Raw genomic sequence first — 253,310 nt, forward strand, 5'->3', positions numbered from 1 at the left:
TTTTTCTCTTTGATTTGATTATCTTTCTTCTTCTTCTTCTTCTTCTTCCTAATGAGCTGGTCGCATTATTGCAGCAAAGGGAGGTGCCTAAACTCCGGCCGCTTCTCCGAAGATTATGGAAGGTGGCGGCTCCCTATTGGTCCTCCGAAGACAAGGTGCAAGCGAGGATCCGGCTCGCCATAGTCTTCGCTCTCACTCTCGCCACCACCGGCATCAGCGTCGGCTTCAATTTCGTCGGCCGCGACTTCTATAACGCCCTTTCCGGTCTCTCTCTAATTTGTTAATCTTTTTGGTAATTAATTAAGTTAATTCTTTTACTGAAATTTGTTTCCTCTTTGCTTCCGTAATTGGATTTTGATGATAATTTGAAGACAAGAACCAAAAACAATTCACGAAGCAGCTGCTTTACTACTTAGCTGCATTTGCTGGTGGAATTCCGGTGAGTACTTCCTCTGCTTAGTTTTTTTCCCCTTTTTTCGGGTCTTCGCCTTCATCCTTCTGTAATCACAAGAAAGGAAAATACAAAAAGGCAGTTGCTAAGATTTTGTACAAAAGAAGACTGCAAAAGAACAATGAATGATGAAACTAATGCCAGATGTTTATGCCAGTGAACTGCAACCCACAGTGCAAAAAACTTAAAATTTGCTCGACGAGTATTAGCTTTTCGGGTGTTCTGTTCACAAGTTTCCACTTCTTTGCAATTTGATCATCGCCAATGGGTTCATATTCGTATGATTGTTGTTGATTCGTTTGCCTACACAGTTATGTGGACATGGGAACAATGACCTGGTCTTACTGATATATTTGTTTCCTGTGTTAACGACTTTTTGTGCAGATTTTTGTGTTGCGATATTATGCAAGACAAACTCTTTCTTTGAGGTGGAGAGCTTGGATGACAAAACATTACATGGACCGTTACCTAAGCAACCAAGCCTTCTATAAAATTCAATCCCAATCAATGATCGATAATCCAGATCAGCGCATTGTTGATGATCTAAATTCGTTCACAGGGACTGCCCTATCCTTTACTGTAACAATTTTCGATGCCGTGATAGATCTCATCTCGTTCAGTAACATCTTGTTCAGTATCTATCCTCCGCTGTTTGCTGTTCTATTTGTATATTCAATTGGTGGAACAGCCATGAGTATCTATCTTGGAAAGGTAACTCTACCTCTGTTTAACCAATAAGTATTTCCCATGTTGTATGCAATTGAAACTCAGTTTAATGAAAACGTTGTACCCGTGTTTTCAGAATTTGGTTTCTTTAAACTTCATGCAAGAGAAAAAGGAAGCTGATTTTCATTACGGACTTGTGCGCGTCAGAGAAAATGCTGAATCCATTGCTTTCTATAGCGGTGAAGCAAATGAAATGCAACTTTTGCTACAACGCTTCACAAGTGCTTTCAAAAATATGAGTGTATGAATAATTTTATCTTCTTCTGTTTTCACTTCTCTGCATGCAGTTATGCTTAAGACTTGCTGTTTTTTCTAAAGTTACCTTTGGTACGCAGATGCCCACGAGGTTTGATCTAGAGCATGATGTTCTGTTTGCATTTAATATTTTTACTGATTCAAAATTACTATGCATGTAGATTGTTATGCCATGCACATCCAACTGATTGTGTTTTACTCATATTCCAACCTTGCAGAAATTGTTGATATGTTCAAGAAATGTCGACTTTTTCACCAGTTGGTACATCTATCTTGTTCAGATTCTTCCCGCTGCTGTTGTTGCCCCTATGTATTTCTCAGGCAAAATTGGGTTTGGTGTCATTAATCAGTCCACATCTGCTTTCAATCATATTCTTGATGATTTCTCCCTTATTGTCTACGAAATTCAGGCTATCAGTGCATTTGCAGCTGTAATTAATCGACTTGGTATTGTCTCTGTATCTTTATTTATATATTTGCTATAACGAGGATCTGTTACGTAACTTTGATTTGACCATATAGAACTTCATAAGGAAGCTTTCTAATTTGCATGATATAACGGGGTCTTAAGATTGAACGAATATGGATTAGAGTCTCACTAGAAGGACACGGACAAAATATTGGCACGTTTTCTTATCGATATTTTAATTTCTATTCATGGTTATTGCCTTCCTAGAGTCAGTCAGAGAGTTACCGACATCATTTGCCCACATCGTATAACTTTTTGTACTTGTTGAGGCCATTTGAAGCCATCTTCAATAATATTTGTTATGACTAGGGATGCAAAAACTACTAGAATGTGACCAAAATTTCAACTCAACTTTTCTATTCTGCACCATAGCTTTTATGTTGTACTTACCACTTTTTTAAAACAAATCTTTTATACTTGAAGTTATGAGGTTAACTCTTCAAGTTAATTAGATTTATTTTATTGTCTACAGATTCATAATAATGTGTTCTTGTCATTTTGTCTGACCCTGTTAATATTTTTATCTATGATGTTCAATATGGCAATGCTCTCTTATGTCTCCGTTCAAGGAGATCTTTAATGGCATAGATGTATGTTAAATTTGAATACTTATTTACCTAGTGATATCCGAAACATACAGGTGAATTTGACGATCTGTTGGATAGGAGCAAGTCGGAATGCCATTCTGACCCCTCAGAAGGGATAAGTTTAATATATAGTAACGTCAAAAGTTTACCGGAACCGGAGTCAAATGGATCCATTCCCATAGAAAAGCAACAAAAGTTGGTGGATATAGAACACTTGACTGTGGAGACTCCAAGTGGTACTGCATTGGTTAGGAATCTATCGTTGGTAATCAACAAGAATGAGCATTTATTGGTTAGTAACTCCATTGTTCTATTGAATTTATCATTAGTTTAGTAAGTATATCTTGACTGGGAGCTGAAGAACTTTTCCCGTATATGATCATTTGAACAGGTAACAGGACCAAGTGGGAGCGGTAAAACATCTTTGTTAAGAGCTATGTGCGGTCTTTGGAGTACTGGAAAAGGAAAAGTCATATTCTATGTGAAGGACGGAGAGGATAATCAACCGTCCATTTCTTCTGGTGCAGTAGTTCTTGAGGTAGATACTGGTAGTGATAAATGTGGGGAACTTGGAAGGCCCTCGAATAGGAATTATGAAGGCATATTTTTCCTTCCCCAAAAACCATATATGGTATTGGGAACACTACGCCAACAGTTGCTTTATCCTACATGGGCTGAGGACACAAGATAAACCTTTAAGAGCATCTCTAAATGAGATGTCAAATTTTGAACATAAAATTTAAATTTGACACCCGATGTGGCATTTTGACATCTTTTAAAGTTTTTATTATCCATCCGATATGTCAAATTAAATTATTATTTTATTATATTATAAAATAAATCATTAAATTAATAAAAACTTAATTGCAAAAGGCGACTGTTTCCCTTATATATTAGTCAGGGTGTGTTAAAAAGAAAAGAGGAGTCAACAGTAACATTAATTGCAATGATGATTAAACTAATAAAAAAACATTAATAATTAATTTTGAAGCTGCTGTCAAATTTGACAGCAACTCTCTTGCTGCCAATTCATGTCATCACCACATAGGATTTGACATTTCGGTTGGAAAACATTAATGTGGTCTTTTTTTACTGTTATAGCTTATGTGGATATTTTGACACCTTCTTTAGAGATGCTCTAAGATGGAAAGTTGACGTCCTAAGAACTAAATGCATTGCAGATTTGTATCTCTTTGAATATTTGTGATTATACTAGATGAGCAATGAACTCGAATTCAATGTACATGAAAGCAACAACATTTATACAATAAGAGGGGAAACGATGAAGTTAAGAATCGATTAACTTGTGCGGGAACAAAGTGAGGTGGCAGACAACCTATTCAATCAATAGTAGTGAATCCCACATCGACCAAGTGCGGTCAAAGAGTTGAGGAGAAGGGGTATAAATAAAAAAGGACGAGCACGTAGACGAGCACTTACCTGGACAGGGTCTATGGGCAATCAAAAATACCCATGGCCTAGGTTGGTAACTTTTATTGCACTTTGAAGGGGTGCCTGCCTATGGTCTCCTCAAAGTAGGAGAGCCAATGTCATAATTTGTTGCCGTGGGGGCTTGCGTTCGCGCAGCCCCTATCCAATATACGCCAAATTGTTTTGTAATATTGAATTATTGTTGTATTTGAAACGAATATAGTTGTAGTATTAAGTTGTGCGATTAATATGACTGGCCAAAACCATGTGGTCATGCATGCTTTTGGTCCAGAATGTCATGTTAAGAAATTTTTCTGAGCGTGAATCCCGCATTGAAGAACGAAAAGACGGTTTTATCATGAAACTCCAACATTTCTCATTCATGTTCTATTTTAGTTAGAATGTTAAACTGGTAATTTCATAAAATTTTGGTTGACAATAAGTGTTTTATTAATTAATAGAGATAAGGTCCCAGAAATATTTTCATTTCAAACTGGAGCAAAGTTTTCGTGTTATTTGAAGGAGCTAGGAAACTAAGAAAAGGCCGATTCAGCAACACTTTCAGCAAATACTCAAGTTTTCCGCCTCATGCCTAATGGAATCAAAGAGTGCAGAAGACAGATAACGCTCTCCAAAACTGGGGAACACAGCCTGCACAAGTAACAAATAAATGGAATAAGTTCGTGGAGTGTAATTGCATTTGATTACGAACTGACAATTCCAAGTCAAGTTTTAGGGAAGAAATCGTATAAGCTTAAGGGTCAGTGCAAAATCAGACTTACAACAATGAGTTTTCCAGCATATTCCGGCCTCTTAGCCAACTTTATTGCAGCAGCGGCCGCAGCACCGGATGAAATCCCCACCTGCAATATTAATTTGCTCTCACAGTCAGCCCCGTAAATGGAAAAATGATGAATGCGTGCAACAAGAGGAGTCTCAAATTTCTCGTCTAAGAATCTAATGGAGAGTAACAAACTCCTAGCACTGACACAAAAGTGAAAGCGATGCTAACTAATTGATACCATACCAGAAGACCTTCTTTCAGGGCAAGCTGCTTCGCGGTGTCAATTGCTTCCTCACTCGTTACCTAAAATGTTACATAAACATCAGCAGTCGTTAACGAGAAATTCGTGCTTGTATTAGAGTTGTTGGCACCAAAATGAAACAAGAACTTGTAGAACTGACATGCAATAAAATGAGCTGAACGCTTACTTGAATAACTTCGTCAAGCAAACTAATGTCCAGAACTACAGGTAGGATACCGGCACCAATTCCTTGGATCAGATGCTTCCCTTTGACACAAAGGAGAAATATTACAAATCCACATATGCATCAGCCAATATAGGTGGACAAAATCTCAAATCCTATGGAACGGTAATTTCATACTACAGAAACTTAACCGCAGATGGGCCACTTAAACGAATCAAACTATAATGTAATACTTTGCAAATTGTTTGACATTCTAACGACGAAGAAACATTTCTCATGTTTTGCTCTATTCTGCAAGACAAAAAGCTAACCCGAAAAACCTAGCATCCTCTTCACGTTCCGTTGTGATATGTTCTACAAGAAAAAGAATTCACGAGCAAAGAGAGTAATACTGCAGAGAGCCAGAGACGAGGAAAATGCCAGCATTATAGTAACTCACCAGCTTGGCCACCGTTCAAGACTGGGCTTTCGGCTGGTTCTACACCGTACACCTAGACAAAAGAAAATGCTTATTAATAACTTTTCTCCTCACTGACTCATGTAATATTCATATATATAATACAAACATACAAGATTCAACCTTAATCTCTGGATTCTGCTCTTTAAGGAACGTCCCTGCACCGGCAACGGTACCCCCAGTCCCTATTCCCGAAACCAGGGCATCAACCTTCCCTCCTGTGTCTCTCCATATCTCCGGGCCAGTGGTTTCATAATGAATCTACACCAACGGTCACATAACGATTCATGAACTCTCTCAACCATCTAGACATGTCACAGTTACTCCAAAAGTTACCTTCGGATTGGCAGGATTTGCAAATTGGCCAAGTATATAACCATTAGGCGTGTTACTCAATAACTCCTCGGCTTTATCAAAGACTCCCTTAATACCCTCGGCAGGATCTGTGAGGTACACCTCAGCCCCGAAAGCTAGGAGCACAATTCTTCTCTCAATACTCATCGAAGATGGCATGGTTACCTTAACCTTGTAGCCCCTGCTTGCTGCAATGAATGCCAATCCAATGCCGGTGTTGCCACCCGTGGCCTCAATGAGAACAGTCTTCAGTTCCCGAAGATCATACAGAGTCAAACTTGTTATCCTCAAAAGAACAGAAACAAAAGAGAAAATTTATGTACAGATTTTGTTAGCGGAATTCTACTTGAAAATATTTTGGATACAGAGAAAAGTGATCCAGCCACAGCAGTAAGAACAAAGGCGGGGTGGGGGTGAAGCGAGGCTCATTCCGTATAAGTATTAACCGTGTTGAACGATAATTGAACTTGTAAAATCTCCATAACGTGCTGAAAAAACGTCTACAGATATGGAAAAGATTAATAGCTAACCTTCCCTGGCGTAATTAGACCCTTATCCTCCGCGTCCTTGATCATACTATATGCAATCCTGCATATACAAATTAAAGATCAAACGCGTATATGAATCTTGAGTTTTGATTTGCAGTCGTACTAGGAGAAAACGAAAATCAATATTCCCCAGGAAAAAGTGCAAAGAATATGCCTGTCTTTTACACTTGAGCAGGGCTCCATTGACTCTAGCTTGGCAGCAATTCGTGCTACACAACCATCCACGACATTGTTGAGATATACCAACGGAGTGTTTCCAATCAGCTGCAAGAACCAAGAGTACAACGAGAGCGCATCGTAAGCCAAATCAACATATAAAAATAAAGAAAACTAATGAAAAATGATTGAAAACTTTGAGTTTTACCGAAAATGATAAAATAAAAGGTAAAGTGAATAATACCAGAATTGACTTTTTAGTGTAAAAATATGGTTTTTCGTTAAAATGAACAATACCGAAAGTTTTTCGTGAAAATTCCCTAACAACAAAGGAAAACTAAAAACAAATCAAAATCAAAATTGAATGCTTGACTTTCGTGAAGAGAAATATTACTTCGGTGACATCGTTCTTGATTGCAAATTTGACTTCCATATTTATCTTCTGTTGCAGCAAGCTGTGAAAGAAGGGAAAACAGATTCAAACGTTCAACAAAGCAACCCCGAAACGCTTCATCGTTTCATCCTCTTAGAAAATCACTTGAAGAATATAGGAGCAAAATATTGCAAAAGCCCAGAAATAGTCAACAGAAACAAAACCAGAAGACCCCAAAATATGCAGAAAATAAATAGAGAACAAACAAAAGTATCAAGTATTTAACAAGAATGTTTACGCAGAAGAACACCAAAAGCTCCCAACCTAAATTTTGAAGAACCAATAATTATTAAAAAAAATTATGAAAAAAAATCAGTTAACTACCATAAACATAGCAAAAAGAACAGAATAATAATTCTGGAATTTGTCCAATATTTTGTTAGCGTTCGAGTGAGCTATGACTACACAGATTTCCTCAGAGAACAGAAGAAATTACAGTACGAAAATGGAAGAGATGATGGTAGAGGGAGAGAGAGAATAGAGACTATGACTCTGAATATTCTTCACACATTCACCATTTCATTTATCTGAGAGAGGAAGGGAATTCCGCTCGCTTCTAACCGTTGCACTCTTTTAACAGTATTCAAATTACATCAAAACAATAATAGTGTTGTTACATGTGTTGTTTTTATTTTGACTCATTAGACTCACCTGATCCCACCCATTTATTTTTACCATACCACCTGTCAATCTACCTCAAGCATTCCTACGAATGCAACACCTGCTCTTCTCACTTCATGCAAACTGACAGCACCACCTTCCATTTCATCCTTCTCATCACTTTAGCAATCATTACGAGTGCTTATTATGCACTCTATTGTGATGATCGTATGCAGCTACTAACTTCTACGTGTTGCATGCTTAATCCCTGCATTTGACACCTGCACCTGCAATTTGATGACTCTTATACTTGGCAACCCATGTTCATGACACCTCCAAATTAAGTGGAACACGTCTTGCATGTAGCTGTCAATATCCTAGATGATTTCTTACATTCTATTGCCATCACTTCATTGAAAGGCTTAGTCATGCATTTAACATTAATTATAGCCGACTCCAATCCCCTATAAATAAGAGCAAAGGCTCCATTCTTTTGAAACCACAGAAGCATGCAATGCATGCATTACGTAGGGGCGATGTACATATAGTATATATCAATGTATATATATATGTATGTACGTGTGTGTGTATATATTATATAGGTATAGAGAGAGATAGCGAGCTAGGGTTTGAGGTTTGTAGAGATGTTAGTTGAGTTGTCTTGTCAAAGCTTGGATTATCGAGGTGAGTGGTTTATGTAATGTGTTTAAAATATTCTTATTTTTTGATAAATGAAAACGATGAGATATCATAGGTTTTGAGCTATTTTTAAATATCTCTCTATTTCAAGTCAAGCATGTTGGATTTTGTGAAGTACTTTCAGAGTTATTGTATATCTGATAAGTGAATTGTTTGAGATGTTCATGAAGCATGAGAACTTTGGTGTTGCATTAATCCGAGGGATAAATGTAAACTGCACACGGGGACATTAGGGCGGATGGCCATTAAGGGTCATGTGGTGAGTTACAATTTATGAAGGATATAATGGACACATAAATGAATGATGTGATATGGAAATATGTGGCTAAAGCATTGATATTATTATTCTATTTTATAGTGTGATTAAAATGGCAAGCTTGAGTGGCATATTACATATTCTACTCACTGAGCGACGGTGGTTGTTGTTCACCCCTCCCCTATTATTTTATATATGTGTTATTTGACAAGACGGGTGTTAGAAAAGCTAAGGTTGTGATTGAGGAGAAGTTTAAGGATTTTAATTTATTATTTTTGTACACCCTATAAGGATTTTGGAGTTATTTTAATAAGAGGAATTTATTTTTCCCACCCATTTCAATTTCCTTTTAATTATTTAGTTTTTAACTCACGTTTCGAATTTAGATTTGAGTTTTTATTGCCGACCTCGGGTCTGGGGCGTGACAAAGTATTATCACAATTCAGTGGTGTTGCAGCATATTGCATTTCACCAAAATCTTCCAGCACAAATCTCAGCCAAGTGGCTTGAGCAGTTGCCTCAGATGCACTGATATATTTTGCTTTAGCCGTGGACAAAGCAACACAATGTTGTTTGACAGAGGCCCAGGAAAAAACACCACTACCAAATGTAAAAGTATAACCTGATGTGTTTTTCATGTCTTCTTTTAAACCACTTCAATCACTATCACAGAAGCCTATCAAAATTGCTCATTTGCCTTTCTTGTACTCCAAACCAAAGTCCAGAGTTCCCTGAACATATCTGAGCACCCTTTTTATTGTTTCATAATGCTTGTTAGAAAGACAATGCATAAACCTTGTTAACAAACATGCAACATACATTATATCAGGCCTTGTTGCTGTGAGATACAACAAGCTTCCCATAATTTTCCTGTATTGAGCTTCATCTGTAGCTCCATTATCATATTCCTTTCTCAATTTGTCACTTGGTACTAGTGGAACACTCACAGGTTTACATTCCTAGAGTCCAAACTTCTTCAACAAAGTTGAAGCATACTTCCTCTAGTGTATGAAGATGCAATCTTCAGTTTACATAACCCTCATTCCCAGAAAATGGTGCAGCAAACCCAAATCTGTCATTTCATACTTTTGCATCATATCAGTCTTAAATTCTTCCATTAACTCCTGAGTACTTCCAATATAGACTATATCATCAACATAAATAGACACTATGATCAAATCTGAGTCTCCTTCACATTTGGTATACATTGTTGCCTTACTGGTACTTATTTTGAAACCACACTGTGCAAGATAAGAATCAATATTTCCATACCATGCCCTGAGTGCCTGCTTTAGTCCATATAAAGTTTTGTGCAATTTGTACACCTTATCCATCTTTCCTTGCACAATGAATCCATCTGGCTGATCTAGATACACATCATCTTCAAGTACACCATTTAAGAAAGCTGATTTCACATCCAGTTGAAAATAACTTCCAATTATTCTTTGCAGCCAGTGCAATAAGAGTTCTTATGGTGTCTAACCTTGCCACAGGTGCAAAGGTTTCAGTATAGTTTATCTTAAGTTTTTGTGCATAGCCCTTTGCAACTAGCCTAACCTTATTCTTTTGAACCAAGCTATCTACATTCAACTTTGTTTTATACACCCATTTTACCCCAATCATAGGCTTATCAGATGGTTTCCTTACCAATTCCTATGTATGGTTCTTCTCAATCATGCCCATTTCATCCTCCATTTCCTTTTTCCATGCTTCATCCTATGCAGCTTCATTAAAACCTTCTGGTTCAACAATGCACAAATGGCATCTCTCATAAATTTCACTCAAGTTCATGTACCTCAGTGGAGTATGATCATACTGAGATGTAGGACTAGAACTGCTTGCTTCACCAAAGACAATAGCTGGAGAGTCTTCAATTTGAACTTAAGAACTTCCAGAGACAACATCATCATCAACTCCATTCACTTCCAGAGGCCCATTTGCAAAAAATGGAATGACACTTCATTGACTTTATGTCTCTCCCAATCCCATTTGCCATTCTCATCAAAAATCACATCCCTTGAGAGTATTACCTTCTGTGTTTCAGGATTAAGCACTATGTACCTCTTTTCACAAGTGTCATATCCAATGAAAATACCAATAACACTAGTTTCTTCTAATTTGTGTCTTAAGTTTCCTGGAATAAAAGAGTAACACACTGAACCAAACACTTTCAGGTGTTCAATCTCAAATTTTCTTCCACTGAATTTCTAAAAAGGTGTAATATTCCCCAAAGCTTTTGTAGGACTTTTGTTTAGCAGAAACACAAATGTGTTCACTGCTTCACACCACAGATTGTAGGGAAGTTCTTTCTTATGAAGCATGCACTTTGCCATCTCTACAACAGTTCTGTTTTTCCTTTCTACAACTCCATTCTATTGTGGACAATATGCAATAGTGAGTTGTTTTTCTATCCCCAAGGTTTCATAAAACTTTTCAAATTCATTTGAGGTGAATTCTCCTCCCTTATATGTTCTCAACTTCTTAACAGGATAACCACATTGAAGCTCTACCATAGCTTTGAACTTTTTAAATACATGGAAAACCTCTGATTTGTTTCTCAAGAAATAAACCCAGCACATCCTTGAGTAGTCATCTATGAAGATAATGAAGTACTTGTTTCCACTCAAACTTGGAGTTTGCATAGGACCACATACATCTAAGTGTATTAACTCCAATGGCTTTTTTGCTCTCCATATTGACTCATTGGGAAATGACTCCCTGTGATTCTTCCTAAGTGCACACCCTTGACATACATTATCACTATCTTGGATTTTAGGTAGCCCCAATACCATTCTTTGACTTTGTAATAGCTTAAGGCTCTTGAAATTTAGGTGACCAAACCTCATATGCCATACCTTTGCACATTCTTGCACACTTGTTCTCAATGCAAATTCCTTGTTTGTACTGAAAATCAAAGGAAAACACATATTTCCTTTCTGTTTCACACAGACCACCAAGTTACATAAAGATCTATCATCAAACACATCCACTCTATAGTCTCCAAATAGAAGAAAATGACCATGCTCAGTCATTTGACCTACACTAAGCAAATTCTCTGTAAGACTAGGTACAAGCATGACTTTTTTCATGTATCCTCTACCCTCCATAGTCTCAATGACCAATGTCCCCTTTCCTGCCACTTCAACCAAGACGCCTACTTGGACCTTGGCTTTCACATTTCTGTCAATGTCTACAAGTAAATCTTCCATGGATGTAATATGATTACTATATCCATTATCTATATACCACACATCACCCAACTTCTTCTTCACTTCAACAAAATGATTAGCATATAACAAATTACTAGCTTCTTCCACCTGATGAACAAAATTTACTTGTTACACAACCTTGTTTGTATTGTAGTATCTTGCAATATGTCCAATCTTGTTGCACTTATGACACTTCACCTTGTTCTTGATCCAACATTCACCATAATGCAATCTATCACAGAATTTACACTTATCCCCAATGTTGTTTACCTCACTTTTCACATGAACACTAGCCTTATTACTCCGATCAGCTTTGTTACTCCACTGTTTTCCTTTTGACTTGAAATTCTTCTCATATTTGCTATTGTTAGTTTGACCATTAAATCTGTTTGGTTTAGATGTCATGTCTATCAAGTCTTTGTTCATAACCCTTTAAGATGGCAACCACATCCTGAGCATCCATGGTTTCCAAATCCTTAGTAATTTCTGTCACTGCTGCAATACTATCATAAGACTTAGGCAAACTAATTAACAATTTCTGGATAATTCTTTGATTACCCAGATCTTCACCATAGCTTCTCATTTGATTAATCAGATCAAACAATTTAGCAATATACACAGAGAGAGATTCATTATCATTCATGTGAGTATACTCAAAATCTCGTTTAAGATCTTGGAGTTTCACAAATCTTACTTGCTTATCACCAACAAATTCTTCTTTCAAAATGTCCCACGTAGCCTTTGCACTTTCCTGGGTTGCAATTCTTGGGAAAATTTGATCTGAAATAGCACCTTGGATGATACCCAGTGCTCTGGCATTCTTAACTACATTCTTTCGTATCAGTTTCTGCTCCACCTCTATAAGCTCTTCCTCCTTCTTCGTTGAATGATCGTAACCCTTCTTAACCAGATCCCACTGTTCATGTGAACGAAAAATGGTATTCATTTTGATTTGCCAGAAATCAAAATTCTCGCCATTGAAGACTGGCACTCTAAGTTCCCTCCAAATCCAGCCATGTTAGACTCGATCGCGAATACAAGTTCGAATCACTGGAATGAGCTTTTGCTGTGAATCTGAGCTCAATCCCTCACAGATACAACGCACAAAGGATTCAGACCCAACCTGGCTCTGAGGCCATGTTAGTGTTTGAGTGAGCTATGCAACTATGAGCTATGACTACACAAATTTCCTCAAAGAATAGAAGAAATTATAGTTCAAAAATGGAAAAGATGATGGTAGAGAGAGAGAACTGAGAATATGACTATGAATTTTCTTCACACATTCACCATTTCATTTATCTGAGAGAGGAAAGGAATTCCACTCACTTCTAACCGTTGCACTCTTTTGGCAGTATTCAAATTACATCAAAACAATCACAGTCTTCATCTTACACCCTATGGGATGAAGATGAAGACACATGTCTACTTACTTACTTAAGACCTATGAGACTTAAACAAATAAGCATACAACCAATTTAGCTAAACATCCTAGCAATATGAGCTAGAAATGCAACTGCCACATCAGATCATAATTTACACACTAACATATTTAGCAGCAGATTTCAAGATTTCAAGCAATATATTTTGCACCCAAATGCTAATAAGCAATGAACAATTCAATTCTGTCATTAAATATTCATAAATCATATGAAACTCAAAATAAACACCAACCTTATCTTTTGCAGGCAGAGATATGGAAGAAAGAAAGAAAATTGTTTTGGAATTTTCTGGAAAATGGCTCCTTGCACTTCCATAAAGGCACTTTTGCGTTTATTTATTGGAGTAGGATTCTCTTCCCTCTTTTTTCCCTCTCCTTCCCTCCCCTCCTATTTCAACGATCATGATTAAACCACATCAACATCTTATATTAATTTTTTTATAAAAAGAGAAAGACAAACTAGAGAATGTGAGAGGAGGGGATGGAAGGGGATAGAAAGAGGAGGGGAGAGAATCCTACTCCTTATTTATTTACTTATTTATTTATTCGTTTGTTTGTTAAGTTTCACGATGGTTGTCCCGTTGTCCTTGTTCTATTTCGTTTATGGAACATTTTTTCCTCTGTAGGTATATTTTAATCTTGAAAGTGACAAAGAATTTTCATTTAGCGAAAATCGAACATTGGACTTCAAGTGCATAATTGACTATTGTTAACTGTTTGAGCTACAAGTCTCTTGTTTGTTCAGTATTTTTTAAGCTGGTCTCTAACGTGAAACAAGAGTGAAAAATGGAGGGAAGCAGAAGAAGTAAAAGGAAAAAATCACCAGATCAACTTAAGAGGAAGCGTGTGTGTAACGCGTGTTAATCAATTAAACTACAAGTCTCTTATTCCCTGGATAATAATTCAAGCTAACATCCAATTGTTGACCCAAGAGTGTGAAACAATGGGAAATTTGAACAAAGTACGGAGGGAAAAGAAGAAAGTGGAAGAAAACAAGGTTACCAGGGCAGCTTAAGAGGACAGAAACTTGTCATGTTTACTAGGATAAGAAAAAACTTATGTGATAAGCCCAAATTAGAGTGTGTGGTCCAGGGGAGCACATGCTGAGAAAAACACTAATGCTTGCAAATTGCAGAGTTTAATACAATACTAACAAAGAAGATATGGTCGAATTAGATACGGTCAAATTATAAAAGAATGTGTCCGAAAGTTTGGGTTTTCTCGCATTGTAAAAGAGGGGTAATTCCGGAAGTTTGGGTTTCCATACCCTTATGATGTATCACCTGTATTCTCATCATTTACATAAAAACACATGATATATCATCCGTATTCCCATCACAATGAAAATTTTCTCCTAATCTTGTATTCCTTTTGCCTGTTTATGAAGAAGTATCTTTGATTAAAATAAAAAAAAATAAAAAAAATAAAAAAAAAGATGCAGTCAAATTAGATGGGTAGACTTCCAATTCTCGAGGCTTTCTCTCATCCTGTGAGAGCTTTCTCATCGCCGAGTGAGTGTTTTTCGTTTTCATCATTCTGTGTTTCCGCCAGCTCTGGTTGTGGCCACGAAAATAGTAAACAATTTCAACAGGATTTTGAGTTTGATTCTACATCAATCTAACTCATCATCAATTTAACTTCTCTCATAATTACGAATTAGTAAACGGGCTATTAGAAAGTATCATATCATTACTCTTACATCCGAAGTGCATTTATGATTAGGGTTTAGCAAGATTATACTAAAATTTAAAGAACTTAATCAACTACACATAATTGGCAAATGCATGTACCAAATGCCATTAAAACTATGTGTTGGGAAAAATTAAATGAACCAACACTACGTTCTCTCAAAGATGTCAAAACTCGACATAAGAACTGAGGTGGCGGATAATATATTCAAATTTCATTTCCAAACAATAAAATACACTTTTGGTTTCAAATAATCAACAACCACTACAGTTTAGAGTTAGACCCTTACACATTTCTTTAATCCTAATTGCATACATAAGAAACCGACTACTATGTTAAACTATATTTAATAAATAAGTACATTCCTAAATTTTCAATTACCCCCTTAGTGGCGAAGCCAGAAATCGTTTGGAAGGAGAAATTTAAAAGGGTAAAAAGTTCCAGAAAAATATAGACAACCAAATCATTTTAGATACTAACTATGTAGCATGGATAAAGACACAAATACGACGATACAACTATTTTCTAAATATTAGGATATAAGACAGCAGGGATACGTTAATAAAAATATGCATTAATGTACTATAATGTTTATATAAATATATATTGCAAAATGTCAAAATATACGGAAATAGATGGAAATAGGTGCTTTGGTTCTTTTATATATAATGATTACATAAATATATATTGCAAAAGTCAAAATATATGGAAAGGGATATCAGTACATCCAAGAGGATTCTCGTCGGATCCAATTTGTGAGGATCTTGGAAATCCTCTAATCACATTCGTTCGTCATATCTCGTACAGTTAGTTTTTGTCAGATACTGTTAATATCAAATATTGTTTTTGTCAGGATAGAAATTGACAATCAAACAACAAGAACCAAGAAAATCTAACATTGCGACAAGAACTCCTTTTTCTTTAACTTTATATTCATTTTTAGTCAAACACAGATTTTCTTACCATTGTGACTACTGGAAACTCCTTTTTCTTTAACTTTCTATTCATTTTTAGTCGAACACATATTTGCATGCTTGTCATTTTTTTTTGCTTCTTGGCCGTCGACTGGAGAAATTGTTGGGTGTAATTGCCGTTTATCTCCGTTTCACTCTCTCTCGTCACGTAATTCAAGGAGAAACATTTTTCTCATTTTCACAAATTTCTTGGAACACCAATATCTTTGTCATATATTATCGAAGAGGAACAGCTCAGTCCTCATATACTCCGCAATCTCATACATTTTTTTTTTTTTGCATAGCAACACGGTTCGCTGTACATGAACACTGTTATTGCATTTACCTAAATATCTTTCTTCTGGTTCTGGTTCAAGAAAAAGTCCATATTCTGAGCACAGAACTAACACAAATCGAAAAGACGATATAAGAATCGGATGTTGTAACACAGTGCTTGAACCTTTGTTTCGCTCGTAAGCTACCATAGCTCATTCCCCTTGAATCATATGGTACATGGATGCTCTACTGATGCTATCAAGAAGATAGCCATCAATATTAGTTCATCGGTAAAAGGTCGTAATAATCATATGTAAGGTCCCATAAATATTTTTATTTCAAACTCGAGCAAAGTTTTCGTGTTATTTCAAGGAGCTAGGAAACTAAGAAAAGACCGATTCAGCAACACTTTCAGCAAATACTCAAGTTTTCCGCCTCATGCCTAACGGAATCAAAGAGTGCAGAAGACAGATAACGCTCTCCAAAACTGGGGAACACAGCCTGCACAAGTAACAAATACATGGAATAAGCTCCTGGAGTGTGTTTGAAAGAATAGCATTTGATTACGAATTTACATTTCCAAGTCAAGTTCAAGCGAAGAAATCGTATAAGCTAAAGGGTCAGTGCAAAATCAGACTTACAACAATGAGTTTTCCAGCATACTCCGGCCTCTTAGCCAACTTTATTGCAGCAGCGGCCGCAGCACCAGATGAAATCCCCACCTGCAATGTTAATTTGCTCTCACAGTCAGCCCCGTAAATGAAAAAATGATGAATGCATGCAACAAGAGGAGTCTCAAATTTCTCGTCTAAGAAACTAATGGAGAGTAACAAACTCCTAGCACTGACACAAAAGTGAAAGCCATGTCAACTAATTGATACCATACCAGAAGACCTTCTTTCAGGGCAAGCTGCTTCGCGGTGTCAATTGCTTCCTCACTCGTTACCTAAAATGTTACATAAACATCAGCAGTTGTTAGTGAGAAATTCGTGCTTGTGTTAGAGTTGTTGGCACCAAAATGAAACAAGAACTTATAGAACTGGAAATGCAATAAAATTAGTTGAATGCTAACTTGAATAACTTCATCGAGCAAGCTAACGTCCAGAACTACAGGTATGATACCAGCACCGATTCCTTGGATCAGATGCTTCCCTTTGACACAAGCGAGAATATTACAAATCCACATATGCATCAGTCGATATAGGAGGACGAAATCTCAAATACTATCGAATGGTAATTTAGTACTATAGAAACTTAACCACAGATGGGCCACTTAAACGAATCAAACTATAATGTAACACTATGTAAATTGTTTAACATTCTAATGATGAAGAAACATGTTTCATATTTCGCTCTATTCTGCAAGACAAAAAGCTAACCCAAAAAACCTAGCATCTTCTGCATGTTCTCAATAAGAGTAAGAATTTCACGAGCAAAGAAAGCAATAGTGCAGAGAGACAGAGACAAGGAAAACGCCAGCATTATAGTAACTCACCAGCTTGGCCACCGTTCAAGACTGGGCTTTCAGCTGGTTCTACACCGTACACCTAGACAAAAGAAAATGCTTATTAATAACTTTTCTCCTCACTTACTCATGTAATATTCATATATATAATACAAACATACAAAATTCAACCTTAATCTCTGGATTCTGCTCTTTAAGGAATGTCCCTGCACCAGCAACTGTACCCCCAGTCCCTATTCCCGAAACCAGGGCATCAACCTTCCCTCCTGTGTCTCTCCATATCTCCGGGCCAGTGGTTTCATAATGAATCTACACCAACGGTCATATGATGATTCATAAACTCTCTCAACCATCTAGACATGTCACAGTTACTCCAAAAGTTACCTTCGGATTGGCAGGATTTTCAAATTGGCCAAGTATATAACCATTAGGCGTGTTACTCAATAACTCCTCAGCTTTATCAAAAACTCCCTTAATACCCTTGGCAGGATCTGTGAGGTACACCTCAGCCCCGAAAGCTAGGAGCACAATTCTTCTCTCAATACTCATTGAAGATGGCATGGTCAGCTTAACCTTGTAGCCCCTGCTTGCTGCAATGAATGCCAATCCAATGCCGGTGTTGCCACTCGTGGCCTCAATGAGAACAGTCTTCAGTTCCCGAAGATCATGCATATTAAGAACCAAGGGAAGTTAGTTCGTTGAAAAATGAAACATGCCACACCACGCCACACCACATTCTCGATTATATAAGTGTAAACTCCCTTAAATAGTCAAACTTGTTATCCTCAAAAGAACAGAAACAAACGAGAAAATTTATGTATAGATTTTGTTAGTGGAATTCTACTTGAAAATATTTTGGATACAGAGAAAAGTGATCCAGCCACAGCAGAAAGAACAATGGCGGGTTGGCATGGAGCGAGGCTCATTCCTTATAAGTATTAACCATATTGAACGATGATTAAACTTGTAAAATCTCCATTACATGCTGAAAAAACATCTACAGATATGGAAAAGATTAATAGCTAACCTTCCCTGGCGTAATTAGACCCTTATCCTCGGCGTCCTTGATCATACTATATGCAATCCTGCGTATACAAATTTAAGATCAAATGCGTATATCAATCTTGAGTTTTGATTTGCTGTCGTACTAGGAAAACGAAAATCAATATTCCCAAGGAAAAAGTGCAAAGAATATGCCTGTCTTTTACACTTGAGCAGGGCTCCATTGACTCTAGCTTGGCAGCAATTCGTGCTACGCAACCATCCACGACATTGTTGAGATATACCAACGGGGTGTTTCCAATCAGCTGCAAGAACCAAGAGTACAATGAAAGTGCATCGTAAGCCAAAACAATATATAAAAACAAAGGAAAACTAATAAAAATGACTTGAAAATTTTGAGTTTTAACTAAAATGACAAAATAAAGGGTAAAGTGAATGGTACCATGATTGACTTTTTAATGTAAAAATGTTGTTTTTCGTTAAAGTAAACAGTATCAGAAGCTTTTAGTTAAAGTTCGCTATAAACAAAGGAAAACTAAAAACAAATCAAAATGAAAATTGAATGCTTGACTTTCGTGAAGAGAAATCTTACTTCGGTGACATCGTTCTTGATTGCAAATTTGACTTCCATATTTATCTTCTGTTGCAGCAATCTGTGAAAGAAGGGAAAACAGATGCAAACGTTCAACAAAACAGAAGCAACCAGAAAACCCGAAACGCTTAATCGTTTCATCCTCTTAGAAAATCGCTTGAAAAATATAGGAGCAAAATATTGCAAAAGCCCAGAAATAGTCAACAGAATCAAAACCAGAAGACCCCAAATATGCAGAAAATAAATAGAGGACAAACAAAAATATCAAGTATTTAACAAGAATGTTTACACAGAAGAACACCAAAAGCTCCCAACCTAAATTTTGAAGAAGCAATCATTATAAAAAAAAAATTATGGAAAAAAATCAGTTAATTACCATAAACAGAGCAAAAAGAACAGAATGATAATTCTGGAATTTGTCCAATATTTAGCAGCAGATTTTCAAGATTTCAAGCAATATTTTTTGCACCCAAATGCTAATAAGCAATGAACAATTCAATTATGTCAGTAAATATTAATACAGAAATAAAGACCAACCTTATCTTTTGCAGGCAGAGATATGGAAGAAAGAAAGAAAATTGTATTGTAATTTTCTGGAAAATGGCTCCTTGCACTACCATAAAGGCACTTCTGCGTTTATTTATTTATTCGTTTGTTAAGTTTCAGTCAAACTTGAAGGTTGTCCAGTTGTCCTTGTTCTGTTTCGTTTTATGGAACATTTCTTCCTCTGTAGGTATATTTTAATTTTGAAAGTGACAAACAATTTTCATTTAGCGAAAATCGAACGTCAGATTTCAAGTACATAATTGACAATGGTTAATTGTTTGAGCTACAAGTTTCTTATTTGTTCAGTATTTTTTAAGCTGGTCTCTAACGTGAAACGAGAGCGAAAAATGGAGGGAAGCAGAAGAAGTAAAAGAAAAAAATCAACAGATCAACTTGGGAGGAAGTGCATGTGTATCGCATGTTAATCAATTAAACTACAAGTCTCTTATTCGCTAGATAATTTGACCCAAAAGTGTGAAACAATGGAAAATTTGAACAAAGTACAAAGGGAAAAGAAGAAAGTGGAAGAAAAAAAGGTTACCAGGGCAGCTTGAAGGGACAAAAACTTGTCATGTTTACTAGGATAGAAAAAACCTATGTGATAAGCCCAAATTAGAGTGTGTGGTCCAGGGGAGCACGTGCCGAGAAAAACACTAATGCTTTGCAAATTGTAGAGTTCAATACACTACTGTCAAATTACATACGGTCAAATTAGATGGGTAGACTTCCAATTCTCGAGATTTTCTATCCTCCTGTGAGTGTTTTTCGTTTTCATCATTTCATGTTTCCTCCGGCTCTAGCTGTGGTCATGAAAATAGCAAACAATTTCAACATGAATGTGATTCTGATTTCATACCAATCTAACTCATTTTCAGTTCAATTCTTTTCATGTTGATTACGAATTAGTAAACGGACTAATAGAAAGTATCACGTCATTACTCTTACATCCAAAGTACACTTATGATTAGGGTTTAGCAAGGTTATACTAAAATTTAATGAACTTAATCAACTACACATAATCGGCATAAGCATATACCAAATGTTTGGGTTCCAAAAGCATTTTAAATGCTTTCTACAAGAAGCACCAGTTATGTGATCATCCTAGGAAGCACTAAGTGTTTTTTCAGGATTTACTAACATTTTTACTATGTATTGTTTTTAAAAATATTTTCACTAAAAATGCTTTCAATCATTTTAAAAGTACATCCAAACGAGCTCTAAAACTATGTGTTGGGAAAATTAAATGAACCAACACTATGTTCTCCCAAAGATGTCAAAACTCTTGGCATAAGAACTGAGGTGGCGGATAATATATTCAAATTTCATTTCCAAACAATAAAATACACTTTTGGTTTCAAATAATCAACAACCAGTCTAGAGTTAGACCCTGCCACATTTCTTTAATCCTAATTGCATACATAAGAAACCGACTACTATGTTAAACTATATTTCATAAATAAGTACATTCCTAAATTTCCAATCACCCCTTAGTAGTGAAGCCAGAAATCATCTGGGAGGTGAAATTTAAAATGGTAAAAGGTTCCGGAAAAATATAGATAACCAAATCCTTTTAGATAGTAACTATGTAGCATGAATAGGGATACAAATACGACGATACAACTATTTTCTAAAAATTAGGATATAAGACGGTATGGATACGTTAATAAAAATATACATTAATGTACAATAATGTTATATACATGGCTTGTCACCAACTATTCTCATTTTATATTAAAAAAAATGACAATGTTGAAGTAAAATTGAGGCTCTCCCAGACGACCATGGAGTCAACCAAGGCTCTCCCCAGCCACCTTTCCGGCAAGCTCAGCGCAGGCTGCATAACTAAATTTTTCGACAAGCTCAGACGAACTAGAGGGGCGGTTCCTCCCTTGTGCTTTCGTTGCTTTGCCACTGCCCCCACTTAATAATTCGTCTAACAATCCACTAACTTTCCAAAGTGCCTTAAAAAAAACCATCGAACTACCTTTTTGTATTACTGCTGCCATTAGTAAGCATGTCCCACATCGACCAATTAAGGTCAAAGAAGTCAGGCGGGATGGGTATAAAAATAAACGACGATCTCTTTTTCCAGTACTTACCTGGACAGGGTCTATGGGCGATCAAGAAGGCTCATGGCCTGGGCTGGTGACCTTCATTGCACTTTGTAGGGGTGCCTGTCTATGATCTCCTCAACGCAGGAGAGTCAATGTCATAATTTGTTGCCGTGGGGGCTTGCGTTCGCGCAGCCCCTGCCCAATCTAAAGTTTTAACTTCTTAAAATATCTATCTAACGAAGTTTCATCCTGTATGTTTTCCTCAAATTGAATCTTAAAAGTCCAAATTCAGTTTTCCTTCTTAATCAAATTATAGTCGTTGTCATTGATGCCCTATATTATATGTATATGCTAGGTGGAGATGGAATTTAGGACTTAAGTGGAAATCGGTAATTGTCATTATGGCGTTTGAAACCATTACAAAGCCATGTGAACTACCAAGTCCACTTCGTTCTCCTAATTTTTTTAGAAGTCCTCCAAATTGTATCGGGGAGGAGGTACTCTAGACTTGTAATCAAAGTACATAAATCGCCCACAAACAAATATGTTTGCTGGCCTAGCTGCTACAATTCCAAGACGTCCATTGTCTAAGCTCGTAGATAGAGTTAGCTTAGCCAAATTCAATGGTAACCGTACCAATCAGATGTAAACCAACAAAATCAACCGCTCTCATGTTTTTTTCTTTGTAAATGCGTTACGATTACTGATAATGACCTTTAAATAAAAAAGTAATCAATAACATATATTGTCTCCTGCTTAGACTGATAAATCTCCAAGAAGAAGTCCATTGCTTAAGCTCGTAGATAAAGTTAGCTAGGCCAAATTCATTAGTGACCGTACCAATAAGAAGTAAATCAACAAAATCAACCACTGTCATGTTTCCTTATTTGTAAATACGTTACAATTATTTATAATGGCCCAGCTGCTAAATCTCCAAGAAGAAGTCCATTGCTTAAGCTCGTAGATAGAGTTAGCTAAGTCAAATTCAATAGTGACCATACCAATCAGACATAGATTGACGAAATCAACCGCTCTCATGTTTCCTTTTGTGTAAATACGTTAAGACTACTGATAATTTTTTCTTTAAAATGATAAATGTACCCAATGACTTTCGTATGTTTTGATTTTAATCTATGAGTTTTCCCAGTTGGTGGTAATATTGAATAATTGTCATTTTTTTTGTAATTGCAGGACTATTTCTAAACTGCGAAAGCAGATTATTTGAAGTTGAACGATATTTTAATTAAACTAATCTAAACTGCGAAAGCAGATTATTTGAAGTTGAATACAAAGGAGAGAATAACAGTGATGTAGCCAAGTTAGTTCAATCCAGAACTAACACAAATCGAATAGACGATATAAGAATCGGATGTTGTAAGACAGCGCTTGAGCCTTTGTTTCCCTCGTAAGCTACCATAGCTCATTCCCCTTGAATCATATGGTACATGGATGTCTACTGATGCTATCAAGAAGATAGCCATCAACCAGAATTTATTAGTTCATCGGTAAAAGGTCGTAATAATCATATACAAGGTCCCATAAATATTTTCAGTACAAACTGGAGCAAAGTTTTCGTGTTATTTGAAGGAGATAGGAAACTAAGAAAAGGCCGATTCAGCAACACTTTCAGCAAATACTCAAGTTTTCCGCCTCATGCCTAACGGAATCAAAGAGTGCAGAAGACAGATAACGCTCTCCAAAACTGGGGAACACAGCCTGCACAAGTAACAAATAAATGGAATAAGTTCCTGGAGTGTCTGTTTGAAAGAACTGCATTTGATTACGAATTTACAATTCCAAGTCAAGTTTAAGCGAAGAAATCGTATAAGCTTAAGGGTCAGTGCAAAATCAGACTTACAACAACGAGTTTTCCAGCATATTCCGGCCTCTTAGCCAACTTTATTGCAGCAGTGGCCGCAGCACCAGATGAAATCCCTACCTACAATGTTAATTTGCTTTCACAATCAGCCTCGTAAATGGAAAAATGATGAATGCGTGCAACAAGAGGAGTCTCAAATTTCTCGTCTAAGAAACTAATGGAGAGTAACAAAGTCCTATCACTGACACAAAAGTGAAAGCGATGTCAACTAATTGATGCCATACCAGAAGACCTTCTTTCAGGGCAAGCTGCTTCGCGGTGTCAATTGCTTCCTCACTCGTTACCTAAAATGTTACATAAACATCAGCAGTCGTTAGTGAGAAATTCGTGCTCGTGTTAGAGTTGTTGGCACCAAAATGAAACAAGAACTTATAGAACTGGAAATGCAATAAAATTAGTTGAATGCTAACTTGAATAACTTCATCGAGCACGCTAACGTCCAGAACTGCAGGTATGATACCAGCACCGATTCCTTGGATCAGATGCTTCCCTTTGACACAAGCGAGAATATTACAAATCCACATATGCATCAGTCGATATAGGAGGACGAAATCTCAAATACTATCGAATGGTAATTTAGTACTATAGAAACTTAACCACAGATGGGCCACTTACACGAATCAAACTATAATGTAACACTATGCAAATTGTTTAACATTCTAACGACGAAGAAACATTTCTCATATTTTGCTCTATTCTGCAAGACAAAAAGCTATCCGAAAAACCTAGCATCTTCTTCGTGTTCTGTTGTAGTATGTTCTACAAGAAAAAGAATTTCACGAGCAAAGAAAGCAATAGTGCAGAGAGCCAGAGACGAGGAAAACGCCAGCATTATAGTAACTCACCAGCTTGGCCACCGTTCAGGACTGGGCTTTCGGCTGGTTCTACACCGTACACCTAGACAAAAGAAAATGCTTATTGATAACTTTTCTCCTCACATACTCGTGCAATATCCGTATATATAATGCAAACATACAAAACTCAACCTTAATCTCTGGATTCTGCTCTTTAAGGAATGTCCCTGCACCGGCAACTGTACCCCCAGTCCCTATTCCCGAAACCAGGGCATCAACCTTCCCTCCTGTGTCTCTCCATATCTCCGGGCCAGTGGTTTCATAATGAATCTACACCAACAGTCATATAACGATTCATAAACTCTCTCAACCATCTAGACATGTCACAGTTACTCCAAAAGTTACCTTCGGATTGGCAGGATTTTCAAATTGGCCAAGTATATAACCATCAGGCGTGTTACTCAATAACTCCTCGGCTTTATCAAAAGCTCCCTTAATACCCTTGGCAGGATCTGTGAGGTACACCTCAGCCCCAAAAGCTAGGAGCACAATTCTTCTCTCAATACTCATTGAAGATGGCATGGTCAGCTTAACCTTGTAGCCCCTGCTTGCTGCAATGAATGCCAATCCAATGCCGGTGTTGCCACTCGTGGCCTCAATGAGAACAGTCTTCAGTTCCCGAAGATCATGCATATTAAGAACCAAAGGAAGTTAGTTCCTTGAAACATGAAACACGCCACGCCACACCACGTTCTCGATCATATAAGTGGAAACTCCCTTACATGGTCAAACTTGTTATCCTCAAAAGAACAGAAACAAAAGAGAAAATTTATGTATAGATTTTATTAGCGGAATTCTATTTGAAAATATTTTGGATACAGAGAAAAGTGATCCAGCCACAGCAGTAAGAACAATGGCGGGGTGGGGGTGGAGCGAGGCTCATTCCTTATAAGTATTAACCATATTGAACGATGATTAAACTTGTAAAATCTCCATTACATGCGGAAAAAACATCTACAGATATGGAAAAGATTAATAGCTAACCTTCCCTGGCGTAATTAGACCCTTATCCTCGGCGTCCTTGATCATACTATATGCAATCCTGCATATACAAATTTAAGACGCGTATATCAATCTTGAGTTTTGATTTGCTGTCGTACTAGGAAAACGAAAATCAATATTCCCAAGGAAAAAGTGCAAAGACTATGCCTGTCTTTTACACTTGAGCAGGGCTCCATTGACTCTAGCTTGGCAGCGATTCGTGCTACACAACCATCCACGACATTGTTGAGATATACCAACGGGGTGTTTCCAACCAGCTGCAAGAACCAAGAGTACAACGAGAGCGCATCGTAAGCCAAATCAAAGTATAAAAACAAATTAAAGTTGAATGCTTGACTTTCATGAAGAGAAATCTTACTTCGGTGACATTGTTCTTGATTGCAAATTTGACTTCCATATTTATCTTGTGTTGCAGCAAGCTGTGAAAGAAGGGAAAACAGATTCAAACGTTCAACAAAACAAATAAATAGAGAACAAACAAAAATATCAAGTATTTAACAAGAATGTTTACACAGAAGAACACCAAAAGCTCCCAACCTAAATTTTGAAGAACCAATAATTATTAAAAAAAATCATGAAAAAAAAATCAGTTTACTACCATAAAAAATCATGAAATAATAATTCTGGAATTTGTCCAATATTTAGCAGCAGATTTTCAAGATTTCAAGCAATATATTTTTCACCCAAATGCTAATAAGCAATGAACAATTCAATTATGTCATTAAGTATTAATAAATCATGTGAAACTCGAGATAAAGGCCAACCTTATCTTTTGCAGGCAGAGATATGGAAGAAAGAAAGAAAATTATATTGTTATTTTCTGGAATTTGGTTCCTTGCACTTCCATGGCACTTCTGCGTTTATTTATATACTTATTTATTCGTTTGTTTGTTAAGTTTCAGTCAAACACGAAGGTTGTCCTTGTTCTCTTTCGATGGACCATTTCTTCCTCTGTAGGTATATTTTAATCTTGAAAGTCACAAAGAATTTTCATTTAGGGAAAAACGAATGTGACAAGCCCAAATTAGAGTGTGTGGTCCAGGGAGCACGTGCTGACAAAAACACTAATGCTTGCAAATTGTAGAGTGTAATACACTACTGACAAAGATATATGGTACCGCTGGCTCTAGTTGTGGCCATGAAAACAGTAAACAATTTTAACATGATTTGATTTTGATTCCACATCAATCTAATTCAAATTAGATGGGTAGACTTCCAATTCTCGAGGCTTTCTCTTTTCCTGTGAGAGCTTTCCAACCGTCGAGTAAGGGTTTTTCGTTTTCATTATTCCGTGTTTCCGCCAGCTCTAGTTGTGGCCTATGAAAACAGTAAAGAAATTCAACGGGAATTTGATTCTAATTCCACACCATTCTAACTCATTTTTAGTTCAATTCCTCTCATGTTGATTATGAATTAGTAAACGGGCTATTAGAAAGTATCTCTTCATTACTCTTACATCCAAAGTGCATTTATGATTAGGTTTTAGCAAGGTTATACTAAAATTTAATGAACTTAATCAACTGCACATAATTGACATAAACATATACCAAATGCCATTAAAACTATGTGTTGGGAAAATTAAATAAACCAACACTATGTTCTCCCAAAGATGTCAAAACTCTTGACATAAGAACTGAGGTGGCGGATAAAATATTCAAATTTCATTTCCAAACAATAAAATACACTTTTGGTTTCAAATAATCAACGACCTAGTCTAGAGTTAGACCCTTCCACGTTTCTTTAATCCTAATTGCATACATAAGAAACCGACTACTATGTTAAACTATATTTCATAAATGAGTACATTCCTAAATTTCCAATCACCCCTCTTAGTGGCGAAGTCGGAAATCATCTGGGAGGCAAAATTTAAAGGGGTAAAAAGTTCTGATAAAATAAAGACAACAAAATCCTTTTAGATAGTAACTATGTGGCATGGATAGGGACACAAATATGATGATGCAACTATTTTCTAAAAATTAGAATATAAGTGGGCATGGATACGTTAACAAAAATATGCATTAATGTACAATAATGTATATGCATTAATGTACAATAATGTTATATAAATATATATTGCAAAATGTCAAAATATACGGAAATAGATGGAAATAGATATATGCTTTGGTTCTTTTATATATCATGATTACATATATTGAAATTAGATGTTTTGGTTGTTGTATTCGTGGGACAGGTGAGGTGGGGTTTTAAGGATTTGGATCCTCTCCGGAGCTCATGAAGAGGATCCTCCTGACCAACACATGTCCGGAGAGGATTCTCCTAACCAACACAAGCTATAATTATTATAACTTTAAAGGAACCTCTTGTTTGTAGTCGTTAGATAAAAATCCAACGGCCCATATATGTTGGTCAGGAGGATCCTCTCATTGGGCTCCGGAGAGGATCCAAATCCAGGTTTTAAAAGATAAGGAAAGGGATATCAGTACATCCAGGAGGATCCTCGCCGGATCCTCTTTGTGAGGATTTGTGGATCCTCCAATCACATCCGTTCATCGTATCATGTTGTAAAAAACCATTGTAAATTTTTTTATTTAAAATTGAATATAAACAATACTTGATAAAAACTGACCGCACGATGTGCGATGAACGGATGTGATTGGAGGATCCCCGGGATCCTCACAAAAAGAATCTGGCGATGATCCTTTCTCTCAGTACATATCTATCCTCAAAGTTTCATTAAAATAACTATGACTTGCGATTAATTGTCCTTCTTTTATATATATAATAAAAAAAAATCAACATTAAAGTAAAATCGAGGCTCTCCTAAATGACCATAGAGTCAATCGAGGCTCTCCCCATTCAACTTTCCAGCAAGCTCAGAGCAGGCTGCATAACGAAATTTTTCGGCAAGCTCAAACGAACCATAGGGGCGGTTCCTCCCTTGTGCTTTCGTTGCTTTGCCACTACCCCCACTTAATATTCATCTAACAATCCGTTAACTTTCCAAAGTACATTAAAAAAAGGGGAAAACTAATGAAAATGGTTTGAACTTTTTAAGTTTTAATTATAAGGACAAAATAAAAGGTAAAGTGAATAATACCATGATTGATTTTTTAGTGTAAAAATATGATTTTTCGTTAAAATAAACAGTACCGAAAGTTTTTGTGTAAAATTCTTTAAAAAAAACCTTCGAACTACTTGTTTGCATTACTGCTGCCATTATTAAGCATGTCCCACATCGACCAATTAAGGTCAAAGAAGTCAGGCGGGATGGGTATAAAAGTAAAGGACGAGCTCAGAATAAGGTACTTACCTGGACAGGGTCTATGAGCGATCAAGAAGGCTCATGGCCTGGGCTGGTGACCTTCATTGCACTCTGAAGGGGTGCCTGCCTATGATCTCCTCAACGTAGGAGAGTCAATGTCATAATTTGTTGCCGTGGGGGCTTGCGTTCGCGCAGCCCCTGCCCAATAATATAAAGTTACAACTCCTTAGAATATCAGTCTAACGATACTTTCTTCTTTTATATTTCCCCGAAAAATCGAGTCAAAGTCTTTTAGTTCCCTATACTTAAACCAAATTATATTCATTGTCATTGATGCCCTATATGTTAGGATAGGATTTATGACTTAAGTGGAACGCGGTAATTGTCGTTTGAAACCATTACAAAGCAATGTGAACTACTAAAGTCCAATTCGTTCTACTAATTTTTTAAAGGTCCTCCAAATTGTATCGGGGAGGAGGTACCCACTGGACTAGAAATCAAAGTACATAAATCGCTCACAAACAAATAAGTTTGCTGGCCCAGCTGCTACAACTCCAGGACGCCCATTGCCTAAGCTCGTAGATAGAGTTAGTTATAAGCCAAATTCAATAGTAACGGTACCAATCAGACGTGAATCAACAAAATTAACCGTTTTCATGCTTTCATTCTTTGTAAATACGTTACAATTACTAATAATGGCCCATCTGTTAAATCTCCAAGAAGAAGTTCATTGCTTAAGCTCGTAGATAGAATTAGCTAAGCCAAATTCAATAGTGACCGTACCAATCAGACGTAGATCAACGAAATCAACCACTCTCATGTTTCCTTCTCTGTAAATACATTAAGATTACTGATAATTTTTTCTATAAAATGATGAATGTACCCAATGGCTTTCATATGTTTTGATTTTAATCTATGGGTTTTCCCTTCGGTGGTAATATGGAATAATTGTCATTTTTGGTAATTGCAGGACTATTTCTTTATTTGAACAATATTTTAATTAAACTAATCTAAACTGCGAAAGTGGATTGTTCGAAGTTGATTACAAATGAGAGAATTACAGTGACCTAGCCAAGTTAGTTAAATCCAGTTTAACCAAACTCTAACTATTGTTGCATGATTCTTATAACATTTGGGATGCAACATGCTAGGTTTTTTTTTTAATTAAAAACATGGGTAGAAGGGGGAGCTATCTAAGTTTAATGGTGACACTGATCATTCTGGTTTGCAGCCTTTAGTGTTGATGCTCACGTTGATCTAATGGGTTTGATTTTGGCTAATAATAGTAAATTCTCGTTTGCAAGCTTTGGTGGCTGTGTCGATCAGTCCCACATTGATCAAGTACTGAAAGTGCAGGGAAGCGAGGGGGTATAAATAATAAAGGGACGTGCCTGGTTGAACTTACATACCTGGACGGGGTCGAATGGGTGATCAAGAAGGCCCATGGCCTAGGTGGGTGGCCTCCATTGCACTTTGGAGGTGCACTTGCCTAACATCTCCCTAGAGGAGACTGTACGTCGTAATTTGTGGTAGTGGGGCTGTGTACGCGCGGCCCCTCTAAAATTCTATTCTTAAATTTATTTGGTTATTTTCGCCGCTTAATCTGTGGAGAATAATTTACATAAAGTGAGCTGTAGGGGAAAAGGATCTCGCTGGATTTTTCTTTTTTAGTGATGCGGTTAGAAATAATTTTAAAATTAAATATAATCAAAGATCATTTCAAAGTTGAAATTTTAAAATTAAATTATAAATAATACTTAATCACGGTGGTAAGCTCAAAATAAAATCATGGTTAATCAATATTCTATTAACCAACATAAATCAAATTCGATCATTTTATGGCTGCATCTAACATTCTTGTTAGACTGCCAGCGTATCCTCAAACGGAATCAACCCATTCGTAGTTCACCGACTGTAAGAGAATTTGAACAAACCCCACTTAGGTCTGTTTCAATCCATTTGCTTGTCAAATTTCCAAAATTAACAATCATGCGATATTGGAACACTTCCTTCAAAGAATTGACTCCAAATTAGTTTTTGCCGTCTAGTTTTTATTTAACGGTCACACACTTACTTAATACTCAACAAAGAATTATATATACATAACCAAATTCCACAACTGTCTTATAATTCCTCCATCAAGTCTAACATGAATAAAATTAGCCAAAGATCACCTAAAATCCAAGGTGAGGCTCATGGCAAGCCTACTCATCAACTTAAACCAATTCTTTGCCACTTTAGTTACAAGTTTAAAAATCCACACAAATTCATCCAACTTACACTAAGAACTTAACAAAAATTAACTCATCTATTAGAACCAAAAAGAAAATATGATAGGGTTTCTTGGGTTCTCACCTCCAAACTCCTCCAAAGTCGTTCATCAATCTGCCACTTCAATACTGCTATCTTAAATCAACTTCAGTACCATGAATCATATCCTGGAAGTGCATGATAAGAAGAGTATTTTTCTCTCTTGGGTCGAGACACATCTCAAGCGAGGTTGGCCAGAATCGGCGAAAACCCCACAAAAACCGTCGAAACTTCTAGGCTTCAATATATGAGCACGCGTGGTTCCAGCATATGGTTTTGGTATCAAATTGAAGAGGGCTTCGTTATGAATACATAGCCTTCGACCGTGCGTGATTTCATTGCCATATGAGAAAGTTATCATTTTTGGAGTGAAGAAGAATTGAGGGGAAGAAGAACGCAGCAGCCTCCAGGGAAAGAAAAAAGAAGAGAAGCCTTTGGCTTCCAAAATATTCCCTCCCAAAATTACCATTTTGCCCTCTAACTTTTAAAATTCGTAACTTACTCGTTCTAATTCCGAATTCACATCCATTTGTGATCACGTGTTCATTACGATAAATATTATTTAAATAAAATATAATATTTATCACCAAGTGTCTTGAACTCGAAGGTATCACAAAAGACGAAATTACCCAACATCTTATTTGTTTTCCAACGAGTTCCACATAATCATACAAAAATGAATAACCAAATCATACATCTAAAAATACATAGGGTATTACAGTAGTGACTCCTATTCTTTGTGTGGCTATATACATAATTAATTACTGAAAGATAAAAACAAAATTTAAAAACAAAAAAACATGATTCTGACATCTCTTCTCAATGCATTCCTCTCACTAATCACTACATGAAAATACAAAATAAGTGGACACAGAGATTGCCTAAAACTCCGGTTGGGTTAAATGAATCACATAAATATTGGTGTTTCTTGTATGCTTGTGTGATTTTACGTCTTAACTTTTTCAGTGCAATTATTGGCACACTCATGTGCAAACATGAATATTTAAGGAAAAATGATATCAATATTTCAATATTATGTTTGAACTGGTAAGTCTTGCACTCAATTCATCGTGTGTAGCAAAACGGATTGAGCTCTCACTCAATTTATATCCCATATTATATTTTCCATGGGGTCTCCCAGCTCGTGAAAGTTGTGTGCATAAAGCACAATCGATTGTCCCACATTCATCACGGATAGGACTTATCAGGAGAGTCAAATGGAATGCGCAGGAGTCCCACATCGGCTAGAAAACGTAAGGCAACAGAGTAAGGGCTATAAAAGGGAGCGAGAAGCAACGTTGCAACATACTTACCTGGACGGGGTCAATGAGCGATCAGGAAGGCTCATGGCCTAGGTTGGTGACCTTCATTGCACTTAGAAGGGGTGCCTGCTTAAGGTCTCCCCAAGTGGGAGAGCCTACGTCATAATTTATTGCCTTGGGGGCTTGCGTCCGCGCAGCCCCCGCCCAATTATATTACAGAATTTCCGCCTACTTATTCGACAATTGAGTATTTACTCGTATTTTGAGTATTAATGAAGGGTCACAGTGTTGATGTTTATGGTTAAATTAGTACGGTTATATGAATCTTAAAATTTTATTGTTTAAATGAATAACTAAACAAAATAAATAAGACGTTTTTCTTCTTCTCAGTTCACTCGTCCAATTCAAATATTCACGACCAAGTACTGAATTCTCTTTCGAATAAGCTCTAGACAATACTAAACTTTGTGAAATCGTATTGAATATTTGACATTGCTAATTAACAAAAAATTTCACAGGAAATTACAATTAATAATAATTTAGTTATAAGATGTAGGGTATATCAGTCGGTTGATCCCTACAAAATTAGACAAGCAACCATGAATTCTTGAACTTGCATAGCAACTAGGGAATCTGGTGACACGAGGCATGGGTAGAACTCGTCTCTTCAAAACCTTTTTGACATTATTGAAGGCGGGGGTGGTCGTCGTTTATTTTAGTTCGGGTTGGATTTGACCAACTTATTAAGGGCTGGTTTGGTATTGCTGTGCTTTGAAAAAAGTTGCTTCTGCTGTGCTGTGAGAATAAGCAGCTGTGAAATAAAGCAGCAGAGTATTTGGTAAACTTTTTTGTAAAAGTGCTTTTGAAAAAAAAAAGTAGTATTAGAGTGTTTGGTAAACTTTTATGTAAAACAGATGTGAAAAAAAACCGGTTTTTCAAAGCTGAGTTTTGCAGCTTTTTGTTTTTTGCTTTTTTTCATCCAAAACTATGAAAAAAAGCTGAAGTTGAGTGTTTACCAAACACAAAAACAGCTCCCAACTTTTTTTAATATCAGCTTTTTTCATAATCACCTCAGTACCAAACCAGATCTAAGTTTGGATTGGCATTATTGAAACCCATCGTCACCCAAACAACGAGCAACCAGCCCGCCTAAATTGGGTTGATTGTGTTAGGGTTGGTTTCATGCGTTGGGCCTAATTTTCCTTTTTTCTTAATTTTATGTATGCATGACAATATTCAAGATCCATATTATACTAGACCTCAATCATGTAGATTTTGTGTCGTATAATTCTTACATGCTATTTAATATTAAAATTTCATCATTCATAAAATCACAAGTACATTTTAGAGTTAATTTTATATGTTTGTCTATCAAATATAGACGTATGTTCAACAATTTTTTTATACATGGATGGGTTAATAATATTTTGACCACCTACTAAATGAGGTGGTCGGGATTTTACTCGGAAAGTCATTTTCATATGGGTTAGTAGGTTGACTCATTAAAATGCCCACTCCTAATTCAAGAACTTGATATTATGCCCACTCATATTCTGGCATATAGATCATCCTATACCCATACATAACACTAATCACTTTGATTCAATTTATAGATCGCTCATTCAGTTGATTCTAGCCAAAAGTTGAGATGTAAAACCATACTCAAGAGTTGCTAATTACGAACTCGTTTGAATGTACTTTTAAAATGACTCAAAACGTTTTTGGTAAAAATATTTTTAGAACCAATCCTTAGTAAAAATACAAATAAATGCTGAAAAAGCACTTTAAGTGCTTTTGGAACACAAAAATATTTTCTCTAAAAGCGCTTTCAGTTATTTTAAAAGCACATCCAAACGAGTTTTACATCTAAATCACCCAATCTTGGACATACATTTGAATCTAGAAGTGACACGACCCATACAAAAAGCAAGGTTGTTACTTGTTATAAGCAAGGAATCGAAGTTTAGTTGCCATCATCAAACCCAAGGGGCTAGAAATTGATTAAACAACTCTACCAATTGGTACAAGCCCATGGGTATTTAGGGTAGGGTTTAGAAATTGATTAAACAAACCTTGGCCTTTATGGAAGCTCAAACAATTTATGAACTAGTTGTCGCATTAGCTCTTTTATTTGCAAAACGGGTCCCCCATTGTATTTGCAGGCAATCGAAAGGTGGATTTCGACGGATTCGTCATCTACAGGAGGCAAGCCTTGTTCACCAACAAAATCAGCTTGTAAGTAAAAGGCATGAAAGAGCTCCTATACTATCCCAACATTTGAATTGAAGACTTTTTATGCATGATATAAAGAACAATTTACAATATAAATAGGTTGAAGTTAAACCTATATTTGTAGTGTTTTAAAACCATGTGTTTGCCCGATTCAAATGTGAAACTTCAAGTATAACGTGGTGGAGCATTATGTTTAATTTCGCATGTATTTTGTAAGGTAAGGAAACCAACGCCAAACGTAATTTGACAGTCCCACACCGATCAGCAAGGAAAAGGAGGGGCAAGTACGTAGTATAAAATGAGAAGAGATAGGGCCATTGAAACATACTTACCTGGACGGGGTCAATGGGCGATCTAGAAGGCTCATGGCCTAGGTTGGTGGCCTACATTGCACTTAGTAGGGGTGCCTGCCTATGGTCTCCTCACTGTAGGAGAGCCAACGTCATAATTTGTTGCCGTGGGGGCCTGCGTTCGCGCGGCCCCTATCAATCTGAGTTGAGAAATTTATGTAGTATTAGGAAATTGACTTTGTATTTCAAAATTTGGGATCAATACACTTGGTTTATTGTCTTTCAACCCTTCAAATTTGTTACAGAAGAATTTTTATAATTAGTAATTTTAAGAAAATTAATAAAAAGGGTTTTGAGTTTCAATCAAAATGACAAAAAAGTGTTGTAAGTGAATATTAGGAATGAATTTTTAGAGTAAAAATATCATTTTTATTAAAAGTGAGTTTCATTAGAACTCCCTTTAATTTTTTTTTTCTCAAAGCTATTTCACTAATTAATTTTCTTTTGAGTTTAGCATTTAACCCTAAATATGAAATTAGTGGAAGATTGTGACAAAATTGATGGTTGTGACGGTGGTTGCTCAGAACTAAATTGAAAGTTTAGGGAATTAAATCAAAAAAATTAGAGAGGGCTCAAAACTATATTGAAAGTATAGTGAATTAAGATTCTTATTTTATGGCACCCAAAACAAGTGTGCAACACCCAAGACTTTGTAAATTTTAGATGTGAAAACTAAATTTTATTTACCCAAGGATAATGACAGTAATTTGTCAAGACTACGACTGGCTTCTTTCTTTCTTTCTTTTCTTCCTTTGGGTTGGAACTTGGAGTAGGAAGCTAGCAACTTTTTACCCCTAACAAAATCAATTAAAAATTTCACCAATAATTTTTCCCGGAAAAGATCGTTTAGGGCCTATTTGGTAACTTATTTGAAATTTTTTTATCATTTCTCAGGACATTTCTTGAAATCAATTTTCTTTAAGACTAAAAAACTTGATTGGTTTGCAATTTAAAATTTTTAAATCTTTATGACTAGACAAAGAGATCTAAAAAGAGAAGGTCGTAGGAGAGGGAGAAAAAGGAGAGAGAACGAAATAAAGTAAGAAATGATTGAAGGAAAGAGAAAGAAGAGAGGATCGGACGGGATAGAAAGGAAGAGAAGTGAGAGAAATAACTGAGAGAATGAAGAGAGCGGATTGGAGGTGAGACGAAAATGGTAAAAAAAAAAGGAGAGATAAAGAAGAAAAGAGAGAGAGATAGATTTGGATTGAGAGGGGAGAGGGAGAGAAAAGAAATCAGTGAGTTTAAGTTTTAAAACTCACTTTTTATGTTTTTAGATTAGACTATATTTTTGAGTTAGTATTAAGTTCAGTTTTTTTAAAGTCATATCAGACAAGTTTTTAAGGCCTAAAATTTGAAAATTGCTTTTGAGTTTAAAAAGCTGGATTCAAGTAAAGTACCAAACATGCCCTTAATTATTGACTAGATTTGGATGAAATGTGGAGAACATAGATGGTAGGAGGGAAATTGGCTAAAAAGAAAAGTTAGAATCCTTAATTTTCTAAAAGAAATTTCTAAGCGGAAATCAAAATCTAATTACAAGTTTAGAGAGGATTCGAAAGCTAACTTTAACGTTTTTCACATATTTACAACAAAAGAATTTTAACATAATCGCTTGTAAGCATAAGTACTTTGTACAAAAGCAGTCTTAAATGAGCCTCATAGAATAAAGTGATTTATAACAGAAATACTTGGGATAGTAAAATTTGACCTCTTTTTTTTTTTCACCCAATAAGATAGGAACGAACGATTTTATGAATTTTGTGATATTCGCGAAGGGGAATGATTTGTTCCCACTTTCTCACCTTCTGAACATTGTCATCTCAATCTAGCCCTTTGTTCAAATCAATAGTTAAAAAGAATGAGATATACAAAACTAAAAAAATAATGTGTAGAAATCATTTCTTATCCTCAAATCAACCAATATCGTTTGTCTTCTTTGAAAATAATTGCCAATAAGTCTCATTAGCACCAAAAGAAAAGCCTAAGTAGGATGTGACCACGGACCACAATAAATAATTAAATACCCATTTTTTGTTTCTTATTTTTTTTTTTTGGACAGAACTTGGCTGCTGAAAAATCAGCAGTTGACCAATCCTATATGAACATGTGTGCAATCTATGATTAAAAGATCAATTACTCGGACACATGTCTATCTGTGATTGTTTAGTAGTAAGAACTGTTGCTGATTTTTCAGCAGCCAAGTTCTGTTCTATTTTTTTTTTTCCCTTTTTTATCAAACTGAGTTACTAATCTGAAAAGTTTCCCTTGTAGGTTAGGAAATCTGAAATCATAGTAATCCAAGACAAATTAGGAAATCTATTTGTTTCGGGATTCCTAAGTTGAATACGACTAGGAAATTTTTTTATCCTTTCCTATATAAGAATATCAATCGGAGTAAGCGCTAATTAGAATCCAAACCCTACCAACTACGTACAATCCCAACTTCCAAAACTCCACAGCTAAGGACTAGCTTGCTCTAAGCCGATCAAGTTCCATCAACTCACTCACATTCCCCCCATGAAAACCTTCCAAATTGTTTTCTCCTCCTACCACCACGGTGACCAAGAGACTCACCACCACCGTGATTGTGAGTGTGACCGTTGGACTCGCAATGATCATTACCGTCGCCATGAGACTCACCATCATCGGGACTACCATGATCGCCGTGATCATCGGACTGATCACCATTGCCGGTACTACTATGATCCCTGTGAGCAGAAGCGTGGGACTCACCATCACCAGGACGGCCGAATCACAAAAGTCCTGCTCGTGCCCACAAGACCAAGAAGCAAACGTAGGTACGAATGCCGCATGAAGAGAGAGTATCTCCGCTCGTATGTCAAAAACCTGGGGCTTACTCCGGCAGAGTTGCAGGAGAAGGTTCGGAAGGTGAGGGAGGCGAGGGACTACAGCTTCTTGTTGTCGGAAGAATGCAAAAATAGTGTCAATGGCGTCCAAGAAAAGAATAATGCAAGGCTTTACAGTGCGTTGACAAAATCTCTGAACCAAAATAATCCTCATCAGCTTGGTGCTGCTACCTCAAAACTTAGCAAAGTCGAGAGTGACGACAAGAAGCATGGCGGCAGTCCAAGAAGCTTGCTTGGATTTATTCCTGATGACGTGGACGACGACGACGTGCCAAGTTCGAGGAAGAAAGGCTCGAAAAGGGAAGGTGGTGAATCTGCTGCGAAGAAACGAAGAACATGCAAGATTGACGGTCGTGATGATGAACAGTGAATACACATGTATTAATATTGTTCCAAACTTGATTAACTTTGGGGAATTATTGAATTGATCAAGAATTAAGTGGATTTAGACACGTTTTAATTAGGTAGATTCGAGAGGACGAGAGAAATTAAGAGAGGTTTAATGATTAAATTTGACTTGGTGGTGAAGAAACTTGTATTCATGTTCTTGTTAATTCTCTTACGCATTCCACTATTCCAGTATTTTGTAATTAAATTTCAGATGTAATAACCTATTTTTCTAAGAATATATAAATTTGAGATTTTTTTTTGGTCAAAATACGAATTTGAGTGATATTGTAGTACGTGACTTGTAGATAATGTGGAGCTTAAGTAATGAATAAATATGATAGTAATATAAGAAAATACATGGAGTACTTGGAATTAATAGAATATTTGAAGCAAAATCGAACGCAGTGACGTTCTAAGATTTATACATCCAACCTCACTTAATAGGATAAGATTTTATTGTTGTTCCAGTAATCTCATCTTCCTTGTAGCACATTGAAAATATTTTAAATATCACAATTTAGTATTAGGCAATTTTTTTTATCAGATTCAAACTTATATCCTAGGATTCAGATTTGAATTTCGATTACGGGGAAGAAGATTCAAACTTTGATGCGAAAGGACGTGCACACTGCCGGCCTAACCCAACCCAACGTCTATAATTTGCTAATTTTGCTTCATTTGATGCAATCATACAACCATTTGCAAGAGAAAACTACAGAAAAGTTTCTTAAATTAGTCGGCCACCCGAGTACTGTTTTCTGAATTCCATTACAACCAGCAAAGCCATCACATTATTCTTCAAAGCATTTATTGGGTCACTCATGTCAAGAAGCGAAAGCACTCAAAGCGGAAACACAGTGCAACTTGATGATCGTGCGCTCTTCCTCGCACAGCATCAAAATTTGTACAACTCCTTTTGAAGAAGCTATCAGGGCTCAAAAACCATGCTCTCAGCCTCCCGCTTCACAGATTCAAACAACACGGAGGACAGATAACGCTCTCCGAAGCTGGGGAAGACCGCCTGCAGACATTTTGGAAACGAAAAGTAGTTGGACCTATTAGTGAGTGATTCAGTCTATAAGGAACGTGCTGTTCCTGTCAATCTGCGCAAACTACGTAGAAATTTAAGTTTGCAACCAATTCGATGAAAAACAGATCAAAGATAACTATAAAACACACTAGAACAAGTACGATAGTCCAACGTCTAACTATTGTTTGAAAATGAATAGTGAAAGGCTTTATAGTAGGCCAACACATTGTTTAAAATTTAGTGCGGTAAATAGGTAACACTTACGACAATGAGTTTTCCAGCATTCTCTGGCCTCTTTGCAATTTCGATTGCAGCTGCTGCAGCAGCACCAGATGATATCCCAACCTGCAATACAAATTAAACATAGATCAATATAGAAGATGGAACAACGGAAGCAACCGAAGTAAACCAGAACACTGAGATTGTTATAAAATTCAGGACACTTGTAAACAGCATGCTAAAACCAAGAGATGTCCGTCTTCAAACAGTTCCTTTATGGTTGTGGACTTACCAGCAAACCTTCTGTCAATGCAAGAAGCTTAGCAGTTTCTATAGCCACTTCACTAGATACCTGCAAAGCCATAGAAGGATGGATTTCAGTCTGGTTCTCAAATATAAACTTGCAGCTCAGAAGAAAGGTTTTCGATTGAATAAAACTAATGAAAAAAGTGGCACAGCATATACCTTAGTGCTATCATCATGAGCATAATCATTGAATTCATACAATGAAATAAAAAATGTATTCGCAACCAGGATTATTCAACTCTTTCCAGAATTTTCATGAGCATACTTATCGCTCCTTTCACATATTCAATCGCGATGTTTTACCATTTTATGCAACTTCTTATATTAGCCAGAAAGTCACTTGAAAAAGACTAATTATTACAAAAAGAATAACCATAATACCGCATGTTTCAGTGAAAGAATAATGTCAAGTGGAAGATTAAAGGCTTACTTGAATAACTTCATCCATCACGTTGACATCTAAAACTCCAGGGATGAAGCCAGCACCAATTCCTTGAATCTTGTGAGGGCCTAAGATATAAGTTAACCCATCATTAAATTAAGCAAAGGACAATATGAGAAGAAAATGCGCACTTTTTCAAAGCAAAATGAAGTTTAAGAGCCTGTAGCCCAAATCAAAAGGCACAACATTTTATAATTAAACACTTTGTGATGTGACAAGAAGGCCATCATGACTCACCGGGTTTCCCTCCTGATAAAACAGCGCTTTCAACTGGTTCTACACCATAGATCTAGACATACGAAAGGCAAGGGAGCAAGTGGGCGGTTAGAAATATGACATAAGAATAATAAACATCACTTAAAAATTGAACAATTGCTACCCTCTAGATTATAATGTGCAAAGAAAGGGCCAACCTTAATGTCCGGATTCTGTTCTTTGAGGTACTTCCCAACACCTGTTATCGTACCTCCTGTCCCTATCCCGGACACAAAGGCATCAACTTTACCACCAGAGCCTTTCCAGACTTCTGGTCCAGTAGTTTCATAATGCACCTAAAGAGAAAAGAAAAGACTTTTGATCAATCTATTAGGACAGAAAGTCATAAATTAACAAAAAATGATATGAACTTTCACCTTTGGGTTCGCAGGGTTTTCGAATTGCTGAAGCATATAAGCATTGGGTGTCTTTGCCACTATCTCTTCAGCCTTCTGAACAGCCCCTTTCATGCCTCTGGCTGGATCTGTGAGGACAAGTTCAGCCCCAAATCCTAGAAGAATGGTTCGTCTTTCAAGACTCATTGAAGCAGGCATGGTGATTATTAGTTTGTAACCCTTAGCGGCTGCCATAAATGCCAATCCTATGCCAGTATTGCCACTTGTAGGCTCAACCAGGACACTCTACAACATGATACAAGAACTTGTCAAATCAAAAGTTTCTCATTTACCACACTAACAATAGAAACCGAATATGGAACACTACTTGGCTGTGAAAATCTAGAGAAAATCAACAATCATTATAATAGTTATTACGCACAGAGAAAGAGAGAGAGACAGGAAGAACAGCACAAGTCAAAACACAGAGGAATTTCACAAGATTGATTGATATCTAAACCAAGTTGTTGACTGAATAGTGGACTTCATAGGAACCGACTGTATGCAGAAAAGGTCTTAAACTATGAAATCAGATAACAATTAATAAACAAATATTTCTATAAAGGTTTCAAAGGCACCACATGGATTCAGAAAACCCATTTCACTTGTCTAGATAAGTATGAAATGAATGCTAACCTCGCCCGGCGTAATGAGACCTTTCTCCTCCGCATCTTGAATCATACTATATCCGATCCTACAATGAACAATCGAAATTATTAGAAACAAAATCATAAGTTTTCATCCAAGTCCAACTTCAGAACAATCAGACTAAAGAAAGCACATGCTCGTATATTTGTAAATCGGCGGTTCCTGTTTGGGCAGAGTGTGCAACTGATAGATATTCGGATCAGAACTAGTTAGTACCTATCTTTGACACTAGAGCATGGTTCCATCATCTCCAGCTTCGCAGCAATCTTCGCTACACAGCCATCTACCACACGGTTGAGATACACCAACGGCGTTTTACCAATCAACTGCAAACATCCACAATGAGTAAACAAATCCGAGCAGCTAAATACCAGATAATGTTCAGACACTCAAAAGATCAAAGGGTACGAAATTGAAAAGGGGTACGACTTACTTCAGTGACGTCTTTCGCAATCCCAGACTTCTCCTCCACCATTTTTACCAGATATCTGTTCAAACAAATGAAGAGTTTGAAGACATCAACCATAACAAATACATAGAATTCAAAATCTTATTCCGCTTCAAAGGAACAACAAGAAAAAAAAACCAAATTTTATTTTTCAATTAAAAAATAACGAAGGTGCAATCTTTTATGATTTTTCACTGTAAAGTTAAACACTTGAGATTCTGAGAAAGTTGATATTTTCTTAACACTTCAAAGTTTTAGCCTTTTCATTTTCCTCCATTTTCTCACCAACCAAGCAGGTTACGATTAACATTAAACAACCAAAAATCCCAATAACCAATTCCATAATCCATGACCATGATACAACAATCAACTGAAAAACAAAATTGGGTATTTCGATTGAAAACTAAATAAAAGCCCAACATATTAAATCATGCAAGAACAGTAACAGTGCTAAGCACTTCAGGAAATCTTTGACAGAAAGGACATGGAACAGAGGAGCTTACCAGGTTGAAAAGGCTGAGACTCTGAGAAAGGACGAGCAGCAGGAAAAGTATACGTGGGGTTGCGAGAGCAAATGACAAAAGAGAGAGAGTTTGCGGAGATTTAAAGAAATTCCAGCTGGCCTTACGTCTGTCAGATTTATTAAAATAAAAGAAAACTAAAAGTTAAAAAAAAAAAATTTAATTTGAATGAAAGGAAATTGTTATTACCTATGATGATGTATTCCAGCTAGCCTTACGTCTGTCAAAAGAAATTTTTGGAATGTTAATAATAATTTGTTAATGAAAAATGACAAATAAAGATGTAGCGAATAGTATTAGAGAAACAAGACCAAGAGTGTTTCGTTAAAACTTCCTTAAAATAATTTTCGGATTTCACTGTCATCGTCGGCTTCTTCTTTTCTTGGTGGAATAGAAAAGAAAGAAAAACATCGTTTTTGCTGGTGCTAAATTGGAAATGCCGTTTTCTTTTTCTATTTTCTCTTATTATTTGGTGAATTTGTAATATTGAGTTCGGTTGGAAGTGTTTTTTAAAGATTCCCTTGCATTTTTATTAAAAATTGGTTCTAAAAATATTTTCACAAAAAAACACTTTCAATCATTTTAAAAATAATTTTAAAAGAGCCCATATTTTCTTTTATAATCAATGTGTTCAAAGGGCCAGATGCCCACTTTTAACAATAACGATAATATTCACCTGCATAATCCAACACACGTGAGATTTTGTTAAAAAGCCTCGGTGTTGGGGTGAAGTTAGAGTATTTAAACTCTTGTTTTTTCAAAGAAATGACTGAGGTGAGATTTCAACAATTTTGTCCTCTCATGTGCATGAAATTTCTTTATCAATAATTGAGATCACGATGTACATAAAAAAAATACTATCATATTATTTTCATGAATATTGTGGATATCCCATTTAATAATTTGGTCATGTATGCCACGAGTAGCTACAAATGATTCGTTTCCAATATAAAATGCAACATTTATATGTCACTTTGTTAATAATTGGTGAAGATAATATTGGGGATATCCCACATGTGACAACGATGAATGAAAAAGCATGTTTACTCGTAAAAGGATGTTACATTTCTAATCATAATATTTTATTTTATACTTTAATCATGATGCCTAGCCTAATGTTACCTTTCCTCTATTTTTTCCTAATGAATTAGTTTATTTAAAAAAAAAAGTTTTCGGTTGTTTAAAAGCACTTGTCAAACAAATCTTCAAGCGTCCAGTTTAATTATTAAACCCGTCTAAGGAAGCATCAACTTTAGAAAGAAAAAAACATTCACAGACAAAAATTGATTATTAAATCCTTCAAAAATTGATTATTAAATCCTTCAAAGAAATCAACAAATTTAGAAGAAAAAAACATTAACAGACAAAAATAGATTTGGAAAAATTGAATATCAATTTTGTCGTTTATCCTATTGGATAAGGCAAGTTGTGTGAGTATCCGCTGGTAGGTTGGGGTGGGTTTTGGGTGGTTTTGTCAAGTTGGGAGGTGGAGTAAAATGAGGGATTTTTTAAGATGTCTGGCACACGGAACGATATATTAAGTATAACTATAAAATTAGTTAGAAAATTGAATTTTTTTTTAATCAATTGTTTAATGACGCTTGATGTATCCAGTTGTGTTATCTGCACACACTGAAACTTTTCACATGAAAAGAGGGTGACAGTGGATGGACTTCTTACGTGGCGGCATACTATAAGACCACAATAATGCATGTGGTAGGACTACTCGTAGCAAGGATCCCTTAATTTAAACCAAATTAAAGCAATGATCATTCAACTTTAACGTAATTGAAGTAATGGTCCCTCAACTTTAACCTAATTAGAGCAATGGTCTTTCAACTTTAACTCAATTGTATCAATAGTCCTTCCAACATGATTCCTCTTGACGGAATTTTGACGGATTTGAAAAAAACAGACCATAACCACACGTAGTTAAGGGAACATGATCATAGATTTTTAGTTGAGAATTAAAGTTGGAGGTTCATTGCTACAATTTTCTCTTATAAAAATTTATGACACGTGGGCGACAGCAGGACCTGTTGGGGCAGTTGGTACTGCCAGCGATGAATACAAGACATGGGCTTCATGTCTGCTTTTTTCTGGTCCAGCCCAAAAGGAACTAGGCTCCCAAATCATGTTAGATTATGGGCCGGAATTTAAAATCTCTTTGGGTTAGCCCGATATAGTTTTAAAAGATTTTTAATCCGCCGTCTGTGGGAATCGAACCCACGACCACGTGGTTAAAAGCCACGCGCTCTACGGTCTACCAGCTGATCTAAGACGGCTACACGGCTTTTATCCTTTTTTTAAGGGAAAAGGATCCGGTTAGTTTTCGTTGGGTACTATTTATATTTGAATTTTAAATTTTAAATGATTTCTGACCGCACGATGTACGATGAACGAATACAATTATAGGATCTCTAGGATCACTAGGAAAAAGATCTGGCAATGATCCTTTTAATTTCTTAAGGACCAAGACCTCTAAGCACAGTAAAAGCAGATTCAAAAGAGGTTGGAGGAAAGGGAGGATTGAACCAAAAGATAGGGGGAAAAAGAAGCTGCAAGAGAAGAAAAGAAAAAGGAAAAAAGAAGGAGAAGAGGACTGCCACCAACCCTAGTCATAGTTGGGGTCGCCGGTAAGGAGGAAATAGACAAGAAAAGAGAGCACTCACACAGTGGTGTGAAAACTCTCTCAAAGAGAGAAACACTCTCACCAAACGGAGATAAATTTTTCCTGTTTACAAATACCTTTTCATATCACAAATTAATCATCTTCATTGTTTGGTTCTCAATTGAAATATAAGTTATAGTTAATACTTTTTCTAAAAAGTTCGATTATACTGTCCAAATAACAACTTGAGTAACTAATATGAAATTGTTTCATTGAGTGCATGATGAGAGTTGAACTCTATATTTAATATGTGAAAATTTTATGAACACACTTAATTTACAGAATAAGAGACGACATATTTGCCTATAGTACGATGTGGAATGATTGACAATCAAACATTTTATGAAACAAGAACGATCCATGAATGATTACAATAATAACATTATCCAAATTTTATTTTTTAGATGCTTGCTCAAGATTAATATAACAAGAAACGATTTATGTATACCTTTATTTATTTATGGCTCTTAATTCTCTTTCGATTAATTAAATTTGAAAATTTGAAAATAATAGAAGTGCAAGTGAAGAAACTAAGAAATTTATGAGTGTACCTGTTTGCTCATCCATGCTTTTATAATAGACTTATTTACACTTGTAAACCTAAAACTCAACCTTCGGCTCATTTTATCTCCTGAAATTCAAAATATCCTACACATTCAATGAGTTTAAGAGAGATATTTTGAATTTCAGGAAGGAAAAGAAGACGAATGTTGAATTTCAAAAGATACATGTATAAATAAGCCTATATAAAATGAGCAAACAACCGAGTTGATACTTCTCAATCTCTGATGCATTAATAATAAACGAATACACTTGTTAACAATATATTGGATTATAACACTATGTGATAGTTGTCAAGTCACACAGAAAAATTTCTCTATAAAAATAACGTGCAAAAGGACCAAAGCACAAGCACCTAAATTCAGCAAAAAGAAACAGTACAACGCTCCTGCCTACGTCCAAACACCCCCCAATTCGTCACCTCTTTGACTCTTCGATACTAAAGTCACGGTGAGGGCATTTTCGTCCCAATATTGTTTCCCCTACTAGCCACCAGAACGCCCCGTACAAACAGATCTCCAAAAACCTTCTCACGCTCTCTCTCTCCGAATAAATTAGTCCCGTCCGATCTCCGGCTCCGCTCAAACGACACCGGATTCATGGGCGTTCCTGCGTTTTACCGCTGGCTAGCGGATCGGTACCCACAGTCCATCACCGATGTCGTGGAGGAGCATGCCAGAAAGGACTCCAATGGCGTCCCTGTGCCAGTCGACGTCTCCGGACCAAACCCTAATGGGTTCGAGTTCGACAACATGTACCTTGACATGAACGGCATTATACATCCCTGTTTTCACCCCGACGGGAAGGTTCGCTCTCTCTTTTTCCTCTGCAATTTCCGTTCGTTTTGTTGTAAAATGTTGATTTTGGTGCTCTCAGAGTTAGAATTTAGCTTAGTATGTGTTTAATGGCAATTTTTTGTTCAAAACTATGGGTTTTGGAGGTGTTTGTTTGGGTTGCTTCAACGATTTCCATACTTTTCGTTGCAGTCGGTGAGAATTGAGTTCCAGATTGATTGTTTGCATGTTATTTCTGTCGTGTTTGCGTTTGATGATCGAAATGATTGATTTTGGTAGTCTTAAGGGGGAAAAATTTAGTCTTCAGTTATAATTCTTGGATTTAACCCTATATATACACACACACATATACATATACATATACATATATATGCATATGCGTTTATGTGGCTTGAAAATACTTAAATTTAGTGCCTTTTTCTTGTGGGAAGTACGTGACTCCGTTGTTTATCTTTTATATGTTGACTTAAATATTGACTTGGACTGTTAGATTGGGTAAAAGTTATCTTGTTGTTTATGTGGGTGTTTGAAATGTGGGCATTTACCAGGTTATTATGTGCTTTCAGTGACCTCTCGATGATGAAATGCCTTTGCTTAAAGTTGTATTGTGATGACATGTTAATTTTGTGTGTGTGTGTGTGCAGCCTGCCCCTGCTACCTATGATGATGTATTCAAATCAATATTTGATTACATTGATCATCTATTCACATTGGTTCGCCCAAGAAAGCTTCTTTTTTTGGCAATTGGTAAGATTTAACTTTAGACATGTTAAGTAGTTTATCTATAATGGTTTTTCGTGCGCTGAATTTAGTACTTCATATATTTCTAATCTTGCAGATGGGGTTGCTCCAAGAGCTAAAATGAATCAGCAACGTTCTCGACGTTACAGAGCTTCAAAAGATGCGGCTGAAGCGGTAACATCTTACTCACTGTGCATAATTAGTTCCTATCCGGGGAGGCAGTGAACTTATTGTTGTCTTTCTTAAATCTGTTATGTTAGGAAGCTGAAGAGGAAAGACTTAAGAAAGAATTTGAGATGGAGGGGACATATTTGGCTCCTAAAGAGAAACCTGAAACTTCAGACTCAAATGTCATAACCCCGGGCACTCAATTTATGGCAGTGCTCTCGGTGGCACTTCAATATTACATACAAAGTAGGTTAAACCACAACCCTGGTTGGCAGTCTACGAAGGTTGGTTTGACATCATTGCCTGTATTGATTTGCAATTGCCTTCCTCAGTCCCTTCAAGATCAGATGGTTCTCTGTCTATGGAGTAATCCATTCTCTATATTTTTACCATGTACTTCTGGTTTTCAGGGTACTTTGTCTCTCTAAATTTATTTATGGGCTGCATTGGGTGGTTATTTGAAGGTTATACTTTCTGATGCAAATGTTCCTGGTGAGGGAGAGCACAAAATAATGTCATACATCCGATTGCAACGCAACCTCCCTGGTTTTGATCCTAACACTCGACATTGTCTTTATGGTTTGGTGAGTGTTTATTATTTAGGCCTTTTGCGAGTTTTTTATTTGCTGTTATCATTATCAGGTTTTTGTAAATAATTTTTTTTTTGCTGTGTGTGTATGCATGTTTTATGTTCTTTGAATGGGAAGCCATTTTGTATTCCTTTGCTGCATTGCTTAGTTCTAAAATGGTATTTGGATCGTCATAATCAGGATGCAGATCTAATTATGCTGGCTTTAGCTACACATGAGGTTCACTTCTCAATATTAAGAGAGGTAGTTGCTCTTTCTTCAGAACATTTTCTAAGTTGTTTATTACAAGTGGTTGATCTTATAGATTGTTTACCAAAATTGTACAGGTGATTACTTTACCAGGTCAACAAGAAAAATGTTTTCTTTGTGGACAAGTTGGTCATCTGGCAGCTGAGTGTCGTGGTATATCTGATGATAATGGAAACGTGGTTGATGATACACCAATTCACCAGAAGAAATATCAGGTTGAAGAACTGGAATCCTGCTTCTCTTTGCTACCCTTTTTGAGTTCCTCTTGATATCATTCTCATATTATTCCTAAATTATATTTTGTTTGTGCAGTTCCTCAACATATGGGTATTGCGTGAATATTTGCAATATGAGCTGGATATTCCCAACCCTCCTTTTCCGCTCAATTTTGAAAGGATAGTGGATGATTTTGTTTTTATGTGCTTTTTTGTTGGCAATGACTTTCTTCCACATATGCCAACATTGGAGATCAGAGAGGTACGTTATTATAGCTAGCAGTCTGTTGCTTTGATTTTCAGAAGTCAGCCAATTTTAGGGGTTTAGGTACTAAGTTTATTGCATTCTCGTCAAACTAAAATGTCTAAGATTTGTTAACTTTTACCGTATCAAACACATGATTGTTCACTGCTCCTTCTGTTGGTTGTTCACTTTTCTTTTTTACTTGATGAAAGGATAAAGTTGTGGCCTTTTCACATGCAAGCCCTTGATAACATTGCACTTTAGATAAAAACACTTCAAACGCAATGCTTTAGAAAAAGACCTCAGACTTTGTAATGGAAGAAGGCCACCAAAGGAATTTCACAGCTAATGATCAATTAAAGCATGAAATATGTATAGATTAGGTTTTTTTTTTTTTTTTCTCCCTCAAGTTGATCTTTTGAGGTTTTTTGTATAAAACTTGTAGTTGTTGGGGTATTTTCTAATTTACTATTAACTTTTTACTGCCTCAGGGTGCTATTAATTTATTGATGCATATTTATAGAACGGAGTTCACTGCTATGGGAGGTTATCTTACTGATGCGGGTGAGGTAAATTGCTCTTCTTTACATGTCTGTTACACTTGTATCTCATTCCATTTGCCATAAATGTGTTCTGATGTGTCAATTGCAGTTTCTTATATATGATGTTTGTAATGGGTGCTAAACTCATCAAGTTTCTCTTGTTTTTTATATTTGAAAAATTATCAACTGTTTGGATGTTAACACTTTTTAAGTGAGTGAAAGATCTTAAATGCACCCATGAATGAGGGTTAATGAATGCCATTTCTATCATTGCTACTATAACAATATTGGGAAGACCTTCTTTTGTAATGTAGGAGACTGGTGCACTTAAATCTTATTATTGATCTAATACATTAGCTCACCGTAGTAAATTGTAACTTTAATTATTAGAGAGCCGGCCCTATAGATCTGTGGATGACTGCAGTATTGCGTGTAAATGGGATACAATGCCTGATATTGAAACACAATCAAGATAGCAATGAAAGGAAAGAGTGGAACATGGTTATTCATATTTGTCAGATGTGTTTGTTATGTGTAAAATATTTTAATCTCTCTCTCTCTCTCCCTCTTGCACTTAAAAATGTGGATGTTTGCTCTGTTATTGCTTTTGTTTGTTTTGAATATGTTTCTATGAAGAACTTGTGCGTAACATTTTAATATATTATCTTTTGGCAAAAATCTTTTTGATCTATATTTAACCCTAGTTTATTTTAGTGAATATTGGTACCATGTATGTGCTTATCCATTTGAGTTTCTCTCACAGGTATTGTTAGACAGAGTAGAGCATTTTATTCAGTCTGTTGCTGTTTTTGAAAGCCAAATCTTTCAAAAGCGGGTTCGAATTCAGCAGGTATTCCGCTTCTTTCTGATTTAATGTGTACTATAGGTTCATTTGTTTGTCAATTTATTGGAGCATCATGAAACCAAGGGATGATGACAAATTTAAGCATGATAAAGAATTTACTCCTTTCATTGCAAAATTGTTGTTCGTCCATTATTTTCTTAGTCTTATTTTTGTGCGAAGTTTTTTGTCAATACTGATACCTGGTGGACTCTTTTAAGTTTCTTTTGGTGATTACTTGATTACAACGGAATTCATCTGGTCTTAAATATTTTCCCATTACAATGACTGAGATGTTTGGTTAAACAAAAATGAAAACTTCCTATGAGATGTAAATGATGGTAGTTAAATAAGCCTTTCTAGCAAAAGGCAAGAAATTTATGGGTACATGCTATTATAGGGGCATTTGTTCTGTTCACATGATATTTTCTTTGATGATGAGAGGAAATTTGAACACGATGACAAATCATAATTATGTAGTGACTTATGTGTTATGTCCTGGCCTTATGTAGATCCATTTGAGAAAAGTTAATCCACTCACATTTAGCACTATGAATTTCCCTACATTATATGTGAACCAAAGGCTTAGGGCCTTTCTTTTATAACCATATTTGAGCCATGGAAGTGAACTTTTGTTCTGGGGGTTAATTGTGGGATTATAGGTCACTGAATCAAGCTACGGGTATCCATAACTATTTATTAGTCAGAAATTTGCTCCTTTAGTCAATCATACGGGTCTTTCTTCACACTGATGATGATTATATTGCAGGCTATTGAGAATAATGAAGAGAGACATATAGCTAGAAGAGAAACTTCAGCAGAGCTACCGGTGATGGTGATGGACAAGGTCTGCAATATAATTGTAACTGTTTGGTCAAATTTTAAAATAATACAGTGATAAAAGAACTTAGCTTTTTGTGCCATCTATTGTATATTTGTTCACTCATTTCACTGTAAAGTCATGAAGAGACTGCGGAAGCTTCTTTGAAGGGCAGGCCAAGTAATTAAGGAATGTATTGTGTTCGTGCGTCTGATTTTATTCTGTTTCCCAGGTTAAATTGGGAGAGCCTGGATATACAGAAAGGTATTATGCTGAGAAATTTCAAGTATCAACACCAGAGGAGATTGATGAAGTCAAAAAGGACTTGGTAAGCTCTCTCAGGCAAGACATTTTAGTTATATTATTTGGCTGTGGGTATGGTTTTGTTTTTGGATGTTACACTACTTATTTTTGCTTTTCATGTGAACTGATCTCTTTATTGAATCATCTGCCATATATATTTTGGATTGAACCTTGGAGGTTTAAGCTGTGCGGTGGGTCTGTAGCTCTACCCATCTATAGTTGGCTTTTTTTTTTTTCCTTAGGAAAAAAAAAAAAAAAAATAGTGATCAAGGAAAATGGTTAAATCACTGTGATCAGGTCTGTACATAGCTACGAACAGTCAGGGTAATTTAGGAGATCGGAAGATTTCATATGTTTTGAGTTTTGGAGATTCTTGTTGGGTTCAGTTGCTGCCTTCATTCCATTCTAATAAACTTAATCTAATTTAAAAGCTTTTCATCTTTTTGCTGTTGTTTTTTCCTGGTTTGATAGGACAAGTACTAAGTTACTCTATGCTAAAATATTTTTGTTTCTTTGCAGGTTTTAAAATATGTAGAAGGCTTATGTTGGGTTTGCCGATATTATTACCAAGGAGTTTGCTCATGGCAATGGTTAGTTTGACTTTAACCTTTTGCTTCTTTTACCTACTTTGCCTCATCTTCTTGCTGATCTGGAGGTCTGACTACTCATCTGCAAGTTGGATGGGTGACATGTTGAGCCACCGTGTTGACTGGATTGATATCCAGTTCAGTTTCAATAACTTTGCTTGTATCTGTAATCGTTTTTTTATTCAGGTATTATCCATACCATTATGCTCCTTTTGCTTCTGATCTCAAAGATTTAAATGAACTGGAAATAACATTTTTCGTGGGAGAGCCATTTAAGCCCTTCGATCAGCTCATGGGAACCCTACCAGCTGCAAGGTCTCTCTCATTTGTGGCTTTGAATTTATTCAAATAAGTTATTTATATATAGAAGATTTCATCTTCTAGATATGATAATGCACAGTATTTCTATTTTACAGCTCTAGTGCTCTTCCGGAAAAATACAGAAACTTAATGACTGATCCAAGATCACCTATCCATAATTTCTATCCTGCTGGTAATAATTGTCTAGTTGTATGGATCTTTTTATACTGTGAAGTTGTATCCTATCCGATAATATTTTTCTTTTGAAATATCTCACTCCAGATTTTGAAATTGACATGAATGGCAAGCGCTTTGCATGGCAGGTATGATCTTCTGTAGTGTTGTTGTTTTTCTTTATTTTTTAAATTTGTGTTTGTTTTTCCTTTTGGAGGGGTAAACTAATGGTAGTTATATCACTTTGTGTGTCTCTGTGTGTGTGTTTGGAAGTCAGGGTGTTGCCAAATTGCCGTTCATTAACGAGATCAAATTGCTTACGGAGACAAGGAAGCTTGAAAGCACTTTAACGGTATGGAAGAGTATTCATTTTCTTCTTAATAATTTTTGCTTCAATTATACTTCATGTTCATATGTTTACTTGTCAAATTTATACCCCTTAAAATGGATTTTGTATACCAATACTTACGTAAAGCATTGGTTTTTACAAGTTCTAGGTTAGCTTGCAAGAGTTATATTTCAGTTTTTACAATCAGGGTTTTTAGGGAAACATATGGCACCATGTTCTGATAGGCTGAATTTTGGGGTTGTGAGAATGACATGAGATTAATCCATCCTATCATGCCTATCTCTTCGAGGTCTGAACAAATAGTAATGAAATTATTGGCTATGTGTATGTATTGATAATTTGAGATTGAAATGTCTGAAAAGTTGATGGTGTTTGGAATCATGGATTACATTTGGGTCAGAGTAGGGAGTTAAATCTCGGATTCTCTATCTTACCGTAGGGCTATTTTGGACATCTTTTAACTGCAATAACCAAGATAAATTGGCCCTCATTTTACTACTACATTTTGAGGGTTCATACTCTTTGTCATATGCAGGAAGAAGAGCAGGCTCGGAATAGCGTGATGCTTGATTTGCTTTATGTTTATCGTTCTCATCCTTTGGCAGCACAAATCAGTATGTACTACCAACAGTTTTATCAGACACCCCTACATGAAAGACACACATGGCAGATAGACCCAATTGCTAGGTAGGTTATTTTAGTAGTAATTTATGGGGACTCATGGTCTAATTGTCACTGGAATTCGCTAGAGTTGCGACCCTCTTTTTTCTTTTTCTTTTTTTCAGTGACAGAATGAATGGATTCCTTTGGTTATCTGAGAGAAATGGCATTAGATATGTAATCCCTTCCCCTATTCGTGGTTACCCTGACCTTGATTACAACCAAGTCTTGTAAGTAGAGCCTCTACTATTGTTGTTTTAGTATTTAAAGAGAATGCAGCGTTTTCATGGTGGGACTTTTTGTATGCAGAAATGTTACATATCTTAATCCGGCAGCTCATAAACACAACCCAGAACTTCCTGAGGGTGTGATCCTGCCCAGAAAGGTATCTGGATTCTTTAAAGTTCTTGTCCAAGTCTTATAGAAATTTTTTTGTTGTAGTCCTTGTCATTACGTTTTACATGGCATGTTACATACCTTTTGCTCATACCCCCTTGTGAAGACATTCGTTCTTCCCATTAAAGCTGGGATATGTGATATATCAGGTTCCTGTGGTTGGTGTTTCTCTAGTTCATGGTTTGCATACATGAAAATATTACATCCTTGTGGCTTTGTTCAATATGAATTTTCTAATGAAAAATATTATGTTATTTCTATTTTCTTATGGTAAAAAAAAAAATGTGAGTAGCTGCATATGAGTTGAGCTTTTCATTATCATTTCATGTGTTGATTTATCGTCACATTGCTCTGTGTTTGGAGATGCTAAGACAGTTGGGAATATGCTTCAATTTCTTGCCCTCCTTTTCTGTTATCTTTTCTATTACACTTGTTTATCAGGGGGATCTAATTTGGATTGTCCTTTTAAATGTCTTTAGGTTGTAAGACCTACGGACATCAAACCATTCCCTACGTTATGGCACGACGAAGGTCCTCGACGCCAAGGCAGAGAGAGGTGAGTTGAATTCCATTTGTCCTGATTTTACATGTTTTTTGTTTAGTAACAAGATCTATCTCTGAGGATATTTATCTTATAACTGCAACTCGGGGCTCTGGATTGTGGTTTCTGAACCTGATGCATTTGTTTTATAGGCCGCAAATACCTGGAGCAATTGCTGGACCCATGTTGGGAGAAGCAGCTCACCGACTCGTCAAGAGCACCCTTAATATTAGACCTAATGGTTCATCCTCTGGATTATTGGATCAACCGCCATTACGAAATTCCGGAAATTATGCAGGAAATTATCCAGTCAACAAACCAAGGCCAGCTGGGCCCTCTGGGTATGAAAGGGGCTTCCGCGAAGAAGCAACGTATGGAAATTCCTTCAATCCTCAGGTCATGATGGCTAGGCCTAGATTTCCTGCATCAAATGGTATGCAAGGTGACAGACAGAATTTTAGGGCACAAGAAAGAGTACAATATCAAGAAGAGAATTTTAGGACACAAGATAGAGTACAAGATCAAGAACAGTACAACCTGAGATCCGCGATGTCTAGTTTAACAGTTCAAGACAGTGCGAGAACCAGGTCACCTACAGCGGCGCCACCTGGGATGCCAAATTCAGGATACCAAGCAAACCGTAAGCACCAGTTTGTGCAGAACATGGGTGCTCTTCCTTCGCCACCTACCAAGTGGATTAGCAAAGAACCAACTGGAAATGGTGGATTACACGTAAGGAAACAGGAAACTGGATATGGTGGATTACATGTAAGGAAACAGGAAACTGGATATGGTGGAGCATATGAGCAACAGCAGGTCAAGAAGGTCTATCAAGTTAAGACGCGTGCTCCCCAGGATGTCAAACCGTAGAGACCAGACCGGGAGTGATTCCTCAGGATTTATGTGATGTTGTCTTGTTCTTTGTAAGAGGTGCCGCCACATAAATTACTCCAGTTATTAGAGGCTGCTGATCCTGTGGTTCCAATGTGAAAGTGATTCAGCCTCCCTAATTTGTGCAGTCAGTATCGAAAACCGCAGGATTGTTTGTTACATTAAACACAGGACGACTTTTCACCAGAAGCTCTCACAGGTACTAACCGGCTATGGCGGGCATATACGACTAACTATTTCTTAGGTAGTGTGTAAAGTATGCAGTACATAGTTGCAGTTTGTTGTCATAGTTTCATAGGAAGAATTCGGGAAGGCGCTTACCCAAATCAGAAGTAGGGGGTTGGCGTATCATTAGCATGTCGGGAAATAGTATGTCGTCCGAAAGGAATTCAGTGTCCGTTGCTCCAAGAACATTTTCTGTTTATTAGTTTGTTTTTGTACCTTGATATTTGTTTTGAAGTATGATATGATTTGTGGAATTCAAAGGGTTCTGCTGAGGGAACCATTTTTATAACTTTCGCAAAGCGAGATTAAACGCAGGAACGGCGAGATTAACTTGTGTTTGGGATCAACGGAATGTTTGTATTTGTTCATGAGTTTTACCGTCTTAGACGAAACTCGAACCTCAAACCTCGTCCATGGCAAATCTCGACGCATCTTCATATGTGAAATGGAACTATTTGGACTCCGACTTTCTATGCGTTGACTAACACATGTAAGTTATAATAAAAGCACGGCCTGTGTTTCGTTTTAATATCCGTAATCCATACAAGTTGCTAGTTAAACACATACCCATCATTTCTTTCTTTTCTCGATTTATGACTTCTCCCGTTCCAAGTAAACATTCCGAGAAAAGAATTGAACCACAATCTTGAATACCAATTGTTCTGAGTTGTATTTCATTAAGTAACAAGAGAGAAGAATTCCTCCACTGTTGCCACAATTCAATACACAAATCTTACAAAACAAAACGACACTATACCTCTGAGAATTTTCAAGCGAATTGAATTATTATATATTTTAACTATTTAGAAAAAAAAAAAACCCCATACCTCCTTGATTATTGCAGAAAATACCCAGATAAGAAAAGCACAAAGAAAAGAAAGAGCCCCCCAAATATGAGCACAGCCTTCTGCCCAGAAGTGAGTGTATTCCCACCCAGCCCGAACTGCTGGTTCTGCGCAAACCCAGCAATCTCCACACTCTTACTCACAAAGAACCCCTGCGCCGCCCCGCACGTCGGACACCTCCAATCCTCCGGCAACTTATCAAACGGCAATCCCGGCGGCACTGGATACGACGGGTCACCCACCGCCTCGTCGTACTTGTACCCACAAGACCTGCATTCGTACACCCCAGTGTTCAACACCGCAAACTTCTCCTCCAGCCGCCGCTTGTCGAACGTCGTTTCGAGTTCCTCCGGCACAGGCTCTGGTGGGTCTACGGAGGAGGCGGGAGGGGGCGATGTGGGTTCGTCTGAAGTGGGTTTGTCCTCCTTTGACACATCAATGGAGTTTTTGTCTTCCTTTGAGACATCAATGGAGTTTGCAGACAACTTGTGGGGTTTTGAGGGGATGTGAGTAAGAGAGAGTGAAAAAGTTTGGATCTTTGGGAGGAGGGAGGGATTGGGGAATTGGGTTCTGGGTTTTAGGTGGGAATGTTGGGGGAAAGTGGTTGAGAGATGGAAAGAAAAGGTGGGTCTTGTTGTTGCACAAGCCATGGATGTCTGTAAATCCTCTCCGTGTTTTGTCCGCAATTCTCAGAGCTCCTTTGTTAGTGACAAGAAAGAAGAGAGAGAAAGTGTAGAGAGAGAAGATTAGGGTCAATTTGGGAATGTGATGTTGTTGTTTGTGTATGTGGGTGTTTCAGTGATGTGTGTGCATCTGGGTGGAGGAGAAAGGAAAGGGATCCATTGGAGGGTATATGCTTGCTCTGAAACAGAGAGAGTTGGATAAGGTGGGGAATGTGATGGTTAGAATGTGTAGGTGGATCCAAGTTAATGGGCCGGGTTTTGGGTTTGTGTCCAACTCATTAAAGCCCAATAACCAATAAACCCAACCAACCACAGTATAGTTCTAAAGTTTTCACCGCCAAACAAGAACAATATTAGTGACTACTATATATTACATCACAAATAGTAGGTCAAATCTTCACAGAAGGGTAGGTAAATGTGCATTAGGAGTTGTACTTACGTTAGTTCGGATGATATCTAATACAATGGGTTTGTTTTCTTTTTGTAAAGACCTGATTAATTTATATGAGAGTGTCTGACCATCCAGCTGATTAGGCTGTCCTACCTAAATTTTTCTCTCACATGCATTCATTCTTAATAAAATAACATCAACGCAAATTAATATCAATATTGTCAATACAAAATCCGTCTTTTAACAAATGACTGAATTTCATCAGACATATAATTCCTATCACAAAAAAGTGGATTTAATTTCAAAAATTGCTCTACCAAATCATGATTAACAAGCAAGTTTTTCTATCCTATTCAACAGGAAAAAAAATCTTAAAAACTAGCTGAAATTGAAAATAATATTAGTGAGCTCCTCCCTTGGTCCTCAATTCCTCCAAAGCTGCCTTAACCTGATGCTGCACCAAATCCAACCTCTTTTCATAAGCCTCCAACTCCAAAATCTGCTGCTGCCTCCACTTCTCATCCTCCACCACTTCTCCAACCTCACCACTGCCACCGCCGCCGCCACTTCCCATTTTACCTTTCAAACTCAAAGGCATTGGATTCATAGCCAACCCTACTATCAATCGTCTCACATCATGACCAGTATTGATGTTATCATCCGCATTAGTAACATTATTATTCTCATCAAACCACGTCGTTGGCCTCTCATGATCTGCAACGCTACTACTCGCCGCCACATTGTCCTCCTCCCTCTTCACCATAACGTTATTATTATGCGATTCCACGACACAATTATTTCTGTTTTCGACATTCCAAATCGTATGTGAAAGCTCGAAAACCGCGTTGTCGTGTGCGTTTTTGAACCGAAACTCTTTCCCGGAGGAGTTGATTTCGTTCATTTTCTTCACGACATTGTGGTACTTCCTCTTTAGTCTTCTCAGCTTCTCCACCATCTTTGTCTTGTTGCATTCAAGCTTTAACCTCGGCTTGATTTCGTCGTACAACGACGATGTTTCCTTGGCGGTGGTTCTGGTAATTTTGGTTTGTCTGGTGCCGTAGTGGTCAAGAAAGCCACGCAACAGCTCAAGCTCGTCCTCCTTGCACCAAACCCTCTTACCCCGCCGTTTCTTTACCTCTTGTAGGGACGTCAAGGCCTCATTTGCATGGTCAATACGTCGTCGTTTCAGACGGGGCTCGTATATTGTGAAGCTGTAGTCGGAGGTGGAGCTGGATTTCGGTTCCTCCACTTTCTCCTCGTCCTCTTCCTCGTCCTCATGGGGTTCGTATGAAACGTCATTGTGATCGTCCTCGTTGTCATGATCATCAACATTGTGACCCTTTTGTGCTTGCTGGACGTTGTTGTTGCCAGGGTCACGATGACGAAGATCATCCTCAGAGTCAGATTGGTACTCTGAGGATGAATAAGAAGACGAAGAAGACGACATGATCCAACTAAGCAACGGCCGCCATGCCATTTTCGAAACAAGATGTGCAGACCAAACCAGAGATAGAGAGAGCTCGTTCTCGATCCTTCCCTTTGGATCACTGGCTTGGTCTGCGTGTGCGAGAGAATTATTGCAGCTAGGGTTCGGAGTTTTAAGTATATATTTAGGTTGAGCTAAGGATAGATAGGTTTCCATAGTTAAGAAGGTTGTTGAGAAGAATAGAGGATTAATTAAAGTGATGGTTAAAGAGGAATGGATGTGAATGGAGGAGAGCATATATCAATGGCTGCCGGCCACTGTCCGATAATGACTGCTATCCCCTACCTTGCATCCGCATAACCTTTTTTTAAGGTGGGGATTGTATTTACTTTTCAGTGTGTCGGAAATACAGCTAAATATCATGATACAAGTCATTGGATATTTGAAAAATGAAATTTCCAACAACTTGTATTTTGATACTTGTGTACTGAACCATGTTTCCGGCATAATAAAATAGAGACGAGACCAATTTGTATAAGTGGGCTTTACACGAATACAGATGTGATACGATGTATTTCTTCGTAAATGTTATGTAGACACAAAGCTAAACCACCACATTGACGTCACATTTTCTAATACGGACGACTCAATAAATAGTAAGACCATTTTCAAATGACTTGCAATATTTTTGCTTAATAACTATGGAAAAAATTTCGGAAAAACTCAATAGTTGCTCACAAAATGTGAGCTGCGTTCATGAGTTTGAATCAGTTTTTTCGAATTACTACTCAGACCAATCCTATTGAATCCAAATCTTCCCTTGAATTGGAAACGATATTTTAATTTAATTTAAAAAGAGATTTAAACTTTGGATGTATAGTTTAATACGCTCATATAGTCCATTTATAGCGCATTTACGTAACGGTAATGAAAATATAAGGAATTGAATTAAGGAGAAATTGAATTAGGAGGAGTTGGAATAAGGAGAAGTCAGAATCGGATTCTTGTTGAAGCTGTTTACTTAAATATTCTGGAATCGGAATAAAATTCCATAAAAGTTATTTACTAATTCAGTAGAATCGGATTATAAACCAGTATGATTACTAAAATGGCATTGTCCCAAATCAAATATTTTATATACTTTAATGGGTTTATAAAGAATAGTCTTGGAAATAAAAAAAGTAAGTGAGGGCATAAAGGCAACAAAAGTGTCATTTCGATTGCCCAAACAAGCAGGAATTGGATTACCACCTATATCTAGGGAATCCAATTCCACCAATACAAGGAATTGAATTCCAAAATTTGTGTGGGCTCCACTTTTTTTAATTCCTCCATGTTTAGTAAACACTGGAGTACTCCGTAATCGGAATTCAATTCCACATTTTCATTCCGATTACGGATACGTAAACACGTCCTTATTTATTCCCAAATCAATCAACTCAATTCTCAATTTACTTTCATTTTGATTGAATTCGATAAGGTTTGTCGAATCAGATTCGATTCCTAAATTTTAAAACATCAAAATGATTGAAGCAGGTGACGAATCTACTAATACTAACTAGCTCAAAGTTTATCAATTCGATTCAATATACTTTCATTATGATTGAGTTCGAAAAGTTTGCCGAATAAGATTCGATTCCTAAATTGAAAAAAAAAAAAATCGACATGATTGGATCAGACGAAGGATTTGCTAAACATTTTCATTCATTAATTAACTCAAAAGTTTGGTCAAGGCCACCACCACCACCCAACCAAGTCCACCATCGATCAAGAGTCCCACACGCAACGCATAAACTACAACGAAACCCCGTGAACCAACCAAAACCCACTTGAGACTTGACCCCTTCCCTCTCGCCCTAACCCCAACCACCTCTCTCTCTCTCTCTCTCTCTCTCTCTCTCTCTCTCTCTAAACATAATTTCTAACCCCACCCACGACGTACTCCCCCCACCCGCCAATTTTACCCGAAATTCCCATAACGCCCTCCCCCGCCACCGCCGCGACGTTATCATGGCTCCCGACCAAGACGACGCCGTTCTCCCCGAAGGCGACCTCTCCTCCTCCTCTCAGGACGAGGAAGAAGACGACGACGTCGTCGATGAGGACGAGGAAGAAGATGACGTCGACGTCGACGACGACGTCGACGACGACGACGACGTCATCAACTCCGCCTCCCCTTCCACGTCATCCGCCGGCGCCACGGATTCTCTCCCCGTCGCCATCGCCACCGCAACTCCAACCGTCACCGTCGCCCTTCCCGCTCGGGCCCCGCCTACCGTGCCTCTGACCCTCGCTTCTGCTCCAACCACCGTAATCACAAACGACGCCGTGTTGTCGTCCGATCCCAAACGGCACCCCGCGTTGTCGTCCCAGCCGGAGGAGAAAAAACCGGCTGTGCTCGACGATTCTCGGAGATTATTTCAGAGGCTGTGGACCGACGAGGACGAGATCGAGCTTTTACAGGGCTTCCTCGACTACACGACGCAGCGAGGCAGCAGAGGCTCGCACCAGGGCCCAAACGACACCGCTTTGTTCTACGACCAGATCAAGTGCAAGCTCCAGCTTGACTTCAACAAGAACCAGCTCGTCGAGAAGCTCCGGCGGCTGAAGAAGAAGTACCGAAACGTAGTCACCAAAATCGAGAGCGGCAAAGAGGTCAGCTTCAAGAGCCCTCACGATCAGGCCACCTTCGAGATCTCCCGCAAGATCTGGAGCAATATCGGCCGAATTGGCGCCGCCGACGAGAACGCCCTCGACGATGAAGATCCGAGCCCTAACCCTAACAATCCTAATTTCAACAGTTACGAGATCAAGGCCGAGGAGGCTGCCGGTTTCGCCGGCGATAAGAAGTCCACGCCGAGATCACGCAAACGCTCGCGAATACAGCCAAGGGCCGACGAGAAACCCCCTCCTCCGCCGCTACGTGGCGGTTTCGTTGAGCCAACACCGGTAATCAAAGATAATAACAACGGCATTAACAGTAACAATGGTGGTGCTGGTACTAATGGCAGCAATTGTAATGTTCACGGGTTGATTGAGGAGACGGTGAAGAGTTGTCTGTCTCCATTGTTCAAGGAGTTACTGAGTAATGCAATGGGTGTCGGGCCATCCAGAGGGTTCGGAGGGTTGGCATTCAATCCGATTCCATTGAGCTTCAGCGGGCCTTTGATGAACTTGAATTTCGGGGGCGGGGAAGTGGCGGATGACAAGTGGAGGAAGCAGCAGATTTTGGAGTTGGAGGTGTACTCGAAGCGATTGGACTTGGTTCAGAATCAGATAAAAGTTGCATTGGATGAGTTGCGGTCCAATGGCGGGTGAACAATTGATTGAAGGAAGGCATTGATGTAAGTTCGGGGACTCTTCAGAACCTTGAATTCTTTGTTCATATAAATTTGCTTGATCAATGCTGCAGCAGGTGTTTGCATTTTACGATTTTTTTTCCTTCTTTTGTTGATTTCATAGAACAGTTTATGAATAATGGTTTTCCGATCGTTGTCTAGTCGTTTCATAGTTTTGTCCATACTCTTTAGACGTGTAGATAATTGATGAATAATTTATAAATTAGAAAGTTTTCGCTTCTTTCCCATATGTTCTTGCACCTGAGATGTTCGTCGACATAAATTGATCGAAGTGAGCCTCTTTATTATCGCGCTCGATTGTAGTGATGTTCAAAATTTGGAGATGTTATGTGTGAGAGGGCAGCTCTCTCATGGTTCGCATGACTGGTAGCGGTGATTGCTGTTACAAGAGAAAGATCGGCGTTTCATGTTTTAGAGATCTCTGTATGTTTCAATGACCTGAACCTCTTTGTTCGTGATTTGCAAGACTGGTGCTTGCAGTTAAAACGGGATACGACACTGAGAGATGTCCTGTATTATTTTCTTCGGTGTATACGATGATTAGAACTACGCAGATGCATATACATATACTTGGATTTGTGTTTGTGTTTGTGTTTGTTAAGCAGGGAATTGTTTAAAGATGTGCGTATATAAGCCGTGTATAGATACCAATGTATTAAAGGGGCGAGGCGTCCAAGGGATAGCTTTGCCTCACGCCTCACACCTCATGAAACCTAAATTTTTTAATATATACAGTGAGCATACACATATATTATAAATACATATACACACACATATATACATATATTATATATATATATAAAATAGAGGATGAAAAGCACAATGAGTACACATATAACAATGCACGCGGACGGCACACACATCTTTTATATAAAAAATAAAAATCAGAAAACAAGGCAAAGAGATGATAGTGCAAGGAAGAGGTATGAGCTAGTTAAAACTCTACCCAAAATTTGGGTTTGGGAGTTTTAAAATAAAAAATAAAAAAATCCCCAGGCTTGCCTAGGCAGCTACGACGACGCCTTCCGCGGCCTTCCGCCCACTCCCTCAAAACAGAGACGGCAACCCTCAAGCCTAGCCTCACAGGACGCCTAGGCGCGCCCTAAGGCAAGCCTTTTAAAACATTGATAGATACACGTCTTGCAACAGGGCGTGGCGTATGAACTAGTTAGACTTGCTTTGTCTAATGAGAGAAGGGGTCGCAACGGCCGTGTGCTAAGCCGGCTTGTCAAGGTACATTCATGTTGCATTTCGTAAATTCAGGCTTGTCAAGGTCGTTTCTGTTGGAGATTCGGAATTTTGAGCCGAATCAAGTTCGAGTTTTGTCGAGATTACGAGCGCAGCAGTCGCATTGTATGATGGTGTAGTTGAGAATCCGATACATTTTCGAATACATTCCTACCACTTCAAGCACGACACGCGAGCACCGTCGGAAATTCATAACGACAAAGTCATGCAACGGAACAACTCATGGAAACGAGCTCGGAATTCAATTTCTCGACACGAATTGTTTTGGATGTTCAATGACAATCCATTATTGAGGAAACATTGAAATCTTTTTTTTTTTTCTTGAATTTGTGTAATGTCTTGTAATAATAACGAAGAGAAATGAGACTTAAATCAGTGGCTTTGGATGTCTCACCGACGGGGGGTTAATCGTGAAATCAATACATGTGAAATTTGGACTTCGTTTTCTCGAATACTTGTTCAGCAATCACCGCGCCGTTCCCGTCGGCCTTCTTGATCTCCATGTTAGCCTTCTGATAAAATGCAGTGCCCCTCAACGCGTCCGCAATGAAATCATCGAAGCCAATTGCTATGGCGGCTTCAGCCTTAGCTCCGTAAACCAACCTCTGTTCAGAAAGAGCAAACACAGATTGTTTAAACCGCATAAAAATATGATCTTGTTATTATTTCGACGAAATTAAAAGTTCGAAAATTGGACCTTAAGTCTTGAAAGATGGATAGCACCAAAGCACATTGGGCATGGCTCACAGGATGCATATATTTCACAGTCTGCGAGCTCGATCTGATTGAGCTTCTTACAGGCCTGTGGAAAACAATTGTCCCAAGAATGACATCAGAAAAAGCATTTGGAGGTTTCCGATTTGGAAGTACAAGATAAAGAATATAACAGATGACAGAAGCAACATCATAACTATAACTTGTAGAAACCGGAAACAAGCATATAAAACACGTTTGCTAAGATCTATGTACATACATACTCATCATGCTTACAACTCTGATGACAATGCTGATCATAAAAACCTTTCGTATATATATTTCAAGCTCACTTGGTTATAAAAACTAAACAAATTGGACATGGCTTTAAGTCTTCCCTAAATGCATTTATGCCCAAATGCTGGTACGGATCGAACAGTTTTGACATTATATTAAAAATCATGAATGCAGTAAGCAAAACCCCTCTCACGAGGCAACGCAGTTATATATTAGTCTAACCTCTCTTATGGCAGTAACCTCTGCGTGGGCAGTCGGATCAGTGTGTTTTAGAACCATGTTGTGACAGCTTACGACTATCTCATCATTGCGAACAATAACTGCACCAAATGGGCCTCCATCTCCACAATCAACTCCCTTATAAGCTTCCCCAACCGCTTCTGTTAAGAATTTGTGGTCTCTATCCTGTACAACTGGTTGAACAAACAAAACAAAAGGCAAAGCATGATAAATATGAAGACCAGATTGGGTTGCAAGTACCGCCTTTTTCTGACAAAGCAAATGAGTAAATGGAATTATTTCATTAGATCGATGTTATAAATTGAATACCAATAAAAATCATATGAAAAGAATATAAAACACAATTGCTCATCTATACTAACAATAAACTTAAATTCCTCAACAACCAGCTGATAGCGTGAAATTAAATGGAAAAAGTGACAGCTCAATTGGCATAACCGCACAAGTACATGATGATTGATTGTTTATATACTTAAGTAATCTTCATTGGTTTTCTGTGTACACTGGGCAAGGGGACATGGGAATGAAAAATAAGACGGGTTTGGTGTTACCTTCTTGATGTGCAGCAAATGCAGCGGCCACAGAAAGGGTTCCATCTTGTGTTTCCACCCCTGCCAAAAAGAAGAGGAGTAACAATGAATAACCAAAGCACCCAAAATTTCCCAAGTATATATAGCAGACATCCACATTTCTTACAACACTCTGAACTTTACAATTAATAAACAAGTTCCACAACTTATCGGGATTTCTGACAACAATTTAAGGGAAACAACATTGTAAACAATCAAAGGTCTGACCAGTTTTAAGCTTTCCTAGCATTTCAGTGAAAAGGAAAAAGAATAATCGGCAAGTGAAATACGAGAAAGAAAACTCCAACAACAACAACAACAACAAAGCCTTTTCCCACTAAGTGGGGTCGGCTACATGAATCCTAGAACACCATTGCACTCGGTCGTGTGTCATGTCTTCCGTTAGATCCAAGTACTCAAGTCTTTTCTTACAGCAGCTACATAGTTGACCAAGTTCTGTGTAAAGGATGACGGGTCCAAACAGTATCACAAAGCACTATATATAGCAGACAAAATTTCCCAAGTATATATAGCAGACATCCACATTTTTTACAACACTCTGAACTTTACAATTAATCAACAAGTTCCACAACTTATCTGCACTTCTGATAACAATTTAAGGGAAACAACGTTGTAAACAATCAAACACCTGACCAATTTTAAGCTTTCATACATATAAATAGTATTCCTAGCATTTCAGTGAAAAGGAAAAAGAATAATCGGTAAGTGAAATACGAGAAAGAAACTCCACAAAACAAAAACCTTAGGAGTGACTGCACTCGGAATATAATGAAAGCGTAAGATCATCTAGTAACACTGAACAGATTCACAGGTTTTCCAAGGAAAAGGAGGACGGTAATTCATGGTTGAAACTTGCTCCAATGCCATCACATTGCAGTCAAGGGCCCAAAAGCGATCCTATATAGAGAGAAAAAGTCTTGACACCGCTACTGGATATGACAAAAGACATGTAACTTACAGATTTTGCAAAGACAATGCAAAGTTTCCACATTTTTAGCAAGTTTGTGTACAGCAGCTACATAGTCGACCAAGTTCTGTGTAAAGGATGGCTGGTCCGTACAGTATCACAAAGCACTATAATGCTTATTAATTATCATTTGGCATTATAATACCCACGTTAAAATGAAGTCCCCAAAAAAATGCACAAGGATGCAGACTACATTCCTCGTTTGGTCGTTAATTCTTTTGTCAAGTGATTCATCGTGCCTAGTCATTTCGAATTCCAATCATGGAATTGCACTTGATTATTCAGAATCATTTCAAGTACATTGTAACCAGAAATTATATGATCTTCACAGCTAGTCTGCCTTATTGTTAGCATCAAATTTTCATTCTTTTGAACTCTCCCATCGAAATAGATCCCTACACAGCCATCCTCCACCGGAGCAGGGTGTTTCCGATAATCATACTGATGTGCATCCCTTCAATCAAATAACACAGAAACCCAAAAAAAAAAAAAAAAAAATGTACTCCTTTCGAATCTTTTTGCTGTCGAACTACCATTCTAAACTTACTTTTCTACTCTCTTAAGCTAAAACCAAGGCAAGTCTTGGGTTAAAAAGCAGTGGAAGCAGTTGCAACATACAAGCAGCCACCAATTTTCTGGACAAAGTTGATCCACAAAATTCCAGACTTACCCTAAACAAAATCTGCAAATCGGAACAAGAAACGATCCCAAAACCATAGTTTCAAACTAAAAATTCAGAAGATTTAAGTTTTACCTCAAAAAAAAATAAAAAAGAGTAAAAATTCCAGATCAAACCCATATACAATAATTGATCAAACCCATGAAAAACCAATCACATATACCCAATTCACCATAGATTGTTAAGACATACATGATCCAAGAATTACCCAACAAAGACAGTTAAAAAGTAAAAATGGGTCTTGAAAGGATCGTACCGTTAGCTTCCGCCATTGATGGGATTTGGGATTGCGCGAAGGAAGAATGAAAGATCAGAGGAACGGGGAAGTGAATGGGGTAAGTCAAAAGAAAGAAATTGGGAGGATGGAAGGAAGCGTGGAAGGAAAAGAGAAAGAAAGCGCGATGAGAAATGGAGAGATTGGGATGAGGAGGGAGAGCTGTGAATTGTGATGGTCCACGAATTAATATATATATATATATATATAGTTGTCGTTGGTAAAGTGCGAGAAGGAGACTCAACTGAAAGCGCAAAAGAGTAAGAGCGACAAAGACACGACATGTCGAGGTGTGATTATGAGGAGAGATTCACAAGCAACTCCGGATCCCTTCTCACCAAATCAACCAAGTCCGGAAACTTATTCTTATTCTTATTGGTTGATAAGAATAGACCCTACTTATTTTTATTGATTTCTTCTCAATAAATAGACCCTACTTATTCTTATTGATTTCTTCAATTCATTCGATTAGATGATCAAAAACTAAAAGAAGCGTGTTAGAAGTAAAAATTAGTATGTAGTTAGACTACTCTATTTTAAACCTACCGGACATTGTGTGTTTCTATTTTGCTTATCTCATCTAGTGATTGATTTAGAATATACCATTATGGCATTCTAGTTGCACGTAATTCATTTTATAAATGGACCCTACTTCTTGTTTATAACTACGTGATCAACACTCTTGCTTGATAGACACATTATTATATCCCAAAATTGCATAAACGTAATTTAAATTATAATAAATTTGTGCAAATATTAGTCAAAGCTAGGAATTTTGCCAATTGGTAACTCAAATTCATATAAACTACGTCATTCATTTTTTTAAAAAATTATTATTAAAGAGAGGTGGATGATTCGAAACTATTAAAAAAGCTAATAGAAAGGAAAGTTTTGAATCCGAGATGCATGTGTAGAAACTCAATATCCTATCTTCTAAGATATTAGACTACATGCAAACTACCTCATTCGTTATTTCAGTTAAAATTTAATCAAAACGTATCATTCATTATTTTAATTAAAAATTAATCAAAACGTAACGTCTCCATATCATGCGGATCGCTTTCTAAGAATATTTTTGCCAATTAAAGACACTTAAATAACTTAGCGTACGAATCTCATGTGACGTTTACGTACACTCCTAATAATTCAAATGTCAGTTGTGAAATTTTGTCCTAATTACATAATAATTTATGGAAGTTTTGACGCTTACAATGGGTGGAAAAGGAATCTTGTTAGTACCAATTTCGTTTTCTTCTTCTTTATTTTATTTTTAAATAAAATACGATAATATATTTTTGTGTAGACTCAAAACTAGAGAGGCTAGTAGTTAATGGTTATATAGATTTTTGGATAAATTACAAAAAACTATATCAACTATGAATCGAACCACACTATCATACTTTATATTTAGAATTTTTTGCAATGTTATACCTCCGTTAATTAGTTTGTGAATTTCTCAGTTAAATATTGACGTGGCTTGATGCGGGGCTCAGTTCCTCGCCCAGATGGATTCCACGTGGCACCACACCCAAAGTTTTCACGCCAAATGGCATCTAGCTGAGATTTCCAATACACATGACTTTCTCATCGGATGACACGTGGATATTCCATTAAAATTTTAAAAAAAATATTTAAATTAAAATTTTAAAAATTAAAAAAGTAAAAGTATGTTGTAAAGTGTGCCATTCAAATTCATTCCCCCCCCCCCCCCGATACACCTAAACCCTATTGACCAAATTCGATTCCCAATTCCAGAAAAAGAAGAACCCGAACCCTAGTTCTCATACCAGTGACTCCAATTCTCGAACAATCAAATTAGAAATTCAGTGAAAACCCCAAATCATCTTGTCGACTCACTTCCCTCACTTCATTAGTGTTGGAAAGGGGTTTCATTAGCTTCGAAGAAAAATTGAAGGATTCGACATGGGGTGGTATGTGCGCTAAGATCCCGATGAAACGACGCCTACCTATTGTAAGTTTTTTTTTTGTGCTTTTGATGATTCCAAATGCACACTGAACTTACTTATCGGAATTGGTTGAATATGGGTTTTGTGTATTCTTGTTTGAAAAGGTGGATTTATGCTTTGAGAATTTGAAATGGTTCCTGAGGTTTTGTATTAAGGGTTTGTAGCTTTGTTTATTCTTGTCTAAAAAGGTGGATTTATGCTTTGTTAATTCGAAATGGTTCCTGAGGTGTCGGATAATGGGTTTGTAGCTTTGTTTATTCTTGTTTAAAAAGGTGGTTTTACGCTTTCTTAATTCGAATTGGTTACTAAGTTGTTGGATAATGGGTTTGTTGCTTTGTTTATTCTTGTCGATATAAGGTGGTTTGTTGCTTTGCTTATTCTTGTCGATATAAGGTGGTTTGTTGCTTTGCTTATTCTTGTCAAGATAAGTTGGTTTGTTGTGGTTTGTTGCTTTATTGTTTTGTTTATTCTTGTCGAGAAATGGTTAACATGCTTTGGCTGTTTGCATATAGTGTGTCGGCTTTGACTTTTCATAATATGTGGTTTGTTTTGTGAAGAATCTTGTGCTTTGGTTTTTGTTGGCTTCTAATTAGGTTAAAATACAATTGCTTTTGTTTGTTGTTGGCTTTTAATTAGGGTTTGTTTTTGTGAATTTCAGTATATCTAGAACTATTTTCAATTGGATTGCATCATGGTGGGGAGATAAGTTATGACCTCTACATTGGGGGGAAAATGACATATATAGATAACTGTGATAAAGACCTCATGTCACTGACGGTGATAAAAGATATGGTGGAGGCAGTTGGATACAGTGAGCGGTTAATGAACTACTATTATAAGATTCCCAACATGGACCGGTTTGAAGCCGATTGAAAGTGATTCCAATGTTCAGACGATATGCAATTTTGTTCCAAAAGATAGAGTGATTGAGATGTACATTAAAGAATTAACGACATAATAAGTCGTAACCCAAGAACAGCAGTTTCTGAAGTCTATGGAAGTCAGTGGTCCAAGTAAATTGGTAATTGAGGAGGTAAGTAGTTTAGAGGGGGATGTTGGACCAACACCACTTAAACCAAGAAAATATAAGGGCTTGTTAGCTATTGAAGGGCCAGAAGTGGATGATTGTTGCACATCTCAACTAGTGCAAACATGTGCGACTAAGGTGTAGGAGAGACAAATGCTGATTCTCGAAATGGTCAGAAAGAGAAAAATGGTGAAGGGCCAGATGAGAACAAGGGGAAATCTGTGGCTAAGGTAGGAGAATGGGATATTGAGGTAGGAGAGTGAGATGTAGGAGAGGAGGATGCTGAAGTCTTCTTTGATGTGCCTATTAGTTTTAAGGGGAATGTTGAAGAAGAGAATGAAGAAGCTGCTGAAGAAAATGATAATGAGTTTGAAGAAAGTAATTATGGGAATGATGCTGATAACCCAGTGTTTTCCAAGTTTGATGTTATTGTGGAAGAAAATGAAAGGGAATCTGAGCACATAAAAGAAATGAACTCTAAGCAAACATATGAAAGGGGTTCTGAGCAAAAAAGTGCAAGGCAATCTAAGCAAAGCTGGGAAAGAGAAAAATAGCAAAAGGAAGAAGAAGTTGATGCTACAAATGTGGAACAAAATATGGTTGATGATCCAGACTATAACTCTAATGCCCTAGAGAGTGTGTACTCTTAAGATGATGAAGGAGGCAAAAAAACATGAGCACTTTCTAGAGTTCAATGAGAAAATATACATGAATAATCTCACTCTTACACTAGGGCTTGTTTTTAAGGATCATGTGCAATTCAAGCAAGCTGTCATCATGTACTCCCTAGTGAATAGATATGGGGAAATCCATTTTCCTAGGAATGAGAAGTTGAAAGTCACACTAAAGTGTGCAAAAGCTGCCCTTGGATGTGTTGTGCTAGAAAAATGCATGGTTCAAACATCATACAAATCAAGACCATACTTGATCACCACACTTGTGGGAGAACTTAGGCAAACAAGAACTTGAAGTCCCATTTGCTGACGGATTTGTACATGGATAGGATAAAACTTAATCCCACATGGCATGTTGATTCCTTTTTAGCAACTGTCGAATTAAAGTGGAATCACAGTTGTATAAGGATGAAATCTTACATGGCTTTAGATGGGGCTTTGAAGATCATTAAGGGAAAATATGCAGAGCAATACACAAAGTTGTGAGATTTTGCTGAGAAAGTGAGGAAGATTAACCTAGAAGCACAATGAAGGTGAAGTTGGATATGCAGAGGTTCCAAAGGATATATGTGTGCTTGAGGGCATGTAAATAGGGGTTTAAGTCAGGGTGCAGACCATTGATAGGATTAGATGTGTGTTATTTAAAGGGTGTAAATAGAGATTAGCTACTTTGTGCTGTTGGCATTGACCCAAATGATGAAACATGGGTTATAGCGTACGCAGTGGTAGAAATAGAGAATAAGTCCAGTTGGATTTGGTTCTTAGAGTTATTGGCCGTTGATGTTGGTATTGTCAATCAATAAGGATGGACATTTATCAGTGATAAGCAAAAATGGGTTAATTCCGGTTTTTCAAAAAGTCATCCTTAATTCCCACCACATATTTTATATGAGACATTTGTATACCAACTTCAAAAATATGTTCAAGGGGAAAACTTTAAAGGATGTTCTATGATGAATAGTCAGAACAACAACAGTTCCCCACTTCAAAAAAACAATGAAGGATATGAAGATGCTGAATGAAAAGGGCTATAATTGGTTGATGAAGAAACCTGCACATCAATGGAGCAAGTCCCATTTTCAAACCTATCTCAAGTATGACATGTTGCTGAACAATCTCTGTGAAAATTTCAATGCTATCATACTTGTGCCAAGACAAAAACCTATTGTTATCATGCTATTCCTTATTCACACACTGTTGATGAAGAGAATTCAGATAAGAAGGATATAATGGTGAACAAAGTTGGAGATCTCTGTCCTAAAATCAAGAAGAAGTTGGTGGAATCCAAAATTCAAAGTGGCAGGTGCATTGCACAATGGTCAGGGGGCAATAAATTTCAAGTTGATGTTGGAGGGGGGAACAATATGTGGTTGACTTGGTTGAGAAGGCCTGTTCTTGCAGAAAGTTTGGCTTAACAGGAATCTCATGCAACCATGCAATAGCTGCCATAAATTTTAAGAGAGAAAAACCGAAGGACCATGTCGATGCTTATTATTCAAAGGCACGGTACTTGAAGGTGTATTCTCATTTAGTAATACCGATGAATAAGATGTTTTGTGAGATGAAACTGAAAACGCACCAATATTGCCTCTAACATATACAAGGCAACTTGGAAGGCTGAGGAAGATGAGAAACAAGGAAACTGCTGAGAGGGACAATGAGGGTGAACAAACTCCCATAAACCCAACCAATAATACTCAAGGGTCATCTTTAACCACTTAAGCTAGGAAGGAAAAGGTAAGGGAGTTTGAAATGTACCATATGCAAAAAAGAATGACATAATGCAAGAACCCATCATAGACATCTTCCTTCAGGGACAAACATGTAACATTTTCTACTTTATGTGGTTTTTTAAATCCTTTAATATCATATTAGACTCTTAATTATTTAAATTGCTTTGTAGGCATCCACATCCGCTCAAGGACAATCACCATCAACAAATTCAGCCCAAGCTGCACCTAGAAAGAGGACAAGGAAAACAAGGGTAAAAACCTAACTATTTCCTTAGTTGTTAAACATTTGGATTTAGTTAAAAACCTTGCTTTGTCTCTTATAGTTTTAATGAACTTTGGATTTAGGCATCATAATCAGTAGTTGAATCATCTAGAGGCACCAAGTAGAGAAAGACCAAGCAAACCAATAACTGAATCATCCAAAGGCACCTAGCACAAAAATACCAAGCAATCCAGCCTCTTGTTTTTTGCACAGATGGTTGTTTTTTTTTGTAAAGGAATTATAATGTTAGAACATGTTTTATGCATCTAATAGGTCTTTTATGAATTGAATTGATGATGTAGTAGGTTTTTTTTGTAATGTTGGTTGAAGATGCTACATAAATTCAGTTAGTTTTTTGAACAGGTTTATGAATTTCTAGATAATTAAGCAGGTTTTATGCATAATTTGGCCCATTTCATATTTTTCTTTGGAAATGATGAGTAGTTTGTGCTTGAATACACTAGTTTTGATGTGGTTATATCATGATGAGTAGTTTGTGCTTGAATACACTAGTTTTGATGTGGTTATATCATTATGTTTGGGTTAGATTTTTCAAATTTGGGGTAAAGGATAATAATCTGTGCTTAGAATGTTAGATCACATTTTTCTCACTTTTTGGCGGGAAAAGTGAATTTCAAATTTCAAAATTTGAAATTCAAATTACCAAAATAAAAAATAAAAAATAAATCAAATATATTTTCTGACGTGTCTACTTTTGGCGGGAAAACTTTGGGAGTGGTGCTACGTGGAATCCATTTGGCAAGGAACTAGGTCCCGCATCAAGCCAATTCAGCATTTAATGGTGAAATTCATGGGCAAACTAACAGATGTATAACATTGCAACAAATTCTAAATATGAGGTATGACATTGTCATTTTTAAAAGATGAGGTATGATAGTGTGGTTCAACCCATAATTGAGGTAGTTTTGTGTAATTTACCTTATTTCTTTAGAGTGGTGATATTCCCATTCCGGTGTCTTATTTCCCCACCCACCATTTAATGAAAATGTTAATAACATATTTATCATTTTAAAATAAGACTATTAAATCCCTATTTAATTTAGTACTACAATTTTGAAAAAACAAAAAATAATTTAAAATAATAAATAAATAATGGTGGGTGGGGTGTGATATCTTTGGTGGAAAGAGGTTGAGAAAGATTTAGGTTAGAATTGACGGAAAGGTTGGAGGAAGGAATGGGCGTGTGCTAGATGAAGGCGAGAAACTTCAATGGAGAAAAAAGAGAATTGGGTGTGAGATTTGCGGTTTTGACAAAAAAGGAGGAAGAAGAGTGGTTCGGGGATCCAGGGTCTCTGCAGGACGACGTTAAGTGTGAAGGAGATGATGAACGTGTAGGTCTTATGTCTTGCATTTTTTTTCATTTTTTTTTCATTTTTTTTTCTTTATTTATAATATGATTTAAAGATGTATTGGAGTTATTTTTTTTAAAAAAAAAGGTTATTTTGGGAATAATGGTGGGTAGGGAAATAACATTTTACCTTTTTATTAGAGTTATTTAAAAAAATATATTATGGTTATTTTGAGAATAATGGTGGATGGGGAAATAACATTTTACTTTTTTAAATTTCTATGGTGGGTGGGATTATCATGTGGGTGAGAAAATAAGACACTGGGGTGAGTCTAGTAACACTCTTTCTTTATTAATCTTCTTTCGTTGACTTTGGAGTTTTGGAATTTTAGCTTTGGGCTTATTCTCGTCTTTGTATCCTGGGCCTGGTGGGTTGACATTTGTGGCCTAGTTTGGTTGCATTTGGGGCCTTTAGGTGTTTTAATGAAAATACTAACGTACAAAAGAAATTACTGGTTTTTTCGTTAAACTATATTTTAGGGTAAAAAACGCTTTTCCGAGTATTTTTTTAACAACAATGTTATTTTTACCATCTAGTTGTACTATTATTTGTATTATCTCTCTAATAAAAACGGGAACCACATGCATTGGTGGACCCTATCTATATTAGAGAGATGATACAACTAAGTGGTAAGTATAACATTACTCTTTATTAACAAATAGGAAAACTTTTAAGTTCAAATATTATTGCACGGAAGTGCTCTACTAGTATTATTGTACCCGACATTAACAATTTCATAGATAAGTGGTCTTTTCTTTAGTTTAAGTTTTGAAACCTTTTTTAACTGTTTATGGAGACAATTTAAAGTTTAATCGCATAAACAACATGTAATTTACTGAAATTTACTTCGTAAAAGTACCAAATAATGAACAACATTAGTTGCACTGTGCAAGTGTAGCAATCACAAACTCTATGATGAAAATTCCTGTCCTCGATTTACAAGTTAATTAACCGCTAATCAAATTAATTAATTGAAAAAACTCATCAACGTCGCAGGAACAGTCGTTGATCAAATATGTTTTCATCGTTTTAAAATTCAAGAACAATGAAAGACTTCCCGAACTCAATGAATGGTAATCCAAATGAGTTGCAACATTTTGTTTAATTCGCAAGGAAAGGATCTCGTGCAAGCTCTTTGAATTAAATTCGTCACAAAATACAACATTTTGTTTAATTTACAGTCAAATTTGCGAATTTCGTAAACAGTCACAAAAAGTATTAAACTCAGAAAATAGAACATTGTCATAAGTGGGACAGCATTTTATCAAAAGGCCTAGGCTATCAAGCAAGTTCTGCTGTTGCGTATTGAGCAAGAGTCGAAACTGATCGGAGCGTGGTCTTCAGAAACGATGGCGCTTCGGTTGAATGTCGAATCCTTCTTGGAACTGTAACTCTTATGCAATTTAACCATCGCCATAGCTGCAAGATTTTTAACCTCAAGACAGTTGAGAAAATCTCTTTTCGCTTTCTTCATGATCAAGCTTTCCTTTTTTTGGACGGAAACATTATTGCCGCTGCCGCTCCTTCTTTTGTTGCTTGGCGATGACGGAACCTCCTCGCTTCTCCTTCTTTTGTGGTTCCCTGCTGAAGACGGAGCTTCTGCCTCTGTGCAAATAACAACTCGTCGGCTCTCTTTTCGAGCCGCTTCCATCTGATACCGGCTCTTCAACCTCTCAGCCGCCTTGTTTTCTTTCTTGTTCACCTCCTCCACTTTCTTCTCGAACAGCTCCTTCCATCTGAATGCGGCATTCGTGTTGGTCTTCATGTTTTCGGCCACCTGATCAGCCATCGAAGCACCGAACTCCTCTATGTAGAATTTCCGCCACAGCTTATCGGTAACAGGACTCAAATCTCTGCCTCTGGTACTCTTCTCTATGCGACTCAACTCGTCCGCGGTGCACTGCGGTAGGATTTTCTCGAGAAGATTGGAATCTATTCCACTAACATCCCCGCCATGGCGGCGCATTAAGTCAACCACCGAAGACGGAGAAGCAGTTGCTGCTTTTGCTTCCACATTAGCCATTACTCTCTGCTCACTCGCTCAGTTGTTTGAGTTGGGAGTTTAGGGTTCGGTTTCTAATTTCAAGTGAGATTCCTATTACTTTATTTATAGGGAACGATCAGGTCCGGTTTCCTTTTCCTGTTGGGACTACTAGTACTACTAGGGTTTGGATTTTAATTCTTTTTCCTGGTGGAAGTAGGAATCCTGGTAATTTCATGTTTCCTTTTTCAAATTGTTGTAAATAATCTGAGTAATTCAGACAAGTAATTAATTTTTTTCTGGTTATACATTTTTTTTTTCATATATAATATTATTGAGTATTATCTTTTTATCGAAAAATGATTGAGTATTAGAATCAAGATTCAAGACCTAAAAGTTTAGGAAATCTTTTAAAATTTTAATATTGTAAATTAGGAGAGATCCTTCCGGTTACCCTCATGAATTTACCGTAAATTATGAGAGGTTTTTACTTACAACGAATAGATTCAAACAGGTCAACTACCCCTGTTACATCTAACTAATTTGTCATAAACTAGGGGCAACTAAATGCAGGTTTCGTCAAACTGTACCGCACAGTAGAAAACACCTAGATGTATTGTTTTGCCATTAAAAAAAAAAAAAAAAAAAACTCATGATCTCAAACATTGTCGCACCCAAGTCCCGAACTATTAGTATTACTGCACCCGACATTAATATAGTTGATTGATGAGGGATTTTTTATTTAGTCCAGGTTTTGAAGCATTTGGTAACAATTGCTAGAGACAATTCAAAGTTCAAGCGCAGAAATAAACTCTTATTTACTGGAATACTTTGCCACGCGGACCAAATAATGATCATCATTAGTTACAATATTGAGCAAGTGCAATAATCAACCACTAATCAAACTGTGTGATCAAAAAACTTCATCGGCGTCGCGACAGTAGTTGTTGATTTTGGCGAGCTTCTTTTCAACCCGAGGAGTATGCGGCGTTTGTACGGGGTAGAACTTGTAAATCCTCATATTTTTCGCGAGTGCCAGTTCCCTGGCCATTTCCTCTCGCATTTTAGCAAATGCTGGTCTTCTTGCTTCCTTTAGTTCCTCCCTCGCATGCTCCCCCGCAGGTAGCTCCACCTCAAAATCTTGCTCATTCTCTTCCTCCACAGTATTGTGATCGACTATGTATGGCACAGAGTATTGAATTTTCAAGTACCGATCTCTTTCAAGGCGTTCCAGAGCTACCTTTCTTTGCTTGCACCCCAAGTAACATATTTTCAGAGATTTTTTTGTCAGTCTCTCGACTTGGGCACCTCTCTTGTCCATAGGAATGTACGGGATCCAGCCCATCTTCATCTTTTTCATCGGAATTATAGCTTCTTCGCGGCCTCCCGGCCTGCTTAAATCAGTTATCTTGTAGGCTAGTTCTTGTGAAGGAGGGGAAAGCGATGATATGGCCACCACCACAGGGATCGATTCGCATTTGTATGATGGAGGCCCTTCCACAATGTGAGGCTCGGTTGTAACAAAAACGTAGACGTTTTTCTTGTTGTTTTCGCCATGGATTTCATGATGCAATTTCCCCCCTTCTACGAATTCTCGTTCGAGATTGGAGAAATCCCAGTCAAACTTGCTGTAGAGTCTGTCCAATTCCCACCACGATGTCATTACTGGAAAGGCAGATTTCCACAAGTCTTTCATGTTTCGGGCCTCCTCCTCCACCTCCAAGTGCCCGGGTTCGGGTTTAGGTTTTGGTTGGGACGTCTTGACCCGCTTTTGCAGTGGCCGAGTGGACTTGCTGTCCTCAAATTCCGGCATCCGGCTAGCCTTCCTCTTTGCACTTCCTCCTTTCTCCATTGCAGTAATAACGTTGTATAAGAACAATTGAAATTAAAAACTCAGAGCGATTGAGAGAAAAAAAGACAGAGAAAGTTTAATGGAGATCTAATTTATTTATAACGAGTACAATTTTCCTAATTAAAGTTGGATTAATTCTAATTCCTTGTCAATATGGGAGACTTTTCCCTAATTAAAGTTGGTCAATGTTAAACTTGGTAATTAAGAAAGACTAGTTAACGAAAGTAAGTGATCTTCAAAACTGGTAAAAATACCTACTTGGATTAGGAAATATCCATACTCCCACTGTGCTTCTCCCCTGTAAACATATTTGAGTATAGATTGAAGAATACTGAAACTCTACATCGGAAAATTGACAAAATTAAATATAACTTATATTGAGTGGTTATACTTCTCATTACACTTAATTATTATGTGATAAAATCCCGAACGAACATTCGAAGAGAAGGTATCTCTATCATGAGCTCCTTGGCAACGCTACCCCGGTTCTTTATTCAATATTGAAATTATGTTAATCTTGTATGCTTTTAGATTTCATACTTGAGATGATCTTTTCCAAAATCTTTTAATTTCATAAAAATAATTAATGATTTTGATCATTTTTATCCTATAACTTTTGCCTAGCGACTTAGCCCCTAATTTGGTTTATGAACCTGACCTAACACGGCTATAGCGACTCGATGATTTTATGGCGGATCAATGTGTTAAAGGGTCATTTGTAGGTCAAGAAAGCTCCAATAATACGTACACTATTCAAGAAAACAAAGTCAAAACTTCACATGTAATGAACGAAGACTCAATTCTCTTTGTATTACAAAGACAATTCACAGATTGAGTAAACAAATTGGATGATTTTCGTTATACAATAATAATCAAACCGTTGCCTATTGAGCACGTAGTTGAAACCCAAAAAGAGAACTAAGTTTCATACATTTTAGCTTAGCCTAATCATCCAAAACAATAATATCGCTTGGCTTGAATGTCGATTTATCTTTCGCAGAACTGTAATTCTTCATGATCTTACGATTTCTCACCTCGAGACAATTACGAACTTCACTTCTCAATTTCTTCATCGGCACGCTGCCCTTTCTGGAAGAAACATTATTAATGCCACTGCCAGAGCTACTTCTTTCATTATTGCTTGACGATGAAGGAATTTGTATTCGAGCAGCTTCAAATATTTGATGCCCCTGACTCTTCTACCTGTCAGCTTCCAGTTTTGCCTCATACACGTCTACCCATCTGAACACGACATTCGCTCTCTTAATCTTTTCGATCCTCGGATCAGCACCAAACTTCGCTTCACAGATTTTCTCCCACAGCTTATCTGTAACGGGACTCAGATCTCTTCCTCTCGTACTCTTTTCTATGTTCCACAACTGGTCGACAGTGCAATGTGGTAGGATTCTCTTGAGAATATTGAAATCTACGTCGCTAACATTGCCCCCACGGTGGAGAATTAGATTAGCAACCGAAGACGGAGGAGCTGCTGCTTTTGCTTCCATATAATTAGCCACCTTCTCTCTCTCTCTCTCTCTCTCTCTCTCTCTCTCTCTCTCTCACTTTTTTGACTGCGGAGTTGAAGAGTTAGAATAAATGAAAGACCTACGTTCAATTTGCTTTTTATTGGTTTCCTTTTCCTTTTCCTTTTCCTTTTCCTATTTGGAATAGGAATCCTGGTAAAATGTGGATTTGTGTTTAACTTGTATGTGTTCTTTTCTTGACGCATACGTACCCAAAAAATTGTCACAACTTCATAAGTGGACTGCACATTTTATCGAAATGCCATTTTTTAAGTGAAAATAGAGAAGGATTAGGCAAGATTAGTTTTTCGTCAACAGTCGTGTACAAGAAACCAACCCTCCTCCGAAGGGGAAAGAAGCGTTGCACCCAGAAACCAACCCGCCTTGTTTTCTTTCTTGTTCACTTCCTCCGCTTTCTCCTCGAACAGCTCCTTCCATCTGAATCCTGCATTTATGTTGATCTTCATGTTTTCAGCCGCCTGATCAGCCCTCGCAGCACCGAATGCCATGTAGAATTTCCGCCACAGCTTATCAGTAACTGGACTCAAATATCTGCCTCTGGTACTCTTCGCTGTGCGCCTCAACTGTTCAACGGTACAGTGCGGTAGGATTTTCTCGAGAAGAATGGAATCTACTACGCTAACGTCCCCACCAAGGCTGCGCATCAAATCAACCACCAAAGACGGAGGAGCAGTTGCTGCCTACTCCTATTGGGACTAGGGTTTTGTTTCTAATTTCGTTTCCCTGGTGGAAGTAGGTATCCTGGTAGGGTAAATAATCTGGTTTCCTTTTCCTGCTGGGGGTAAAAGGGATCTCCAAGATTGACTAATAATCCTAGTTTGCTTAGGAAACTCACACGTCAAAATTTTATCAGTACCGAGCATACAAGTCACGTGTTCTCACATGTCGCGTCATATAAATGTATCATGTATTTGAACAACTAGCTATTGATTTCTTCAATATCTGTTTTATTTTTACTCTCTCTTTCTGTGAAAGTTTTGAGTATTTTCTTCTCGCTAGACTATTACTAATAAAGTTACGATGGTTAAAGAAGGAGCAAATAGGAAGGCTAGCCAGAAACCTGCAGACAGCAGCAAACCTACTCGGCCATTGCAAAAGCGGGTGAAAGCTTCCGAACCCAAATCCAAACCGGAACCCGAGCACTTGGTGGAGGAGCCCCGAAAACTGAAAGACCTGTGGAAGGCTGCGTTTCCTGTCGGAAAAGGCTGGCACGGGATGGACTCGGTGCACAAAGAGTTCAAGTGGGATTTCCTTAATCTCGAACGAGCATTCGAAGAGAATGGAAGGCTCAATCATGAGGTCCTTGGTAACGATGACAACGTATATCTGTTTGGAACAATTGAATGTCATTGTCAGAGGAAGGATGAAGTTGAAGTCCCTGTTTTGGTGGCTGTTGTATCGCCATACCCGCCTTCAGATGAGCTGAGGATTAAGCCACTCGACGGAGCAGAAGTTAGGGTTACAATGAAAGAATTGAACATGGATTGGATTCCATGCATTCCTCTGTACAAGAGAGATTCAGACACCCAAGTGATAAAGTATCCTCAAATATTTGTCTTGGGATGCACGGAAAGGAGAAGCGATGCTTTGAATTACACGAAGGATGAAAGTTTCGTGAAACTTCAGTACTTCTTTCCGTGTTTGGATGATCACAAGGAGGAAGAAGATGACTGTCGGGCACGAGGAGAGGTGGATGAAGTTGCCAAGTTCATCATAGAGGAGATGATAGAAGGAGATGATGAGTTGTCTCCGATTGTAAAAGCTGGCTTGAAGGAATATGTGGAGGACAAGCTATTTGAAGCAAAGAGAAACGGCCGAGAGAACAAAGATAGTAGCAATAGTGTTTTTTCTTTTGTTCAAGCGATGATAGAAGACGGGGGATTTAAACGAAGGAGCTCGAACAAAGGGGCAAACACCCTTAGGCGCTTTAGCCGGGAAGAGGGTTTCGGAAGTAGGAGGATTTACAAGTTCTACCCGGTGCAAACACCGGAAACTCCTGACATTTCGAGAGCTAAATATCGATTCATCAACAAGTATTACGGCAAGCCTCATGAGGTTCCATAGAGCAGGATGCCAAATCCTAAACACATTTTACTTTTCATGTTTAAGTTTAATCAGTTGTTCATCGGTCCAACAAGACCGAAATTTCATAGAGCATTTTACCCACGATTAGATTGTCGCTAGTTAGAAGATTAAGAACATTTCGAGATCACAAATAAACGGAAGTCAGATAAATAATCTGAATCTGTTGCTACTTAATATAATAAATCTGTCCTCATCAGAATGCTGAAATTTTGGAAGTAAAAGAAAAACCAAATAGTAGATGGCTCTCTAAAAATACACACTGACAGCAGAATCTTCGTTTTAAACGCATCCTAACGGCAAAATATGTTTAAGAAAAGGCCAGTGCTGCTATGAGCAACAGAAACTAGAACTGAAATCACCAACGCTCATTTCTTCTTTGACTTTGCAGCATCTGATGCCTTGGTCTGCACGAAAAATAGAACAAAATCGTTGTAAGAAGCAAGGTAATGAAATCAAATTAGAATCACGCAAGGAAATAACACAAGTGACTTTCTTACCTTCTTTACTCCTCGGATCTTCTTGGCTCTGTTCTTTCTCTCCTTCAACTGCTTCCTTGACTTCTCTACCTTGGTATCAAGTCCGTTCTGCAATATATAAAAGTAATGTTTTTAGTGGCATGAACTCATAGAAGCAGAACTGATAAGCAACATTACGTTATGCTGAAAACGTAAACGTGAAACCAATAATGAAAATGGAAAGAAAATGTTTGGGTTAACATGACTATACTCGTGCTCCCACCTTTAGTTTATCAATACAGGTGACTTAAGTATCCACTCATTCTCAAGTACTAGTGCACACCAGAAATGAAAAGATACCAACAAACACATAGGACTAACTCAGATTCCGACGGCATTAACCAATCATAAAAAAATGATGTGAAAACAAAATAAAAAAACCTTTACTTGTTCATGGAAAATGAATATGGAAATTGAGAATATTTTGAATCGTCGTATGATGAAAAGAGCTAACAAAAAATACCTCTTAGAAGATACATTGATTAATACGACCAATAAACAATCAACAGCTCTACGATTCTTACTAACATAGATTAACTCAATGTGCACTAGGAGTCACCCAGGTGTTGATCAAATCAAATCACTTCAACATAGCTATCTACATTTCTAGTGGTGGCAATGTCCTATGGTTTAGGTAGCCAAAATGAAATTAGAATAGATCAGTTAACTCTGGACTTACCCTGATCAACCTGTACTTGGGCTCGTACTTCTTCGCATTTTCAACAGAGTCATAAATCAATCCAAATCCAGTAGATTTTCCACCACCAAAGTGAGTCCTGAACTTGAACACAAAGATTGCGTTCGGGTCCTTGACCTCATAGAGCCTTGCAAGCTTCTCCTTCAGCTCAGCCTTCACAAAACAACCAAGCCAAATTCAATCAGTGAGCAAGTGCATACCTCAGAATTGCTCAAATGGAAACAGTTAAATAACTGCTATTGTACAATTTCTTAGTTCTAACATAACCGTATCGATTAAAGTAAACAAACTAATGACAAGTTAAGCGATAAATACAGTTGATCAGACACAATTGAATGCAAGTACGTAAGAGCTGAAAACTGAAAGAACGCAAAAAGAAAAAAACAATACCTTTGAAACATTTGGCCTTCCTGGATGAAGAACATCGATGACCTACATGGAACAAAAGCAAAAGTTGAATTATGATTAACCCCGTAAGAGAAGATTAATCACGGAAAGCTGACAACACAAAATTCTAACAAATCATTTAAACCTCTTATTTTTCACTAAACCCCTACAATCCAACATACATAAAATAAATAAATAAAAAAAAACCCCAGTTGGATGAGTAAGAATTACATAAATAAACCCTAAATCCATATCAAAGCATGCAACTTTACAGAGAAAAATCACAAATAAATAATCGTAGCCAAATTATAATTAAAAACTCGGTAGGGTGAATAACAGCTTCATAAGAAAAATCATATATCCAGATTAAAGTAGGCAACTTTACAAAGAAAATTAACAAAATTAAAGAAATAAAACAGCTCAACCCACTAACAAATACACACACAAGATCGAAAACCCAATTAAATGCTAGATGCAAAAAGGAAGAAATGATGGAGGAACTCACGAATTGCTTGCGAGAGAGAAGGCGGTTGGTCATGAACTTCCTGGTTCGGATGGTGACTGCCTTGTCCGCCATGGTTGGTTTTGATTAGACCGGAAGATACCAAACCAGAGGGCAATGAGGCGGAAAATGGAGTAGTCGCAGCAACTACGGTAGAGGGAGCTGAGAGAGTTGGAAGAGTTTAGCTTTTATTGGATTAGGGTTTCGAAGGATGGAGACAGTCGATACTCGGTGGGTTTGGGCCGAGCTACGTTTAACTATTTTTTTTGTAGGCCAGGCCCAAATGCTCTAAATAATTCGGGTCGGACTTTGGACACCAAGTCATGATTCGGGCCGAACAAGAACTCGGTCCACGATTCAACTAGGCGTGCAACTCGGAGGGGTTAGACGAACTAAAAGTCCACCGAACATAACCCATTTTTATCATTTTGGTCCAGGATCGAATTTTATCGGGTGGTCAAAATAACCCATTCTTATAAGGCTTATTTTAACTACGCCCTGGAACTTCATTTTATCTCATTTTGCTCCTGTAACTCAAAAATCACCACTTTACTTTATGAAATTCAAAATTTGGTCCATTATGACTTATGACTCTCTCTTCCCCATGAAACTTATAAGTCGTCTCTTAAAAATATGTAGGACCCAACACCCAATAAGACTATGCCACATGTGTAACAAATTTGATTATAAATCTTCACATTACGTTGACATTCAACAATCAAAAAATATTAAATTTAAAAGGAAATGAAGAGATGGAAAAGATAAAAAAGGAAATTAGCCTGGGCACCCAAATCAAACTTATACAAGAAATTAACATATCCAATAATGTGGAGCGAATTTGAGTGTTATAGTGATGACTTTCAAATTTCAGGGAGAAAAATGAGATCAAAATCAAATTTTAGGGAACAAAGTAAAACGAACTTTGAGTTTCAAAAAATAAAATGACGACTTTTAAATTAGAGAAAGTAAAGCGAGGTAAAAATCAAATTTTAAGGACAGAGCTAAAAATAAGTCAAACATTTAACGTGGAAAATCTATTATCTTCATGGATTCATCCAAGAGAAAGAGACACGGACGAAGAAAATGAGGCTGAGATTGAACGAATCAGAGAGGCCAGCTGATATCTCCTCCTCCAAAATTCCGTTTCTCAAAACAAAAACCCGTCCACGCTTTTGATTTCTGAATTCCAAAAACACTCGACTCGAAAACAGTTTTCAAATGGCGGCAACAGCTTCGTTGCTCCTTCCCAACCCATTGAAATGGAAGCAGCACAATCTACTCCCCCGTCTCCGCCCCCTCCCCACTAACCCAATCAAATTCAAAAACTTCAATTTCCAAATCCAAAAACTCCCCTGCAAATTCAAAGTTCAATGCTTTAAGCAGTTACCCGACTCAAAATCTCAGTCCCTTGTCGTTGAAGAAAACCCAGCACAACCAGCAACAAACCCAGCAAACCCAATTGGGATTATCGCCGGAAAGCTGTTGGAAGCTATGAAGGGGTTGAGAAAGCCGGCAATGGTCGCCGTGTTGTTGGGTCTGCTGCTGATGTCCGACCCCAATTCGGCATTGGCTGCCTCGGGCGGTCGGGTCGGGGGAGGCTCGTTTTCTTCGCGCTCGTCGTCTTCCTCTTCGTCCTCGAGGAGTTACTCGGTGCCGAGGACTCCGGGCTCAAGGCCCGGTTTTTCGTACTCCGCGCCGTACTACGCGCCTTCGCCTTTCGGGTTCGGTGGCGGGGGTGGTGGATTTTACGTGGGGCCGGCATTTGGGTTCGGAGTTGGAGCCGGGTCGAGCTTCTTCCTGATCTTGACGGGTTTTGCGGCGTTTGTTTTGGTTTCCGGGTTCCTTTCGGATCGGTCTGAGGGAAGTGTGCTTACTGCTACTGAGAAAACAAGCGTTCTCAAGCTTCAGGTTTGATTGAATGCTTGTAATTTTCACTCTGCAGACATATCTGTATGTATATATGTATGTATCTATATGTATATTATCATGCTGCTGCTATGCAATTTGAAATCCTCGGTTAAATTAGAGATCTTTATACATATGACCCCATGAACTGTTAGGTTGGAAATTTGTTCGTTTATTTAGTTCAATGACTTGTTTGCCCTTCATTGCATTCAATTTGGATATGGATGGTTTGGGTTAGAACTAGGATTTTTGTGCTGAAGTGGCAAACTGTGGGGATTTTTGCCTTATTTGATCGGTGCATGTTAAAGGAAGGGCTGATTGTTCTATAAGTAGAAAAACTAGGGGATCAAGAAATTATATGGTTGTAAGTAAGCACATTCTAGGATGGATGTTTTAAGATAACTGAGTATTTGGGGTTTGGAGGAAGGCATCTGAAGGTACTCCCTGAAAAGTGCGCCGGTATTTGTAAAACATAGCAACATCGACTGGCTTTAACCTTGAAACGAGGATAATAGTAGGGGATCATACATACAATTTGGAAATTTGATATTTAGTGCTGTAATTTCACTTTATAGCCTAATTTTTGGAAATGTGATATGCACTTTATAGACTCTTTTGTTGGATGGCAACGAAGATTTTGTTCTCTATTGTTTCACCATCTATTTTTCTCCTTCTCGAAGGTTGGTTTGTTGGGCATGGGACGAACGCTCCAAAGGGATCTTAATCGGATTGCTGAAACTGCAGATACTTCTACCCCTGATGGTTTGGGCTATGTTTTGACAGGTGAACCTGTATATATTATTATTCACGCACACTTGCATAATACAACTGAACTCTTAGGATTGGGTTTTCAGTTAAACTAATATTTAGATCTATTACCATACCCAGAATGTTAAGTTACTATTTTGTATTCTTGATTTCTTTTCCTTCCGGGATTCTGATGCAAATTTTACTAAAATTGCAGAGACAACACTAGCTTTGCTACGACATCCTGATTATTGCATCTCCGGTTATTCATCTGTAAGTTCAATATCATCTGTTGGCATACTTGGTTGATATCTGGTGCATCATTGTTGTTGCCTACCATTGTTAGAGATGGTGGAAACCCATAGGTAAATCAAAGGAATTCATCTCTCTTAAGATATTTGGCACTATAAAGTATGAGATAACATATGGTAGTGGCAGCTACTTGTCAAGTAATTTAAACAGCTTAGGCTAAACTTTTAAAGATTAAAACTAATGCAATTTGATGTCTCGTGGACACATGCAAAGCTTTCTTACAAATTGCGAGAGGAGGCATGATCTATGCTGATGAAAACATAGATAATAGTGTCATGCCTATATTATAGAGGGGCGGTGGAATACTCCTTAAATTTATTGTTAACCAGAAAAAGTGAGAGGAAATCAAAACCGTTGGTCTGGTGGAATAATGTCTGAAGCACGATCTGGATTGGTGTTTTTCTTATAATTGTTAAGTTATGGATGCATGGAGGAAAACAGAAAGTATAACTTTATATAGATATGAGGAATGTGAAGGACATGGATTATAACTTTTGTCATGCTTGTAGGTTGCTCTAAAGCGAGGCGTAGAGGATGCAGAGAAAAGCTTTAATCAGCTTTCTATCGAAGAGAGGGGTAAATTTGATGAAGAGACACTTGTCAATGTGAACAACATAAGAAAGCAAAGCTCAACAAGCCGGAGTGCTAATGGATTCCGCAATGAATATATAGTGGTAAGGACGAACCTGTGTTGTTTATTTACTAGTTAAGCCCTGAACATTCTATTAAAATCAGTGTTTCCAAATCTAAGCATTGTTATAGAGGCCCTGCTGGGCTATCATGGAAGTATTGGTGAATATGAACGTTTGGGATGATGAACGTTTCTTGACCTCATCTTTGGTAGTGACTGCTATGCTTATATCATACATCTGAGACTAGATACCATACAAACATAAAAATTCTTCTCTCCTCTAGTGTTTTAGGAAATAACATAAAGTTTCGTAATTGAGTTGAATAGTTTCAGGATTGTTTTAGGGAACAGAATTGTTAATATCTGACCTGTTTTCTGTCTGAATTTCAATCAGATAACAATATTGGTGGCTGCTGAAGGAGTGCATAAGTTGCCTGCCATCAACGGCAGTGGTGACTTGAAGGAAGCATTGCAAAAGCTTGGATCCATTCCCTCGAGCAAAATAATGGTAACAATACTTTCATTGAACTCACAAATTTTTCTGCTAAATCGGAGCTGAGCTGATACATGTACATCTTGTTCTTTTTCTTGCAGGCAGTAGAGGTCTTGTGGACTCCTCAGAATGAAACTGACACTCTGTCTGAGCGGGAACTACTTGAAGACTACCCGCTTTTGAGGCCTTTATGAGAGAACATTCGGGCAACCCTGCACTATCCTGCAAGAGGTACAACTGAACTGCATATTGAGTCATTGATGAAGGGCCATTTCATTGGGGGATATCCGCGATGTACAGAAATTATACATGTCTAGAAAGAGTGTCTTTTCGTGTAATTTTATACTGAGGTATCTATATTTAGAATAGAGTTTCGTCGTGTTAATTACAATCATTTTCGTAATAGGTGTACTTTGGCAAATGTAATGTAACAAAAGCTAGAATTTGACGACATACCTTCCCAAGATATAGTATATAGTTCATGTTTGTTGTAGTAATGAAGACTTGTAAACTTTTAATGCAACAAAAGCTCCAATACCTTCTATGTATGAGCTTGTAAAGTTGTATTGCTAAGGTTGCTAATGTTTTGGTTCGGTTAGCGGTTATCTAGTCAGCGAGAACTTTCATGCACATGGGATCCAATTGTTGCTGTATCCTAAGTTAATCACACTACTAATGTAGAAAGTTAATACACATTGCAACGCATGATTCACTTGGAATAGTGCCACAATGATGTTCCAGGAGTAGGTAAGTAACTTTTGTCACATTGGAAGTGTGTAATTCACTTGGCATACCACCATAATGGCATTTCAGGCGTAGGAAAGTTTCTCTCCCATTCAAGAGTAGAACTTTCATGCACTTGGGATGCAATTGTGGTGAAGTCTCAAGCTAATCACATACTGTCAATGTGAGAAAGTCAAAACACATTGTATTGCTTGATTCGCTTGAGATATCACCACAATGGCATCCCTAGCGTTGGTAAGTTTCTCCCGGTTTGGTGTATGAAAAGGACATGTCAAGGGTTGGGACAAGCTTTAGGACTAGTTTCTTCCATCACATATTGTGGAGTTTGCCTAACATTCCCTACCATTTTGGGAAGTGGGAACTGCATCCCAATGACACTTTTCTCAAGGCTTCTTTTTACATCTTTCGGCTGTAGGTTGGATCTTGGATAGGGATGGGGGGTTGCAGCCGCAAAGTTTAAGATTCAATGGGCTGAGGTGATGGGATGAACTGACGCTACACGTGGAACTAGCTACCCTTTGTATCTGTGGATTGCCTTGGGTTGAACCCGACTGGTCCAACTTCAATAATTCTCTTAAAACGAATCATGTTTTCATGATTGTGTCTTGTGCCAACCTATGAAGTGGAGGTCATTTTCTGAATCCACCACAAGAAGGATGTGTTTTTATACGGCACTTTCACGTTTCAATTTCTATTGACGCTCAAACGCCACAACTTGTAGTAGGAGGTCCTAAACTCAAATGAGTCTGACTTATATAATGGAGTTTAAACATCACAGGGTGGCTCAGTGGTTAAAAATTAATTCTAGGCTCATATGCCATAACACGTTTTAGGTTCAATTCTTAGTGCTGATGAATCGCATGATGGTGGTCATGGAGAGGTTGAAATGTCTCTATGAGTCTTTCCGATCTCCTGAATGGTGGAGTGTCAAGCCACCAGTTTGTCCCTTTATATATATTTATATATATATATATATAATGGGGTTTGCACTTGCATGGGTTCAACCAGTACCTAAACACAAAGGAGTACCCCATGTACCTAAACACTAAGGAGTAAAAATCTTTATCCTTTCGTCGAACAGTCCACTTGACAATCTACTGGTCTGATCATCGCTGCATTATATATATATATATATATGTAATGGGGTTTGCACTTGCATGGGATCGACCAGTACCTAAACACAAAGGAGTAAAAATCTTTATCCTTTCGTCGAACAGTCCACTTGACAATCTACTGGTGTGATCATCGCTGCATCAGTCTTTACCGAACGTTGGTTTCAAGCGGTGTAAGAGATTCAACTATTCAAAAGAGAACATTGTTTACGCTGGATCACTTTTAAAGATTCAATTTCTATCATAATATTGTCATTGACTGATTGGTTGTTGGGAATGGTCGTCTGCATGTGGCTATCGTTGTCTAGAGTAGCATCAAGCACATAAACCGTATCTGACCGGACACTTGATTTGGTTTATTCCTTTATTTGGAGTCAAATTATCAAAAAGTTGATCAGACATTTTGCCATCATTATCTGGTTTTATTAAGCTTAAAAAGTTGTGATTTTGATTAATACAATCTAAACCGTCCGATCTTGTATGGAATACCAAACTGCTTTTTTTTTCTTTCTTCTTCTTGATTTTGATATAAAAAATGCTATAAGGAGTTGGTGGTGAGGTTCTAAAAAAGGTTAGGAACTAATCAGGGAGTGAGCTGGAGTCCAGTGGCGGCCATGAGGAGTTTTAGACGGACTAAGCAAATTTAAGTAAATATATTTATATAGTATACATAAGTGTCTAGCTGCCTAGGTGTTAGGCCCCAACTTAGCACTTGACTAGCGCCTAGCGCCTTTAGATGACAATAGTAGAACACATTGAAAATATAGGGAACAAACACATGATAAGGGTTCATCCAAGTATTCAACAAGTCTCTCACAATTTATTCAACAAAAATAAAGTGCAAAAATGAAAGTTACCAGTTTTTTGTCTAAGTGAGAGTCACGACTTAGATGGGACTAAGTGGGCAAAGTGGACGTCTAAGGAGGTCTAGACGCCCTTTCTTAATTTTCAAACGTCTAAGGATTAATCGGACGGTGGCCAGCTGCCTAGCGCCTAAATAGGGCCTAGACTAAAACAATGGTTGTTGATTTCACCACGACAGTTCATTTTTTTGTAGCTGGAAATATTCACATAGACATTTCAGCTTCACATGTCGTGTGATTTACCAGCGTCAGGAATCGAACGTAGAATGTGTTGTGTGAAATACAGACCTGAAATTCATTCTCAACTCCTGAATCACCCCTTGATGATTTTTGCAGTTGATGATTATGCTCTTTTTTTTTTTTTTAAATCACCAACTCTCAAACGTTACATTATGATTTATAAAAAATAATTTAAATTTTGATATCTCTAGCATGCCTCAATTGATATATATCAAACACTTCACGCATCTATATAACTTTCTAGATTTTCCCATAAAGTAATGCAATGCTAAAACCATTTGAGTTGGTCTCAATTCAACACCCAATAAAAGGCAGCAAATGCAATATAAACAATAAACGAAAAGACTAGTTGGCCTCCACTTTGCCACCCACTTTTATAAACCCAAAAAGGAAAAAAAATATCGTCGTAGCTACTAATTTGTCAATTACAATTTTATACGTGTGAAAAAACTTTTCTTTTATAGATTCTTCAATTGAATTTAAATCAAATTCTAATTCAAACTCAAATGCAAAGATTTTATCTTATCGTATCACATTTAAATCTATGACATACTATTTCTTTATATGCGTCAAATTGTGATGTACAAAAATGAGAAACAACAAATATAAGGGGCTAGGCAAATGGCATGCTCTATGACGTAATTTTTTATTATCTATATCTAAAATCGAAGTTGAATCAAATACCTCAACTTTCCTAGATCCATCAAATACTTGAATTTATATTCTTGAAACCACCTCGTTTGGCATGGTTACACATGAAAAACGGAGTTTGATTTTTTTATTTTTTTTAATACACAGATATATTTTACACTAAATGTGGCATCTAGCATGATTTAGATTAAATCACAAAAAACTGAACTTAAGATCTTTTATTTATAAGTGAATCTGTCAAATTAAAACACTTTAACGTAAGAGTGAGTAAAACTTTTGGCACAAGATATGGTTTGATGGTTTCGATATGTGATTCGCATTAGCTTAGATGTCTTTTTCAAGGTAAGACTCATCCTTAGGGAAGTTAATATGTGTACCCATGGACCATCCCATATTAAAGGGCCAATATTTTTTAGGTGATAAAATACGGGCAACCAGAATGTGCAAGTTAAGTCGAAGAGCATGCATGGAGCATGGAACATGAAGCATGATTCATTTGTTCTTGTGGGGCCATAACAATTGAATAATTGACACATATTGGAGGGGCCAGGTATGTCTTACCAGAAGCATTGCAAAAGATCCTGATAATACCTCCCTTTGGCCAACTCAGCATTGACATGCCAATAATTCAATTCAGATTACTTTTCAATTTTCAATCTATCTCAGTCAAAGTCCCTAACAAATGTGTATTAAGTCAGTTTGGCCACGATGACACGTTTGTCTCTTATATTCAAATTTTAGAATCAAGGACTTTTTGGTGCTGTATTTCTTTTGAGTGTCTTGTATCTTAACTTGAAATGAAAATCTACTATATCACCAATTATATGTAATTGTTGAATAATGTGTCTGTTTCTATCGTCATGGTTGTATGCATATCTCTCATAATATATACGACTCCCTTACAACCAATAGCTCTCTTGCAATAATATGATGGAGTTGAACACAATCTTTATAGGCCTCAAAACTTACATTTTTCATTAGCTTTCCTTAATTTTTAAATACATATCATCCTAGTTTGTTGGAAAGCCACATCCCTTGATGAAGAAAGGAGTGGCCTGGCCTTGGTAGCCATACATGATGCATGGAATTTGTGAAAAGAATACATGCTTTGTGCCTCTGCAAGTTTATAAATCAACAGCATCAACTGGGAGAGAAACTGTTCTGCGAAGAGAGTGAGGAAGCAGTGAGTCTGTGTACAAACTCTTGCCAGTGATCCCATTCGCCGCATTGGGAGACTCCATCGCCTCGCAATTTCGGGCCCCTTGGGGTTCCGAATTGGGGCAGCTCTTTTCAAGATTAGCATGAAAATCTGGAGTTAAGTGTTGGTGATCATAAGCGCAAGATTTCGAAAGAACTGTGTTGTTGATTCCTCGTATTGTGTTTGATACCAAAGATGATAAGAACCCGTTGTCTATTTTTTGTTCTTTACTTGCATTCGGCAAAGATGTTGAGATGATTCCTAATTGCTCATCTCGAAGTTCCCTCAGCTCCATCTGGTGCTTTGCTTTGAACCATCTCAAATCCTTCTGAATTCCGTTCTCGTAACTGTCTGGGAGGTCATGGTACATTGGCGGGCTCATGCAAATAGAATGTAAACCTGATAAGTTTCTGATGGAATTTCTTGCCTCGGATGCCGTATTGTTTTCCACTTTAGAATCTTGCTCATCTTCAACTGTGACTAAGTGATCCATTTTCTCATATTCTTCGTCTAAATGGATCTGTCTCAAGCCTACTAAACTAAGTTCACGACTTTCATGTTGTTGCTGTCCCCAAATTTCTTGGTATTGAACGCAGTCTGATTGGCCTGATTCATTTGGTTCAACCTTTGTTACATGATGCTCAGACTCGTCAGCTTGGTATGTAATCTCCTCAAAACGACCGTGCATTGAAGGACAACCATGTTTACAACATTGAAGAGCTTGCAAGTCCTTAGCGCTAGGGTGGTTCGACAGATACTCCGTCATGGAACCACTTGAGGTGTGTTTGGAAACACAATTGTGACAAAAGCTTTGATTAGCAAACCGGGGTGTTTCCTCTAGTCCTGGTCCTGATTGCCAATCGGGTACCAACATGGAAATTTCCCCATCAATCATATTTGCTATTCTGGTTTCATCCTGATCGGTGATATCCAACTCTGCAACCATTTCAGTTGCCACACTCAATGCTGTATCGTTCTCAGTGTCAAATGGGAAATAAATGTTGCGTACACGACCTGCAAAGTATAGGATTTAAAGTGCTACATTTAGTTTCCACGTATAGACAATCCATAAATAAACTCTAGAAAAAAGTAAAGACTGTGCCAACCTTCTTTATCTGTAATTCTAAGTCTCAAAAAGATGCCACCGTCTTCTCCTCTCTTCCCCTTAATACTAATGTCGACATCATCAGAATGATCATCCTCATGGTGCTCAAACAGTTCGATTCCAGTTGATTCTATATCAACAGTCCACTCATTTGGGGCATCAAAATCGTAATCATTCGAGTATCCATTACTAAAGGAACTGTTGCTTCGATGAAGCTCTAATAGAGGCTGCCTTGCAAGAGGACCCATGTCATCTAGCTGCCTACCATAATCTAGTGATCTCAAATCATATTCACATTCATCAATTTGGAGAAAACGGTCATTTAAAAGCTCCCTCGCAGAGAGCCTCAACGACGCAGTTGCCAAGCACTTCTCAACAAATTCTCGTACTTCTGGATCTTTAACTTTGTACAAAGCATCTGGTTTTTTACCCTATGAAATACATAATGCGAAAAGAATCTTAGATATCACATTTTTCGTAAAGATAGTAAAGAATTCCACCAGAAAGAAAGAAAGGGAAAGAGAATCCTCTTACAGAAACAACTTTCTTGTAGATCTGAGCAGGATGAGTGCATTCGCTATACGGATATTCGAAAGTGACCATTTCCAGAACGCACATCCCAAATGAGTAAATGTCAACTAGCTCATTATATGCCTCTTCATATACTTCAGGAGCCATGAACTCTGGTGTCCCTACTTCAATAAAATCGAAAAGAAATCTAAACACATATTAACCTTCTAGGTAAATAACTTTCCCTTGTTCCAATTAACTCCACAAATTACCAAATAAACAAAATTTGCATAGGAACATCCATATTTGATTCAAAGTATGACAATTTATGAAGCAATTCTTATAGGATGGATCATTCGAAGTTACCAACGCAGTGAGCGGCGTGCGATTTCCTTAAGATTGCAGCTAAACCAAGGTCACCAATCTTCACTTCCCCTTGGTTTCCATTGATAAAGATGTTGTCACACTTGAGATCTCTATGGATCACAGGAGGGTCATGGCTATGGAGATACAGAAGCCCTCTCAAGATCTGCCTACACCAATTCTTCACTACTCTAATGTTCACTCTCTTGTGCTTTAACCTATACCTATCAGTAATTAACAAAAAAAAACCCACAAAAGATTAACAAAATTGGTTTTAGGAAAGTAAGCAAAAAAAAAAAAAATCATAATTGTTAATTGAAAACTCAGAAAATACATACTGCTTAAGGGTCCCAGAGGTGAACATTTCAGTGACAAAATTGATGTTTCTGTTGGCAGTATCAACCCAGGAAGTGTAAAATTTCATGATGTTTCTGTGCTTCAATGTCTTGAGGAGGTGGATTTCACAGTAGAGCCTCTCAAGATCTTCAGGGTTCTGCAGGAAATCATAAAGCTTGACCTGGTTCCAAGCAACTTCTATCCCTTCATATTCATCAAATGCTCTGTAACTGCAACAAAAATATAAAATAAAAAATAAAAAAAACCCAGAAACAATCATTAAAAAAAATCTGCTAAATTCCCCAAAAAAATTCAAAAATTTGAGAAAACTGAACTGGGTTTTGATAAATTTTGAAGAAAGTTAAGAGCTTGAAGTCTTACACTGTCTTAGAAGCTCCTTTGCCAAGGATTTCATTGTACTGCAAACAAAAATTAAAAGTAAAAAAAGGTTCATTCTTTAAGCAGAGTTCACAGAAGAAAATGAGGACAGAGAGAGAGGAGAGAGGGGGGTGAGAGGTAATTACTCTGCCATATCTCCCAGTTGGATCAACTTCAACAAACTCACAGTAATCTGGTTCAAGATGTGAGAGACCATTCATTTCTGTATAACCACTCTCACTTTTCAGCAGTTCTTCTGATTAGCTGCTGCTTCTTCCCCTTAATTGCTGGCAATTTCTTTGTTAATTCTGACACAAACACACAGAGAGGAGAGAGAGGAGAGAAATGGAAAGAGGGAGAGAGAAAGGAAGAGGATTTATCATAAAATATTGGTTTCTAAACGCTTCATAGGCGAGTATGGAAATTAAAAGATCGAAGGAAAAAAAAACATGGATCGTTATTAATTTACCCCAGCCATCATTATTTATATATTTGATATACAGCATTCTTCTTTTGTGATGTGAATACAGACAGATCAAACCACCCAGTCCCACGACGGTACGTGACAAACTTCAAGTCTTAGTATTATAATAGGAGAGAGAAAATGAGAGAGAGAAAGTGAGAGTCTTTCTATCGACTCCAAAGCTCTGTACTTTTTTCCGCAGTAGGAGGGGATAAAGTAAAAGAGCTGGTATGGTTGTGTTTTGCAAAAAAAATTGTTTTTGTTATATTATGAGAATAAGTAGCTGTGAAATAAAGTAGTAAAGTATTTGGTAATTTTTTTTGTAAAATTATTTTTGAAAAAAAAACAGTATTATAGTGTTTGATAAACTTTTATGTAAAACAGATGTGAAAAAAAAACTAATTTTTCAAAGCTGGATTTTGCAGTTTTATGTTTTTGGCTTTTTTTCCACCCAAAATTATGAAAAAAAAGCTGAAACTGAATGTTTACCAAATATAAAAAAGCTCCTATCTTTTTTTGATAGTCACTTACTCACTTTTTTCAGAATCACCCTAGTACCAAACTAGGGCATATGCACACCAAATTTCTACGTGTGAGCTGCCATGTTTCTTTCCCTTTTTTTAATTCTTTTTTTATTTATTCATTTTAAAACTATAAAGTAACTAGACCTATATCTGAAGAGATTTGGTGTGCACCAATTATTTCACGAGAGAAAAATTTTATGTGGTGTCTCATGCTTGATGAGAGATAGAAAGAGGGAGATATTGAAACGGTTACAAGATTTTGCATGTATGTAGGGAGCTTCATATGAAATTACTAAATAAAATTTCCTGTACTTTGCTTTCACCAGACGTGGTACCACTTAGTGTGAGGGTTACCCTGGTTAACGAACAAACAATATATTAGATCACATGCAGAAAGAATCAGGTAGGACATCTAGGGACAAGAAGAAAGACAATACATGGAGTCCTAATTTTATGTGTGTAGCTCCACATCCACATGGTTCTAACAGACTTATAATTTACCTGAGTCGAACGATAATATCGACATAACATAACAATGTATAAACTTTTATCTACGTGACAATCTATCGTTTCAATTATTGTATTATTGTAAATCTTATGATAGACATGCAAATTTTGTATGAGTAAAAGCAACTGGTTACAAACAAAGGGTCCAGTTGAGTTTGATGCACGACCCGAAACTTGGACCATGCTCATACATACTATTTTTTGTCCACGTTATATTTTATTTTTGAATAAATTTGTCTTTTATTTAATTTAGAAATTTGTGTGAGTAGCTAGGGAGCTAGTACTGGGGTAGACATAAAAATTCAAACCCTCAACACACGTTTGTTGAACAAAATTGAAATGATTAGAAATCTCTTTTGAAGAAAACATCACTAATTGATCTTTTCAAAGCTGGAAAATTTTACCGTGTTTATTTGTTAATATTAATAAGGTAGATTTTTTTTTTTTTAAGGAAAATTAATAAAAAAATTTAAAAAATTTTAGTTTTAATGAAAAATGACAAATAAAAGTGTAGTGAATGATACCAGGGAAAAGTAAAAATGTAGTTTTTCGTTAAAAGTTAACAGTACCGAGAGTGTTTTATTAAAACTCATTTGTTTTTATTGTTCATTTAACAAGATAATCGATGTTGTTAATGGACTTTTATCTAATAATCCCCATTCATTTATCACTCCAACCTTCACCCTAAGTATTATTTTGCACTTTATGAAAATACCTATAAACACATAAGAAATCATGAATCATGTAGAGTAATTCTATTAACACCCCACAATTTTATGAATACACCATATAATTTTATTTTTTCAGTTAAATTTCTGTTTTTACCTTGACGAATTAAGTTCTGAAGTCCAAGATAAACCCCATCCACCCCCTTATACCGGCTGCCAACCACCACAGTGTCTGGGCAAAAAATCCCAGCCACTCGCCATGCTCGCTCTCTCTCTCTCTCTCTCTCTCTCTCTCTCTCTCTCTCTCTCTCTCTCTCTCTCTCTCTCTATATATATATATATATATATATATATATCCTGACACACCCCGATCCCGATGTCCGGGAACATCGGGATGGTCACGTGTTGGCTGACATCCGAGGGTGACGAAAACCATTTAATGAATGCATATGCCGAGAACATGTGAAACATGCATATAAATTTTGCGCGAACTACTCAACTAAAACCCAATCTAGGAACATTTAGGGCAAATTTCGACTTACCTCACCGAAAAGCCACATGCACAATGCCGATAGAGAGATCAGAGAGGTGAGGTAGGGAGGGGAGGTCCAGGTGATGATGGTGGTGTGGTTGTGATGGTGGTGGTCGGTGTGTAGGTAGGTATGTGTGTGTGTGTGTGTGTGTGAGTTCACCGAGAGGAGATGAGAGAATTAAGACGAGAGAGAGATCTGCGAGAGGGAGAAAGAGTGTGAGCTGAGAGAGAGCTCGAGGGAGAGAAGAGAGAAGGAGATAGGGGTAGGGGTGGCGCCACATGGCAAGCAAAGATGGAGGGAGAGTTATAAAATAATAACAAAAAAAATCTAAAAAGGGAAGGGGAATCTGGACAGGGTAGGAAGATAAAGGGCAAAATGGTAATTTCATAATTTCATTAATATGAAATTACACATAATTTGGGATGGGGTTTCACATCCGCCACTCGCCGGTAGGTAATAGGGAATTGGGAGATAGGGTTTGTGAATCAAGAGTGTTGGGCAATTCTCGGTCTGTTACAGAGTCTGTCTTGGTTGTTAACTTCCGCGACGTGGGGGGGGTTTTGGCTATGCTAATATCGATGACGGATACCTCTTATATGGGTGGCTCATGGCCATCGAGCTAGCTTTTTTGCCATCATTTGTTTATGGGGATGGGGTGGCTGCAAAAAAACGGAGGACAAAGTTGGAATTTTAGAGGCACATTTGAGATGTGGGGTGTATTCATAAAGATGTGGGGTGTTAATAAAACAACCCATCTTGTAAATTTGCAAAACAAAAACAAAATGATAGTAAGGACTTATTTAGAAGTGCTTTTAAAGTGGTTGAAAGCGTTTTTGATGAAAATATTTTTGGAACTAATTCTTTGTAAAAATGTAAGTAAATTCTGAAAAAGTACTTGAAATGTTTCTTACAAGAAGCGTCAAGTATGTGTTTCTTATAGAAAACACTTCAAATGTTTTTGGGTTCCAAAAACATTTTTTCTAATAGCGTTTTTAATCATTTTAAAAACACCTTTAAGAAAAGACAGTGTACATAGCTAGGGTTTTGGACTCGCATAATATTTTCATGTAACTTTGTCACCTATACAGTTAGAATGCATACGATATTTGGCCTCATGGTTGGCTTTCTTATTTACCAGCGGGCTACTACGACTGCATGAAATCATTTTAACTTCAAAGATATTTCAATCATTTACGTTCTTCGGGCTCTCGGGGTAACGTTAAGGTGTTCGACTTTTGTGAATGACAAGCACGATATTAATTTATTATGTTCGACCATGTGTGTAGTGTTCTAACTCAAATCCTCCACTCTTTTTGTGCAAAATAAAAGCATGCTTTAGGAAATCACATGAGTAATGCAAATGGATGTTTATTAAATTCTGTATTTAAAGGAAATTTGAATGAAATGATCCAGAAATCATCTATTAAGAAAAAAAAAGTTCTACAAGTAATGCATCATGTGGAAATTGAATGTCATGAATATTTGTTTGATTTTTTTTTTTTTAACAATATTATCTAAACTAAGAGGATGAAAGAATGAGATTTGTTTGAAATTTTGAATCCATCAAAACATTAGGTCTATGTATGTCTATCTGTCCGAAAAATGATATGGGAGGTGACTTGCAATAGCTATATGTTTTTTGGTTATCACTACTTCTATTCATGAACAAAACACAATTGATCAAACGTCCGATAAATATTAAAGTCCATGGTTTGGACACGATCGACTCACATCAATGATGAGAGACTTGCACACTGCGTTTGACTGACTGACTTCGCTTGAGCAATATTGGTAAACATTTTACGACATAATACTTTCGTGTAAGATTTTCAAGTACGTATGAGATCTTCTTTAGAATTACACTAAGATCATGACCGTCGTGTGTCCCTAAAGAGCCAACATTTTCAACTAGGAAAAGATTGTCCACGTTAGGAGTGAGGGTACAATCTCTTTATACAACCACGTACTGGTGTATCATTGGCATGCACAAACTTTATATTTCGTTCGTTCACGTCTGCATAATTCAGTGCTTTTTTTAGATACTTTTAGGTAAATGTTGTCTGTTAATTAGGTCCCTAAAAGGTGGAAGAGATCTCCTCAGGATCTTTCCCGCCAAAACCCATCAATCAATTAATTCAAATTTTTAAAATTTGATTCAACGGTTATAAATTTCAATGAAATTTGATTTAAAAACTATAATAATTTTAATCGTTAAATCAAATTTCAATGATCCGAATTAATTGATTAATGGTTTTTGGTGGGAGGGATTCGAAAGGAATCTCTTCCCCCCTAAAAGGTAAAGATTAAATCACATGTCAAGCCATAAAAATATAAAACTACTTAAAGGCTTATCTGTCTCCTATAATTATTTAAATTACTTTAAGGTATTATTAAAGGGTATCCAAGGACTGCACTGTCTCGGCAGACATTGTTCCAGCAGGAAAAGGATCCATAATCGTGATCGTTTATCGTATATCGTGTGGTGAATTTTCGTTAGGTACTATTTATATTAAATTTTAAATTTTGAAATAATTTCTGACACGATGTATGATAAACGATTACAATCACTAGATTCTTAGGATCCTCAAGAAAAGGATCCGACGAGGATCCTTTTCCGTTCCAGCAAATATATACACACATATATACATATATAAATGATATGGTGTACTCGTTCATAGTTAGACTATTATTTAAATCTTTGACTAACGTATTTATTTTTTATTCATGACACATCATATAATTTATAAGAATAATGTTTGAGAGATTAAATTAGCAAACCAAATGAGGTGTCTCCAATAAAAATTTAAGCACGTTTATCAACAATTAAGTAATAATTCAATCATCAACTTCTATATCATTTAATTTACAAACTTTAGTCTCCCTAACATTACTCAATTTATAAATGTGATCTAAAAAAAGAGAAATGCTAAGCTCAAATCAGTGCAATATTCTTTACTCTGGACTTGTTTTTTTTAAACTACGTAATGCCTTGTGGACGACTTTTCTGTTTTATTAGCAATAAAAAAAGAAGAGATTACAAATTTGTAATTTATGATTAATATCTGTCATGGAAAGGTAATATATATTTATATATCAACATTTCATTGCCCAAAAATAAAATCAATATTTCAATATTCTCAAGCTTGACTAGTTGATGTTGAATCCATCAATTCCGTACACATACAAGTCAATAACATACGAAAGCGTGACTCCCAAACTCAACAAAGTACTTTTCGATTGATGCTTTAAAATTTTGTTAATGTGGATTAGGACTTTATCATAGAATTATAAATTTACATTTTTTTCATACAAAAAAATATATATACATTAATCTCATGGAATTTTCAATCATCTCGACGATTGGCTAAAGAACAAGTCGAAATATTAGATTTTTATTTGGTTTTTAAGCCAAAACAATTTATGAGATTGACATAACACTTTTTAGTCATTGAAAATAAAAATCGATAAAAGTGATCCTTAAGTTTGTCTACCTTAAATTATTTTGAACATTCTGTGAAAAATATGTCAATCTTGTCGTGACGTAGAAGAGTTGGTTTGACAAAAATACTATGTTGAAAGTGGTCACCTGATTGTTCATGTGACAATTTAATGAGGATATTAGCATATTTTTTTTCGGAATGATTAAAACGATTTACAGTGGACAACCTTAGAAACCATTTTTATCGATTTTCATTGTCAATGACCAAAATAAAAAAATTATGCCAATCTCATAAACTCTTCTAGCTAGAAAACTTTTTCATTTTTAATAGAACAAAGAGCTTTGAAAATCTTAGAGGATTGGAACACTAAACAAAAAAAATATTATGGAGATTATAAAATACTAGCATCCACTATGCATTGGGGGGATTAAAATAACGTAGGGCACATATTAAGCCAAATTACCAAACACGTGCATTGGTTAACAAAACTTTAATATATTAAAATTATAATTCACAAGAATCACGACCAAAAGACTATTTAATCTTAGCAAAATTTATACGATTTAATATTTTTCTTACACAAGCCAAATTGGACATGGAGATCAACCGTAAAATTTCGAGTGTAAAATTAAATAATGTTTGATTTATTGGGATTATTTTTTGTGGTAAAAGAATGAGAAATTTTATGGTTCCCATGCATATTGGTTTATGAAAAATAGAAAATTTTCAGCATGTCAAGAGTACGATATGGTGCAACAAGTGTCATAATATAATTTGTTGAAATTTTTATTTTTCAAATTTCCAATCAATTATATAATTATATTAATATACTTTGTGTACCAAATCATATTTCCGACTAACTAAAAATCTCTCTCAAAAAAAAAATCGAATTCTTACACATTTGGGTAAAAAAGAGGGCATCTTCTAAGGGAAAAAAAATTATATTCTCCAAAAGCTAAACTCTAATTCTAGAAGATCATGTTGTTTTAAAACACAATATCAACACCCACAAAAATGGACTATTTTATATATTCACTGTGACATCCCACATCGTCCAGGGGAGTGATCCTTATACTACTCCCCTGGGCGATATGGGATGTTACAATACACTCCCCTTAGGGGCCCGACGTCCTCGTCGGCACACTATGACTAGAGTTAGGCTCTGATACCAAATTATCACATCCCGGCCCGGGCCCCCACCATATCCCGGGCTCAACTCCACCGTAGCACGATATTATCCGCTTTGCGCCCCGACCACGCCCTCACGATTTTGTTTCTGGGAACTCACACGAGAACCTCCCAGTGGGTCACCCATCATCGGAGTGCTCTCGCGCGCTACTCGCTTAGCTTCAAAGTTCCCATGAAACCCGAAGCCAGTGAGCTCCCAAAAAGCCTCGTGCTAGGTAGGGATGAGAATATATATATATATATAAAGATTACTTCCCTGAATGATGTGGGATGTCACATTCGCAGACGCCTTCTTTCCCTTTCAAATACGTAGGACCATATTTTTAGTCAAATTCACTAACAGGTATACCATACACACGAATTTTAACATACAAATATAGGTATTACCAATCACTTTACTCTTCTAGTCATTACCATCAACCTCTTCTTTATTTACTATATTAAGGAGAAAATGAAGAGTTTAAAACTATTATAATAATTTAGAAGAATTTCAAACTTAAAATGCATGTGTAGAAACTTAATATTATATCCACTAGGATATTAGTCCACGTTAAAAAAAAAAAAACTCATAATTAATTAGAGACAACATGGACGAATACTACAATAAAACGGTGTTCTTATTAAAAATCATGTGTAAAATTGTTTAGCTTATTAAGAAATTTTTGATAACTATTAAATTTTTTGCGTTTGTTTTCATTTTTTTTTTACAATTTTCAAGAGAATGAAATTCAAAAAGAAAAACCTTAACACTACTTTTTTAAGTTTTCAAAATTCAGCTTGATTTTGAAGAAAACTGAAAAACAATTACTGAGTAAGTTTTAGTTTAAATAATTTATGAAATTTAGATGATTATCAAACAAATTCTTAATTAGTTTTTTTTTTTTTTAAGTTTTACGTAATTTTATGCGTACAATCAAGCTAAGATAAATAGTAAGAAGACTCATTTAAAATAAAATTATTCAAGAACTTTCTGCCACCTCACACCTCACAGTTTAACTTTAATTTTTATACCAAGATCATAATTATGAAGAAAGAAAAATAATTATTATAACATAAAAAATTCTATTTTGAGAAAATTTCCTTAATTTCTCTTTTGCAGCAATGATGCTAATTCTGTCATTTTCCTTCTTCTAGTTATTGACACGTAAAACATGTCTCACAGTTCACAATTAAACCGCCCGCAGATTTGCTAGACTATTAACAGCCGTTAGATTCATTAATTTTAAGTTACAAAAATGGATGTATGCATGGGTAGGGGCAGTATTGTACCAATGGCTGGGGTCCACGTGAAATCTATATTAACCAAAAAACAAAAATGTCGAAATTGCATGATAGGTTTTGAGCCATGTTCCAAAATTTGGACATGTGTGATGTTTGCGGGTTAGGGCACACAAGTGGGGATCCTATGTACTTGATCATTATCGAAATCTTAACAGATTGATGATATTCTTTTTCATTTGTAAATTAGAGGTTTTAAGTTCAAATTTTGTAGATGATGAATTTAATATAAAATTAGGTTGCTCATTATGTAACTTAACCGAACTCTTCCCTCATCTTAGTGTAAAATATATCGTCTACTAAAAAAATATATCTTGAGAGTTAGCAACCAAACCAAAGACGGTTTAATTAATGTAAACAATGTTGTGCCTAAACCATTTGTGGAAGATGAAACTCAAATTGTTTCAGCCCGAAATATTTTAGATTAAGTGTAATATTGAATTCAGATGACTTGTGACATTCCGTTCCAAATTTTACGTTTTTATTTTATTTTAAAAGCGTGAATTTACGAAATTGCCCTAGAGGCAAGGACTTAGACTTCCGTTGACCATCGACTTGAGAGATGTGGGACTTATTCTTTTAGCATATCCTCGTAGTACTCATTGGTACGAACGTATAGGCGAAAGCCGTTTGCGAGTCCGGATTATAACGGTATAGTTACGGACGTTCGAAATTGGTTATTCAAGGTATAGTGTTTATTTAAATTAAATCCCCACTTTGTGGGGGAAGCCCAATCAGAAATGGAGGGAGGAAAAAAAAAAGAAAAAAAAAAAGAAAAAGAAGTGGTTCCCGTCCACCCGCACCCACCGCGGGTCCATTTTCCAAGGCTGATTCCGGCCAACTCCGGTGGATTTTTTCGATGCCACCACCACCATCTTGAAGCTCTCATTCCCCTCTACAAAATCCATCCAAGAACCACCTTGATTAATCATGGTATGGGGCGGTTTGAGGCCACGAAAGTTGACAAAAATCAATGGTGCTCCGGCCACCCTTTTCGATTTTCCGGCAAATCGGCAAAGCGATGGCCGATGCCACCACTTGGGCTTTGTAGCCCATCATCCCAGGAGCAAAACCCAACCAACCTTGACCCCGTTGGACCACCGTAGACGACGAATCGACGTCGGGAAGTTTTAGGCACCCGCCGGCTTTGTGGGAAAAATTGACCATCTTCCGTCCACTTTTGGACTTCGTGGCAGGTATGAAAGTTTCTCCACTCACTGAGATCTTCATTTCTGTGAAGTTTGAGAATTTTTGGAAATAGTTGGATTTTTCGGCGAGTCGGGGCGGCCGACCGCCACCCGCGGCGGCGCGTGCGGCGGCGCGTGGCCAATGGGCCGCCAATGCTATTTTTAGGCTATGTCAAATTTCTTGAATTCAGTTTTGTCATTTGAATGACGTAGGTTGATAGTTGGAACCTAAATTCGTTATGATACGTTACTTGATAAAAATGTGAATCGATGATCCGACCGTTGAATCGTCACCAAAATTGGATACATTATAATACGTAATATTTAAAGATCATAGGAATTTATGGATCAGGAGTCCGACTTACGGATCTTCCTGAATTGGATTTGTAAGTTAGTAAAATAAATATTCACGACCACTTGTTTTAGGCAATTGGCGGAGATCTGACCGTTGGATCGTAATGAAATTTTAATATGTTATTCTAGAAACATATTGTGGATCGTTGGGAGTTGCGGATTGGAAATCTGATATGCGGATCTTCCGGGTCAAGTTATACAGGGTTATAAACCCTACCGTCGATCAAAGATCGACGGTTGACTTGTGGTCAATGGGTCTCAAACTATTTTAGAATGTCGTTGAGGTTGTGTTTTATGTGAATTACGTATTCTTCGGATAAGAGTTATGAGATGTGATTTGATAATTGGTCACAAGGACCAATCATTCAGGACGCCTGGATGTGTGCGCTAGAGAATCATAGCGTGGACTCCAGGTGAGTGGATCTTTTCCTTTTTATCGTACATATTGTTGAGAGTTCTATCGACACTTTTAAATTTATTAGGTATATTACCTTCGTATAATTATTGTGAATGCTTGAAGTACCTATATGAACTACGAATGGCTTGATCCCTGTCTAGGGTACGTAGGCAGTCTAACGAGACGTTAGATGCAGCCATAAAATATTTGAGACAAAAGCCTTGCTTGGGAAATTGAGTAATGCGAAGGAAATTGGTAAAGGCAAGTTTTAGTTTTATGAATTAGTTTGTTAAATTAGTGTTAATTGGGTTGTCATGGATAATTATCCCTGAAAATAAGTAGTTTAGGAGTAGGGCGTTATTGATTGTACACTTCTCACTGTATTGTTTATAATTGAAAATGCTACGACATGGTTGAGTATTAAATTGCATCATGGTATATCCATATGTATATTACTTGCATATAATTATTGGGAATGTTTTCAAGTGCAAAGGTGAACTCAGGACACCCAGGTAAGTTTAGGTGAGTTTATGGTATTAGTTGAATCGATTGAGTTATAGCATGACTACAGTTATGTGTTAGGCAACTTCGATACTGTCGTACTGGTTGCCATGAGTTCCACATGTTATATTGAGATGCATTGAGAGCTCATAAACCTGCACCCCGGTGTTAGTGCTCCCGCCCATGGCCAGGGCACAGTCCTTCACGTGATGTTCACCTCCCGCACCTTACGCTCACCTTGGATTCAAGGTAGGTGCACAGTCCTGTTGTACAAACCACTTTAGGTGGTTCCGACTCGTAGGTGACCCGCAATTATTCGCCCAGTCTTCACGTGATCGTAGCACTTGAGCGTATTTATTTACACCCAGTCCTGTCGTACAGACCACTTTAGGTGGTTCCGACTCGTGTGCAGGTATACTTATTGAGCTATTGGCTAGCCATGATTGATGAGATATGGATAAGTCGTACAGGTCACTATAGGTGACTCCGACTTATATGCTAGCCATGATTGATGAGATATGGATAAGTTGTACATGTCATTTTAGATGACTTTGACTGATATATCACTTCGTATTGATTTAGTTCATTTGGCCTACTTATTAATGAATGGTGGAGTTGATGGCAAACCATGGTTTTGGTCATTTCTGAGTATGGTTTGGATATATGTATATATGTTGTAGTGTCTTATGGAAAACAATACGGGTTTTACATTTAGGGGCATTACTTTTAGAGAGATAATAACTTTGGGAAGCTTGGTTTTATTGCTTACTCACACCTTCTGTTTGGTGCCCTCCAGGTTTTAGCTGCTGAGTTTGTATCGACAAGAATCTGTGGCGAATCTTAGTATTGATGGATATTTCTGAGGGTATGATTCTTACCCACACTACTGTACCTTACTTATGCTCTGACATCGCGTGTGAAATGGGTTCGCTCCCACTCGTAGTGCACTCTGGTACTTAGACACTTTTATATTCAAATTTATTCACTTTTTATACACTATCACATTTTATGGCTTCGTCACCTTCCAGGTGTCGGCCAGCACAGCTCGATTCAAGGTCCAAGTGGACTTTCTGAGTCGGGGTGTGTCATGACCTGTATAAATTTGAATCCAAAATCGTTTTATACAAAACTAGGATGGATTTTATGCCCAAAAATGATATCAAAACATTTATCAAAGTCTTTTTTTTTTTTTTGGTTGAAAAACAGGGCTAAAAGCAAGCCCAAATAAACCTACTCAATAATAAATATAGACCAAGACATCTCAAGTCAATCATTACGAATAAAACTAACTGAGCAAGAAAGAGGAGTATCAAAATAAAAATGACCTAAATCTAAACCAAGACTATAGTTCGCTAAATTGTCCGTCACAAAATTCTTTTCTCTATAGACATTTATCAAAGTCTTGCAAATAGGCTATATAGTGTGCCATAAAAAGTGCTTATTTCAACGGCCGAAGGTTAGTTAAGTTGGTAAGGATTGTTCTCTTTGCTAGATCAAGATTTAGGTTTGAGTCCTACAGCCGGCACTTCGTCTTGGTGGACAATCTGTAAAAACAAGAAAAGGGACTACGTAAGTCCTCAAAAGATTTGTGGTAGTGCCCTAGCTCTGGGATATAGTAGCCTCCTCTCCCTCTAAACTTTTAGCAAACAAAGAAAGTGTTTATTTCATGAAAATTGTCATGATCATTAAATTTTAATGTGAAGTATGTCACACACAAGTGTTTCTCTAGTAAGCATAATTCATGTGCATTCGAAAAAGAATACGAAAGTTATTTTCAAGATTATGAGTGCCCTTAAGGTTGATGCTTTAATTATATATATTTACAAATCCCACAATGTCGAAAACCACATTAATAGAGGCAGAAGACGATGAAACGAAAAAAGAAAAAAGAAAAAGAAAAAGGAGGACGGCATGTCAAGTATTTTTGGAAGGAGGGGTTTTGGGAAATTGGGTTAGGTAAGTTCCTAAAAAAAACAGCAATCTTTTTCTTTAGGTATTTGATTTCGAATGCATATTATTAAAACTATGGTAGTAACCATTGGCGGAACTACATTAAGACGGTGGAATGTAGTCCACGGAGTTTGGGGAAAGAGACCAATATAGGACTGTAGCTCATGGAGTTTGGGGAAATAGACCAATACAGGACTGTAGCTCATAGAGTTTGGGGAAAGAGACCAATATAAGTAAGAATATGTTAAGGATAAGTAAATTGCACAAAAGTCCAATTCTTTCATAAGAATAATTAAATGGTTGACAGGTCAAAAATGACATGAAATAACCAGTCCGACCTCCACAATTGTATATCTCTCCTTGCACAAAATAGTTGCACTATGAATGGTAATGTGGTTTTTTAGATGCAATTTTGCATGATTTAATAGGAACAACGAATTAAGTTGTTTATATGATTAAGTTGGTATATATGATTTTATTTAAATTTAAATTTTCTTGATGACTATACTTACTCAATAGAAAAAATTGATTATCTAAACTATCAATGAAACCCTCTTTGTTAACTAAAAGATGGTGAAAATACATTTTTGTCTTCTATCACAACAAAAAAAGTTAAGGACAATAATGTAATTTCACAAAATAAAATTTTGTTGTTTTCTTTTAAACATCACCTACAGGTGATTTTACCATCTATAATTAAAAAAAGGAAAAAAAAAAGAAAAGAAGCAAACATCTCTCCCTCCCTCCTCATCTCACCTTCTTTCTCACTCTCTTCCTCCGTCCTTCAATTTTAAAAGCAAAAGTGAGAAATTTCACACACTTTATGTGTGCCCGTATACGTTTTAAGGTAAGACCACCCACTAAAAAAAATTTTTGTTCCACCCTTGCTAGTAAGACACTAGTTTATTTTTCTTTTGAGAAGTCTTTCCACTTCCTCTTTAGTCGGCTTGGGTGATGTACCGAAAATCTTTTTTTTAGTCATTATTTCTCTCAAACAATTTAGAATTGGAAAATATTTCCTTTTAAATTTGGAAAATCACCTAGTATGCCAATTTGTCATTGTTTTGGTTGAAAGTAGAAATTTTTATCCACTATGTAATTCAGAGAATCACCAAATCAGTTGAATATAAAAAGAGTTTTTTACCACAGTGGTGGAAATGTGTTGTGCCCTTATATGATGGCGTGTGTTCGAACCCCGTTGGTGGCTAATCTAACATTTAACTTACTAGGGCTATCATTTCACTCTATAAAAAAAAAAAAAAAAAGGAGTTTAGATTGACACTATACGAGGGTCAAAGTAATATTTCTTACTATTTTATTACCTTTTATTATTTCATGTTTATTCAATTTATATATCCAATGGTAGTTGAAGAAAGAAAAACACTAACTTGACAATGACCATGATTGTAGAAGACTCGAGGATGAATGTAAATGTACACAAGTCAATCGTAACCATGGATCTACATTGTTGGAGCGAGGTGTTGTTCATGATAGTGCTATTAATCATAACTATTTTCGGTCGTTCATTTACAAAGAATGATCCGTTTTTTTTAGAGAAAGTGCTACTAATTAACCATAATTATAAATCATTTTCATTGCGATGGATAAATACGACCGAAGATGGAGCACATGCGAGTGCTCTCCTTCCAAGCAAGTCCTTTTGGAGTGCTGGAACTTGCTTCATCCTTTATAACAGAAATTGAAGTAGGTTTGGATCGTTCATGCAATTTTCTTTGTTGTTGTTCTAAAGTTCTAGTTTTGAGCAATTTTCCAAATTATTATTACTTTTAGCTTTTTGTTACGAAGCCAGTCTATATCATGTTGGTATTACTAGAAAAGCGCTTTGCAAGATGTAAAATGACTATTCTGAAAATGAAATTAGTCTAGTTTTTCAAACACATCTGCATTTATGTTTAAATTTTTGAGAGAGTACTATTATGCTCATCCATTATCTTATTTTTTTACTCACTTTATATGGATTTATTATGATTATTTTAGTTATAAGATGGATGAAAAAATAGAGCAGGTGAGCGAGCATAACAATACTCTTTCGAAAAAAAATGGAAGGATGCAGACAAGCCTATTCTTGAAGAAGGCTCAAAACTTGAAGTTTGAACAACATGGTTAAAATGTATGAAAAGTCGAACAAACGTAGTCATATTTTCTTGGCCCAAATTAGGAGTTGGACAAATACGGATCCAGAAATCAGCAACTCCATCAATCAACTGGAGAACTTGTATGCTAAATCTCCAAGAAAAAAATAGTGAACTTGTATTTTTTTAAATTAAGATAATAAATTAGAAACGCCTTGGCATAATTTGGGTAATTTGAGGAAACCAATATTATTCAACACAGATATGGGTTCAACTTAGCAAAGAACTTGTGGTTTTAAGTAGTTAAAATCATTCTTCACCGTCGCTTGTATAAGGACTCGAGTTCATGAGGTTTGAGGGGCAAAGGATGGCAGATAAGAAACGTTACAATGTACGTGATTTGTTTGAAAATGCCTTTTAGTTTTAAGTAGTTGAAAGCATTCTTCACTATCGCTTGAATAAGGACTCTAGTTCCTAAGGTTTGAGGGTAAAGAAGGGTACATAGATAAGAAATATGTAGCCGCTAAAGTTACAACGTACGTGGTTTCCTTGAAAAAAGATATATACGTAATTTTCTATGAAATTTGTATGAATAATTGTATATATTTTTGGTTTACATGTAATTAAACACTTTAATTAATGGCATAGTTTCAAAATCCAAGTGTTTATTGGTCATAAAAGCATTTTTTATGAAGTATTTTTTCGACGAAACACTAACGTAATAAATATCTCCACACTGTTTCAAGAAAAACACTTGAAACATAAAATGTGATTTTCGAAAGAAGCACTTTTAACTTTTCTTGCCCCAACATTATTACAAACGTTTTTACCAATCTAAAAACACTTTTAATAATCTTAAAAAACTTAGAGTCGAAAAAAAAAAAAAAAAACCCGCTTTCAGAAATAAGAATCAGTGAATCACGAGAGTTGCTTGCTTGCCATCTACTTATAGCATCAAACCACGTAATTGGGGAATATGCGTTGCGTAGTCTTGCTAAAACGCGTTATTGAGTTGAAAAAGTAAGGAACATTATTTACAAGCCACCATAGCTCCAACTAACCCAAAACTTCTAAAATAATGGCTCATCAACCACAGAAACCCCCTAATATTAGGAGCAAACCACATCTTCTATATATATACACACAAATTAACACCCAAAAAACAAATCTCTGAAAAGAGCTGAAATTCTTTGATTGATCAATGAAAACGAGTAGCAGTTCCAGTACCGTTGTTATTTATGCCCTGAACAACTTGACCGTCACCAGATTCGTGGAAGACACGACGACGTTTGAGAAATGCAGTAAGGAATGCTTCGGAAAACTTGACGTGGACGGCCGGGGAGGGCTATCGAGGGAGAAGCTACGTGCGGGGTTTGGCAAACTTTTGCCGGGCATCGGGTACGTGTCGCAGCCGAAAGACGAAATCAACGTCCTGCATGATGCAATATTTGAGAGATTTGATGCGGATAAAAATGGTGTGATCGATGGTCAAGAGTTTCAGACTTTGTTGGCGGAGACGATGCTCGCGGTGGCGAGAGGGATTGGGGGTTCGCCGGTTCTGGTGGCGCTTGAACATGGCAGCCTCCTCATGAGGGCTGCTGAACATGAAAAGGCAAGAGTATACAAATAGCTAGGATCAAATAATTTTCATGATCTTTGTATTTTATGGTATTTTTGTATACATATAGCGACAAAGATAGTAAATGAATGATGCTTGGAATAATATATTCATAGGCAAAAAGATGTGATGAACCTGAAAATTTTGGAATACTTGTTTAATTTTCAGGTGTTATATATGGAGAATTTTTGCATTTTTGCATTTTTACTTTGGGTTGTATGGATTTGTTAAGATTTTGCTTTTGTTTATATAGTACAAAAATTGCCATTTTGTCCGCAATTTACAAGGTAAAATATATAACATTTTTTTAAGCGGATAAATTCACAAGTTGCATTGTGTAAGATGTAGGGAGATTGCAATATCTATCCGTAATGAGAAATGGAGAGATACAATATTGCACCCGTGATACACAAGTTCTTTTCCTCTCGGGTAGACTAGTTTTGGCAAAGCAATCTAGTTTACAGAATACTCATTTTTATTTGTTGTTTTTCACTACGAAATAGTCAAAATATTTAGCAGAACTATAAGCTTTGTTTTAGGTCATTATTTACAAAAGGGGCATATGGCACATGGATTATCTTAATTTCTCCTTCTGGTCTTTAGGTGTGGGCATCGTGCTATGTCAATCATCCACCTAAGACACATAAAAAGGATTTCTCTCTTTAGGTTCATCAAATTGAACCTGTTATTGTGTCTTGGACGGACATGTGACATAACATGATTTCTCACATCCAGAGCTTTCTAGTTTCTCCTCGTTTCGATGATCAACTGGGTAATTTAGTTAACTAAAATGTTATCGCTATACCAGATCTTGGAAAACAGGGACCAAATCCATGCAACCCAAAAAGAAGAAGAAGAAGAATGATCGTTGGATGGGAGATCGGGATTGTGCTGGGAATGTGCCAAACAGCATGCAACCCAAGAGAGACCCTTTGTCTTTAAAATCTGCCTCAAACACTGCACCACCCTACTAGGTTAGGCGCCACACTAAACGCTAGGGCAGAGAAACTTGTTTCGTCCTCATTGGCCAAATATTAACATGCTCATCGGCATTCAAAACGATTAGTTGTTGAAATCATGACAAAATATGAAAATATCATGCTTTTGTGTAATATACTCTCAACCCTTTTGTTTTATAATTCAAGATGTTGCTGTCCACAACTACTTGCCATGTTTCGTTGGTGTATCGCCATCTTGATCAATTTTGAAAAATATACACAAATGAAATTAGTTATAAATTTTTCATCATGATTAAATCAAAGAGACGTCATGATGTGAATTGTCCGTTTAATATCTAGACTGTGTTTTATATACATCTAATTATCTGTTTAATGTCTCTTTAGTTCTACTTTGTATTAGAAGTTTGTAGCTGATTCTATTTTTGTACATTTCCGCTCAATTCTTTTGGTGTATTATACAAAAAGTTGCAGTCTGCAATCTACTTGTCATGTTTTGATGGCATGTGTTCATCGTTATCAATTTTAAAAAAGATATAAACAGATAAAATTAGTTACAAACTTTTCATCATAAATATTAAACATAATTCATGAGACACCATGATGTGAATAAAAAGGCATTAAACTACGTACGGTTTATATGCAACTAATTATTTATGCATATTCAATGTTATCTAATTCAATTTTGAATAATAAGCTTGCAACTGGTTCTATTTACTTGTATTTCCGCTCAACTCTTTTGTTTTATAATAATACGAGAAGTTGCAGTCTACAGCTCACTTGCCATGTTTGGTTGTGTGTCGTCATCTTGGTATCAAATATGATGCATTTCCACTTGATAAGTGAAACTGAAGCTACCATACAAAAGTAGTTGGGGGACTCTCTCCTTTTCCCAAGGCCCCATCTTCTAAAATCTCCTTTCGAGATGGCAAAGAATTGAAAAACAACATTATTATATGTATAGGAAAAACAGAAAGACTACTTACCCTTGAAAGTAAAACTAAAATAAAACCAAAGTCACCTGCAACTGTGACCCAGCTGAAACCCTAGTGCAACACAGCTCATTCCCATGCCCGTGTGTGAGAGAGAGAGAGAGAGAGAGAGAGTTTAAAAATCCATCAAAGGCGCAAATTAAGGATATAACATGAATGTAAGGCTTGGCTACCGGTGCTGATGATTGTGATGATGGGAACCTTGTGACTTTCATCATTCAAGATTCAAAGCCACAAGCACATTCTAAGCCAAAATCCAAAACTCAAAAGCTAAAAGCCAAAAGCTCTTATTATATACTCGACTAGCACGTAGCAAAGCCTCAAAATCCCAAGCTCCCCATCGGCACCAAACCAAAGACTAAGCCTTTAAGCCTTCAAAGCCTCAAATCCAAACTACCCATCATCAACAAGCCAAGGACAAAGCCCTTAAGCCTCCCAACTCTCTCTCTCTCTCTCTCTCTTCTACAAAACCTCAAATATAAAACTTCCAATCAATACAAAACCAAAAGAATATATAATCAAACCTCCAAACACTCCATTCACACACCTCTCTATCTCTCTCTCTATCTCTCTCTCTCTCTCTCTCTCTCTCTCTCTCTCTCTCTCTCTCATCACATTAAAACTTCCCACAGAATTCTGCTTATGCTTGAGCAACAAGCACTGAAAATTGGAACACCATGATCCCAGCATGTTTCAGCCAGCCCAACACACCCACAAGCACCTCTCAAGTGCCCCAAAACCTCATAACCTGCATATACCAAACTCACCTTTGCAACTCTCCTATATGTCTCACTCTCACCTGGTCCAAAACCCTCTTCTCTCACTCCCTCACCATCCATGCCTCTGACTCTTTCTCCCTCACTATCTCCCTCAACCCGTCAACCTTCTCGTTCTTTCGAACCAGACCCGGTTCCAAATCCATCTCTCTAACCCACAGCCACCACAAAAGAATCAAACTTTACTGGGACTTCACCCGGGCTGACTTCACTCACAACTCCGCCGAGCCCGAGTCTTGCTTCTACATCGCCATTTCTTGCAATGCAAGGCTTGAATTTTTTCTGGGGGATCTTTCAGACGAGTTGACTGGGCGATCAGGGTTACTTCTGACTCACAAGCTCAGACAACCGGCTTTGCTGTCAAGGCGGGAGCATGTGTTCGGGCGGAGGAATTACATATCCCGAGCTCAGTTCTTGGGGTCCAAACACGAAATCGGAATAGAGTGCAGTGAGGGAACACTTAGAGTAAAAGTAGATGGAGTAACAAGCCTGGTTGTCAAAAGGTTGGCTTGGAAATTCAGAGGCAATGAGAAGATTTTGGTTGGCGGAGTAGAATTTGAATTTTATTGGGATGTCTTCAATTGGGTTAATAATCGTGGTGGCAGTAATGGGAACGGTCATGGTGTATTTGTATTTCAAGTTGGCGATGGTGGAGTGTGGCCGGAAATGTTGGGTCCTGAGAAGAAGTTGATGAGGAAGAGCTTGTCAACGTCGGCTGCTTCAGCATCAATGTCATCGGTGTCTCCATCGCCATCGTGCTCGAGCGTGCTGCAATGGGCAGATGAAAGTAGTGATGGGGGTAGGAGTTCATGTTCTTCATCAACTAGGTCGTGTGGTAGTAATGGGGGATTTTCTCTGTTGTTGTATGCTTGGAAGAGGGATTGACACTTTTATCTATTAATTCCAATATGAGGACATGTTTGAAATTGGAAATAAGTCCTTAATATTGTAAATTTATTGTGTTTTTCCTTTGCGAAATGACATCCGCACTCTTGTTCTCCTTCTGCACGCTTATATTTATTTTTGTCTCTTGAATCTCCTTTGATTCATTCAATTCACATGCTTGAAATAAACGAAGGTGTTCACGAGTATAAAATCAAAGGATGCGTTGAAATGAATTTCCTTTCCTTTTGTATATGTACGTATGCATTTTTTTTATCTGATACAAGCGATATTCTACTCTGAATAATCTAAATTGCGGGGAGGATAATTTGGACTCGAGTGCATAGAGAGAGCACATCCACTCTAGCCAATATAGCTACACCCACATCCAGTATATTGCCTTCTTTATTTTACAAATTTTGAAGTCTTTTTTAATGCCTTTAACAGAAAGGTCGGGACTTTCTGCACAAGAACATGAGGAGCTTACTGTCCCTACACAGTTCAAGCCTAATGGCTATATTCCATATCATCATTGCAAACGTACACTTCTACCCCTTTGTAATAATCACAAGCACTAAAAAATATTGACATCTCATTTTTCTGCATAGAGAACAAATAGATTGGCAAAATGTAGCAACTTTTCTTGGTAAATATTGTGATCTAATTCATTTACTCTGCAGCTGTCTAAAGTAGTTACGGGCACAAAGTTGGGGGGAAAAGTCCGCCATGTTGTTTTCACGGCACATTGTCTGGCCCGATGCTAACCAGCAGAAGGCGTCGGAAATGGAATAAAATAGCAACCAAATCACATGTCATCCAGTATATATTAGCATTAGAAAGGTCTATACAAAACTAGACAGAATTTCGGTTGATGTAAATAATACGCAACTGTAAACTTCTGCTTCTACAAAAGTCCACATACAGAACAAGATAGGGATCGTTCGAGTGTATAAATAGGTACTATGTTTACACGGATCCCCCTACGTCATTACATTGGGGGACAAGTCAAAGAAATACCAAAAACAATATGTACCAAGTAAAAGTAAGGTCTAATACTATCAAAAGACTAAGAATCTAATCATACTATTAAGTTTCGCCGAGATATAGGGCTTCAAACAATGTTGGTGTCTGCCAATTCAGAACTACAGAATCGAATGTCGACAACTGAAAGTTCAACAGTATCCGTGAACATAATGTTAGTCTTTCCGTCTTGATCCTGATTAGCAACTCCTATTCATCTTAATTTAAACCTCGTTGGGAGTTCGAAGACTTACCGTGTTCAGTCATTGGATCTTCCATAGGTAGGCGTGAACAGCTGGCCAATTGCCTCAATTGCAGAGACATTCCAACTTTCAGCGTGCCTTACAATCTGTTAAACCAAAAGTGGAAATCACAAATTAATGACTGGCAAAACTACCACATGTTAAGGATCAATAATCCAGCATACGAAAGCGCTTTTTGTTCTCACTTTAAACTTATCGTCTAAGTCATAGACCGTACTTCCATCGATGCAAATGAGAGGCCTCCATGGAAGTTTTAGGTATGTCCTGCAGACCGATAAAAATAGTTAGGTTGAACCCACAGCTAGGAGTTACAAAGAATGCAGCAGGATCAACACAATCAAAGAGAATCATTTCAGGAAACGGGGTGGTAACGTGGAACCGTGAAGACCAACTCTAATATTTCCCTTTCTACTTTTTTACACGCTATCAAAAGGCACAAAGAGCAAAATATGTTGAATGAAAGGCCAAGATATTTTCTATGCCTATATGCCCAATACATACTAATACAGCCAGAACTTATCACAGAAAATCGGTGTGAAAAATCGACAAGATCGTTTTAAGCACCTGAGCTTCCATGTTGCTAGCACAAAATTTGCTTCAGCATCGATACCCTGTACATAGTCATGTTTATAGTATCTAATCAGCTTGGTTTTTTAGCGTTTGCTTCAAATAAAGCAGTGTTACACAGCACATTATAGGTCAGCTAACATAGTTCGTGTGGTGGTGATATATCTTGAACTATAGTACTGAATCCAACTATGATACACTGCAAAATGACTACCTGCTCGATCTTTTCTAATCCAATTGACGGAGAGTCAAAGAAAGGAACAAGCAATTTCAAGTTGCGAGAATACAAGTCCTTACCTAAACAGCCAAAGACCATGAAAATTAGCGGATTTAGAGACAAGCGGGGAAAATTTGAGTATGCGATCGAATTCAAAGTGTAAGATAAGCAGACATCTTTTTACATGTCTGCGTAATGTAGTATATCGAAAGTACAAGTGAAAAAAAACGAATCCCCAGGAATTTTCTTACCTCGAAATTTAATAGTTGGATCTTCAAAGACACAATCTTCAGTATAAATTGCAGAAGTGAAAATCCCTATTACCAAACACAAAGTAGAAGAGTGAAAACAATAACAACAATAATGACAACAACAAAGCTTGTCTCACTAAGTGGGGTTTGCTGTATGAATCCTAGAACGCTGTAGCGCTCGGTTAACAATCATTCATATATACACCTAGACATACACAGCAAGGTCTCATTCAAACAGTGCAGTAGGCACCTGTTACAAAATACGCATTCTCGAAATCAGATTTGAGAATCGTTACAACATCATCAATGCCGGAAACTGAAAACTCTTCGCTTTCTTTGTCACTCACTCCATTCAATCTGCAACATGTTAACAATATTTAAAAACAGAAATCCAAAGAGCTGGCTTCACCAACAAATTTTTTCGGACAAATGATTGTGACCAATATTTTGGGTTGATAACTTCATATAGTATGCTCAAAACCACTAGTATACGCAACACGTTATGGTAATCTAAAATTGTTAAAAAGGAACCACCTTTGACAAGTAGATTGTAGAATTAAGGATAATTTAAAACATCATAGAATTAATCCAAATTATCAACTCTACACACGAAATCGAAAGCTCGAAAATTCGGAAAATATCATAAGATTGAATCTGAGAAGAGTAAAATGGGAAGAATACCTGGATGCTTTGTTGGAGAAGGAGAAGAGCCTGAGCAGCTCAGTGACTCCGCTCACAGCAATTTTCAAAACCTGCGGGGTTTCTCTCTTGTTGCTGTTGCCGTTTCTGTTGTTATCCGGTGCGGCGGAGGAGCACCGGATGCCGCGGATTCCCTGGAAAATGGACGGTCATAAATGGATCAGAAAGCAACCAACGGTCAGGAATTGAAGTAAAATTGAAAACCGAAATTTGAATTCTGTGCGTTACCTTCGACCGCAGGAGCGGAGGAAGCAGTAGAGTTGCAGTTGCAGTGCAACCGTAACACACTACTCCCGCCATTGTTTTGGCGGGTTCAGATTTCACCAAGTCGGTTAATACAGTTGGGGAACTGCAAGGGGTCGGGTTATATTTGGGTTGGACGAAATTGGACCGGTTAATGGCTGGTTGGGTTTTTAAAATCCAATGTTTGCACAACACGTGTACATAAGACAACTGGCAGAGGAATGAGGTTCCTTACTGGATTCTCTTTGTGAGGATCCTGAAGATCTTCAAATCGTGTCCATTTATCGTATATCGTATAATTAGAAATCATTTTAAATACTTTTATTTAAAATTAAGCATAAACAGTAACTGACAAAAACTACGATAAACGGACATGAGGTTCCGCATCCTCACGTTCATCCTAGGCAACTAGTTTACGAAACTAACATGCGCTTCTCTTACTGCCTGGCATGGTGGACTGAAAAAAATGGAACACATACGCTTCTGCAATTTGGTAGTGATGCGGAGATAAAAGGAAGTTTTCAAGCAACGCAGCTTGTGCCTGCCGGAATACCCAGATTCTGTCTTATAAGAGTTAGGTGTTAGTGTTGCCGGAAAGCGCCTCAGTATAGATCCTGCACTGTTCAGGACAAGGAATGACGAGCGGAGGGTTTATGACCGGCACAGGTAGCCCCCCGTACAGTTTCCTTGCTCAAACTGCATATGCAACTCTGCGAGAAGAAATTCTGCAATATATTATGCAGCGCTACAAACGCCAGCCTAAAAGACCGGGTCTGCTGCTCGATTCTGATGCTATTTTCAAGCCTGCTGATACTGCCGTCCGCATGGGTAAAATGCCTACTAGTGATGCAGGGCCATGTCTGTTAGGGGCATTTCAGCAGGCAAATCATCGCTTCTTGTTCGATGTTAAAAGTTTGACAATGTTGTATGTAGCAAAGGAATGCTAATATAACCGAAAAGTTCATGTGATCCAAGGCTTGTACTTATTTACAGAAATCGTGCGATTGAAAATATATTTCATGCTTAACAAGTTTACATTCATCGCACGATTCGCAAATGAGACTAACCTTTCTATACTTGATAAGTTGATATAGAACATTGTAAAACATGTGTAATGAACAAAGCTAGCTCATGTCAAACTCGCCGGCTGACACCACATTTTGATTTGAGGAGGTTTTTTTTCCTGTGCTAACGAACGAATGGCAGGCAGGCAATGTGTCAGACAAGACTCAGCTCATCAGTAGTATTAACAGCTTTTGTGTATTCCCCAGAAGCTTGGGCTGCAAGCTTCTTTCTCAATCCCACCAACTCTTCCCCGGCATCACATATATATGCAGAGGCTTGCCTGCCAGACAAAGTTGCTCCTTCCATGCTGTCGATATAGTCCTGTAAAAGGTACAGCCAATTAGAATTTGCATTTTCTTTCATCATTCTTCTACAGAAAAATCACTTGCACAAACCTACCTGTTTTGTGTATGAGCCAGCGAGGAAAAAATTCTTCACAGGTGTCTTCTGATCAGGTCTAAACGGATCTTTGCCAGGTCCCTCCCGATAAAGAGATTGCCCAATTTTGACAACTGATGACCAAGTGACTTCTAAACCTTGGGATGATGGGAATAAAGCCAAAACCTTGAATTGAAAATTTTGAGGTTCAGATTGATGTTTCCATTGACCGAAAATAAAAAAATAAATAATAAATAATAAATAATGTTTTCATTCGTTTCTTCTAACTGCAGTTTAACTTGCTTAACGTATGCAAAGTGTTCTTTATAAGCTAATTACCTGTTTCTTCACTCTTGCTATAATTTCTTCGTTTGGTAAAGGCATGTAAGGATCACCTGGTGTCAAAACGCATCTGCAAGATGAAGAAGCACCAGCGTTAAGTTCAAAATTATAAAAGTGCAAATAGGAAATGCAGTGACTTGATACCTAATCGGAATGTGTGTGTGTGTGTGTGTGGGTGGTGTATTTTGATCCACTAGGATGGAAATTTCAAGCAATTAAAAAATCACCACATCTACTTGGTTCAGTTTGAACATTTCAAATTCTACAGGAGGCCAAATAAAGAGGGTTTTAAAATCTAATGTATCTCTATTTGTAAAACCGAAAGATAAGAATAATAATGGGTATGTTTTCCTTACTGGAGGAGTGAACCTTGTCCCTCAATGTAGTAATCTTCTGGAGAAGTAAGCGCTAGGTCGGCAAAGCAAGAGAAATCTGCATCAGGAGTATATAGGAGATTATCTAATCCCAAAGCTTGCTTCAATTGCCTATCAAACAAAAATATCCCTGTCCATTAGCCTTGAAGAAGCAAATTTTTTTTTTTTTAAGATTCTGACAAGGTCCTTAACACAAAAGAGTTTTTCTTTTCACATCTAAGTACTTCAGTGTGTAAGGGAGAATCACCTTGAACGTTCTAGATCTTGTAACTCTGTGACCCAACCGTCGTATCTAAGTTGCACAGTGACTACAGGGACTCCAACTAGCTCATAAACATTATTGAAAAAATCCCATTCCCTCCACTGAGAAGGAAGCAGTCTCTTGATTCCAGGCACATCACACGCTGTTAACATACAAATATGAAAGAAAAACTTTTTCAACTGAAATTGGAAATAGTTTTTCGGAATAGGAAGGAACAAAGAAGCAAGAGTAAACCACAAACCTGCAACATAAGCATCCGCTGTCACAATTTTCTTGTTAGTAGCCTACAACCATAAAAAGAACACACTAGTTATTTACACTTAAAGAAGCACAAGTTCCACTACACACATCTAAGGTTAACACAATTAAAGGTTCCAGTTGTCAAAGAAATCAATCTTTATTAAATTTCATTCGTATTAAAAGAAGCAATATGATAAGTAAGTTACCCTAGACATTGAAAATCCGGTAACATATGTTTCGCCATCAGAAGATTTATCATATAGTATTTCTCTACACCCCCACCTGAGATGAAACCTGTAACAGCAGAAAATGACATTCCAACTGATAAGAGATCAACTGATATAGGAGAAACAGAAAAACAAACAACTGTTATCTCTTCGTTTCAATGTAAAGCTCTTCTAGCTTTCACAAAGATATACCTGCCCCCCTTGGCAATGATATAATCTCTGATGGGGCCACTTAAGTAAACATCTGGTGAACCCTTGAGCATGCGTAGAAGGGAAGCCTCGGTCTTAGTGGCAAACAATGTGAATATAGTGAGCATACAACGAGCGCTAATATTATCACAGTCAATAAACCCAAGTGCATATGCAACAGGATCCCACATCCGCTGGATACTCATTCGCGTGCCACCTTTGGACAAGAACCAATCAGAGAAGCTTATCTGCAAAAGCCAAGTTCAATTTTTAAAATACAAAAATTGTGTGAGAAAATAATAACTTGTAATAGACTTCCAAACATTTCCAGTTTCAACTGAAAACACAATGTGAATGGAGACCAAAATAAAAGATAAAAATAGCTTTCATTCTTACACTATCCAAATTCCGTACATCCTGCAATGCTCCATCTGGATTAACAAGAGCCTTTACAACCGGACTTAAGGCAAGAGCCACTGCATTTCTTGCTTTATCGTAAGTCTGAACAGTTATAAGGGAAATTCATTAACGGAAATCTAACTCAGCAAGAAGCTCCATTACAATTTGGTTCACTAGGATTAATAAACTCAATGATAACATGGAAAAAGTGTCTTTTTTTTTTTCTTTTACTGTTTTTCCTGACACAAGGTGCACAATGCTATATTCTCTATACTGGTTTCCAAAATAATGAGACGTGACAATGAAGATGATTTGCAGTAAAGTCAGTCATAGTGGCGATGGCAAAACGTGCCTTAATCTGATTTGTAGACAAAAATGCAAGAATCCCATGTATTGGTGCTCCAATTGGGAACCGAAAATCAAGTTCTGCGATGAAAATCAAGTAACAGATTATGTACATTGGATATAAGTGATTCAGGAATGAACTGTGAAATACAAGATCAGGCACCAAGACATACCACCAATGTTACCCCCTTTGTTTACAAAAGTGTGAGTATGATCCTTGACAAGAAGATTTTCATCTGCACCCACCTGTTTAAGTGGTGGTCCAAGAAAACTTATTAGCAATTATACATAATATTGCTCAAGTGTAACAGAAGTTCAACCAAGCAATAGTTGTTCACCTTTTTCATTAATCGGAAAAGATTACTGTAGCAACCAAAGAAAACATGGAGTCCCATTTCAATGTGGTTTCCTTTTTTATCAACAAAAGAGCCCACTTTTCCGCCAATGAAAGGCCTCGATTCATAAATATCCACCTGCAGAATTTACAAAGAACAAATGTTAACAAGTTTCCCAGGAAATGACAATCAGTCATCAAACAACCTTACAGAAAATTATGAAGTTAGCTTACTGAGAAGTTCAGTCAAAGTGTCCAACTTTAAAAATTCAATTCATACATTGAAGCAATGTAGCTCTAAACTGAAGGAAACATACAATTCAGACAAAGTAAACAAACCTCATGGCCTTGATCCAAAAGCTCAACGGCGGTTGACATGCCCGCGAGTCCAGCTCCGATAATGGCCACCTTCAGCTTCGGACCGCGGTAGAACTCCGGTTCAGGTGGAAACAACCCTTTTGGAGCTGGAAGATTAAGCATTCATCTCAGTATACATTAAATAGTAGCTCAAACAGTAAATAATCCTTCACTTAATCACTAAACACCATATTCTGTCTAACTTTTCGTGGTAATGTTAAGTATTAACCTCAAATTGCAGCACAAAGATTAGTTCTTAAAATAAATTAATGGAATTTGGAACTTGAAAAGTTTGAACTTTGATCAAAAGCCAATAACTTTATCATTAATTCAATTGAAGTAACAATCATCCCATCACAATAATTCTCCAACAGAAAGAAAACCCAGAAATTAAAATCAACTAAAAAGCTATAAAACCATTGAAAACTGACAAATTGGAGCTTAAGAAAAACGAGAACTTTACCGTTTACCCTCATGTCAGAAACATTGGTGTCCAAAGAAGAGCGAACCCAGAAGGAGGACGACCTCTTTGTCCTGGCAGGAGTCACCAGACAGCGACCAGTTACTGGAGCTGCCGGTAAAAGAGCCCAAGAAGCCATGGATTCAAGCTTCTAAAAACCCACAACTTCAATTGAGCTCTCCTCTCTCTCCTCTCTCGCTCTCTCTCTCTCTCTCTCTCTCTCTCTCTCTCTCTCTCCCTTCTCTCTAAGCAGAGTACTGGTCTGTGTAAAGAAAGAGAGATTGACAGAAATCAAACTAGCTAGCTCTGAAGCATATGAGAGAGAGAGATGGTATCAGGAGTGGAGAAGATGCTGAGGGTGAGAATTTGTCACGTAACTGAGTTTGGCGAACCCAACTTTCATGTGCAAATTCTGCTAAGTGGTAATGTAGAATTTCAAAAATAATATCAATTTCCACTCTCACAATATCATGTGGGACCCGCCATATGAGTTGTAAAACAAGAATAACTTATAAGACACGGGTAAATCGTTACATTGATATTATGTATCAATAATACAAAACGTCTTAGTTACTCTCCACTGTCCTTATAGATATTTCATATCAATATAAAATGTGTTAGTTACTCTCCACTGTCCTTGTATCGTACATATTGTTCTCTTTCAAAGCACTCTGTTCTTTAAAAAAAAAAAAAAAACATGCTATTAATTTTGTATTAATAAAAACAATTTTGTTTATATTACAGAATAAATAAATAAATAATATGTATTTTTTCAACGAAATAAAATATATATTTGGAGGTGGTATTTTGTGGTGGGTTTGAAGTTTATTGTATTGTCTGTTTAAATTTGGTGAGGCATCAGAAATTAAGCGAGCAAAAGTAACGTTAGAAGTGCGCTGCTTTCTGTGTAACCTAAATGCGCCACTAAGGCTTTTAGATAATATTGAAAGTGAAAGAATGTATCATGATTTATGAGTCAGCGTTTGACATAACAGACGTGAGTCGGGTTAATTAGTTTGAGTAAATTATTCATGTCTTTGTACAAGAGTTTAATTAATTTTCATGTAAAATAGAGTAGTTTAGATTACTCAAATACATTATAAAATGTGATACTTTTTTAGAGACATCATTAAACTGCAATGTTGAAATGGTATACTTTAGAGTATATTGAAAGAAAATAAGATATCATGGATAAGGGATTGAGATCCAATTTGGATCTCTGTGCCCCGTGCCCGCAGATCAAAAGGTCTAGATAACTCAATTTTAATCATACGGCTTCTATTAGTCCACTAGCTCAATTCACAAAAATTTAAAAACTTGAACAGATGGATCTCTTTCTCTCTCTAAACGACCCAAATCTCTTGATTCACGGACTCTAAACACATAAATGCAAAGTGAATCTAAAACGATGAATAAGAGTTGAGATAACACAGATGAATTGGTCAGCATAGTCAGTGTGCCCTTGCTGGTAGGCCATTATTGACAGTTTTTTCTGAGCAAGTATTTTTGTGTGCATCTATAATCTAAAAGCTACAATAAGAACGTAGCTTCTCGGTTTGGACAATGCAATTCCATCACTGAATTGTTTGGTTTTGCAAAAGTGTAGTTGCAAAGTTCGTAGCTAAAAGGATCAAGGGAGCACTGAGTGATTATTTGCACCTTCACTTCATCTACAACAACTCCTGCAATATCCAATCAAAAAAAAAAAAAAAACACAAAATATGTTAGCTAGTTGTTCGTCTTAATATACGAAAAAATAAAATTGCTTGGCGGTGGAACTCTTTTTTCAACTCTGTCGTAGTGTCACGTAAAGTTTTGTGAAAACAACGTGAAGTTCATGTGAATAAGTTAAGAAAACAGTACGGTTTTGTAGCATCGGGGCCAAAAAAAAGGGCTAGTAAACTAGTAGTGAGAGAGAAAATGAAGAGCACTCTATAACAAATGTATGTACTTGGGCATGCAACAAGGATATCTTACGAATTGTGCTTCTTGTCATCTTAGCCGTCACCGAGGTTGGGAGAGGGGAAACCGAACCTAGGATTTCAATTACAGGAACAATGATCTTAATCACTTGAGTTACAAATTTCTTGCACATACTTAAATAATTTACGTTTAAGCTAATACAGTGTATCTATTCACCAGATTAGGAACTAGATTGCATAGAGGATCTTTCCATTAAGATGAGCAAGAAGTTAATTACCTTACTAATTACTAGTATAAATTATCTTTCAGTCGCAAGGAACAAATTAAAATTTGGTATTAAACGGTCTAATTTTTTTTACTGCAAGGATGATAATGAATTAGGCGAGTCGAACTACACACAAGACTTAGTCGTCGAACTACAATAGTAGCTTTACACTCTAAATCCGCACAAAGCGGTTAGAAAGAACCAACACCCTAAGAATAGCCATCAACTACGAAGTGGGCTACTTCCTTCCTACATAGAGCGATTAGAAAAAGCTAACTTCCAATAGAACGACACCCCCTTCCCCTATCTTTGAAATTTATTAAATAATTAAGCAGGAAGAGAAAGCCAGTGTGATTATTAACAACTCCTTTCCCTTTACATTGTTTTATTACAATTTTCCAGTATTATTGTTGTGTCTGTCTGTCTCCCTAACGGCTGCAGCAACAACGTAGCTTCCCCGTTTGAACAATGCAATTCCCGTCCCTGAATTGTCTGCCCTTGCACGCTGCAAAACACTCGGCATCTCCAAATGTGTCTGAGCAGAGATCGTAGCAATAAGGATCAAGGGGCACTGAGTGATCATCCTTTGGCACCTTCACTTCATCTGCTATAACTTCTGCAATATTATACATTCAAACACAAAACCAATTTCATCTGTTGATTAATTATCTAGTTTATTGTTCGTTTTTATACAAGAAAAAAAAATCGCTTCATAAATGCAACTCTTTTCATAACTTTTTCGCATGATGTTTCAGAAAAACGATGTGAAATCCATGCGAAAATGTTGAGAAAATAATTAGGGTTTTGTAGCATCGTTCTGAAAATCTGGTAGAGAGAGAGTGAAAATGTACTTGAGGTTACTAAAGCAGCAGATATAGCCATGGAAGCAAGGAAAAATGTAAGGAACTTTTGGGATTTCATCTTTGGAATCTCTTGTCCTTGAGATACATTTCTAGATGCATGGTAGGATTGAAGAACAATGGTTTATATAGATGGAGTAAAGTGCACAAATGAGATTTCAAAGTTTTACCAACCATATTCTTCATGTCAACTTTTAATGAACATTCGTCTACTATGTTGACATTAATTTTCATTAAAGTTAATATATTAATGTCAATATAGTAGACGAAGTTTACATGTAACATAGATGATTTTTCCACTAATCCCTTATTAGAAAGTAGATTATACTAAGTTTTCTTCTATTTTCTCTGGATATTATTTGATATTGGTATCTTTTGACTCAGAAAACACAAAATTTATGTCATATATCCATGCTAACAATGATGCAGCTACCGTTAACTTGTTTGTTCCCTTTACTAGCATTGCCAGGAATATTTTTGTTCATCACCTTCAAGTGATAGTGATGGTTACCACCCTATTTATTACCTTTGAATAAGTTTATAAATTTTGATTTGTGTAATGGATAGACACAAATTTCAATATTTAAACTCATTTAATGATAATAAATAGAGTGATAAACATTACCAGCACTTAAAGACGGTGAACAAAAATACATCCGGCATTGCCACTGATCATAGCGCACGATTTCGACTTCCTTGTCCAAAATTATGAATTTGCTTATAAAGTTTGTGCTCTATGAGCTGTTTTCTAGTAGTTTACACACTCATCAGCTACGACTTTGAGATATTATGAGCAAAAATTCGTTGGCTTACGTGCCAATTACTTTTTTAATTTGTTTGTTAATTAGTCGTAAGGAGCACGATTAGTACAATAAAGTTGGTGACATGGACGATGATGGACTTGAGTAAGAAATCTTGTTGTGGATGCTAACAAATCAGTCTTGTATCTGACAAGAAAATGCTTTCAAATCCATATCTTTCTTGTACACAATTTAATTCAATATCATACAACTAAGATGATGATATACTCGAATTTAATTAGTAGTAATTGAATGGATGATTAAGGAACTAGATGGATCATACTAATATTGCATTTGAAATCTACTCATACCATAAGATTAAAACGATTTAAATCTTAGTACAATGAAATATAAATTCGTAGCTGGATTTCGATTATTATGATTACTTTCTTATTTGTTTCAAAATTAGGTCTTTATAAATACACAAATTGTAACTCGGTACGAACCAAAAGTCTTAACAAGAAATAACTTATTAGTTATGCAACCGTCTTGACATTTGTCTTTTATCAAAGTTTTAAAATTAGTTTTTTCTTCTTTTCTTTTTCTTTGATTAATTTGTTAATGAAAATAACTCGGAAAATTGAAAGTGATCCAGAAAATGGATGGATGTGGGCAAAGAAATGGTGATTTTATAATTTATTTGAAGAAATCAATCTCAAACAGATTTACAGGGTGCTAAGCTTCATGTGGCCAATCCATAGGCCCTTGTTGATGTGGCATGTAGTTTATTTTTTCATAACATGTGGTTATGTGGTGTTATTATTCTACTCAAATTATAACACTTGTATTTTTTTCTAATTAATATGCCTTAGAAAAGAACATATCATTTTCGTAGTCCACCCCTGTTATAACATGTGCATGATAACATTACGTGACGGTGTTCCTCTGCACACAAAGATTTCCAAAGTTTTCATCTACAACTTATATAATGAGCAAGAAATTAGTTGGCTCACAAATCACTTCTGTAATTTAATCGTGTTCTGGATGATGGGATTCAGTAAGAATGCTTCCCCTTGTACGTACTAGAAGTTACTAAAACGGCAGATATAGCATGGCTGCCAAGAAAACAAAAGAAATTTTGGGATTTCATTTTCTAATTGCAGAAAGATTGGATGCAATGTGAAAATTGAATTTGTAATCTGGATTTGACTGCGAATTGATAATCATAATATTAGGACGCAAATCTCATCCTGAAAAGATATATAATCATCAAAAGATAAAAGATTTATAATTATCAATAGATAAATCATTTAGAAGGTGGCTTCACGTTAATTTGTTCATATGATATTATCCAGAGTTACATATTTACTGTCTTCTAAGTTCACTGTAGATATAATTGATAGAATATAAGTAAAATTCTTAGTTCTTGGTTTACCAAGCTATTGTAGTACTTGTGGGAAGGAAAATAAGTTTTCTACTAAAAAAACGGGAGGAAAAGAGATCAATTAGCAGAAAGTATCCAGTTTTTGAGTTTCAATGACGATTTTTAACCTTTCCCCGACAAATTAGAATATCTTGCGACGAATTTCCTATATTTAATGACCATTTTATGGTTTCCAAGGCGTCGAAGACCTTTACCAACCAAATATTCGCCGACAACCGCTGCTAAAGATGTTTTAAGCAACGAAGAAATCCTCGCTAAAAGCCTAGACCTTTAGCCACAATAAAATTTTTGTCTCTAACCGCTACTAAATATATTTAAAGCGACGGATTAAAAACCCTCGCTAAAAGTCGGAGAAGAAAAAATGCCTTCGACCCCGATTGCTTAAACAATGATTGTTTGCTTCAAAACGTAACTCCACTAACATCCTCTCATCACCCTCACTCTAGTTGTCTGTGTTAATAGAATTTACATGGAAATATTGTTCAAAATTACTCTCTACGCAATTCCTTTGGGTTTTTTTTTTTTTTTTTTAGCCTGCAGATCCCCAATGTTTGTAGCCTGCAAATTCACACAGCCAAAGCACCATTAAAAAGCACATCAGTAATCTTAAAACTCCAAAATCACGCAGCCAAAGCACCATTAAAAAGCACATCAGTAATCTTAAAACTCCAAAATCACGCATTTACTAAACATGATCACTATTTTCCCTTTTTCCTACAACCATAGACAGTCGAGGACGAATGCATTTGCTATTTTATGAGGTCCAGTACAATCCCTACTTCTTAGCTGTTCATCGAGGCCAACGTTCCACTTTCCTGTATTACTGTTCTAATTGCTTATCCGACCTTCTTGCATTCTTCTACTGGACCATAAAATTCCATTCATTTAGGCAGTAGCAGTAGGAATCGGATATATGAATTATTTTCGGAACCTCCAACTTTAATTTTCAAATTCAACTTCATTGAGTTGAATAACTAAACTAATCTAACAATACGGCTGATGTTTGAACCAAACTCAATTAGCAACTACACAATCGCAGTTCAGAAAAAAAAAATTAGTCAAAAATAGTTTTATAGAATGTGATTAAAGGGGATTACCTTAGATTTCTACGGGGATTTTTCCATGCGATTGAAACAGTTTTGAGGATCAAGCTTGTACGAATATAGCTGAACCTTGTGTTCTTTTATCTTTGACAATCTCGGGTCAATGTAAAAGCTCAACATACAGAGTCAGTCTTGCTCCGCTGCAATTCCAGATATGCATTCATGAATAAATTTAAACGCGCAGGGGCAACTTATGGACATCAATCGCATTTTAACATAACTTAGAGGTTCAAAAGGAAGCCAAATTACACCCCAGCAGAACCACCTTGGCAATCTGCACAAGTATCATATTTATTTTTCAAAACTATTTTGTACCTTAAACATACAGCGCAGTTCACAACTGGAGAGAAACTCAAGAACAAAGGATGATGAGAACATATCGGAAAATAAAAGCACAGGTGCACCCATGCTACAACACAAAAATTGAATTGCATTTTTTTTTTTTTTTCTCACACTGAATTGCATTTTATGTTCCGTCTTTGCACAAGTCAAATGAATGTAGGGCCACTATCTCAGGGAATGAATGAAGGATATACACGCACGCATATATATATAGGGAAAGGAGGTCTTTTAATGTTTTACATTAATTTCGTTTTTAAGTTTCCAAGTTGTGAATATTCTTGTACAAGACTGGTTTTGTAATAAAGAAAAAAAATTCAAAATACAGGTTATAGAAATTAAAAGATAACTAACTCATGTTAGAATGTGAGTTTGAGAAGTAAACATACCTCAACATGTAATACAACCAGAAACCGTGAGTACGATGCCAGTAAAGAGTGAGTATCAAATCCATCACCGGTGATACTTTGAATCATGAAGTAATCCTATGACTGCTGATGAACATGCTACAACAGCTGCCCAATCTGTTAAGATTTAGTTACTTAATTATCTCATCTCAAAATAATGGTAAAGACGGCCATCCAAGAAGACACATCATGCTTAAGCTTACTTCCCAAGAAGACACATCATGCTAAGCTTACTTCCCTCAATAGCGAACAATTACGGATAAAGTTTAAAGTCCAATGATTATACAGTGAGTAACATACATATACGACACTAGTCCAAACAGGTACATCTCACATACAGACTTTTGAAAGAACCAACATCTCATGTACGGACTTTCGAAAGAACCAACAAGAAGATATATTCTAAGTAGGTTAAGAACTTAACTATACTAATGATAAGTATCAGAAAGTCACCCGCAGATATAATCATCCATGAGTGCACCTCCTCCATAAAGGAAGCATGATAACGCTGTCGATCAACAACAAATTTTGAGTAAACATAAGCATGATAACGCTGTCATCAACAACAAATTTTGAGTAAACATGTGTGTGTGTGTGTGTGTATATATATATATATATTCTTACGAAAAAATTCCACTAAACCGAATATCAAGATACCAAACAGACGGGGCAACATCCCACAATTAACCACACCGGTATTGTTCTCAATTTGCAATTGTAACTTATCATATGCACAACACAACAAGTGTGAAGATTTTATCACATAAGATGTCGGTGTAATTAGAAGTGAAACCATGCAATATAAATCTTCGTTAATTTTATCAATTTTCCGATGTGAAACCTTAGTATTATGCAACGCCAAAATACAATAGAGATAAGATACGATCGCGTTCCTGCATAATTTTATTTAGTCATGTATTGTATTGAGATAGCATGAAAATTTCCTTCCCCTTAAGTTGCCAAGAAGAATACAGTGTATCCTTGTATTTCAATGTTACTTGTAATGTAGGTAACTTATATTTTACTTTGGAAGGGATGCATGTATCCTTGTTTAGAAATAATATATTTGTAAAATTTGCACTTAAAAGAAGGAACGGGATTCTCTTCGGATCCGAACCATCTGGATCATGTGGACCAAATAATATTAACCGTTCACGTAAATTGTGTAGCTGAGATCACTCTTTTCTTTAACTTTCTCAATCTTTCTCTCGCTCCTCAACATCGTTGCCTTCTTCTCCGACGGCATCGATGAACCAAAACCACAGAGAAAGAAAGAAGAATAAGAAAATAGGAGGGGTTGGAGGTTGGAGAAATATACAGTTAGAATTGGGGTGGGAGCGGAGGTGGTGGTGAGTGATGGTAGGGACGTCCGTGGGATCCGAATATGATATGTTCCTTTAAAAGCCAGGAAGATCATAGGCGGATCCTCCAATCACATCCGTCCATCATACTTTGTGTGGTCAAAAATCATTGTAAATTTTTTTATTTAAAATTGAATATAAACATTACCTGACAAAAATTGATCGCACGATGTATGATGAACGAATGTGATTAGAGGATCCTCAAAATCCTCATAAAAAGAATCCGGCGATGATCCTCTTGTTGGAGAACACTTCAGAAATAAGCAAAAATAACAGAAATAAACAGAACTTGAAATTCTAATATTTTATTTACCAAATATACTTGATGTGCAGAATGCAATTATACAATAAATACATAAACTAATATAAAAATACAATGATACTAACTTGATCACAGAAGGTAGAGGCTAGCGTAAAAGTTACGTCCTTCGAACAGTATTTTCGTCCCGCACTGGATTATAGAACTCTAGCGAATTGCTTTGTGTGTTTACTCTCTGGAAATTGTGTACGGAAGATAAGGAGGAAGAAAAGATGATTTTCACTTGGATACTGTGATTGAAAATATATAGGCTGTATTAATTTTAAATTCCAAGGCCCAATGTGCAGAATGCAATTATACAATAAATACATAAACTAATATAAAAATACAATGATACTAACTTGATCACAGAAGGTAGAGGCTAGCGTAAAAGCTACGTCCTTCGAACAGTATTTTCGTCCCGCACTGGATTATAGAACTCTAGCGAATTGCTTTGTGTGTTTACTCTCTGGAAATTGTGTACGGAAGATAAGGAGGAAGAAAAGATGATTTTCACTTGGATACTGTGATTGAAAATATATAGGCTGTATTAATTTTAAATTCCAAGGCCCAAGGCCCTTGTCTTGATTAATTAATATTAATTGTATTTAGGCTATATTATATTCAAGCCTAATCCACACAACCATAAGGCCCAAGCCTTCAATCCATTTCCAAATGGTCCAAGTTCTAATTACTAAGAAAAGGGAATAAGCCTATATAAAGGCTTGTGAAAAAATACTATTGACCAATGTGGGACAAGAGGGTCTCAAACTCCAATACCTCTCTCCTTTAAAAGAACATGTAAAATTTTGCTTCGACTGTATAGATAAACGTTCACGCAATCATACATTCAGTATGATTAAACACGTACAAATACGAAAATGAAGATGAATACACATGCAGTCAGCCCTAAAACCGCAGAAATTCCCCAGCAAGTCTTCCAAAGCTCATTGGAATGTAAGAACTAGGTGGATAAATCTGCTGCTCAATCACATCAAAGTCAGAAATTTTTTTTTTCCAGAAATGATCTAAATTTGGTTAAACTCTACTGATCGTTTGTGTAAGAATGTGAGGGAAAGAGTCTCGCATTAATGAAAAGAAAAATCTTGCAAAAGCTTATAAGTAGAGGTTTCAACAGTCCACATGTGAAAAAACCTATCAAATAGTTATGAATATTATGACATGACTTAGACAGGCCGATGAAAAGCCTTTCAAGTGAGCTCAAGTGGGAGAAGAAGGGTGTTAGGATGCCAGATGGCATCATCTTATGGTAACAGTTAAAGTTGAGTATTAGTATAAATAGTACATTATAAGAGAAGAAAAGACAGTTAATGAAATTGTATTGTTGTTCTCATGTTCTGTTGTAAAGAGTTAGGGTTAGAATAAGTTCAAAGTTCGATTTTTTTCCAAAAGTTTGGTGCATATTTAACATGTCAATTAGCCTAACTCACGTAATTTAATGGAAAAAAAGGATTCTTTTCTTGTAGACCATGAGGAAGTAGACTCAAGAAAACATTTCTTATTGTTCACTCAAGAAAACTCAAGAAAACTTTTCTTATTGTTCACGATTTATATGGAAATAAAATTACACAAAAAAGTTCAACAATCTTATGTTGGAATTTAACCCTTTTGACTTTACATGATTGCAACTTCAGAAGGAATGGGTATAAAAGATCAACGGAATGATTGATACAAGCACTTGTACAAAAAGCACTTATACGAAATCAAAAGTTCATACCACAGAAAGACCCACTTACCCTTCATTGCATTTTTTTACAGCTTTGAGCTTTTTACTTTTTCCATCTCATGAATCTCCCACCACCTTATTCTACCCAAGTTAATGGGTTCTTTTTCTTTCTTTGCATGCGAAGATCTCATGTCACTTTTAACTACAGTGCTTTGACAAATGGGTAAGGTTAGTTAATTAAAACAGTATGTCCGACTTTTTAACCTAATTCAAATTGTATTTTTCGTAAGTTATGTTATTTTTCGACTCACTTACCCACACAACCATTTCTTATGTGTAACTTAATGATGGATCCATGATCCAAGATTATGCAAAACCATATTTTGATATGCTTTTTTGAAGTGGTCCCTAGCATTGGTTAGATATACAAGGTTCGATCTATTAATAAAATAGGACCAAGGAGGGGCTTACACATAGTGTTTAATTATAGGATAAAAATCATAAATATCACTTTTAATAATGTTAAGACCATGAAGATTCAGTATTATTGTTGATCTTGTCCAAAGAGTACTCCTATGCTGGTCCAATTATAAGAAAGATTTTTTAGTGTGCCGGAAATATAACCTAGTATACTAAATATCATAATACCATGTTTTCTACACACTAAAAATTTTCTCCAATTATCAATGCACGATGTATATACTAGGAATTATTGTTATGTTTTAATCCAACAAAAACAAAAAACTAGGATTTTTATTTTGAACAAATGATATTATACAATAAGGGATGGGGGAGTGGGCTAAGCCTCACAATGAGTTAGCAATAATGTGGTTCAAATTCGCCTTTGGTGAAATCAAACTTAAGATCTCTCACTTACAAACTTACAATTAAAGAATAATACTACTAATCCATAATTCTAAATTGCAATGATTGAATCCGAGACGCAATAATTGAAAAGAAAAACCCTAACTATCAAAGTAATTCACGGACTTGTAATTTTATAGTTTGTTAAAGTATTATCGTATTGTTTGATAAAGTATTGTGGAAGGTAGGAATATTATTTGTCACATGGTTATGTAATTCAAAGTGGTGACCACATGGAGATGATAGTGTGTCCCTTCTTATTTGGGACTGCTACTCCTAGCTTTCTAGTGTACAACTAGGCCTAGCTTTTCTTTTGGTACAAATAGACTTGATTCGAACTTGGCACGTGGACATGTATCGGAGTAGGGTTATCTCATCTTCTAATTTTCTTGTTTTTTTCTCTATAAAAAAAGTCAACATAAAATGTTAACATGACTTAATTGTAACCATTTAAAAAAAAAAAAGTCAACATAAAATGAATATGATGAAGATTAGGAGATGAGAGAATCATACTCCTTCTTATACGAGTTTCCAAACGAGGCCTTAGTGTCTATTGTCATTACAATCTAGTTGTATTATTCTGCACTGATGAGAGGTCTTAGTTCAACTCACATAAATAGGAATTTCAATACGATATTATATTGGTCGATGACTATTGTGTGGTTTAGTCGAATCCTTACTCCAATATCGTTATACAAAAAAGAAAATGACTCTTATTAGTATATTTTCCAAATAGGATTAAAGAGGCAGACCAAAAGACTAATCCCAACAACAAAAATGGGTGATAATCTTGCATGGGTTGCTTTTCTCCAAAACTTTTATGGCTTGCTTGTCTCTTATCCCTTATCCCTCTTTTTTTTTTTTCTTTTTTTTTTTTTAAAGTACAATATCTTGTAAACCCCACATATCCATGCACCCTCCTCAATCAACTCCTACGGTCCTACCCCAAGGCCATGCTTATTTTGCCCTAATTAACAATTTCACTTTCCACAGAGAATTTTTAATGTACCAGAATATAAGGCAGCACGTTATATGTTGTTATTATAAGTGGAGGAATTTTTTTTTTTTCAAGTGCCCCTCTACTTATATAATGACATGAGATGTATGTGGTATGTGTCATTAATCTGGACACACTAGAAAATCTCTTCCCTGTCCATCCTTATAAAGTTAACCCCCAAAAAAAAAAAATCTTCACATAAAATTTTAAGAGAAATAAAGTATATCAAAGTCTAGCCAAGTTGACTAAAATAGTGTGTTTTTTATAAATTAGTGCAAATTATCGCTTGAATAAGAAAAAAAAATTTGAAAACATAAAAATTCTGAATTGGGCTTGGTAAGGCCCAATAAGTACAGGAGCAACGAACAAGATAATCAAATAATTTGGGGTTGATTTAACAAAACTATCGACAAGTACACGTGAAGACCACGTCTTTATATATCCCCATAAAGTACGTATTGACAAATCTTCCTCATAATTTTAGCTGTCCATATTCCCCCACGAGCAGAGCCGAGCACGTGGTATGCACTTTCGCAACTCATATTTAAGCTTAGTAATAATACATAAAATTGTTATTTCATTTTAAAAATCTAATTATATACTTTAAATTTTTATATTTTAATAAAAAAAATATCAAATTTTAAGCATAATTTTAAATTTGAAGGCTATTGTAGCATATTGATTTTTTTTTAAAATTTTAATATCAACCCGATATGTTAAATTTTAATTATTAAATAATGTATATTTGTTTTTCTTTTATTTGTAGGAAGTATTTTTAGAACAAAAGATAATAAAAATAATGATAAAAAACATATTTATTAATCACAAAAAATAGATTTGAAATTGCAGTCAAATAGCAACTACATTTGATGTCAATCCACATTATGTCACTTAAGAATTGATATAACGATTGAAAAATACCGAAGCTGTGTTTTTTCACACGTCCTTTAGAGCTGCTCTCGTTGAATTCTTTTTCATCAAGGAAGCTATTGATTTGTTTTTTTTTTTTTTTTTTTTTTGTTTTAAATCTAGCGCGTGTAACTCACTAGTTGATATTTGCTTTGAGAAATGAGCCCTTCCTCTTTGGAATTATTTAATTCATAATGCTATTCATACCGTATTTTTGTACCACATTTTCATATCACCTTAGGTGACATCTAATGTGGACATCCACATCATTTGAATTAATCAAACTTTTAAATTTAGTTTATTATTTAATAAACTAATAATTAAGAAAAATTAGTTTTTTTTTGTGAAAATTAAGAAAAATTAGTTAATTAAATGATAATTGTGGTATACAAGATGTCTTTCTCCTTCATTTCCTTGAGTTTTGCAAATTTTTCAAATAATGTGGTTGTCCACATCAGATAATACCTAAAGTGGTATAAAAATATAATATAAAAACATGAATATCATTACTCTTTAATTAAATATTATTTGCAAAGCAAGAGATTTAATTTTTAAGTGTTTCCTTGTGCCAGGTTGCCTAAAATACTTGTCCAACCACCCATTTTCAGAATCAAATCCCTCCCACAATCCCCACAATACCAACTCATACAGATGTTGAGATCCTAAGCATTTTGGGAGAGAGAAAGGCTGAAGATTTTTAGAGAGATAAAGGATGTGGATTTCTAGAGAGAGAAAGAGATAATGGGTTATCAATTATTAATCAGTGACAAGTACAAAGGGTAGTCCTTAAAATAGTGTACTACTGACCGAGGTCAAGGGTTATTCTTGTACAGCGACTGCGCTGTCGACAAAATTTGCAGATGACTAAACGATTTTCAATTAAAATAAATAATCTTTTGAAGATCAACCCTTGCGACGGCAAAATTTGAGTGAACCTGTTTGTAATAGCTCCCTAGCGTTGCATCATAATTTGCGACGTCTGACACATGAATGTTGAGAACGTTTGTGGTATATGTGGCTTGGATGATGAGACTGAAACTCATATCTTTTTTACGTGTGAGTTTAGTCATGTGGTGTTCGAAAACGATGAAAGCGGAGGTTGGGCTATGGATGGAAAAACATTTCAGTGTCCCAAAAAAATGTTACACTAAGTGCACGATTGGAAACTTTATAAGTATTTAATCACTTATATTATGATTGTTAACTTATTAAATCGTGATTTTGATACACTAAAAAATCTCTTGTATGAATGGGTAGCGCAGGCTGTGCAGCAGGTGGGCAGCATTCCAGGTTTGTGCAAGGAAGGTTTTGATGGTAAGTCTACTATTTTGACAAAAAAGAAAATAAATACATTGCGATTTATGCGTCAAAGAACATAAATGACAAGGAAAAAAACCGTAAATTCATTTAATACGAACATATAAGTAAATGATTTTTAATCAAATTGATAATTAATCATGTATGTTTTAGATTGCTTTTAAAATGGTTAAATGTTTATCGACATTCAAAGATTCTTCTAATAACGTTTGACAAAACGACATTAAAACTGTCTATTGGTCACGTAATTGTTTCACAGAGAAGTGCATGTCGACAGGTTGAGGTGCTTTTCCAAAAAAAACTCTTGAAGTTTAATAGGAATTTCAACTGTTTCTTAACAACCAATGTGAACCAATGTAGAAACGCATATGAACAGAAATGCATCGAACAACACGAGCCCAGAAGCATTATTTTTAAAAGCTCTGTGAATGCTTGTAATTATTGTTCCTTAAAAACCAATTAATATGAGACATAATCGTGCTTGCACTTCACAAGGCAGGTGAGTGGGGCCCTCTTCCTCCAAAGCTGTTGTTTTACTCTCTCATTCTTCTCCCCCTTTAAATAACATGCAAAAATTAGAGCGCAAAAGATAAAGCTTTATTTTTTCTTTCTTTTATTTTTCCCTTTTTTTATGCCTTAATTTCCATGAAAGTGGAGGTTTTAAAATCCCACCTCTGAAAGCTCCTGCAACATGCATCACCAAACAAATTTGTAAATCTGTCTCTTCCCAAAAGCTCTGAGAAAAATTCCCAATTGGGTTTCAGTTTTTGGGGCTTCTGCTTCTCTCTCTATGTTTCATGTGAGCATGTCAGCTAAAGCAAACGTCTAGAGAGAGAAAGCGTGATGGAGTAGAGAGAAAGAGAGAGTGTATTCTTTCAAAAACCAACCTTTCCAGCATAACCCAGTTGCTATATAACCTTCTTTTTGCTTAACCTTCATTAGATTACACAAGCAGCTGTCAACATCTTTGAGGTATATATTTTTCTAACATTTCTCACTCTCTCTCCTCTCTGTGCATCAGCTTTACTGTTTTTTTTTCATATTCTCTGTAGTGGGTAATTTTTAATTTGTTTCTTTGAGGTAAAGGTTTAATTTTTATTTATAAATAGTGTTACTTGTTTCTGCGGAGGTCTTCCTGCTTATAGTGAAACACGTTTGCTTTTTTGTCTTCTGCTTCTCTCTCTCTGGGATTTTATTTTACAGCCCACGTTTTCAAAGCTGGTTCCTTTGAGTTTTAGATTGATGGGTTTTGTGCAGTAATGCATCAAGAGCCAGCAACCCAGATCAAATCAAGGCTGGATAATCAGATTTTGAAGCATTTCTGAGTTGGGTTTTTGTCTCTGATCAATTTGAGGTAATTTCTCTGCTGCTTCTTGTTGTTCTGCTTATCTTCTTGCTGTTTTTTTTAATCATTTCTGAGTGGTTCTGTGGATTTTGTTTTGTTTTTTTGTGTAAGGTCAGCAATTGTTTGTTTAAATTCCCCAAAGAAAGTTTGGAAAAGTGAATTGAGGTACTTGGTTTGAAAAATGAGAGATTTCCCATCTTGTTTTGGTGAAAATGGGGTTCAGGTTGCTGATTCTTCATCATCAAATAGTAGTAGGACTGCCCAGAATTTGGTTACTTGTGTGTATCAATGCCGGTTACGAGGCCGGTCGTGCTTGATTACTGTGACTTGGAGTAGGAATTTGATGGGTCAAGGCCTTAGTGTTGGGATAGATGATTCATCAAGTCAGTGTCTTTGTAAGGTTGATATTAAACCCTGGTTGTTCTCCAAGAGAAGGGGGTCCAAGAGTTTAGAAGCTTATTCGAGTAAAATCGATATATATTGGGACCTTTCATCTGCAAAATTTGGATCCGGCCCTGAACCTTTGGAGGGATATTATGTGGGAGTTGTGGTGGACAGGCAAATGCTTCTCCTTCTTGGAGACATGAGAAAAGAAGCTTTCAAAAAAACTAGTGTCACCCCTGTGCCTTCAAGTGCCGTTTGCGTTGCTAAGAGAGAGCATATTTTTGGTAAGAGGGGCTTCGCTACAAAGGCTCAGTTTTGCAATAATGGTCAAATTCATGATCTTGTAATTGAGTGTGACACTGTCGGGGTCAATGATCCATGCCTCCTGGTGCGCGTTGACAGCAAGCCTGCGATGCAGGTGAAGAGACTTCGGTGGAAGTTCCGAGGGAACCATACCATCTTGGTTGATGGGCTCGCCGTTGAAGTTTTCTGGGATGTTCACAATTGGCTCTTTGGTACATCACCTGGAAATGCTGTTTTTATGTTCAAGACATGCCTCTCAGCCGAGAAGCTGTGGGCTAGTCAACCAGCCTCCGATCCAAGCTCGTTGCAGTGGTCATTTTCACAGAGATTCTCAGATAGTAAGTCACAAGGTCTAGGATTCTCGCTGATTTTGTATGCTTGGAAGAATGAATAGAGGAAGTCAGAAGAAGTTCTCCATTGATTGCTAACAGAAAACCTCTAGTGAGTGATGATTTTCTCAGCTATGTGATTGAATTACCGCAAAAAGATGATTATATATGATATGATCATTTGTTATATAATCATTTGTTTTTTCTCAACCTATTTTTCTCTTTTTGGTTTATCTTCATGAGTAGCTTGAGCAATCCAAATAGATCAGAGACAATTTTGTTTATACTGGTTGTATATCCTCCATACAGCGTTAATTTCATCCTAATTTTTTTTGCTTTTGCCTACTGAGAATTCTATGTCAAAATCATCAATGTGCAAATGTTGAAATTAATTCACTTTTACTCAGCAAATCGTTAAGCTTCTTATTTGACCATGTTTGCAGTAGCTGTAGTGATGTTCTTTTCCAAAGTTGGAATGCCAACGCCTAACGGACTAGGCCACATCCTATTCTTCTTGTTAAATAGCCATAAATCTAATTTCTTTTATATTACAGTTCTTTGAATTGGCCTAACTCCACTTGTATTAGGGACCATTCTTTGCTGCTGATTGTGTTGTGGGTGTTGTTGTATGAATACTTAGACAAGTATGAAGCGGTTCAGACCCAGAAATTTGTACATTTTATTTACATTCTTGCATTTAGATGTTGATCATCACTGTATAATAGCTAGACTAAGATAAAATGCAAGCGTGAAGTACTATGGTACTTGAATGATGTTTGTATAACTATGCAACTGATGCTATTGAGGCTTTTGGGTGAGATTAAGTAATTGATGGAGGTCTACTGCTTTTGCTTGTCAAGGTCCCGAATATAGCTTTCGGGTAGCTTATGCTAGGAAAGCTTCTCTCTTAGAACGGTTCAAAGAGTCGAGATCTCACATTCTCTAGAAGGAAACAGAGAAGCAACAAGAATCTTTGGTTTGGAAAGTTGTACAGTTGCTAGCTATAAGGTGGATAGAACGATGTAGAAGGTAAAGATGTACATATTCGAAAGAACACGAAGGGATAGGAGCATGACCGAAGTACCCTGCCCAACTCCTTTCTGGATTATATTTGGGATGAAAACTGAAAAGTCTGATGTAAAGTAAAGTGCTAGGCATCAGTTTGTGGTTGATCAAATAAAAGGGACAACCCACAACTGGTCTATTTCTTGGTGCCTTGAAATGTTTTGTTCCACGGCCAGAGGTTGGCTACAAGCCTACAACAGTATTTCTCCGTAGATTCACCGGTCCAGCCAGCCTATGGAACACATTATGCTTCGTTGCATCGGAGCTCAAACATCAAATGTACAGTTTCCACTGAGTTTGTGAAATCTCCTCTCTCTTTTCCTTTGGTTTTTGGTGCATGAATTCTTCCTCATCTCCTTACATAGCATTCAAAGAGTGATTTGTTCATGTTGGAGAAGGCCCCTCGGCCCTTCACACTTGTTGAACCTTGTAGTTCATGTCATTAGTTGAATGTTGCAGCTGTGATTCTGTCATAGGCTTGAACCCGGCCACAAATATTTCGGGCAGGTTGAACCTTAGCTGTGGTTTAGGGTTAGCGACGGAATTAAGCTATTTCCGGGATATATTTTCTGATCTTGGGCGTGTTCTTAGCACACTCGAACCAGGCCTGGTTCCGTTCCCTCAGACATTAGCCTGCGAAAAATTCGTAGTTGGTCAAGATATTCAAAACATATGATGAATGTATTTATTCCAAGTATATGCCTGGAGAAAAATGTTGAGTTGAAGTATTTGCTGGTTAAAGTTTTAAATGAACGCAGGTGGCCCTAATCGATCAAGGTTCTCCTTGTACTGATTTCCTTGTGGTTTTAACTACATTAGGTGGAGGAGTTTAAATATTTGGTGTATGTACCTAACCTAAGTACAAAGAAATTAGGGTTTTGTTGGCAATGCGATGGTCCACTTAGAAAAAGTTGAATACTTGAATGTTTATGTCGACTTGTATTTTAATCTAAACTACACAGACGGAGATTTGGACTTTTGCAGGCACCGTTCATAGCCAATTTGTCTACGCCCAAGTTTGCAAGACTAGTAGTTTTATATATGGTCGCATCAACGTCTAATCTCTTTAGTTGGGTTAGTGTTGCTACTTAAAAACGCTTCCAGATAATTAAAATGTTTGGTTAGCGTTTGATAGAGATAACTATAAATGTTTCTGACTTATAGATTGTATTAGTGAGATTCTCGTTGTGCATCTTGATCAAGTGAATAATTTCTTTGTAAGAGCATGCCAAAACTGGTCTCAGGGCTGGTTCAATTTGGACCCGAATTTTTTTCTCTAAATTCTAAAAACACTTTTGAGTTGCCATTTAATACTACGGTCTAGTGGTATTCCTCTTCATTTGTAAGGAAGAGGTCTTAGATTCGATTCTTACCAAAGACGAATTTGAACCACATTATTGCTAGCTTGTGAGACTAAGCCTACCCCTTTCTCCTTAGTGTAGATAATATCGTTTGTTATAAATAAAATTTAAAAAAAAAAAACACCTTTGAGTTCTTTTCCATAAAACTCCTAAACCTTAAACCCTAATAAAAGCACAAAAGCACTTCCGAGCTGAAATACTTCATGTAAAAGCAAACCCGAAAGCAAACCTTAAAGATTGGTTCGACTTGGGGTTGCTCGCCCAAGCACAAAAGCACTTCCGAGCTGAAATACTTCATGTAAAAGCAAACCCGAAAGCAAACCTCAAAGATTGGTTCGACTTGGGGTTGCTCACCCTAGCCCTAAAAACCGAGTGATGAGCATGAACCTGATTTGAATCAAAGATTTTCTCACATAACATATTTACATGAAACTCAATCAGAGTATAAAATATTCCGAAACACTGTAAAATATTCACAAACTCATAACCCTTAATTACCAAGAAAATAGTAAAAAAAAATATCCGAAATAATAAGAAAACAAAAGAGGGAAAGGGACATGATTGTCTTGCCAAACTGCCAGAGCATTCTCTAGCAGGATTAAGAAAGCAACAGCTTTTCGACTGTTTGCCACCGAATTTCCGCACCCACTCAATTATTGATAATGTCCAAAATATAACTGAAAAGAAAATTAAAAAAATATATAATTTCAAAAAAACCGCATGTGCATTCATAGTCCACCGGCGCGTTGTCTACCTTGCCGACAAATTCGCGTGAGTGTGATGTCCCTTGCACTGCCATGCGTGTGTATTTGCTTAACTTGGATTTTTTTATTAAATAACTTGACTTGATTTCAGCGGATGAATACAAAATTCAATCACTCCCGTCTGATCAGATTTATTAGCAATAATGTTAGTTTTTGTTACAAATAATAACGTCAGATGATTAAATTATTAATTGTTGAAGAGAAGAAGATTGGTGTGGTCGAATATGCACTAGGAGTCTAGGATGCAAATGTATATTGTATTTCGACATTGCGGTAAAGCTTAATAATGGGCTAGCCATATTAACTCGATTCAAATTTGTTTTTGACGATAATCGAACATAAGATCTCTCATTTACAATTGAAGAGGAACACCATTAGATCACAGTATTATGTGACAATAATATTAGTTTTAAATACACGCCGATATGTCAACATTTGTGGTCAGGTTTACAAGTTTTATAATGAGAGATGTAGACATATAAGCACATGTTTTCAATTATAGAACACTCTTTTTACCTTGTAACAACGAGAGGTTCCTAAGTCTTAAGCTTTGGGAGAGATGTTAGGAACATTGTCGGTATCAGCATGCGTGAGTGAATAACAGCAGTTAATATATATATATATATATATATATATATATATATATATATATATAAATTATGCAATGAATCAACGGTTAATAGTCGTTGATGTCGTACTTATCTAAATTTCTAGAAAGCAGTAATACTTTATGACAATTAAAAGTGTTTCCAACAACATATGACAAAAATTCAATAACAGATTGTGAACACAAGGACCTTCTACATATACGAATCCCAGACAAGCTATAAATTCTTTACAACACCACATGCGTGATAAATAACATAACAATAAGAGGTTCCATACCAAAGTCTTGAACTTTTCAGAATTTCAGGTCAAAAAGTTGAGTTTAATTGTTAGTGAAGGTTGGCCGTGATTAACGTCTAATGGGGTCCCGAGTTACCCATCAATCATGTGATCATGTGACATGCTCCTCCTCTCATCTCACATATTGTGATACTCTTCGAATCTTACACTTTATAACCTATGAACCGAACAATTCAGACCTTTCAATTTAAATTCAACGATCCCTATCAGCTTATCCCAACCTTACAAACAATTTACCACCAACGCTCATTATCTCTCTTGAACCTGCGAATTGTTGAGTCCCTGAACTCCGTAGTGTGAGATCTGGATCAGTTTCCATCCCACCTTAGATTCTTATAAAAAAAAAAAAAAGGGTTCATGCAATGATGTACAGCACAAGAAGGCATACTTTATTAAATCCTTTTTTTTTTTTTTGTATGTATTTGCTCTTATAAAATTACACCAAATAATATGTATGGAATCAATCATGGACCGACCCTATAAATCAATAATATTTTTTTGGATAAACGACGTAATACTACTTAAAACTTTGTTTTATACATTAAAAACATATATCCACAACAAATCTTACGTTCGTATGATATGTTATAATAGGTCAAACTCATTACAAGTATATATTGCTCCATTCAACCATATTAACTTCGAGCAAATCTCTGATGTAGTTGCCATAAGTGCAACAACTCATAAAAATAAGGTCGAATTAATTGAGTCGGGTGGGATCACCAAAATATTATTGAGTGTTTTGTGAGAGCCGTTATATAATACACTTGATTTGACTGCCTGATACTATCAAGTGAGAACGATGTTTTGTGAGAGCAAGACACGTGATCATGCTAAATTATATAAGTGATCTCCGCTGTTAAAATGAAGATTATATTTCAATTAAAAGCTTATTTGAAAGTGTTTTAAAAATAATTTAAAACACTTTAAATGATTTTAAAACTTTAAAAATGTTAAACAAAAACATTTTCAATCATTTTAAAAGCACTCACAAACGAACGTTACGAAAACATTAGTTTATTCTATAGATTATTGCTACAGAATATTAAACAAAGCAAAACATGGCCGCAAAGTTTGGTAGCTTTATCCATATACAAAATCAATAAAAATCAAAAGTGGAAAAAGAAAAAAAAAGGGGAAAGGAGGCAACTAAGCATGGGCCCGGTCGTGAGCTGGCGCGCGTTGATAGACTAGTCAGGATTATTCATTTCCTGCGGCGTCCAGGTGTCAGATAGCTGTAATATGCTTCCAGGGAAATTACGTAATAGCCCCTGACATTCCAACGGTCACTTGCACAACCTAAAACTTAACACCACGTCCAACACAAATTTAATCATTAAATTACCATCAGAAAACTTAATTCAATATGTAAATTTATCATTTTAGTCTATAGGAGGATGACGATACCGAAACACTTACTTTTGCCCCCAACAATGACGCTCTTGATAAAATCCCAAGTTACCTTGCGTGATCATGTCAAACAAGCCGTTTCCTTTTTCAAGAACCTACTACACTCCATTGGATGTGGGATTATGGATGAATTCTATTTGTATTGTTAATCTCATTTTATACTTGATGATAACTATACGAGAAGTTAAAAGAAATTCATATAAAATTTAAGTTAGATACAAATTTATTGATAAATTTTAGTTTTATTTCGTACTCGATAGTAGACAAATATGGATTGAAATAAAGTTTCTCAAATCAAAATCATGGACCGGAGGCGAAAGTCGTCATTACGGCAAAATAGGAAACTTACTGCTTGGAGGGTAATTTCATAATTCAGAAATAAAACAAAGAGAGAAAGAAGAAGAAGAAGAAGCAGCAGCAGAAGAAGCAGCTGCGGAAAAAAAGCAGTTTTTTTTATTTTCCATCGTTCTGGTGTTGAAGAAAGCAGAATCAGAAGCTGGTAACTGAGTCATGGGCGATTCGAGCGACTCGGTCTCCATTGACATTGATATGATACCTTTAGGAGGGAAGGTAAGCAAAGCAAAAAGCAAGGAATCAAACACAAAACCCACCAAGAAAGCAATAATATTTTTCCATTTCTGCATTTCTCTCTCTAATGTTAATGTTTTTGTTGATGGCTTTTGATTTTTATCCTCTTTTGTTTGGTGTATTTTATGGGTTCGCAGGAATGTGTGGTGAAAACAAGCAAAGGGCCGGTCTCTGTGCTTGTTTGTGGGGATCAAGGAAAGCCTGCTTTGATAACATATCCTGATGTTGCTCTCAATTGTATGCTTTCTGTTCTTGTTCCTTTCGATTTTCGGCCAATGGGGCTGTTCTTGTTCTTATTGTTAATGATAAGTTCTGTATTGTTTTGAGGGTGGTTGTAGAGTGCTTCTTGCATTGGAATTGAAGATATGCTAGGATTGATGTTTGTTTGATTTATTTTGATTTTGGAGCTTAATGAATATCCTTCAGGGTAGTTGAAATGGCGATTTTATAGTTATTTTGAGCCAATGTAATGAAAAAGGTTGCATTTTTTGATGTCCGGGTGTAATTTGCTTAGGGGGTTTTAGTGTGTTCTTCTTCTGGATTAGTTGAAATGGCCATATTATCTTTATTTTGATCCAAATGAATGAAAAAGGTTGAATTTTTCGATGTCCTGGTGTTATTTGTTTTGGGGGTATTTAGTGTGTTCTTGTTCTGGATAGTTGAAATGGCTGTTTATCCCTATGTTGATCCAAACGTATGGAGAAGGTTGAGTCTTTGGATGTCCAGGTGCTATTTGGTTTGTAGGTTTTTTAGTGTGTAATTGCCGTTTAGTCCCGGTTGATTATTTAATCCTCGAAAGAGAAGAAAGAAAACCGGTTGATTCAAAAGGAATGTGTTCTTTCTTCTGCTCAATCCAAACTCTGAAAAAAAAAAAAAAATTTAATTTGTAGGCCTTGTATGCTTCATAGTTTGCTTTTCATTGTTATTATTGATCCCAAATGTGTCTTAAGTTAATGTGGTTTCTAAGTGGCCTCCTCTTTGAATAGACATGTCCTGTTTCCAAGGCCTCCTCTTTTGCTCGGATGCTGCGTCATTGCTGCTTCATAACTTTTGCATTTACCACATCGATGCACCTGGCCATGAGGTCAGTTATATGCACCCATATATTCCGCTTTAAATATGTTGTATATATGAAATTGAGTAAAAAAAATGTTGACATTTTGGTGATTTTAATTCAGTTTTCTACCTCATTTGTTTAAGAGTGTCTGCAGTTGGGAGCTGATGTGATTTCTTCAGATGCCCCCTTGCTTAGTGTGGATGACCTTGCAGACCAGGTGGCCGAAGTGCTCGATTTCTTTGGGTAAGTTATTGATAACCTATTTTACTGTTTCGTATTTTGTTGGTTCCAGCCAATCAAACTTCCTTTGCTTTAATATCCCATACTGATTACGATTGGCTACATATGCATTTGTCATTTCGCTTCTTTAGCATAACCTGACAATAATTACCATTGGAGAGATACAATCTTGTAATTTGAGATGCGTCTTCCGCCAGACATTACTATATGTGTATTTATAATTTTATTCTGACTGATAATATATATATGTATTTCACTCGCAGTTCTCCATAGGTCTCTTTCGCTCATTTTTTTAATCTCTTTTGAACTTAAAAATCAGGTTGAAAGAAGTGCTGTGCTTGGGTGTAACAGCTGGTGCTTATATCCTTACACTCTTTGCGGTAAGTTACCGATATTCTCATCTCCTTCGCTCCTTTGGTATAATGTGACATTCTGAATTAGTTATTGGCTTTTGTGATTCCAATTGGCAGATGAAGTATCAAGAACGGGTGCTTGGGTTAATTCTTGTGTCTCCTATCTGCAAAGTACCTTCATGGACTGAATGGATTTACAACAAGGTTATAATTTCCGTTACTAAGTTGATATTGTTTATGTACTTTTGCTGGTAAGGGTTTTCCATGTAAAAATAGATTGACCCATCGACCATGCTGCTTAAGATTTCATGAACTCTAAATTTGCAGGTATTGTTGAACTTGCTATACTTTTATGGCATGTGTGATATAGTAAAGGAATGCCTTCTGCAGCGTTACTTCAGTAAGGAGCTTAGGTCTGGCATACACGGTGGAGAGTCAGATGTTATAGAAGCTTGCCAAAGGGTAAGGAAATTTCAACAATTTGTTGCTTGCTCGGTAAAGAGCGCTTGTTATGTGATGTCAACAAAGTGCTCATTGTCCAATGTACATGACTGAATCAATATTGATTATTTTCTTGATGTGTGAATACAGTTATTGGATGAAAGACAAAGTTCGAATGTCTTGCGGTTCCTTCAAGCAACTAATGAGTAAGATCATCTCACTACTCGAAACATGTGTTCTGTCACAAACTTATATATATTCTAAATTTTCTCCAAATGCGAGATGAAAGCTGTAAAGATCATTTGACGTCTTGTGGCATGTTTTCTTTATGCATCCGAAGACTTAATTGAAAGTGTTTTTGCAGGAGGCACGACCTTACCCAGGGCTTGAAGAATTTGCAGTGTAAGACTCTTATTTTTGTGGGTGAAAGAAGTCCATTCCATGCTGAATCCGTCTATATGAATGCCAAAATGAACCGAAGAAGTTGTGCTCTTGTTGAAGTAGGTTCCGTGCAGTTAACACATTTCACTTATCTTCCCTCCATCAGTATACTTACAATAGGAATACTTACTGTCTGCTGCCCTTGACAGGTTCAGGCATGTGGCTCGCTGGTAACAGAAGAGCACCCATACGCAATGATAACTCCGATTGAACTCTTCCTCAGGGGTTTTGGGTACTACAGACAATTACATTTTACTTCCTCATCAAGTAACGATTCGAATCCCACCAGCCCCTCAAAAATCAATTCATGCATAGCGCCCGAACTTCTTTCTCCTGAGAGTCTGGGAATCAAGCTCAAACCGATCAAAACACGGGTAGCCATCGAAGTTTGATGCGCGTGTGGAGTGCAGTTCCATTGAATGCATGTATATGGCAGTATAATTTCCTTTGGATAGTAGCAAATTCTTTGAATGTAGGTTTGTCTATATGGGAGAAAAATTAGATGGTTGGGGGTATTAGGAGAATTCTTTGAATTGTATGCGCCATTCATTTGTATACATTTTCATCTTTTGAATTGTATTTTAATTTCCCTCGACCCTTGCAATTCTGGGAGTCTTGTTGACTTTGGGTCGTCTTTTTTTAATTGTATTTTAATTTTGTAAGAAGCTGACAACATATTCTGCAATGGAAATTTAGAAAAGATAATTCTTTTGCAATTTTATGGATAACTTGAAATTATTTGTTGGCAAATTGTCGAAAGTTTTATGCTTTGCAGGAGATGCTATTGTGATTATCAACAGGTTAACGAAATTTGCATGGTGCTTCAAAGTATTTTATACTATAGAGTCTTGATTTTTGTACCGTTGAACAATAAATTACGGTTAAAAACTTATGAATATAGAATACCTTGAATACACTAGAAAATCCCGTCATATACTACAAATATTATACAAATTTTGTTTTCAGACGCAAGCAAAAAATACTCAAATTTATATTTTTCAGAAAAAGGATGTGATCATTACATCTGAAAGTTAATTACAAAGTAGTGGGATGCATAAAAGAATTAACAAGAACGTGAATAAAAGGCTTCTTCACCACCAAGTAACAATTAATCATTAAACCTCTCTTAATTTCTCCTTCCTCTCTAATCTACCTAATTAAAACGTGTCTAAATCCTCTTAATTCTTGATTAATTCAATAATTCCCCAAAGTTAATCAAGTCTGGAACAACATAAATACATCTGTATTCACTGTTCATCATCACGACCGTCAATCTTGCATGTTCTTCGTTTCTTCGCAGCAGATTCACCACCTTCTCTTCTTCGTTCCGACCCTTTCTTCCTCGAACTTAGCACGTCATCGTCGTCATCAGGAACAAATCCGAGCAAGCTTCTTGGACTGCCGCCATGTTTCTTCTCGTCACTCTCGACTTTGCTAAGTTTTGATGCAGCAGCACCAAGCTGATGAGGATTATTTTGGTTCAGAGATATTGTCAACGCACTGTAAAGCCGTGCATTATCGTTTTCTTGGACGCCATTGACACTATTGTTGCATTCTTCCGACAACAAGAAGCTGTAGTCCCTCGCCTCCCTCATCTTCCGAACCTTTTCCTGCAACTCTCCCGGAGAAAGCCCGAGGTTTTTGACATACGAGCGGAGAGACTCTCTCTTCATGCGGCATTCGAACCTACGTTTGCTTCTTGGTCTTGTGGGCACGCTCAGGACTTTGGTGACTAGGCCGTCCCGGTGATGGTGAGTCCCACGCTCACGTTCACGGCGATCATTGTAGTCCCGGCAATGGCGATCAGTCGGATGATCACGGTGGTCATGATAGTCCCGATGACGGTGATGAGTCTCATGGTGACGGTAATGATCACTGCGAGTCCAACTGTCACACTCACCATCACGGTTGTGGTGAGCTTCACGATCACGGTGACGGTGAGTCTCTTGGTCACGATCGAAGTCGCGGTGGTGGCCGGAGAAGAAAACAATTTCGATGGTTTTCATGGTGGGAATGTGGTGAGTTGATGGAACTTCGATCGGCTTAGGGCAAGCTAGTAGGGTTTTGGCTTGTAGGGTTTGGTTTCTAATAAGCGACTTACCCCTATTGACGTTCTTATAAAGGAAAGAAAACATCATATTCCTATTCGACTTAGGAATTCGAAAACAAATAGGTTTCCTAATTTGGCTTGGATTATTATGATTTTTCCTACCCAAATAAGGAAAATTTTCAGATTAGTAACTCAGTTTAATAATAAAAGGTGAAACAACAACAATCATAATTATTCAATGTAAAAGTACCGGTTGTTGACTACCTGACGTCCTTTTCATCTTTCTTTATTCGGGCTTGGGATTGGTAATATAAGATAAACTTACACAAACAACAACAATCATAAGGATTCGACGTAAGATAGAAGTAATAAAAGGTGAAAAAATAAATAAAAATGAAAAAGGGGTATTTATTGTGGGCCGTGGTCGCATTCTAATTGGGCTTTGTTTTGGGAGCCTATACTCTTATTTTGTATAAGGGCGTTTTACGACATATCGTTTCACTGAACCGAGGGCGTTTTACGACATATCGTTTCACTGAACCGAGACCTCACCTTGGGTCAAGGGCGGTCCCCACACACACAGGGACAAAAAGGGAAAAATAAAAAAAACGAAAAACCCCTCTTTCCCGCCTTGCCGCCCCCCTCCCCGGCTCCTCCCCCCTCTATTATTTTCACTCTCTCTCTCTCTCTCTCTCTCTCTAAAGTTCTACAGAGAGACGCGGTGGAGCTTTATCTCCGGCCATGGACACTCCTCTGAAGAACAATCAGACCACCCCCACCACACCTCTTCCTGCTAAATACGAGGTTATTTTTCTTCAATTTTTTTTAAAATTATTTTTTCTGGGTCAAATGGGTTCTGCTGGGTTTAGTTTTTTCATATTCTTCAATTTATTTGCTAACTTTAGGTTGTAATTTGGGTTTTGAGTTTTAAAATCTGGGTTCTATTCAATTTTAATTTTTTGTGACTTCCAACTGTTCATTTCCACTTTTGCACAAATGGGTTTGTTGCAATTTTTCACTAACTTTGATGGTTTCTGCAAAACCCTTTCGAACTTTCTCAATCTTTCGAGTTCATTGCCGTTTCAACACCGTAGATTGAGAAGTGAGAATTGATTCCTGTTTGATGATTTCTGCAGGATTCCCCTGTGTTCAACTACATTAGCAATCTTTCCCCAATTGAGCCGGTGAAGTCCGCAGGAAATGATCATCACACCTTCAACTCCCTAGCTTTTGCATCTCTTCCTTCTATTTTCGCTTCGCCGCAGAATCTCTCCATCCCCGAAACCAGATTTGTACTTAGAAGGTATGGTTTTAATCATATCTTATCTTACTGCTTTGCTAGTTTTACTAGTTTTATTTGTGTAAGTGTTTGATGTTTTGTTCATGTTGTCAGGCACCACTTCTCTGATTCACCAAGACCCAATTCCTTCCAGGGTGGAAACCCAAATAGTAAAAGTGATGGAGTTCCGGTTTCAGTTGAGCAATCATATTTAGGTGCTGACCAACCAGAATGCTTTGCATCCGGAAGTTCTTCAGATGTAGAGGTTGCTAGTGCAGTTCCAACTGAGAGTATGGAACTACCAGTTGAGTTTCTAAATAACTTGAAGTATAGTTCTGGTAGCCCACATAGCAATGATGTGCATCATTCCAAGGGAAGGCGCTCGTTTTTTGAGAGGGAAACACATTTGCGCAGAATTCACAGAATTGAGCAGAAGAAAGGCGATTTGGTGAGGTTGATTTCTGATGATCAGTTAAAATTTGATTCAACAATCATTAAAGAGAACCGTGCAGGGCACGATCCTACACCAGTAGATCCTGGAGACATCTCTTTTATGTCAAACATCCTACGAGACAATGATATTGAAGTCAAGGAATTTTCTGGTATTATCAATTCTAGTGAACAATGCAGATCGGGGAAGGTCAGTAATCAACCAGAAGGTATTGGGAGAACTAAGGAAACAGATGAAACTCCGGCAATACTTTCTAGAACTTTACTGGATAAGTTAAATGTTAATGATCCAAGTGGTATTGTGGATGAAAAGTCGCCCAAGTGTATACATTCTAGCTGCAAGGTAATATACTGGTTTGGCCAATATTTTTTGTAGTACTCAGCTTCCTACTTTTTCGATTTTATAGTAATGCAACAATTTTGTCTGACCATGTTCAGCCTAGTTCTCAGTCATACGCAATACGCAGACGTTGTTTGGATTTTGAAAGGCCAGCAACGCACAAAAGGAAATCAATAGATGCTAGTGGCGGTTCGTCAGCCTCACTAAAGTCCAGTTGTGAAGTCGCCTCTGTTGAAAAGCAGTTGGTTCAAACTATAAAAGGTTGTGATTATTCATCTTCTCGGTTACCTGGTATTGGTTTGCACTTGAATGCTCTTGCAACTACTATTGAAAGTAATTTAAGTACGGTTGTCAAGCACGAGGTTCACGCTTCTGAGATTCAAGGGGTTAATTTGCCAAATTCCAAGATATCTAGTACTTCTTTGACTCCCAGTGAGGTTTCTTGTGATGAATCATGTAAAAATAAAGCTCAGGTTGCAGTAACTTCCCCCCAAATATGTGCACCAGTTGGTCAAGAACCTGACCATAGTAGTCCTGAGAAGAAAAGGCATGCGCCGTAAATTCTGATGACTGTTTGTATTATTTAGATCCACTCCCTTGAATTCGATTGTTTTAACATTTAATACCTTGCAGGCTTAAGTTGCAGCCTGTTGGAGAAAGCTTGGCTTGCAAGCGCTGTAATTGTAAGAGATCAAAATGCTTGAAACTGTGAGTTTTGTGCATACTTTATCTCGCAAATTATGAGCTTATGTGTGCATTATATCTACTAATTAGAAGTTTAAAATTTTATACTCGATTACAATTTACAACTTTCGCTTTTTTGCCTTGTACTCTATGGGTTCATTCGATTCCACTTTTTTCTTAGTTTGACATCCTAAGTTCTCTGACACAGTTATTGCGATTGTTTTGCTGCTGGTCTCTACTGTATTGAGCCTTGTTCATGTCAAGAATGCTTCAACAAGCCTATGTATGAGAACATTGTTTTAGAGAATCGCAAACTGATTGAATCCCGCAACCCACTTGCATTTGCTCCCAAAGTGATTGCAAGAGCCGTTGCTATTCCACAGTATGCGGTTAGAATTCGTAACTGAGATAATCCATTGCATTTGCATTGTCCTATAAATCATAACCATTTAGACCCACAACTTTCCCTACGCAGGAGGAAACTAACTCGACTCCGTCTTCAGCTAGGCATAAAAGGGGATGCAATTGTAGAAAATCAGGTTGCTTGAAAAAGTACTGTGAATGCTTTCAGGTACCGGAATTTGGCCTCTTTTGCATGAATGTAACGCTCTTGTAAATCTATTAAAGTTTCTGGTATGTATCTACCAACTCATATGGTTCCTTTGATTTTCTTACCAAGGGCGGTGCTGGATGCGGCATCCTCTGCAGATGTGTAGGGTGTAAAAACTCTTTTGGTCGGAAAGATGGTGAGCAAATAGTCATACGGAATTTAACAAATCATTTTATGTTTCCTACAGGATCCACAATTTGGGTACTTATAATTTATTCTTCTTCTTTATACAACAGAAGCTGAACAAGGTGAAGTTGGAGGAGATGAATCAGTAGATCCGAGAAAGGATGCAGTGAATGTCAATTTACCGACAGTGAGGGATCAAGATCTCCTAATGGCACCTTCGGGGATTTGCAGGTTTTTGATCCACTGATTCGTTGGACCGTATGTAACTTCTTTGAGATACGTTGTAAAATGTTTGGAAGTTATTTTGTTTTGCAGACCTCCTCCAGGCCAACTGACATCTTCTTCTAACGGGAGACCGAAAATATTTTCTCTGCATTCTGTTCTGTCATCTTCTCAGCATGAAAAGCATCTTCAGGCAATTCCAGAAGACGTAACTCCTGAGACGTTGGCTAGCAGTTGCTCACAACCTAGCGGTTTGAAGTCAACCTCTCCAAACTCAAAGAGGGTATCGCCTCCTTACAGCAGCAGCGAGTTTGGATCAGCTTGGAGGGGCGGCAGGAAGTTAGTTCTGAGATCCATTCCACCATTCCCAACTCTGGAATCACCACGAAAGCGGTGACATACAGAAGATTCAGTCAAGCACTCCAGTTCAACGCATTCTTTGCTGCATTGTTGTGATACAACAACCATGTGGCTTTTTTGCATTCTTTATGTTGTTACCCTTAAAACGATCTCAAGTTCGTATTACGTTTCCTTCTCTTATATGTAATTCCGTGTTTCTCCTCAAATTTTAGGCTCAACAATTGCAATTTACCTCTTTTTTTTCGGGAAAATTCTCCAATGGCGAAATGTAAATTATTCGTCTTTGCAGGAAGATGTAAATAAAAACATATAATTACATTCTTTTTACGTGTTTTGGTGATGGATCCCACTAATTAAAGAGAAAAAAATTAAATGGGATCTCAAATTTGTGTCATTCTCATTGGAGTGGAATTTTCATTTACATTTGCCGAAAATATAAAATGGGATGTAAATATGATTTTTCATCTCAAATTTATATATTTCCATTGGAAATGCCCTTAATTATCAAAGATAACTGATTTCAGTAATTTTGGAGAGGGAGTTATGTTAATTAAATGCCTTCCAAAATTTTAATTGACTAATGGATGATCAAATTAACTTCATCTGTATAAGTTTATCTTATGATGCCGATCTCAAGCCCAGATAAAGGAGGAGAGGAAGGGCGTCAGGTAGTCGACATCAGACAATATACATGTATAAGAATTCAAGATTTGAAGAGGGAGTTTCCTCTTTCTAGTTGGATTACGTTTCCTTTTCCTAATTGGGTTAATTTGATTATATTATCATCCTTCTACGACCAGCAGCTTATGGCTTCTTCTACAAAATGAAAATCGCAGAGAACCAACATCATGGCGTCAAATAAAAAAAGAAAACTCGAAAATCAGACGGACAGTAAGGAAACAAATGAAGAACGCCAATTAGAAGATGATATCATCGGCGAAATCCTCCGTCTCCTTCCCACTAAATCTTCCGTCCTCATGAGCTTTGTTTCCAAGCAATGGCAAAGTGTATGGTTTGCCCTCCCCGCAATACATTTAGATTTCGACGAGGAGGGTGAGCCGCTTCATGATAACAATGACGATGACAATCACGTAGTTCGTCAACATGCAAAGTTCATCAACATGTTCAGTTGGTTTGTGGGTTTTCGCAAGAAAGACAAGCAGCAGCAGCAGCTCGTGGAAAAATTCAGGATTCGAATGGTTAGGTATTCATTACTTGAGGACGAAGCTACTGTCGTAGACAAGTGGTTGAGGTTCGGTCTGGAGAGAAACATCAAAGAGTTAGATATTAGTCTCCTTGGAGGAGGAGGGAAAGCAGGTTACACCTTACCTCAAACCCTTTTTACTTCAAAATCTTTAACCACCCTAAAACTAGAGCATGTGACTGTAAATATTGACCGCCATAGCTTACCTGTATCGCTTCCATCTTTAAAAACTGTAACCCTTAAAACTGTCCGCTTCAACGGATATTCATCTTTCAGAGGCTTGCTATCATCTTCGGACGGAGACCTTTCCCCTTCCATTGAGAATTTGTCGATCGTTTCATGTTCTGATGTTGGTACCGACATGTTCTGGAATATTTCGATAAATAGTTCCACTCTTAAATCTTTGGAAGTTATCGATTGCGATTGCAGGACTATTTCTGCTAGTGCAGGAAACCTTGAATCGATAACCATTGTTTCAGACTATGCAGATTTTAAGTTGCTGAACCTGTATGGATGCTCCAAAGTGAACTACATGGACATCCGCGCTCGACACCTAGGAACTTTTAATGTAGCTGAGTTCAGCCAAAGCTTGAAGGAAGCCACTCTCGACGTTCCAAACCGATGTACTTGTTTGTATGACTGCAAGCTGCATGATCAGAGGTACATACTTTCACGCATTAGTGCCAAGGTAGCTTGACCAGTGCCGAAAAGGAAGCAAGAGATTTCCGGTTGAGGGACACTGATCGATCGAGTTTTCAATTGCAATCATTAAATTTTGGAAGGAAGGTCGACATAATACTATTAAACAGAGTAAGCAATAGTACATGGAGAAATTTTGGAACGATAAAAGTGGACGGTGATAAGGAATTAGGATTGAAATGGACTTCTTTTTCTTCAATTTTTCTTCGTTTTTGATTGCACGAGTCTTGTTGTTTAATTTTAGGGAAAACTAGTGAAAATGACTCGAAAACTTTGAGTTTTAACGAAAAAGACAAAATAAGAGGTAAAGTGAATAGTACCAGGATTGACTTTTTAGTGTAAAAATGTGGTTTTTTGTTAAAGTAAACAGTACCGGGAGCTTTTCGTTAAAGTTCCCTAATTTTATTCTATCTCAAATGCCTAATTTTTGCCCTAATTTTTATGGTAAACATAAACTTAAGGGCATTATAACTCTCATGACCTAATTTCTCACGTACGCTTGTGTCTACAACGCTCGAGACCTGATCAAACCCTAGAAAACCACACCACACCAAACCTCAAGCTTCAACCATGTCATGCATCCCACCGGAGCTACTCTTCGACATCTTTTTACAGCTCCATACCACAGATTTGATCCGGTGCATGTGCGTTTCCAAAGCTTGGTATGCTAATTACGTCTCTAGTTTGTGGTCTGGTTTAGATTGCTTGTGGAAGGGTCAAGAGGATTTAAAAAAAAAAAAAATCTGTTTTCTGAAGCATTTTAAGGAGAAACAAAAGTCAGATACTTTTTTGGAAAGCAAGTAAATTTCTAGTCAAAATTTTAATGCAGCATTTTTAGCAGAAGCGCTTATGAGGATTGCTTGAGTTATAAGCGATTGTGAACATGAATTATAAGCGATTGCGGTTATGCCAGTTTGACATGGCAGAGTATTCGCCCTCTTGGCCTGTGCACCCTAGTTCGAATCGCTTTTTTCATTGATTAGATTAGTTTAGAACATCACCGAGGATCTGAACTGGAAACTGGGCAGAAAAATTGTATGATGTCAAGAACATCAATGTGTACTCCTAATCCTTGAATTAAGATAAAAAGCAAAGGGAAAATGAAATTAAATCCGAAAAGAAGAAAGGGTGTTACTCATACATTCCTAGTTAGCCACTGTGGCCATCCTAAAGAATACATCTCGTCCTCTTATTAAGGATTTGAAAAAAAAGACACAGGGAAGTCGAAACACGAACAAAAAATCATTTAACGTAACTAAGATATGAGATTCTTGTAATCCACAGCCATTCGGCACCAAGTCGCCACTCACCTGTTTTGCTATACGAAGATTCTTCGAAGACTAAGGAGTTATGATGAAACTTTCAAGCTTTTCAAGGCTGTCGTAAGCAGGGAAAGTTTTTCAGGTGCTCTCTGCTTGTAGTCTTTCTCCAAGGCCGTTGCTGCCAGTGATTGTAGCTCTAAGCTCTCTTTGTCTTCCTTGTTCCTTCCTTTTGCAAGCTGTCCGATGGCAGAAGTGCACTGGAAGGCAGGAGTTAAGACTTTCTTTCAGTAATTCAAGTTGATCACAAGAGCAAGAAAAGAGGGATGAAAACAATCTGAATAATCAAATTAAATATACGGTGTCTAAAACTTGAACAATCAAATTAAATAGATGACCCTCGGCCACAGCAGGATCAGCAACGGTCTAAACTATCGCTCCAATATATATATATATATATATATAAGTATCTCTGAATCAATGCACCTCAAGAGGGAGAGAGAACTCACCAAGTTAATACCAAAAAGTGCTCTGGTATTCTTGCCCCCAGTCAAGTCTATAATGGATGCATAGTATTTTTTTGCTGTCTGAAGGTTTTCTAGTCCACCAAGCGTGTATAGCACCTGTTGCCACAAAAAGCAAACTATCAGACATTTACTCACTTTTAATGCAGGTGTTTAGTGCTGTTAAACATGTAATCATAATTATATGTTGAATATGCACAGCTTCATTTCTTTATTCCCAGAGTACTTGCATTTTGTTGTTTGACTCCTTTCCACATAGTAGGGCAACAAAATATCAAGGATATAAATTGCAAGTTAGACACTAGGTGTTCTTATTTGGAGTTAGCTGGACATTATGCACCATCTTAAATCAAGTATGTAACTTTTGCATTTGAATGACTAAATTTACGTAAGAGATGCCAGTGCTCATGCAAATTTTAGTTTTTACACCGTTCAACAAGAGGGTACATGGAACTTTTCTTTAATCGCAAAAAATTCTTTGGCTGTAAAACCAGCAAATAAGAATGTCTATAAAGCAAACAGAATTTATTTGCAGTAATGAAAAAACCGAAGCCACTTACATCAGCATAAGCCAAGTGGTGAAGAGGAACAGTAGGTTGTGATAATATCAGCTCCTCATAGCAGAACGCAGCTTGCTTGTACCTAGTTTACATAGAAACATAATTTCTCAATCAGCAACAAGGCATAGGCAATTTGGAGACATAAAGTTTCAACAAGTCTGTTGGAAACATACATTTGCAAGGAAACGTAGATTTCAGCCAGCTCTCTCCACGCATCATGATCAGCCATAAATCTGTCAAAACGGGAAAATACAACTTAGCAACATCTTTTTGCTGACATAAAATCTTTTTCTTTCAAGGAATTTAATATATGCCTTACATTTCCAGATATTTATTAAGCCACTCAATGGCCCCTGAAATGTTTCCTTGCGCCTTTGCCATAGCTACTCTTCTCTTATGTATCACCTGCATATGAAAAATAATTGAAAGTTACATAAGCATTTTCCTTTATCTTTTCTCAGAAAAGAACATACAATTTTTCTCATATAACAAAAAGATAAAGCAATGGGATCAATCTTAAAAAATATGGATTGATCATTCTGTTAAGAGTTTTTATATGAATTACTTGATCGAGTGGATTTTCCTCCAGAAAGCTTGAGTAAGCCTTCTCTGCCTCTGCCCAAGATCCCTTTGCCTCTAGCAACATAGCCTCTAGCCTGCCTGTGTTTTATGCAAAACAAATAGCTAAGCCTCTAGCCTGCTTGTATGGGATCTAAACATCAGACTTCCATACAATATTCAAATTAGTTATTTCAACTTACCAACTCTTTTACTCTCAGGAAATGCCTTACGTAAAAGCTTAATGCAGTCCTGCAAAAGTTCAAGGCAGGCAGGCATGAGATAGCATTATTAACCCTTCCACCATTAACACAAAATAGCACATCCGCCTTACACAAATCTTACGATTCTCAATTCCAGGGTAGGCTATACCAAACTCAATATCTGCATTCAACAACCGACCCTCTCTCTCTCTCTCTCTCTCTCTCTCTCTCTCTCTCTCTCTCTCTCTCTCTCTCTCTCCCCTCCTCTTCCTAAGTGGGGAAGCCTAAAGTTGCAAGTTCAAAAATAATAGCTAAGCAATTTCAAAAGTGTAAGCCAAAAACATATCACACCTTAGCAACATCAAGAGACTGGCAGTCCATAGCTGCAATTGCAACTTGCTCATATAAAGTCCATTCTACACCAAAAAATGCAAACTACTTGTTAGTCAGAACTCAAAATCTACCCCAACAAAATAAGAACTCTAAATCGAAGGAAGCATGTTGCATGATACACATGGCGAAGTTAAACCAACAGAATATATCAAACTCGAACAATCAAATCCATTTCTTGACCACACAAATTCAAATTAAGCTTCTACCACAAAATTAACTGCAAAGTAATTACAAAGTACAAACCCAATTGAATTTACGCAAATTCAAACACACAAATTGCACAGAGTCCATAACCAATTCCAATCCATGCCCAATTCAAATCAAGCAATGACGATCACAAAAACACAAATTAACCACAACCCAATTGAACAAACACAAAACCCAGATGGAATCACCAACAAACCGAAGCTCGAAAACTCACCTTCCGAGCCAAGACTGGATCTTTTCTTGAGGTCGTTCAAGATCGACAGGCCGTACTTCAGGACCTTCTCTGAGCGGCGGACCTTGAGCTTTCTGACTAAACAGAGGTACTCCCAGGCCCCTCCTCCTCCATTGTCGACCTGGTTCTCGAGCCTGTTCAATTGGGTTTCTTCCGTTTTGCTCACCATCTTCGCCAGTCCAACGAGCGAAGCTCCTTTCTCTCTCTCTCTCTCTCTATGTGTTTCTCTCTCTAGCCTGCTTCACGATCGATCTGTTTCAATTGGAGGGGAGAGAGAGAGAGAGAACACCCTCCCACAGTTGCACTTGTCTTCTCTCTCCAACTATCGGCCGACTCTCACTGGCTCAGGGTCACAATCGTAAACTCCAAAAAGCTTCAATTTCATATTCACCCCCTAAACTTTTAGGATATTTCAATTTTTTTCTTAATTACTTTTGTCCAATTCGCTGCGTTTGCCAGAAAAAAAGAAGGTCTGAGGATCTAAGTGTAACAAAAACTAAGGTTTCAGGGGTAAATTTGAAATAAGAAAAACTAAAGATACTAAAACGGTTAGGGTAGAGACAATACGGTGCGTTTCGCGGGAAAAAGCGGTATCCCCGAAATCAAAATGTGGCTTAAGCCCGCACCATCGTGCTTCTCTATGCTAAAACCCTACTGCTCTGCAACTCCTCCACCACCACCACCGCCAACCACCGCCTTCAAACCTCTAATGGCAACAAAAACCACGGAGGAATCCGACGTTGGCATCTTCTGCTACATCTCTCAGCTCCCCGGATTTCGCGGCGTTTTAAAGCAAAGGTCTGGATTTTAAATTTCTACTGTGAAATTTGAGCATTCTGTTCTGTTTGGGATTTTCAAGTTATTTATTTTCGTTACGGTGTGTTTGGATGCCTAGAAAATGTTGGAAAATTTGATAAAGGTAAGATTTTGCTGTGAAGTTAGGAACTTGAAAATTAATAACCACAGAATGTGAATTCAGCATCTTTTTTGTTATTTTCCTTAACTGGATTCGTACATTTGCATATAAATCATTGTTTTTAGAGAGAAATTATTTGTCGATATTTTAAAGTTCGTTCGTTTTCTTGGTAAATCGTATAGGTATTCGGATTTTATGGTAAACGAAGTAGATAAGGTGGGAAATGTTGTTCATTTAACCAACTTGGATGCGCCGGTAGAGGTAAATAAGTTCATATTTTTGTTCTTATGATTTAAATGGAAGTACCTATTTGTATATACAATTTAGTATTTATGGGAAGTGTAATTCTTTGGCCGTATTCAGGCAGTTAAGGAAAGTGGAACAACGACAAGTGATGGTGCAAGTAAAGATTATACTACTGAAATTGAATCGTTTAGAGCTCTTGCTGATCCTAATGATGCCGAGCGCTTGGAAACTTTTATCAACCAAATTAATTCCAGTAGTGATGATGGTGTTATGCCTATTGTTCTTTCCCCAGATTATGATAAATCTCATCGAACGGTTAGTTTTTCGGTCTTATCTGATTATTTTAATTTAGATAGTGTTTTGCATAGCAACGTGGACATGAAACTTGTGCAATCAAAGAGGTCAGGGTGGAACGGAGTATTTGATTTCCGCTAATGTGAAAAAGAAGTACAAATAATCTTCCAAACTTAATCTGCGTAACCCTCCTTTGCCACCATATTTCAAAATGAGTAGATGAAACCCAGTTCTCTCTTTCGGTTTCATTCGTGGCTTGCACTATCTGTCTTCCAGGCAGTGCATAATTTTTTTAAGCAGCACTTCAAGTTCCTTGTCACCGACACAGTTGATGGACCAGATGCTTCATCAAAATGCATCCGGGTGAGAATAAATTCAGGAGGACAGAACAGCAGAGGCAGAAATTCCAGAAAAAGAAAAGAAAGAGGTGATAAACCTTTCGATAGCAGGGGTTCAGAGGATTGGTCGGAGCACGTTGGCAAGTTCCTTAGGTAAAGGGTTTTTTTGTGTGGTTCTTCTCTTTTAAAGATTTAATCTTTTAACTTATTATGGTAGAAAGGTACCTGCATAATCTAGATATCTCTATTGAGATTTGGTGTAATTGGCACAGCAGAGCTGTCTGATTTATTCATATCTAAACCTTCTAACTTATCAATTAATCTACATCGTTCTCCTTTATTCCTTTGAAACTGTTCTGCCTGAAGTGCCCTCCTTAACAATGACTGATGAGAGCGATTTGCTAGCGGTGAATTATGCATTTACTAATCCGGCTGTTAGCTTGCTTTCATCTTCCCATATCAGCTTGTATGCAAATAATAACCTGATGTGTTTTTCTCATTGGGCTCGCAAAGGTTTATATGCTCTGTTTGTTGAAGCTCTGTGTCAGCTTATCTGAAAGGTTCTTCTAATGCGAATGTACAGGTTTCATCTTTACAAGGAGAACAAGGATACACAGGAAGCCTTAGGAGTTATAGGAAAAATGCTTGGTGTCCAGGTATGGGTTCCAGCTGAGAACTAGTTGACTTGAACACCATTTGACATATGAGTCATGACTACTGTTTTCACAATGTTTGGGAAGTGAACATCTCCACTGCCTGATCTATTTACATGGTAATTAGTGGGCTTTTGTTGCTCCTTTTTCGAAAATGATACAAGGGTTTTGATAAGGAACTCATTATAGAGTCAGTCGTTGCTATCTGCTTCCTTCCTGCATGCATGGACACAGTTAACACATTCAATATTAAGCGTGTATTTTATTAATCTATTGTTGTCTTTGATTTTGTTAAGGTCCATTTGCAGCACCTTTGTCCCTACTGATGTTATTAAATTAAAGTTTTCTGTGGTCTTCATTGAATATTTAGCAATTACCTGTATGGTACTTTAGTGGTGATGAAATATAGTTGTTCTTAGTTAGTTCTGTACTTAATTTTCACCACATGACAGAGAGCAAAACTTGGATTATTGGTTTCCATGTAAACAGTTGAGATTGGTCAGATATGTAGAAATTTATGGTTCTTTTTTATCCTCTTTGACTTAATGTATAGATATCATATTACTTATCTTTCTTTTGATAGATTAATATGTTTTTATCCATAGCCAAGGTCCTTTGGGTTTGCGGGTACAAAGGATAAGCGTGCTGTCACAACTCAGAGGGTAATTGATACTCACTAGACTTTTTGCTTATTCTGATCAATATTCTATAAGTTGAATTTCCTTTAGTTATTAGGCTCATAGTAACTCCCTTCCAAAGTATGTCTACTTCCATGAATCCTCAAGTGCCAGTTTTTCCTTGTCGGAGCATAGTGGTCACCCAGAGGGTTATTGAACTTCATTTTCTTTTGTGTTTCCAGGTAACCGTTTTTAAGAAGCTTGCAAGTAAATTGGCTGCTCTTAATGATAGGTTGATCGGTATCAAAGTAGGTGACTTCTGGTAAGACTGATGAATTGTGAATGATAGGATTCCCGGTCAATTGGGTTTTAATGCATACTAATGTGATAGTTCCATTATCCAGTTATGTGACAGAAGGACTTGTCCTTGGCCAACTCTTGGGAAATCGGTTTACAATTACATTGAGGTAAGCATGTTCCCTGTAATCATTTATGTGCACTTGAATGAAACATCTCTCATGGCTACTTCTATTATTCGCCATCTGATTTGCTCGTTGTGTGCACTCACATTACTTCTCAGAGGAGTTGTTGCAGATTCTGAAGATACCATCAAAGCCTCCGCGAGTGCCTTGGGAAAGCAGGGATTTATTAACTACTTTGGTTTACAAGTACTCTCTCTCTCTCTCTCTCTCTCTCTCTGAGTATATCTTGTCCTGGTTTAGACTCCTTACTTGCATAAAATGTTATTGATATGTAGGTGTTTTGTTCGTTATTGTTTGGACAAGTGGATGTTTTCTCTTTTGTATCTAAAGCTATGTGACATTTTTTGCCCCAAGTATATTCTACTTTTAGAATATTTGAAAACACCTTTTCAAGTCGTTGCGCATGCTATATGTTTCTCATAAGTTGTCTTAAATAAACAATGTTTTTTAGACCATCTATATGTTAGCGGTGAGAATTTTATATTCTTGAGGCATGTAGATTACATTTTGTTGTGGTTAGTAAGATATTTATAGCATGCATGGTAATGAATTCAGCGATTTGGAAGTGGTTCTGTGCCAACTCACCATATTGGAGCTTCACTACTCAGAGGAGAGTGGAAATCTACTGTAAGCATGTTCCTTGATCCAAGAGAAGGGGATATCCTTTTTGTGTTAGTAGGTGTTGTGAGGATACTTTTCTTTTCATTTCTATACTTAACTACTTCTTGCTAAACTGTTTAGTACATGCTGCTATATTGTTCTGTTGGTATTTGTTTTCTTTAACTGGATCTTCGATTACAAAGGAATGTGATTACAGAGGCACGAGAATACTATAAGGAAACTAATGACATTGAAGGGACCCTGAGGAAATTACCTCGACATCTGGTCTCTGAAAGAGCTATAGTAAGTCACCAAGTCACCAACTACGACTGCTTTGTTGGAACATGCTAGTTTTTTCTTGATTCTGTAAACTATCCCGAAATATTAAGTTCTACATCTAAATCCTTTTGTTTATTAGAGTAATCCTTCCCTGTCTAGCATTGTGCATCCTTTACGTGATTTTCATGCATCTGGCATGGCGATCATAATATTTGTATGATATTACTAAATTGGATTACTTCATCTTGCGGTTCATGGATGATCATTACTTTTTCCTCTTCTTTGTTCTCATACAGTTGCAGTGTCTGAAGAAATGCCCCGGAAACTACTTGCAGGCCTTGAAAGCTATTCCTAGAACTTTGAGGATGATGTAAGAGATTTTCCAGCAGAATTAGTTCTGTCTTCTAACTTCATAAACGGAGTCAATCTTCAGTTAATGTTTATGCTTTTTCTGTGTTCAAGTCAATCAATACAAGCTTAATTTAGGTATAGTTGAACATATATGCTGTATATATAATATAGTATATACAGGGAAATATTTGTATTATATCTTGTGATGGTTTTACCACTTTCTGGTGCATACTTATCACCCTTATTTCAGGTATGTGCATAGTTACCAAAGCTATTTGTGGAACCATGCTGCAAGTATGAGAGTGAAGAAATATGGTAGGCTCCCAGTTATTTATTGGAGCAAAACCAATTCATTTATTCTTGTTGTGGACTGATTGCGTCACCATCATTATTGTTACAGTTGTCAAAGCTTTATTACAACCATCTTTGTATCATATACTTTTGTAAAACCCAATTTTATTCCACAATGTGGCAGGAACTGACCGAGTTGTGTTGGGAGACTTGGTATTTTGTAAAGGAAATGAAACTGAAAAGGTGACCGAAGTTGTTACTTCTGAGTGCATAGATGAAAACAGTGATGATATGCTTGATCCTAATGATTTAGGTGATATAGCTGAAACAAATCTTCCTGAGGAAAAGCTTAATCTTGTGAAGGTTAGTTGCGTCCTCGTTGTTGAAAATATTTTTCCTGTGCCGTCCTAAATAGTATGCTATAATTACAGCTACTTTAGTAACTTAATCTATGAATGCAACCCATCTGGCAGGCTGTAACTGCAGAAGATATCCAGAGTGGAAATTATACAATTGAGGATGTTGTCCTTCCTATGCCCGGGTAAGGGAAAATTGACTATTTTCCCTGATTGTATACTTCCCAGGCCGTCTCAGATTGCGGAAGTTATTTAATACTTTGTTGTTTTGCAGTTCAAGGGTCATTTTTCCAGAAAATGATGTCGCTGATGTCTTTCATGATTTGGCAAAGAAGGTTTCTATTCTCAGCAACAATGTCCATCTTCCCCTGCTGTTTGTTTGATTTTGTAATTTTATTGACTTCTAAGTTCTAATCCGTCTTATTTTCCTCCTGAATTAATTTTATATGTGTTAATCAGGATGCAATCAGCTTGACAGAGAGCGTACATAATGTCAAGTATGTACCTACTTTCCCCCGTCATCTCGCCCCTTGCCTCTCTCACGGGTTTCTATTCTAATTAAATGCATACATCTTGTTGCTCTTTTTAGTGAATTCTCAATAACAAGTGTGACAGGAAATTATAGGCGGGTCTTCCAAAAACCAATGGACTTTGAATGGTATACCGCTACTCTCGTTTTTTCATGTTTAGTAAGTTAATTGATATACTTCAGCTACCAAATAACAGTGTTCTGTAATTGTTTGATTTTCATTGGTACAGGGAAATACTAAAATATGTTGATGGTAATGTACCTTTGGTGGATACCGACTTGGACAAAATTTCCAAAGCGAAACCTGCTAAGGTAGACAAAGAGGATCCATCCAGTGTAAATGGAGATGGAAGTTTGCATGACAGCGCAAAACAGTCAGAGTACATTGACAACGATATTGGGGACAAGGGAGAAAAGGTGCCGGAAGTTGGATCGCTCAGCGCCACTAATCCTCAGGAAACTCAGATGGCTCTCAAGTTGAGCTTTACTCTCCCAGCTTCCTGTTATGCAACAATGGCAATCCGAGAGCTTCTGAAGACATCGACATCTGTATGTACCTCCCTTAAAAGTTTTCTTATTCTGTCCCTCGTTCCCAATGCTATAGATCGCAGCATTTCTTACCAAGAGAGATTTATAGGCCCTACCAATTCAACATATGTTTTCGTGAACCTGACTATGGTCAATTTCCATTCCGGTTAGCTCAATCAGTTAAACAAAATTTTGTTCTTGCAGGTTGCGTTTCACAAAACGCTAAACTAGCATGAGGCCGTGTTACTTGCGGTGAACTATGGCATCCGAGAAGACACAATTCCTACCGGCGGGGAACTAAGTCGTAAAAGGACGTCAATCTGGCATGGGAGCAAACAAAGATGGCACTCTTTCGTACACCAAGTTCTCGCCTTTCGGAACAAATCGAGTGTTAATTTTCCGACTAGTTTTGTTGATTGACACAGAAATACAATTGTATTTGACCTTCGAATAATATTCCATGACATGGGTCGTTTTCAGATATGTTATAAAAGTCAGTTTGCTTTTATTTGTTTGCAATAAACAAAAATACCCTTTGAGAGACTTGAATTAAACATGCATGCAAGGTGATGATAGGTTTTGAGACGCAGCCGCCTTGACGTCCTTGTTTTCATGTAATTTCTCTCATCAGAGAGCGGTTTTAAATGCGATGAGCTTGCTAGAAGAATTTGGTGCCAAACTCGTCATTCATGAGAGTCAAACATAAGAACAATAAATTAGTATAAAACTTATCAGAGAGCCATTTTGAATACGATGAGCTTGCTACAAGAATTTGGTGTCAAACTTGTCATTCACAGGAGTCAAACGTAAGAACAATAATTAGTATAAAACTCCACCATTAACGGAAGTAAAATGTAAGACCTCTTACTTCCAATTACTCAAATGAAATATTAATATATAAAAAATAAAAATAATATGCGGTGAAGGTGGATCGAACACCTGACCTTCAGATCTTCAGTCTGACGCTCTCCCAACTGAGCTATCCCCGCTGACGTTCTTCGTATAACAAGTATTGATATTAATTATAAGCTGCCTTCCAGCTTCTACATGCAACCACAAACTCCATCACAGTATCAATAAGAACAAAACACCACATCCTTGGAGTTCTTTATGTATTATTTGTTACCAATTCTTAGTGAGTGAGATGCCTTTACTAACTCGAGTAGGATAGGTGTGCTTAATATGACGTCATATATCAATTGTAACAATGAAATAGAATTACAGTACATTTAGTACTCCCCTAATTTAAGTTTCATCATCAATCATCGCTGCTTAGTTACAAGTATGAGCAAAAGCTCGACCACACCACATGACTAGTCATTCATGTTGGAAAAAAAAATATGGCAAAGGTGGATGACACTGTATGATACATCACTTTCACTTGAACTCATAACAAGTTGGTGAATAATGTACTTAACCATAAAGTAATATTCTCTTTGTTTAAATTGCCAACCTCAAATTAAAACCCACAAATATTTCAAATTGTTTAGAATGATATTATATCGATTAAAATTCTATAATACTCTAGAGTACAAAACACTAAGAATAACCATAGAAAATTACGATATATATATTATTATTATTCTCTTTAAAGATCTACTAATAAATGCATGTGGTTTCATATTCAAGTGATTTTTTGTAAGAAAAATCTTTTAACGAATACCTAAACATTAGTCGTTTTAGACTAATGAAAGTTAAGAAAGAATTGAAAACTAGACGGTTTAAATTGACAATGATTAAGAAATTAAAAAAGACCTAAAAATTAGACGGTTTAGATGACGGAGATTCTGACTGATGAGGTGCATGTTGAGTAGTAGTTGTGATCCATTGTACCATTGGGAAGAGTCCCACCTTCCTTAAATTAAAATTGGTCCCAGTGTCTGCATGTTTTCACGTGTCCTGCCATCTCCTTGCGGTTAATTACACCATCATGAGCATCAGCTACTGCATAGGATTCTGAAGGCCACCCAAATACTACCAAAACGGAAATTAATTTTTTTAAAGATTGTGTATCATTTTCCTCAAATACAATACCTGCCAACACCATTCTCACCTCACCCCTCGTGGATCACACTCCCCAATCCTATCACTACTTGTATGGTTAATTTTGACTCTTTTGGGTTATTAGGGGTGAGATTTAGGTCATGTAATTGGAAAGAGTTTGTAACTCGCTATGTCAACTGATTAAGCCATTGTGCTTATTTCATTAGTCAAATGTTTTGGTTAGAAGATATGATTATGAGACAGAGACTTAGATTAAAAGAAGTAGAAGATGACTTAAGAAGACTTGAAAAGAAACTCTAAGAAAAGATATGAAGTATTTAGAGCTAACTGAAGGCTTGGTGCAAAATCGAACACATTGGCGTTCTAAAATTCATACAGCTGACCCCACTTAGTGGATAGGCTTTGTTGTTATTGTTATTGTTGTATTAAAGTAGAGAAATGTGGAGTAACACAGTCACATATGAATACTTAAAGCAAGAACTCACGTAAAGGATACCTTAACAGTTACAAGGTGAAAATTGAGTAGTATGGTATTAAATTTACATAGAACTAATGGGTTACGTGCTAGTTTCTAACCAATATTAAGTTTTGTTAACACCAATTTAGATGGTATAGGATTGAAAGTAAATATTTATCATGTTAAGCATCGGTTGAAAATAGTGCATAAAACAATGTCATAGTGCACAACAATTCAATGAGGTTAAACCCGCCACTTGGGAATTTTTAGACACCTTGCCTGTCCGAAAACAACCACTATTAGTCATACAATTATAAAAGTTACTTGACGCAAACTCAACTTACCGTAGCCTCATACTAGAAAGCAGTTTCGTCCTTGCGCCCTTGGTACTTGAATGCTATAGAAGACTTGATTTTCGCTCTTTCTCTTCGTCTTCTCTAAATGACACAATTCTAAACGCGGTTGTTAATCACTATTACATGTAATCATATAAACAAATTCAAATTTAAGTTGTTTCAGTTTTCCATCTAAGACACTAGCTAGAATGATTGACATTTACGATAGACACAATAATATGATTTAAAATACAATGTCAATCAACTTTTTATGTTATCACTTACTATTACATGTAATCATTGAAACAATTTCAAATTCACCCATAATAATTGTGTCAATGTAGTGAATATACCAAGTCACATTTTAATGTACTAAATAATTTTCTCCCAGTTTGAGGGTGACTTCACCTTCTTCCAAAACGGTGTGGTGGGCTATCTTTTCTCTTCTATGATAGGAAGCATAGGACAAAATAAGTCCTTGATGAGAGAGAGAGAGAGAGAGAGAGAGAGAGAGAGAGAAGATTTTGGTGTTTTATAGTCTTAGTTTCTAACATTTTGCTATTTTACAGTGAGCAAACAAAAGGAATGGTAAAGAGGAACACACACACACTCTCACACAAAACACACACAAACATGTTTGATGGAGTCCCAGCTGAGCAGTTGCACCAACTCATAGCATCCTCAAGAACCTCCCTGCCTCTTCCTCTCCCCCTCCCTCTCTCCTCCTTCCCTCCTCCACCACCAAACAATAACATCAATACCTTCCATGTCCCTGCTGGTGCTCCTTTTGATCCCTACAACAATAACAACGACCCTTCTCATCTTCATCATCAACTCCTGCAAATTCAACCCCATCTGCTTCATCAGAATCATCAGCTTCTGCAACTGCACCGCCAATCCACCGCCACCCCCGAAAATCTCGAGGAGAAAGAAGAACACTCTAGTACTGTTTCAATCTCCATAAACAATAATTTGGAGATTGAAAGAGATAGATCTTCATCAGTACCGGCATCATCAGATGTACCGATCAGTAGTGATCCTTGGAGTAATGATGAATTGCTTGCACTTCTCAGGATCAGATCTACCATGGAGAATTGGTTCCCTGAGTTCACTTGGGAACATGTCTCAAGGTAAGCTTACATGTAATTCGTTCATTTACTTATCTATTATTATGATTATCTTAATTATTAGTTTATTGATGAACTAGCAAGCTAGGTTTACATTTAGGAAATTCATCTAAACAACGGAGATGAGGATTCGAATATGATCTCAGAAAGGGAGCACACACAGCTCTAGCCAACTTGGTTAAGCTTATTTGTACGATTATACCGATGAAATTTGATTATAATTAAGTGAGGATTGATGCTTTATCAATACTAATGGAATTTTAGTCACTGTTTACTCAGGTGTATGTGAGAGAGAGAGAGAGTGAGAAAGGAACGTCTTGTACATATATATTCACTAAAAACATAAAGATCCCCTCGTACACAATATATATTTTATAAAGTTAAGTTAGATATATACTAGCTAGCTAGGAGTAAATAATGGAGCGAATAAATGCTGTTGATTATTGATGCTGCTGGTTTGATATATATTTATGGGGGGAAGCAGGAAGCTAGAAGAGCTTGGTTTCAAAAGGAGTGCGGAGAAATGCAAAGAGAAATTTGAAGAAGAAAGCAGATACTTCAACAACATTTACTTCACCAAAAACTACAGGTTTCTCAGTGACCTCGAACAAATCTGTCAAGGCGGTGGTGATGCTCATCAGCGAAGCCCTGATGATTATGATCACCGAAACCCTGACGATCATCAGGAAGCTCCTGGGGATAAAAATAATAAGAAGGAAATGGTCGAAAAGCCGAGTGACGAGGGAGATCATCCAGACTCAACAAGAAATGAAACATTGGTTGAGGATAATATCGGTGTGATCAGCAATGAGTCACTCAACCTCGAGGAGCACAATGAGAAAGAGGTAGTAGTGGAAACTAGACCAACGAACAATAATAATAAGAGAAAAAGGCAAAGGAGATTTGAAATGCTCAAGGGTTTCTGTGAGGACATTGTGAACAGGATGATGGCTCAGCAGGAAGAGATGCACAACAAGCTTCTTGAAGAAATGGTGAAGAGAAACGAAGAGAAGATTGCGAGGGAAGAAGCTTGGAAGAAGCAAGAGACGGATAGGATGAACAAGGACCTCGAGCTTATGGCGCGTGAACAAGCAGTTGCTGGTGATCGACAAGCTACGATCATTAAGTTCTTGAAGAAGTTCACATCGTCGTCAAGTAATTCTAGTACTTCTACTTCGTCTTCCCCGATTCAAGTACAAAACCCTACTCTTCCTACGTGCCGCGATGTTAGTGGCCGTAAAGAACTTGATCGTCATCAAGAAAAGGAAAATAACCCAACCACGCCTAGTTCTTTAACTGAAAGTACTCTTGCACCCCAAAGCCCAACTTCAAGTACTCTTGCTCCGACTCCGCTACCTGTTCCGACGGTGACAATTTCTTTGAGTACGACTACTACTACTACTGTTGCCCTAGCTCCTCCTGAAAACCCTAGTTCTGAGGATGTCATCATAAATGCTCAAAACCCTAGTTCCATTAGTCATGACAAACATGACCTCGGAAAGAGATGGCCGAGAGATGAAGTGCTGGCTCTGATAAACTTGAGGTGCAGCCTCTTCAACAATGGTGGTAGCGGCGGCGATCAGGACAAGGACGGAGGAGTGGTGATGAAAGCTCCTCTTTGGGAGCGAATCTCACAAGGGATGTTCGAGATCGGTTACAAGAGGAGTTCCAAGAGGTGCAAAGAGAAATGGGAGAACATTAACAAGTACTTTAGAAAAACAAAAGATGTTAACAAGAAGAGGTCACTTGACTCTAGGACTTGTCCTTATTTTCATCAGTTAAGCACTTTGTACAATCAAGGAATGCTCGTGTCGCCATCCGATCAAGCACCGGAAAACCGCCCTGCTTCGCCGGAAAACCATTCTCTGGGTGATGGTGATTCAACTAAACATGATGAAGGTGAGAAAAACAACAATATGGTAAAGCAAGCACCAACACCAACACCAGCTTTTGATTTCGAATTCTGAATAATTTAATTTGCATATTTGTGGTGCATTTCAAATTTTCTATGATAATATGTGATACCTTTTTTTCTTCTTGTCTTGGTAAACATGTGGTATCTAGATAGTACTCCCGGCAGTCGACATGAATTTTATTAATTTCCGATATATATTTATTTTTATTTCATGACGGATATATGTATGTTTTATGCTTGTTTTGTAGTGAGCACCGACAGATATTTTTTTTGGTTCAAATCAGGAGCCATATTTTAAATGAGGTCTGCTGTCATTTTGTATTTGCCACATTCGTCGATAGCTGCTATTCCAATTTACTTAATCAAAAAGTTTAAAGATCTAAAATATTCATTATAATTTGGGAATAATTGGATATTACTCTAAAATAATAGTCAGTTGTTAGGTTTAATTAGAGAAATTTTAATTATCAATTTAAGTCCTTTTATTTTTATTCCAACTAAGAAAAGTTCTTTTAAAAATAAAAAAAATAACGAGAGCTTTTATAATGTTTTTACATATAACTTACAACTAATTAAGGAACTCAAACATTTAACCTGCGTTTTATATTGTTTTTGAACATTAAGTCTACACTTCAGTGAATTTACAAAAAATTTATTATGCTCTAGTATACGATACACCGAAACATACTAGATTCACCTACACAAGTGCCTGCCATAATATATAAATTAGGCTAATTAGCAAATGAAACAAGGTGGCATTATTTTCTTTCATTTGGGGCTTGGGGCTTGGGTTTTGGTTTTGAACTACAAAAATACTCAATCGACAATACAACTGCATGTCTGCATGACATAATTTTTCTGCTTGGGAATGGGACCTATCGGAATGCTCCAGAGAGAGGGGCCCGTACTGCCAGTGGTCACTGGTCTGTGAGCAAAAGACTTAAAACGTTGTCGTTTGGTGTCTTGTTATTGATAAAATGTCTCTCTCCGAGTCGGAGAGGGTCCCATCGTCACCTTGGTGAGGATTCGCAGACAAATGATCCTCTGCCGCACATCAATATCACACGTGATGGGTTTGTCCGCACCCTATCCTAGCCTCACCCCCTAGGGCAAGAAACAGTAACCTGCTGACATGGTCAGGGGGCCACCTCATCCAACGGCTGACAATCTCAGATGCTAATTAAGCCTTCAGATTCAATTCTTTAAAGAATCAAAATCAAAAGTCAACAAAATCAACTCTGTTCCCACTCCTCCTCCACGTTTGACTTTGTACAGTTTTAAGCATAGGGTAACTACAAACATGTTGAAGGAGGTTTGACCCAAACCAAAATTGTTACCTACCATTTTCATCGGACTTTTATAACACGGAAACGGTGTATTTGTATCATAAAAGTTATATATTTGAATAACGCAAGTTAGATTACGTATTAGTCTTCTTAAAATAAGTCTTATAAAATGTAACTACACGTCATGCATAAGTTAGGTTGTGCATTTAGTCTTCTTAAAGTAAGTCTTACAAAATGTAACTACGCATCTTCTGCGCTTTGATGGTTTTAGCTCTATGTAGTAGACTGTAAAAGTTAGAATTCATTAAAGGGAATAATTTTCACACACATTTTTTCTTTATGCACATTTATGTTTTTTCTGTATTTATATTTCCGTTCAAATAAAACAGAAGAGAATGAAAAAGAATGTACATAAATTATTTTTCTTCGTCAAATAAAAAAAAAAAAAAAAAAAGAGTCTCTGTGGGGTTGGGCATTTTTACAACAATTGTATATCACAAATCCATGGAGTATGGATCGAGCTCTAAGCCTTTGCCAGCACGAGATCAGTCGAAATGCTGAAGTCCAAAATCATCTTGTTAAACCAAAACCATCTTGTTAAAGGCATCTAGTCCTTTTGCATGGGAATGGGCCTAAAACATCGTTGCAGCCACATTGCATGATACAAGCATTGTTTTGTTCTCTTGTTTTCTTCAGAGGAAGGGATTTGAATTCCAAAACTTTTTTAAAATCGAAAAGAAACATTATTATACCGAGTTTAATGTTGCACATATGGCATTTAGATTATTCAATGACTACAAGGAATTTGAACTGTCCCTGAAGAAAGTTGAGGTTTTAATACTAGATCAAATACCAGAAACAATGTGAGTACGAGATTTCGATCTCAAAACTAATTAGCAAAGTGAAGAAAGGAGAGCGACTTGTGATCAAACACCTTATAAGCCATTTTTTCTTTAATAACTTTCTGATATGGGACACTTCTTTGCATCCTCAGACCGACTGTAGTCTCTATACCAAAAACAATATGTCATGGCCTCGCTTTCTGTTGACACAACTTCTTTATACCAAGTGATGTGGTCCTTTGTGTTACTTCTAGATGAATATGGCATTCCAATCACCCTGTCGTCACTGCTTCAATGTCCTAATTCATTAATTATATATTATATATCAATTAACAGTAGTTTGTAAATTCATTTTCTCCGCCAGTACTGCTGCCACCCAACATGGATGCACGTCAACGTAAATTGCTAAATGGTCAACTGCACAGCAGAGGCTCATATACATGGTAGCTCGTTTTCGGTATGACTGCCTAATTAGGATAACTTTCATATCGAATAATACTAACATAAGGTTGAGCGAGACTAAAATCTATCGAGTCTCATACTTTCGTGAAGACTGCTTTATAGATGATGTGGCATATATGCAAGTTTTTCCCCGCATACAGGGCAACTTCCAACTCGACAACAAAACCCTCGTCGTGGCTACCCGAAAGGTCCTCAAAATTTGGAGGTTTCATGCAGTAAAAATGGTGCCAGTTGCACATCACGAGTCACAAAATAAAGTTAAGAGGGGTTGATCTGTGTACATTGTTCATGAGAAAAGGCATTGCTTCCTTCACGAGCTACCATTGCAGGATATATAAAAAGAGGTTACGTTACATGAGAAAAGGCATTGCTTCCTCCCTCTTTTTTAATTTGGTGGGGAAGTATGGATGAATACTGCTATTTATGCATCCTATATACCTGCAAAAACCGTGACCATTTTAATTGTGCCAAAAAATGAATTTGTAGCAACAAGAATTACAACTTTTTGGGGCGTTTTTGTTTTTTGTGAACCTATATTTTTGGGTTTTAGCTCTAAAGATAAACAGTAAGGCATGAAATGAACAACCTAACGCGTCAGCTTTTTATTAAAATCTTTAAATGCAAAACGAAAGAATGCAGGCAGATAACCAGTGTAGGAGTAACTATTATTAAAAATTGTATGAGGATGTGCCAACCGGCAACCATCAAGAACCAAAGCATTTGATGTATGATAAGTGCGGGTGATAGACGAGAGTTGGCTAGGGTTTTTCGTGACTGTTGCACTCAAGCTCGATTTTTGTAGCTCACATATTTACTCACAAGAAATGAAATTCGAAGGAATGAGTATAATTTTTATTTATGTGTTTACTACTAACCAAATGAATGAAAATGAGTGGGTCTCATATGTTTTTGGTTTGTCATATCTTAAAAATGAAGGTAGCCTCAATGTTTAGAATGTTGATATATGTGAAAATATTGATATGCAAATATCAATGGATATATTGATATCAATATCGGTTGATCAACTCATTTGAATTTAGCTGAAACTAGAGAAAATTTTCTCAAAAAAATTCGAAATCTGCAATAGATTCCGGCAAAAATTCTCTAGTGAATCAGTAAATATCGTCGATATTCACTTATTTTCCTATATCTTGCTGATATAGGGTGAATTTTGCATTTCACCCTCTTTCCATATCAATCCTTGATTTTTCGGATATCTCAACAGGAATATCGACAATTTCGTAGATATTTTAAACCCTGAGTATCCTGTTAACAATGAGAGAGTTGTTTATCTCATAGTCATTCATTCTCATCCCTCATTTGTTCTAATACTCATACAATGTAAGTAAATGTGCCCATTCAGTAGCTCAAAATAATACCTCTCAAATTTTTTTTTATAACACAAAATTGCACAAATTACAACAAAAATCCTTTTTTTTTTTTTTTTTTTTGAACAAGCAATATTATCTACATTAAGGGGGTGGGAGAGGCTAGCAATAATGTGGTTCAAACTTGCCCTTGGTAAGAATCAAACTTAAAACCTCTCATTTACAGGTGAAGAAGAATATCATTAGACCGTGCATATCAAACCGTAACCAACCATAACCAATCCTTTCTCGCCAAGCTTTATAAAGCTTTAATAGAGAATAGAGAGTAAGGGGGACATTCGCTTCATTAGAAAATCGACCCATACTCTCTTTCTTCTCTTGCAAAGCCCTGAGAAAGTAACTGGCGTTAGATTAGTACGGTTCTCCTGCTGCTGATTTGGCCCCACGCTGATTTGGGAGCTCCTTCTTTAATCTAGGATTCAAAATAATAAAACAAAAAAAAAACCAAGCGGCTAGCACCTTGTATAGGTTGTGCGGAGCTTGAAGAAGTGAGCTCCTTTCAGAGAAAGCAATTGCTGGCTAGCTAGTATTTTTCAGCTGACTGTTACATTAGTTGTGGCGCGCCTTTCCTCGTTCTCTCATTTCGGAAACCTGGAAATGACAGCACCAGGAAAGTGAACCATACGCAAAAATTATCATGATGATGTCTTAATGTAGCAAATCCGTCTGCAATCATACATCAGCTTGTCATCACATATGTCGAAATCAGCTACTGAAAGAGAAGTTGATGCATATGTAATTATGTATAGATGAACATGAGTCAAAAGAACTCAAGGTCGGTCAAATCCGACGATGTTGGGTCTCCAAATTTACCGGAATTATTATACAAGTCAATTCATGAACGTGCTCGCCGCACGTCGACCGGAGGTTGGACATTTTGAGGGGTATTTAATCATTTGGGGATTAGGAGGCGCTGAATGCCATGATTCGTGATTGGTTGGTGCGGATCGAATGGGCGACGAGAGATGGTTTGGGCCCCACGCTGCTTCACTTGGTCGGCCTTCTTGCACCGCACATATATGCCACGTCAGCACACGAACAAAGTTATTGGAGGAAACCTAACGAAATGACTACATTTATTTCGACGTTCTAAGATAGAGACTACATTTATTAATTTTCATTATTAGGGACCAAATTGAAGAGTTTTAGCTAAAAAACTTCACTTTATCTTTTAGCATAATTTTTTCGAATAAAAAGGAAAATGATTGACATGAAACGAGTTTACAGTCGTTGTTACATTTTTGTTTAGTAATGGAATGTTATGTATAATTTTTTCTTTTTTACATTACGGATCGAAATGTCATATGACAATGCATTCATTTCATACAAGTTGCTCTTTTGAAAATATTGTCTGATTATGTTATGGTATGATGTTTGCATGAAAGAAATTTGCAAATTTTCCAACAGAAAGGAATTTGCAGTAAGTGGGTTCACATGAAAGTTTGCTCGTGATTGCCATAACTACGCCTAAAAATAAGTTGAATTGTTTATCGAGTATGGATAATTGGTAATGGTTATGGATAAGTTGATTTGCTAAGTGATAATTTAATAAGAAATTTCTACTCTTTTCCAATACAAACAATATTTGAGGACGGGTAATGCTAAAGAGACTAAATTTGTAGATAAAATTTTGTAAACTAAATAATATGGAAGTTGATGATTGGATATGACATAAGTATTGATAAATGTGCTCGTTTCTATTGGTGACACATTATTGAGTTTGTAAATTTTGTGTACAAATTTATTCTCCCTAATACTATTCTTTAAGGGCTCGATATTGGTATTTGGAACTCGATAGTAATAGTGAATGTTCTTTACTAACTTAATTACAAACTTATTGTAAAACCTTTATATTTGACTATCTTCTTGACATGTAAGATGATATTTCTTATTAGTGACGCATCATTTGATTACAAATTTTGTCTACCTAGTATTATCCTAATGATTAACATTTCTGTATGCGTTGAATTGTGATTCCCTTATTAATGTTTTAGTCAAAATGCTGCTCTAACAATCTTGCCTTGAAACAGTTTAAATCTTTTCTTAGCATGTTGCTAGCCAAAGTCGTAGCTTGCAATCTGCTAAACGATCTTACTGCCCGGTAATATAGGCACGTGTGAGTGATAAAACATGTCTTATTCGAAGTAATGAGTTGAACATTATTCTTTGAATATTAGTAAAATTTATTTTTAACAAGACGATATTGTATACTACTCTAACATATGAGAAAGACGGATTGGGAACCTCGTTAGATGCTTTTTTGGGGATCCCGGCGATCCCATGATCGTGGCATTTTATCGTTCATCGTGCGGTCAGAAATCATTTGAAATTTAAAATTAAATATAACTAGTACCTAACAAAATCTGACTGCATAATATACAATTAACGGTTATGATCACGAGATATTCAGAAAAATGATCCGACGATGATCCTTTTCCGAGAACGACTATCCCAACTCACATCTCAACAGGTCAAAATAACAATCTCGACTAATTAACTCGATTCACATCCGCAACATTTATTTATAATTTCTTAATAATCCAAGAAAAATAAGTAGAATAAAGTCTCCAAACTCCAAAGTCTAAAATATTTAATAAAGCTGTGTGACAAAATGAGGGGCCCATGTTCATCCTCCCAGCTGGACCTGGATCCTCTCTGAGGCAAACTCTCGGGATCCTGCTGAGCGAGAAACACGGACCGTTGAATTTCGATCAAACGGCTACAAACAAGGGGGTCCCTCTTAAATTTATAATAATTGTAGCCGTTGGATCGAAATTCAACGGCCCGTATTTATCGCTCAGCAGGATCCCGAGGTTTTGCCTCGGAGAGGATCCAGTTCCCTCCTTCCGAGCCTCCCCTCTCATCACAAGCCCTCCTATCTGGTTTCTGTATGGAAGCCTTCTCCTCCCCACCCCCTTTGTTTGTTAGTGTCTCCTCCTCCTCCTAGTGCCACATAGAGGATAAAATTTTTAATATGTCTGGAGCACAGCTTGTAACACTAGTTATCATAATACAAGTGATTAGATATTTTGAAGAAAAACTTTAACCATTTGAGTATAATTTAAACCGAATCGTGCCGACACACTGAAAAATTTATCTGTGTAAAGTTGCTTTCTATCACTTCTCTCGTTTTCACACACCAAACAAATTACAGTGAAAAAATTACTATTAATTTTCTTGTTTAACACTTAATCTAAATTTTTTTTTTTCAAGAGAACAACTTGTACAAAATGAATACATTATTATTGTGATATTTGTTTGTCAATGACACACAATGTTATGTAGAATAAAAGTTATAGTAAATAAATATATACTCATGTCAGAAGAGATTCTCTCAAAGTATGATTTTTCAAGAGAACAACTTGTACAAAATGAATGCATTATTACTGTGATGTTTTTTTGTCAATGACACACAATGTTATGTAGAATAAACGTTATAGTTAATAAATGTATACTCGTGTCAGAAGATATTCTTTTGAAGTAGGACTCTATATAGACTTTTTGACACCTTATAATTTAACGCTAATTTTTATGCTAACATTATAAAATATTACGAGAAAAACATGAGTGGTTAGACAGCAATTTAGCAATGCAATGCAATCAATCTCTCTCTCTCTAAGAAGTTGACAGTTTGTCTGTCGAGAAGTTGGAGAGTAAAAACCCAAATGGGCGGATGGGGGAAAGAACTACTGCAACTTCCTCTGCAGCTTCTACTTCTTCTTCTTCTTCTTCTTCCTTTTCTGCTCCCTGCTCCACTGGTCCTGTGACGACGTCGTTTTCATCTCTTACTCCCCTGCCGCCACCCGAAATGTCTCCTCCCTCACCTGCATTGTGATCTCTTCGATCCAACTCTCTCACTCTACTTTCAGGTCCTCCAAATCTCTCCCTTTCTCTCTCTTTCTCCTCTTCTCTATCTCTAGCTAAATTCTCTGACTTTTCTTTTTCTTTGACATCAAAGTGCAAATTTTGACTTGGGTTTTTAGTTTTGAGTTGCATTTTCCATTTTCTGTGAAGCAATTTGCTTAATTTTTATCACTTTTACTCGGTTTTTTTCCTTTCTCTGAACTTAGTTTTTACTGTGTATATTACATTGTTTGGTTGCTGAGAAAATGTGAGAAAGCTAGAGAAATTATATTATGCTATTCATGGTTTTTCTTACTGTTGGGATCTGGTTTTGAGCATTAATTCACCATTTGGCTGAGCTAATTTGATAATTTGGACACAAAGTTCAAATTTTTTCTTCTTTTTGGTAAAATATTTATGTAATTTCAGCTGCTTTTTACCGCATTTGATTTTCAACATTAAAGAACCGGGCATTCATCTAAAAAGAAAGCAGAATTCGGGTTGTCGACTTGAATTTTGTACTGAAAGTAGTTGAAAGGGTAACTATTGCTGACCACATTTTGCTTTCAAGGGCTTATCAATTTTCTTGAGTGAAAAATAAGGTATTGTTTTTCTATTGCGTTTACTTTGTTTGTTTCTCAAGAAAAATAGAACTGCAATTTTCCGAGCTATGCAAATCTTGACTAACTTCACATATGGTGGAGCTTTCCCTTGCTGCCGAAATGCTACGTTTGATTCGTGTCAAAGTACATTCCAAGAATAAAAAGGAATTGGTTTCGCTATTGTGAATGTATATGAGATTAAAACCATTTTGTTCTTCATTCGGTGAAAATTTTTTAGTCTAAAACATGGAGCAATATGAAGTTCTTGAGCAAATTGGGAAGGGGGCTTTTGGTTCCGCGCTTCTTGTCAGGCATAAGCATGAAAAGAAGAAGTAAGACTGGATTTTACTTTTCCTTTTTCTTTACCTCTATCCATTTTTACTTTCATGGGAACATGAGCTGGTCCACTGTTACTTATTGTATGGTGATGCGAATTTTGGGGCAGAGTTAATGTTGCTTCTTTGATATATTAAGGTACGTGTTGAAAAAGATTCGCCTTGCCCGCCAGACTGAGAGATCACGGAGATCTGCACACCAGGAGGTTAGTATTCTTTGTTAATATTTTGTCTCAAGGAACTAAACTAAACACATTACTTGTGTGTGCAGCTAATCTTCCATTTCTTTTCGGGCTTCAATTGATAATCTTCCATATACAATAAATCTCATTCATTTTCTAGACGACTTTATGGAAAGAAAAAAATGGAGTTTGCTGCAGGCTTTATTATGTATATTGGATACCTCCAGATTGACAACTTTCCTCGTTTGTGTAGATGGAGCTCATTTCCAAATTCAAAAATCCATTTATTGTGGAGTACAAAGATTCTTGGGTGGAAAAGGTACATTTGACCACAACTGTATCTAGTGTCTTTGTGCTCGGTGGTGCACTTTTCCTTTTCTTCTGTATGCGATATATTGCTGCATTTGTTTATTAATTCCCGGTTGGATACATTGGAGTTATGGTAGCCTAGCTAGTTGATATGGCCTAAACTTGGTTCATACCCCTTGTTTTCAGGGTTGCTATGTGTGCATTATTATAGGTTATTGTGCAGGCGGAGACATGTAAGTTTTGTATCATGCTAAAATTCTTATATTTATATATGTGTAATGTGTATATTCATTTGCTTTGACTTGAAGGCTTGCATATCATTTGCCAGTCACTCATTCTGTGTTTCTGTGTGATTCAGGGCAGAAGCTATAAAAAAGGCCAATGGTCTACTTTTCCCTGAAGAGGTTTGAAGTTACTTCAATTCTTGTTTTTCTCCTTGTTTTCTCCTCCTGCAAAATTGTTCTTTTTTTTCTTCTTAAAAACACATTCCTGTCACATAGTCACTTTTATGCATTACGTAACGATAAGTTTGCCTCCTATCATCTAATATGGAAATCAACTTTTTTCAGAAGCTCTGTAAGTGGCTTGTCCAGCTTCTGATGGCGCTCGACTACTTGCACAGGAATCATATTCTTCATCGTGATGTCAAGGTTACTGACATTTTTCATCCTGTGCACTCTGGAAAGATGGGTGTTGCTATCTTCTTTCAAATTCCCTGAAGCTAATTTGTACTAATAGTGGTCCATGGTTGTTACAGTGTTCTAATATATTCTTGACAAAGGATCAAGACATACGCCTTGGTAAGTGATCCTATTATCTTCTACAGTTCTCCATAAGCGGAGTGTAATTTTTCTGAACAATTGATAAACGTTGGAGCAGGTGACTTTGGACTTGCCAAAAAGTTGACTTCAGATGATCTTGCCTCTTCTGTAAGTAACTGTGGTCCTTTTCTGAAGTTCATATTCACAGCATCTTCAAGCTATCTATATTAAGAATCATTATCTCTTGATTAAGGTTGTCGGAACTCCTAGCTATATGTGTCCTGAGCTTCTTGCTGATATACCTTATGGTTCAAAATCAGATATTTGGTCCTTAGGTAAGCACTGAATATGTGTGAATTTTTTGTCATCGATTATTGTTCTTCTTTAGCTGCAATATGTATGGTACTGAACATATCTGATCCAGGATGCTGCATCTATGAAATGGCTTCTCATAGGGCCGCCTTTAAAGCGTTTGTAAGTTTTGTATTTCTCATATTTCAGATATCTAGAGATGCATTGCTTTACCTCCTTTGTGTGTGTTTCCTTAATCAGTTTCTTTTTAAAGAAAATGTTTTATATTCCTCTGCATTTATAAATTGTTTCCTTTTTCTCTTGCAAGCTATTTTTTTCCTTATGTATTTCTTTTCTGTTTCTTTAACAGGATATACAAGCACTGATTAACAAAATTAACAGGTCCATAGTGGCTCCCCTTCCCACAAAGTACACTGGTGCATTGTGAGTCCTTATCTGGTTTTTCGTTTGGCTTTGGTGGTTATTCAATGTCCATTGCACGTTTAGCTGCCTTCCTTACTGCATAAGATCATTACAAATTTGTGCAACATTTTGAATTGTGCAAGGATAAGATCAAGTGACAAAACTAACGGATGCTTTAATAGCCCGAATTTCTTTTACCTCGTGTTTCTAGGCGGATGTGTTTAAGTTGCCTCTCATAAGTGAATATTACTCATCTAATCACTTTCCGTATTTCTATTTTCAGCCGAACACTTATTAAAAGCATGCTTCGGAAAAACCCAGAACTCAGGCCTAGTGTACGTATACTTCTCCTCTGCTTCAGTCTGGTTTATTTGATTGAAAATCATTTTGTAATTTCCGCTTATGAATTCGAAAGCATTGTATTCAAAACATTTTGAATACGTATTATCAATTCCGTGTTGCCTGGTATGACTGGTTTTATACAATCTATATAAAAAGCACATCTTTCGGGTTAGTCCGATTCCTGTAGAATCAGATTTCCTCGGAATTGTGACAATTCACATCTTTCGAACTTTTCATCTCATTTGAAGTGTTTCTATTGTGACAGGCTGCCGAGCTGCTTGCTCACCCAGTCCTTCAGCCTCATGTTCACAAGGTTCATCTCAAACTCAATAACCCCAGACATGGAACTTTAGCGGTCAACTGGCCTGACACCGGTTACTTGAAGAAAACAAGATTTTCAGAGCCAGAAGATGTTCCTTTCTCCACTCCCCATTACCAGGAGAAGCGGCATACATTCAGCAATGATAGGACTTTAAATCCTAGCATATCTGGAGGTGAGCAAGATTCCTTAAGCTCTACCCAAGAAATGCATGGCAGGCCAAATTATCTGAATCGAGAATTGGCAGGAGATTCTGTTGGTGGCACTGGCACCTATAGAAAAGCAGCCATACGCAAGCAACCAGTTGCTTCCAAAACTTCAAATATCGTCAACAGTCGAGTTACTCAAGGAAAAACTACTGCCACTCCCAAGAGATTTATGGAGCCAAAGAATCGTGCATCGGTAAGATATTTCTCTCTCTCTCGCTCTCTCTCAAACAAAAAGTACAAGTTTATCTCAAACAAACTTTAGCTGCATAAAAGCACTAGCTATACTTTTGCAAAATATTTTAGTTTCTAAACGGCTAGTTTTTTGCTAGTCTAATAGTTTGAGTTTATAAAATTCATCTTTCCAGCTTCCTGTTTCACGCACTCCGCTGAAGACAGTGAGTACAACTCGCAGAGCATCATTGCCATTAGCAAGAGCTGCAACTCAACAGTCCCCTTTCTGGCCCAATGTTGGTGTTCTTCACTGTATTAAATCTCCCGATGTTTCTGTCAATTCCCCTCGAATTGACAGGATAGCTGAATTCCCATTAGCCTCATATGAAGAACAATTATACGAAGAACAGTTTCTGCGTATCCATAGAACCTCATCACCCTCTGTGCAAGGCTCGTCTGGTTCCCCACACTATGGTGACCGTTCAATGATGAAAGACAAATGCACGGTTCAGACAAACGACAGAGCGTCTCGCAAACTTAGTTTCACCGGTGCATGGCAGGGAATAGAACCTGGCATGTTCAAAGCTGCACCAGACAATCAAAGTGATGGCTTTTCGGATCAAAATGCAACTGCTGGAGCATCGAGCCAGACCTCATCAAACACACGCCGCCGGCAGTTTGACACTTCATCATTCCAGCAAAGGGCTGAAGCTTTAGAAGGGCTACTCGAATTCAGTGCAAGATTGCTTCAGAACGAACGATATGACGAGCTTGGGGTGTTGCTGAAGCCTTTTGGGCCAGGGAAGGTCTCTCCTAGGGAAACTGCTATTTGGTTGACTAAGAGCATCAAGCAAAATACTGTCAACCAGGATGATCAATTCCAATGAGCGTTAGCAACATGTATTATATTTCCAACTCGAATAATTTTTGTAGTTACGAGTTTCCGATTATCATTCTTCTCAAGAGGAATTAGGCTCCTAGGTAGATCCTTATTTTGCAGGTTATGATCTCAGAAGAGGAATTGGTTATCACCATGAATTCAACTTAGTTTGCAAATTGTAATGGATTAATCATTAATATTCTCTCTCTCTCTCTCTCTCTCTCTCTCTCTCTCTCTCTCTCTCTCTCTCAAGAAATGGTTCGAAATTTTTCAAATGATGGTATTTGATACAATTTTTGTCCTCAAATGGCACTGAACTTCATGAACAAGTACAATTAGTTATTAGTATCTTTCATAAGAAAGTTCTTTTGAGTAGTGCAAATGCATGCTACGAAAATTCTAGAGTACATCAATGTGCTACGAAAACTCAAGTTCTTTTGAGTAGTACAATTAGTTATTAGTATCTTTCATATTTTAAAACGTTTACATTTTGATATACATTGATGTGTAGGACTCTGCATGCTCTATATCAGTCTGGAAGAGCTCTTCAGCATCCCTTTCTGTTACTACAAATTCACATGAGGCTGCAAATCAAATATTCAACAAATTAGACAAATACGAAAAATGCAGAAATCAACAATAAAAACCTGCAGAGCTCAGGCCATTAGGATAAAGTTTTACCTCATATGCAGCAAGAGATTCTTGATAGTAAGAATGGACAGTACTCGAGCTAACGGAAGCATGCTTGTTGTCCTCGGACAATCTTCTTGATCTGTAGAGCTTAACAAACCAGGGATCATGGCTTTTCTGACCGTTGGGTCTGAACTGCGTAGATGAACGTTTCAGCACTTGATCCTGCATCGCAACTAGTGTTGCATCGACTTCCGTTTGCTTGCTTCTATTCTTCAAGCTTCCTTCAGGCCTCTGCTTTGGTTCACTCTGTGACCTAGCTTTCGCCTTGGAAGATTTCGTGTTGGTCATGTAATTTGGCTTGAATGCGAAGTCCTCGTAGTCTGTGTCATCTTGGGGTTGATGAGCGAAAGAGTGTCTTCTTGGTTTTGGTTTGGATGCAGCAGGATAATTCCGGGGACTATTTACTGTTGCAAAAGAGGATTCCTCGTAGTGATGCCGGTTTGAGATGGAATGACGATCAGAATAGACTGTTGAATAGCCATGCTCAAACCTCCCTACAGATTGTGAATGATTAAGGTGTCCACTCGTGCTTTTCGCAACTCGTTGAACATCATTCGTGTTCAAAACTATTGACTTCTGCATAAACAAGACCACATTGTAAGCATGGTACATTTTTTGAACCACGATCACTTCATGTTTGGTTGTTATCAGAAAATGCTTTCTTGAGGAGCTCAGATTTCGAAACCCGAGTGTTTGTATCAGGCTGAATTGGGTTTCTGATGCAATATTCACTCGGGTTTCGTAAGCTAAGATAAATCAAAACAAAAACTAGTGAATAGGAAACATTTCGGATTGAATGAGGAGACTTACCCTATGAACTCCACTGTACTGAGGGTGGCCTCTCCGAATGATCAGCTGCTTTTTATTAGCTATCTGTGCTTCTTCCACCATCTGAATTCGCTTAAACCGCGCTCTAACCTGGATCGCCATCAATGCCTGCATCTGCATTATCGTAGCAGTTGTTTGTTTCCTCACAATGTGACCTCTTATGAGTGCTTGCAACTTCACCAAACCCTTCAAGGCATGTAAAGCCTTCCTTGCCTGAAAACAACATAAGCAATATGACTACCAAGATAAATAGATTTCAAGTTAAGAATCTTATGTTGGAAAATATTAGTATTTTAGGTTTGTTTTGTTGTTTGGTTTTGTTGTGGGTTTAGGCTTTCGAGTCAATAATATTTGCCATAGTTTGTTCGTATGTTTGTTAGCGTACTCTCTGATGTTCAACTTCTTATAACATGTTTACTAATATGTTATTGCATGCGGAAGAATTGAATTGACGAGGAGTCAGAATCGGAACTCCCATTCAAGATGCTAACTAAATCATCTAGAATCGGATTATGAATGATACTGAAAATAATCGTTTAAGGATTCGTGAACATGTCATAGAGTTTTGGATGGAAATTTGTACCAGATGCGAACGGAAGGCAGCTTGAATCCTTGTGGCAGCAGCATTTTCGACATCTCTTGGTGCCACGGCATGATTCTTCCGAACTTTCAGTGACAACTTAGAGATGTCAATTGAATCAACAGATCTTGTAACCCTGTGGGAAGCCTCTTTGCCTGCCAACTTTCCAAAGCTCCACCTTCTCTTCACTTTCGGCGTCCCTGGCCAGTTCACCGACGGCCTGGCAGAAGTGGTAGATGAAGACTCATTCGAAACCTTAGTTTTCGGAGCATCGTTAATCTTTTTTTCTTGCTTTCCAACCAAGAAATTTATGATCCATCTGCTTGCCTTCCCCATCTTCAACTGTCACTAAACGTTTATAACACCACAGGAAAAATGTAGTGTTACACTTTATACGTAGGAGTATTTATGTACATATACATATACATACATATATATATATATATGTATGTATGATGATCTTACTTGTGTAAATAAAATATGATTAAGATTAGTTGACTGTGTGGATGGTTGGTATATTAAAAACAACCGTCAACAGTCTGCATGGCTTTTTCTCAAAGTGCTTTTCCGGAATGGTCATCTTTTTGCTGAATATTTAATCACTTTGGCCAGCAGAGGCTTCTCTGAGAAAGCCATTTGCCACCCTTATATGGATAGGCAAAGATTCTTAATTTCCTCCCTTGTTAAAGTAATAAAAATGTCAACTGCTTAGAATTTGGTTTTTTTGGAGGAGGCTGCATCAAGTCAAGGCATCAATGGACTTATTAATCCCTTATTTCCTCTAACCAATCACATTTTTATAAACTTCAAAATTTGGAACTCAAGAAAATGATAACTACACGGCTTTTCTCTCCCTCACATCTATGTTTAATCATGTCTGTTGTTTTCATTTGATTTATTCAAGCCAACAACTAAAAATAAAAAAGATACGAGGGACATGTATGTAAGAGGAAAAAATTGGTGTGTGATACCATTTCACTTCAATATTTCACGGGTCCTTTATTAGTTCATGATTTTTCAGATCTTCTAAGGGCCCGTTCTGAGATTTGTTTGACAACCAAAAACACTTATGACTCGTTTGACAGTTTAAAAGTTAGAAGTATCTTAGGGTTATAGAAGCACTTTCTAAAGAAGCACATGTCAAATACTTCTTCAAGGAGCACTTCCAAGTTCTTCTGCAAGAAACACCATGATTTTTATTAAAAAAAAACGAGCATAAGTGCTTCTTACAAAAGCAATCTCAACGAGTCCTAAATCCCATCAGGCTGTCATCGCCATCAGGGCCGTCGTTGATTGCTGACCGAACCGGCCATTGCAGCATTGCTAACATAACACCTTACACAATCTTAAAAGACTTGGAACTTGCACAGAAAGTTTCTTATGCGTTCAATATAGATCATGAAACCATGCAAATATGTAAAACTCAACAATTTAGGTCAAAATACTAAACTTATCCGACATTGAATTTCCGAAAGCATTCAAACAGATTATTGCTAATAACCAAAACCGAAGCACTAGAACTAATTCCGCAATACTATTTCATCGCTTCCTCACCAACACGCTGACTTCGTGAATTCAAATACTAGCTCTCTTCCGACTTCATTAAGTGCTGGTTGTCTGATAACAAACGATCTCCTACCTCGCAAGCATAACGCCATCTACATAAGAAACATGAAATCATATCAAACGCGAAAAAAGAAGGAAAACCGGCAAAACTAAGCAAGCAGAGGCACGGAGCCTAGTGAATGCCGCATGGCTTTTCTTTCTACAGGTTAAGTCTCAAGCTTATTTAAAAAATGCAGATTGTTTTGGTGCACGTGAGAGGTAAACTATTTCAAAGCTAGATTCGCAACTTATCAATCAAATCTCCGAAAAGAAGTTATCATCCAAGAAGTGAAAGGAAAAAAATTTAGCAGGGAAGTAAACTATTAGGAGCCAAAAGAAAAAAAAAATCAACCTCCAGTTATCTGAGCTTCTCCTTCGCACTGCTCTTTCTTGCAGCTTCCTTAACCTTCTCAATATAACCTTCAATTGGAGGAGTCAGAGTTGCCATGAACCGGTTTACTGGGAACGGGGTAAGATCTGGAACCAATGCTGCTGCTTTTAAATGTTCAGGCAATGCCTCAATCGCCTCCTTCTTCAACCGCAACAGTGTGGACTCTGCTGCCTGCCTTGCACGGTGACGCCTCATCAAGACCCTGCTATACTCCTTTGCAAGCTTTCTACCGTCTTCAACAGTCAGGTTATATTTTGGTATCTTCTCCACATCAACCAAACCTAGTGATATCAAATCCAAACCAGGTGTTCCAATAATTGTTGGTTTTTCTGGGATTCCCAATTTTCCCTTATCTTTCTTCAGCATCTCAATCTCACGCTGTCGCTCTTTGCTAATCAGTCCCATCTTCTCTCGCTTTATTTCACGTTTTCTTTGTACTGGTGGTAACCACCTAACCGGCGTCGGGGCATTTAAGCACGAATCATATAACTTTTCCGCTGGACTTATGTGACCTCCTCCACCTTTAGCAGCAGGAGCTGCAGAACCCCTTTTCACAGTTATCTTTGACCGCTTCAGTGGTCCCGCAGCTTTTGTCTTTGATTTACCCTTTGCCGTCCCACTTACAGAGCATCTCTGAAGGAAGTTATGGCCTGAAGAAGACTCAATGAAAGACGTCACAGGTTTAATCTTTAAGATTCGTATCATTTTCTGAAACCCACTAAGCTCCTCAGCAGGATACAGTGGAAGTCTTGCTTCTACAATTAACTTAAATTGCCTGTCACTATGGTAAACAAAGAAACAGATGCAGATTATCAAAGGGCGAAAGAACATTATTCACACATTTCACCTCATCCAACCGCCCAAATGAAAAATCAGCAGTACACACAAAAAAGAAGTACCATCATTACTCAACTCAACTAAGTTCAATTCCCAAATCGAAAGAAGAAACTAAGCTTTCACTTGAACATTATTTTGCCCCGAATACAACACTAGTATACTCCAACTCATAAGATACAGAAAGATCTTACTTCGGATTCAAACTTTCAATGGATAGCCCCATAACGTAACATTCCAAAAATTTGCGTTTGTTACAAAACACAAAGCAATTAGTTTTACAAGTTTTACAAAACCCATTTCTTGTTTCTAAAGACTAAAATTTGACAGTATTGTGCTCAAACTTTACAACTTCAACAGCCAAATAAAAATATTCGGGATCAAATTTAAGCAGAACTCGAACTAGGGAAACATCTACAATTAAACTACTTCTACAAGCTGAAATTCCTCCAAAACTTAAAAAAAAAAAAAAACCATCCAAAGATTCACACTTTGTTATTTTGCTTCTAATTCCCAATTTTTAAAACCTAATTAATAATCACAGGCTAAAATTGCATCTTCAAAAGGGAGAAGAACAACAAAAAACCCTAATCTTTCTTTGTAAAAAGCATACAGAATTACACATTCAATAAACCCAGAAAAAGTTAAAACAGCAACCCAGAAATTCAATGAAACTAAAACAATCTGTAACTAAAATTACAGGAAATAAATCTTCAAAAAAACCAAAAAAATTGATCTTTTCCACCATCAGAACAAAACCTTTGATCCATTCAAACTACATATTAAAATCAAATATACGAAGAAAAGGGGGGAGAGAGAGAGAGAGAGAGGACGTACCTGGTTGCTCGATTGAATCAGCCGTGTTGCGCCGGACTGAGGAGTGAGAGGAGGAGAGAGAAGAAAAGGGTTCGAAGGTTTAAGCGAATGATGAGAAATGATAAACGGGTGTTGGGCTTACGGGTTAGAGTATGGGTGGGTTCAATTCGGCTTGGCCTGCTTAGGTAGGATGATCTTCTCCAAATAGGCCTCACATATGGGCCCAAAAGTAGGTGGAGCACAAAACTAGAAAACTAAGTTTTTGTTTCTCAAGGTTTAATCCGTTAATTAATAGGTATATTTGCAAGTACTTCTAAAATTGCTAAAAGCGGTTTTTACCAACTTAAAACACTTAGTATTACGATTTAGTGATATTTTCCTTCACTTGTAAGTGACATGTTTTAAGTACGATTATTGTAAAAAGCGAATTTGAATCATATTATTAATATTTCATTGTGAGACTCAGTTCATCCTGAATAATATTGTTTGTTTAAAAAAAAAAAATACTTAAGAATACGTTTGGAAATAAAACTTAAAAAGATCTTGTTCGTCTTAAAAAAAAAATGTAATTAAACGACTTTTAACAAAAAAAAAAAAAAAAAAAAAAAAAACTCTTATAAACAAAAATGCTTCCAAACGAAACACATTAATTTGATCCAAATTGGAAATTAGTTGCCACAAGTTGAAGAGATCTTGCATATAACTGGATAATATTACTTTATATTTACATCTCTTGTCCCATTAGAATTACCACTACTTAGTTTTCAATTCGCCTATGATCATCAAATAAATGTGAATAAATATGAATGGATATATATATATATATATCAGTATCTCAAAAATTACCACTGCTTAGCTTTCAATTCGCCTATGACCAGTTACATCTCTAATAAAACGATTTTTCGTATCAATATCTTTCGTTACGATATAAAAAATAGATATAAATGGATATATATCAGTTACAAATAAGAATCTCTCCGCTTATTCAGAACAGTTGTCCGTTAATCAATTAGCATAAGCATGCTTAGTGAATTAAAAAAAAACATGAACTTTAATAATGAGCAATTTAATTATGTGGTTTGGTCTATAATTTATGAGTGCTTGACTTTATTTCATCAACTTTCCTCTTCTCACAGGAAACAAGTACCTGTATATTCTTCGACAAAATAATATTTTTACATCTAATGTAGGATCATGCGAGTTCAAATCTTCTACGCTCAAAATTTTTTGTGACCTTTCTGTACTCTATTAAGTAAGATTTAAATGAATGATCAGATGTCAACAAATGAGATAAGTTGTAGAGAGACCACAGAGAATTTTTGGTGCAGAAGATTTAGGATTTAGGCCAGGCATCATTAAACTATTTTTTAACTAACTATATATTATGGTTTTAAGAACTCAAAGGATATTAATAATTAACGTGGCTATTAGCTCTTCACCCACGCCAAATAAAAATAAATAGTTATTCAAACGTGGTACATAGTACATAGTTGAAAGAGGGACAATAAACTTGCAGTTTAAGTGATTAAAAGTATATATTTTGTACTATAAATTTTGAGTTTGAATTCTTTTTACTTAAAAGAGAGATGAAGATTTTCAAGACGATTTTTTATTGGGGCAAATGAGATATGACAACAGGGATGTTGGAAAATTACTTATTCACAACGATGTCGTTTTGAGTCTCCTCGCTTCACCGTCCAGTTCCGCTTGTTAATTTAACTTTCGATTTCATCGTCTTTCATTGTTTTCCTCTAACTATACCTATAGCCTTAAAAAAGCACTTCCAACTGTTTTTTCAATATCAATTAGATTTTTAATAAAAATTTCACCGTGCTTCTAATAAATCCTTTTAACAAAAGCCCTTGCCAAATGGAACGCATTAAGTTGGTCTAAATTAATTAATTGGAAATTAATGAACTAGCAAACTAGCTATCGCCTGTTGGAAAGAGATTAATAACCAGATTTATCGTTTTCTATATTCATACATCACCAACTACCCAAAAGAACCTCTCTAGTTGATAAGAACAAGTGTCAATTCAATTAATTAGCATAATCCCATGCTTATTGAATTCAGAAACGTAAACTCTACTAGTGATGTGGTTTGGTTTATAATATAATATGTAAAACATCCGCCGAATAATTCAAATCAAAGCAATTGGAAGTTGGACTCGGGCCTATAATTTATGAGAGTTTGACTTACAATTTCGTCATCCATTTGTTGTTCTCTTCTATATTCTTAGGATTAAGCCAACCATGTTAGACAAAATAATATATCTCCAAGTGACGCGAGGATCATGCATGACTGCATGTAACTTAACTTCATTAAACTATATTTTTCGAAAAGATTTAATATTGACAATGGTTTTGTAACAACTCAAGGATATGAATTTAGCTATTTCATGTTCAACCACCCCAAATATTAATTTAACTCGAGGATATTAACTTGACCTAACATCTCACGACGCAAGCTGATTGTATTCGTATTACACCATGTCATGCTCTTTAACTTGGTCAAATAAAAAGGGAATTGCTATTAGCATTCCAAAAATCTCATTCTACACTCCAAATTTTCTATATTAGGAAAGAAAAATACATTTGTGTGGAGTGTAAAATGAGATTTTTAGTGTGCCAATAACACTTCTCAATAAAAATAGTATCGCACAAATGGTTTTAGGCACAATTATATTTGTGTCTTGTTTCTATATTTCACATTAAAAAAAGAAGAAGAAGAAATTCATGCACATTTTCAACCTTTGTGCGTGCAAAATTTTTCAAGCATGAGAAAACTAATACAACAACAACAAAGCTTTATTTCACATATTAGCTTTATGAATCTGAAAACGCCACTACGAAAGATTTTTTTAAAGTTTTTTTTTCTCCATAAGTATACATCTTAACCCCGATAAGTGGCCATGGGGAAAAGTGCGAACCATAGCTCGCTAAAGAAAAAATTAAAGGTCCTAGATTCGATACTTTGTAAGTTGTGGATCAATGAAATTCTCAACTAACCTCCGCTGAATCTAAAAATAATGAATAATCGTGATTCGTCACCAGTTATTCACTTTTCAAAGGGGAAAAAAAAAAAAAAAAAAAAAGTACACATAATACATCTTTGTCCATATGTTGACATCTGCCTTTTGTTTTGGCTTAAACCTTTGGAAAATGCCTTACTCGGTTTCTTTCTTCTATGGTTTGTGGCCATTATTTAATTAAGAGACGGCTTAATGATAATGAAGGGGAGAGGTTGACTCTGGGGGAGCTCAAAACAACTTCTTTCCACGTGTCACTCCTCTAGAATTACAACTGCCCCTTTTGAATTTTGCACACCGTGTTGAATTTAGTACAAGTCTATTGGAACTCTACAAAAGGGAAAAAAAAAACTTTAATCAAGTTTAGTTAATATAACTTTTAGCAAAATATGATTGTGTTGTACAAGGATACATCTGCCACTAAACTACAATCCTGAGTTATAAATATAATATAATTTTGCGGTACAACTATTAACGGATTCTAAATTTGATTGGCATCAAAGTGAATCAAAATCTCATAATTATTAAAAATTTATATAACTTGTTGTGAAACAACTACATATCAACGTTTTGAATTTGATTGACACCCATTTAGATTAACATCTTTAATTACATAAAATTCTTGTAATTTATTGATTTTATGATACAACTAAAAATCGACAGGCCTTGAATTCGATTGGCACCCATTCGAATCAACGTCTCATGATTACCGTACTCTACGGTTTTTTGTTGTCATCAAATGGTAGGATTTGAAAGGTGATTATATCCATAAACAGATATATCCATAAACAGATTAAAACCTGAATGATTCTTTGTGCCGGTAGGATCTAGTATGTGTTGACTTTGGCAAACCCTAGGTAAACCCAAAGAAAAATCCGATTTTATTGAAAATAATTTAACGTGGCAATTGGCAACTACACCCCACTCTTCACGTTTTATTTTTTATTTTTTATTTTAATATTATGGAACCTTCTTCCAGTCGACAAACTAGGCCGCCATCGGAAACTTCTCTTCCACTTTGACAACTTCTCAAATTTTCAGTCTTAATCAATTATTAATTAAGCTCATAAGCCTGTTGATTTAATACATAAATAATCCTTATAATTTTCTTTGTTTGGGTTCTAAGAAATCTTCGACACCCTTCAAACTTTATCTATATAGAGAGAACCTAGCATCATTAGAAACACCAAGCCCCTTCACATCTTCACATAAACCTCCCTCCCTCCCTCCCTCCCTCCCTCTCCCGCCATCTCTCTCTCTCTCTCTCTCTCTCTCTATTTGAAAAACTGATACAAATGGCTTTCTCTAAGTCCATAGCCTTTTTAGCTGTGCTTCTGGTAGCGCTGCCCATCGCTGCTTTCGCGGACTGGCCGTATAACTTAGCTCCTACTATTGCCGGTAAGCACTTCATTTTATCTCCGAAACAGAATTTTTTTCAAACTTTGTCTGTAACTCACTATAGGCTCGACAAACAAAGAGAAGAAGTTTATGAACGACAGATATAGTCTCTTTATATATAGGAGAAATTAGGTTCTCATCCTTCCTTTTACTACTCCATTGATTAAAATCCTATTCATTTTCAATTTTTGATCAAAGTCCTTGGGTATTAATAACATCATTAATTATTTCAATAATAAAATATGTTTTTATTTCTAAATATATTCATTTAATGTTAAAAATGTTACAATTAGTATATTTGCACTTATGACTAAATTTTTTATCATATATTTGTAGTTTTAGTTTGTACCTGTTTTTAATTGTAATTATTTTTTAATTTATACCAATTTTCTTTTCAGTTTTAATTTGTACCCATATATTAATTTCTTTTTGTGCCCATATTTTTTAAAGTTTATTTGTATTTGTACCCATATATATATATATATATATATTTTTTTTTTAATTTTATTTGCACTTTTTATTTTTGCTAAATGTACCCATGCTAATTATATGTACCCATTCATGTAAAACTTTTTAATCTTAAAATGTACTCATTCTTAAATATACCAATTTGTTATATGTAAAATGTACAATTTTTTTTATATAAAATCTATTCAATTTTTTCTAATCCATTTTTAAATTTATATGGGTACATTCTTTTTTCATGGATTTTAAAATGTATCCATGTCAAGTTTAATCGAAGAAATTTAGTAATGTTATTAAGCCTAGTATCTCTTTTTTTTTTTTTTTTTTTTTTTTTTGTGATTTTGAAGAATGTACCCATGTTTTGATACAATTAATTTTTTGGTTAATTTTGATGACTGTACCCATGTTTATATACACACACAATAGTATATTTTTATTTTAATATTTTTAATCCCACAAGTTATGGTTTTTTTATTTAAAATCTCATTTATATAAACAACTAAAATTTCTAATTTTTAATTTAAAAAAATATAGTAACGTACATAGAAATAAATTATCACATTAATTTTAAGGACCTTGATCAAAAATTAAAAATCAACAAGGTTTCAATCAAAGAATATTCATAACTAAGAACTGCATCTAAAGTCTCCCTTATATATTTATATGTTGGTTTCTTTCTTCTTACGCATCTTCTTCTTGTTACAGCTCAAATATGTGATCAAGTTGAGTGTGGAAAGGGAACATGCAAGTTTGATATAAACGAACCATTAGGTTTCACTTGCGAGTGCGACCCTAACTGGAAGCGAACGCGTGATGGTGACGATGATATGAAGTTTCTCCCCTGTGTCATCCCCAACTGTAAGCTCTAATTCTCTCCCTTTCGAATAAAACTTGAGGAGCGAGATTCCGTTTTGCAGGATGTCACTTAGGATCGATTCTAATTTTTCGTCTTTCGCAGGCACACTGAACTACAACTGCCAGCCCGCTCCACCTCCAGTTCCTCAGAAAGAAGCCCCTCGCAATTTGTCAGCCTTTGATCGTAATTACCACTAAGCCAGCTCAATTATCTCATCCATTAATTCGCATAATTAAATTAATCACTTGGTTATTGTTACTAATAACTCAAAATTTTGGGGTTTAAACAGCTTGTTACTGGGCTTACTGCGGAGAAGGTAACTGCGTAAGGAACAGTACATACCATTACACCCCCATATGTGAATGCAAATCCGGCGCCTCTAATCTTCTCAATGTCACATTATTCCCCTGCTACAATCAATGTATGAACTCTAACTAATTACTTGTTTTAATTCTGGTTTAAAACATAATTAACAAACTTTCGAGAAGCTGGAACAAGTGACAGGAACTCTATTTTTTTTGTAATCTTTCAGGCACGCTTCAGAGTGACTGTGCGAGCCTCGGAATTAAGGTTGCAAACGCAAGTTCCTCCCCTACTGGCTCTGTGAATAACAGTAGTCAAGGTGAGACTGAAATTTGTTTGTTCTTTTTGGGTTATCAAATTTTGAACTTAATCTTAAGGCAAACTAATTAAAAGCTCGTTCCATAACCATGTCATTTTTAGATTAAATTTTTAATTAATTTGCTTGACAATAAAGATCAAGACTTGGTCAAGGGGCTTGAGGTTTCAAAAGTTTACATCTCTTCGTAATTAACTATGAAAATAAAGCGTAAAATCTACAACTCAGTCATGTTGAGCACACAAATAACACAATATGTTGACCTTTTTGTTTTTTCCTTTTTTCCTCTCGTTTTCCAGCTACGTCGTTTTTGCCCGGAAAGTTCCAGTTGATGGCCGTAGCGATGGTGTCTGTGGGTCTGATTCTGAGGAAGTAGGGTGCAAGAAACCGCCACGGCCGAGATTGTGCATTACATTTGTTCTTGTTTAATCATACTATAGTTTCACTCGCTTCACATTCATTTTTTTGTTGTAACATTACTTTGATGTTTCCCCAGTTCATCAGTTTGTATAAAGTCAGTTTGTGTAAATAAATCGACGCAAGGTCATAGCCCGATGACTGTTATATATTGCACTTGTATTCAGATTTTTATGAACCATCCATATGTTGACATCTTTCCTTTTGTTTTGGCCTAAACCTTTGGAAAATGCCTTCCTCGGTTTCTATTTTTTTTTTTTTTAAATCCTAAAAAGTAAATTTCATTAATCCGAAATAAGGTTACAGGCTAACACCGAGTGGTGAAATCGACCAAAATAACACCGCACAAAAGTACCAAACCTGCAACCAAATGCACATCAAGAGATAGTCACCAGATTCAAATCTCATTTACTAATTCCTGCAAATATATACAAACACAGTAACACATAGATAGAAGGTGAGGCTAAGGATATGTAAAATACTCTTAGTTTGGTCATAGCTGCAGAAAACTTGGCCTCGAGGGAATTTCGGTGTGCTGGTTAGGTAAGGGAAAGTGAGGGAGGAAAATAAAGCTGACAACCATATCTGAATAATGGAGTCCACAAATCAGAACAAAAGATGGGGTGGGGATGGATTACGAGGAAGGGAGGTAGAGGAAAAAAGTGAGGGGAGGTGGAGTTTGGAGGTGGATTGTATACCCTCCCATTTCCATGCTCTCCCCATGCCCTCGTATTTGTGTGGTCACGGTTAAGCCACGTCAACATTTTATATTCCTATTACTTTTTATTTTATTATTTCTATAAAAAATTAATATAAAATATTAACGTGACTTAACCGTGATCACACAGGAGAGTATGAAAAGAATATAGAAATGGGAGGGCTGACAATCCACCTCTTAAAATTTTGGGTTTGGAAAGTAGAAGTCAGAGGAGAGAGGAAAGGGAGGAGAGAAGGGACGTGAAGCGCAAAATTTGGTTAAGAGACGGTTTAAAAGGGACATGTTGACTTTGTTGGGGGCCTAAACTTCTTCCACATCTCACTCTTCTAGAATTACAACATCCCCTTTTGAATTTTGCACACCTTGTTGAATTTAGAACGTGTCTTTCTGTGCAAAAGGCAAGAAAGGAACTTTAATCAAGTTTAGTTATGTAATTTATAGTAAAATACGATTAGGATTAGGTCATCTTTAATCATACTTATTGTTCTGTACAACAATACATTTGCCCACTACACTATAATACTAAACAGAAAATATAATATGATTTTGTGGTACAATTATTAACGGGTTTTGAATTTAATTGGCACCAAAGTCAACCAACATCTCATAATTATTGAAAATTCATATAACTTGTTGGTTTTATGATACAACTAAAGATCACTAAGTCTTTGTTTTGTCTAATCTTTAATAACTTGATTAATTTTAGATAATAGTAAATAGAAATAGCGTTTGTAAGGAGTCTATTGAAACTAAGACATATAAGCATGCCTTCTATCCACACAAGAATAAATGAAGTTATCTTAAAATACCTGCTAGTGGAGGAAGACCACCTAAAGATAAGAGACATAGGGCTAAAGAGAGCCAAAAGAGGATATAATCCTGCATAATTTTGAATGTTATCAATTCTGTTACGTAGATCAAATGATATAATGCGAACAAAAGTTTTTAAATTCATGCAATTTGATTAACACCCGGTTAGATCAACATCTCATAATTACATATAATTCTTGTGACTTGTTGATTTTATGATACAACTCAAAGTTAACAGGTCTTGTATTCGATTATCATCGGTCCGGACCAGCCTCTCATAATTACCAAACTCTATGGTTTTTTTTGTTGTCATCAAATAGTAGAATTTGAAAGGTGATTATCTCCATAAACTTGGAGATCAAAACCTGAATGATTCTTTGTTCAAGTTGTATCTAGTACGTGTTGACTTTGGCAAATCCCAGGTGGACCCAAAGAAAAAAAAATCCCATTTTATTGAAGATTACTTTAACGTGAGCAATTGGCAATTATAACCCCTCTTCACGTTTTTTTTTTAAATTATGGAACCTTCTTCCAGTCGACAGAAAAGGCCGCCATCGGAAGCTTCTCTTCCACTTTGATACCTTCACAAATTTTCAGTCTTAATCTCATATTAATTATGCTCATAAGCGTGTTGATTTAGTACATAATTAATTCTTTTATTTTCTTTGTTTGGGTGCTAAGAAATCTTCAAACCCCTTCAAACTTTATATACATATGTAGCCTACCATCATCAGAAACAACATCCCCTTCACATCTTCACATAAACCTCCCTCTCTCTCTCTCTCTCTCTCTCTCTCTCTCTCTCTCTCTCTCTCTCTCAAAAAAAAAAAAACTGATACAAATGGCTTTCTCTAACTCCATGGCCTTTTTAGCTGTGCTTCTGATAGCGCTGCCCATCACTGCTTTCGCCTGGGACTTGCCGAATAACAATACTATTGGCGGTAAGCACTTCATTTTCCTTCCGAAACATATTTTTTTTAAACTTTGTCTGTAACTCACATAAGCTCGACGAACAAAGTGAAGATGTTTAGTTGGTTTCCTTCTTCTTACACATCTTCTTGTTGCAGCTCAAATATGTGACCAAATTGAGTGTGGAAAGGGAACATGCAAAGCCGATTTAACCAAACCATTAGGTTACACCTGCCAGTGCGACGCTAACTGGAAGCGAACGCGTGACGGTGATGATGATATGGAGTTTCTCCCCTGTGTCATCCCCAACTGTAAGCTCTAATCCTCTCCCTCTCAAATAAAATCTTCAGAAGCGAGATTACGTTTTGCAGGATATCACTCATGATCGATCGATTCTAATTTTCGTGTTTTTGCAGGCTCATTGAACTACAACTGCCAGCCAGCTCCACCTCCAGTTACTCAGAATGATGTTCCTAACAATATATCCGTCTTTGATCGTAATTACCACTAAACCAGCTCGATCATCTCATCCGTTAATCCACAATTAAATTAATCACTCGCTTCTTTTTACTAATAACACGTATTTTCGGGTGTTAAACAGCTTGTTACTATGCTTACTGCGGAGAAGGTACATGCGTAAGGAACAGCACATACCATTACACACCCTTCTGTGAATGCAAATCCAGCGCCACTAATCTTCTCGACGTCGCGGCTTTTCCCTGCTACTATGAATGTAAGAACACTAAATAAACTTGTTTTAATCCTGGTTTAGAACATACTTAACAAATTTCAAGAAGCTGGAGAAAGTACTGGGAGCTCTAATCTTTTCGTAATCTTTCAGGCGCGCTTCAGGCTGACTGCGCGAGCCTCGGAATTAAGGTTGCAAACTCAAATTCCTCCACTGACAATAGTGAAGGTGAGATTGTTTGTTCTTCGTTTTGGGTTACCGAATTTTAAACTTAATGTGAAGGCAAACTAATTAAAAGCTCGTACGATAACCATGTTGTTTTTAGATTAATTTTCTAATTAACTTGCTTAACAAGAAGGATTAAGACTTTGTCAAGGGGCTTCAGGTTTCAAAAGTTTACATCTCTACGCAATTGACTTTGAAAAAATAGCATAAAATCTACAACTCAGCCATGTTGAGCACACAAATGACACAATATGTTGACCTTTCTTTTTTTTTTTTTTTTTTTTTTTTTGGCTCCTCTCGTTTTCCAGCTACGTCGTTTTTGCCCGGAAAGTTCCAGTTGATGGCCGTAGTGATGCTGTCTGTGGGTTTGATTCTGAGGAAGTAGGGTGCAAGAAACCGCCACAGTCGAGATTCTGCATCACATTTGTTCTTGTTTGATCATACTTTAGTTTCAATCACTTCAGATTCATTTTTTCGTTGTAACATTGCTTTGATGGTTCCCCAGTTCATCAGTTTGTATAAAGTCAGTTTGCTTAAATAAAACGACACACGGTCATAGCCCGATGACTCTCATATACTGAATTTGTATACAGATTTTTACGAGTACAGTAATTTTATGAACCATCTATCATTGACAGAGCAGATTTTCGACAAGTATTGTATGGCTTTCTAAGCTACACAGACACAGACACAGACACTAACATACACCGGGTAGATATAGATTTCTTGACATCATAAGCAAATCAACTTTCCACTACAAAGGAAAAGATTTTACAAGTCGATAAAATCCACCCTCGTGAAACAATTAGAACTGATGCAATCAGCATAAGAAATGAAGACAAAGAAGTCATACACGAATCAAGAATTTCATTAGAACACTTCCAAAACAATGGAAAAGCTTTTACACGTTGATCAAACCTGCCATCACCAGACAATTAGAAGAACAGATGCCATCAACATAAACAGAACACAACCAATAACATGTTCAAGTTATAAATACGCCACTCAGGTTGCAACCGAAATCATATTGCAGGTTCTGTATGGTTTAGGCTTCAAGTTAACTGGTAACACATGGTAATCCAAGCATTGAGTAGAGGAGTACCATTGAGCGTTTACTCCATAACTTTTTAAGATGCCATTGCAAAGAGAGAGCCATTAACCACTAATATAAGTGGTTCACCGATCGATACTCAGTTCATTTTCGAGTAACATTGTGTTGATTGTTGGCTCAAACCAAATGTAGTCTAAAACCAACAAATGATGTTGGCTACTTTTGTGGTCAAAATTGATGGTTGGCATGCTACATGTGGGAAATAAAATGGATGGTCTTATGCCTAATTTGTTGTCAAAGAATGGATGCATTTATGCCTAATTCTTTTGACTTGATGAGAGGCCTTTGGCCTATAAAAGGAGGTGTAGGCATAACTCAAATACAACATCAAGGAAACAAGGAAGAAAGAAAAATAGCAAGAAGCCATTTGGCATAGAGAAGAATTTTCTCAAATTGTCTTGCTTTGTATTTTTGGTTTTCTCTTCCTATTGTAAGTGTGAGAGCTTGGGGTTATTCGGGTCTTTGGGAAATTGAGTGATAAACACTATTGTATGTTCTCATTGATTATAGTGGAATACTCCGTCGTCTCCAAACTGGATGTAGGCATTGTCGAACCAGTATAAATCTTGGTGTTCTTGTTGGTATTGTTCCATTTATCTTTTGTCAGTTATTGTGGTTTATTTTTCACTCACACTTGGTTGACGCTTCCGCACAACAAGTGGTATCAGAGCCTAGTGTTTCGACTAGGCGTTCTCGTGGGAGTGAAAAATTTGCTGGCGCTACAGTCCCGTGAATAGTGCCGAGTAGATGGCTGGAGATAAAGATGAATCTGTGAAGGGGAAGGAGTCGACATCGTCTTCGTCGGCATCTACATCCAATAGACATCAAATTGCTACTACAAGGTTAGAGGTTGATAAATTCAATGGCTCTAATAATTTTGGTATGTGGCAATGTGAAGTTATGGATGTGTTGTATCAACAAGAGTTGGATATGGTTCTGGAAGATAAACCAGAAGATATTGATGACAAGCAGTGGACACGAATTAATCTTCATGCTTGTGCTGCTATTCGATCGTTCCTTGATAAAGAGTTGAAATACCCGTATATGAAGGAAACTTCTGCTAAGGAGTTATGGACAAAATTGGAGGAGAAGTATATGACCAAGAGCGCAGAAAATCGGCTCTTCTTGAAGAAGCGACTCTTCCGTTTTCAGTATAGTCCAGGTATTTCTATGCATGAACACCTCAATGATTATAATAAAATACTTGCTGATTTAGCAAACCTTGATGTGAAAATTCCTGACGAGGACAAGGCACTATGTTTGTTAAATTCATTGCCTGATGATTATGATCATTTGACAACTACTTTGTTGTATGGGAAATCCGAGGTGAAACTTGATGAGGTGTCTGCGGCATTGGTGAATCATGAGTGTCGTAAGAAGGAACTGAAGACTCACAATTCACAAACTGAGGCACTTGTTGCAAGGGGTCGAACAGTGGAAAGAAAATATGTGAAGCGGGGAAAATCTCGTTCAAAATCACAAGGGAAGTTTCCTGCTAAAGATGAATGTGCTTTTTGTCGCCAAAAGGGTCATTGGAAGAGAGACTGCCCCAAATTGAAGAACAAAGAGAAGGAGAAAGCGGGTTCTGAAGCAAATATTGCAAAATCTGGAGATGATGATTTCGAGTTTGCTTTGGCTAGTTCATCTGCTGATGGTCACTCCAAGGAGTGGATTTTGGATTCAGGTTGCACCTATCATATGTGTCCCATTCGAGAATGGTTTTCTAGCTTTGAGGAGCTGGATGGTGGAGTTGTTTTGATGGGTAATGATAATGCCTGCAAAACACAAGGGATAGGCAAAATCTGTTTGAAGATGCATGATGGAACAGTCAGAGAATTAAGTGATGTTCGGTATGTACCGGATATGAAGAAAAATCTTATCTCACTGGGTGCATTGGAATCCAAGGGTCTCAAGATCACCATGAAGGGTGGAGTTTTTAAAGCTGTTTACGGGGCACTGGTGGTGATGAAAGGTACAAGACGAAATAACTTGTATTTCTTGAAGGGGAGTACAGTTATTGGTGAAGCAGCTGTCACCGAAGCTGCTGACGCAGATAGCACAGACACCACGAGGTTATGGCATATGCGTCTTGGGCATGCTGGTGAAAAAGCGTTGCAAGGATTGGTGAAGCAAGGCTTATTGAAAGGTGCAAAGGCATGCAAATTGGAATTCTGTGAGCATTGTGTGTTGGGTAAGCAAACTAGAGTAAAATTTGGCACTGCTATTCACCACACTAAAGGCATTCTTGATTATGTTCACACTGATGTTTGGGGACCTTCCAAGAATGCATCTTGGGGAGGTAGCCATTATTTTGTCTCCTTTGTTGATGACTTCTCTAGAAGAATATGGGTGTACACCATGAAGCGTAAAGATGAAGTCTTGAAGATATTCCTGAAGTGGAAAAAGATGATTGAAACGCAAAGCGGTCGAAAGATCAAGACTCTCAGATCAGACAATGGGGGTGAATATAAGTCTGATCCTTTCTTGAAAGTTTGTCAAGATGAGGGTATTGTGAGGCACTTCACGGTTAGGGAGACACCGCAACAGAATGGGGTGGCGGAGCGCATGAACCGTACTTTGCTTGAGAAAGTTCGGTGTATGTTGTCTAATGCTGGATTAGGCAAGGCGTTTTGGGCTGAGGCAATTACTTATGCAAGCCATCTCATTAATCGATTGCCAGCTGTTGCGAATGAGGGCAAAACGCCCATGGAGGTATGGTCTGGTAAACCTTGTACTGATTACAAGTTCTTACACATATTTGGTTGTCCTGCTTACTATCATGTCAGAGAAAGCAAGTTGGATCCAAGAGCAAAGAAAGCTCTATTTATGGGCTTTAGCACTGGCGTGAAGGGATACCGACTCTGGTGTCCAGATGAGAAGAAATTTGTTGTAAGCAGAGATGTGACCTTTGATGAGGCTGCTATGGTTAATCAGAACAAGCATGAAGGTGAAACTGAAACGACCAAGACCATGAGTAGCTCAAAGCAGGTGGAGTTACTGAAGACTCCAGTTGTTCCAGTAAGGTCTGATGTTACAGACACTAGTCCTACAGTTAATCATGATGATGAGGACGAGGATGATGAAGAGGAGGCACCTACCCAAGAGCCTCCACAGCAACAAGACTATATTGCAACCAGAAGATCGAGAAGGGAAATTCGAAAGCCTGCTCGATTTACTGATATTGTGGCATATGCACTTCCCGTTATTGAAGATGATATTCCATCCACCTACAAAGAAGCTGTCATGAGTTCAGAGTACGAGTTGTGGAAGAAATCTATGGATGAGGAGATGAAATCTCTTCGTAAAAATAAGACTTGGAAGCTGGTTCAGTTACCAAAGGGGAAGAAAGAAATTGGTTGTAAATGGGTGTATGCCAAAAAGATGAAATCTTTGGGAAAAGACAATGTAAGATTCAAAGCCAGATTGGTAGCTAAAGGCTATGCTCAGAAAGAAGGCATTGACTACAATGAGGTATTTTCTCCTGTAGTAAAACATTCTTCTATTCGTATTCTGTTGGCTTTGGTTGTGCAGTTTGATCTTGAGTTGGCCCAACTTGATGTCAAGACTGCGTTCTTACATGGTGATTTGGAGGAAGAGATTTATATGTCTCAGCCAGAAGGTTTTAAGGTTGCTGGAAAGGAAAATTGGGTTTGCAAATTGGAAAAATCATTGTATGGCTTGAAGCAGTCTCCAAGACAATGGTACAAGCGATTTGATCGATTTACGATCGGGCTTAAGTTGCTCAAGTTTAAGCACTGCTTAGACTTGATTGGCATTTGTAAAATTTGTTGATTGCCCCATGGGGGAGTGGGAGACGACTATTGGGAGTTCTACTTAGAGGGTTTGCGCCAAGGTGGAGATTGTTGATTGTTGGCTCAAACCAAATGTAGTCTAAAACCAACAAATGATGTTGGCTACTTTTGTGGTCAAAATTGATGGTTGGCATGCTACATGTGGGAAATAAAATGGATGGTCTTATGCCTAATTTGTTGTCAAAGAATGGATGCATTTATGCCTAATTCTTTTGACTTGATGAGAGGCCTTTGGCCTATAAAAGGAGGTGTAGGCATAACTCAAATACAACATCAAGGAAACAAGGAAGAAAGAAAAATAGCAAGAAGCCATTTGGCATAGAGAAGAATTTTCTCAAATTGTCTTGGTTTGTATTTTTGGTTTTCTCTTCCTATTGTAAGTGTGAGAGTTTGGGTTATTCGGGTCTTTGGGAAATTGAGTGATAAACACTATTGTATGTTCTCATTGATTATAGTGGAATACTCCGTCGTCTCCAAACTGGATGTAGGCATTGCCGAACCAGTATAAATCTTGGTGTTCTTGTTGGTATTGTTCCATTTATCTTTTGTCAGTTATTGTGGTTTATTTTTCACTCACACTTGGTTGACGCTTCCGCACAACACATTGATCACAAAAAGCTACCAAGTTTAAATATCAGTTCAAAAGAAACGTTGTTGAAATTTTACCTATTCTGGAAGACGAACTGAAACGCGGGAATCACTTGACCCTCGAAAGCCTCAAGAAAAGTGTGGGTTACATTTGATGGAGTCAGTTCTCAGTACACTCTCCTAAAATTATACAGAAACGGGACTGCCAATAACTCAAAATATAATAGCAGAAGTGTGTGCTAAGAATCTAAGACAATAACGAGGTCCATTCGGGTGACTGAAAATCGCAGAAGCACGAAGGTAATTCATTTCACATTATTTCACAATTCACAATTCCATCATTCTTTAGTATCATTAGTATACCACTGGTCGAAACCGCAATGCTCAACAGACAATAAGACTATCGAATGCAGAATTTTCGACAAATTTCCCATATCACCAATCTAAAATTACACCAAAGCAGCTCAATTTCACCAGTAAATACTGAACAACAAGAAGCAAGTACCAAAACCCCCCAAAAATATGGAAAAAAACAGAGTACTGAAGGAGATTCCAAATACTCACCACCACCGGAGAACCCGAAAAAGCCAATCACTTGGTCTTCACATCCACTCCATCCGTGCCGGCTATGATCACCGCCGTCGCCATGTCCAAGAACAACCCATGTTCCACAACCCCTTCAAATTTCAAAATCTCCTTTCCTGCCGCCGGCCCGTCTTTAATCGGAGTCTGGAAGTACAAATCCACAATGTAATTGAAGTTATCAGTCACATAAGGCTTCCCGTCGCCGTCGATCCTCAATTTCGCCTCCACCCCTTCTTCCTTAAACAGCTCCTGAAGCCTCACCAAGTTGTACTTCCAGCAGAACTGCACCACCTCCACCGGCATTGCCAGCCCGCTTCCGCCGAGCCCAGTCACCAGCTTCGTCTCATCCGCCACCACCACAAACTTCTCCGACGCCGCCTCCACCATCTTCTCCCTCAGCAAAGCTCCGCCGCGCCCTTTGACCAAATCGAGATTTGGGTCGACCTCATCGGCGCCGTCGATCGCCAAATCGATCTTCGGGTGGTCGTCGAGCACCGAAAGGGGAATACCCAACTGGCGAGCTTGGTCCTCCGTGCGCTTGGAAGTCGGGACTCCGACGATGTCCTTCAATTCGCCGGATTTGAGAAGCTCCCCGAGCTTGGAGACCACGAAGGCGGCAGTGGAGCCGGTTCCGAGGCCGAGGACCATACCTGATTTGACGTACTCGACGGCCCTGTCGGCGGCTAGCTTCTTGAGGTCGTCTTGAGTGAGGGCGGGGACCGTGCGGGCTTTGACGGACATGGGTCTGTAGGAAGAAGGCGAGCGCATGTTAGGGGATTTGGGGGTGCGCAGGAAAAGGTGGGTGGCGGTGGAGGCATTGTGTGGGGAGAGGAGGGATAGGGAGGAGGAAGCCATTGAAGAAGCGGTGAGTGCAGGAGAGGAAGATAGAAGAAGGAGAATTGGAGAGGAAATTAGAGGTGGGTTTTGGTCGCTCTGTTTTTTGTTTGTTCGTTTCCTCTGCTTTCTTGTGAGCTCTGTTTTTTTGTATTTTCAAAGGTTTATGCTTTGGATATACAAAATGTGACCTTTTTGGGGGTGGGTGGTTGGTGGTGGTGGCTTGCTATTTGGTTTGGTTGAGATAAGAGGTTGTTGGTGAGGATTAAGGGTTTTTCTTTAGCAGTCCGTCTTTTAAATAATTTTTATTTTTAGAGACAATCTTTATTATTTATTTCTAACCATTTAGTAGTATTGGACTATTAAAGAAAAATTGGAGGAGCCAACTTAGTATTACAGTCTAGTAGTATTCATATTCACTTTTAAGTGAAAGGTTGTAAGTTTGATTCTCGCTAAAAGGCGAATTTGAACCACATTATTGCTAGTCAATTGTGATGTTAAGCTCACCTCTCTTCTTTAGTGTATATAATGTCGTTTGTTTAAAAAAAAAAAAATGGAGGATTACACATCTTTTACCTTTGATTAGAGTTTCAATATAATTTAAGTTTGTACTTTAAAGTCAGTTAATAATATTTATTCTTATTGTACTTTTTCTTTTAAAGGAAAAAAAAGAATATTTTCTCTCTAAAGTTTGAATATTCAAGTTCCTTGTTCTCCTTTGATTTATTTGATTTGAATGATATAAATGAACAAGAGTACGTAAAAAAAAGTGGGTGTGAAAATGGCTTCCTGTGAATGTAAGTCCATGGGGTTGAGTTTTACACCTTTGAAATTTAGGTGATTTGAAAAGGAGGTAAATTAGTTAATCATATATTTTCTTAACAAATAATTGTGTCATTAGAATAGAAAGAAATATCACAAATGGCCCTTAACCACAGTGGTGGAGAAGAGTATTGGTTTTGCACCACGACGTGAGTTCAAACTCTGTCGGCTCTCTAATCTAACATATCTATCGTTTGACAAAAAAATAAGAATAAAAAGAATTATATGTTTTACAAGAAGAAGAATAGAGGGCAGATATGTTGAAATTTAATTCATTGGAACAAAAATTAGATTCAATGGATTTGGGGGTGCTAAATTTCAATTTGTGTATATTATATTTATCTTGTTGGAGTGATTGTTTTGTTACCATCTGTGATTCAAATCTATAAGAATTGAGTGCTGACCACCTGCTCCCACAACTAGATCAGTACTCACCAACCAGATAGCAAGAACACAAGAACCTTATTTATTTATTTACTTATTTTTGTTGAATAAAGTAATTGTTAATTTGCATCAAATTTGTGTAAGTATAGTATAGAACCCTATTTACAAAGTATATGGGAAAACCAAAGTCAACTACAATATTTTCGTGGCTACATGTTTCATCTCAACATAAACCGTTTTGGAAGAGAAAGAAAACATCTAATCTGAGAAATTCTTTAGTTCGAACGTCTTAGTATGATAACCTGACACAAGACAGTAGGATTTGTACCAGACTAAGAAGGTGGGATTGGAAGAAGGGGGTTGGAAGGGATCAAAATAGATAGAGTAGTTGTAGGTCATTTCCAACCGAATGAGGGCTAAATGGCTCACTTTAACCCTATGATCTTGCAAGAAATTATATTTTAATGAACAATATCAGACCATATTTTATTTCATCTCTAACCGAGGGGGCCAAAAGTTCATAGACCAAACATAATTTATTATTTTAATTAAATTAATATGGTTACTTAAATTAAACTACCATATTAAAATAAGGGTTTCGGACATATTTTGAGTACAATTTGTCGCCAAATGAATAAGCTTCCAGATTTCCTATGTTTATGTCATCTTAATAATTTTTCAGATAGGATTTCGAGTGACACGTGTCGCTAACGTGAGTAACTCTTCATATTTATTATATTTATGTAATCTCAATAATTTTTCGGATAGGATTTTGAGTGACACGTGTCGCTAAAGTGAGTAGCTCTCCAGATTTCTTATCTTTATGTAATCTTAATAATTTTTTGAATAGGATTTTGAGTGTCACGTGTCGAGATGTAATTGGTTGTGCAAATTTTAGATATGATTCTTATCTACGTGGCACTTCTTATCTTCAGCTTCCAATGTTGATAAATTGGCTGGTTATTGGGGTAGAATTCACACACCTCCAAACACCTTGACTTGTTTGAGAACTACCCTTGACACTATCTTCTAATACCCATCTATAAGCCTTGCAAAGATCTTCATCTTCTTTTTGGGTCCATGCCCTTCCTTTCATTGCAGATGTGACCATTTGAAAATTATTGAAAAAAATTAAAGGAAAGATTATTGGAAGAGGTAAGGGAATAGAATGTGAAAAATTAAAATAAAATAAGGTAAGATAGTATGGAATGGACCGAATGGTGAAAAGTATGTGAGAAATGGTGTATGAATGGCTTAGGTATTTATAGGAAAACAATTAATTTAAAAAAAAAAATCAAATTCCAACAGTAACATGACGTCAGCTAGCCGTTGCTAGCTGGCTTCATGCTGACGTTAGGTAACCGTTGGCATTCAAATGGGCTAAGTTGGAAGGCTAGCAAAATGTCAAGCTTGACATTCTGGCATTAGAGGGTTGGCAAAATGGTAAGGTTGGCAAAATGTTAGGCTTGACATTCTGGCGCTGGAAGGCTGGGCTTTAGGGCTAGTGGGCTAGCTGCTTTTGGCCAGCTCTTTGGTCCGTTCTCCCATTTTTGGCTGAGTAGGCACCACGAGCCCTTTGGGCTAGCCCTTGGTTAGGGACGATTTTTGTGTCAAAACGGGCTATTTTTAGCCCTATGGCCCTTTGGCCATGTTGGTTGGAGATGGCCTTATATATCGATAGATGAACAATTATGTGGTGTGGTCGTTTGGGTTTAAGAATTTTTCCACTCTAAGACACACCTACTTGCCACTTAATGATATGATCGAGTGATATTTCTTTCAACTTGTAAATAAAGATATTTAATTTCAACAGTCATAAATGAAGAGTATAATACGAACATATAAAAAAAACATGATTTAACTCTAAATCTACCTATTAAAAAATAAAATATTTTATTTTATTGAAAAGAGAAAAGTAAACATATAGTAAGAAAAAAAACTTACATAAAATAAATTTATCATCGGACATTCCTTGTTCAATAATACACTTGTTATATGTAAGTTTTTAATTTATCGTCGGTCGTGTGACATTCCTTGTTATAGAGTTTTTGGGTGAATTTTGAGTTAAATAATTTTTTAAAATTATTTTAGCCGTTGGATTTAAATTTGGGTTGTTAGATTTTTATTTTTTATTTTTTACCGTTAAATTTGATTATATTCGATTTCAGCCGTTGGATTCAATAATATATAAATATAAAATTAAAAAAATTGAATCTAGGCCGTTGGATCAACCAACAACTTGTTGATCGCGATCGTTGAATCAAACTAGCCGTTAGGGTGCATGGGGAACGTGGCCGACAGGCCCATGTGGGTAGGGCCCTCACTGTTTGAGAGGTCACGCGTCTGGGTAGTGGGTTGGGGGGGGGGGGGTTTGGCGCACAAATGTCGGGTTTCACTCAATTTGATGGGGCTTACACCGAATCCTGAGCTAATTTTTTGGCGGAATTTGACCTGAGTTTGACATTTGGCTTTTAGTCCAAAGATTTAGATTGGGTTTTTTTTTGGGGGGGGGGGGGAGGGGGGGAATAAATGGGGAAATTTGGCAAATAGCCTAGGGTTGGGTTTGGTTTAAGACCATCTCCAACCCTTGGGCTAAAACTTAAAATTTTTAGCCCAAAAAATTTAGGTTTTAGCCAAGAAACAGTTTTTCTCTTCCAACTCTTCAGGCCTAAATTTTTTAGCCAGAGATTATTAAAGAATAAATTTAGGCTAATTTTTTCTTTTAAGATAATTTTTTTTTTAAATTATGTACACTATCATAATTTAATTTTATGAACATTTGAACCTAAAAATATTTAAATTCTGATAAATATTAAAAAATCACTAAATTTGGGTGAATTTTGAGTTAAATACTTTTTAAAATTATTTTAGCCGTTGGATTTAAATTTGGGCCGTTAGATTTTATTACATTCGATCTCAGACGTTGGATTCAATAAATCCTAGAAGACATGCCTATGTGGGTGGGGTCTCGCTGGTAGTGCCCACACCATTTTCTGGACTAAATCTAAAGGGAATTTGGCTTTTGTTTGGTTTTGAACTTTTAACCTACACATTTAGAATAAATTGAGTTGAGTTTGGAGGGAGATTAAAATCTAAAAAAAATAACATTTAGTCCATGGTTGAGTTTGGTCAAAGTAGTAAACCTGCATCTCTTCGGCTTCGGATTCAACTGACCCAATATATATAGCTTTCGTACCCCAAACTCCCATCTCTCTCTCTATCTCTCTCGTTCCTGTCGTCCAAATTTCAACTCAAACTCTCAATCTCGTCAACCATGTCTGCCGAATCAGCTAGTGCAATCCAAAGAAGCCAAGTAAGTAAAACATCCACTTCCCAATTTCCCTTTTCTTCTTCTGGGTTCGTCGCTAAAAGTAAAAACAACATCCGAAAATTGGTGGGAAAAAGTTTGAATCTGGCATCTGGGTTTCTCCTAAAGATCAAAACCCAGTTTTTGAATTACCCAATTTCTTTCCCGGCCCAGAGAATTCCAAATTCTGATCCTGCAGTACGACACTGCTTTAAGGCTTCTAATTTTGTTTTTGGGGCAGGTTGATCTATTGGACTTCATAGATTGGTCTGGTGTTGAATGCCTCAACCAAAGCACTTCTCACTCTGTTGCCAACGCTCTCAAGCAGGTAAATTTTATAATTGTTCACTCTGTTTTACTTGTTTTTAATCTTTTTTACCTGGAGAATTATTTGTTTTGTTATTGTTTCTTGGATGTAATTTGATGGGGTTTTGTTAAATGATTGTTACGATTTACGATTGATACTGTGTGGTTTCAGTTTTTGTGTTTTAATGATATAGTTCGATTAGTACTTGAACATGTTTTGGACTGGATGTAACGGGGAGTTTTACTTACTCACTCTTGTGGATTAACGATTAGGGTTATAGAGAAGATGATGGTTTGAATCTGGAGAGCGATGCGGATGAGCAGCTTTTGATTTATATACCTTTTCTTCAAGTCGTAAAACTACACTCTATCACCTTCAAAGGGCCTGAAGACGAAGGTAGCATTCAGTGTTTCTTAATACAGTTCAGCTGCATGTGACCTTGAATGTTTCTTAATAAAATTCAGCTGCATGTGACCGTGCTTGCTAAATTAATCTTGTTAGTGCTATGCTTGAATACACTGATATGCTTTGATCTGAATGCATAGGCGACTGTTCTTGAAGGTCTTATATGTTTACACTATTGATGTTGCGTTTCTTTGATTTTCTTGGCACTTGCTTCTATCTTTCGTCTTAAAATCTTATAACAGCGGAGCCGTCCCAACATATTTTATTTAGGGTTCACAGTAACAATGTATTTGATCTCTTGTCATAGTCACTCTTTTACGGTTTATAAGGACAATGAAAGTTTTGATTATACATAAATAGATGTTTTTGTAACCATGGAGATTAAGAAGCTACCGATCTCAACCAAAATGCAAAGGGATCATGTTTTTTCTTGTTTGGTGATTGTAACCCAAAAATTGGTGTAAGGTCATTGTATTTTAAAAAAAAAAAAATATCAGCCTAAACAGAAACTACTAACTGAGTGAACACGAAAGTTGATAATGGAGCATTTTTGGGCTGCATATCATAATTGTTATCGCACAAAGTTTTCTTCTTTACTGGAAAACCATTGAAAAGGTGAATGTTTTCTCAATGTTGGCATTGTTCAAGGTTATATTACAGGAACGGGAATATGAGTTTTTAACAGTAACTTCCCCTGAGAAAGATGGTTTTCCAGCCGTCTTGGCTTTTATACCACTTTGCTTCGTCTATGTTTTTTCATTTTTCTTTTCTCTTTACTTGACCTCTTAATTAACCAAATTGTAGTTTTCATATATACGTTTTATCCTGAAATTTTTTCTTTGGAACGATTTATGAAATGATGTTTGATACTGTTCTAACCTTAAGAATGATATTTAGGTCCTAAGACCGTGAAACTTTTTTCAAACAAGGAGCACATGGGATTCAGGTATTATTCTGCGACAATTACCTTCATCGATCGTGGATAAATGCATTCAGTTTAATTGATAAATGCATTTCTTATTGATTATGGCAGCAACGTCAATGACTACCCAGCAAGTGACACCATTGATTTATCCCCTGATAATTTGAAGGTTAGGATTCTGTAACTACGACATCTACGATGTGATTCTTTTGCTTGGTGAAGCCAATTCAGCGATGCATATTTGGAAGAGTTCTGTGTTATAGTTGATGTTATTTTTATACGTTACAGGGAAACCCAATGGTTTTGAAGTATGTCAAGTTTCAAAATGTTCGCAGGTATCTTTACTCAAACCTATTTTCTGTTCATATACTAGTTTATTTGCTCATCTGATTCAATTGAAAGTCATTATATTTGTTTCAGCTTGACTGTTTTTATCGAGGACAATCAATCTGGTTCAGAAAGCACAAAAGTTCAAAAGATTGTTCTTTGCGGAACAACGTAAGTTTCTATTATTCCTCAATCACATTACATTGGTCTACATTCTGTTGATTTGTACATCTGACATGTGACCGAATTTCCATTTTGATAACAGTATCGACGTATATTACATGCTGTACGTATCTGATGACTTATTCATCGTGTTATGTAGGGTGGAAACGACAGACATGAAGGGGTTGAAGAAAATTGAGGACGGACACTGAAGAAAGAGAGACAAGTAGTAGTAGAAGAAGAATGAACAAATTGGATCATCCAAATTTAAAAACCATAGTGATCATCTAGCAACCCTATTTGGTTTATGTTGCATATTATATTTAAGGATTATTATCTACTTTCTGTTGGGATTTTTCACCGTACTTGTTACACTATCTCAAGGTCAACGCATACCACAAGTCTTTTTAGGGACTTACTCTCTCTTCAGTTTTTCACATTGATGTGTCACGTGAGATATTTTATCTCCCTTGGCTTTGCTGCGCAATTTGACTAGAAACTTTGCACTTCTCTCTCAAAGTATATTTATGAAAGAAAAAAATTATGAACAGATGGTAAAATTAATAAAAAGAAATGCACCAGCCGGGAATCGAACCCGGGTCTGTACCGTGGCAGGGTACTATTCTACCACTAGACCACTGGTGCGAGTATGTCGGATTCAGCGATCCCTTAGATATTGAATGCAGAATAGAGGAACTGAAAAAGAAACTAAACTGGATTTGTCCTCAATTGCAAAATGACCCATTGGCAATTATTTTATTAATTTTGTCTAACACTGCCTATAATAATCAAATGATAAAAAAATGAGAGTCATTCCTTGTGCAAATTCAATAAAATGGCAAACCGTACAACATCGTTTTTATCGTGATTGGGTAAGTATTTTTCATTGCTTGATTTCCAGGTGTGTAAAATATACTTAGGAAGATTTGTAACCACAAAAGAAACATGAAATATCGAGCAAGTTAAACTCACTAGCATGGAAACAATGAGCTCCAGGTGCTATGTAGCAGATTTTACATCGATCGAAGTTGAAGAGAATGGAAATGTTACGAGGACTCACCCGGGATAGGTACAACATCATTTCCTTGGTGGAGAATCCATGCTAGTGCTAGTTGAGCAGGAGAGCACGCGTGTTTTTTACTGAGGATTCCTACTCGATCGTACGTGTTCTTGTTCTTGTCTAAGTTTTCTCCTATGAACTGGGGCTGTGAGCGAGGTCTTGCAAAACGAAGAAAAACAAGGTTTCAATAGGAATCTTGTGGATGCAACGCTTTTAATGATTACGCGAGCTGTGTTAACCCCGAGTGTTATTCCACAGGACCAACATTTACTTTTACAATGGACTGAGGAGACGAAATTACCACATAACTATTTGCAGAAACACTTTCAACTACACCTTTGCCACCGAAAAATCCACGACCAAGTGGACTATATGGAACTATTCCAATGCGAAGCTCCCCGTATGCGATAACATTGAGAAAAATATTTCATAAACACTACGAGATCATCTTCAAAAGAATTCCCTTTTTTACTTACGGAAACGGAGTTATGGAAACAATTCATGGTAACAGTTTTGCATAACTCAGAGTTTCAGATTGGATTTTGAACGTACCTGCAAAGTGGAACAATATCTTCCTCAATATCACGAGTCCAGAGGGACCACTCGATTTGTAGAGCTGTGATCGGATGAACTGTGTGCCCTCCTTACTGTGTCCGGGCTGGCTTCAGATAACCCGATAAACTTTACTTTTCCTTCTTCCACTAGTTTCTTCATCTCATGCATCTAAGCAATTTTTATACAAGTTTGGTGCTTAGTGGATTGAGGAAGAGAATGACGTTCAGTTTCCTCAATAGGCACCGAAGTGTCCACCCGGTGGTAATAGTACAGATCAATGTAGTCCACATCAAGACTTTTCAAGCTCCCCTCGCAGGATGAGCGGACATACTCAGGAGTTCCCTTCGCTGAAATAATAGGAGGATCCGCCTGTCCAACAATACCAAACTTTGTAGCCACTTGAACTTTCTCCCTTGGCAACTGCTTCAAGGCCTAAATTAAGCAAACGTTGTAGTTAGAATTACAGAATATACAGCATGTACGGTAGCTGCATATTTCTGCTCCTTCATCCAAAACATACTACGAAACACCGAGACATACACAATTAGCAAATTGTCTGCTACTTCACAATTTATATCTATCATGCATGCATCAAGGCTGTATACGTTAGACCCCCAACTCTCGCAAAACAGGGAGCCTTGTTGGCTTGGGGTCCCTTTTTAAGCATGCAGGCAGTAAATTCTAAGTTAAGTAACTTCATAAACTCGCGAGTGGAAATATATACCTTCCCAAGAAGAATTTCATTCGCATGAGGTCCGTACACATCGGCTGTTTCAAAGAAAGTGATTCCTTTATTGACATGTTTTATTATCGCGATACCATCAAAATCGGCGACAGGAGAGTTGTAGATCCCACTCAGGCCCATGCATCCAAACCCCAGTTTTGAAACCTGATTAGCAATGGGTTGTTGATAACCATTTCGTTTTTAATTTTTAGTTTTCAGTTGTGCAACAAATCAGGATCAAATTAGCAGAAATATATTCAAAAAATTGAGCATCCTTCCAACCACAGAAAGTAAGCATCTAAATCAAACTCTGCAACAAAGGTTAACCTCGAAATTCTGATGAAAGGGAGCCTAGAAAGCATTGAAAGTGGCAAAATGTTTAGGCCTCGTATGGAGTCAAGGATTGGATTGAACTAGATAACTTAGTAGACTGAATGGATTGATCACGAGGGAAACTTATCCCTTCTAATTCCCACGAAAATTATAGGATTAGTAGGGATAGGTTTTCTTCCTGACTAATCTATCTTTCTCGAACGACTTATCCAATCCAATCCACTCATTGACCACAAACGAGCCTTCTTTTACAAAAAAAAAACTGGAGATCAGTAAACTTTGAGCATACTGTGATGAGTTATATACTACACAACCAAACATAATATTCACTAAAAATATCAATCATTATTTACCTCAAATCCACAGTTTCCAAGTTGAACTCTTGGAATCTGTATTGCCATCTCCTCAGCCATACTATTCCCCTCCTCTGGAAATAATGGTTTTTTTTTTTTTTACCTTCAGAAAAACCCAAATTAGAGAATATTTATATATAGAGTATTTGGAATTAACAGAAGAACGCAAAATCAAGTTTAATGACGTTCTATGATTTATAAAGCCAATCCCACTTAATAGAAAAAGACTTTATTGTTGTTGTATTTGAAATCACAAACCGCTGAGCATTATTAGCCTAAATAATAATAAGAAATTGAATCAAAGATAGGATGCCATCACTAAGTGATTTTCACTTGCAGAAAAGTCCAGGAAAATATATAAATATTGTTGGGATTTGATCCCAACAGTTGAGTCAACTATGCTAACACTCCTTCCAACCTCAAGCATCTAACTTTCATTAATTTGATCAAATAATGTTGGTCCGTTTGTGCAATAACAGAAAAATTGCTACTTTGTGATCGAAAGGTCAGAGAGTTGAGTTGTGGAAATAGCTTCCTTGCAAAGCAAAGATAAGGTGGGATACAATAGACGTCCCTAACCCTCGCAAAGTAGGGAACCTTGTGGTTCGGGGTTTATTTGCAGCAAAGATTAATTATGCAAACTGGGCAGTTGAAGAATGATTTTTGTAACATGAACAATAAAGAAAAGGTGGATTGAAAAATTTGGTGTTGCAAAATCTAATATGTGATGTTAGATATATTTTATTTCAAGTCCTTGGCTGGCTGCCCAATTTGTTTTCTGTAAAAAACCAAAATAAAACAAAAAAGATGGTAAAATAAAAAATAAGAAATGCACCAGCCGGGAATCGAACCCGGGTCTGTACCGTGGCAGGGTACTATTCTACCACTAGACCACTGGTGCCCACCTGTTGGTTTCAGCTCCCGTCAGAGTATTGTATGCAAAAAAAGTGGAGTAAGAGGAGCTGAAGAAGAAATTAAACCGAATGTTGTCCTCAATTGCAAAAAGACACGCTGGATATTATTATCAAGTAGTCAGATAAGACAAACGACTCCGGGGTCGAATTGAAAATATTCAAAAATACATAATGTCTTTTCTACCCTAATACAAGATGTAAAAGCCAAGGGCATTTTTGACTATCTAATTTTTTTTTTTTAAGTACAAGCATGAGTTACGACCATGTTGAAACATAAAATACAAAACCTTAGCACGAGGAACAGGCGCCCATGTTTCTATCGATCTTGCTTTATCGTTGTTTCTTGTGATTATATTCATGCAGTGTATTTTCTAATTAAAAGAAGATAGATTTTATTTTTGATATTCACATTTGAGTTATGAATTAAATACTTTAGGTTATCTTATGCATTTTCTTCGAGTGTTTTTTCTTTTTACTTTTCGATTTGGGTTATCGATTAAACTTGATAGTTGTGATTGTATGTGTAAATTTAGGGTAGTGCTATTCACACACTAATTTTTACTTTTCACACACTCTTTCAATTTTCGACTATCAGATTGAATGAATAGAAGAAGATTAATGACAAAAAATTAACAAATGTGTGTAAGAAATAAAAATAGGTGTGTGAATAACACTTTCTTAAATTTATAGCATGTAATTACATGGACGTTTCCAATTTCAAGCCTCCAAGTGGAGTTGGGAGGCCATGGATTGAGCATTAGAGCTTTTGCCTTAGGTACTATAGGTACGAGTTTTCTTTAGAGATCGGACGTCCTTCCTTCGTTAAAGATTCAGTCTACTAACAAGTTGTCGATATAGTATATTATATACAGTGTTCTAAAAATGGGCCTAGACGGCAGTCTAGGCGCTTGGCGATGGAGCCCCAATCCAATTTGGGCTAAATCATTCAGGTAAGGCGGGAAGGATTTAGGTGGCTGCCTAGGCGTCTTTAGGTGCTCAAGGCGGCCTAGGCGGCGGTCGATGCAACTGATTCTCACTGCAAATCTCCCCTCGCATCCGCACGATCCACCACCCACAACCCGAATCTTTAAACTTGTGCTCTCGCACCCAACATCAATCGATGAACCTAAGTAGATTGAGAATATACAGGGATGAACAATACACATAATCCATTTGTTGGGTTTTACTGCAGAGAGAGAAGATGATCTGTTGAAGAGAAGAGAGAGAGAAACTGAAAAAGGGAGGAAGAGAAAGGCATAAATGCTTAAAGCCTAGAGCCACTAAACAAATGATGGTTGATTGGGACTAGCATTAGAGAAAGGCTGTGGAAAATGAAAGGTCTATTGGTTTAATTGAAAAAAGGGCTTTTCTTTCAAGTTCGTCCATTTTGTGGCCCACTATTTTGTTCAAAGAAAAAACAAACTAGGGCCACTATTCTTTGCACAAAATTAAAAAAAAAAAAAGTCCTAAAATTATACACATATACTCATATTTTATAATATATATTGTAAATTTATGTAAATCCGCTTAGGCGGTAGCCCGCCGCCCAACTAGCGCCTATTGTTTTTTAGAACGTTGATTATATATATCAATAAGGTTAGTATATAACATGTCAATAGTAGAATGCATTATTTTGTTATCAATACAAAATCCGTTATTTAACAAAGAACAAAAGTTTTGTGTTGAATTACTATTATAGGTACCGTGAATACAAGAAATGAAGCAGACACATTGGCATTGAAGCCAAAACATCATAGTCTTATTAATACACACATACAAGAGAACCGAATGCATAAACAAACATTCAAGTTGGTATTTTTGCAGGTGTATTTGCAAACTTCCATGAGCAGCTAAGGAAAACGTCACTAATTCTTTCCCCTGCCGCTGCGTTGACAGGTACCGCATCAGAAATCTCTTTCACATCTTCTTCAGTGAGCGTCACTCTCAATGATCCGATATTACTATCGAGATTTTTTATCTTTGTTGTTCCTAAAAGAACACAATAAGATGTAAGTATGCTTAGTTTTTAAGTTTATTGAAAATGGTCGGTTTAATTAGTAAGTTAATACCAACGTACCAGGGATTGGTACCACACCATCACCTTGGCTAAGAATCCAAGCTAGGGCAACTTGTGCAGGGCTGCATCTGTGCTTTTCGGACAACTTTTGTACGTTGCCAAAAATGACCTTGTTTTTCTCCAAGTTGTCTCCTGTGAAACGAGGATGGTAACCTGACGCCTGATAACAAATTGATTAGCCATCAAATAACCATGTTTAGTCTCATAATTTATCAAATCACAACTCCCTTACCAGAAAACTTGTAGGCAGACTTTCGACAACTCCCCTGCCACCGAAAAATCCACGACCAAGCGGGCTGTATGGCACTATCCCAATTCCAAGTTCCCTACAGTTCCAACAAACGCGACAAAATGTTAGCACATTGATCGTTAATTTTTGTGATAACACTTTTTATAGCTCTTTTATCAAAGGATTATGATGCGGGAACAATCAACCAGAAAAAATGTAGTTACCTGCAAAGCGGGACAATTTCTTCCTCAATTTCGCGAGTCCAAAGCGACCACTCTATTTGTATAGCTGTGATGGGATGAACTGCATGAGCCCTCCTTATTGTGTCCGGGCTAGCTTCCGATAATCCAATGTACTTTATTTTTCCCTCTTCAACCAACTTCTTTAGCTCCTCCATCTGCCCTTACAAAAATAGTAAGCAAGCGAGTAACGAAAAAAATGGAAAAGAGGCTTCACATTGCACTTCAAAAGTCGGGGGAAAATTTGTAACACTTACAGTGTCCTCTATGGGGACTGTTGTATCAATCCGGTGTTGATAGTAAAGATCAATGTAGTCCACGCCGAGGCGCTTCAGGCTAGCCTCACAGCAGGAGCGGACATATTCAGGAGTGCCATTTACAAGCACCTGATTTGGTTGAATTTTTACGATACCAAACTTCGTAGCCAACTGAACTTTGTCTCGTGGCAACTGCTTCAATGCCTGGAGTTAAACCGATTGAAGACAACGTAAATGATCGACCAACAATAAAAGAATACGAATCCAGATTATGCAAGGAGCCATCGCTCGCCGCACAAGGCAAATCAAACTTGGAATTATGGAAAAGACTAATTAGGGATTAAGGAGCAGAGTTTACCTTTCCAACCAAAACTTCATTAATATGAGGTCCATAAACATCTGATGTATCGAAGAATGTAATTCCCTTATCGTATGCGTGCTTGATGATCGATATGCCAAGCTCTTCGGGGACTGGATCATCGTATAATCCGGTAAGCCCCATACACCCAAATCCCAACTTGGAAACCTGCACAACAATTGAATTCACAATTTGCATTTTGCAACAAATCAATGTGAATTAATGCTACTTTTTATTCGGCGGGAAACAAAAAACATAACCGATTCGCAGAAACGATAAGCTAGAGTAAAAAAATGTGAAATCGTTTCACCTCGAGTCCCTGAGTTCCGAGTTGCACTCTTGGAATTTGAACTTTCTGCTCCTCCGCCATTCTTCTTCTTCTTCTTCTTCTTCTGTGATCTTGCTGCACTCTTGGAACTCTTTATTTCACCTGTTTGGTGAAGTGAGAGCGAATTTAAAGGCCTTTTACGCACTAAACTTCATGTCATCATTGCTTACATCAGTATCTCTTTTAGATCACTGCGTGCGTCATTAGTGAACACTGATCAAGGAACTAAACTAATACTAACTATTGAGTATTATATCAAATGTTATTTGGAAGTTTGTTAGTGTCCTAACTTATACTAATATTATACTAAAACCATATCCCTAATTGCGTGAAACAATAAAATAATCTCTCTTATTGCATATAATTTCACACTCATGTGGCTGCTGCGTGGAGTCCAAATCTTCCTTTCCAAATTTCCCAAGCCACGGAGTTTTGGGTGTAAAAAATTTGAACTCTGCTGTGTATAAGTCTAGTATAATATAATGAGAAATGGAATTTAAGGTTAAATTTTCATAACAGTTTCCGGGGTAAGTAGTCCCCGGATCTTTGTTTTGTTAATGAGCGTTATAATTTCGAAATGGAAATTACACTTACACTATGTTTGGATGAGGAAAATAAACATGGAATTTTGGTAAAAGTCAGAATTTATAAATTGACAGGCACCAATTCTCTTGTTTGGATTCATAAATATAGAAATTTAGAATTTCCTCATAGAAAAAAAACTTGGAATTTGGGACCTCCAAATCTCAAGTTTAAATTCCATGTAAATAGGTGTCATTTCTCAATTTCTATGATTGAGAGTTTAAAAATAACAAATTCCGTATTCAATTCCATTGTTCTTTTAGGTTAACCAAACAAGAAAATTTACAAATTCTAGAAAATAAAATCTCGTCATTTCAATTTCCGTCATTTTTAAATTCCTTAGTAATCTTAAATTTCTTCATCCAAACATAGTGTTAGAGATGCTCTTACAATGTTGTTGAAATTACATTACAAATTACTACTTAAAGTTTTGAAAAATGAACATTTATAAGGTTCACTAGCATTAAGTGACAATATGGACAAATATTAAAGCATGTTTTCACTCTCATGTCATCTATGGAGCTTTGAATCTCCAAATCGATACATTTTAACTAAGCAAATTTACAGTTTAACTTGGATAAAAGATGTGGTTTTGAATTAGAGTTTAAAAGATTACGATTGGTGAAAACCAACTTCAGCATTCGTCCAACTCATTATTTAATGCTAATAACGTCATCACTTAGTGCTGGCAAAGTCCCTACTTAACACCGGCAATCTAACAAATGTCTAAATTTCAAGATATTAAGTACTTGTTTGAAATGTTTTAAAATGTTGAGATTAATTTGGAATCACCTGAAAATTTTGAGATTTGATCCGTACTAACCCTTATATTTCCTAAACACAGAGAATTAAGAATTAGAATAGTTTCAATATCAAGTAAGTAAACAGCGGAATAAGACACGAGCCCAAGTTTGTGAAGAAAACTAAGCCCAAGCCCAAAACATTAAAATTGTCCCTAAGAGCAAGTTCAGCCTTCCCAAATAGGCTGGCACAAAGTCCTCCAAAACAGCCTAGCCCCCCAAAAACCCACTACAACCCACAAAATAGGCCGACCCAAAGTTCCACCTAGCTTCTAGGTTGGCCCAGAATGGATTGAGGAAGTAATCGGCCTATCTAAGATCATGCTGAGTTTTTTTTTTTTTTGGCGGCTGGAGCGTGGCCACGGGTTCATGCATGAAAAAAAAAAAAAAAAAAAGAAGTCAGAATCTTACCGTGGGTCACGTGTCCACTTTTGAGCTGTTGGATTTCAACCTTTCTGAAATCCAACGGTGCAGATTAATTAACTTAATAAAAAAAATTATAAAAATTATTTTAAAATATAGAAAAAAAAATTAAACAAATTTTTAAAATTTTTTTTTATATAAATACCTAACCATCAATCATAAAATTGTACTTTCAGAAAATGACACGTGGCATGAAAGATTGATTAAAAAATTTACCCAAAATTAAAAAGAATTTTTTTTTTTATTTTATAAAAAAATTAGTAATATTTTAATATGAATTGACTGGACTCTTGCCCGGCTTATTTTTCAAGAGTGGAGATGCACTTGGCCAAATACTGTTCATTGCAGTCACTTACTATTCATTTGATGGATTAAATGGACTTTGTGTCAACTCATTTTTTAAGGAGTGGAATTGCTCTGGTCAGATTTCAAAAACCCTGCAAACTGAACCCAGAAGGGTACACACACAGAGTAGGGATTTTTTGGAACTCCATCATCGAAAATGTCGTTGTCGAAGAGCTCGAAGATGCTGCAATTTGTAAACTACCACATGCGGGTCACGATCGAGGACGACCGCAAGCTCGTCGGAATGTTCATGGCCTTTGACCACCACATGAACCTTGTCCTCGGCGACTGCGAGGAGTTCCGCAATCTCCCCCTCTCAAAGGCAACAAGAAGGAAGACCGGGACGCCCGCCTCCTCAGGAAGAGTCCCCGCGCCAAGGCAGCCAGCGCCGCTGCGTTAGCCGGTCCCTATATAGGCAGCGCGGCTGGGGTCTTTTAGGATTTCCTAAAACAGCCTGTTTGAGGACGACGACAGATACAATTAGTCATTACATTCTATATATTTTGTGCCATCAAAACAAAAGAGTGCGTTATTGAACTTCTTTAGTTGTGATATTTCTAGTTGTTTGTTCGTTTTGGCTCATTTTCCCCTTTGTATCCGAAAAAGAATAAAGATGACATCAATTTGCATATCGACATATTCTGCATTGTAGCAAACATTTGTTCTACTTTTGCCCTTCATATCTGTTTAGTTCCTGAAGGATGAAGCGCAAAATAGTTTTACGTGTTTACGTTTGCTTCCATACAGTACATCTTAATTTGTAACTTTGCTACTGCTAGGGCTGCTGTTTGAGCAGTGGTGAATCCATGCTTCTTGGCCCAATTTTATATTTGGGTAAACTTTGTTCTTGTCAATACTTTTGCCTTTTGATCGTGGATATGATTTCTGTGATCAAATTAAACACGAACAGTGACGGAGCCAGCATGGGATTATTAGATGTCCGTGACCTCAACCACTTCAAAAACCGCATGTATATTAATTTGTTTGTATATTGTATTTGACCCCTATAAACAACTAAGGCAAACTAAATTGAAACCTCCTCCTCCTACTTCTATTTTCTTCTATCATTTTTGTCTTCCTTTTCTCTTTTCTTGTACGGAATACTTTAGTTGAAAAGTCTTGACAATCATGCATCCACCTTGACAAGCCTCCACAAATGTCGGCATACGTTGATAGGAGTTGGAAGGTGCCTAATGCTTGACAAAATGGCCCAATAAAATTGTGATGGGATGAACGGCAGGACCTCTTCTTATGGTGTCTGAACTTGCTTCTGTTAATCGGACGTGCATGATCTTCCACCAACTTCTTGAGCTCCCCCATCTACGTCAACCAGATGAAACAGTAACGAAAAAGGTGAAATTGAAGTAATTACTACTTGGATTAAAAATGAAAATTACTGCTTACAGTTTCCTCTGTGGATCTTTAGACCATCTCCAACAATGGCTTATAACCTAAAATTCCCCTTTCCCCCCCCCCCCAAAACCCACTCCAACCCATGTGCTAACCAAAACCTAAAACCCAAAACTTAAAAGAAGGCCAAATACCGGCCCGTTTTTAGGCCAAAAGTCATTATAGGCCCTACCTATTGTGAGTGAAACAAGGGCTGTGAAGCCCAGTTCCCTTTCCCCGACTCGCCCACCCACTGCACGCGCGAGCATTTCAGCCCAATCGACAGCCCCACGTGGGGGTGTTCCCTCTGCAATCATTCCAAAAAGCAGCCCAATGGCTACTTTTTATATCCAACGGTCACGTTTAACTAGGCCATTGGTTAATCCAACGGTCTAGGTTCAAATTATTTTTTTTTAGTTTTATATTTATGTATTTATTGAATCCAAAGGCTTAGATCAAATATAATTAAATATAACGGTAAAAAAAAGATCTAACGGTCCAAATTTAAATCCAACGGTTAGAATAATTTTAAAAAATTATTTAACTTAAAATTCAACCAAAAACTCTATAAATACCTATGTATTTGTTCAAACATCCACACAAAACTCACCTTTCTCTTATAATTCTTCCAATTTTTCTTTATACCATTTATTCTCATTTCCAGAATTTTCAAGATGGCAAAAAAGCATGTTAGAGGTCGTAGTTGGACCTTTGATGAAGATATTGCTTTCTGTTTGGCATGGATTTTGATTAGCGAAGATGGTGCCATCGGCACCAATCAAAATAGAAAGGTTTTATGGGGTAAAATCGTTGATAAGTTCCATGAAAACTCCAACGCCGGTCGAAGGGAAGTGGGTGGTGTTTATGATCGGTGGAAGATTATCAACAAAGCGTGCACTTTGTGGAAAGGAAGCTTGGAGAGAGCCATGGTTGACATGCCTAGTGGAAGGGGCACCTAAGAAATTGTGAGTTTATTTGTTGATATTTTAGTTGTCATGTACATAATAGTATTTTCCAACTAATTGTTTTTATGTATTTGTTGCATAGGGTGACAAAGCAATGACAATTTACAAGACAAGAACTACACCAAAAAATCAAGCTTTTAAGTTGCATCATGCTTGGAACATCCTCAAGGATTGTCCGAGATGGGGAACCGATGCGAACCAACAATGTGGAAGATTATTTCATAATGAAGCCCCACCCCCAAATGATGTCAATGAAGGTGTGAATTTTTCCGACAATGAAGGTGTCGAACAAATGACCCCAACTTCTTCTTTTGCAAGGCCCCCGGGTAGAGATAAGCAAAAGGAAGCAAAGAGAAAAGGGAAGTCCCAAGATCCGACATGTACACAATTTGCTAGCGAAATGGCAATAATGAACGAAAACCAGTGTCGTCGGCAAGAAGAATCGGCCCAAATGCTTTTGGCCATGAAGGAAGAAGGGGATAGGGAGCAAGAAAGGTACGAAACTAATTTGATAATGGAGGACCTCGACAAATACACTCCAGAGAGGAAGAGTTACTTACGTGGTAAGCAAAAGGAAATTTTACGAAGAAATGCCACAAGAAGTATATTTCAAGATGATGATTCATCTCAAGACTATCACCCAAGTCCATCACCAAGTCAAGATGGTGGATATCATTATTAAGTTTATGTAGTCTATGAGTTTTCGATTGTATTAAGTTTATATGGTTCATTAGTTGTCTTTTTTATTTTTTAAGTTTATGTGGTTTATTAAATGTCGTTGGTATTAAGTTTATGTGGTTTATCTTGATTTTCACGTATTGATTTAGTGATTTTTCAAAATTTATCGAAATTTAAATATTTTTAGGTTAAAATGTTCATAAAATTAATTTAGGATAGTCTACATAATTTTTTTTTTTTTTAAAAGTTAATTTAAAAAAAAATAGCCTTAATTCATTATTTGATAATCTGGGGCTAAAATTTTAGGCTAGAATGGTTGGAGTAGAAAAGCTGTTTCTGGGCTAAAACCTAAATTTTCTGGGCTAAATATTTTTAGGTTTTAGGTTACCATTGGAGATGGTCTTAGGAGAAAACTTACATGCCACTGACAAGTTATGAGCACCGTAGGATTCCGATTGCACGCAAGTTTTTCTTTTTGTCGTAAACACTTGCACTTTAGGATAAAGTCTTCATTATGCTATCTGACTAGTAGAAAACGGCCACATAAGTTCGGGTAGTACCAAACTATAGGGCGTCACGTGCTTTTGTACAAGAGATATCGAGACACCTCTACACAAGTTTTTCTCGCACTTTATTTTATTTTACCTTTGCCAGCAATATTTGGTTCCTGTAGGGACCATAAACATCTGCAGTGTCGAAGAATATGATCCAGCTTTTGATAGTTAATTTGATGATTGATATGCCAATACCTTCAGGGACAGGGGAATTGTAGTTTCCAGTAAGTCCTAGGCATAAAATAAAAAAACCAACTTTGACACGTGTAGATTGCCAAAATATATCTTTTGCAAGCATCTTCGATGAGGGTTTAAGAGAATATTTGAGTCCTTAAAAGAATACTGTCTACAATGAGAAGTTCTTATAGTATAGTTCTTAAATGTACGAACTAAAATATTAAAAAAAAATCATTGTTCATTTAGATGGAGTATTGTGGCCATTGATAAAAACTCAAAAAGCTGTCTCTACCATTGGAAGAGAAAAACCAAAGAAAAAATAAAAATAGAAGATGATGTGCAACATTCCCAAAAAGAGGAAAAAAAGAAGGCATCCCACGTGAGTGGGTTGTTTCCCATTAAACATCAACAATGGACACGCTCTTTGAGTCTCTGTATACACTCCTCGCATTTGAGGATTTTTTTGAGGTATTGGACGAATTCCTATATATTGGGATAATTTGAGGATTTCTATTCCAACTTATTAGAAGCCTTTTGTCCTTATATTTAGAGACTATACGGTTGTAAATTGAATTCACCTCAAGTCCCTGATCAAGTAAAATTGAATTTACCAAAATATGTCACTCATGAGTTCCAAGTTTTCACCCTTGGTATCTAAACACTGGAGTTATACACTTCTTTCTTGTACTTTGCAGTTGCACGTCCAATTTCACACTTCTTTCTCTTTCTATAGATTTATTTTTCGCTTTGGTTTCCATGGTTCCACAATCATATATACACAAAAAGAAGTGAATCGAGGGGTCAGGGCAATGATCACACCGTTACATGGTGTAATTACTAATTTAAGTGTTCAAATATAAGTGACATGATTGATTAATTTGTCATAATAAATAAATCGATGTGTCATTTTACATGAATGAATTGGTAATAACAAGTAGTAGCCTGACAACCACACTGAAAAGCTTCTTGTAAAAGGTTATTACCAGACTCATACATTTGATATTCATCTATATATAGACTAATGATGTTGGTTTCAATACGAGACTTATACATTTATAGGTAGTTACTCATGCGCACATTAGATATTATTTTCCTGCAAGCTATTTATGTGAAATTGTCAAGTTCTATTCGTACAAGGCACTTTAGTTAAAAGCCAAAGCTAAGTGGAAAGCATGAATAACTTTTTCGAGTAATGTTATAAGAATTTGATTCTTGGAGCCATTTAACAGCTACCATATAATTTTTTAATTTGGTAGATCAACCGCGCAACACAATTCTATGAAAATGACATTTATGACTTCTTTTTTTTTCAATTATACATACCATTGAGTGATTTGAAAAATCAACAGTTATAAATTAAAAATAGAAGTTTAATGTATTTTGAACAATTAAATTTTGCATCAAACTCGCATCAAAAGTGAAATGTAACATTGTAATCAGACCCGATAACGACGTAGCACAAGTAAACTGCGGAATAACCTTTTGACTTGTAATTGACTTCCGATTTCCCTCATGAAGGTAATTACTCTTTAGAAAATTTAGAACGCAAATAAGCTTTTTAGCCAATTTTTCTACAGAGTCTATTTCATTCACGTTCCATCCAAACTGTCGTTAAAATAGAGGCATGTGGAAAAAAAATTAAAAAAAAAAAAGAAGTTAAAAACCAACTATAACTTCGTATGTGAAAGTTTATTTTATGATGTTGATCTCAACTAGTCTGGATAAAAGAGTAGGGAGAGAGCGCTAGATAATCGACAACCGACACTCTATTTTCACGACAAATTCCCTATGATATCCTACCTTAGTTAGTAAGAGAAAGCTTTGTTGTTGTAATAACCAACTATATTCAAAAGAGAGCTGCACATGCTCAACTTAATGGAGGAGAAAGAGAGCAATATATAAGACAAGTATGTTACTCCCGGAAATAGTATTCACCAATTAACTCAATGTAAAGAAAATAAAAACAAAAGAGCTAACCAAGATAACCACGGCGGTGTGGGGTCACTGCGGCGTGCCGGAGACTAGTGGTACCAAGAGCGAGCATGCATGCATGCAACAGAGATGGACCACCAAATTTTAATCCTTATTCAGTCTTTGCAATACTCTTGATGAACAACCTGCAGAAAATTATAAATGTATATGTTTTTGGAGAGTTGCAGAGTGGTTTTAATTACATGGTGGTGCACAAGCAAATTGGTAACTATGCGTTCTTACTAAATTTCTAGCTAATCAAATTTATGATAGATCGATCTTGACCATAAAAAACAACTAAGGAGAGAAGGAAACAAAAACCCTACAACCAACGCAAAGTCCAAATTGTTGAAGCATGTCTCGCGTCGGAAATCTAAAGAAGTTTAATTCTTGTAAAACGCTACAACTATATATTAGTGTCGTGTTCCACTGGATTGTCATTAAAACTTTAATTAACAAGGTTGTTAACATCACACCGAACGAAAGGTAAACAAATCAATCAACACACAGGCCATGACACCATATGTAGACTAGTAGCACATCACTAGCTAGATCTTCATAGCCATATAAAAGGGACAAAAGGAAAAAACAGTTCAGAATACAACCTACCTGCTAATTACAGAGAGAGAGAGAGAGAGAGAGAGATGGTCAGGTTTCTGGTGCCAGCTACTTAATTTCCTTTTTGTGTGACCTTATGCAGCCCCGATGAGCCATGCAAAAATAATGGTCCCCCATTTGCTCTGTGGTTTTATACTTTTTTTGGGTTCATGCTTGATGCTTACCTTACAGAACGGGCAGGCGGAGAGAGAGAGAGAGATGCCCAGAGAGACAATGTGAAAAGTTCTTCAACTAAAGTTAACAAAAGAACTTCATAGAAATATAGAAACTCTCACACAAAGGGGCCGATCTGCATGTGGTGGCGTGGGGGCGTGACAATATTCAAGTTCAATTTTTCTTTTGGGGCCACATGCATCCTTCATCTTTTCCCTTGTTTTACTTTTCATCTACTAGCTAATCTAACCCTAGTGCCTAATTTTCTCACTTTCCACCCTCTAATTAATCACTCTTTAATTAAGATATGTTTAACAAGCGATTTTATCTACACTAAGGAGGTGGGGGAGTAGGCTAGGCCTCATACTGAGCTAGCCATAATAATGTGGTCCAAATTCGTCTTTAACGATAATCAAACCAAATACCTCTCACTTACAAGTGAAGAGGAATACCATTAGACCGTAATACTAAGTGGCTATTAAGATGCGTTTTGTATAATCAATTGAGTTTTTTTTTTTGGTCAAACGATAGATTTGTTAGATTAGATGTTAGATTAGGAAGCCGACGAAGTTCGAACCCATGTCATGGTGAAAGGACTGCATTCCTCTCTACCACTGTGATAAAAGGCCACTTGCGTATAATCAATTGAGTTAAATGTTCACAAAAAATATGATAATCTCAACAAATATGATAATCTACAAGCCAAATGAAGCTATAAATAATACTTGCGTTTTTTCTTTATCGTAAAACTATTTTGTTTCTGTTTATGTTTTATTGGTATGTATAGGAGGATTTTGAATGTATCCTAAAATGTATGGTGGAAGGAAATTTGAATTTCTTTAGTACAAGACAGATCACATCGGAGCATATAATTTTCTTAAACTTTTTGACAAATTTCGATAGGCTAATCTACTCAAATTTACGAGATCAGGAGTTCAAATTTAAATTATTAAAGCAACGAACACTCTACTCTGATCAAATGACCTAATTCACGTTATCCCAACGCATTTCTTTCTCAAACATTAATATACATACATGTCTTCTTTTTTTTTTTCTTTTTTTTTTCGTCAAATCAAAAAGTATTTCTTTCGAAAATTAAGTTATAAAACATCCATCCACATGAGACAAAAAAAGATGGAGTGGAAGGTGCAAAACTTTGGTTGGAAGAAACAAAAATTGAATAGACCTCTATATCCTATTCACATGAGACAAGAGGGACAGAGTGGAAGATGCAAATAACGTAATTGCCTGGAAGATCTGGCTCTATTTATATCCTCTCATCTCTTCTTATCTCCGAAACCTCCAAGATGAAAGAAGAACAGAAAGAAGGAGAAGAAGAATGACCTAGCTAAGGTGCTTACTATCTTGTCGTGCACCTCCAATAGTTGAAGCTGCCAGCATGATCTAAGCTTTCTTTGTACATAGGAAAGGCTAGATCATGTGGTCGCTTCACCTGTTGAATGAAGCACGAGAAAACCCTAGATTCACAGCCATCGACCTCCTCAAGAACCCATTAGGGTTTTTTTTTTTTTTTTTCGGAGAAAACCCTAGAAAAGGTCTGTTTACAGATATGAATATATTATTAATTTCGCAATTAGTTATCAGAATTTAATTACTAGATCTATGTCCTTTTTTACTCATCTGGGTATCTCACAATTTACTCTTTTTTTTAACCATTTAATTTTGATTTTGTGAACAATTCTTGTATGATGTTTTGGACGTTGTGCATGTTGTTGATAAAGTGTGAAAATCTAGCTTCCAGCTACAGCTTGTGGAGAATCTCGTTAGCAAATGAGAGATGTTGGGGTTGGAGTGACAGAATTTCTCCTCTCTGTGTCAAGCAGTTTGGTGCTTTTGAGATCCATCCTCGTTCACTGGGAAAAGTGTAATGTATTTTTTTTCCCCTTTCTAAATTCCTTCAACTCATGTACAGTTTATTGTATGTCCTCTAATTCATGTTTCTGTATGCTTTCCTTCGTACTCATCTGTTCATATCAAAACATTCCTTTGAAATCTATAAATTTTAGTACTTTTATTATCTTAATGAGATTCGGTCCTCTCCAATATATTTGTCTTAATGAGATTCAGTTCTGATCTATTCATATAGTGCATACTGAATGTGTTTTTTTTTTGTTTGTAACAAACAAATATTATTAATCTAATTTTTTAAGGTAAAGATATTATAATCTAAATAAATTTATTCAAACTACAAGAAGATGTATTCGAATTTGGATACAAAGAGAAAAATACATTGTTTTAGTCAAATGTGTGGCTCCTTTCAAATTAATATGATCAAGAATCTTATGTATGCAAAATTAACTATTTTTCTCAAGAATATGCCCTATGTATGTAATATGATACTGAACTCTTTCTATCACTCAATGTCAATCAATCAAGCTATTGTTAACTCGCGAGATTAATTAATTCGCCTGGTTTATATAAACATAGTAATTAAGTAACATGACAACAGTAATGTACGTAGTTGCAGATTTGATAGATATGGTCCTATGGACAAGAGCCCTTAACAGCCCTAAATATATTAAGCTTCATGATATGAAACATAATTTCAGATCTGAAAGAGGACAAGAGAACCCATATTTTTCTTTTGGTTTTGGTCTTCATTGAGAGAGAGAGATAGATATATAGGTAGATAAATAGATGCATTAATTTATCTACCATGGAGAAATAAATATGTAAGATTTCTGCGGTGCCCCAAAACATGTGGTTATGCCTATTGTTCTATCCCATAAATCATGTGTAACCGAAATTGGGCAAACATCTCTTCATTTGATGAGGATTTCCTAATTTTTAATACACTATTTGTGGACCAAACTTTTACATCCTCAAGGTCGAGAAATAAACAGTATGCTACATGAAAGAGCAACACCTCTCTCTCTCTCTCTCTCTCTCTCTCACACACAGTGAAGACAGCTGCTATGCAAGGCAAGAGGCAAGTATGATGTGTGACGTATATAGTATTTTCAATAGTTATCAATCTCATTACGCTATGAAATTGAATGTAAAACATGCATCTTATAAGTACTTAACTTCTTCATCAATATAACATTTTTTCTTTCGAGCAACTTATACATAGCATAGATAAGGTGTTATTGTGTCATCATGTGCTCATAAAAAAATGTCGTACAACGTAAAAATTATAAGTATTTTATACTATCGACACAACACGCCACGCTACTAGAATAGTGTATTTATACATGCGCCGAAGGTGGAATTTACAAAATGTTACCAACTGTGCATAAACCCAAGTTTGATTGATGGACCTGTAACTTTTAATTTGGTTGTTAGTTGTGTGCTCACTCAACACTTCATTTTTGTTTGCAAGCCCCATATGGCTACATTCCATATAACCTTTATGGAGAATGAGTGCACCGTCACGTCACCCATTTGTTGCTTACAAACCTTTGCAGGCTTGCCTCAACAAGAAAAACTGGTTGGCGTGGGTTGCTTGCCAGAGTTTGTTACATGCTATAATTAGGCATGACCATGAGCTGGGGAGATTCTCTATGAGGATATCCACCATCACAATTATATAGCACTCATCAAACGTTAAAGTGATGCTCTTACTTTGAAAGTCACTCACCCATAAACGAGTATAGTGATACTCTTACTTTGAAAGTCACTCACCCATAAACGAGTATAGTTTTGTTGCTTAAGCTCAAAAGATGTGCATGAGATAAGAGGTTTTGGTGTAAATGGTTAGATGACTCAATAAGATTTAATATATGTTGAGCAATGCCAACTTTTAAATTTTATATATCAAAGTTGATGATAAAAGATATATTAGTTATGAATAAAATTAGTCTCTTTTAATTCTTACAAAAATGATCGGATTGGAAGAATATTATCCAAAATGAAATAAAACAGACACCCTAATAACTCTATCTTTTTTAATTTATATTTTGAATAAACCATAATTAAGTTTTAGGATTAAGTGATGTAAAAGCCCTCAACCTTTAAGTGTCATTTCAAATTGGTCTCAACCTTTTTTTATCATTCCAAACAAGTACCCAACCTATTGAAATTGTCACATCCGTTAAGCCTAGTTAAAGTCAGTTAAATTAACTAGGGGTTACTTTGTCTCCAAAATCAATGGAAGGTCATGGAAGCATAGCCTTCACCAACTAACCGTCACCACCACCCCATCATGCCATCACCTCCAAACGCAACACAAAACTACCAACTTCAACCTACAACTCAAGCCACCAAGATTGAGAAGAAGGTTATGGAGGTTGCTGAAATTGTATGGATTACCATGATGCAACCACCACCATCTTTACCACCCACATAAAAGAACCGGAAACTTTACAATCCGAAAATCAACATATGAGGAAAACACATGATAAGAAACAAGCTCATATAAACCCTATTTGATGTAATTTCAATTTGGGTCCGTTTTCGATTCAATTTAGTACCCGTTTGATCATTGCGTTCCATATTGTATAATCAATGTTTGAAATTTAGATTTTGAGGCAACTAATACTAATGTTGACCATCATATACCCAGTTGGTGGGGTTTGAATATAATATATGTTTGAAAAACTAATTGGGACTTGATGGATGTGACATTTTCAATTGGTTGGGCACTTGTTTAGAATGTTTAAAAAATGTTGAGACCAATTTGGAATGACACTAAAATATTGGGAGGTTTAACGTACTTAATCCTAAGTTCCATATAAAAAAAACTTTAAGAGATACCCCGACAACTATAATTTTGTTTTTTAATATATTATAATTTTCGTAGAATGAACAGTATTGCACTAGAAAAATTATATTCATAAGGTTTTAAAAGACGCCAGGTGCTAGTCGGGCGTTGGGCTGGGGGCTAGCGCTTAGGCGGCTAAGCGGGGCTTAGGCGGGTGACTAGGCAGACTAGGTAGATTTAAGTAAATATATTATATTTCATGTTTGCTTATACTTAAAATATATAATTTCATCATAAACTATAAAATAAAATGACATATATATTATGAAGTATTGGAATATAATGAAAACATAGGGAACAAGAATATAATGTGTGTTCATTTAAGTATGCAACAAGTCTCTTACAATTTATTGAAAAAAAGAAAATGCAAAATGAAAGTTATCTATTTTCTATTTGAGTGAGTCGCGACCTAGGCAGGTTTGAGCAGGCTAGGCAGATGCCTAGGCGGTCTAAGACGGTGCCTCAGCAGGCTTAGGCGTCATTTCTTAGTTTTCGAACGCCTAAGCATTAATTAAGACGGTGACCAGCCGCCTAGCGCCTAGACGAGAATTTTTAAAATAGTAACAAGACGTCTAATGACATCAAAGATACTAAAGAAATAAACCCAAAAGGGAAAACTACCCACATCATAACATTTAAAGCAAGACTCATAACCAAACCCATACAACCCACAATAACCAAATAACCCATAACTCTAAACCTTGGCTGCCACCAACACCATATATTTCATTACATCTCGTCATAAAGAACTTGTGGAACAATTGAGTTGGTATATATCAAACGATCCAGTTGTGCATAAGAGCAAACAATATATAGACTTGATTTGACTTGATGGGTAAAAAGCACATGAGTTTATATCAACAAAGTCTTTAAAGTCTGTGATGCATAGAAGTATATCAAAAATAAAAGATGGAGAAATTTTATTTAAATTCATATTATATTATCTCTCTCTACACTAATATTTCAGTTCTTATCTATTATAATTTATAGTATCTCTTTAAATCTAAATTGACTACCTAACTTACCCGACAAACCCAAGATTACATAGTGGCGGGGAACTCATAATCACCACAACGAAATATTATTCACCCGGACAAAGACACCGAAGATTACATAACGCACGCAGAAAGTCAGGGTTCCAGGGAAACAACTTTGCACCAACTCTCCCACCCTAAAACACACAAACCTAACATTTGAACTGCTTATGACAATTTCCAACAAAAAACAGTGAAAACACATGGAGCAAGGGCCTAGGGGTCCCGGGAAGACTGTTATTTACGTTGGCAGCAGAACGCAATCGAGGTTCGCTCTCAACTCTCTCTCTCTCTCTCTCTCTCTCTCTCTCTCTCTCTCTCTCTCTCTCTCACATAAAAGTTTCGATTTTGCCTTCTTTCTTGTGACTATGAAGCTTAAATACTATGCATATATATCTTTAGGGAAGCAGAAAAACCAACAAAGAATCTGAATTTATAAATTAATCTGAACTTGCTGAAAGAAGCTAATTAATCATAATCACCAACTGATTAGGGTTCATTGTTTAATCTTCCATAACACAGTGAATGAAGGGTTCATTGTTTATATTCATTGGAATCATGTGCAAACTTTACCAATTTTTTTTACTCTGTTTGGTTTGGCTAATTAATTACTGGGAAAAATTGAGAAATCAGCAGCAGCAGTGAAATAATCCTTTGTACCATTGTCTTGGAAGTTGTAAAACAATGTCACCTAAGAATTAATAGGGGCCAATCTGAACTGAGTGATTTATAGGGTTAGGGTTTTAGTTAATATGATATGATTAAATTGCTTGATTGAAAAATGACTTGAGCTATAGGCCTTTTCTACAGTGATATATTTATTCTCGATTTAAATTAGAAGAAAAGGCATTAGTTTTTGTGCACGTGATAAAAGTGCAGAAACCTTAAGAAAGAAAAGATAAATCTGAAGCTGTTTGAGAAAACCCCCATAGTAATCAAATTTCCGAAGCCTAGGTTGAGAAAATCTCTAAAGAAAAACTACTTACAAGCATAAAACTTGAACTGTAAAAGACCTGAAAAACATTACTGGTGTATATATGAGTACTTAATATTTCTATGTGTTTGACAATGCAGGAGCTCTTAGCCTTGGAACCTGCCATCCAGAAACTGGAATGCCCTTAACAAGCCAGCCAATCGGCCAAGACAATGCTGCAATTCCGACGCAAGCACCCCATTGCCCCCAGTCCAGCCTCTCAGTGCTGGCAAACTTCTTCAGAAATTCCACCATTAGCAGTTGAAGAACTATGGTAATAACGATTATTGCCAAAAACAGCTTGCTTTTGAGTAACCCCTTGAATATGTTCTTCTTTTCAAGTTTTCTTGCATTGAACTCGTTGAAGACTTGGCAGAAAACAAATGTGTTGAAAATAAGGGTGTTCTTGACCTTTTCGTCCACGCCGAAGATGGATCTTCCCTTAAACTGTAGGGTTAGCAAGATTGTGATTTGATACAAGGCCTGAGCGATGAGGTTTCTCCACATGATTCTAGTAATGAGTGGTTCCGTTCGTCCCACGGGCTTCTGTTCCATGAGATCATTTGTCGGTTCTTCTGTGGCCAAAGCTAAAGCCCCCAAGGTGTCCATGATGAGATTCACCCACAGCAGCTGCACTGCAGTCAGTGGAACTTTACCAGAAGAAACAGCAGCAACAAAGTTGATAACAAGCGCAGCGACATTGACAGTGAGTTGGAACTGGAGGAACTTTTGAATGTTGTTGTACACACACCTTCCCCATCTCAAAACTGTCACAACAGATGCGAAGTTGTCATCTAAGATGACGATATCCGAGCTCTCCTTTGCAACTTCGGTGCCTTGGATCCCCATTGAAAGCCCAATGTCTGCTTCTTTTAGCGCAGGTGCATCATTCGTGCCATCTCCCGTGACCGCAACCACATGGCCTTTCTGCTTCAAGCATTGCACCATCAGAAGCTTGTCAAATGGTGAGGATCTTGCCATCACACGTATCTTATCGATCCTTTCCATCCTCTCTTCAGGTGAGTAACCTCTGAATTGTACCCCTTCTACTACAGACTCAGTAGTCTCCAAATCTTCATATGTTTTGAGTATCCCACACTCAAACGCTATAGCTCTTGCAGTATGCAGATTGTCGCCAGTTATCATCTTAACGTTCACTCCAGCAGCTCTGCAACCGTCTACTGCTATTCTGACTCCTGGTCTGCACGGATCCTTTATACCCACAAGACCTAAAAGTGTCATTCCACCCTCTTCAAGCTTCTCAGGAACCTGATCATTCTCGTCTTCAAGCATTCTATGCGCAAAGGCAATGCACCGGAGGCTTTTTGATGCCATGTTCTGAATGGTTGATCCAACATGCTTTCTTTCTTCGTCATCCATCGCTCTTAGCGCCCCAGTTTTATCATAATAATTTGCGCACATTGCGAGTATCATCTCAGCAGCTCCTTTCCAATGCGTCTGAGTACCCTTTTCGTTGTTCCTCCTAATCAAAACACCGCTTCTCTTTTTCTGCGAATTGAAGGTTTCTACATGAATTATCTCACAGCCTTGTTTCACTTCATCAATGTTCATACCCAAATCAAACAAGGCCCATGAAAGTATTGCTTTTTCAGTAGGGCTACCCGAGATCTCAGGGGATGAAGAATTTGGTTTACAAATACTTCCGGTTGTGTTTAAACCAACAGCCTCTTGGAGTAAATGAAGGACGTTTGGCGCTATCTCGGTGATATTCTCTTCTGTCATTACTTGTGTACCAAGCCAGAACTCGGTGACCTTCATCTTATTCAAAGTAAGAGTACCTGTTTTGTCTGTGCAGATTGTTGTTGCCGATCCCATTGTCTCGCAAGCGGACAGCTTCCGAACCAAAGCATTGTCATTCATCATTTTCTTCATTGAATAAGCCAAGGTCAAAGTAACAGCCAGAGGCAGGCCTTCAGGAATCGCAACCACGACAATGGTAATTGCTGCAGCTACAATCCCCACAACACCATTCATCAGATCATCAAACTTCATCTTTCTGCCTCCAAATTCCCTATTTCCGCTGACATCTACGGTGTTTCCTGTGAAATAACGAATTAGAGAAACCACAAGAACAAGGAGAGCCACTGCCAAACCAACCTTCCCAATGTACGAAGTCAGGTTGTTGAGGCGCACTTGCAAAGGTGTTTGCTCATCCAAATCGCGGCTGATCGAGCTCATCATCTCTCCCCACAGTGTGTTCATGCCCACAGAAGTCACAATCATCAAGCCAAATCCATCTGTCACCTTTGTACCGGATAGAAGAAAAGGGTTGCTTCCATCATTGATCTCAATGTGGTTGCTTTCTCCGGTCATGCTAGACTCATCCACCTTCAAGGAATGCCCTTCTAAGAACAAACCGTCTGCCGGAACCTGATCACCGACCTTCAAACACACAAGATCACCAACCACAATATCAAAGATTGATTTAGGACGGCGCAGTCCATCCCTCACAACTTCCACACGAATGTCATCGCTCTTCGAAGAAAGCTTTTCAAATTGTCTTGACTGCTTAAAGTTGGAAAGTGCAGATACAATAACGACCAAGAATACAGCAACGATGATGCTGCCACCGTCATACCACCCATCTTTCAAGCCATGCTGTTTGATACCAAACCCTAGAGAGAGTATTGCACATACCAAAAGTATTATAATTGTGGGGTCCTTGAAAGCTTCAAGCACGAAACTCAGCAACCCTTTCACAGGCGGCTTCTGGTACTCATTGGTGCCAAAAACATTCTTTCTGTGCATCAGATCAGGCTCAGCGCTGCTAACGCCACCCTTCATGTCAGTTTCAAGAACTGCAGCCAACTCTTGAACCCCTCCGAATTGATTCAGAAGCTCAAGGTTCTTTTCCTTCACCATGTCAGCAAGCGTCTTCTGATCAATGTTGACAAAAGGAAGGTGTTTTTTGTCACGTGCATTGTCGCGATCGTCTTGATTCTTGGGTTGCACGTCTATGGCTACATACGAGAGGGAGTGCAGCAACTGGGAATTGTTACCGGTTAGTAGTTTCTTGGCAAGTGAAGTAAGAGCCCTGGTGAAGTATATGGCTGTGAGAGCCAACCGCCACCTCCGCTTGTAAGGTTTCGGGGTTGGAAACTGTTCTTGATCGGAGATGGCTGGTCCTCCAGCAGGTTTTCGAGACCTCGGTGACATGAGAATCGAAAAGAAAAATAAGACTTAAGTTGATCAAGAACACAGAATTAAGAAGAAACAAGCAACGCAGGAACAATATATCAAAACAAAAGGTAACGCTTCACTAGTGAGGAGGTATATGTAACACTATTTGTTTATATAGGATTGATCTGAATCTTGATTTCCATGAAAATTCATGGAAAGAGGGAAGAAAGTTCACTGTAGCTTCCTTTGTGTTTGGTTTCCGTAGAGACAATTAAGGATTCTGGTTCTGATTAAAAGGATCATTAATCACAATCTTTTTGCTACTGATCACACGATCTTGGCTTTGAAGGAAAATGAAAAAACCGTGTCCTATTTTAACGTTACTTGTTTTGCTTTCTTAGATTTACAAAAAGGTAATGTTATCCACACACTTATTTTTACTTTTCCCACACCCTTCTTAATTTTCAGTCATCAAATCAAATGAATTGAAGGAGATCATTGGCCAACAATTAACAAGGGTGTGCTAGAAGTGAAAATGGGTGTGTGAATAGCACTTTCCTTTACAAAATATTGCATGTTAACCAATACCCCAATTAATGCTTTTTTTGCTCAACATATATCTTACTTGAGATGGGGGTTTCCTCTTATATTTCAAGAGAATCATGTTATTTGCCAAACTTCACATTTAGATCAATGGATCTAACTAATGGAAGGTTCGTGGAGATTTCTCTTTTCTTTAGCAAAAGGGAGTGTAGTTTCTTGGGACACCCTTTTGGTATAAATGTTGTTATTTTCCTTTACAAAATATTGCTTGTTAATCAATGCCCCCTTTAATGCTTTTTTTGCTCAACATATATCTTACTTGAGATGGGGATTTCCTCTTATATTTCAAGAGAATCATGTTGACATGCCCCGATCTCGATATTCTCCGAATACCAGGATAGGCATGTGCTGACCGACACTCGAGGGTGACGAAAGCCATTTATTGAGTGCAAATACTAAAAACAAGGGATAGATAAGACTTATTAATATCACAAGAATACTAAATATGCATTTAAGGAACGTGTTCAGAGCACACAACTAACTAGAACACTAAAAGAAATAATATAAAATTGAATGAAACAAAGGATGGATCCCACACCGTGAGGACTTGAATATGCCGATGTGGAAGTGTCGTGATGCCGGGATTGTATGCCTCGATTCTAAGTCCTGAATGGGGCGCAAAACAAACATGAGTAGACCAAGTTTATATATATATAAAATAAAACAGTTATCAACATACTAACCCCCAGGTTTTATGAAAACACATATATCATGATTAAAGGTTTTCCGAAACCTAGCATGCCGTGCAATGTCTCAAATCATATCTCGTATATATCGTAATCACTAGTGAATGTCCAATATCCTTCCAGGCCCAAGCCAGCTCCCCATCTCTGTGCCAACTACCAGAGGAAAATCACCCCCAGGCCCTGTGTCAGCTCCTCGTCCATGTGCTAATAGCCAGAGGAAAACCATCTCAGGCCCTATGCCAACACCGTAACCGTCGCCCGAGACGAAATCTATCCCTCGCCCCGTAGCGAAATTGGGACCACTAGTTAAGTACAAAACCATTGAACATACATATATTTGTAAAGCAACTTCATAGTATAAAGTCATCCATCATCTATACTATAAAGAGGTGTTCGAAACATGTTCTAAATATTATATCGTCATCCATTAGATATTCTATAAAGAACACGGGTTATAGGAAAAATAGTAATAATTCAAACTAGCCTCAATAAGCATGTTATCACATAAAACGTTTCGTAAAACGTAATCATTAAATCATGTTTTTCATGTATGCATTTCTACTATAAAACATGCATTTTTAGAAGGGGTCTACTTACAAACACTTCGCCGTCGAGAGCCACGCAAACTAACGAAGACAGAACGCCACAATAAATTGCCCCTAAGCACATAAAGGGTCCAATTAATAAAACTCTAGTCAAATGATTGAATTTGGAAAAACAGACGTCAAAAACGGATTTAGGACGTCGAATTTAGCCTAGAAGGGTCTCGAACGAAAACCTAAAAAGTCAACGGTCAACGTTGACCGGGTCAATGGGTCAAAGTCAACAGGTAGGGTCAACCGGGTCTAGGGTCTTGGGTTAGGGAAATGGGTTGGGCTAGTTAGGGTTAAATGGGTTTAGGGTTTAGCTATTTAGGTGGACTGGGATTTAGTGGGTTTAGGATTAGGTTTTGGGTTACTCAGGCCTAGGTGGGAAGCCCAAAGGTTGAGGCCTTAGGTTTTAAAAGAAAAAGGTTAAGGGAAATTGGGTTTAGGGCTTGGGCTCGAGTCTGAAATAGGCCTAAGGCCCGATGGTCTTTGAGGTGGCCTGAAAGGCCTGAGTTCCTTAGGTTTCTGGGCTAAAGGGTTTGGGCTTTAGGTTTTAGTGGGCCAAAGCCCAATGTTGGTCACGGCCCGAAGGGCCTGGGTTTGGTGGGTCATCGGACCTCAAGAAGAAGAAGGCCGGAATTCGGCCGAAAATTAGATAAACTTTAAACGTTTATAATTTTGACAATACTCAACGAAATCGAGTGATTCAAAAATGAAAATCATAGTTCTTGAAGAGACGAAGAGAATGGTACCTTGCACGACGTCCAACTCGCCGTGCTTTGGCTGGAAATTGCCTCAAAAGCCATCGGACTCGCCAGTAAAACTTGGAAAACACCTCCCCGAGTTGTTTTGTGCTATATCCTCGATCCAAAAGCATATTTTAGGTTATATTTAGGCCACAAGGAAGAAAATGAGAAGAGTTCCAAGTATCCCGAGGCTTACCCAAATCAGAGGGATGAGAAACCTCACCGAAATCCCTCATCTGTACCGACGCTCGATGATTCTTACGTCTTCGTCGAGTTTTAAGGATGCAGGAAGGGAAACAAAGGATGGTGGTGGTTCAACAGTAGTGTGTATGTGTGTTTGTGGGCGTTGATCACCAGGGAGGAAAGAGTACAGAGAGTTGAGGGAAAGAGCTGAGATAGAAAGAGAGAGATATGTGATAGAATTACGGGAAATGTGAGGGAGATTAATTGGGACCGGGAGACAAACCCAAAATCAATGGGCCCCCTTGGCACACAAATTAAGATCCAAAAACAATTTTTAAAGAAAAGTACCCCAAACATAGTGAAATTATAAAAATACCTTTTTGTTCCGTAAACTTCAGGACGAGTTGTTACACATGTTATTTGCCACACTTCCCCTTTAGATCAATGGATCTAACTAATGGAAAGTTCGTGGATATTTCTTTTTTCCTTTAACGAAAGGGAGCATAGTTTCTTGGTACACCCTTTTGGTATAAATGTTGTTATTTTCCTATACAAAATCTTGCTTGTTAATCAATGCCCCCATTAATGCCTTTTTTAGCTCAACATATATCTTACTTGAGATGGGGATTTCCTCTTACATTTCAAGAGAATCATGTTATTTGCCAAACTTCACAATTAGATAAAATGGATCTAACTAATGGAAGGTTCATAGGGATTTCTCTTTTCTTTAGCGAAAGGGAGTGTAGTTTCTTGGGACACCCTTTTGGTATAAATGATGTTATTTTGATCATATTTATCATCTAAACTTTATAATATAGGTGAGTCACACGTATTTAAATAGGGTCTAGTAATTTAATTTATCAACTAAATTTTATAATACATGTGAGTCGCACATATTTAAATAGCCTAACCATCATTTGGCTCCCTTACTTTTTTATATCCTTCACACACTTCATTATTATATTATGAAAAACATTTTTGGGTAACAAGAAACGTAAAAAATTGTGACATGTCTAGCGTTACTCTTTCCGGTAGGGCTTAAAGACGGTAACTAATAAGGATTTTAGAACTAAGAGCATTTTCAATTGGGATGCATATGCATCTCTTGTTGCCCAAAAATTATAAGAAGATGTAAATGCTCATCTTGGCTGAAAGATGTATTTAATTATGTTACGTGTCTTTTTATATCTCCAATATGAAAAAAAAAAAAAAAAAAGAAACAATAGCCCCAAGAGTTGAACAATGTAAACAGAAAAAGAAAGAACATCTTGCTGAGGAAGAAAGTATATTTGTGTATTGTATTGAGAATAATACCAGATTACACTTATAGAATGTGTATATATCTAGTTACATTGCTTAACTACTAAGCTACTACAAAGCTCACAAGATGTTGACACTTGTCACAATCTCAGCTCATAGAATCCTAACCAACTTAACTACCTTACACACATTATATTTAACATCCTCCCTCAATCTCAGAGTGAGCTTTGCCAAGTCTGAGATTGTAGCAATGTGTTCGAAACAAATGAGTGGATAAACCCTTTGTAAAAATATCAGCAAATTGTTCATTGAAGGAAACAAAATGCACAGGCAGAAGCTTTTTTGTCCGCTGATGCATTATTGGATTATAAGAAAGGGCTATGGCAGAGAGATTATCACAAAACAGTGTTGTGGACAAGGAACATCTATCTGCATAAACTGAAGAAGTTGTTTGATACAATCAATTTTTGCAGAAATACTTGAGAGGGCTCAATATTCAACCTCTCTAGATGATCTTGAGACTGTATTTTGTTTCTTGAAATACCAAGAAATAGGATTTGGCCCTAAACACACAACTAAACATGCGGTAGACCTTCTATCATTAGGATCTCCAACCCAGTTAGCATCACTAAATACATGGAGATCCAAGTCACCTTTGCTAAACTGAATTCCAAACTCAGTAGTTCCTTTCAAATACCTGAGAATTCTCTTCCATCAGCATAATGACATTCCATATAACAATGCATAAACTGACAAACCTGATGAACTGAAAAAGATATATTAGGTCTAGTAAAGGTCAGATATTGAAGAGCAACCATAATACTTCTAGACAGAGATGGATTATTGAAAGGATGACCATCATCTTTTAATAATCTGTTATAAGGTAAGCAAGGTGTGGAGCAAGGTTTGGAATGAACAATGTATGCCTTAACCAACAAATCTGAAACATATTTGGATTGAGAGAGAAACATTCCACTTGAATTCTGTGTGATTTGGATCCCAAGAAAATAATGAAGGGAACCTAAATCTTTAATATCAAATTCCTTGGTCAAAGCACTAATCATTGCAGCAATGGACTCTGAATCACTTCCTGTAATTATAATGACATCCACATAAAGAAGAAGAATGACCACATACCTTCCAATATACGTCGAAAAGAACCCCAGAAAAGGAAAAAATGATGTAAATATTTCATTCCATGCCCTTAGGGCTTGTTTTAAGCCATACAATGACTTATGCAATCTGCAAACATGTGTAAGATAGTGAAGACCACTAAATCCAGGTGGCTGTGACATATACACTTCCTCTTGAATAATTCCATGAAGAAAATTATTCTTCACATCAAGTTGACGCACTGACCATCCAAAGTTAGATGAGTTGTAGGTTTAACAACTGGCTAAAGGTTTCTCCATAGTCAATACCGTCTTCTTGATCGAAACCTTTGGCAACAAAGCATGCTTTATACCTGTAAATAAATCCATCAGCATGCTTCTTAATCTTAAACATGCACTTGCAGCCTACCAAGTTCTTGTTTCTAGGTAATAAAACCATAGACCAAGTGTCTTGAGTTTTAAGAGCATTCAATTCTTCTTCCATAGCAGAGAACCAAAAAGGAGACTTGATAACAGACTTGTAAGTAGCAGGTTCAACTTGTGAAAGATCCACTTGTTCACCTTCTTGAACCACTGGGGGAAAAAAAAAAGCTTTCTTTTTCGAAATACCATTCTTAGCTCTTGTTTGCATAAATTGAATGTTCATGTGAGGAATAGGGAGAATAACCTACAAGCTATCAGGTTGAAACTCATGCTGCAATTTAACATCAATGGCACTAAAGATCTCAGAAGTGGACTCACTAGAGGTCTCAAAACATGACCAGCTTGGAATCTTAGGAGCCACAAGGATTGCAAAAAAGGATTGTTGATCTATTGATGCAGTAATGTATTGTAATGAGCTGGGAGTACCACTTTACTGATCAGAATTTGGTGACATAATATTAGGGTTGGAAATGACACTATATGATTGTCACCATTAACTAATATGGATGAAGATAATGGAAGGACAATCGATGCAAGAGTGGAATGCATGAACACAAGACATTTAACAGATAGGGTGGGATATGGAAATTCAGACTCATCAAACACTACATGTCTGGAAATGTAGAACTTTGTATGAATTATGTCATAACAAATGAAACCCTTGTATTTGGAAGCATAGCCTAGGAAAATACATTTGGTTGTCTTGGGTTGTAATTTGGTACTGTTATAGGGTTTTAATAGTGGAAATACTGAGCAACCAAAGATTATGAGATGTTGGATATCTAGAACAAAATCAAATAGTAGTTCAAAAGGAGATTTGTTATGAGGTGTAGATGAAGGCATTATATTTATAAGGTACACAGCAGTTTGGCATGCAAAATACCAGAAAGTTGGTGGTAAACAGGCTGTTTGCAATAGGGTTACAGTTGTTTCAATGACATGCCTATGCTTCCTTTTTGCTAAACCATTTTGCTCAGGTGTGTAAGGGCAGCACGGTTGATGTTTAATCTTTTTTTCCAATATAAACTTTTGAAATGGTTTACTATGGTATTCACCTCCACCATCACTTTGTAATGTCTTGATGGAAGTAGCAAAATGATTGGAAACATAATTATAGAAGCCAACAAAAGTAGAGAAAACATCACTTTTATTGATAATGGGAAACAACTAATAATGTCTTGTGCATTCATGAATGAATGTCACATAATACCTAAAACCATCTATAGAAGTACAAGGAGATGGACCCCATACATCACTATGAATGACCTAAAAGGGATGTATTAACTTAGACACAAAATTGACAAATGGCAATTTACAAAATTTTCCTTCCAGACATGTATGACACATCATAGACAATGAATCAGGTAACACATACACATTACATTTCTTTAACATGGTAGATACCACAAAATTGGAGGGGTGACCTAATCTATTATGCCAAAGATTAGAAGATCGTTGATGTCCAAGATATGCAGTTTGAGCCTTGGAAGTGACAACATTACTCTTAGCTGAAAGTGGTATTGGGTACAATCCATTACTGCATTGGCCTTGAAAAAGAATCCTCCATGTGGCTTTGTCCTGGATCCAGAAACAGAAAGCATCATATATCAACCAACAATTATTGTCCAAACATAGTCTATCCACAGACAAAAGATTATGAGATAATCGAGGAACATAAAGGACTGAATTAAGTTGCAAAGGTTTGAATGGAGTATGAAGAGTGGATGAACCAATATGAAATATTGATAAACCTGCACCACTTGCAGTCTGAATTGTTTCATTAGTAGGATATAGGGAAGCAGATGACAAATTAGTCAGATCAATAGTCATATGTGAAGATGCTCTGAAATCAATAAGCCATAGTTATTAAGGAGGAACACTTGGTTCATGAGGTTGTGATGTTGAAACATGTATGGTTGTCGGAGCTTGAGGTGAAATGTTTGAGTTCATGAAATGACAGTATTTGGCACTATGATTCTTCTTCCCACAATTTGACAACCCTCATATACTGCACTATCAAAATTCCTGAATCTACAGGTAGGAGCCAAGTGTCCAAACTTTCCACAAATCTGACATGATGTACTAGAAAATCCATGTTGCCTTGGTGGAGAAGTACCAAGAATACCATGAGCTTGAAATTTACCCTTATTTTTGTTCGTACTGTAGTTTAGCTTGAACCCAGAAGAGTAGAAATAGGATTGAGAAGAACCCCCAGAGGAAATACCAGATGAAGAATCCTCAGCCTTGGGAGAATCACCATAAGATTTTGAGTGACCGCTATTATTTCGAGCAACCATTGCAGATAAGAAGGGGTAATGGGAACATTTTCAACCATTGCTTCCTCAACAAGTAACTGAGATCTAAGATCTTTCATGGAGATAACATTCTCACGACCTCGAATAATGGATCGCAGAGTATTGTACTCAGATGGGAAACCATTTAGGGTTAATATGACAATATCACCATCATCAAATTGAACTCCAGCAGTAAACAGATAATCACAAGCTTCTTAAATTCGTTGCAAATATAGTGAAATCGAATCAGTACCTTTCTTGATGTTTTGTAACTCAGATTTCATCTGAAAAGTCATAACTTGAGTAACAATAAAAAAATGTTCTTTAAGATGCACCCACAGATCATGAACACTAGTACTACCAATTACACAAGAAACAACATAAGGGGATAAGGTGGTTATGATCACTTGCATCAATACCGGATCGTGCATTTTCCAAATCTTGAACTCATTACTTTTAATTGTAGATGGTCCATCACTTGAAGAAACAGTGGAATCCCCAAAAGTAAGCACAATAAATCGAGGAGGACAGAGATAAGACTCATCCACAAACCTATAAGACCATGACTTTCAAGAAGCAATTCGATTTGAAAATTCCAAATCAAATAGTTGTAATCATCAAGTTTGACAGTCATAGAAGATGAGACTGTTAATATAACGTTATAGAAGATTGAAGAATCTACAATTGAGCAGAAGTCACCATTGTAGAAGATCGAGAGAAGAAACCCGGATGAAAATTTTCTCTGAGAAATTAGAACAAACACTTGGTGTGCAAAGAAGAAGATGCACCCAGTTTAGAGAAGCAGAGAGCAATCACAATCCCAAGAAAAGAAGATCGATCGTGAAGCGCAGTAGGAATGGAAGTAGAAGAACCAAGATCAAGAAACCTTCAAGTCGAAGCTTTTTAGGCGAAAGATACCATGTAAATAGAAGGAGAAATAACTATCTTGCAAAGGAAGAAAGTATATTTGTGTATTGTATTGAGAATAATTCCATATTACACTTATACAATTTGTATATATATTACATTGCTTAACTACTAAGCTAATACAAAGCTCACAAGATGTTGACACTTGTCACAATCTCAGCTCATAGAATCCTAGCCAACTTAACTACCTTACACACATTATATTTAACAAACAAGAGGGGGGACCAAATGTAAATTTACATCTCTAGTTAGAGCAAAGATATGTTTAAATGAGATGTAAATATGATTTTTATATCTCTCATTTGAAGATGCTCCAAGAGAAAGTTAGAAGTGAAATTTCATTATTTTTTTCTTTGAAAATGTTAATGGGAGAAGAAACTTCCCCATCGCAGGCCAGGGCATAGCATAAGCTACTTTAAGGATTTACAGAATGAGTCTTAGCCCTGGTTTGGTACTAAGTGATTTTAAAAAAAGTGGGTATCAAAAAAAGGTTGGAGAATTTTTGGTGTTTGGTAAACACTCCAAATCAGCTTTATTTCAAAGTTTTGGATGAAAATAAATCAAAAATCTAAAGCTGCAAAAAGCAGCTTCAAAAAACCAACTTAATTGAAAAACACGGGTGAATAGTAAATTCTTTAATGAATTTTTCAATTTGCCAACATTGCCCTCCTTTCTCCTACCTTCCTCACACTTTCAGCACATCTCTCGCAAAACCCTTGCAGAACTAGAAAACTTCAATCCCAGCTCAAGCTAGAACTTTCTGCCACATAAAACTCCTATATTATTTGATTCCAACCCATTTTCAAACCAGGACTTACCCTTTTGACCCAATCTCCTCCAAAATCCAATTTGCTACACCAGATCTGAAAGAAGCCATCCTTCCTCCCAGCAATCTCTTTCGTTCTCTAAGTGGCGTTTTCCAGCGCCGGTGTTCAGCTGAAAAATTATGCTTAGCTTGCACATATAGTTAGGATAGGATATTTATGTATAAATACCTTGTGTAATGATCTGTTGATGTTAATGAAATCACAATCTTATTTTACTCTCTATCTCTACAATTTTCTCTCTCTCTATAACTGAAATCTCTCTCTAGATTCTCAGTTTCTACATGGTATCAGAGCCATTGTCTAACCGACTTTGATCCTTTATTTCCCTCTCTTTCTTGAAACTTTCTTGCGTTTCTTGAATTTTCCTATCTCCCAAATAGGTCGTTGTATCTTGGATTTCTTTCTTTTCGTCCTCAATTCACCAAATTAGGTTATGGTGACTGCTGCGAACTCCTCCAATTCTCCTTCTTCACCTAATTCCCCAGTGAATCTCCCTCCCAGCGAGATCTCTAATCCTTCAATCATGTTGATTTCCATTGCGAATGTTGCTGGAATGATTTAGACGAAGCGTTTCAAGCTTCTTGACGAAGATACTACATCACTTGGCGCAGTCTCTTCATTCCTGTATTGAAGCATTTCAAGCTTCTTGGCCTCGTCAATGGTGAGGGTCTCTGCCCTCCTGAATTTGTTCTCAATTTCTTTGGATCTCGTGTTCTCAATCCTCCCTATGAAACCTGGTACGAGCGTGATCAAATTCTGATAATCTGGATCAACTTAACACTTTCCGAATATCTTCTTCCTTTGACTATTGGAACGGAAGACTCTCGCTCCCTTTGGCAGTCTCTTGAGCATCAGTTCTCTGGTGCTTCACGTATACATGTTCACAACCTTCGACCAAAGATCTAAACGATTCAGAAATGTGACTCTTCTATGACTGATTATCTTAATTCGATCAAAGATATCTCTAATAAACTTGTTGCTGCTAGTAAACCAATTTCTTAATCAAATCTCGTTGCATACATTTTATTTGGTCTTCCTGATGACTATGAGTCCTTTGTTGACTTTATTGAGACTCGCAATGAGTCTGTGACAGCTAATGAACTTCATAACCTTCTATTGAGCAAAGAGATCTCGCTCCAAAAAACGCAAAACCAGAGCTTTTTCCTCATCCGCTGCAACATTTCATGCTTATGCAGCACAATCGAACACCTCTGGTGCTCAGTTGAACAGAGGTAATTCTTGTGGTCATTTCCAAAATCAACATCGGTACAATCAGAATCGTAATTTTGGGGGAAGCAAACCTAACAACTAGAATCATAACAACTTTGGTGGTACTCTTGGTGTTGGCCCTTCTCGTCAGACATTTAATCAATCCAACTCCTCTAGGCTCTCTGTTCAATGTCAACTATGTCTTCAATGTGGTCACTGGGCTCCTATATACAATCGTCTCTCTTAATTTTCCTCGAACTCGAATGCACAAGCTCCTACTGCAATGTCTACTATGAATGCATTTGCCCCTCCTAACTATTGGCTTATTGATAGTGGTGTATCTCATCATGTCACACCTGACCTATCTGCCCTCAATTTTGTAATTCCATACTCTAGCAATGATCAATTGTTTGTTGGTGATGGAAAAGGTTTATGCATTTCTCATACTGGATCTGCTCTCATTAGCATAAATAATGCTACCTTTAGATTGAATGATGTGCTTTTAGTTCCTCAGGCATCTCATAATTTGCTCTCCGTTTACAAGTTTGTATATGATAATTGGTGTTCTCTAACATTTGATCTATTTGGATTTTATGTCAAGAACCTCAAAACTGGGAAGATGCTTTTCTAAGGCCCTAGTGAAGGAGGTTTATACCCCTTCTACTGGAATGCTTCAAATGGTGTCTCTGGGATTGCAATCTCACCAACTGTTCTGATGATTGCTAAGGCTAATTTCCAGATTTGGCATCAACACCTTGGACATCCTTCTATTGGCATTTTAAGTTCTGTGGTGAAAAAAAATCATCTGCCTGTAATTGGTTCTGTTAATAAATTGTCTATGTGCACAACTTGTCAATTAGG

The 253,310-nt window shown here is 37.0% G+C and overlaps 38 protein-coding genes, 1 long non-coding RNA gene, 10 other non-coding genes and 1 pseudogene across 57 annotated transcripts in view; 23 read left to right on the forward strand and 27 right to left on the reverse strand.

The window, feature by feature from the left end:
* Nucleotides 1-3,179, forward strand: part of LOC137722189 (ABC transporter D family member 2, chloroplastic-like) — a 4,058-nt gene extending 879 nt beyond the window's left edge. Inside the window, exons 2-8 of the mRNA XM_068461153.1 lie at nucleotides 75-264; nucleotides 372-439; nucleotides 836-1,162; nucleotides 1,254-1,418; nucleotides 1,651-1,879; nucleotides 2,542-2,780; nucleotides 2,880-3,179. Of these exons, the coding sequence (XP_068317254.1) occupies nucleotides 75-264; nucleotides 372-439; nucleotides 836-1,162; nucleotides 1,254-1,418; nucleotides 1,651-1,879; nucleotides 2,542-2,780; nucleotides 2,880-3,179 (1,518 nt within the window). The remainder of the gene's footprint in view (nucleotides 1-74; nucleotides 265-371; nucleotides 440-835; nucleotides 1,163-1,253; nucleotides 1,419-1,650; nucleotides 1,880-2,541; nucleotides 2,781-2,879) is intronic.
* Nucleotides 3,180-3,920: 741 nt separating this feature from the next.
* On the forward strand, nucleotides 3,921-4,082 carry LOC137724013 (U1 spliceosomal RNA). The gene has a single exon (XR_011067137.1). It is a non-coding gene; the product is annotated as a U1 spliceosomal RNA (small nuclear RNA).
* Nucleotides 4,083-4,379: 297 nt separating this feature from the next.
* LOC137722256 (cysteine synthase-like) lies at nucleotides 4,380-19,755 on the reverse strand. The gene is made up of 11 exons (XM_068461226.1): nucleotides 19,632-19,755; nucleotides 7,038-7,098; nucleotides 6,642-6,751; nucleotides 6,470-6,527; nucleotides 5,922-6,185; nucleotides 5,709-5,846; nucleotides 5,568-5,619; nucleotides 5,132-5,211; nucleotides 4,947-5,006; nucleotides 4,702-4,782; nucleotides 4,380-4,570 (listed from the first exon to the last, which is right to left on the reverse strand). Exons 2-11 carry the CDS (start codon nucleotides 7,074-7,076, stop codon nucleotides 4,481-4,483), a joined length of 972 nt encoding a protein of 323 aa, XP_068317327.1. The 5' UTR covers nucleotides 7,077-7,098; nucleotides 19,632-19,755; the 3' UTR covers nucleotides 4,380-4,480.
* LOC137722190 (uncharacterized) lies at nucleotides 12,235-12,786 on the reverse strand. Its single transcript, XM_068461154.1, has one exon. It carries the CDS (start codon nucleotides 12,784-12,786, stop codon nucleotides 12,235-12,237), a length of 552 nt encoding a protein of 183 aa, XP_068317255.1.
* Nucleotides 16,001-19,912, reverse strand: LOC137722255 (cysteine synthase-like). Of its 2 annotated transcripts, none has more exons than XM_068461224.1 (11): nucleotides 19,793-19,912; nucleotides 19,256-19,316; nucleotides 18,859-18,968; nucleotides 18,689-18,746; nucleotides 18,046-18,309; nucleotides 17,833-17,970; nucleotides 17,692-17,743; nucleotides 17,269-17,348; nucleotides 17,083-17,142; nucleotides 16,838-16,918; nucleotides 16,001-16,697 (listed from the first exon to the last, which is right to left on the reverse strand). In XM_068461224.1, exons 1-11 carry the CDS (start codon nucleotides 19,873-19,875, stop codon nucleotides 16,608-16,610), a joined length of 1,077 nt encoding a protein of 358 aa, XP_068317325.1. In that variant the 5' UTR covers nucleotides 19,876-19,912; the 3' UTR covers nucleotides 16,001-16,607. The 2 variants fall into 2 exon arrangements, with proteins under 2 accessions (XP_068317325.1, XP_068317326.1); XM_068461225.1 differs by lacking the exon at nucleotides 19,793-19,912 and adding an exon at nucleotides 19,632-19,694.
* A 1,980-nt stretch (nucleotides 19,913-21,892) lies between these two features.
* On the forward strand, nucleotides 21,893-22,054 carry LOC137724012 (U1 spliceosomal RNA). The gene has a single exon (XR_011067136.1). It is a non-coding gene; the product is annotated as a U1 spliceosomal RNA (small nuclear RNA).
* A 1,044-nt stretch (nucleotides 22,055-23,098) lies between these two features.
* On the reverse strand, nucleotides 23,099-26,487 carry LOC137722660 (cysteine synthase-like). Its single transcript, XM_068461711.1, has 11 exons — nucleotides 26,355-26,487; nucleotides 25,949-26,009; nucleotides 25,738-25,847; nucleotides 25,573-25,630; nucleotides 24,934-25,197; nucleotides 24,721-24,858; nucleotides 24,580-24,631; nucleotides 24,145-24,224; nucleotides 23,959-24,018; nucleotides 23,714-23,794; nucleotides 23,099-23,571 (listed from the first exon to the last, which is right to left on the reverse strand). The coding sequence occupies exons 2-11, from the start codon at nucleotides 25,985-25,987 to the stop codon at nucleotides 23,482-23,484; spliced, it is 972 nt and encodes a 323-aa protein (XP_068317812.1). The 5' UTR covers nucleotides 25,988-26,009; nucleotides 26,355-26,487; the 3' UTR covers nucleotides 23,099-23,481.
* Nucleotides 26,488-28,853: 2,366 nt separating this feature from the next.
* LOC137724010 (U1 spliceosomal RNA) lies at nucleotides 28,854-29,015 on the forward strand. Its single transcript, XR_011067135.1, has one exon. It is a non-coding gene; the product is annotated as a U1 spliceosomal RNA (small nuclear RNA).
* Nucleotides 29,016-30,214: 1,199 nt separating this feature from the next.
* Nucleotides 30,215-30,371, forward strand: LOC137724015 (U1 spliceosomal RNA). The gene has a single exon (XR_011067139.1). It is a non-coding gene; the product is annotated as a U1 spliceosomal RNA (small nuclear RNA).
* Nucleotides 30,372-32,428: 2,057 nt separating this feature from the next.
* On the forward strand, nucleotides 32,429-32,589 carry LOC137724007 (U1 spliceosomal RNA). The gene has a single exon (XR_011067132.1). It is a non-coding gene; the product is annotated as a U1 spliceosomal RNA (small nuclear RNA).
* Nucleotides 32,590-34,941: 2,352 nt separating this feature from the next.
* On the forward strand, nucleotides 34,942-35,103 carry LOC137724008 (U1 spliceosomal RNA). The gene has a single exon (XR_011067133.1). It is a non-coding gene; the product is annotated as a U1 spliceosomal RNA (small nuclear RNA).
* Nucleotides 35,104-38,940: 3,837 nt separating this feature from the next.
* Nucleotides 38,941-42,578, reverse strand: LOC137722421 (cysteine synthase-like). The gene is made up of 11 exons (XM_068461418.1): nucleotides 42,474-42,578; nucleotides 41,956-42,010; nucleotides 41,739-41,848; nucleotides 41,511-41,568; nucleotides 40,857-41,120; nucleotides 40,638-40,775; nucleotides 40,462-40,513; nucleotides 40,213-40,292; nucleotides 39,769-39,828; nucleotides 39,522-39,602; nucleotides 38,941-39,248 (listed from the first exon to the last, which is right to left on the reverse strand). The coding sequence occupies exons 2-11, from the start codon at nucleotides 41,995-41,997 to the stop codon at nucleotides 39,156-39,158; spliced, it is 978 nt and encodes a 325-aa protein (XP_068317519.1). The 5' UTR covers nucleotides 41,998-42,010; nucleotides 42,474-42,578; the 3' UTR covers nucleotides 38,941-39,155.
* A 2,118-nt stretch (nucleotides 42,579-44,696) lies between these two features.
* Nucleotides 44,697-44,776, reverse strand: TRNAK-UUU (transfer RNA lysine (anticodon UUU)). Its single transcript has one exon. It is a non-coding gene; the product is annotated as a tRNA-Lys (tRNA).
* Nucleotides 44,777-46,143: 1,367 nt separating this feature from the next.
* On the forward strand, nucleotides 46,144-55,639 carry LOC137722271 (5'-3' exoribonuclease 4-like). The gene is made up of 22 exons (XM_068461237.1): nucleotides 46,144-46,529; nucleotides 47,162-47,264; nucleotides 47,356-47,432; nucleotides 47,519-47,710; nucleotides 47,891-48,010; nucleotides 48,197-48,259; nucleotides 48,343-48,480; nucleotides 48,578-48,742; nucleotides 49,216-49,293; nucleotides 50,030-50,116; nucleotides 50,877-50,954; nucleotides 51,160-51,255; nucleotides 51,750-51,820; nucleotides 52,004-52,132; nucleotides 52,234-52,310; nucleotides 52,400-52,440; nucleotides 52,569-52,643; nucleotides 53,176-53,327; nucleotides 53,426-53,530; nucleotides 53,610-53,685; nucleotides 54,176-54,252; nucleotides 54,390-55,639. Exons 1-22 carry the CDS (start codon nucleotides 46,323-46,325, stop codon nucleotides 55,105-55,107), a joined length of 2,925 nt encoding a protein of 974 aa, XP_068317338.1. The 5' UTR covers nucleotides 46,144-46,322; the 3' UTR covers nucleotides 55,108-55,639.
* Nucleotides 55,640-55,999: 360 nt separating this feature from the next.
* LOC137722272 (uncharacterized) lies at nucleotides 56,000-57,060 on the reverse strand. The gene has a single exon (XM_068461238.1). It carries the CDS (start codon nucleotides 56,846-56,848, stop codon nucleotides 56,189-56,191), a length of 660 nt encoding a protein of 219 aa, XP_068317339.1. The 5' UTR covers nucleotides 56,849-57,060; the 3' UTR covers nucleotides 56,000-56,188.
* Nucleotides 57,061-57,672: 612 nt separating this feature from the next.
* On the reverse strand, nucleotides 57,673-58,749 carry LOC137722191 (probable transcription factor At5g28040). The gene has a single exon (XM_068461155.1). The coding sequence runs from the start codon at nucleotides 58,747-58,749 to the stop codon at nucleotides 57,673-57,675; it is 1,077 nt and encodes a 358-aa protein (XP_068317256.1).
* A 1,832-nt stretch (nucleotides 58,750-60,581) lies between these two features.
* LOC137722624 (probable transcription factor At3g04930) lies at nucleotides 60,582-62,277 on the forward strand. The gene has a single exon (XM_068461670.1). It carries the CDS (start codon nucleotides 60,709-60,711, stop codon nucleotides 62,014-62,016), a length of 1,308 nt encoding a protein of 435 aa, XP_068317771.1. The 5' UTR covers nucleotides 60,582-60,708; the 3' UTR covers nucleotides 62,017-62,277.
* A 1,248-nt stretch (nucleotides 62,278-63,525) lies between these two features.
* LOC137722597 (guanosine deaminase-like) lies at nucleotides 63,526-67,230 on the reverse strand. The gene is made up of 5 exons (XM_068461639.1): nucleotides 67,028-67,230; nucleotides 65,087-65,146; nucleotides 64,518-64,708; nucleotides 64,003-64,107; nucleotides 63,526-63,910 (listed from the first exon to the last, which is right to left on the reverse strand). Exons 1-5 carry the CDS (start codon nucleotides 67,041-67,043, stop codon nucleotides 63,722-63,724), a joined length of 561 nt encoding a protein of 186 aa, XP_068317740.1. The 5' UTR covers nucleotides 67,044-67,230; the 3' UTR covers nucleotides 63,526-63,721.
* An 8,121-nt stretch (nucleotides 67,231-75,351) lies between these two features.
* Nucleotides 75,352-76,101, reverse strand: LOC137722192 (uncharacterized). Its single transcript, XM_068461156.1, has one exon. The coding sequence runs from the start codon at nucleotides 76,099-76,101 to the stop codon at nucleotides 75,352-75,354; it is 750 nt and encodes a 249-aa protein (XP_068317257.1).
* An 871-nt stretch (nucleotides 76,102-76,972) lies between these two features.
* On the reverse strand, nucleotides 76,973-77,911 carry LOC137722194 (protein HEAT INTOLERANT 4-like). The gene has a single exon (XM_068461157.1). The coding sequence runs from the start codon at nucleotides 77,909-77,911 to the stop codon at nucleotides 76,973-76,975; it is 939 nt and encodes a 312-aa protein (XP_068317258.1).
* A 2,564-nt stretch (nucleotides 77,912-80,475) lies between these two features.
* Nucleotides 80,476-81,519, forward strand: LOC137722195 (protein HEAT INTOLERANT 4-like). Its single transcript, XM_068461158.1, has one exon. It carries the CDS (start codon nucleotides 80,476-80,478, stop codon nucleotides 81,517-81,519), a length of 1,044 nt encoding a protein of 347 aa, XP_068317259.1.
* Nucleotides 81,520-81,671: 152 nt separating this feature from the next.
* Nucleotides 81,672-83,808, reverse strand: LOC137722465 (small ribosomal subunit protein eS24z). Its single transcript, XM_068461472.1, has 5 exons — nucleotides 83,645-83,808; nucleotides 83,143-83,184; nucleotides 82,735-82,905; nucleotides 82,038-82,124; nucleotides 81,672-81,944 (listed from the first exon to the last, which is right to left on the reverse strand). The coding sequence occupies exons 1-5, from the start codon at nucleotides 83,714-83,716 to the stop codon at nucleotides 81,906-81,908; spliced, it is 411 nt and encodes a 136-aa protein (XP_068317573.1). The 5' UTR covers nucleotides 83,717-83,808; the 3' UTR covers nucleotides 81,672-81,905.
* An 868-nt stretch (nucleotides 83,809-84,676) lies between these two features.
* On the forward strand, nucleotides 84,677-88,359 carry LOC137723015 (FLUCTUATING-LIGHT-ACCLIMATION protein 1, chloroplastic-like). The gene is made up of 6 exons (XM_068462168.1): nucleotides 84,677-85,549; nucleotides 86,227-86,329; nucleotides 86,511-86,566; nucleotides 87,115-87,279; nucleotides 87,631-87,744; nucleotides 87,831-88,359. Exons 1-6 carry the CDS (start codon nucleotides 84,860-84,862, stop codon nucleotides 87,921-87,923), a joined length of 1,221 nt encoding a protein of 406 aa, XP_068318269.1. The 5' UTR covers nucleotides 84,677-84,859; the 3' UTR covers nucleotides 87,924-88,359.
* Nucleotides 88,360-92,313: 3,954 nt separating this feature from the next.
* LOC137722346 (probable serine/threonine-protein kinase WNK9) lies at nucleotides 92,314-95,853 on the reverse strand. 3 transcript variants are annotated; one of them, XM_068461326.1, is made up of 7 exons: nucleotides 95,376-95,853; nucleotides 95,233-95,270; nucleotides 94,854-95,081; nucleotides 94,519-94,739; nucleotides 94,177-94,337; nucleotides 93,644-94,073; nucleotides 92,314-93,551 (listed from the first exon to the last, which is right to left on the reverse strand). In XM_068461326.1, the coding sequence occupies exons 1-7, from the start codon at nucleotides 95,448-95,450 to the stop codon at nucleotides 92,464-92,466; spliced, it is 2,241 nt and encodes a 746-aa protein (XP_068317427.1). In that variant the 5' UTR covers nucleotides 95,451-95,853; the 3' UTR covers nucleotides 92,314-92,463. The 3 variants fall into 3 exon arrangements, with proteins under 3 accessions (XP_068317427.1, XP_068317428.1, XP_068317429.1); XM_068461327.1 differs by having other exon boundaries at nucleotides 94,177-94,334; nucleotides 95,376-95,852; XM_068461328.1 differs by lacking the exons at nucleotides 94,854-95,081; nucleotides 95,233-95,270; nucleotides 95,376-95,853 and having other exon boundaries at nucleotides 94,177-94,360; nucleotides 94,519-94,640.
* Nucleotides 95,854-111,513: 15,660 nt separating this feature from the next.
* Nucleotides 111,514-111,942, forward strand: LOC137722196 (uncharacterized). The gene has a single exon (XM_068461159.1). The coding sequence runs from the start codon at nucleotides 111,514-111,516 to the stop codon at nucleotides 111,940-111,942; it is 429 nt and encodes a 142-aa protein (XP_068317260.1).
* A 2,613-nt stretch (nucleotides 111,943-114,555) lies between these two features.
* On the forward strand, nucleotides 114,556-115,539 carry LOC137722197 (uncharacterized). The gene has a single exon (XM_068461161.1). It carries the CDS (start codon nucleotides 114,556-114,558, stop codon nucleotides 115,537-115,539), a length of 984 nt encoding a protein of 327 aa, XP_068317262.1.
* Nucleotides 115,540-116,330: 791 nt separating this feature from the next.
* On the reverse strand, nucleotides 116,331-118,905 carry LOC137721666 (uncharacterized). Its single transcript, XM_068460687.1, has 9 exons — nucleotides 118,782-118,905; nucleotides 118,536-118,687; nucleotides 118,105-118,211; nucleotides 117,855-117,920; nucleotides 117,601-117,683; nucleotides 117,384-117,430; nucleotides 117,005-117,083; nucleotides 116,811-116,905; nucleotides 116,331-116,700 (listed from the first exon to the last, which is right to left on the reverse strand). Exons 1-8 carry the CDS (start codon nucleotides 118,851-118,853, stop codon nucleotides 116,816-116,818), a joined length of 696 nt encoding a protein of 231 aa, XP_068316788.1. The 5' UTR covers nucleotides 118,854-118,905; the 3' UTR covers nucleotides 116,331-116,700; nucleotides 116,811-116,815.
* Nucleotides 118,906-119,726: 821 nt separating this feature from the next.
* LOC137722295 (zeta-carotene desaturase, chloroplastic/chromoplastic-like) lies at nucleotides 119,727-124,168 on the reverse strand. Its single transcript, XM_068461262.1, has 14 exons — nucleotides 123,772-124,168; nucleotides 123,291-123,415; nucleotides 122,956-123,090; nucleotides 122,791-122,863; nucleotides 122,625-122,698; nucleotides 122,270-122,374; nucleotides 121,877-122,121; nucleotides 121,664-121,751; nucleotides 121,459-121,501; nucleotides 121,203-121,359; nucleotides 120,938-121,066; nucleotides 120,579-120,651; nucleotides 120,261-120,425; nucleotides 119,727-120,182 (listed from the first exon to the last, which is right to left on the reverse strand). The coding sequence occupies exons 1-14, from the start codon at nucleotides 123,905-123,907 to the stop codon at nucleotides 120,015-120,017; spliced, it is 1,716 nt and encodes a 571-aa protein (XP_068317363.1). The 5' UTR covers nucleotides 123,908-124,168; the 3' UTR covers nucleotides 119,727-120,014.
* Nucleotides 124,169-129,309: 5,141 nt separating this feature from the next.
* On the reverse strand, nucleotides 129,310-131,425 carry LOC137723683 (uncharacterized). 2 transcript variants are annotated; one of them, XR_011066948.1, is made up of 4 exons: nucleotides 131,274-131,425; nucleotides 130,832-130,966; nucleotides 130,098-130,243; nucleotides 129,310-129,558 (listed from the first exon to the last, which is right to left on the reverse strand). It is a non-coding gene; the product is annotated as an uncharacterized lncRNA (long non-coding RNA). The 2 variants fall into 2 exon arrangements; XR_011066949.1 differs by having other exon boundaries at nucleotides 130,098-130,377.
* Nucleotides 131,426-138,765: 7,340 nt separating this feature from the next.
* On the forward strand, nucleotides 138,766-140,982 carry LOC137722677 (uncharacterized). 4 transcript variants are annotated; one of them, XM_068461736.1, is made up of 3 exons: nucleotides 138,766-139,254; nucleotides 139,486-139,636; nucleotides 139,744-140,982. In XM_068461736.1, exon 3 carries the CDS (start codon nucleotides 139,809-139,811, stop codon nucleotides 140,706-140,708), a length of 900 nt encoding a protein of 299 aa, XP_068317837.1. In that variant the 5' UTR covers nucleotides 138,766-139,254; nucleotides 139,486-139,636; nucleotides 139,744-139,808; the 3' UTR covers nucleotides 140,709-140,982. The 4 variants fall into 4 exon arrangements, with proteins under 4 accessions (XP_068317837.1, XP_068317839.1, XP_068317838.1 ...); XM_068461738.1 differs by having other exon boundaries at nucleotides 139,540-139,636; nucleotides 139,739-140,982; XM_068461737.1 differs by having other exon boundaries at nucleotides 139,540-139,636.
* Nucleotides 140,983-146,549: 5,567 nt separating this feature from the next.
* Nucleotides 146,550-149,985, forward strand: LOC137723085 (protein NDL2-like). Its single transcript, XM_068462240.1, has 10 exons — nucleotides 146,550-146,719; nucleotides 146,875-146,974; nucleotides 147,724-147,821; nucleotides 147,949-148,037; nucleotides 148,354-148,414; nucleotides 148,505-148,591; nucleotides 148,715-148,849; nucleotides 148,979-149,034; nucleotides 149,193-149,328; nucleotides 149,419-149,985. The coding sequence occupies exons 1-10, from the start codon at nucleotides 146,660-146,662 to the stop codon at nucleotides 149,659-149,661; spliced, it is 1,065 nt and encodes a 354-aa protein (XP_068318341.1). The 5' UTR covers nucleotides 146,550-146,659; the 3' UTR covers nucleotides 149,662-149,985.
* A 531-nt stretch (nucleotides 149,986-150,516) lies between these two features.
* On the reverse strand, nucleotides 150,517-151,275 carry LOC137722198 (uncharacterized). Its single transcript, XM_068461162.1, has one exon. The coding sequence runs from the start codon at nucleotides 151,273-151,275 to the stop codon at nucleotides 150,517-150,519; it is 759 nt and encodes a 252-aa protein (XP_068317263.1).
* A 711-nt stretch (nucleotides 151,276-151,986) lies between these two features.
* Nucleotides 151,987-155,650, forward strand: LOC137723803 (CRC domain-containing protein TSO1-like). Its single transcript, XM_068462995.1, has 10 exons — nucleotides 151,987-152,123; nucleotides 152,456-152,622; nucleotides 152,713-153,391; nucleotides 153,487-153,935; nucleotides 154,022-154,096; nucleotides 154,281-154,461; nucleotides 154,548-154,643; nucleotides 154,752-154,818; nucleotides 154,919-155,039; nucleotides 155,124-155,650. The coding sequence occupies exons 1-10, from the start codon at nucleotides 152,061-152,063 to the stop codon at nucleotides 155,425-155,427; spliced, it is 2,202 nt and encodes a 733-aa protein (XP_068319096.1). The 5' UTR covers nucleotides 151,987-152,060; the 3' UTR covers nucleotides 155,428-155,650.
* Nucleotides 155,651-156,238: 588 nt separating this feature from the next.
* On the forward strand, nucleotides 156,239-157,291 carry LOC137722199 (putative FBD-associated F-box protein At5g22720). The gene has a single exon (XM_068461163.1). It carries the CDS (start codon nucleotides 156,239-156,241, stop codon nucleotides 157,289-157,291), a length of 1,053 nt encoding a protein of 350 aa, XP_068317264.1.
* Nucleotides 157,292-158,371: 1,080 nt separating this feature from the next.
* On the reverse strand, nucleotides 158,372-161,508 carry LOC137722813 (uncharacterized). Its single transcript, XM_068461908.1, has 9 exons — nucleotides 161,212-161,508; nucleotides 160,749-160,813; nucleotides 160,398-160,446; nucleotides 160,202-160,296; nucleotides 159,956-160,041; nucleotides 159,810-159,869; nucleotides 159,637-159,718; nucleotides 159,062-159,175; nucleotides 158,372-158,812 (listed from the first exon to the last, which is right to left on the reverse strand). The coding sequence occupies exons 1-9, from the start codon at nucleotides 161,396-161,398 to the stop codon at nucleotides 158,642-158,644; spliced, it is 909 nt and encodes a 302-aa protein (XP_068318009.1). The 5' UTR covers nucleotides 161,399-161,508; the 3' UTR covers nucleotides 158,372-158,641.
* A 308-nt stretch (nucleotides 161,509-161,816) lies between these two features.
* On the forward strand, nucleotides 161,817-168,217 carry LOC137722983 (multisubstrate pseudouridine synthase 7-like). The gene is made up of 20 exons (XM_068462125.1): nucleotides 161,817-162,027; nucleotides 162,328-162,406; nucleotides 162,509-162,706; nucleotides 162,962-163,176; nucleotides 163,607-163,679; nucleotides 164,282-164,338; nucleotides 164,536-164,615; nucleotides 164,698-164,760; nucleotides 164,874-164,961; nucleotides 165,331-165,433; nucleotides 165,575-165,678; nucleotides 165,951-166,024; nucleotides 166,256-166,320; nucleotides 166,481-166,659; nucleotides 166,770-166,837; nucleotides 166,927-166,987; nucleotides 167,112-167,149; nucleotides 167,242-167,310; nucleotides 167,412-167,730; nucleotides 167,914-168,217. The coding sequence occupies exons 1-20, from the start codon at nucleotides 161,837-161,839 to the stop codon at nucleotides 167,938-167,940; spliced, it is 2,151 nt and encodes a 716-aa protein (XP_068318226.1). The 5' UTR covers nucleotides 161,817-161,836; the 3' UTR covers nucleotides 167,941-168,217.
* A 408-nt stretch (nucleotides 168,218-168,625) lies between these two features.
* On the reverse strand, nucleotides 168,626-168,698 carry TRNAF-GAA (transfer RNA phenylalanine (anticodon GAA)). Its single transcript has one exon. It is a non-coding gene; the product is annotated as a tRNA-Phe (tRNA).
* A 2,338-nt stretch (nucleotides 168,699-171,036) lies between these two features.
* Nucleotides 171,037-173,770, forward strand: LOC137722753 (trihelix transcription factor GTL2-like). Its single transcript, XM_068461835.1, has 2 exons — nucleotides 171,037-171,635; nucleotides 172,117-173,770. The coding sequence occupies exons 1-2, from the start codon at nucleotides 171,091-171,093 to the stop codon at nucleotides 173,597-173,599; spliced, it is 2,028 nt and encodes a 675-aa protein (XP_068317936.1). The 5' UTR covers nucleotides 171,037-171,090; the 3' UTR covers nucleotides 173,600-173,770.
* Nucleotides 173,771-181,160: 7,390 nt separating this feature from the next.
* On the forward strand, nucleotides 181,161-186,389 carry LOC137722948 (serine/threonine-protein kinase Nek3-like). Of its 2 annotated transcripts, XM_068462082.1 has the most exons (15): nucleotides 181,161-182,302; nucleotides 182,445-182,511; nucleotides 182,741-182,806; nucleotides 182,983-183,029; nucleotides 183,155-183,200; nucleotides 183,366-183,446; nucleotides 183,554-183,596; nucleotides 183,676-183,725; nucleotides 183,811-183,892; nucleotides 183,982-184,031; nucleotides 184,219-184,292; nucleotides 184,555-184,606; nucleotides 184,879-185,107; nucleotides 185,180-185,334; nucleotides 185,507-186,389. In XM_068462082.1, the coding sequence occupies exons 1-15, from the start codon at nucleotides 182,217-182,219 to the stop codon at nucleotides 186,197-186,199; spliced, it is 1,821 nt and encodes a 606-aa protein (XP_068318183.1). In that variant the 5' UTR covers nucleotides 181,161-182,216; the 3' UTR covers nucleotides 186,200-186,389. The 2 variants fall into 2 exon arrangements, with proteins under 2 accessions (XP_068318183.1, XP_068318182.1); XM_068462081.1 differs by having other exon boundaries at nucleotides 184,879-185,334.
* Nucleotides 186,390-186,675: 286 nt separating this feature from the next.
* Nucleotides 186,676-188,629, reverse strand: LOC137722200 (protein IQ-DOMAIN 19-like). Its single transcript, XM_068461164.1, has 4 exons — nucleotides 188,297-188,629; nucleotides 187,696-187,926; nucleotides 186,840-187,461; nucleotides 186,676-186,776 (listed from the first exon to the last, which is right to left on the reverse strand). Exons 1-4 carry the CDS (start codon nucleotides 188,627-188,629, stop codon nucleotides 186,676-186,678), a joined length of 1,287 nt encoding a protein of 428 aa, XP_068317265.1.
* Nucleotides 188,630-189,655: 1,026 nt separating this feature from the next.
* Nucleotides 189,656-192,014, reverse strand: LOC137723145 (uncharacterized). Its single transcript, XM_068462316.1, has 3 exons — nucleotides 191,961-192,014; nucleotides 190,251-191,070; nucleotides 189,656-189,951 (listed from the first exon to the last, which is right to left on the reverse strand). The coding sequence occupies exon 2, from the start codon at nucleotides 190,992-190,994 to the stop codon at nucleotides 190,257-190,259; it is 738 nt and encodes a 245-aa protein (XP_068318417.1). The 5' UTR covers nucleotides 190,995-191,070; nucleotides 191,961-192,014; the 3' UTR covers nucleotides 189,656-189,951; nucleotides 190,251-190,256.
* A 4,189-nt stretch (nucleotides 192,015-196,203) lies between these two features.
* On the forward strand, nucleotides 196,204-198,954 carry LOC137723698 (uncharacterized). The gene is made up of 6 exons (XM_068462890.1): nucleotides 196,204-196,366; nucleotides 197,537-197,689; nucleotides 197,790-197,870; nucleotides 197,977-198,108; nucleotides 198,220-198,309; nucleotides 198,606-198,954. The coding sequence occupies exons 1-6, from the start codon at nucleotides 196,264-196,266 to the stop codon at nucleotides 198,680-198,682; spliced, it is 636 nt and encodes a 211-aa protein (XP_068318991.1). The 5' UTR covers nucleotides 196,204-196,263; the 3' UTR covers nucleotides 198,683-198,954.
* A 2,070-nt stretch (nucleotides 198,955-201,024) lies between these two features.
* Nucleotides 201,025-202,643, forward strand: LOC137723120 (uncharacterized). Its single transcript, XM_068462288.1, has 6 exons — nucleotides 201,025-201,192; nucleotides 201,319-201,471; nucleotides 201,577-201,657; nucleotides 201,762-201,893; nucleotides 202,002-202,076; nucleotides 202,382-202,643. The coding sequence occupies exons 1-6, from the start codon at nucleotides 201,093-201,095 to the stop codon at nucleotides 202,456-202,458; spliced, it is 618 nt and encodes a 205-aa protein (XP_068318389.1). The 5' UTR covers nucleotides 201,025-201,092; the 3' UTR covers nucleotides 202,459-202,643.
* A 5,215-nt stretch (nucleotides 202,644-207,858) lies between these two features.
* LOC137723121 (probable ribose-5-phosphate isomerase 3, chloroplastic) lies at nucleotides 207,859-209,251 on the reverse strand. The gene has a single exon (XM_068462289.1). It carries the CDS (start codon nucleotides 209,022-209,024, stop codon nucleotides 208,176-208,178), a length of 849 nt encoding a protein of 282 aa, XP_068318390.1. The 5' UTR covers nucleotides 209,025-209,251; the 3' UTR covers nucleotides 207,859-208,175.
* Nucleotides 209,252-213,364: 4,113 nt separating this feature from the next.
* LOC137722699 (PITH domain-containing protein At3g04780-like) lies at nucleotides 213,365-216,145 on the forward strand. Its single transcript, XM_068461764.1, has 8 exons — nucleotides 213,365-213,522; nucleotides 213,758-213,844; nucleotides 214,096-214,219; nucleotides 215,126-215,174; nucleotides 215,262-215,319; nucleotides 215,439-215,485; nucleotides 215,571-215,648; nucleotides 215,800-216,145. The coding sequence occupies exons 1-8, from the start codon at nucleotides 213,484-213,486 to the stop codon at nucleotides 215,849-215,851; spliced, it is 534 nt and encodes a 177-aa protein (XP_068317865.1). The 5' UTR covers nucleotides 213,365-213,483; the 3' UTR covers nucleotides 215,852-216,145.
* Nucleotides 216,146-216,213: 68 nt separating this feature from the next.
* On the reverse strand, nucleotides 216,214-216,284 carry TRNAG-GCC (transfer RNA glycine (anticodon GCC)). Its single transcript has one exon. It is a non-coding gene; the product is annotated as a tRNA-Gly (tRNA).
* A 401-nt stretch (nucleotides 216,285-216,685) lies between these two features.
* Nucleotides 216,686-218,724, reverse strand: LOC137722201 (probable aldo-keto reductase 1; annotated as a pseudogene).
* A 770-nt stretch (nucleotides 218,725-219,494) lies between these two features.
* TRNAG-GCC (transfer RNA glycine (anticodon GCC)) lies at nucleotides 219,495-219,565 on the reverse strand. The gene has a single exon. It is a non-coding gene; the product is annotated as a tRNA-Gly (tRNA).
* Nucleotides 219,566-221,288: 1,723 nt separating this feature from the next.
* Nucleotides 221,289-223,126, reverse strand: LOC137723562 (perakine reductase-like). Its single transcript, XM_068462761.1, has 7 exons — nucleotides 223,049-223,126; nucleotides 222,739-222,906; nucleotides 222,381-222,584; nucleotides 222,109-222,281; nucleotides 221,888-221,981; nucleotides 221,656-221,815; nucleotides 221,289-221,567 (listed from the first exon to the last, which is right to left on the reverse strand). Exons 1-7 carry the CDS (start codon nucleotides 223,106-223,108, stop codon nucleotides 221,383-221,385), a joined length of 1,044 nt encoding a protein of 347 aa, XP_068318862.1. The 5' UTR covers nucleotides 223,109-223,126; the 3' UTR covers nucleotides 221,289-221,382.
* Nucleotides 223,127-238,532: 15,406 nt separating this feature from the next.
* On the reverse strand, nucleotides 238,533-241,849 carry LOC137723800 (calcium-transporting ATPase 12, plasma membrane-type-like). Its single transcript, XM_068462992.1, has one exon. It carries the CDS (start codon nucleotides 241,626-241,628, stop codon nucleotides 238,533-238,535), a length of 3,096 nt encoding a protein of 1,031 aa, XP_068319093.1. The 5' UTR covers nucleotides 241,629-241,849.
* Between the last annotated feature and the right edge of the window lie 11,461 nt (nucleotides 241,850-253,310).

Source organism: Pyrus communis, chromosome 17, assembly GCF_963583255.1.
Source record: "Pyrus communis chromosome 17, drPyrComm1.1, whole genome shotgun sequence".
Lineage (NCBI taxonomy): Eukaryota > Viridiplantae > Streptophyta > Magnoliopsida > Rosales > Rosaceae > Pyrus > Pyrus communis.

Coding starts and splice junctions, on each gene's coding strand:
- LOC137722256 (XM_068461226.1), bottom strand. CDS start 7,076: ATGGAAGTCAAATTTGCAATCAAGAACGATGTCACCGAA. Junction 6,528..6,641: donor TGCTCAAGTGTAAAAGACAG/GCATATTCTTTG, acceptor TTGTATATGCAG/GATTGCATATAGTATGATCA. Junction 5,212..5,567: donor CTTGAACGGTGGCCAAGCTG/GTGAGTTACTAT, acceptor TTTGTGTCAAAG/GGAAGCATCTGATCCAAGGA.
- LOC137722190 (XM_068461154.1), bottom strand. CDS start 12,786: ATGAATACCATTTTTCGTTCACATGAACAGTGGGATCTGGTTAAGAAG.
- LOC137722255 (XM_068461224.1), bottom strand. CDS start 19,875: ATGGTAGTGCAAGGAGCCATTTTCCAGAAAATTACAATACAATTTTCT. Junction 18,747..18,858: donor TGCTCAAGTGTAAAAGACAG/GCATATTCTTTG, acceptor TTGTATACGCAG/GATTGCATATAGTATGATCA. Junction 17,143..17,268: donor TGCTCGATGAAGTTATTCAA/GTTAGCATTCAA, acceptor GTAACATTTTAG/GTAACGAGTGAGGAAGCAAT.
- LOC137722660 (XM_068461711.1), bottom strand. CDS start 25,987: ATGGAAGTCAAATTTGCAATCAAGAACAATGTCACCGAA. Junction 24,859..24,933: donor AAAATCCTGCCAATCCGAAG/GTAACTTTTGGA, acceptor CTGTTGGTGTAG/ATTCATTATGAAACCACTGG. Junction 23,572..23,713: donor ATGCTGGAAAACTCGTTGTT/GTAAGTCTGATT, acceptor TTACTTGTGCAG/GCTGTGTTCCCCAGTTTTGG.
- LOC137722421 (XM_068461418.1), bottom strand. CDS start 41,997: ATGGTGGAGGAGAAGTCTGGGATTGCGAAAGACGTCACTGAA. Junction 41,849..41,955: donor TTGCGAAAGACGTCACTGAA/GTAAGTCGTACC, acceptor GGATGTTTGCAG/TTGATTGGTAAAACGCCGTT. Junction 40,776..40,856: donor AAAACCCTGCGAACCCAAAG/GTGAAAGTTCAT, acceptor TTTTCTCTTTAG/GTGCATTATGAAACTACTGG.
- LOC137722271 (XM_068461237.1), top strand. CDS start 46,323: ATGGGCGTTCCTGCGTTTTACCGCTGGCTAGCGGATCGGTACCCACAG. Junction 53,686..54,175: donor GTGTGATCCTGCCCAGAAAG/GTATCTGGATTC, acceptor AAATGTCTTTAG/GTTGTAAGACCTACGGACAT. Junction 54,253..54,389: donor CGACGCCAAGGCAGAGAGAG/GTGAGTTGAATT, acceptor TTTGTTTTATAG/GCCGCAAATACCTGGAGCAA.
- LOC137722272 (XM_068461238.1), bottom strand. CDS start 56,848: ATGGCTTGTGCAACAACAAGACCCACCTTTTCTTTCCATCTCTCAACC.
- LOC137722191 (XM_068461155.1), bottom strand. CDS start 58,749: ATGGCATGGCGGCCGTTGCTTAGTTGGATCATGTCGTCTTCTTCGTCT.
- LOC137722624 (XM_068461670.1), top strand. CDS start 60,709: ATGGCTCCCGACCAAGACGACGCCGTTCTCCCCGAAGGCGACCTCTCC.
- LOC137722597 (XM_068461639.1), bottom strand. Junction 64,108..64,517: donor AGGTTACTGCCATAAGAGAG/GTTAGACTAATA, acceptor TGTTTTCCACAG/GCCTGTAAGAAGCTCAATCA. Junction 63,911..64,002: donor TCCATCTTTCAAGACTTAAG/GTCCAATTTTCG, acceptor CTTTCTGAACAG/AGGTTGGTTTACGGAGCTAA.
- LOC137722192 (XM_068461156.1), bottom strand. CDS start 76,101: ATGGCTAATGTGGAAGCAAAAGCAGCAACTGCTTCTCCGTCTTCGGTG.
- LOC137722194 (XM_068461157.1), bottom strand. CDS start 77,911: ATGGAGAAAGGAGGAAGTGCAAAGAGGAAGGCTAGCCGGATGCCGGAA.
- LOC137722195 (XM_068461158.1), top strand. CDS start 80,476: ATGGTTAAAGAAGGAGCAAATAGGAAGGCTAGCCAGAAACCTGCAGAC.
- LOC137722465 (XM_068461472.1), bottom strand. CDS start 83,716: ATGGCGGACAAGGCAGTCACCATCCGAACCAGGAAGTTCATGACCAAC. Junction 82,906..83,142: donor GAAGGCCAAATGTTTCAAAG/GTATTGTTTTTT, acceptor TGTTTTGTGAAG/GCTGAGCTGAAGGAGAAGCT. Junction 82,125..82,734: donor CCAAGTACAGGTTGATCAGG/GTAAGTCCAGAG, acceptor TATATATTGCAG/AACGGACTTGATACCAAGGT.
- LOC137723015 (XM_068462168.1), top strand. CDS start 84,860: ATGGCGGCAACAGCTTCGTTGCTCCTTCCCAACCCATTGAAATGGAAG. Junction 86,330..86,510: donor TTTGGGCTATGTTTTGACAG/GTGAACCTGTAT, acceptor CTAAAATTGCAG/AGACAACACTAGCTTTGCTA. Junction 87,745..87,830: donor TTCCCTCGAGCAAAATAATG/GTAACAATACTT, acceptor TTTTTCTTGCAG/GCAGTAGAGGTCTTGTGGAC.
- LOC137722346 (XM_068461326.1), bottom strand. CDS start 95,450: ATGAATGGTCTCTCACATCTTGAACCAGATTACTGTGAGTTTGTTGAA. Junction 95,082..95,232: donor AAAGGAGCTTCTAAGACAGT/GTAAGACTTCAA, acceptor TTTTTGTTGCAG/TTACAGAGCATTTGATGAAT. Junction 94,740..94,853: donor ACCTCTGGGACCCTTAAGCA/GTATGTATTTTC, acceptor AATTACTGATAG/GTATAGGTTAAAGCACAAGA.
- LOC137722196 (XM_068461159.1), top strand. CDS start 111,514: ATGAAAACGAGTAGCAGTTCCAGTACCGTTGTTATTTATGCCCTGAAC.
- LOC137722197 (XM_068461161.1), top strand. CDS start 114,556: ATGATCCCAGCATGTTTCAGCCAGCCCAACACACCCACAAGCACCTCT.
- LOC137721666 (XM_068460687.1), bottom strand. CDS start 118,853: ATGGCGGGAGTAGTGTGTTACGGTTGCACTGCAACTGCAACTCTACTG. Junction 117,684..117,854: donor TCCAACTATTAAATTTCGAG/GTAAGAAAATTC, acceptor TTGGCTGTTTAG/GTAAGGACTTGTATTCTCGC. Junction 117,084..117,383: donor CTAGCAACATGGAAGCTCAG/GTGCTTAAAACG, acceptor ATCGGTCTGCAG/GACATACCTAAAACTTCCAT.
- LOC137722295 (XM_068461262.1), bottom strand. CDS start 123,907: ATGGCTTCTTGGGCTCTTTTACCGGCAGCTCCAGTAACTGGTCGCTGT. Junction 122,864..122,955: donor TTTTCCGATTAATGAAAAAG/GTGAACAACTAT, acceptor CCACTTAAACAG/GTGGGTGCAGATGAAAATCT. Junction 122,122..122,269: donor ATGTACGGAATTTGGATAGT/GTAAGAATGAAA, acceptor TGGCTTTTGCAG/ATAAGCTTCTCTGATTGGTT.
- LOC137722677 (XM_068461736.1), top strand. CDS start 139,809: ATGAGAGATTTCCCATCTTGTTTTGGTGAAAATGGGGTTCAGGTTGCT.
- LOC137723085 (XM_068462240.1), top strand. CDS start 146,660: ATGGGCGATTCGAGCGACTCGGTCTCCATTGACATTGATATGATACCT. Junction 146,720..146,874: donor TGATACCTTTAGGAGGGAAG/GTAAGCAAAGCA, acceptor ATGGGTTCGCAG/GAATGTGTGGTGAAAACAAG. Junction 149,329..149,418: donor GAAGTTGTGCTCTTGTTGAA/GTAGGTTCCGTG, acceptor TGCCCTTGACAG/GTTCAGGCATGTGGCTCGCT.
- LOC137722198 (XM_068461162.1), bottom strand. CDS start 151,275: ATGAAAACCATCGAAATTGTTTTCTTCTCCGGCCACCACCGCGACTTC.
- LOC137723803 (XM_068462995.1), top strand. CDS start 152,061: ATGGACACTCCTCTGAAGAACAATCAGACCACCCCCACCACACCTCTT. Junction 153,936..154,021: donor AGTAGTCCTGAGAAGAAAAG/GCATGCGCCGTA, acceptor AATACCTTGCAG/GCTTAAGTTGCAGCCTGTTG. Junction 154,097..154,280: donor AGATCAAAATGCTTGAAACT/GTGAGTTTTGTG, acceptor TCTCTGACACAG/TTATTGCGATTGTTTTGCTG.
- LOC137722199 (XM_068461163.1), top strand. CDS start 156,239: ATGGCGTCAAATAAAAAAAGAAAACTCGAAAATCAGACGGACAGTAAG.
- LOC137722813 (XM_068461908.1), bottom strand. CDS start 161,398: ATGGTGAGCAAAACGGAAGAAACCCAATTGAACAGGCTCGAGAACCAG. Junction 160,042..160,201: donor AGGAAAATCCACTCGATCAA/GTAATTCATATA, acceptor TTTCATATGCAG/GTGATACATAAGAGAAGAGT. Junction 159,719..159,809: donor ATCTACGTTTCCTTGCAAAT/GTATGTTTCCAA, acceptor TATGTAAACTAG/GTACAAGCAAGCTGCGTTCT.
- LOC137722983 (XM_068462125.1), top strand. CDS start 161,837: ATGTGGCTTAAGCCCGCACCATCGTGCTTCTCTATGCTAAAACCCTAC. Junction 164,339..164,535: donor GTGCTGTCACAACTCAGAGG/GTAATTGATACT, acceptor TTGTGTTTCCAG/GTAACCGTTTTTAAGAAGCT. Junction 166,838..166,926: donor GTTGTCCTTCCTATGCCCGG/GTAAGGGAAAAT, acceptor GTTGTTTTGCAG/TTCAAGGGTCATTTTTCCAG.
- LOC137722753 (XM_068461835.1), top strand. CDS start 171,091: ATGGTAAAGAGGAACACACACACACTCTCACACAAAACACACACAAAC. Junction 171,636..172,116: donor ACTTGGGAACATGTCTCAAG/GTAAGCTTACAT, acceptor GGGGGGAAGCAG/GAAGCTAGAAGAGCTTGGTT.
- LOC137722948 (XM_068462081.1), top strand. CDS start 182,217: ATGGAGCAATATGAAGTTCTTGAGCAAATTGGGAAGGGGGCTTTTGGT. Junction 183,030..183,154: donor TATTGTGCAGGCGGAGACAT/GTAAGTTTTGTA, acceptor TGTGTGATTCAG/GGCAGAAGCTATAAAAAAGG. Junction 185,335..185,506: donor AGCCAAAGAATCGTGCATCG/GTAAGATATTTC, acceptor TCATCTTTCCAG/CTTCCTGTTTCACGCACTCC.
- LOC137722200 (XM_068461164.1), bottom strand. CDS start 188,629: ATGGGGAAGGCAAGCAGATGGATCATAAATTTCTTGGTTGGAAAGCAA. Junction 187,927..188,296: donor CTGCCTTCCGTTCGCATCTG/GTACAAATTTCC, acceptor TGTTGTTTTCAG/GCAAGGAAGGCTTTACATGC. Junction 186,777..186,839: donor TAATGGCCTGAGCTCTGCAG/GTTTTTATTGTT, acceptor TTTGATTTGCAG/CCTCATGTGAATTTGTAGTA.
- LOC137723145 (XM_068462316.1), bottom strand. CDS start 190,994: ATGATACGAATCTTAAAGATTAAACCTGTGACGTCTTTCATTGAGTCT.
- LOC137723698 (XM_068462890.1), top strand. CDS start 196,264: ATGGCTTTCTCTAAGTCCATAGCCTTTTTAGCTGTGCTTCTGGTAGCG. Junction 197,871..197,976: donor CAATTTGTCAGCCTTTGATC/GTAATTACCACT, acceptor GGGTTTAAACAG/CTTGTTACTGGGCTTACTGC. Junction 198,310..198,605: donor TGTGAATAACAGTAGTCAAG/GTGAGACTGAAA, acceptor CTCGTTTTCCAG/CTACGTCGTTTTTGCCCGGA.
- LOC137723120 (XM_068462288.1), top strand. CDS start 201,093: ATGGCTTTCTCTAACTCCATGGCCTTTTTAGCTGTGCTTCTGATAGCG. Junction 201,193..201,318: donor GAATAACAATACTATTGGCG/GTAAGCACTTCA, acceptor TTCTTGTTGCAG/CTCAAATATGTGACCAAATT. Junction 202,077..202,381: donor CTCCACTGACAATAGTGAAG/GTGAGATTGTTT, acceptor CTCGTTTTCCAG/CTACGTCGTTTTTGCCCGGA.
- LOC137723121 (XM_068462289.1), bottom strand. CDS start 209,024: ATGGCTTCCTCCTCCCTATCCCTCCTCTCCCCACACAATGCCTCCACC.
- LOC137722699 (XM_068461764.1), top strand. CDS start 213,484: ATGTCTGCCGAATCAGCTAGTGCAATCCAAAGAAGCCAA. Junction 214,220..215,125: donor CAAAGGGCCTGAAGACGAAG/GTAGCATTCAGT, acceptor AATGATATTTAG/GTCCTAAGACCGTGAAACTT. Junction 215,320..215,438: donor TATCCCCTGATAATTTGAAG/GTTAGGATTCTG, acceptor TATACGTTACAG/GGAAACCCAATGGTTTTGAA.
- LOC137723562 (XM_068462761.1), bottom strand. CDS start 223,108: ATGGCGGAGGAGCAGAAAGTTCAAATTCCAAGAGTGCAACTCGGAACT. Junction 222,907..223,048: donor TCGGAACTCAGGGACTCGAG/GTGAAACGATTT, acceptor ATTGTTGTGCAG/GTTTCCAAGTTGGGATTTGG. Junction 221,982..222,108: donor GAAATTGTCCCGCTTTGCAG/GTAACTACATTT, acceptor TTGGAACTGTAG/GGAACTTGGAATTGGGATAG.
- LOC137723800 (XM_068462992.1), bottom strand. CDS start 241,628: ATGTCACCGAGGTCTCGAAAACCTGCTGGAGGACCAGCCATCTCCGAT.